The sequence below is a fragment of the Chelonoidis abingdonii genome, chromosome 11 (assembly GCF_003597395.2).
Source record: "Chelonoidis abingdonii isolate Lonesome George chromosome 11, CheloAbing_2.0, whole genome shotgun sequence".
Lineage (NCBI taxonomy): Eukaryota > Metazoa > Chordata > Testudines > Testudinidae > Chelonoidis > Chelonoidis abingdonii.
Genome location: NC_133779.1, coordinates 47834812 through 48088697, shown reverse-complemented (window position 1 = coordinate 48088697; position 253886 = coordinate 47834812). Strand labels below are relative to the sequence as shown.

At 47.9% G+C, this 253886-nt stretch overlaps 1 protein-coding gene across 10 annotated transcripts; it reads left to right on the top strand.

Moving 5' to 3' along the window:
- Nucleotides 1-49272: 49272 nt before the first annotated feature.
- On the top strand, nucleotides 49273-226922 carry MEF2D (myocyte enhancer factor 2D). 10 transcript variants are annotated; one of them, XM_032792116.2, is made up of 14 exons: nucleotides 49273-49638; nucleotides 82136-82247; nucleotides 102233-102302; nucleotides 146540-146819; nucleotides 164298-164501; nucleotides 183983-184120; nucleotides 190450-190660; nucleotides 192364-192420; nucleotides 198938-199128; nucleotides 201531-201551; nucleotides 206321-206450; nucleotides 211142-211325; nucleotides 215384-215702; nucleotides 219520-226922. In XM_032792116.2, the coding sequence occupies exons 4-14, from the start codon at nucleotides 146766-146768 to the stop codon at nucleotides 219541-219543; spliced, it is 1533 nt and encodes a 510-aa protein (XP_032648007.1). In that variant the 5' UTR covers nucleotides 49273-49638; nucleotides 82136-82247; nucleotides 102233-102302; nucleotides 146540-146765; the 3' UTR covers nucleotides 219544-226922. The 10 variants fall into 10 exon arrangements, with proteins under 10 accessions (XP_032648007.1, XP_032648012.1, XP_032648011.1 ...); XM_032792121.2 differs by lacking the exons at nucleotides 82136-82247; nucleotides 183983-184120 and adding an exon at nucleotides 184242-184376; XM_032792120.2 differs by lacking the exon at nucleotides 82136-82247 and having other exon boundaries at nucleotides 206324-206450.
- The last annotated feature ends 26964 nt before the right edge of the window (nucleotides 226923-253886 follow it).

Here is a 253886-nt window from a genome sequence, read left to right as displayed (position 1 = left end):
GGAAACACTATTACTCCGAGCTGCCGCACACTTCCTACGAACAAGGCGATTGTTTATTTTATTTTATTTTGTGTGTTTTTAACTAGGCTGAGACTTTTTTACACATTGAGTTGCTGAGCTCCGGCTTATCCCTCCTCAGCCACGTGAGCGCGAGGTTGGACATTTTTTCACGCTCCCCCCGCTGCGGGTGAAACCAGCGAGAGACGTGTGAGACCTCTTGCTCCGCACTGACGCGTGCAAACGATCCACACACCATGCGTGGGTCCTCTCCCAGGCGGGGTCTCTGCTGAACGACAGCGGATCAGGCTCAGGCCTAGTTGAATAGCTGGTATTGGACTATTCTTAGCACAAGGCATGGGGGGGGGGGTGTGTGTGTGTGTGAGGAGTTAGCAGTCTCTGTGACTTTTTAATGGATATTTAACCCTTTTTTTACGCTAGTATTTTTAGATGTTTGAGTTCTGAGTTTAGTTCTCTCAGGTCACTTTGTCAGTGGTTGTTTAAGGACACTGAGGGTTTGTAAGCTGCAGACTCGATCTTTCGCTGCTTCTTCTTTTTTTTTTTTTTTTAAAGATACATTGATTGTAATTATTTTTTCCCTACCCCAGAAAAAAAAAATAGCTACCTCTGTTTTTCTCAGAATTAGCTTGCCCATAGATGAAGAAAAATCCCATAAACGCACCAGTGCTGGCCACCCTACATTAATGAACGCTGTGTGTGCGCTGCCTGAGACCCATGGGCAGCCCTACGATAATAAACCAGTGTGCAATAGAGAGCAGCTGAACCCTAACTAAGGCCACTAACTTCATTTTAAAGTCTCCAAGCGGTTCCAGTGGGGAAAAATGGATCAACATAGCTCAGCTCACCAATTGCAATCTGTCGTAAAGTGCAGGGCAAGGGGGTATGGTCATGTCACAATTAGGGGAGACCTCAAGGGTGTGATTTGTTTGTTTAAATCTTCATGTTCTCTGGGTGGTGTGTAGCCCTGGCAAACGGAAGGAATTTGGGGGGTGAATCACTGTCCATCTTGGAAGGCTAGGAAAGAGGGTAAACGCGAGTGATTAACATCTGATAGAGGTGACTCTGGAATGAATAATCCCGAGAGGATAGGAAGGGAAGTGCAAACCAGGCCCTCGGTCTTGCAAGACACTCTCATGCATGTGTTTAAGCACAAGTGCTGCTATTGATTTGAACGGGAGGCAGGAGAGGGGTGCCTGCTCACCCCAGTCATGGCCCAGCACTCTGTGGTGCTAGGCACTGTCAAAACGCAAAGACAGCCTCTGCCCCCGAGAATTTTCAATCAAAAGTGCCACAAGAGTGAGTCAGTGCTTGAAGCTGAGCCTGCGCGTTTGTGGGAGCAGGGGCGAGGATGGCTGATGCCTGTACTAAAAAGCCCCCCTCTTTCTTGGCACCTTATTTACTCTGAATTTTTCTTTTAAGTAACTTTTAGAACCCCATTAAGACGCTAATGAAATCTGCCACCCTAGCACCAGTAACGCTGTGCCGCCTGTGCCAAGGCATGTATCGAGAATGCTTACAAGTGCCTGGTATAGTCAGGCACAACAAGCCAGTGAATGCTTGAAATTACTTGTGTTTCTAATATTGTGTCACGGGTGGGCGGGACACTTCACAGGGCTTGTCTTTATAGCAGAGTGAACTTGAGTTCTGGCCCTAGCTCAGATTCCATCCACACATGAGCACACCCCCTTAACTCAGGTCGGCTCGCTCATGAGCTGCAGCTTGATTTAGCCCGACACGTCGGCTGCCACAGTTGCTCTGTGCAGCATAAGCGTGAGCAGCCACACTGGAGCGAGGCTAGCTCAAGAGGCATGACCCGAGTCTGCAGTGAAGACATCACCATAGATAAGGCAGTGTAGTTCAGTGCCCTGGCAGCCAGGAGACTAGGGTTCTATCCACAGCTCTGCCATGGACCTGCTTGGATGTGCCTCAGTTTCCCTCTGTGTAAAACAAGGGTAGTATAATAATACCTACTTCATTATATAGATAACCATTTAACATCCACCCGTATAAAGCAATTTGAGATCTAGGGGTGAAAAGCCTTGTGTTAATGCCATGGGTTAAAACGGGCAGGTCTCTGCCCAACTGATGTTAGACTAGATACATAACTCTTAGGATGCTGGTGTTTTCCGTACTGCTTGCCAAGGCATACTGCTGGCCAGATCCTCATCTGATGCAAATTGGCAATGGAGTGTGGCTGACTTACACCAGTTGAGGCTCTGACCCTGCAGGTATAAGGGTGCAGCCTTCAAAAGGCAAGAGAAATTCCCTGAGTTTGACGTTAATGGTAACGAAGGACAATTGCTTTAGCAGCTGCAGAAAATTTAGCTAAAAATCCAGCTTCAGTGATGAACCCTTTTCTCCTTTGCTGATACAATGACACCTACTGGTCTAAGAGACTATCGCCTTTTAAAATGCATTTCGGCTTCAACCTTTTTGAATCTGGGACAGTGAGTTGGCATTAGCTTTACAAAGTAGTTTTATGCCAATTAGCTTTTTATGTTATTTTTCCATTTGCATCATGATTTTGCAGAAGCTGGGTAGTGAGGTATTATTAAATCGTATATCGTTTTTAAAAGGACTAGGAGTTATGGTAGATCAAACTGAGTATGAACCAACAATGTAATGGTGGAATTGCAAACTAGGCAAATATCATTCTGGGGTGTATTAACAAGAGTGTCGCATATAAGACACAGGAGGTAACTGTTCCACTCTACTCATCGTGAGTGAGGCCTCAGCTGGAGTCCTGTATCCTGATCTGGACACTACGCTTCAGGAAAGACGTGGCTACATTGGAGAGAATCCAGAAGAAGCAACACAAATGATCAAAGGTTTAGAAAACCTGACCTCTGAGGAAATGCTAAAAAACCTGGGCAGGTTTAGGCTTGAGAATAGAAGACCGAGGGGAAGGAATCAGTCTTCAAATATGATCAGAGTGATGTACGATCAGAGTGGCCAATTGATCTCCATGTGCACTGAAGGTGGGACAAGAAATAATGGGCTTAGTCTGCAGTAAAGGAGATTTAGGGTTAGCTAGCAGGAAAAAAGTCCCAGGTGTACTTCATCCATGATCATCTCACCTGGCTGTTTCATAACCTCAGCTGTTAGATTTATACTACACTCCATCTGAAGACAGAGCCAGCTCTGAACTTAGGACTCCTGGACGTCCTTTGTGTTGGGAGTTGTACGTACATGTGGTCAGAGACAATCCCTGTCCCGCAGAGCTTCGGCCAGGTCTGCACTAAGGTATAGCTATGCCAGTGCACTGTCGTGCCGAAGTGCTCCTAGTGTGGACGCAGCCTATATTAGCAAACCTGCACAGTTAGCAATATCGCTTATTCCACCCCACCGCTGAGTGAAACAAGCATGGTTTTGCCAGTGTAACTGGATCGGCACTCGGGCTTTCTGCCGGCTCAGTCGTGTGGATCAGAAATCACTCTGGGTTGCCATTGCTATGTCAGTAGAAGGCTGTAGTGTAGACATGGCCTCAGTCTAAATAGGCAAGATAGACAAAAGTTGAGAGAAAGGGATGGTTTATCTCGAGGATGCAGACAGGGAGCCGACATATGTTTACACAGCCCACAGCAGTGACTCAGTCCACAGACTTGGGTTCACACTAGTGCTCGAAAACTATGTAGGCAGCACTTCAAAGTTGGAGCCCAGGGGCTGAAGCCCCCTCTGCTCCCTGGGCTTCACAGCCTGAGCCCCAACCTGAGCAGCCTGCACAGCTGTTTTTAGAGTGCTATTCCCAAGCGGCTGACCCAGACATAGCCAGAGTGGCTGGGCTTGATTCTCTGTTGCCCGGATCCTCAGAGCCCTTTTGCGCCCAGCCAGAATGAATTTAAAATGCTACCCTGCTGTAGCAATGTACACCCTCTGCCAGGCAACAGAATCGAGCCTGCTTTCACTCCAGAAGCTGGGACTTAGAGACCCCGGTCTGAGTCCCAATCCAGCGCCTTAAACTGCTAGGCTCTCCAATTACAAGGGTGTGGTGGGGATTTATGCTCAGAAATTCTGCCAGTTCCGTAAGGCTGCAGCCTTGCAGGGCCCAAGTCGTGTTCCCTTGATGATGTCGGGGCTGCGCAAAGAAGTCTTTTAAAGCGGATGCAAACCAGTCACCCTCATGGTTGTGAGGCTAAGCGCACTGAAGATTGCAAGGTGCTTGGGTACTATGTTATTGGAAGGCAGATCAATACCAAAGACTCTTAAAGGGACCTTAATATAAATAAGGCTTGTGCTAGAAGGACTTCTGAATCTGGCCAAACGCAAGCTCTCCTACAGCAAAGCGCCATCAGGATTCTGCCTGCGTGGCTGAAACGACCTGCTCGCCCATCCAGCCCGGCTGTTGCGCTCCTTGTTATTTCTAGTTAGAGCTGATGCTGTTTGGAATCCGTTCTAAAACGTAGCGTCATTAGAGCTAAACCCGTCGCTGCTGCTGCTTTCTGTGCAATGATGGATGTTGGATTTAGACTTCTGACCAGCCCAATGGCCGGAAAAGGCCTAAAACATCCAACATTTCGGGGGCTGTTTCAGTTGGCTTTTAACCCAAACCAAAGGCCCTGGGATGCGCTTTTTGTCTAGTGATGTTGCAGCCAACCAATTGCCAGCTATTCTATTAGGACCCAATCCTGCAGGGTGCTGAGTGCGCTGGCCCTGATTCGGGAAATCTAAGCGTGTGCTTAACTGCTAAGCAGGTGACTACTCCCATTGAAGCACATGGGGCTATTGGCCATGCTTAATGAGGCTAAAGTGCTCTGAACTGTCAAGGAGCCAGCCCCCAAATAGGCCTGATCCTGCCAGGTTTGCACATGCTCCATTCCCTTGAGACCAGACCCTGCTCCTCTTTGCATTGGAGTAAACCAAGAATAACTCTGCAGAAGTCAGCAGCGTTTCACTGCTAGAGGGAAAAAATGGTGAGCAGAACTGGTTTGGCAGACGTCAGTAGGGATAGGGAGTGCTGGGGATCGCTCAGAACGGGGTCCTAAAGAGAAATCCTAGTAGCAATCGAGGACCTGACCCTCATTTACACTCGGGCCCCCTTCGCACCACTCTGGCAGTAAAGGGAGCTTCAAATGAGTCTAAATTACAGTTGAGGCCTGATATTTTAACTAACTTATACTGAATCTTAGTCTCCATTACCCGGCTGGTGCAGCACAAAGGGGCCCTGTGTGTGAATGAGGATCAGACCCTCACACTTATACATTTATTCATGTAACTCACCTTACAGTGTTGTTCTGCTGCTCTGGGTTATTCTCTCACAGAGGGGTTAAATGGGGAATTGTAAATCTGTCTGTCTTGGAGCTCTGTTCCTGCAGCGTCCCTGGGAGGAATTTTTGTCTGTTTTCTGTCTTTTTGTTTTTGTCATTCGATTGCTGTACGTAGTGTGTTAATCCTGCCTCTCTAGGCTTATGCCCGGTGTATTCAAATCTCCATGGCTTCTCTGTGCCCGTGCCTCACTCGGTTTATTCTAAATAAACGTCTACATGTGGACTATACGCGATTTTCGCTTTACGCGGTGACTGCGGAATGTAACCCCAGCGTAAGATGAGGCAGACCTGTATATGCTACAAAGAGCTTCAGGAGACGCATTCAAGAGCCACTTCCGACTCCTGGGCCTCAGTCTGAGCGTCACTGATCTAGCCAGACAGCGCCTGGCGCAGCAGGACTATGATCTTAAACGGAGGCATCTAGATACTACTTGAAGAAACAATAAGGGTCGAATTCTGCCTCTGGTCTATGCATGTAAATCTGAGTAGGTTGAACAGTGAAACATGCACGTTTCCAGGGCCACTCAAGGTGCAAGGAGACAGGGTGAATGCTTTTCAATTTGCTGTTACCAAAAATGACCCAAGCTTGATCTCAAAGTGGCACAAACAAACACTTTTATATTGTGACAAAGTCAGGCTGGAAGGCTGCAGGAGGGTCCTAGAAGGCCGATATGTTAGCACACAAATCTTAAAGGCCCTTTTTCCTGCAAGCTGAGAAGAGGTTACCTCAGATCAGTTAGGGCCACCTGAATCCAATTCAGGGCTGCCTGAGGCCTTTAAAAAACCCCTCCTCTGGGGAGAGCAAAGGGGAAGGGAGAGCCAGGGAAGTGGCAGCTGGGAAAGAAAAGGTTTCCAGGCTGAGAGGCTGTGCTCCTCCCCAGAGGGGAACAGCTAAACCCAAGTGCCTGCTAGGGGAAAGACAGACATCCCAGGACGAGCAACACCTTGCCCCAGCAGGGAGGCAGGAAAAGGTACCCCCTTTCGTTTTTGTGTTTACAAAACTTTCCTTTTTGTATGGTGGAGGATTACCCCTTAGGCCAACCCTGAAAACAGCCAAAGGAGCACAGAAGGGGAAGGTAAACACTGCCCACAGGGGGGCTGATTTACCCCCAGGCCTACCATTGCAAGAATGGCTAAGTCTGGTGAGACGAAGGAGGTGCCTTGCCATGATATTTATACAGAAGCATATTCATGTCTAGAGGGATCTCAAAGCACTAGGTGTAGAGGTCAAAAATCATTTGACCCTCTTGTGAAATGCAGCCACTGCTGGGGTAAAGCACATCTGTTGTTCCACAGCAACGTACAATTCTTCACTTGGAGCAGCTCTGTCCATTTCAAACCACAAGATGAAATCTGTTAAAGCAAGAGAAATGTAATTACCCTTATGGGATTCTGGCCAACGTAAAGGCATTGCCCTCCCTCTGCTTTTATGAAGAGTGAAATAGGATAAGTGGCTTCTAATTCTCACATTGCCCCCGGCCATCACAGCTCATTGTGAGGAGCACCATCTCTTGCAAAGCATGCCTTAGCCTGAGCTTACACAATAAGATACTGTATAAAATTTATGGCTGAGAGGTTAAAAAGCAGCCTGACCTACAGGCAGGAAGGCTGGTACTGGGGTGAAAGCACAGGGTTTGGCCTGGCAAGATGTGGCTTCAATCCCTGACTCTGTTACAGCCTCATTGTGCTGGGCAACTCACTTAACCTCTGTGCTCTATTCCTCATCTGTAACATGGGGATAATATCACCCCCCCCCCATGTTTAGATTGAACATTCTTTGGGGGCAGGAACTCTCTTCCCCCTTGGTGTACGTACAGCACTGAGCACAGTGAGACCCCAGCTCAGTTAGGGTTGCTTCTCTATTAAGCCAGGAATTTCCAAAAGGGAGGAGTGATATCTTTCTCCCCCTCTGCTCCCCCAGGTGCCTAATCTCTTTAAGGGGGCCCTGATTTCTCAGCACCTGCCCTCTGACAATTCAGCCCCATGGAGGCCGCTCCAAAATAGCTGTTGGAGAACCTCAGCCAAAGTTAATGATCAGGCAGTGGGGGCTGCTGGCTAGCTAGATGACTGACTGTAGCTAGGTCGTGTTCACGTGGGCAAGGCTTTGCTTTTTGGGCTGTTGTGTAGTTTGAAGTGTGGACAAATGGGAAAGGCCTGGAGGTCACATCCTTATTTAATTTTTGTATCCATTGAAATTCCATGGAGCTGAGAAACAGGCTCCTGTAGCAAACTGCCCCCCTCCCACCCTGATATCTCGCCTGCACCTCCCAAAGATTAATATGCATTGCAGATGACTCGGTTTATAATAAGCTAGATAATAGCAACATTAGCCCGGAATGGGCTTCATTTAAGTCGCACTGAGTCAGATGCTTAGGTATCTATTCAGCTCTTGTGCAGGGAATTTAGGCCACTTTCAGACACACTTAATTCTTACATAAATACTATGATTACATCTCATAAAGACTATGATTATATCTTTAAAAGAATAAATTTGTAGCAAGCTGCAGAAATGCTTCACGCTCTAAAATAGGAGTGAGCAGTAGTTAACCTGTTGGGTGCTGTGCTGACAGGAGAAAGATCATGTGCATGAATAGTCAAGGTGGGGGGTTATGTGGTTTTTCTTCCATTGGCGTCTCAGAAATAATAGATCCTTCTCTGAAGCACACGGTTATCTCTTTAGTTGGGACTTTGTGTGTTTCCACTTGCTCTCGGCAATCTAAATCTTTCTGCTATCAAGACTTTCCTAAGTAACCAGTGATTTTTTGGGGTGTGTCAAATGGGTAGAGGCCCAGTGGGAGATCCCTTTAATAATAATAATACTGCTGAAAAGAGGTAGACATTAAATCTCAAAGCTCTTTACAAAGGAGGTCAGTAGCATTTATCCCCATTCACACCTGGGGAAACTGAGGCACGGGGAAGGAAGTGAGTTGGCCAAGTTCACCCAGCAAGGGAAGGGCGGAGCCTGGAATTGAACTGCAGTCTCCTAAGTCCCAGTGTTCTATCGCTAGGCCAGTCTGTCTCCTCATCCTCTGAAAATTAAGCCTCCTTGAAGGTGTCTTAATTGAATATCTAAAAAATCACTTGCCTGCTTTGAAAACTGTGGTTTAGATTTTGGTGGGCACTTTACTCCTGAGACATTTCTATCACACTTATCCCAAGGGTGTCTGTGCACCAGAAACCTCACCCCCATCCTGTGTTTGCTCACCCTGCCCAGGAAGTAGTATTCTCTTCATTATACAGCTGGGGAAACTGAGGCATAGAGCACGCAGGGCTGGTGCTCTGCTGCCAGGCACACGGTGGCAGTCATCTGCAGCAGTGCAAAGTGAATGGGGAAACATGCTACCATTTGGCTCCCTTCTCACTAGTGTAATGATCTGCACATGTGGAGGGCAATGGTGTATTGGGACTGGTGTGAGAGTCTGTGGCCAAGCCAGGAATCAAAGCCTGATCTCTTGCGTCCTAGAGCAGTGTCTTAAAGCACAGGGCTCCCCCCCTCAGGCCGTGTATGTGTTTCAACATTGGTGTCAAAGCACAAGTCCATGGAGCAGATCCTCAGCTGATGTAAACTGGCCCCGCTCCATAGCCCACGTCGACTCACACGACATTGGACTCCAACCTTAAATCTAGGAAGCTGCTGGCAATGTTTTGGGCCTGGACCTGGATGCCAGGTAACCGGTTTTGTTTCCTCCCTGCCTACTTAAAAAAGGGGGTGGGGTGCCAGGCTGAAAATGGCAGCAAGCTGCTGCGCCTGCACAACCTCCGGCAGCAGGTCCACTAGATGTCGTTGTAACCTGGGGAACGGCATGCCATTGGGGGAGTCTATTCTGTTGGTCTGGCGATGCTGTTCGTCGGAGTTTGACAATATTTCGAGTTTATATAATAATTCAGCTGTAGTGCTTGGCGATGGGCACGTCACGCTGCCCCCATTTTAAGGAGGGGGAAACAGAGGCACAGCGGCGGGGCTGTGATTTGGCCGATTGTTACAATCTAACTAATAAGCTCTTTGCGGGAGGGGGCTGCCTTTTTTCTCTGGCTAGAGTGCTTAGCATCAGGGGTCCTGGTCTATGGGGCTCTTAGGTGCTACCTCAATGCAAATACTAATAATTATTATGTGTATATAATAATACTAGCAGCGAGAGGCTGCAGCCAGGATTGGGATCGTGTTGTGCCAGGCGCTGTACATGTGTACTCAGAGACAAGCCCCTGTCCCAAAGAACTTCAAATCTAAATAAATAAGGCATTAAAGAGGGATGGTGATGCATCAGGCCAGGAAATAGAACCCAGAGTCCCAAGGGCCCTGCCCTGTCCTACCCACCTGCAGCTCATAAGCCTCCTTGTGCTATTCCTCACCACCCCCATCTACCCCCAGGTGCTTCTCCTAGGGGCTGGAGGAGGGATCATCTTTTGGACTGTTGAGACATTCAGGGTGGGGGGCGGTCAGGTGCTGGGGATAGAGAGGCAGGGCAGTTGGATGGTCACCTAGGACTTTAATATGCACCTGCCCCTGGGCCACCTGCTGTAAATTCCCACCAGACAGAGCACAGTTGTCTGCTTTCCTAGCTCGGCATACAGCATGTCACCTCACCTGGGATGCGGCTGCCAAGTGAGACAAATCACCAGTTGCCATGCAACCCCTAGCAACAGTGTTCCTGCTTCCCAGCCCCGCTCTGTCTCCCTCATTATTTATTATCATAATTGCCTCCGCGAGCATAAACTATTTTAAATGATGTGACAGATTGGTGCATTCTTGGGCAGTGGGGGTGGGGGTGGGGGTTGTTGTTTTTAAAAGTGATGGAATGCTACCAGACACGTGAGAGCGAGGTGGTCAGGAGATGGGGCGCATTTGAAATATTTCACAGGTAACCTGGTCAGATTTTCAGGTTTCAGAGTTAGCCCTCCCCCCCCACCAAACGGACCATTCTGATCATTGAGTCTTAACCTGTCAGCAATCTGGGATGAGACTGTCTTTTTGTTCTAGCCTGTGCCATGACGGAGGCCCCTAGGTGCTCACATAACACACACAACAGCAATAGCTATGTACTCTCTAGATGTCAAAACACTTTACAAAAGAGGAGAGCATCCTTGTTTTACAGATAGGGGAAACTAAGGCACAGAGCAGCAAAGTGAGTTCCTCAAGGTCACAGAGCAGGTCAGTGGCAGAGCCAGGAATAGAACACTGCAGAGCTCCTGCAGCCTGACCCAGGGCGCTCGCTCGTGTGCTCTCTCACACACACACACTATAGCCCCATTGCACTGGGGTGACATTACTCAGTTTGCACTGGTGAAACAAGTCGCCATGGTTGAAATCCCAGAGAAGACAAGGCCTTGTAACTTGGGTCAGGGCCTTATTCTGAATGAGGCAGATACCTGTAAGGACACCGTCTATGTGGAGTGGTTTAGTCAGCAGGTACTGCATCTCTGAGTCTCTTGGGCATGTCGCGGTGAGGGCACACAGCAGTGTGTGGCTGTTAAATAGCCCTTTTGCATAAGAGGAGGAACAAGCCCCATTGTTCTCAGCCACAATTACCTCTTCTGAGCAGCCTTGATTATTTCACATCTGGAAATCCAGATCCCCCAACACCGACGGGGAAACAAAAATCAGGCCCTGTTAGAATTAAAAGTTCAGTACGGGGGGGTGGCTGCACTCCACCCCAGAGCTGGCTGCCTTTCTGATGGCACTGTCACTTTGCAAAAGATGCTGAGATCCTGCTGGGAGCAGGGGTGCTGGAACAGTTTGTATAGTGGGGTTGCTGAAAGCCGCCGAACCAAAATGCGAACCCTGGATATGATGGAATCCACTTCAAGCCGGTGAGTGTGGCAGCCCCCCTAGTTTCAGCACCTATGGCTGGGAGGCAGAGGGGACTATACATGAAAGAATAATATTCTCGTTCTCTTCTGCGTGGAGCAGCTTCCTTGCGGGAGTGGGAAAAAGGACCAATCGAATGGGGGAAGCAAATAAAACGGGAATGTTTGCCGACTGTCTGCTGTGTGTTGTCACTGTTTGTTGTGTTTCTGTGGTTGCCATGGCAATGCCAGGGAAGACATGCTAGGCTGCAGCATCCTGGGTACCAATGCGCTGTTAATAAAAACGTCGCGGGGGGTGGGGGGGCTTTGTTGGAAGGGGTCACCTCCCTCCCTCCCTCCCTCTCTCTCTCTCACTGGTCTTTGGTCATTTCAACAGCCTGGAAAAGAAAATCAGAGTCATCAGGAGACCTTAGTTTGTTAGGGGCACGTGTTTAAATGCAGACATGTCCTTGGGTCCCATTGAAGACAAAGGAAGAGTTTGTTTACATGGGGAAATTGACTGGAATAGCTATTCCAGAATGAAAGTGTCCACACAGCAAGTTAATCCAGAGTGGCTTAGCTCTTTACATTCATGCCCTGCCTTATTCCCAATTAACTTCCCCATGTTAAGAACCGTCGGAGTTCCTGACTCAGTATCTTGGACAGGACTGATGCTGTTTGTTAGCATCGTGGCCTAGTGGCTAGAGCAGAAGACTCTAAGGCCTGCTCTGCATACAGGTTTGACACCATTATAACTGATCGGTTGTTCTCCTGTGTCCTCTGAAGTAATGGACAAGGAATATTGGGCTGAACCTGCTGCAAAGCAGATTAAGGGTGTGCATTTTTTTCCCCAGTAGTTTTGCTGGTACAACGCCCCTAGTGCGGCCCTGCAGCAGCTCCAAAGGTGCCGTAGTGCCTGGAGGGATGGGCCCATGTGACGCAGGGAGTCTGTGGTGACTAGGGGCTTGAAGCTGGGTCTCCGGTGTCCCACTGCCCTGCATTAAGCATAGGGAAAATCTCAAGTGCCATCCCCCGCCTGCTCAGTCAGTGGCCGTAAAATGATCTGCAGAAGAACCATTCCAGCCAAGCCAGGTGGGGGCTGAGAACAGGATCACGCCCACCTCCAGGGGGAGATGAATGGATGGGTGGGGGCTCTTCCCACAACTCCTCAACACTCCCACAGCCCCGAAGCAACCTACCTCAGCAGGCAGAGCGGCGCTTTCAAGCCCCCAGACAGTGAGGAACGCCCAGAGGCGTCCCCCGGGGCTTAACTTTGTTCATGGAAAGCAGGTGAAGGATTTCCCTCTGGGGCCGCACAGAGCTGGATTGAAACACCCACACATTCAATGGCTGCCTATTAACCCTTGACATGCTGGAGGAGGACAGCTCAGCGCCGAGAAGATCCACTGAGCTGGGACAGCTCCTGCGTGGGTCATGGCTCTGCTGGTGCAGCAGGCAGCTAGCATGTTCCACCTTCTTTGGGGTCATCTGCTTTTGATGGGACAACCAGACTGAGCCCCACTCATCTCCAGGGCCGAGAGGGCTGCCATTCAGGGCACATGCCAGGAGAGCAAAGCGTGGTTGTTAACATCCTCGAGGCTAGGGGTGCTCAAACTATTTTGCTGGGCTTCCCCCTCTTTGAAAATATTTCAGGCTGTGATGACCCCCACCCCTGCCCGAATAGCCTTGCAACCCCCTTTTGGGTCAGGACCCCCAGTTGGAGAAACTCTAGACCTTTGCTTCATTGTCCTTGGTGAGGGTCATCTTCTGAGCAGCCCAATTGACTCAAGGTTTAATGATGCTTCAAGTGTGTTTCTGTTCTAGGCAGGTTCTTATGCCATCCTCATCACGGCCTTTGAGCCCCTTCCAGTCACGCATTCAGCCATGCGGCCTGCATCCCTTGTGTGTGGTTCCTTCTGTCTCAAGCCCAGGGGAGAAGGGAGTATGTGCTAGGGTGGATGGGTTGTTTTAGTAGGGTCTCCTTTTTAAATGGTCGCACTGCTTTGTTTCTATCAGAGAAGGCTGCTTGGAGGTATGGTGAGGAGATGTGGGATGATCCTTAGCTCCCATGGGAGTTCGTTCCAGGGTCTGGGACCAGCCCCTATGTGCCTGAGTCCAGGCCCCCTGATTCCTATATGCTGGTACTCAAATCCACGGTTTGTCCCTGCAACAGCATCCCAGGCGTCCAGCCCTCTGTGTCTGCTTGAGGCTGCCAACGAGGGAGACCAGTGGAGGTGGTTTGCGACACGGACGCCTGTCCATGAGTGACTGGCCTGAGGCCCAGCAAACTCACTTCACGTCGGTCACCAGTGGGTGATGGCCACTTTCTTTCACTACCAACCGGAGCAGGATTCAAATTAGTGACCTTGGACCGAAGGGTTTCGTCTTCCATTACTATAGACAACATCCCCTCCCAGGGCTCAGAGACCCCACAAATTCCGATCACTCACGGTCTTCTTGATCTGACCATCAGCCACCACTGCCTCCCAGCTACGAACAGAATCCTCTGCTCTAGTCACTAGACCCAATTTGCCTCCCACAGTGGGGAAAAGAACCCAAGCTTCCTGACCCCCATTCCCATCCCCACACCACTCCTCGTCCTAACTTCTAGGCAACACGCCCCTCCTATCGAGCCTGCCGTGCAAAGGGGCAAGGGCCTTTCTTTCGGTTTAAATTTCCTCCTGCAGCCCGAGGTGCACAGAAAGCTCCAACTCCGCGTTAATTAAGGGGATTGGTTGAATTAAATAATGAACAATCCTTTCTCCAAGTGGCACATATTTGAGTTGAAGCCAGGAGGTGCGGCCTTAACAGCAGGGCTCACCCTTTTTGCAAGGTCTGCCTGCTGCCCTGGATTCAAAGCCAACTCATTCTCTTTCTGGCCTCGGGGGTTGCCGCTGGCTCATGGACAAACCCATGGGCTTCCCAGCCCAAGGAATGACTGGGGCATCGCTGTGTGCATGTGTCACTGAAGGTATTTAGTGCCTGCAGGCATTGCGCTTAGGTGGTCTGTGGATCTCAAAGCCTATGTCAGTATCATGACTTTCCTTTCTCAGCTGGGGAAACTGAGGCACGGAGAGGGGAGGGGAGCCTAACCAGGGTGCCTGTTTCCTGCTTTAACCATTAGACAAAACTCCCTCCAAGTGCCAGAAATAGAACCCAGGAGTTCTGGCTTGTAATCCTCTGCTTTAACCACTAGGCAACATTCGCTATGTATTTAGCTTAGGTACTTATCTGGCCTTGATCACGGTATGATCTTATTGCCTCTGTGCAGATGGGGAACAGAGAGAGAGTTGGCCAAGGTCACGCAGGGTGCATCGTTCCCCCCCCCACACACACACACTTTCATTCAGATTTTTGTCCCTGGCCTCCCATGTGGGCCTTATGTTGCTCCAGCAGCTGAGCAGGTCTAAGCCGCTCTGGCGCCACCTCCTGCCAAAGCTGCTTTTGTGCTCAGGTTTGCCAGACCCCTCTGTCCCTGATGCACCACCTCTGCCATTCAGCTGCCTCCCCATGGCCCTCTGCCTCTGTGTCCTTGATTTGTCTTTGATGGAGTGCAGAGCCCCCAGAGATGCAGCCTTCCGCTGCCTGCTCCCAGCCTCTGCCCTGGCTCCCAGCCCCTCCCTTCCCCCCTTTCCTTCCACAGCCACATGGGGAGGATGGTACCAAATCAGCCCTGTTGTTCTTTCCTCTAATCAGTTCATTACAGACCCTGGGCAGGTGAGAGGGGCAGATTCTGAGATCAGAGTAAATCCAGAGTCACTCTGTTGACACTGACAGAGCTAGGGCCTGATCCTGATCTCAGTCTCACCGCTGTAAATCCTGAGTTCTTCCTTTGACATTAATGCAGTTAGGGCCAGAGGCTTATGCTAGTTATACCAGCGTAAATCCAGAGTCCCCCCTGTTGACTTTAATGAGGTGACTCTGGATTTACATCAATGTAGCTGAGAACAGAGTCTGCCCTATGTTCTCAGCTTTTGCGGGCAAGATTCTGCTCTTCTACGTGCTAGTGTGACCCCATTGACCTCCCTGGAGTTACTCCTCCTTTTCACAAAGGTAAACCTGATTGGAATCCGGACCAGTGTGTCTGACTCACCTAGGTATTAAATTATTAATTAGTTAATATCTCACAGCACTTTGCAGTCATTAACAACTTAGCACTTTCACCTTCAGATATCAAATAGCTGAGCAGGGCAACCCTCTACTGTTCCAGAGGGCATTTTCTCCCCATTTCATGCATGGGGAAACTGAGGCACAGAGTGGGTAATGACTTGCTTGAGGACAAACAGAATAGAACTCAGGAAACTGACCCGAGCAAGCACTACACTAACCTCTAGACAACGCTTGTCTCCCAGAACTAGGAAAGGAATCGAGGAATCCTGATTTCCAGGACCTCGCTCTAAACACTAGTCCACACAAAGGTGGCATCGGATCACAGTCGATGCAATTGTTGGATGATGTGGGGGGATCCCACATTAGCCCATTTTCCAGAAGGGCCAGAGGCTTTGACTGTTGTGAATCTCAGTTCTTTTTTCTTTTCTTTGCTTCTTCTATCTCATTCTCAAACAGTCAGGGACTGTCTCCTCCCAGCCACACTCCCTGCATCCCTCCCAGATAAACAAGTACAGCAGAGAATCAGAACTGGTCGAGCCCAGGGTCCCAATTAAAAGTTGAAAGGAGAGATTTTTCTGCCGGGGTGCAGCATCTCAATGCCGTCGGCACGGGAACGACCACTGGGAGGGGTTGAAATCTCGTGGGAAATACACGGGAGCCTTTAGTTTTTGTATTACAATAGCACCTTGCAACCGAAACTGAGATCGGGTCCCTTTGTGCAAGGTGATGTACTGATACCTAAACAGCCCCACCCTATGCTGAAGAGCCTACAATGGACATACAGAAGCTAGACAAAAGGAAGACCAGCCTCCTCCATTTACAGATGGAAGTTTGGGCACAGAAGGACAGATACCCCAGGGCTCAGTCCCCACAGAACTCGGCATTCATTTAGGGGCAGGTTTTCAGGTGCTCATGCCCCAGCAGCTCCCACTGTGACCCTTAGAGCCAGTTACTCCACCGAACACCTTCAGCTGTTTGGAAGATCTGGCACTTCAACAGGAGCTGGACTCTTGTGAAAATCTGGCCCATTTCTGGTTGGGGAGTCCTGGGGAAAAACACCTCCATGCAACTTGCCCATTTCTACACAGGGAACCCATGACAGAGCCAGGGAATAGAACCAAGATCTCCAGGGCCTTCAAGCCTGTCCTCTTGTCTCAGCTGAGCCTTCCTGTAACGAGCGAGGGACCTGCATATTCTGCCAACATTCAGCGCCGGCCAATTCTCAGGCCAGGAGCCGTGTCTTGCTGCTGGTTGGAACAAAGGCCGCGGCCAGGAATCCAGAATGCGCCATGCTGCAAAAGACTGACTTGAACGAGTTCCTGGGCTAACAACTCTTCCCAGAAGGGAGAGACAAGTTCTTCCCCGACACGCTGCGAACGAACTCTGAGCCCGCGCAGTGCGAAGGACCACGGGACGTGGCCCCAGAAGTCCTAGTGCCACAGTGCCGGTCTGGGAGCAGCACCTCGAGGCAGCTTGAGAGATGTTATAGCCACACTCTGTCCATGTGGTGCTGTCCTCCTTTAGTGCCCCCTTGGCTATGGAAGGAGACTGAAAGAGCGTGGCTTGTTTAGCCTAAGCAAAAGAAGGCTGAGGGGGGATATGATTGCTCTTTATAAATACATCAGAGGGATAAATATCAGGGAGGGAGAAGAATTATTTAAGCTTAGTACCAATGTGGACACAAGAACAAATGGGTATAAACTGGACACTAGGAAGTTTAGACTTGAAATTAGATGAAGGTTTCTAACCATTAGAGGAGTGAAGTTCTGGAACAGCTTTCCAAGGGGAGTAGTGGGGGCAAAAGACATATCTGGCTTCAAGACTAAGCTTGATAAGTTTATGGAGGGGATGGTATGATGGGATAGCCTCATTTTGGCAAACAATTGATCTTTGATTATCAGCAGGTAAGTATGCCCAGTGGTCTATGATGGGATGATAGATGGGGTGGCATCTGACTGCAGAGAATTCTTTCCTGGGTGCTGGCTGGTGACTCTTGCCCACATTCTCAGGGTTTAAACAATTGCCATATTTGGGGTGGGGAAGGAATTTTCCTCCAGGGCACATTGGCAGAGGCCCTGGAAGTTTTTCGCCTTCCTCTGCCGCATGGGGCATGGGTCACTTGCTGGAGGATTCTCTGCACCTTGAGGTCTTTAAACCATGATTTGAGGACTTCAATAGCTCAGACATAGGTTAGGGGTTTGTTACAGGAATGGGTGGGTGAGATTCTGTGGCCTGCGTTGTGCAGGAGATCAGGCTAGATGATCATAATGGTCCCTTCTGACCTTAAGTCTATGAATCTATGAGCTGGGTCTTTTACTTCAAGCTGAGGAGGTTCACGCATTACGCTCTTAAGATTCTAGGTTCTATTCTTGTTGCGGACAACTCACCCAGGAAGGTGGCAGAGACATACCCTGGCTATACCTCCCAGCAGTAGGGTGAGCAAGAGGCCTGAACTATGGCTGGATTAGCCACGGGGATCAAGCAGAGGAGCAATTAGTTAAAGCAGCGCATTTGCGAGGGATTAGAGCTGGGGGAAGCTAAGGCATTGCAGGAGTGAAGGAATGTATCCAAAAGAGAAAGCGGGATTAGTCAAGGTGCTGGAGCTCCAGAGACAGAGAGAGAGTAGGTACAAGGCCCAGCGATTAGATAAGTGAATCAGGACTTCGGAATGATTAGGGAGAGAAATCAGGTTTTACACCAATTAGGTAAAGTCCCCCAGCGATTAGATACAGTGGGTGTCTGGAAACAAAGCTTCCCAGAGGCCCTCAGTGGACATGGGGCCGAGAATTGATTAGAAGAGGCATGGGAGGCTGGGAGAAATTTGATAAGAAAACAAAACAGTGGATCAATTAGCTGGAGAAAGAGGCGGAGGCTGGGAGATAATGAGAAAAGGGGAATGGAGCTGCAGAAGGACTGGCTGGTAAAGCAAATGAAAGAGGGTGCCTTGATCCAACAAAGAATGCAGTGAGGACTTGAGGGGAAGAAGGATCTAACAGATTGGTTCTCAGTGTGCGTGGGGGTGGGGTGTTCTCCAAAATGAGGGGGCTGCAAACACACTTGTGTTTTTTATAGCTAGATGAGGGCTTCCCCAAAACTTTTATTTTTTCCCTGTGAGGGCCCTAATAGAGTACAGGTTGAGAGCCAATGGTGTCGGGGTTGAGACACTGGAATGGGACTCAGGAAACCTGTGTTCAGCTTCTGGCTCTGCCACAGACTCGTTGTGTGACCTTGGTCATGTCACTTAGGTCCAGATTTTTTTTTAAAAGTATGTAGGTGCCTTTGAAATTTGAACTGAAAATTGAAATGAGTGGGAGTCAGGGGCTTTTGAAAGTCCCATTAGGTGCTTATCTGCATCTTTAGGTGCATAAGTACCTTTAAAAATCTGGCCCTTTATCTTTCTGGGCCTCAGCTCCCTATCTGCAAAAGGGGAGATAACAGTATTCTTCTTGGCTATTAGTTGTAAGCTCTCCAGTGCAGGGACTGCCAGAAAGAGTTCATGTGCCCCTTGTATTTGAAGCAGCTAGGAAGGTAGATCCAAGCAAGAAAAGGCTTGGAATAACTGGGAGTACATTGGGCCTGATTCAGATCTCATTTACACGGGTATAACGGTTGATTTGGAGTAATTCTGGATTGATACCTATGTAAGTGGGCCATGGGGTCAAATTCTGCTCTGATTTATACCAGCATTAACCCAGAGTAACTTTACTGGGCAAGGCCAACAAATTTCACCCTCTGGCTTCATTGGAGTCACTCCAGATTCACACCAATGTAACTGAGAACAGAATCTGGCCCATTACGTCTTAATTATTCATGAGCTAGATTCTGCTTTTGTTTACACCAGCATAAATCTGAAGTAATTCCATTCACTTAAAATGGAGTCACTCCAGATTTACATCCACATAACTGAGATCAGAACTGACCCCGATGAGGGAACCAGGCTGGCAGAAAAGCAATTAGGTAATGCAATGGAGCCTTGGAATAATTAGACCAAGGAATGCAGCTTTAGTGAGTCCAGTTCAGTGAGGAAATGGAGCCTTAGAGACAGAGATGAGAGAGACAATCTGGCTGTGATGCAATTATCTAGAGAAAGTCTGATTGGAGGAAGAGGAGAGAGCTGTGTAGGCAATTAGGTGAGGAAGATCAACTCAGGGCAGGAACTGGTGAAGGAAACGGGGCCTGGATGACATGAGGATAGTAGATCACTTGGCAGGTAGCTATCCAGTGATCAGGAATTAGACTAGGAACTTCAGCCATTGAGGAGGGAATGAAATTTAAGGGGGATTTAGAGTGGGGAACAGAATTTGAGGAGGCCCTAGATGGGTGGGGATTGGAGAGGGCATTAGGGAACAGAGCACAGAGCAAGGGTGCTATCTGCCAGGGATTAAATGTGTGAATGTGAGTCTCTGATCTGGTGAGGAAGGGGAACCAGGAATCCCAGCCATACATAGAAAGAGAAGAAGAAATGGTAGCTTGGAAAGATAGCAGCTGGGAGGTGTGAATGGCCTAGTGGTTAACATACAGACTAGGGAGTCAGGCTGCCTGGGTTCTACTCCTGAGTCTAGGAGAGGGTTATCTAGTGGTGTCAAGGTATTTTTCCCACTTTGAAATTTAGCGTCCAAAAAATGGGGACCTGCATGTACCCTTCTAAGCTTAATTTCTAGCTTAGATCTGATAGCGCTGCCACCAGCCAAAATATAGTGTTTGGCACACTTTCTGTTCCCCCAAAACCTTCCCTGGGGAATCCAAGACCCAAACCCCTTGGGTCTTAAAACCAGGAAAATAAATCATTCCCCCTCTTTCCCCTCCCAGATTTCCCTCCCTGGGTTACCCTGAAGAGCCTACACTGATCAAACTCCCTTGGATCTTAAAACAGAGAGAATTAACCTCCCGCCCCCCTTTCCCCACCAATCCCTGGTGATTCAGACCCAATCCCCTTGGGTCTTAAACAAGGAAAAAAATCATCGGTTCTTCAAAAAGAAAGTTTTAATTAAAGAAAGAAAAAGTAAAAAATATCTTGAAAAAAGTAAAATTATCTCTGTAATAATGGAAAATGTTTACAGAGGTTCAGGCTCAGATAGACTAGAGGGACTCCCTCCCCCGTTCGAAATAAAGTTTACAGCAAACAGAGGTCAACCATCTTCGCAAATACAACATTTGCAAGTTAGAAAAAACATAAGACTAATCGCCTTTTCTAGATAGAACTTATATTTTGAAACATGACACTGATTTAAGAAAGATGAGAAACCTGGGGTGCACGTCTGGTCCCTCTTAGCCCCAAGAGCGAACAACGAACAAAACAAACAGCACAAACAAGACTTCCCTTCACCAAGATTTGAAAGTATCTTGTCCCCCCATTGGTCCTCTGGTCAGGTGTCAGCCAGGTTCAGTGAGCTTCTTAACCCTTTACAGGTAAAAGAGACATTAACCCTTAACCATCTGTTTATGACAAGTGGTTAGATCTGCAGCAAAGCATGGGTTAGAGCAGGGAACCAAAACTCCCCCAAAAAAGGCTCTATTTCAGACTCACCATGTTGCATGTAGTTTCCCTAATCTGTAAAATGGGATTTATACTCTGTACCTGGAGAAGCTAAGGGCAAGCAGGTATTTTGCACCTTCATGATATTTGTTTTAGGTCAAGAAAATAACAAAACCAAAGAAAGAACAGAAATAAAGTCTCAGATAGAGAGAGGGAGAAAGAAGGAGAGAGCGAGAGCACAGTGTGTGTATCTATTCTATAACAATCTGCACCGAAATAAACACAGAATGGTTCCCGGGCCCTGCAGCCATCAGAGTCCTTAGAGATTTAAAAGGTAGAGACCACAGAAACAGAGCTGTGGCAATGATGTATGAAGCTATCGATACCACCTGACCCTTCAAGGGCAGTGTGAGACTTACTCACTTGGGACCAGATTTTCAAATGCTCAGCACCCACAATTGTGATGGCTAAATGGGAGCTGAGCTTTTTCAAAATTCTGGTCTTTTTGAGGTACTTACCTGGTCCCTGTTATCATAGTATGTGAGCACCTCATGTTCTGTAATGTATTATCCTCCTAACACACCTGTAAGGTAGAGCAGTGCTCTTATCCCCATTGCACAGATGGGGAAACTGAGACACACTGACTTGCTTAAGGTCACACAGGAAGTTTGTAACAGAACAAGGACTTGAATCCAGATCTTTAAGTCCTAGACTAATGACCTAACCACTGGACAAGCCTTCCCCTGAACAACCAATACAGCTGGTGATGTTCAGTAGATATAGCAGTGGCCTAGGAGTCCAGAGACAGTGGTTCTACTCTTGATTCTGCCACAGACTTCCTCTTTAACCTTGGGCAAGTCATTTAGTTTCAAATCCTCAAAAACTGCCTAACTAACTCTCCTTGGAATGCTATTGAACTCCCACTGATTTCAATGGGAGTCTGGTGCCTAAATACCTCCGAGGATCTGGGTTGTAATCTCTCTGTGCTTCAGTTACCCAATATTGCCAGCCTCATATATTCAAAAAGCATGAGTCAGGCCCTTCCAAAATCACGAGATTTTAACACAGCACCCATTTGGGGGCTCATTTTATGGGTCTTCTGGATTCTGAGCCTTTAAGTTTACACTCAGTTCACATTTTCAAGCTTTTCTCTGCAACACTGAGGGTTAGAAACTTGCTCTTTATTTTAAAAAAAGTTGTGATTCTCATGTAATCACATGACTGCAGCAGCTGGGGCTTTAAGGAACACACCAAGTATTGCCTACTTGTTAAATTTTCAGACAAGCATCTTTATGCTTTCTCCCACGCTTGGGAGACACCCCCAGGAACCATCCACAAAACTGCCTCATTCCCCTTCCAGTCACTCCTTAAAACTCGCCTTTGCCAGTTAAACTGCTTATGTGCGGATGTCTCAGCCAGTCATGGTGACCAATACTGACTCATTGTTTCCCTGCACGCCCTTCCGTCTGTCTGTCCGTCTCTGTCTGTTGTCTCTTGTCCTATACTTCTGTAACCCTTCTGCCAGGTGTTAGCAGCAGCAAGTCAGGCTGGAGTCAATTGTCTAGGGATGCCTTCTGTCTGAGAACTGAAATAACATCAGCTCAAACCCTCTTGGACAGCGGGACAGCGATGGCTACGTCTACTTTGTGATAATAAAGTCCCACAGCACCGAGTCTCAGAGCCTAGGTCAGTTGATTCAGGCTCGGGCTGTAGGACTAAAAACAGCATGGGAGGCATTTGGGCTAGAGCCTGGGCTCTCGTGGGGACTCAGATCCTGGACTCCAGCGCGAGCCCCGGAACAGCCACGCTGCAATTGTATAGCCCCACGTCAGCCGCGGCCGTGCCATGGGCCTTTTACTGTGTGTAGCCCTGCTGTAAATTACCTCCATGTGTCCCTGGGATGGGCAATACTTCCTCACCAGCAGGCACTTGGTCCAGCGGGTTGAAACCAAGCTTGGGGCTGGGACGTGAAGGAGGCAGGCACAGAATAAACATGGGAAAACTGTCAATTAATAAATCAATAATATCCATCAGGTATGACCCTCACCCCCATTGCCCACCTGGGTGATTTTGCAACAGCCTTAGTCTTAGCCTTTGTCCTCCACCCACCGTAGTGAGTGACTATGGAGCCAACATACTCTAGTTAACTGCTGCTGCATGCTCACCCTTTGTTGTCCAGGATTGGCGGAGTCCAAAATTCAGGAAGGTCTGTCTCTAGCCTTCTAAGGGAAGCGTTGCTGCTGGAGCTCCACCACTGGTCCCAGGTGAAAGCGAACACGGTTTGATACCAGAAGGGAGGACCCAGCATCCCTCACCTTTAAAGCCAACACTGTGCTATCTGTGGCTCTGCCCTGACTTTTCAAAGAGAGACCAGTAGCATATAAGACCCTTAACAAATTCCTTACCACCAAAGAAGCATCCTAAATAGAAACACCTTTTTTATGCTTGTTCTAGGCTCTTCTCCCATCCATGCCAGACCCTAGAAAATGAGGGTGACTCCTTCACTTCAGGCATATTTGATGCATTTCTCTTGTCTTTTCATTTTCCAACAGGGAGAACTATGTTCTATGACCCCCAAACTTAAAATATAACTGTATTTTGACCGAAACGTCCCCAGAGTGACATAAAACTGGCATGCAAATGAGGCCTGGCCCCTTCTCTGGTGTCCTCTGGCTCACCAACAGATGGCAGCAGAGAGGTCCTTCCCTATGGCGCCCTGTCCAACTGGCATTCTCAGGCAGCTCTGGGCCACTCTTCTCCCTGTTCACCTACAGCTGTCAGTAGCAACCTTTGTAATCTCTAGGGCTTCTGTCCACAGAGTTTATACTTAGATTTTTTCATGCTTTGGAGGCAGGGCCATCTTTTCATTCTGTGGTTGTACAGCACCTAGCACCTTGGTGTCCTGGCCTGTCACTGTGGCTTCTCCGATAATACAAACAATAAATCCTATTAAATTCATGACAGCTGGCAATACTGTTTACTCATCTGTAACGTAGGGTCATGTCCATTTAAACTGTAAGCTCCTCAGAGCAGGGGACTGTCTCACTATGGGTTTATACAGCACCCTGCTCTTGCATACTCCAGGTGCTACCATGAAACAAGCAATAACAGTGAACTGTAAACAGAGCCAAGTCCAAGCTCACATAGCAGGACAATGGCAGAGATGTGGCTAGCAGTTGCTGCAACGTTGGGGGTTAGATCGTTATTCAATCAGCTTTGGCTGCCCATTCGAGTTTGCACGCTGAGCTGGGATGGGGCTCTTTGCACGTTGGCTCCATTCACACAAGAGGAGAGGAAAGCGAAGCCAGCAGAGAGGAAAGGACAGAAGCACAGCATCCTCCTCGCACGTGATGCTGACTTGGGTGCTGCCGGAGGGGATCTTGTGGTTTTGCTGTCAGGTCAAATATCAGGCCTTGGAAATGACCCCTGGGGAAGATAAGCGGTGGCTTACCAAGTATGGTAAGGACTTGAGCTCTGCACTGCTCCTTCTCCGGCTGAGGAGGAGAGATTGCAGGACATCGGAATGTCACTTAGTTCAATGCTCCAGTGTTGTAAATGGTCCCTTCTCAGACGCTTGCCTCACCGTGCATGGTGCGGGGCCCCTTCCAATTCCCAGCCACACCAGCAGGAGCTCAGGAGTTCAGCGCTCACAGGATCAGCCCCTTTGAGAGGGAATTTCATACAGGGGAGCATTTTCAAACAGTGATCAGGCCTAAAAATAACAAACCTGTTTCCCTTTTGCAGGCTTCAGCATTTGTCTTACTATGTGGTTGGACTGGAGATAGGGTTAGTCATATAATCTAAGGGTTGGTCCAGGAGTAGGATACAGAGTTAGTCATATGGTCCAGTGGTTGGAGCAAGATGTTGAGATTAGGTCTTTACATAGGGACCATTTTTTTTTTTATTTTATTTTTGTTCTGTCTCCGGCGCCTACCACCATGGAGTCTACAGGGTTAGTCCTCGGCTGATATAATTCAATCTATACCAATTTATACCAGCTGGGGATCTGGCCCCTGGATTTTATTCCTCTGCTGGTTGACCTCGGACAAATCATTTAACCTCTTTGTGCCTTGGTTTCCCCAGCTGGGAAAATGGAGGCAATCAAATCTGAAGCTGTGAAACTGGAATGCCTTTTTTTCAGTCTACTTCCACTGTACATCTTTCTGGGAACTGCCTATCTGCTGAAGTAGCAGCTCTCTTGTTCTCAGAACTGCTGCAGGCTCTTAAAGAAGAGATGTACACACTGTGCTCTCTCTTGTTCTCCATGGAGACTTCACTTTTGCTCTTTCTTGTGGTTCTCCTTAAATCTAAAATAGGCTTCTTTCAGACTAAAAACATAAGATACAGGAAAGATAACAGCCCCTGGCTTTTAACTGCCTAAGATCCCTGGGTGAAAGGTGCTATGTAAGAACAATTGGCAATGTCCTTATATGTTGGGGAGGGAGAGTTGCCTAATGGTAGTGCACTAGGCAGCTGGAGACATGGGTTCTATTCCTGGCTCTGCTGCTAACCTGCTGTGTGACCTCATGCAAACCACTTCCTCCCTCTGTTTCCCCAACTATAAAATGCAGGTAAGGATACTGACATGCTTTGAGATCTGCTGATGAAAGCAATAGCTCTGTTGCTATCCCTGCAGCTAAAGATCTGGTCCAACAATTGCAATTCCCACTCTGGAGCATTGACCTTCCAATGATTCTCCTCCTACTTACACCACCAGGAGCTTTCATAGTGCAACGCCTGATTTGCAAGTGGAGGACGCAGCCCTGGGATCTCCCATGAGCCACCTGTGGCACTCTCTACTTTAAGGATGTTGGCTTGGAACGAGTATACTACGCTGATATAATGACACCCTTCACAGAGGACATAAGCTCCACTGGGGCAACACAGTTTCATTGCTCATTATTTTCATTGCAGGAGCACCTACGGGCCTCAGAGCAAATTAGGGCCTCAGTGTGCCAGGCACTGCACATGGTAAGACAGAGGCCCTGCTTCCAAAGAGCTTGTAATGTAAGCAGAAAGGTGAGAGGGGAAGTGACTTGCCCACGGTCAGCCAATAGGTCAGTGGCGGAGGTGAGAGATTAGACACTAGCTCTCCTGCCTCTCAGCAGTCCAGGTGGGGAGCCATGTAGACAAGGCCTCTTCTTCCCCTGACAGGCCCTATAGCAAAGCTACTTGCTCACGTCCCTGTCTCTCGCTCAGGGAGCCGCGCTGCAGCAAGAAAGAAGCTGTGCTGACAGCATACAGGGCAGCCTTCAAGACAATCAGCTTGAGCTGTCACCAAACGCCCTGCAGTGTAATAGGCACAGCCTTCACTTCCTGCCAGTCAGCTGTTTGCACCACACAGGGCTGCGGGGGAGCTGACTTCACCCCGTTCCCGCATGAACAGGCCGACCCCAGAGGCGCTGAGCTGGAAGAGGCGCCTGGAATTCTCTAAGGCACCCACACGAGTGCTGTAGTTTTTGGCTTATGCAAACACTTAGCATTTTTTTAATTTAAATTTCCTAGTGGGCTCACTGAGACTTGGGCTTCTCTTCAGAGCCAGGGGACATTTCTGATGGAAAAGCCTGTCTGCTAAGAACTGAGACCCACCCTTCTGATGTCATACAGACCCCCAAAGAGCTCTTGTGTCCAAAAAGGCAGGGTAGCCCAGTGGGTAGGAAGCTAGCTGGCTGTTCTGGAGAACAAGGTTTAATTCCACCCTCTGACATGGACTTCCTAGGTGGCCTTTCAGGTACCTAAATATCTGTGAATCCCACCTTACATGGTTTGCCTAACTCTCACTGATTTCAGTTTCAAAGTGAAGCACTTTGGAGCACATGTGGACCTACCTGTGCCTCAGTTTCCCATCCACAGCATGAACTAGTAGTCTTGTGCACCATAGAACCCTCCGGGATGGTGAGGTGCTCCGTTACTGTGGGGACGGGGGTCACAAATCTACCAGTGATCCAATGACTATCTGCCTGGGCTGAATTTGAGCTTGGTAGCCTAGAAATTCTTCATCTCTCAGGCCCCTCTGGGCCACCCCAGCTCTTTAGACAAGGAGCCTGCACCTTTTCTGGGACAACCCCAAGGATCTCACATACTTCATCCCATCAGCACCTTCAGAACAAGGGAAGAAAACCAGGAAAGGCTCTGAAACGATGGGGCCAGTGGGGAATAGCACAGAGCTGTTTGGGAAACCGTCTCTGGGCTCAATTCTGATCTCTAGCCAGCTTTACGCCAGTGTAACTCCACTGCCTTGAGGGGAGCTACTTCTGAGGTGCACCCTCATGAGAGGAGACTGAGGTCAAGTCCACATTTAAACCTGTCGTGCTTTAGTGTAGACACTCCCTCCAGCCATGGCAGGGGTGTGCCTGTCACTGTTGTTAATCCACTTCCCTAAGAGGCGGTAGCTAGGCTGACAGAAGAATTCTTGCAGGGGTCTACACCAGGGGCTACGTCAGCCTAACTACACCGCTCAAGGGTCATACCCCTGAACAACATAACGAGGCCCATGTAAGTTTTCAGTGTAGACCAGCTCTCATGCATTGACCTCTGTAGAGTCAGGAGCGCCCGAGAACTAAGGCCCCGCCCCCCCATGCTGTGTCACCCCCGTGGCCCTGCCCATTCCCGCTGAGGCCCCACCCCACACAGCCTTTTCTCCTTAAGACTCCGCCCCTGTTCACTCCTCTTCCCCCATTAGTCGCCCTTAGGGCTGGTAGGATCATAGAATCATAGAATATCGGGTTGGAAGGGACCTCAGGAGGTATCTAGTCCAACCCCCTGCTCAGAGCAGGACCAACCCCAACAAAATCATCCCAGCCAGGGCTTTGTCAAACCGGGCCATAAAAACCTCTAAGGATGGAGATTCCACCACCTCACTAGGTAACCCCTTCCAGTGCTTCACCACCCTCCTAGTGAAACAGTGTTTCCTAATAGCCAACCTAGACCTCCCCCACTGCAACTTGAGACCATTGCTCCTTGTTCTGTCAAAAGTGCGGGTGGGGGGAGCATGGCTCCACTGTGTAGAGTTACTTCTAACCTACACCAGTGAGTGGGGAGACTTGGGCATTGCATTCTGTGGAGTTCCTCCTGATTTACACCAGTGTAAATCAGAGCAGATGCCGCACCTATACATCTAGCTTGAGTCTTCTCCCTGCTGTCAATTGCTGTCGTGCCATTAAAGTTGATGGGCCAGATCCCTGACTGATGGACAATATGGGCTTCAGCGTTGTGATTTTTTTTTTAAATTGCTTTTTACATTTCAATGAAAATTGATAGGAGGAAAATAGAAACTTTTGGGCATTTCCCCGCCTGCCTGCAGGGCTGGGAGCGTTCTGACCATGGAGCACGGATTGCATGTATGGTTATGAAACCCAGCACAAAACTCAGGCTCCAAAGAGAGGGGGGAGTGTGTGTGTGTGGTATGTGTGTCCAACTGCCTCGCTTTGAGTTCACACGAGGAGGCGAGATGCACCCCTGCCAGCCCCACCTGTTCAAAAGTGGTGACATGCAAGTCCCCCCGAAATCACAAGAGATAAATAATTCTTGGATACTTACTGATTTACCCTTCTGGTTTTTGAAGCTTTATAGGTCAGGTTTTTCAGTTAGAAGCTTGGGCCCAGCTCCTCAAAGGTTTGAGAATCTGGGTCTCGGTATTTATTTGTAAATGAAAGTTGAGCGTCAAGCGTCATCACTGGAGTCCAGGAGTGGCAGCTTTAAGTGGTGCACAGAGCAAAAGGCAAGAGCTAACACCACCAGAGGTTGGGGAGTGTAAGGCAGCTAACAATGCACCATCCTCTCTCTGCTTGCAAGTTCAAATCCACTGTGTGCCAGCTGGGTGGGTCTCTGTTATACAGACCCGATTCATCGTTGCCATAGAGACCGGAACAATCCTGCTCTATTTTAGGTACTTACAGGGTTCATATAACGAGAGAACCTCACAATCTTTAACATAGTTACAGTCATCTCCCCCCTCTGGGGTAGGGCAGTGAATTATCCCTCTTTCACAGATGGGGAAACTGAGGCACAGAGACACCTGGAGTACTTTAAGTAAAGTCATGCAGGGAATCTTCGGCAGAGCAGAGACTCGAATGTGGTTCTGCTAAGCCCAAGGGAGGCAGGATGCAGAAGGGAAAGGGTGTAGCTGGGCAGCCCCGTACCACTGCAAAGGCCTTTGGAGTGCCCTGACCTGTGCCGAGGGCTGAACTGGCCTCCCAGTAAAGGCACATGCTGCCCGAGCTGGTCCCTGCTTGTGCCAGTGCAGGCATGAAGCTGCCTCCTAGTGGGCAGGTGGCCATACTGCAAAATCCTCCATCTACCTTGCTGGCAAGCTCAGTGGAGAGGACTAAATGGACCATGGAGACCCAGCTCCCCATCTCCCCCGCAGCAGAGGTACCCCCAGGGAGCGAGGATGGAGCTCACTGCTGTGGATAAACAGGGGGGATGGGAAGAGAGAGGGGTCAGAGGTTCCAGGAGGCTTCTTGATCCAGTGCTACCTTCCCAGGAGCCAGAGAACTCCCCCCACCCTGAAACTTGCCCTGTCCCACCCCACTTTTCTATCACAGCCTCATTCTTCATCTCCGGGAGATCCAGGAGAAGGGGCTAGACCTGTTCCCCAGAGCTCAGGCCGGGCTGTAACCCCACCCGCGGCCAGGGGGGACTGGAATATCAGGACTGCAGAAGCCTCTCCCTCCCTCTCTCCTCCTCCAGGTCAGGGAGCTCCGTCAAGGGATGCTCTGCTTCTGTTACGCGCTAATGTCAACGGCCCCCCCACCCTGACCTCAGCCACCGCCTGGCCTTCCCACTCCCATCTCGTGACTGGATCTTTGCTGTCTGCCCCACCTCCCTCCGCACATATGCTCTGCCACCCCCCGGGAGGTGGGCATTTCATCCAGCCCTAGTGGCCCTCCCAGGATCCATCACTGCCCCATGGCTCCTCACGCAGCCTGTAGGGCCTTTTGTCAGAGGATTTGCAACTGTTCCCCTCCAATAAGGATCTCACAACGGCTCATCTGATCACCTCCCCTTCCACCAGAGTGCTGGCATCATAGTGGTGTGGGGCAGGGGCAGCCCTGGGGCTCAGGACAGCTGGGTTCTATTCACAGCTCTGCCCCTGATGGCAGGCAAGCCGCTTGCCCTTTCTTCTTCTTGTCTATTTAGATTGTAAGCTCTCCAAGGCAGGGCATACTATGTGTGTGTACAGCACCTGGCGCCGTGGGGGCCTCTGGCTGCTACGGTAATACAGGGGTGGGAGCGGGTTAGAGCGGAGAGCTGCAGAACTGAATGGAAGCCTTCCAGCAAACTGGGCCAAAGGGTCCTTTCGGTTGCCAGAGGGCTGGGGCCCAGTTAGCCACAGGCCATCCTGCCCGCTGGGTGATGATGTTCCCAGCAGGTCCTTTCCCACCTCTAACTCCTGTGAGGCTACAGATCTGTTAAGTTTGTCTTGTTTCCTTCTGCTCCCCCCACTCCCCCTTCCAATGAGTCACCAGGACAGAGAAAAATAAACATGTCTAAAGAGAGCGATGCCTGTGACTGTGTCTTAAAGGCAGCGACTGCAAACCAGTGGGCTTGACAGCATTGCTGTCTGGATCCAGCCTTACGTTCCACGGGCTCAGGAAACAGCTGTTCTCTCTAAGACAGAGCTGGGAACAGGGAATCAGGGCTCCTGGGTTCTGTTCCCAGCCCCGGGAAGGGAGTGTGGGAGGGGTCAAGGGAGTGGGAATCAGGAGTTCTTGTTCTCTGCTCAGGCAGGGTAGGACGTAGTGGTTAGAGCAGATGACTGGGAGACAGGATTCGAGTCCCAACTCTGCAGCTGTGTGACCTTGGGAATCCCTAGTTTCCCCTTCTCTATCTAGGGCGCAATGAGCCCCACCTCCCAGGCTCAAATAATTCGTGTTTGGGAAGCTCTCTGCAATCCTCACACTGAAGTTGCTACAGGAATGCCAGATATCATCACTAGTTCTGCCTTTGGAGACAGACTTACTCTGCAGCCCTGCTCTGAGAGGAGATTTCTCTAGCTCGTTTTTTTATTGACTATGAAGAACCTCATACTCCCAGATCCTTCTCTGTATGAAAGGTTGAAACTTTCGGCTGCATTGAGCCAGAAGTTGGTTGGTTTGTTTTTTTTTAAAGAAAAATTATTCTACTGCCACCTACTGGACAGAATCAGAACAATTCAGGTATGTGTCAAAGGCCCTATATAGCTGTTGGAGATTCTCCCATCGCTCAAGTGGCCCAGGCTTTAGAAGCAGGAGGCCCCAAGTTCTGAGCAGGCATGAAGTCTTGAATGGCGGCATCTTCACTGCAAGGAGATTTTATCTGCAGATTGTGGATGGATCAACTCATTAGCTGACCTCAGGGGCAGAGTGCTGGGATCTGTGCTGGCAAATCCTTTCCTAAGGTTTCACACTCTGGGTGGGAGGCAGCCAGCAATTTGCAGGCCCTAGCCAGATGCCATTTACCTCGTGGGTGGCTTGGGCTGTGGGTGGGATCCAACTCCTTCCCCCCACCTCTCTCTCTCTCTCTCTGCAATCGTTAATGTGACCCCTTATTACACTCTGCAGGCTCTGCATTGCTGCCGTTGCCGAGGCAACGTGTCGTCTCCACGGCAACCGTGACAACCTTATGTTCATTAATTTAAAAAGGTTCACAGTGTAACAAATGAAATAGTTATAAGCTTGTCAGGGTGTTAAGGAGCAAGGGCTGGGAGCTCACAGCCCCCCCCTCACGTCTCACTAGTTCTAGAATATTAGAGCCCCATCTGTCCCCCCTACTCACCACCCTAGACTCATCCTTGCCCAGAAGTCACTGAGCAGCCCATTTTAGAGGCTTGCCTGTTGTTTTACATAGATAAGGAAGAGGGGAGGTGTGCCCTAGAGACCTGGATCCAGATGCTGATCCATCTCCGGATATAGAGCCCACTGGGAAAAGGTGGCTTTCCATCACCATTGCACTTCTCAAAATCTGGGTCTGGCTGGGATGAAGAGGGCCCTGTTTGTCCCCCAGCGTAAATTAGAGCAGTCCCAGGGCTGCTCTGACATTTGGTGCTTGCAACAGCTCCCTAAGGAGCTGTCCAGCAGTGCAACTTAGCTGTTGCGTGTAGCAGTCTGGCCCTGTTCCCTTTCATGTCTGATTCTTGCTCCTTCAGTGGGTGAGTGATGTTGGATTTTTACCCTCCTCTCCCCTGTCCTGGGGGGGGAGTTCCCAATTAGGGCGACCCCTTTGAGGACCCCAGCAGAAACCAGGGGCTGAAATGCAGCCTAGTCAGCATCTTGACTTGAATGTTTGACTGCACTTGTGTGTTGTCAGTTTCACTCTTTCCTTCACACAGTCAGTTTCCAGGGCTGTTCGTGTGGGTCTCGAACAGCCATGGGGCAGAGAGACACAGAGAATGAAAGAGGACATTTGCGATTGTAAATCCACAAAAAAATTGGCTCTGGGCAGGTGTAGTTCCTGAGACTATACTCAGGGCCAGATCCCCCGCTGATGTAAATCAGTGTTACTCCATTGAAGTCAATAAAGTGATGCTGATTTACATCAGCTGAATAGGTTGCATGTAATTCATTTGGTTTTTTTTTTAACCTGACTAGACTGTTTGACAGCGTCCCTTTAATCCAAAACAAAGGCCACGCTGGGCTCCAAATGTTGGTTCTCTGTATGTGTAGAAACATGAAAGGAACTGGTTATAAAAACCTCCTGCTATTGAGAAGCCACTCAATGAGCTGAAAATAAGGTCACTTTTCAGCAAGAAAAGCAGGAGGGACCAACTGGAGTTAAAAACTCCTCAGCAGTCAGTCAGGTGATCAGCTGGTATAAATCAGGTTAGCTGTGGAGCTGCGCTGATTGACAGCAACTCAGAACCTGGTTCTGTATTTTCAAGCATAAGTAGAATACAGTTGTAATATTTAATATTTCTAGAGGGTACCATAGGTGTGGATGGAACCTTACAGAGCACTTTGCAAAGGAAGTCAGGGTTGTGCCTCCCTATTGTACAGATGGGGAAACTGAGGCACAGAGAGGGAGGGAAGACACACAGCGGGTCAGTGGCAGAACCAGGAGTAGAATGCTGGTTTCCGAACTGCCATGCCAGAATTTTAGCCACTAGGCTGTACCATCTTGTACAATGAATCTGACTGAAAGAAAAGTTACTCACTGACTTCAGAGTCTGCAGGATCGGGCCCCAATTTGGAGGCAGTGTGTGGCAAGGGAGTATGGCCTAATGGAGCCCTGATCTTGGTTAGGGCCTCTGAGTGCTGCTGTACTGCAGATAATAATCCCTAGCTCTTATGTAGCCCTTTTCATCAGTAGATCTCATAGCACTATACAGATGGGGAAACTGAGGCACAAAGAGGGGCTGTGATTTGCCCAAGGTCACACAGCTGGGCACAGAACCCAGGTCTGTGTCCTAGCCCAGTGCTCAATCAGTGCTGCCTCCCCTACAGCGTGTGAAGTGTCTGTGGTGGAGGTTGGCCTCTTCCCACAAAGAAGTGGTGCAGTGGGAAAAGAATTGCATGGGTGTGCCTGTCATCAACTCCTGAGCTTAAATAGATCCTTCAAAATCTTTCTCAATAATTAAACAAGCCAGAACTAAAAATAGCAGAGAGTTCTACAATCTGTGGCAGGATAATTTAAGGGGAAAGCAGGGCTCTAGGGAACAAAATGTCCTACCCCCAGTCTCTCTTGATGATTCAAACAACGGGCATTGGACGGGCATATCAATTTTGCCACATATTAGATGAAAGACTCCTGCTGATGGATGGTCTGGATGTCTTTCAAAATGACTGGGCAAAATGGGCAGTGAAAAATTTAACTCTGAGGAGGTGAAGCTGTTTATTCTTTCTTTGTATTGCAATAGCCCCTAGAAATCCCCAAATGTTCTGCCTTGTGCAGACCCATACACAGTCTCTGCCCCAAAGAGCTTGCAAGCTGATGTGTCCCTAGCACGAACATGGAGAAGTTAGATAAAAACATAAAATACTCTTTCTGGAAAGCTGTGAGGCAACACAGCTTTCTTGCGTAGAATCCGAAACAATAATACATAAGACACCCCCCCACTGAAAAACAGAAAGAAACAAAACAGGCTGCTCCCTAATATAGAATGGCACCACCTTGCTCTAGCATGGCTCTTTGCAGACTGCGTCAGATGGATCCCATGCTTCCAGACAGAGCCCTCTAGCCTGCAAGCAGGCCCAGGAAATTAGAAATTAAAGTGACAGCATGTTGTTTTAACACACTTTTCAATGCAAAGAGACAAGAGGCATGAGAGGAAACAGAGGTGGGAAGTGATGTGATCTGACTCAGGTTGATGGCACAGCCTGGAACTGCACCCTCAGGTCCGAATCACAGGTCACAGCCAACCCGCAAACAATGGCGTCTCTTCAATGTGCTCCTACGTCGATACAGTCCTGCTGTTGCACCGATAAGAATATCACCTCTAAGGTGAATTCTCCTCTGTGTAGCTTCCATAGGGAGGAAGGCTGGTTTGTGGGCCAGGCCATGTCTACATGAGTGACTACAGCAGTGCCACTGTAGTGTAAATGCTTCCTACACCGATGGGGGAAGGAGTTTTCCCATTGCAGTTAACTAGGGTGCTCCTGGCACAGTGTTTTCCACAGCCCTGAGTGACGTAGCTGGGTTGATCTCTTTTTTCAGTGTTGACCAGGCCTCGAGCACAGGGCTAGGACTCCAGAGACCTGAGGTCAGTCCCTCGGTTTGCTACAGGCACGGTGACGTGGGGCTGAGTCCCGTCATCTCTCAGCTTGTCATCTGTCTGGCGATTCTGATGTCTTCGTTTAGACTGTAAATTCTTCAGGGCAGGGACTGTCGCTCGCACTGTACGTGGCTGCTTAGTAGGCTAGGACCTTGCTCTCCGCTGAGGTTTTTGTGTGGTCCTATAAGAATAATCGACTGATTACGGAGCGCTGCAGCAGGGTGAGTGAAAGGTGTATCGAGCCCTATGGTCCACATCACTGAGATCTGAGCACCAACGGGTTTAATCTCACAACTCTGCTCTGGTAGTGTAAATGGGTGTAAATGATTCTGATTTTCATGGGGCCTGGGTGTGACTCTGTTGGAGTCAAGGAGAGTTACTCCTGATTTTCCACTGATGTAACCAAGGGTTTGTCTACACTATAGAGGCACAGCTAGAGCATAGGCACAGCTAGAGCATAGACACAGTGGCATAGACGCTTCCTGCATCAACAGAAGGGTGTATTTCTGTCGCTGTAGTTAATTCACCTCTCCAGGAAATGGTAGCAAGGTCAGCAGAAGAATTGTTCCCCTGGCCTAGCTGAATCTACAGTCAGGGGGTTAGGTCATCAGAACTATGGCTCTCAGGATGCAAAATTTTTCACAGCCGTGAGCGATGATTTAGGTTTAGACCAGGCCTAAGAATCAGGTTGTACTAATCAGATGCGGTAGCATTTCACCTCTACTCAGTACTGGTCTAGACGACCACACAATGTGCGGGCAACAGACTTGCCCAAAGTCATCCAGCAGGAGAAGGTCAGTGCCAGGAATAGAACCCGGAACTCATGAGTCCCACACTGGTGCTCCATGGCAGTCTAGGAGCCGGATCCCGCAATCTGAGCAACGCAGAGCTCCACTGAAAAGAGAGAGAGAGTGTGTGTGTATGACAGACAGAGTGTGTGTGTGTGTGAGTGAGAGAGAGAGAGATCTTGGCTGGCCAAGTGGTCCATGTGCATGTATCCGAATGCAGAATCCGAGGCCTGACTGCCAGTGACTCACGCAGGGTGGGGAAACGGGATACCACTCATTAATTTAGTGATTATGACAGTAATGCCTAAGGACCAACCAAGAATGGAGCCCTGGCCTTAAATTCCACTTAATGTCAGGCAATTACAATTTCCCAGGTTCAACGTGCATACGGCCTCTCCTCCTCACGCTAGGCTCTGTACACGGTCTCTGCCTTAGAGAGCTTACAATCGAAATAGATCAGACCAGGGTAGGAGGAAAGGGGTGGAATGCACCAGCAGAGGAACAATGGGGGGGAACATGCAATCTTTGGGGGCGGGGAGGGGTTTAGTTAGGAGGGGATCAGCTAAACGGAAAGAAAAGTGGAGGGACGGGGGACACAGGAGGGGAAGGAAGATGAAAGAGGCAAAGCAGGGGAGAAGAGGCATTATGATAACAATCATTGTGATTGCTGTTCCCTGCATTGCAATAATCAGCTGGCAAGGGGTTCCCCTCCCTGGCCCTTTCTCCAGCACGTCCCCTTGCAACACGAGGAATGCAGCTCAGCCGCATATTACATACTCGAGAAAAATTTGTTCTCTGGAGCCCAGTGGCTCCTGGCCAGGGTTTGGCATTAAAGCGAAGGCTGCTGGGAGGGAAAGTTGGATTACATGGGGAGGGGATGGCGGCAGGTCGCTGCACAATAGCAAATGAGCAGCAGCAGGCTGCAATGGCAGATGCCTTCACGGGGCTTTGTTTTAAAGGGGACCAGTCTGGAGAAGTATCGCTAGCGATTGCTTCTCTACTGCCCTGCACCTTTATACCACCGTCAAGTGGGTGTAAAATGCTCCCAGGCCAGGTCCTTGGCTGAAGGCGGTGGGACCATGTGGATTTATGCCAGCTGGTGCCCAATCATGGTTTGATTGTTACACCTGTGCAAAGTGAGTCTGCAATTTGTAGGACAAGCCAGAGTCCGGTCCTATCATTAAAGCCTGATCTACACAGAGATGTTGCTCTTAAATTAACCTAGCAACATTACCATGGAGTGCCAGCTGGTATTCTTTGCATGATGAGAACGGGGGAAGTCTTGTAGCTTTCCACTGAGGTGTTCTAGCCACGTAACCTGGGACCTGAGTCTGATCTATGGTGGAATGCCATTAACTTATTTGGAGTTCCTTCTGATTTAGGTCAGCCGGTGTATCTTTAAGGAGTCCACTGAAATCTAACCGCAGCCGTGCAGGAGCTTGCTGAATTAGTGCCTCACTGAGCTCAGAATCGGGCCCAAGATAAAGCCACACAGCTCACCAAAAAAGGGAAAGCCGGGGTGTCATTTTGTGCTTTAAAAAGAGAGTGAGAGATCTGGCTAATTTGAAATCTCAGACGCTTTGCATTTTTGTTCTGTGAGATAGATGCTTTCACAGCCGCGTTAGCTGATAAGCGGCACTGCTGGGCTCAGTCCTCCAGGGTGCTGCAACACACCTCCCTTGCCAATAAAGTGAGAACACTGGGAATTGGGAAAGGATCTCTCCATTCAGCCTTGTGCATGCTGGGAATTTGCCCCAGTTGCAGCTGGAAACTCGCAGGGTAGCCAGGGAAAGCTGCGGTTAGCTCTGACTGACTTTATCCCAGGCAGGGGTAAACTCCTTAGCAGTTTTGATGATGTTCAGCAGGTTTACCGGTGTAATTGTACCAGTGATTGTAATGTTCTGTCCAGGTCCTTGGAAGTGATGAGTCCACTCTGGCAGCATAAAGGGGCAAGAACAGTGTAAAGGAGCCTCAGTGTGAAGCATCTGTCGAAAATTTTTCTACAAAACTTTTTCCCACTGAAAAAAAGCCACTTTGTCCAAACTGTTTCTCAGGTCCAGGATGGGCTTTTCTGCTCATGAGGGAAATCCCCTGGAAGAGGGAAGGGTGTAGTGATTAGGGGAGTCACTTGGGATGTGGGACACCAGCGTTAAACCCCTGCTGCAAATCAGATACAGCCGGGACTTAAACGTGGGTCTGCTACCTCCCAGGGGAGTGTCCCAACATAGAGCCAGTGAATCCCTTCGGTTGGATGGTGCTCCTATTTTTTCATGAACATTTTTGGAAATGAAAAACATTCTGTTTTGTACTGCTGTGGAATGAAAAAAAGTTCCAAAACCTCAAAAGCTTTTGCAAAATGGAAACATTGTTTTCCAGCCAGCTCTACAAAGAGGATTTGAAATCCAACTTTGCCAGGTAGGGCCACTGGGCCCTCAGCTGAGGACAGTTGGCTTCACGGCCTTCAAAGGTGCTGTGCTCATTGACATCAGCTGAGAACCCAGCCTTTTATGTCCATAGCTAGAGCTCTGCAAATCTGCAGATATTCACATCTGGGGATATCTGTGGGCCTGCGGATTGGATGCGAATACCAATTTTGTATCCACGCAGGACTATATTTATAAGGGAAAATGGGCCAAATGAATGGATCTGAATGCTAGGGTATTTGAAATCCAGCTCCACATTCTGCAGCTTGATCAGCTTTACTAAAAAGGAAGGTTGCCCTTCTCCCCCCACCCTCCCTGATCTGAAAATAAATTCAACCAACCGGACTGAATAATAAATAATAATGTAGCAAATTAGATCCCATTCCCTGCAATTCCCCACTACCCTGCACCTGGCACAGTTGTTATAGCCTTTTCCACTTATGCCATAGAAAGGAAGGTTGGCCTAGTGGTCGGGGTGCTAGCATTGAACCTGGGTCTGTGGGTTTAATGTCTTACTCTACGGCAGACTCCTTGTGTGATCTCTGGCTGGTCTCCCTCTGACTCACTGCCCCAGCTAGAAAATGGGGACGGGGCGGTGCTGGGCTCATCGGGGGAGTTGTGAAGATGAATACATTACAGGCTATGTGTGTGAAGGATGCGCAGATACTAGGGCACTGGAGATATAAGTACCTAAGAGATACTTGACGAAGAGCTCTCGAAAGCTTCTCTCTCTCCCCAATGGAAGCTGGTCTAGTCAAAGAACTTACCTCACCCACCTTGTACTGAGTGAATGGTTGCATGGTTCCCACCTGTCACTTTACTGAGAACTGCGCAATAAAACTGTTGCAGTGGGGGAGGTCTAGGATGGCTATTAGGAAACACTATTTCACTAGGAGGGTGGTGAAGCACTGGAAGGGGTTACCTAGGGAGGTGGTGGAATCTCCTTCCTTAGAGGTTTTTAAGGCCCAGCTTGACAAAGTCCTGGCTGGGATGATTTAGTTGGTGATGATCCTGCTTTGAGCAGGGGGTTGGACTAGATACCTCCTGAGGTCCCTTCCAGCCCTAATATTATATAAAATCAGGGCTAGAACTTGAGTCCTCCAGCCTCTAAAAGCCCTTCTTAGGCCAAAGGAGAATCTCTCTTAGCTGTATAATGTCTATGACACACAGCTCTGGTGTTCCAACACCATCCAGCAGAAGGCAGTGACACTCATACCAGCCACCAGTTTGTTACAGTATTATTACGTAGAGAGGTCAAACGATTCTATTTCAAGGCAGAGGATTAGGCACAGGGATGAAAGTGCTCATGCAAATACTGCAGAAATATATTGCAAATAATAGAGGGGAAGGAAGCAACAATACATCTCACTGCTGCACTGTTGGCTTACGCAGGAAGTGGAGAGTTTATAAGGGAATGGGAGGGATTCCTTTAGCTCCCCCCAACCCTGCTGCATGTGAGTCATTGGGAAACTTCACCCAGTTTATTTTTAGAGTTATAACAAAATGCCCAGGAGAAAAAACGGCAAATGGATCTAAAGGAACACACCTGTGACTTTGCAAAATTCATGTACCTCCCGTCTGAGACCATACACAACTCATTCTACCCAAGGTCCTACATATCACATTCTGCCCAACACCCCAGACAACTCCTTCCATCCCATCCCCAAGATCCTGCAGAACTCAACACACCCCATGCCCAGCTCAGACCACACCGTGGCTGAGACCCCACACATCATTCCACTCCGCACTGCAGCCCCTTCCCCTCGTGTGCAAACTAAATCCATGTCATTTCAGCGAGTTAGGAAGTTCAGCCAAACGTCACGCAGGGTTTTGGGTTCATTGGAACCCAGACCTGAAAGCAAACCTCAATTGAAACCATCAGGCTTAGTTGGCTCATCACGCCTGGTATGTCAATAACAGAGGAACACAGGAGGTTGACCTGGCCACAGCATGTCTTGGGGCTGCAGCCTGAAAGGTTGGAGAAATGCTGTGGAGTGGAGCATGGTTCAAGGCCATGACGAACGGTTTGCATATGTGGCTCTAATGCAAGCCACTCTGCTTGGCCCATTACGATTCCCTGACAGGGAACGGGTTTCGGTTCAGATCTGGTGGAAGAGCAGCAGCTGTAAGGATGGAACATGCTAAGATATTGGCCTGGGGGCAAATTCCCAGTCACTGCACCCTCCTTTCCTGCACCCGCAAACTCGAGACCTGCGGTTTCCGTAGGGGATCTCTCAGCTCAGCCCAGCGCCTGCTGCAATCCAGAGCTGCAGGCCCCGAGGGTGCCCCCAACCCCTGATGCAGTCCAGGGTTGCAGCCACCCAGGAGGCTCGAGCCCCTCATGCAATCCAAGCCCCTGAGGCTCCCTGATCCCCCTGACTGCTCTGGCTGAGTTTGCACCCGCAACGCCCCCCTCTTGCAAGCGGGAGCCCGAAGAGGCGCCTGCCTCTTTAAATCTCTCTCTCCCACGTGCTGTCTGGTCGTGCTGGAGACGGTGACGCACGCGGGACGTCAATGGAGGTTGTGGGAGAATTTAGATGGGGGGGGGCAGGGGGAAGGGAGCCCCTTTGCACTAAGGCTCTGCCCAGCCTGCAGCAGGGGGTGGCGGAGCAGCACTGCCCAGAGTCTCGTGCATGCTCGAGCCGCGGGGGGGAGGCAGCCGCAGCCCCTCCCAGGGTGCATTCACCCCCCCCCGCCATTGCCCAGCCCCTGAGCAAACTCCATTTTCTCCCTAAGTGACAGCTTCACCGCCCAGGCCGTGCAGTAAACACGGTGTCCCTCCGCCACCAGCTGGGGAGGGCAAATAATCCGCCGCCCGCGTGCGCCGGGGTCAGCCCCGGCTGGGGGTGCGGACACGTGACGGCACGCGAGGGCTGGGGGGCGGCAGCTGGGCTCTTTGCAGCCGCTGGGAGCAGCCAAGCAGCTGACTTGGGGGCACAGAGCCAGGGCTGCCCCAGCCCCACTGATCAAGCTGCCCCTGGCATCCCACCTGCACCCAGCCTGGCTCCTTGTGGCAAACGCTGCTGCGTGCCCAGATCACAGGGTTGCTGCTCCCTGCAAGGGCCCTGCTCCTGGCATGGCCCCAGATCGGCCCCTCGTTTGACTATGGCTCTGTTGTCATCACTTTGCAAGGGCGACCCACTGGCTGGGGTGTACGTGTCCCCAGCGGTGCCCGAGCGGGGCCGCAAGTGGGGCCCCCCATGGCTGCCCCTTGTATATCCTGCATGCATGCAGCCTGGGAGCACTGATTCCCCATTTCTCTTCTCTCCAGGGGCCTGGCCCAGGGCATACACAGTGCTGGCTCCTAGACAGAACTCTTGGCCAGTCACCAGACCTAGGGAGAGGCCCCTGGGGAGAGGGAGATGGAGGAGGGAGTGGGCTTTTTAAAATGTTGCTATGGAAATACTGGGAGAGGGGGAGGGAGAGGGAAGGGACGGAAAAAACGATAACAAAAATGATGAAATATTTTCATGCTGGGTTTTGAAAGTCAAAAAAAAAAGTTTTGGTCTTTTTTTTCATCCACAAAGTCAGTAATTTTTGAAAACCAGGAAGTTTTTATTTTTGCAAAAACATTTGTGTGTTTGAAAAGCATGAGTTTTCTTGGGGAAAAAAATGTCAACTAGCTCTAGTGATCTGGGAGCATTTCGCACACCAGTTCCACTGGGGCAGGTAACCCTGCAAGGCAGAGCCCTGCGAGGGACGAGTGCAGAGCCCTGCAACTGGACCAGGATCCCACGGATCCCACAGGATCTGCTGCCATAATAGCAGGAGTGCGAGTAAGAATAGTCCTGACTCTTGAACAAAGTGCAGGGCTACAGAGGATGGAGGCTGCAGTCTCAGGCTCCCTCCTGAATTCCCTGTAAAGCCTCGGGGGTGGGGTCAGCCATCAACCATGGTCCAGCGGTGCTGGAAAGAACAGCCTACAGTGTTGTGGTATTAAAGTCGATCTTGAGGGAAATTGCTTAATGGGGATATGCCTTTTGCACCAGGGAGCAACTGGGAGGACTTACATTTTGATGAGCGATAGACTTTGCCCTTATGCTACACAGTTCTTCTGTTTCACGTGGCTTCGCAACAACCGTCCTAGTGGCACCACACCCCTGCGTGGTAGGGAAGTATTAACATGCCCACTTTGGAGATGGGGAAAACTGATACCAAGAGTGTGAAATGAACATGAGCCCAAAGTCAGCACAATGAGTGTGGGAAAGGCAGTGTGGGCTAGTGGACAGGGGAGGGGGCTAGGCGACCTGGATTCTGTTCCTGGTTCTCCCATTAACCTGCTGTATAACCTTGAGTGAGTTGTTGCTCTGCCTCTGTTTCCCTTCCTGACCTTTGTCCTGTCTATTTAGATTGTAAGCTCCTTGGGGCAGAGGCTGTCTCTGACTCTGTTTATATAACACCTGGAGCCCTGGTCCCTGATCTCGGCTGGGGCTTTGAGCTGCTGCTATAATACTGTCATAACAATGACAGAATTAGGAAGAGAACCGAGGAGTCCTGGCCCTGTTGTCCATCCACTAGACCATGCTGCTTCTTGCCAAAGGTGTGAAACTGTTCACATTTGCCATTGACTCACCTATTTGTGCCTCAGTTTCCCCATCTATAAAAGGAGACTAATGGCACTCACCTACCTTGGGAGGAAGTTGTGTTAAAAATACTCTTAATGATCCTCAGAAGAAAGGGGCCACGGAAGGACCAAATATAATTATACTCAGCTTTTTCCAGCTGTGCATGACCTGCTGCAGGGGAGACCCTAGCGCGTTGGACCACAGCTCAGGAGACCCAAGTGCTGTTCATGGCTCTGCCATGGGGCAACTTTGGGCAAGTCACGTCGCTGCTCTGTGCCTCAGTTTCCCTATGTGTATCATGGGGATAATGATGCTGACTTCCCTTTGTTCTATGGATGAACAGTGCGATATAAGAGCCAGGGATTGGTTTTTAACCCCATTATAGACCCGATAAAATCACTCCACAATAGAGGCTGTTCCCACAGCAGCCTAATTGCATTGGAACCAAATCCGAAAGGACTTCTCCCGGCTTGGAGGTGCGCTGGGGGGGTGTTGTGTGTGGCAGGTGGAACAGCACCAGTGGAAACAAGCAGAAGTGGCTGACTGGCCAGAGGCAAGAAGCACTGGAAAATGCCCATGTAATAACAACCCTCCCGGGGCTCATCATCAGGATCTGAACGCAGGACTTTTGGCCCTGCTGCTACTTGGGCCACAGAAGGCATGCCACGGTGCACTGAGACTCTTCCTTGTCCTGTAGCAGCTACTCTGCGTACATTGGTTAATGGAATCCCTTCTTTAGCAAAAGCTAAAAGCTCCAGGGCTGCCAGGGGTGGGGTGGGGTGGGGTGGGGTGGGGGAGAGGAAGTGGGGCAATTTGCCTCAGGCCCTGGCCCCCATAGGGGCCTCCACAAGAATATAGTATTGCCACTTTTTTTTATGGAAGGGGCCCCTGAAATTGCTTTGCCCCAGACCCCCTCAGTCCTCTCGGCAGCCCTGAAAAGCCCTGTGAATTTGAACCCCACTGATGGCCCCAAGGAGTGCTGGTTCCTCCGGCAGCAGTAGTAAGTCGTTATCCTCTAGTTGACTAACCAATAGAGGGGGATGTAGTACGTGTCAGTGTGCTACCCATAGTATACGTGAAGGGCCAGATCCCCGGCTGAGGTAAATCTAGATAGCTCCGTTGAAGTCAATGCTGACTTACACCGGCGGATGATCTTCATCCCAACTGTGGGGAAATTATTCTCCTATTTGCACAATGTGTGAAAGTAGCAAATGTTTTTTCACCCTTCGTCTGAGCTGCCCAAGCGTAGATGGTGCGTATTTATATTTGAGCACCCAGGAGTCCTCCTCCTACCCCCTCCCCCGGCCCCGGCATGGGGCAAGGAAAAGTAATTTCCATTGTCAATAGACTGCATACCAGCCGTACGAAAAGATCAACCCATCGCCATGGTGTGGGAAGAGAGTTACTCAGCATTTGGTTCCCAAGAGAAAAATTGCAGCTGAAACTGACTTTCCAAAATACTTTTGAAGCTCACAGAAATGTTCTAATCTTTCAAGGGCTGCCAGGAGCCTCGGAAATATCCTGGGCTTCGTTCTTCCCTTGTTGCGCCAGTGCCGATCAGGAGGAATTCTCCTATACTAAACTGGTGTAGGAGAGAGAGGGGGGCCCACTGGAGATGATTTTTTTTTTTGGTTACATGATTGCAGCTGATTGGAAAACAAACACCCAAGATTCTCTGCAAACAACCCTCAGTCGGATGACTAATTCCGTCTCCGCATAAACTGATATGGTGCTAAAAATAGGACCAGTAACAAAAAATAATAATAATAAACCCAACTACAAACAGCCCCACAGCCAAACAAACCGAAAAGTCCACCAGAAAGATGCATCTTGAGATGATGTGGGAAGAATCTGACATGAAATCTGCGAGGGCCAGCTGGGCATATCTTCTTCATCGTTTCACTGGCATCGTTCCCCATAATCCTCCCTGTTCTTGGCCTGGGTACCACAATCGTTAAGTCTCCTGAGCTCTAAGTGGTCCCTTCCTGTGTCTATGAAACTGTAACCACAGCAGGCAAAGGAAATATGGCAGGGTTGTTAATTAAACGATCCTTATCACTGAATTCAGGTCCAAAATTTAGGTCTCCTAAAAATAATAAGGTATAAATATATTAAGAAAATCTAATATTGATAGAGGCCTTTGCAGGAAACGGATTCCTTATAGGTCAGTCAAACGCTTTTAGGCTCCGATCCTGCCCTCGGCTCCATCCGTGTCACAACTTTCCATTGGAACTGGAAGCTCTTTGAGGCAAAGGCCGGGTGTTTGTTCTGTGTGTGGATGGTCTCCTGATCCCAGAGTGAAGCCTCCTGCCGTGATGGCAGGACAATTATTAGTACTAGTCCTGTTTATTGTGGTCATGCCGGGGGGCCGGCGAAGAATTGTGCTAGGCACTGATGGCCGTATTTGGGGTCTACAAGGCATTTTCCTCCGGGTCAGATTGGCAGAGACCCTGGGGGTTTTTCACCATCATTTATTTATTATTTGTATGTCAGTAGCGCCATGGAGCTCTTGTTATGGACCAAGACCTTGCCGTGCCAGGTGCTGTACCAACGCAGAACAGAGAGACAGCCCTTGCCCCAAAGAGATTGCAGTCTAAGGATCGGACAAGAGACAACAGACAGATACAGACTGACAGGGGTGTACAAGGAAACAATGAGACAGTATTGGTCAGCATGACAGGCGGTTGTCTCCCTGCCCCCTGCTGGAACATACAACGTCCTATATTAGCTCCACTTCAGTATAAATGCAATGTTTATGTACAGGGCCGGCGCTTCCATTTAGGCGGCCTAGGCAATTGCCTAGGGTGCCAGGATTATTGGTGGGCAGCATTTTGCCAGAGGGGGCGGCAGGCGGCTCTGGTTGACCTGCTGCAGTCGTGCCTGTGGAGGGTCTGCTGGTCAGTGGCTCCGGTGGAGCTGCCGCATTGGTGCCTGTGGACGGTCGGCTGCTCACGCGGCTCCGGTGGACCTCCCGCAGGCACCACTGCAGCAGCTCCACTGGAGCCGCGGACCCAGAGGACCCTCCGCAGGCACGACTGCGGCAGCTCCACCGGAGCCGCGGGACCAGCGCGCGGGGCGGTGAAATTGCCTTGCGCCTAGGGCGCTAAAACCCCTAGCGCCGCACCTGTTTATGTACCTCTCCCTGTCATAAAGTCTCCTGATGCTGTGTGTGTACACACACACACACACACACACACACACACATTGTGTAATTCGCCACCTACTTTCCATGCACTGGGAGCCTCCTCCTACACCAGACATACTGTAAAACTTCCCTATTCCTCCTCAGCCTGAGTCACTCGCTTTGTGGATCCTCCCACCTGCGCTGGAACTTATTGTCTGGAAGAAGCTGATTGCTTGTGTCAAAAAGGCTTAACTGGAGTCTCCACACGCTTGAGCCCCTAACTCGGAATTCTTTTGGGTCTGTGCCTGTACCGCACCTAGCACCGTGGTGGGAGGTCCTGACCCACAGCTGGAGCTACAAGGCGCGACCGCCATACAAATAATAAATAATGATCATCATTCTTTCTGCTGCCAGAAATACAGTCCTCGCCCCGTCGTCCTTCCCATTCCACGCTTCCTCTGATTATTCTATGGGCCTGATGCTCATTTGCTCCGTTTCTGTGGCTGGGGCAGGGATGAAGGTGGCTTTAAGTCCACCTTTGTGCTTCTCAGATTCTGAGGCCATATAGGGCTCTGCACAGGTCCTGATGTAAGTGGGAGCGGCTCGATGCTGCTGTAATTTACACACTGCTTCCCATGCTCCCACAATGCAGTGTGCTCTGGCTACACCACCTTTATTTCAGGACTGGAAGCTGGGTCCTTATACCAGCTCCATCCTGGCTAGAGAGGATCCCTGTGCAGGAGGGGATTCTCAGGGGGCCATATCCACCCACTTTAAGGCCCTCTATGCTGCCTGAGTGGCCTAAGTGGGCCTTATTGTCTCTGGGAACCAGGTCTTTCAGATCCTCCATCAAGAAGGAGGTAGGTGTCTGCTGTGTCTGCTGACCACATCACAGAGGAAGTGGGATGCTATATAACAGTTGTGGTAAGTGTGTGGTGCTTCTAGCAGTCCAGAGGATTATCTCATTTCCCAGAGAAGTCATTCCCAACCTGTCACTCACACACCACTCTCCAGGAACTTACTATTTAAGGTCTCAGTCAAGATCAGAATGTGTGTGGGCCTGGCAGCTTCTCCCTTGGCTTTAATGGCTGCTGCATTGGTTACACTCTGGGCAACTCTCTGCTTTCAGAGCAATTGTCTCAGGCTCTCTGCAAACTCAGGCAAGACATCGCTATGCTGGTTACATTCAGGTCACATATCCAAGCTTTTCATCGCAACCACAAGGGCTATAAACATAAATTCTTTATTTAAATGAAAGCTGAGATTCTGAGATGCTCTCCTGGGATGCCATGAATGGGCGCTCCAGGCATGGGTCTATATAGTCTGTGCCTTAAACTGCCCTTACGCCAGGGGGTGGAACACTGCAGCTAGAATCATTCCAGGAGACCTTCCCGCCCCCTTTTTTTTAAAGGAGTGTGATCCCAGCATAATTAATCCAGATTGAAACTACATATAGGAAGAATTTTAGAAGGTGGAATGTAATTAACCGGGGGTGGAGCTGGGCCAGGAAATTGTGGAACACAAGAAAAATATTCGTTTTGGAAGTTGGATATATGGATTTGATTGACTTAGTAAAGTAAGATTGTCATTTAAAAAGAAAGAATTAACTTCATTTTATTCTTATTGTGGCCAAATAGGCCAGTGAAGATAGAATAGAATGGGACAGAATTCCTATTTATGCCTATACAAGAGAGGCAGTCTGGTCCACTATATGGAGTCCTGGGTGACCTGGGAGGGAAATAATTTCACCTCTTTGCATAGTGTGAGCTCTTTGGGACAGGCACTGTCTCTTGCTAATTGTTTATACTGCAGCCAGTACAGGAGAGCCCTTACGTTGGTTGGGGCCTTGGGGTGCAACCAATATTAAAAGTGAGCAAGCTGATTTGTAGAGTCAGTAGAACTATCCCTTAGCCCCGCTTCCCAGAGCCCATCCCACGTTTCCTATGGTGCGTTTGAGATTATTGGCCCAGCACTTTGAACAAACTATTTGCAGACAATGGGCGCGTTTTGCAAACTACTTGGTTCAATTGGTGTGGTGTGATTGCCCCCCACCCCCTGAACCACATGGTATTGGTTCTGCTCCTTGATTGGGTGAGTGGAACTTTTAATTTCATTTATTTAGGGGCCACCCTCTCCCTGCTGTCTGAGCACCTGACAGACACTAATGGGCATGACATTCAGGCCACTTTCCCTTGTCCTGTCAGTAGAAAAGGACCTTAAAGTGGATGTAGGTATAATTAGCACAGACTTTAATGGCCTTTTTACGCAGGCAGAGAGGAGTAAAGGGGCCTTAGTGTAAATGAGGAACAGGCAGGCCCTAGTTGTTTGCACGCTTGTCATTAGATTGATGTAGATACACCAGTGCAAAATTTCTTAGTCTAGACAAGCCCCCAAACTGGTGAGGGGCGGGGAGAGAGAGGGGAAATGATCCAGTGGAATCAACCATTCGGGTTAGGTTATAAGCTTCATACTGGAATCAAGTGACTTGTCCGAAGTCACCTGGGGAGGCTATGATGGGGCTGGAAACTAAATCCAGAACTCCTGGGTCCCATTCTGAGGCCTTAGCCACAAGACCTGCCTTGAAACGTTAGACGAGCAAAGAGTGGCACACATTTTCCAGTGTGAATTTGAAGACTAGTAATGACTCATGCAGAGGGATGGAGGTAGAGGCCAGGAACTCCAGAATTCGAATCATGCCTCTGCCATTGAGTTGACCTAGTTGCTTCACTGCTCCGTGCCTCAGTTTCCCCTCTAACATGCTGATAATCTGCCACCTCCCCATACAGAAGAGTTGTCGGGTGTCAGTGAATATTTGTACAGTGCTTGGAAATTGTAAAACACGAAGTATTATTATGTAAGGTGAAAGTACATTTTTGGCTTTAAATATTTTGGGCCAGAGCCTCAGCTGGTTTAAACTGATGTAGCTCCATTTAAATCAATGGGACACATTCCTAGTGTGTATACATCACCTTAGTTCTGTTGAAGTCAATGGGTTAGATCTCTAGCTGGTGTAAAGTGGCATTCATTGCAGTTCAGGGCCCAGTTCCTTATTCTCACCCCCATGCCCTCGTGGAGTGAGGAATAAAAACCCAGGAGTCCTGACGTCCACCCTTCACCTCTAATCACTAGATCAAACCTGCCTCCCAGAAACAAGAATAGAAGCCAGGAGTCCTGACTCCCAGCACCCTCTTCTGTAACTACTAGGCAACACTGCTCTTTATCTGAGATACTTCCCACAGTATTGCTCGCCGCATGTCTAAAATCACCCCACTGCCTTCTGAATTTCGCCATCGGTGCAGGGGCACTGCTGGAACAAGGCGAGCAAAGAGGGAGGGGCTGCTGCATCGCCTGGCTTGAAATGGTTTCCATCAGATACAGGGTTCAATGGCTCTCAGTACCCCCACTCTACACATTGTTCTAGCCCCGCTACATCGGTTAGGGCATGGCTGGAAGGCGCTCAGATCCTACGGTGAGGCTTGTGGCATGAGAACCGAGGCAGATCAGAACTGGGGTTGCAATTGTCCATGCCTGGAGGATTGTGCTTGAGAACACTGCCCTGTGTGTGTGTGTGTGTGTGTGTGTGTGTGTCAAAAATAGAGGTGCAAAGGGTCTGAAGGACTCTCCTGACATAGGGTAACCAGACAGCAAATATGAAAAATCGGGATGGGGGCGGGGGGGATAATAGGAACCTATATAAGAAAAAGACCCCAAAGCTGGGGCTGTCCCTATAAAATCAGGACATATGGTCACCCTATCCTGACAGCTAGTGATGAGCTGGGGAGGGGGAGGGGGATGGAGACCAGAAAGCGCCCAAGCGGAAGCCAGGCCCCTTGAAACCCTGCAAAGATCAGGCTCCCAAATAACCCCGCTGCTGCTAGTCCAGGCGGAAGGATTTGCAGCAAGCCACGCTGCAGCCTAGCTTGGGGGGAGGTGGCTTGGGTGCAGGGGTGGGGGTGGAGAGGAGGGTGCTGGGTGGCTAATCCCTCCCTCCCTGGGCCTTGCGTAGGGCTTGGCCATTGGTGGGTGGGGACCCATCTCTCCGTCCCGGCATGCTAGGCTGCGCTGCCTGGTGGTTACGTTGTGTCTTTTCCCCAGTGGGTTGGAAGTAGTTACCTTTGTAGCCAAAAAGGAGGAAGGAAGGAATCGACACACACACACACACAGACGCAACCCAAGGGAGGAAGTTCATTGAGACACTGAGATTGCTCCTGGTTGCCCGGGCTCGCCTCTGAAGTGTGGCTGCGGTGCTGCTGCTGCTGTTGTTGTCTTGTTGTTGTTGTTGCTGCTGCTGCTTTGGAGCCGCCACTTCTCCAACAACACCCCATCCCCGGGGGGCTCCGGGCTCCTGGCAGCGACTTTTTTGGGGGGAAGGCAGCGCGGGAGCGGACGCTGGAGGGTAAGTCGAGTCCTGGGGTGTGTGTGTGTGTGGGTAGCCTGGGGGTGGCGGTGGACTGACAGCTCTTGGGAGTCCGGGTGGGGATGGTCTCGGATGGAAACCATTTGGCAACAGCCGGGTTAAGGTGACCGGAGAGCAAGTGTGAAATACAGAGACGGGGGAATAGGCGCCTTTATAGGACAAAGCCCTGATTATGAGGACTGTTCCTATAAAAGCAGGACAGCTGGTCGGCCTCGCCTGGGTACCACGGTGATGGGCGGCTGGGGGACTGTTGTACAGAGATGGAGCCATAGATCGGGGTCGATTCTGGCTGCGGAGCGGGCGTGTGGCGAGCGCATCCTGCAGCAGCCTCTGACATTTCAAAACAAACCCTCGCCAAAATGGTGCAGAGGTGAAGGGAGGAATACGGGCGGCGGCGAGGTGTTGCCTTCCTTGTGTCTGCCTGACAGCAGCGACTGTTTGCAAAGGGGGTCGGAGGGGATCAGAACTGGGGGACCGGTGAGGGGCCAGGGCTCTGACAGCTCCGCAGGGCAGCCGAGGAGAGGGGGTGGGGGTCGATCCCCTGTCCCTCCCCCGGCCTTGGTGTTAGATGTAGCTTGGGGTGGGTGACAGGAAAGAGAGAGAGGTTCTGGTGTCATTTGACAGCAACCACCGGAAAAAAAATGGTGCACAGGAGAAGAAATGCTGCCAGGGTTGGAGGTGCCTGGGGGAGGGTGGCTGGGAGACAGCAGCTGGGAAGGGGGGCGGTGGGGAGAGTCCCAGATCTGTGGTGTTCGCCTGTTGTTCGGGGAAAGTGTGTGTGTGGAGCTGACAGCTGAGGTTGTTGCCGAGGGTTAGGGGTGGTGGTGGTGGTGGGGAAACGGGGACTTTGGATCCTGCCATTTAGCAGCAGCCACCAGAATGGTGCAGAGGGGAAGGAGGATCTGTCCCAGGAGGGTGAGCGGGGGGACACTGGGGGATCAGCGGGAGTCTGATGGGGGATAGGGGGTGCTTGGTAGCTGGGGGGGATAGAGGTGTCTGGTGGGGGACAGGGGTATCTGGTGGAGCATAGGGGGTATCTGGTAGCTATGGGGGGCAGAGATGTCTGGTGTGGGGCAATGGGGTGTCTGGTAGCTGGGAGGGCAGAGATGTCTGGTGGGGCACAGGGGGTGCCTGGTGAAGCATAGGGGGGTATCTGGTAGCTGAGGGTGGGGGGCAGGGGGTTCCTGGTGTTTGGTAGCTGGGGGGGGGCAGAGGTGTTTGATAGGGGGCAGGGGGTTCCTGGAGTTTGGAAGCTGGGGGGGGCAGTGGTGTCTGGTGGGGAAAGGGGGTATCTGATGGAGCATAGGGGGGAATCTGGTAACTGAGGGTGGGGGCAGAGGTTTTTGGTGGGGGGCAGGGGGTGCCTGGTAGTTGGGGGCAGTAGCAGCAGTGTGGTGTAAGTACAGAGAGGGGGTCCCCGAGCTTCTAAATGCCAAATTGTGCATCTCTGCCACAGGGAAGGACAGCGCCCTGGGCAGCTGCTCCTTCCTGGGGTGATGGGCGACAGCTAAAGCCACCAAAAAGGGACAGGGGATTGGAGCAACACCCCCACCCTATGCTTGAGGTGTTGGCGGGGTGGGAACCACAGACCCCCCAGGTTGGGGGAGCTGGGAGCAGTGCCTCTCTGTGTTTGGGAGGCTGGCTGGCTTCGTATATGGAGCACCGGGGTGGGGATGGATGGTTGGAGGGAGACAAATTTGATTGGCAACAGCAGCTTTTAGGAAGGGCGATGGTAAATAGAGGGCTAGGACTTGGACTGCTGCCTGTTCTGGGGACTGACAGCTGTGGTTGTTTGTTCCTCTCTGGTTGAAATGCTGCTGAAGGCCAGTCTGTATCTGTGTGTGTGCTGAGGGGTTGAACGTGGGGGAGGACGACGAGGCATTTCTCCCATTTGACAAAAGCTGGAATAAGGTGCCACGGTGAGGAGCTGAGACTCTCCTCAGGGAGGGGGGCGTTATGTGGGTGTGGGTGCACGCCTTAGGGGTGGCAGCAGTCACCACAGGACGGGTGTGTGCGTGCGAGTTTCTGGGACCTGGCAGCTGTAGGGGATGGTGAGGTTTGTCTTGGGGGATGCCAGTGTCGCTGAGGGTGACAGAAGACAGAGGCACGTCCCACGACCTGAATGGGGCGGCAGGCCAACAGAAATATTGCAGGGGAGAATGAGGGGCTGGCGGACGGGTTTAAGAAAGACTGTGTGTCAGAGGCCTGCTGAGGTGCTGTCGGATCTGGGTGTTGTTTGGCATATGTGTTGCATCTGAGATGCTTGTTTGCCATCAGTAGATCTCTGCTTGCCCTTTTGCTTGCATGTTGTCTGTCTCTTACGCAGACACAGACATGCACACGGCTCTCTCCTGTGCTCTGGGTATCTATTCTCACCCGATGCCAAATCCCCAAGTAGCTGTCTCCACATGTGAAGGAAAAGGGAGGCTGATGGCTGGGAAGGGTCAGCCATAAGTTGGTCCATTTCCTTCTCCTGCGTACTCCCCACCTCCCCCCAACATCCTCTACTCCAGCTCTCCTGGCTGTGCGGAGCTGACATTTCACAGAGGGCGCTTTCTCCACTCTCCCTGACGGTTTGGTTTTGGGAAGGCAATGGGAGCTGAGGGCTGGGTCTTTTGACTGTAGGAGGAACAGTATCTGGAGTGCACCTACCGAGGGCTGCTCCGGTTGGAAAGTGATCGTTGAGCGCCATGCCGCCTATTTGAATGTCTGATTCTCATTAGCACTAAGGACCCTTTACCCATCTCTGGCCGCACAAAGGGGCCTGAGGCCCGGCTGAAATACAGATTTTGTAGTAGAATAATTAGGTCAGTTAGGGGTGCAATTCCCCCCCCCCCATGATATAGTTGGATCTGAAGAAATGGGGTTTTTTACCCATGAAAGCTTATGCCCAATAAATCTGTTAGTCTTTTAAGGTGCCCCCGGACTCTTTGTTGTTTTTGTGGATACAGACTAACATGGCTACCCCTCTGATAGTTACACCAGGACAACCACTAGTGTGGGTACAGTTATAAAGGTACCTTTATACTGGGATACTTACTCCCCTTTATCCTGGTATCACTGCATTCACACTGAGGGGGCTATATATCACTTTAACTATACTGCTATAATTAAAGTGGTACAGTTTGTGCCTTGAACTATTTTTCTCTCTGTCTGCACAAATGTGTTATAGATGGACAGGGCCTGGTTCTCCGTTGCTCCTTAGGCTCAGGAGGGAGAGACGCATTCTCCCCCCATAGACTGTGAACCAGCTCCTAGAACGGCTCAAGTCAGCAAGGTGGTAAGAACCCTGCAAAAGACCCCCTGAAATCCTAGTGTCAAACCCGGGTCACTGCAACGTGGCTGCGGCTAGACAGGTCTGGAGGGTGCGTGGCTTTGCCGTGGGGGTGCTCCAGCAAGTGCAGGTTCAGTGCATCCCCTCAGGCCTTGATTCAGCAAAGCAGTCAAATCCATACTTCACTGTTAGTGCGCGATATTGAAGTCAAGGCCACTCCTCTGCTTCAAGTTAAGCACATGTTTTAAATGTTAAGCGGAACGGAAGCCTCACAAAGTGAACGTAACAAAAGGTACCATTCTGCTCTGGTAGCAATTACCACCCACCTAGCACTGGTGTAAATAACAACTCAAGGTGAAAAGCAGGGGAGTTTGCACCACCCTGGATTCCCTGTATGACCTTGGGCAAAGCCTCATCTAGACGTTAATGTCTTAGTAATATAACACTATTTTGAGGGGGGGGGCAGGAGGGGAAGAGTGTGATTTTATTTTTTACCAAAATAAATATACCGATAAAAGCCCTCGTGTGACTGAGTTATACCGAACTAGCTTATTTTGCTTCCTAAACTGCAGTGTGTTGTACTGATATAAGCACTTTGATGCCGCTATAATTCCATCCACAGTGGAGGTTTTTTTGCCACTTTTATTATGCTGGTATAAAATCAGACAAATGGAGAGCCGGACGGGACCTCACGAGGTCATCTAGTCCCACCCCCCTGTGCTGACCCAGGACCAAGTGAACCGAGACCATCCCTGACAGATGTTTGTCCCGCGTGTTCTGAAAAACCTCCAGTGACGGGGATTCCACAACCTCCTTTGGACGTCTTAACTCCCCTTAGAGTGAGAAAGTTTTTCCTAATATCCTAAATCTCCCTGCAAACTGGGCTGGTTTTCCTCCTTGTTGTACCCTTGGTGGACATGAGGGAACAGTTGATCAGTGTCCTCTTTCTGTTAACGTTTTGCTGTTCTCATGTTCCTTCTCAGTCTTCCCTTCTCTACACTAAACATGTCCATTTCTTTCAAGCTTTCCTCATAGGTCATGTATAGAATATCAGGGCTGGAAGGGACCTTAGGAGGTCATCTAGTTCAACCCCCTGCTCAAAGCAGGATCAATCCCCAGACAGATTTTTGCCCCAGATCCCTAAATGACCCCCTTAAGGATTGAACTCACAAGAGCTATCCCTCCCCTAAATGTATAATTAAAGCAGTACTACTTGTAAGTGTTCACAGGTCCTTACTGTCCCCGTGCCTCATTTCCCTAATCTGTAAAATGGGTTTAATAATAGCTCTCTGTCTCATCCTTTGATGTCTGTCTATTTAGAGTGTAAGGCTTTTGGACCAGGGACTGGCTCTTAGTTTTACTACTGAACATTTGTATTGTGGTAGCACCTAGAGGCCGATCAGACCTAGATCCCATTGTACTAGGTTGCGGTGTCAGCCTATAGCAAATGACAAGTCCCTGCCCCCAGAGAATTGAGACTTAAAGACATAACCGGTGGCTGTGATAGGCAAGGTGACAATGAGTGGGAGAGGGCATGGTAACAGAAATAGTAAAACACGCGCAAGGCTTACCCAGTTGGGAACAGTAACTGGAATGGCCTTGGAATGCATGACTCTGTTAATGTGTGTGTGTGTATGTGTGTGCGTGTGCGTACGTGTGTGTGTGTAGAACCTAGCACAGTAGCAATACCTAGCCCCCATCTAGCACTTCTCCTTAGCCGATCTCACAGCCCAAAAGAGGTCAGTTACCATTATCCGCAAGGAAGCTGTGATCTCAGTTAGAGTGTCTGGACCTCACCACAGCACTCCCAAAAATAATAATCAGGGGAGAGACAACGGGTCGCTGTTAAATATGTGCATCTAAAGGAAATGCTGCTTTTTTTGTTTTAATATGTTGAAACAGTTTCAGATTTTCTTTTCCCAAGTTGTTTGTCTCTGTTAAATTACTTTTGTGTGCATGAAAATCAGTATTTGGAGGTTGGTGTCTCTAAATTCGTGTTAGTTGTCAGTAGGGTGCTATCCTGGGATGCAGGATACCCAAGTGTGTTCTCCTGGCTTTGCTATTGACCAGGAACATCTCTGTGCGTCTGTTTCCACTCCCACTCTTGGTCTGTTTTCATTGCAAGCTCTTTGGAATAATAATACTCCCACCTAGCTCTTGGGCAGTGCTTTGCAAAGGTCAGTTTCATTAGCCTCATTTACAGGTGGGGAAAGTGAAGCAGAGAATGAGGACAGGGCTTGGCCAATGTTAGATGGCAGCAGAGGCAGGAATGAAATTCAGGTCTCTGGAGTCCTAGTCTGATGCCCTATCCACTAGACCACACTGTCTTTTGCTCGGGCTTAACCAGTGTGCAGAACTTGCTCTGATCTAACTAACCGTGTTTCTAAATTAATGTGCTTACATTGGTGTGACTCCCTGGCCATAAATTGGTTTAAAAAGTCCACAGAAGGCGATTGCAATGACTTAGCTAAAAGCTAATCTCCACACAAATTTCCACTGAAATAACAAATAGTGTGAATTAAAACCAGGGCTGATTGTCCGTGTCTACACTACAGGCACTACAGTGGCTTTACCCCTCGCCCCAACCCCAACTTCCCAGCAGCATAAAAGGGCCTTTGACTGGGTATGTTGTAATTTACACTCGTTTTCAGGCTGATGCAAAGGGGCCAGAGTGTAAATGACAATCGGGCCCAGCTGACTTTAGCTGAGTGCTTGGCTAGGCGCGGGTGCAGCTTTAATCAATGTAGCTGAACGGAAACGATTTCGGTGCCCTGCCGCTTGCACTGGTGCAATTCATTTTAGCCACTGTTAACTCCAGAATAAGAATCCCCACACTGGGTAGCTTGGAAAAAAGCAGTGTTCTTAACTCGAGTTAGGGCTTGTCTACCTGGGGAAAGTTAATCCAAAGTAACTAGGGGTATATCTACACTACAGTGGCTATGGCAACACAGCTGCTTCCATTGCATTGACCTTGCTGCATCTACAGCTGAGGTTATGTTGACCTAGCTATGGCGCACACAGGACGCAAGTTTTTTCATAGTTTTAATTGTACAGGAGACCCCCCCCCACGTGTGACTTTGAAGCGGATTAGTTAAACTGCATTAAATCCTTGTGTGAACTCTGTTCTTCCCAATGAAAGTGGCCTTCATTTGGTTGCAAAAGTGAATTAAAATAAATCAAATTAAGGTCATTTAATTCTGAATGAGGTTGCTCACACAGGGGTTGAGTATGATTGGAATAATCCACTTCAAATTCACACCTCTACTTAATTCAGATCCATTTCCCTGGACGGCTCCCTGTAGACAAACCTTTAATTGATTTAAAAATTGATTGAATTAAATCAGTGCCATTTCCGTGTGTAGAGAAAGTCCTGTTTACTTGTACAGCCCCTAGCACAATGGGGTGCTGAACTTGGTTGGAGCGACTGCCATTTAAATAAGGAATAATAATATTTAGGCTGTCAGAGTTAAGATGGCACAGATCAGCCTACGGCTTCCTAAGAAGTGGCATTTGATACTTTTCTCTCTCTGGCATTTCTCTCTTCTTCTTTAAAAACTACATAACCTGTCAATAAAGAGCTGTATTTTGTTAAACATCTGGTTTGAGCAGAGCTTCGGCGATGTTGGGAGACCTCTAGGCTGACCTTTTTTTAGTATATATATATTTTTTTATTACAGAAGCAGTTTGCTGCGTGTGGTGCTTTTCCCTTTAAGGTGAATCTAGTCCTTTCCCGACTGTCGTCTGCCAGCAGCTCTGCCTTCGCAGATCTGTCGTTTTCAATCTTTCACTCCGGCGTCACGTGCTCCATCCTTTTTCTTTGCACTTGTTTGCTTGCAGCTTTTTTTATTTCCTCCTGTTTAAAACAACAGTCGTTCTTGTTGATCATAAAAAGCTATACATCTTTCTGCAAAAAGTATGCAGGAATGTATTCAAACCACTTTACTCTCTGGACTGGGCAACTGACTAGTGTTTTCTAAAGCCTGGAGCACAAGGGCTAGGTGAAGAGTGTGTGTGTGAGGGGAGAGGGATGTGCGGGGGAGAATGGTCCAACCTCATAGAACTGCTGTATACTAAAAATGTTTACTGGGAAAGCTTGCCAAATTCCCACAATTCCCAGAGAGACATGTGGGTATCCCATGAAATTGTTAGTTCTTTGGGGGCAAAAATGGTCGTTGTGTTCTCTTTTTGTACAGCACCTGGCACGATGGGGCATGACTGATGCTCTTGGGCACCCCCACGATATAATAATTGTACACAGCAGTGGCCCACTCTGTTCAGCAGCAATTTTCCACAAGGCAGTGCGCCTTACGGTGGGGGGAGACTGAGATGCCCTCCCACAATGCACTACGCTTGGTGCTGATGTACCAGGAGCAGCGTGGACATAAAGCACCAGGTGGTAGACTGGGAATGTGCTTTTCCAAAATAGTTTTGTCCGTGGCACTATGCTGGCCTGAGTTTGCAGAGAGCCTGAAACAATAGCTCTAAAGTGTTAGTTGTCCCATTCATTTAAGTGGATGCTAACTTAGATGCTCAGGATGCATTAAATGTCGACACTGGTAAGGATTTTTCTGTTTGAGTAAATGTGTTAGAAAGGAGAAGGACGATCAAATTATAATATATCTCAAAGTGCTTTACAAAGGAGGCCAGTATCATCAGTCCCCCAAGGGGAAACTGAGGCACAGGGATTCAGTGACTCACCCAGGATCATCCAGTAGACCAGTGGCAGGGCCCGGAATAGAACTCAGCTTTCTTGAGTCCCTATCTGCTAGGCCAGACTGCCAGTTATGAAGGATTTCCCAAGGGGTGTGTGTGAGGCACTAGCTGGTGAAGTGAGGAAGACATGCAAATGTGTCCGCCACGCTTTGAGGCACGGCTCTGAGCTGGGTTCAGCTCCACCACCCGAGGGGTCATCCCACTAACTGTGAAACATTCCCAGCTCTTAACCAGCTCCGCTGCTGAAACAGCCAGGGACACGCCGAGCGTCAGAGACGCGTGTTTAACTTACTGCTCTGTGACAAGGAGGTCATAGATTATTCCTGCAACGCGCAATTAAGTGCTGGTCTTTCTAGAGGCCGAGTGTGTACGTCTCGCCAGTGGAGCTGGAACTCTGCCACGCTTTGGCTAGTATTGCTCTGTGTAAATGTCTCAGCCCCTACCTGATACATGTGCTGTGTTTGTATAGAGAGGAACTGAAGCCACAGACCTTATAATCAATGCCAAAAAAACCTGCCGCCCTCTTTCCCTGCTTCTGAGTAAAGATCCAAACAACAGATACTCTTATGACTAGGATTTTATTCTTTGTATCAAATTGAAACTTACTAACATGCTATGAAGGACGGTGAAACTAAAATGGAGGGCCTGAATTCTTTCCTGGTGGTAGCATTTTGGCTTCTTAAATAGTGTGTGCTTGAGAGCTGCATTCACCCAACGCCCCTTTCCACCATCAGAGCGATGTCAAGAGATCTTATCGTAAATGAGAATCTGGTCCCAGGCAATTAAAATAAGAACCCTGTCTTGCAAACAGATTACATATATGTGTAATTTTACTCGTGCGAGTAATCTCATTGAAGTCAATGAGACGACTTGCTGGAGTAAAATTGCTCATGTGCGTCAGCGTTTGTGGGAACAAGGTCTAAAGGGCTTTTTTTTTTTTTTTGAGGCATGGTGATATTTAGGCATGATTTTAAAAACTGTGATCTGACATTTGCACTCCAGCCCCATTGCAGCATAAAGGGGATTTTAAGTGAGGTGACCAAGGACATGTCTACACAACAGTGGCTATAACAGCATGGCTACAGTGCATTAACTACAGTGGCATAGCCCCATAACATAGACGCACACTACAGTGATGGAAGAGGCTTTTCTGCCATTGCAGGAAACATTCTTCTGTCGACCTAGCTGCATCTAAACATAGCTACGGCGCTCAGAGTAGGGTGACCAGATGTCCCGATTTTTATAGGGACAGTCCTGATATTTGGGTGTTTTTCTTATATAGGCTCCTATAACCCCCACTCCTGTCTTGATTTTTCACACTTGCTATCTGGTCACCCTAGCTCAGAGGTTTTGATTTTTCATGCCCCTAAGTGTTGTGGCCATGTCAAACTAAATTCTAGGTGTAGACCAGACCTGTAATTTACATCCAGAGCAGAGGAAAGGGGCCTTACTATAAATGAGAATCAGGCCCTTTAAGGGAAGAAGGAGGAGACGTTTCCTAGCGGGTGGTGGTGGTTTTTCGAATGGTGCCTTGTTTGAAGCTGTTCATAGCTTTGAAAAGTTGTCACTCCACCAGAGATGTGTTGGTGGGCAGAGTGCAGGTGAAAGAGCTAAAGATGCATGAAATTGATCATGTGGTTCTCCATGAGGCACAAATTAGTGATTTACGCAGTAGTTGTCTCATGGACATCATCCCTCCATATGGGGCAAATACCGTATAGACCAGTGATTTGTTTGTAAAGTGCACTGAGGTAAAAGGCATCATGTTATTTTAAATGTATATACCTTAGGGCGAATGCCAGCTGGGGTAGGGATAGCAGATGTGAGTTTGCCCCATTTATTCTCACTAGAAATCTTACAATCTCCTTTCTTTGTTCAGTGGATGGCACCCATCAACAATATCTCATTCCAGGTGTGCTAACTGGAGCCTAGATGGGTGTGTCTACATTTGAGCTGGGAGGTGTTATTCCCAGCTGGCGTGGGCCTACCTGTGCTAGCTTGAGCTAGCACGCTAAAAATAGCCGTGTGGCGGGGTGGCATTTGAACCCCCTGGGTATGTACTCAGGTGCCTCGTCTGAGCCGCCACCCATGCTGTCCTGGCCACCCGGCTATTCTTAGCACGCTAGCTCTGCTTGAGCTACTGAGGGCAACTCTGCGTGAGCTGGGAATCACACCTCTCAGCTCAAATGTAAATGCATCCGGTAGCTTGGTCTTGCTGTTCTTTTTAAGTAGGTCAGATCCTGGGCGGATGTAAACCGGGGCCACTCCATTGACGTCTAGGGAGCTACACCGATTTACACCCGCAGAAGGGATCTGGCTTGTACAGGATCAGCTGAAGCCATTGTCAGTGCAAAAGCAGCATCTCAAGATGGTTAATAAACTGACAAAGCCAATTACCTGCGGCTAAAGTGCTTTCTCTGGGGCTTAAAGGAGCCGTCTGCAAAGCTTGCATGCTACTGCTTCTGTCTTACTGCCCCACGGGGTTCTAAGATGCACTTTTACTTTATATTGAGTAAATTGATTAAATAGTTTGGGACTGGCTAATAAATGACGGTATAACCGTGTTATAGATGTTGTCATTATTGACGATCCGGATTGTGCCAGCATCATGGACCACAGTGTCTGGGTGCTATTGCAAGACACATAAATAATAAGGAACAGAATCCAGTTCTCTAAGCTTCTTGTCTTGTGCTTTTAAACTCTGGACCATGTTCCTTTTAGTCCGTGCTAGGCAATCCGCAGGCAATTGCAAAGAAGGGGTGTGTCCCAGGGTGTGGCGTTTGTCATGAAACCAATCTCAGCGCACCGATTGGTCAAGACGACAGAGCCCTGTAATTTACTTGTCATGGAGCTGCTGAGCAGGTAGCTTGTCCAATACAGGTCTTGATAACTCCACTGAATACATAGGTCAGTTCGTTGGCCTGCCAAGTTATTACCCTGATGTCTAGAAAGAAAACTGCCCTGCCATGAAATGTTTGTGGGCTGATTCTTTCCTCTGGCTTCACTGGGGGTTAATCCTGATTTCACACTGGTGTTTGGGAGAAGGGAGCCAGGCTTGGGAGGGGGTTAAGTTTGGAGATTCCCTCCCCATGCCCCAGTTTTCCTGACAGTCGTGATCTCTCTAATTATAATTGAATGGGACCTCACTCTGCAGGCATCCCTCTGGCATGCAACTTTCCTTGAAATCAGGGGACAGTTGGCAGGACTGGGTCCCCGTCTTTCAGCGTTGGGGACAGTTGTTCTCAACTTCTGCTGAATCTGAAAGTCATTGTCGTTATCTGTATTACAGCCGTTCCTCAAAACCCCATTGTATTAGGCTATACAGAGCATGAAAGAGTCCTTGCTTCAGAGAGCTTACAGTTTGATTAGTCAAGGCCAACAAGGATTATTATCTCCATTTTACAGGTGGGAAACTGAGGCACAGAGTAGCTCAGCAATTTGCCCAGGAGAGCCTGTGGCAGAGCCACAAATTGAATGCAACCTCCTGGAGCTCTAGGCCAGTGTCTTGACCACAGGACCAGCCCACTGTTGTGCTGTGTCTCTTGTTGTGATAGATGTCACCAGGTGGCACTGTCAGACACAGTTTTCCAAATTCTCCTTGTGCGAGCAAGTTTGTAGTCTTGGAAAGAAAGCTTGGGTTGCTGTTGGTTTAGTTACAAGGCTCTCTGTAGAGAAAGCTGTTGCAAGCAGATGGAAGGTTTAATTTCTGCTAGAGCAGGAGTCAGCAACCTTTCAGAAGTGGTGTGCAAAGTCTTCATTTATTCACTCTAATTTAAGGTTTTGCGTGCCATTAATACATTTTAACATTTTCAAAAGGTCTCTTTCTATAAGTCTATAATATATAACTAAACTATTGTTGTATGTAAAGTAAATAAGGTTTTAAAAAGGTTTAAGAAGCTTCATTTAAAATTAAATTAAAACGCAGAGTCCCCCGGACTGGTGGCCAGGACAGTGTGAGTGCCACTGAAATTCAGCTTGCATGCCGCTTTCGGCACACGTGCCACAGATTGCCTACCCCTGTGCTAGAGTCAGCTCTTGGGACGGCGTTGTGGCATTAGTGTTGAGATGAGATCTCTGGAAGATATGTGTAAATAAAGCAAGCGACACTTAGAACATACCCAGACTTTACGCCACTAACTTCTGTTCCCCTGGGAGGCTGATGTGCAAAGGCCACAGATACCTGCTACTGTCCATCAGAGAGATGACGGTCATGTTAGAACACGACACTGGTGTTAGAAAAAGGAACATCAATATTACTCTTGTTCTAGCATGGCTTATGAGCTGTTGAAAACTAGATGCTTGAGAACTAGGAAATGCACTGAAGAGAGCATAAGCCCCAGGTTTAAGTGGCACATACGTACTGCATAGGGATTGTGAATTTCACCCTTTAAAGCCGTGGTGGCGTGTGGAAAAGGAAAATTTTTGTGTAATGCTTACACTGATTCTGGCATTTGCCAGCCGCACAGCTAAGAAATATGCTGGCCGAAGACCTGAGCCTCTCATGCATGAAATCATCATGTCGTTATTAATGGAACTTATATATCCATATCCATATCCATCTATATCTATATATACTGCAGTTCACAGACCTTGATGAATAACTTTCTGGAAACCCAGTGCCTTAAGTCATGTGTTTGCACTGAGAACCAAGTCTCTCCTACAATTCTCATGCTGCCCAGGGTCCTGGCAAAGGGGTGAAGTGCCAGGAAGTTCGTTGCTTGGGCCCCCGGGTGTGGTTATGTCAGGGTGCACCAAGCACACCCTTGAGACTTGCCTCTTGCTCTTACAAAAACTCTGTTATGGAAGCAGATTGTTTGGATGACTGGATAGTGGACTGGGTCAGATGGGGTCAAACAGGTCCCCAAATGCTAGTGGATTGCACTGGAAAGGGGGTTTTGTTTGGTTGTTTTTTGCTTTTTGGGTAACATTTATGCCAGGGGTCCCTGACAAGCAGCGGCATCCGGCGGCATTTTGGCGGCGACACCGCTGGATGACGCGGCTTGTCAGTGGTATTTCAGCGGCAACACCTATTGATGTTGCCAATTGTCAGCAGCATTTCGGCAGATGCTCATCTGCTACCACGGTCCTCCGTGGCTTGTCGAAAAACGTTGGGGACCACTGGTTTATGCTGACGCTATTTGGTTCTGATTTATAAAATGAAACTGCATCCCATGCATGGGCTGAACCACAGGCAAACTCAGTGCAATGCAACTTTATTTGCAGGTGTAAATGGAGAGGACAGATGGTCCAGTGGTTAAGGCACTGGAATGGCAGCTAGGGGAACCTGTCTTTGGTTCGCATCTTAGCTGTGGGCTGGATTTTCAAGAGTGGAGCGCCCAGAAGTGGGGCGTTTTCCCCCCCTAAATAGCCCAGCTCCTTTTTAGGCACATAAATAAAGGCTAGATTTTGAAAGGTTTCCAGCACCTCCCACCGCAAAACTTCTGGCCATGTTTTCAAGAGCTCCATACCCAACGTGCTTTTGAGAATCTAGCCCTGGCTGTCTGGCCAGGAGTCAAACCCAGATCTACTGAGCCCCATTCTGGTCCTTTAACCACAAGCTCAACCTTCTTTGACACTCATATAGCCATCCTTCCTACCGGCTTGCAAGATGCCATGTAGAAAGCTGACAGTCGTAGCTCTTTTCTACTCATTTGCTCAAAGTATCCAAGCCCAATCCCAAAGATGCTGCCCAGAGGTCTAGCTGGGGGCTGCTATCTCTTCACCCTGCAGAAATCTGTCGCCTTGATCTGCGGGGGGGGGGGGGGGAGAATGGGAGACGTGTATCTATAAGATTCTCGCTTTTTAAAACAGAAGCGGACCAGATGGTCTAAGCAGGATCCTTGTTGCTTGAGCAACCATGTCTCTCTTCCTAGGCAGCTGGTGGCTTGTATGGTTCTTGCTCCCTGAACCAACCGACTGGAAGGAGGCTGCTGCTGTTCTTTCACGTGGGGGTGGTGCTCGGTGAAAAGGCGCCACGTGGCATTTAGCAGCATGGAAGCACATTCCCCAATTCTATAGACTTACGGTGCACATGCAAGTTCCTGTTTTAACTAGACACTGGTGCTTGTCCTGCCTGCCACAAGCAGAAGGAGGCGCCTATTATTATTTATTATTTGTATACCATAGTCCTTATTGTGCCAGGTGCTGTACAAATACAGAACAAAAAGACAGTCCTGGCCCCAAGGGTCTTACAGGCTAAGCTGTTGCCGTCATTTGCACCAGTGTGAATTGAGTGTGAAAAACTGAGCTGGTAGCATGATAGACTCATTTTGCACTGGTGTAAATGACTGCATCAGGTGCTGGGCAATCAGGGCCCTAATGCAGACAAGGTTGACACCAGCGCTGCAGGAATTGCACCGGTGAACGTTACCAGGTCGGAAGCCAGGCACTGGTGCAAAACGTATCTACACGAGGGGCTTGCCTGGAGGCAGCCGATTCCACTGTAGGCAAGGCCTAAGAGGAACTGCCTTCTTCAGGGTCGTTGTTATTTTGGGTGGCTCAGACTTAAAAGGAACATTATTCTTTTTAAAACATAAGCCAAGCCTCCTACATGTTACGGTACAGCAGCTCTGATCTGGCACGTCCGACGGGTGGGAGAAAGCAGCGCAGAATCAGATTGTTCTCTCTCCTCCATCCTTCCGTGAATCCTGTTGTGGGTCTCCCCTCACCCCACCCCAACTTCTGACTCTAAGAAACCATCTCTGAGTCACTTGGCAGAGGTGGGGTGGCCTGGAAAGTGTGAGGTTGGCGTGGGACGGTCACAAAATCTAGGCTTGGTAAGCAGGCGTTGGAGGAGCGTCGGGCGGTGACCCTTTTCTGCATAGCGAAGGAGAAGGATGTGCGTGAAAGCATCGGAGGTTCCCAAAGGACTTCATGAACGGGCTCCCAATCGACTGTACAAACACAAGCAGCTTGCAGTGGTTTTGAGGATTTCAAATGTCTCCTTCCCCCCTTCCCCTGGAAGCCATCTACCCCCCTAGAACTACTACGTCTGAGCCCTTCCACTGTCCCACGGCAAACTCTTCCAGGGTGGGTAGGGGGCTGGTGTAGCCTTTGTGTTGCCAACTCCAAATGTTCAAAAATGATGAGTCAGGCTCCCCAAAATCATGCTTAAAAATGAGATAAAAATACATTTTGGCTTCTTTTTATTTAGCTTCTGAGTTTTGAGCCTTTGGGCTTCATAAATTTTAAAGCCAGACAGGAACATTAGACTCATCTGGTTGGGAGGCATTGAGGTTAGGTTTGTAACTATGAGGGCTATTACTTGCTTTTGTTTTTTCAGGTGAAAGCTGAGATTCTCAGATTCCAGGGCTCCAGGAGGTGGGGCTTGAGGAAAAAAATAACAATTATCCTGAGACTTGCAGTAAAATCGTGAGAGTTGGGAATGCTGTGTTTTGCATCCGTTTGAAAAGAGCTGGAGAGCTGATTGTTTGTAATAACTGAGGTGTTAGAAGGGGTATCAGTTTGAAGAGGATTTTATTTGGATGAGTAGTGACAGCAGGTAGTACAAGAACACAGGAACAGTTGATGAAATAGAAAGAAGGCAAATTCTAAACTGATAAAGGAAATTTGTGTTAAGGCAGCATATAATCAGACTGTGGAACTCATTGCTACGTGATGTCATGGAGATCAAGGGTATTTAGATGACTAACTCCCACTGAAGTCAATGGGAGCTAGATGCCTAAATGCTCAACAGATTTTAAGAAAACTTAAGGTACCCTGGTATGGGGGGAGGTACTCAGAACTCCTGGCATGGGGGAAGATTGGGAGGAGTTACAGGGAGTCTCACAGGGAGATGTGGAATGCAAGGAGCCCAGATCACTTAGAAGTTCTGTAAAACCTCATGCTTCAGGGCACAAAGCAACCTCTAACTGATCAGGGTCAGGAAGATACTTCCCTTAGGGACAGGTTATCCAATCGCTGCAGGGATTCTTGCACCTTCCGCGGAAGTAGTTGGTACTGGCCACTGTTTTGAGAGGACTAAATGGATCGCTAGTCTGATGTGTCAGTTCCTATAGTCCTCAATGTATTGCTGCGGTACTTGAAAGATAGGGAAGGTTACTTTGCATATGATCTACATCTGACACAATCCAGCAGAGCAGATGTGGGGTCTTTTTGTTATGCAAATGCCGGTTGGCCCAGCTTCTCTAAGACGAGTAAGTTTTCAGGCAAACGTGGCAGCTCAGGATGCTTCTAAAAGCAACCTTACCATCTACACAACCGTTCCATTAGGCTCCGGGGACAGATTTTTCAGAGCTCAGCTCCCATCAAGGCCAGGAGTTGGGTGCTGGGCTCTGTTGAAAACCCAGTCCCAGTTCTGGGTGCTGAGCACTTAAAAATCTGGTCCCAGATCCCCAGCTGGTGTAAATGGGGCTAGATCCAAAGCCGATGTAATTGGATGTAGCTGGGGCCAGATCTCCAGCAGGTGTAAATAGGCATCACTCCACTGAAGCCCAGGGAGCTGTACTGATTTATACCGTCTGAGGCTGTCATCCCAGGTGCTGCGGACCAGAGCAGATGCCACTTCTCTCACCTTCTCTGCCAGGCTTCAGCTGTTGTGACTATCTGGGTGCGTGGGAGAGGGTGGCAATGGGCTGAGGGCGTGTGGTGTCCCATGGGCTTTCTGACTTTCCTTGGGGCTTTGGTGGAGGACTAGCTGAGGTCAAATCCAAGCAGGTGAGCTCAAGCTAGTGCAGATCAGTGCTGTCATTTGAGCCACAGCTGTGTGCCAAAAAGTTATAAGAATAGACAAAAATTATGGCCCATCTCTTTTTTTCTAGGCACCATATCTCTGGAACCTCTGCACCAAGTGACCCCAAATTTGCACTACCGACCCTACCCTGAGCCCGGTTGAGGTGTAGCCATTTTCAAGACAATCTGAGCATGCAGGTGGATTTCAGAGCACTTTGAAACATTGGGAGTTCTGCTCAACCTTAACTAGGGTGCAGCAATATTTTTGAAAAACCAACCGGCTTTAAATCAAATTATTAGTGGCCAGATAGGGGTTTGCATCTGATTAACTCAGTCAGTTTAACAAAATCACCAGTCTAGTTAGACCGGTAAAACTTTGTATGTCATCCTAGTCACTAATGTAGTTGCTTTGCCATTTAATCTTGCTCACAGCAGATGCAAATAAGAACAGAGACTGACAAAGCTGCCTGGAGAATTTTGAGGCACAACACCCATTTTTTGCAGCATGTGTCTAAATCCTCTGGATTTGAAAGACTCAGGTACAGTGTGAAGAATGCCCGCAACTGCTGGAGCCTTATCTATACTAGGGCTCCTGTCGTACAGCTGCAAAAAGATACCCTTGTGTCAGCTGGGTCTCTTTGCATGGGAGCTAATCCGCTTGCCTAGGCTTGAGATTGGGAGGGAGCTGGGGACAGCTGAAGTCAATGGAATTCCACCCAGGAGGAGCTTGGTTCAGAGATTTCATTGGTTTCTGCTTTTCCTCTAATACTTCTTACTCCGTTTTGCTAATTATCAAAGATCCTTGATAACTGCTTATATCGCATTGGGTGCATCCCTACAGCCCAGCAAGAGCTGGGCCCCATTCCAGTTGTTCAGAGACAGTTGTAAGAGACAGTCCCTGCCCCAAAGAGGTTGTAATTTAAACAGACGAAGAACGGATTATAATCAGATAGGGAGCTAAAGCCCTGGGAGATTAATTGACTCATGCAGGGAGTCCATCGGGGTGTGACAGCTGCCTGGATTTGCCTACGCGTGCTAGCTCCAATCTAGCGACCTCTCGTCTAGTTCGCGTGGCTGAAAAGGGGACACAGCGGCAGGAGCTAGCACTGCAAGGGCCCCAGGTGAGCTGTGTCTTCACTGCTATTTTGAGCCCCACTAGCGAGCGTGGGTTTCTCAGCCCAGGCTATAATCCCATCTCCGGAGATATTGCAGACATGCGCCGTGACAGGAGCAGAAATTGAACCCGCGTCCCCTGAACCTCTGCGCAGTGCCTGAACTACAAAACTGCCCTTCATCTCTAGTGGTCGTCTGGTTTGAGCCCATGTGTTTTTCCTTCGTCACAGTTTTGGTTCCTCTGCTAACAAATGATAGCCTCACAGTCATTTCCATGGCAACACTCTGGGATGCTTAAAAAAAAAAAAAAAAAGAACCCCAATCACGCCTCCCCCCCGCACTGGGTTATGACTTCACTGAAGGATCAGGCTGAAGGGGAATCTGGGCCACAGTGGGAGGAAGTTTGTCCTCCGGTGTCTCTTCAGTAATTCCTAAAGCTATCCAGACAGCGCTGAATGCTGCTGGCAAAGGAGAAAACAACTGAGGTGAGAAGGATATTTAGCACATAGATTGTCCTTTTCAAATATTAGCTCGTTTGATCTTTCCCAGTGCACTACGAGGCAGGGATTATAATGGGCTGGATGTCTGCTCATGCATGTGTATGTAAGATTGCCCTGTGCTGGATAGATTCAGAATGGATCAACTGTGTGTCATTGGCCCTATACTGCTATCAGCACGTGGGGATTCTCCTTTAGCTCAACCATCAGCTTGCAGCAGGAAGAGAGAGCTCTTAACATGAACTTTTTGCAGCAGGAAGAGGGAGGCTAGGATGATGTGACTATTCTCCACAAGACGCGGAGTAAAGGGGCCAGAACACAGCTAAGAATCAATGCCCAGGTCTCTTGGCTCCCAGCCCAGTGCCCAAATCGCTGGATCGTTCTGAGCCACCGCCCTATGTTAAAAAGAGGGCCATATAGGGTATTACGGCAAACAGGGAAACCACCCTTGCGATGAGAGGGGCTGACTCTCCTAGATGGTATATGAATGAGATCTTGTTAATTTCTCTAGGCGTAAGCCTCAGGAAAGAATATACTTAGTAAGTTAAGTATTCCCACCAGAGATCTTGGATCTTAAACAAAAGTCTTTATATTGCGAGGCGCTCAGTGTTGGCAGGAGCGACAGAAACACTTCTTTTTTTTTGCCTCCGCAGTTTGTACATTGCAAGTTTTCTCTCATCCCCCAAAATAAACACTTATTTTTTTTCCACACCCCCGGAGCCGCTGTTGCTCATGGCAGGTTGCCCAGACTCCGTAGGAACTCAGAAAAGCTGCAGCATCCAGGGCCTAACTTTGCTCTGGGTTTTCAGTCCTAAGGGGATAAAATGGGAGGGCATTTTGTTTCTTTTTCCTGAAGTTTTCGAGACTTTCCCACCAGTCGAGACAAGCCCATTGCTGGACCAGGGCAGCAAATTTCCTCTGTAAGTTTCCAGCCTCAATTTCCCTAATCTTTGGCCTCTTTAAAATTCAGGTGCTTCTTGTACGTTGATTGTTTTAAATGCCTGATGTGTTTTTTGGGTAACAACGGACAATGTTTGATGAGACCTCCCCTTTTATCTATATTTCATTAAAAGCCAGAATACTATTTCTGGGCCTCATCTTCCCTCTGTGTAAGATCCCTATGCTAATTTCCCCCCTACTGTTACTCACACCTTCATGTCAACTGTTTGAAATGGGCCACCTGATTGCCATTACAAAGTGATTTTTCCTCCTGTTGATAATATCCCACTTTAATTGAATTGTCTCGTTAGAATTGGTAAGGCAACTTCCATCTTTTCATGTACTATGTATGTATATCTCCCTACTGTATTTTCCACTCCATGCATCTGATGAAGTGGGTTTTAGCCCATGAAAGCTTATGCCCAGATAAATTTGTTAGTCTCTAAGGTGCCAAAAGGACTCCTCGTTGTTAAGGCTAGAATGGTTATTAGAGCATCTCTTCCAGGGGGGTCTCAAACTTCACTGCACTGTGACCCCGTCTGACAGTAAAGTTACGACATGACCCCTGGAGAGAGCGGGGTCAGAGCCTGAGCCCTGCCGCCCTGGGTGGGGGGAAAAGAGGCTGCAGGCCAAGCCCTGCCACCCAGGTGGAGGGAGAAGGGACTGTACCCTGAGCCCCATTGCCCCAGGTGGGGGTGAAGCTCAGGCTTCAGCTACAGCCCTGGGTCCCAGCAAATCTAATGCTAGCCTTGGCGACCCTATGAAAATGGGGTCTCGACCCGCAGTTTGAGAACCACTGATCTAGTCTGACCTCCTGTATAAGAGAGGCCACAGAGTTCTCCCCAATTTCCTCTGTACTGAGCCCAATCACTTGTGTTTGACTGAAACTTCTCCTCCAGAAAGACATCCAGAGACGGACAATCCACTGCTTCCCTTGGTAGTTTGTAAAAGTCACCTCTGGATGTAACTCGGGGCCAGAAGTAGCATGGATCCCACTGGAAAAGAGTGTCACTTCCGGTCATACAATAAGACTGTTTGGGTGCCTCTGCTCTGTATTTCCAGACCCTGAACATGGTTGGATTTCTTTGCTGTTTTGCCTTAACTCTGAATTCCCTGGCTTTGCAAGGCTTATTCTGGGGATAATTGCAGCATTCTTGGGATTGATTTGTATTCTTCAATTACGGAGACGTGTTCTCGGCTTTGCAGTGTTGCTTTTTTTTTTGTCTTCGAACATCATTTAAGGGGCTGAATCTCATTTACACTGAAGGCCCTCTTTATAGTGTAAAAGGACACTCGCTTTGGAGCCGCTTTCCTGAGCGGTATAAAGGGGTCTTAGCGTAAATGATAACGAACTCCTTCATCTGCAGTTGTCAGCTCTGTCTGCACTGAGCGCCAAGCCAATTTTAGCCAGAACTGGGAACAAGAGTTTTAAGAAAATGACCAGTTATGACGTATGATAGCATTGTACAAAAACGCTTTTTAAAATATATAACCTTAGGAAACCCATAAGACACTGGGTTGGTGTTAACTTCTTAAGTATGTTGTCGTTTATTATTTGTATTGATAATACTTTCAAAGTGCGTTAAGCCAAACAGGAGTACCACACCCTTATTCTGGAACAAGAGGGTCTACGCGTGGATTTATTCAGAGGTAGTAGTTCCTGAATAGCTCAATGTGCAGCGTAGGTAACAGAAGATGGAAGGCCCCGTCACACCACACCTTAAGTTGGGTGTCACTGTAATTTACTGTCATTTTAAGTCTCCTCTCTGTGTGAAAGGGCTGTAGTATAAATATGAATTTTTTTATCCCCATTTTACAGATGGGGGACCTGAGGCACCAAGAAAGAAAGGTCCTGATGCTCTCTGTTGGCTTGAATCTTGCACACTCTGCTTTGTGCTCATGTAATACTCTGGTCTTCTCATCAAGAATTGGCATTTCACGCTTACTGCGCCCTGGCGTAGGGCAGGGTGAATTGGGTGAGGAGGGCCAGACTTTCAAGGGGTTCAGAGCCCACGGGTGGGGCTGGGTTCTCAAAAGAGTTCGGTGCCTGTTTTGGCCCTAAATAAGGGTCAGACCCAGAAAAAGGTGCGGTGCCCAGCGTTCCGAGCGCTCTTGAAAACCTGGCTCCAAAAGTACGTCTACACTGCCTTGTAAACCTGGGTCTGTGGGACCCGGGCTTGTGGACTCAGTGTTTCCAAGCCCACATTTGAGCATCCATGTTGCCTTGTAAACCTGGGTTTACAGTTGTTGGGCCCGGGTCTCACAGCCCTGCTAACACATCCATACTGCGCTACAGAGACCTTTTGATTTTGGTCTGTGGCTTGAGTCAGAGCCTGGGCTTAGTCTGCAGTGTAAACACACCGTTAAGTGACTTGCCCAAGGTCACATAGGGATCCTGTAGCAGAGGATGGAATTGAACTTTGATCTTCTGAGGCCCCGCCCAGTACATTAACAACAAACGCTATCCTCAGGACGATGTCATACTTCTCAAAGTCAGGGCAAGTGACGAACAGACGTAAATTACAAAGTGCTCGGCGTCGAGGTGACTCTTCGATTTTTGGATTGAAAATTAGCAAATGAGTCGGCTAGCCAGATCTCTGCGGGGAGAGAATCCCAGGAAAGTGGGGGGCAAAGGCTCTCTGTTGTGGAAGCACTTAGGGGAAGAGCTGGCTCATTCCAGGTCCTGACGCAAACTTGGAGAATGTGCAAGAGCTGGGACCCAAAGAAAAGATGGCGAGAGAGGCATAAAGCACCACCAAGGCGAGGAGGACAGGAATAAACTAGGTTAGTCAGAATCAAGGGCATGGGGCTGGAAGGGACTGCCTGGGTCTCTGCTGTCGCAAGGCTGCCCTGTCATATATTCCCATTCATAAACTGATCAAGCTCCGTCTTTCAGCTAGTTAGGTTATTTGCCTCCGTCTGCTGTAGAAGACTCTGCTGGTTAGAAACCTGCTCACTTCTTTCCCTGCTGTGTGACGGATAAAGAAAGCCTGATTTTTTTCCCCTCTTCTCCTTGATCTTTATTATTCTGTATTTGTATGACAGTGGCACTAGAGGCCTTGGATGACGTCAGGTCCCCACTGTAAGAGACTGCCCGTGCCCTTAAGATCTGACGCCTTAAATAGATAAAGGGTGGGTCTGTCCCCCCCTTTTTACAGATGGGGAACTAAGAATCAGTGAGATTAAGTGGTTTTTCCCAGGGTCACACAGCGGGTCTGGGAACTGGACAAGTTCTCATTGGCCCAAAGCTGAAAGAACCAGGGGTTCAAGTGGTACATTTCGGAAATATTGGGACCTAACCCTGGACCAGAAATAGAGGCTTATGCTGAATCACTGACCACCTGGGCTTGGTTCTTTAGCTTCAGCAGTGCAGGCTCCTGGGTTTTAGATGTAACAGCTCCCTGTCCAGCACTGTGGATCTCTGAAGCTCAGGGTAGGTTTCCCAAATCAGGGTGACTCCTGTTAATTCACGGTGGCCTTTGTCCCCTTCTAGTGCTTGGTTACTTTATATCACTGATACGGACATTGTGGAGGGCAAGACGCGAGAGCCAGCTGGGGGATCCATGATCAGTGCGGGCGGAGAGAGTTCTGTTGATTTGGAAAGGCTGAGAGGGGCCACTGGCCTGACTCGCTTTGCAGGATCAGTGCTTTGCTTAGTATATTACTGCATCCCAGTGGTGAGGTCGTTCCCAGTGCAGAGGGCACGGGGCACTTCTTCTGCCTTCCCGCCCCAAATAAATACATAAATAAAACCCTCACATGATCGGCATTTAGGCCGAGCAGAACTGCAGCCCTTGGGCTCAGGGTCCTTATCTCCCTAGGGACACATGGGGCCCCCCCATAGGGGCGGGGTGGGGCGGGGCAGTGTCTCTGCTTCCCCGTTGTGGCTAGTGCAGCATTGTGAACTGCAGATCAGTGGGAATACGGTTTCTGTTGCAGGGATTTTAATAGGGATTCTGAGTCCGAGCCAGGGCTCCCTCTGGGACTCAGTCCTCCTGCTCTCCGTAAGAGATGAGATTTAGGTCCTGGAGTCCTGGAAACTCTGGTTCAAATGTCTGATGATTAATGGGATTGAATCTTAAGTTCCTAGTGATTTCATTTTGCATCTGGTTTTCTCAAGGGTTGGTTTTGTTGTTGGTTGTTTTTTGGGACGCTCCATTCTGAGATCTGATAAGATAAGGGAAAGATGCCTGTGAAAAAAAAATTCTTATCAGATAATTTATTTATACTTCCATGTGCGTCACTAGTAAACATCTGGATCTGCTCCAAATATCTTCATTTGATTTGTTTTAAAGTCTCTGACATGGATGTTTTCACATTCCCTCCTATTCCCCTCCCCCACTCCGGAACAATTTGTATGGGAGTGTGCTGAGAGCCATTGATCAAAATTGTAAACCCTGGATATGATGGAAACCACTTCAAGACAGTGGATGCTGTCGCATCCTTGTTCCAGTACCCTTACCCCAGCCTTCCTTGGGGTTGTATCTGTTATTTACAACTTTGCCAAAATTAGGGGTAGGTTTTTTTTTTTAAGGGGCCTAAGGAAATCGGGCACCACCCACTCAACTCCTTTTTGTGAGTCTAGTGATGTTTGATGTCTTTCTTAAAGCTCCAGCTCCTGGACTCCCATGAGAAGTTCAGCTTGGGGTTTTGAAAATAAATAAATACTTTAAAAAGGTTTCTAGCAGTTGTGGTGGCAGAGAAAAGCGTGGAAAAGATCTAACACCAGCAGGCTAATAAAGAACACTCCCCAAATATTATTTTATTTCAAAATCTCCTGATTTTTTTTAAGCCAATCTCATGGCACTGCTGGGCCTGGCGCTTCAGAGCCCCGGCACCGCTGGACCTGGCGGTTCACAGCTCTGGCACCCTTGTGCTTGGCAGTTCAGAGCCCCAGCACTGCTGGGCTTGCTGCATCAGTTATGAAGGAAAAAAAAATTGCTTGAGCCCCGGCACCTCTGGCAATGTAATTTTCTCAGGTAGACAAACCCTTATGTGAACGAGAGTATGAGCCTTCCATTCTGGTTTGGTAGCACTTTGCGCTAGGGCTGGCCCTAGCTATTTTGCTGCCCTTGGCAGAAAATGTCCTCCCCCCCAAAAACAAAACAAAAGATTGAGCAATGTGATGCCCCCTCCAGATGCTGATGTGGTTCCCCCAGAAGCTGACGCCCAGGGCGCCTGATCACCTGCCCCTAAGGCCGGCCCCACTTTGCTCTAGCCTAGCTCTTTGCGGACTGACTGCATGAGACCCAGCACCCGCACTTCTCTACAAAGCCCCCTAGCCTGCTAACAGGGCTAGGAAAATCCCCAGAGAATTTCAAGTAACAGCTTGCAATTTTAACACCATTTTCGATACCCCACAGTTAGAGAGGTGGGTTCTGCTGTATGGCAGATCGTTTTCCTCTGCCATGGGGAGAATGTGTAATCTCAAGCAGGTGTCTGCCTAAGTGAGTCATGCACACGCAGAGGAAGATGTAAAGTACCCCGGCTTACCAGTCACCTATTGTCTGATTTTCAGAGTGCCAAACACTGGCCACTCCCTTTGATTTCAATTGCTACTAAACTGGAAAGAATAGTTAAGAGGTGAAGGGCAGGGTGGCTAGGGCACCTGCGTGGGAGTCAGGCACCTGGGTTCTCTTCGTGACTCTGCTGCGTGACCTTGGGCTAGTCATTTCGCCTGTTTCCCCTCCAGTCCGTGTCTCTTTAGCCTGGAAGCTCTTTGGGACAAACTTGATGAGGCTGATTCTTAGATACGCTAAGGCTGTGTGTCCTAGGAGGAAAGGTGCATTGTTAACCTGTGTTAATATAATCCGTGTTAAAAACAAGGCAGTTGTCATTTTAAACTGTGTTAGTCCAGGTATACCCTAGTAGCGGAGTGGTGGCTTGATTGGCTAATGTGTTAACACTGCCTGTCTTCACTAGGATTTTAACACAGATTCGCTTAACATGGGTTGGAAACGCACTTTTTTTTTCCCCTTAAGAAGACAAGGACTAAATCCTCTTTACTCCACTAACAGGGCTTTTAAAAGGTGTCAGTTACATTCACACTGATGCCAGGTCCCCTTTTTTTTTCACCCTGCCGGAGCAGTGCAAATGAGAATTCCATGCCTCGCAACAGCTCAGTGATTTTCCATTTTGCTATGATGAAATCTACCGAGGATGGTGGAGCTGGTCAGCAGTCGCTTAGTCAATCCCAGACTCAATCCAGTCGACCACTTGGCGGGCCAGTTTACAGTTCACTGGGGAAGCGATGAGAATGGCATGTTCTTGGGCAGCACAGAGTCTGGCATGCTAATGCAAGGTCCCGAGGGAAGAGATGTGGGAAGGTTCTAAAAACTCATGGGGGAGGGGGCTGATTCTATACCACTCTGGCAACGTAAAGGGGTCTTAACTGCCAGGGAAGTGTAACAGGCCATTAATGTATCTGACAATCAGGCCCAGGATAATTATGGGATGCAGTCTCCAAAGAGAACCTGGCAGGCTAAATAAATTGCCATATTCATGTTACTGATGCATTATTAAAAATACACTACTTAGCGCTTTTCATCCGAGGCTTTACGAAGGTGCTTTCGGTGTCTTCATCCCTGTTTCACAGTTGGGGAAACTGAGGTATGGAGAGCGAAAGTGACTTGCCCAAGGTCACCCAGTAGACCAGTGGCAGAGCCAAAAAAATCGAATCTAGAGACCTCATTCTCACTATTGCCAATCCCAGCCATTGAAAAACCATGACTCTCGCCCCCAAAAGTCATGTGATTGGGATTAAAAATCATGGGATTTAAATAGTAAGAAATGTAGGGTTTTTTTCATTTGCCTTCTGGCTACCAAGCCTTTAGGGTCATGTTTTTAAGCTTTGCTCCATGATCTTGAGAGCTAGAAACTTTTTTTTGTCAAGGAAAGCTGAAATTCCCATATTATCTCATGACTCCAGAAGCTGGGAGCTTCAAGAAAGATGCTACATCTGGCAAGACTCCCAGTAAAATCATGAGAGCTGGCAGTGCTGTCTCTTCCTTCACCCTGCAGCAGGTCTGAGCATTTATGCCAGGGGAGAACTGGTGTAAAACAGTGTTCTGAATTCTCATGCATGCAGAGGCTGTTTGACATTGTTCTGACAGTATAAAGGAATCTTAAAGGGAGCCCTGCTTCTAATTTACCCCGTTTCATGCTGCTAGAGCAGTGTAAATTGGCCTTGGTGTAAATGAGAATCCGGCCCTTCGCGTGGTGCTTAGGAATGTTTGGAATTCCTTTTCTCCTGCAGTTTTTTGCACCAAGCGGCATGAAACCCTTTAAACCTTGCCATTCCTTTGCATAGCTGCCTGCTCCTGAGCTGCTCAGCTCTCCAGCTTGGAGTGGGCAGTGCCTTTCAAATGCATCTCTTGTCTTTTCCTATTCCTATAATTAACATTGGCTCCCTGCCACCCTATACTGTACAATCCTGGAAAGAGGTCACGGCCCCTTTTGAAATTCCTGGGAACATAGCTACTTTCACAGCTGGGTAAGCTGTGGAATTTTCGATGCGATACGAAAAGGGGGAAAATGCAGCTCGCTCCCTAAAATAACTTAAGGGGGGAGCATATTCGGCATCTGGATGTTCCCCCACCTTACATTGCTTGAAGGAACAAAATGATCCTCTTAAGTAACACAGCACAGCTGGGCCTACAAAGAGGCTGAAATTCCCAACCGCCTTCAGCTTGTTGCAAGGTATCTGTATGAGCCCAGAATGCCAAAGGAGGGAGTGGGTGTGTGCAATGCTAAAGTTGTGTAAATTTCAGTATAAATCTCACACTAATGTGAATTGTGTGTTGCATGGGATTTTTTTTTTCTGTTTTGTTTTTCCTTCCCTCCCCTGTTCAGTTTTAGGGCTTGTCTAGAGGTAGGGAAATTTGCAGCTGTGTAACTATAGCTACATAGTTCCCGGCTGCAGACTGCTAGGTCCTGATTCTTTTTTACAGTAAGGCTGCTTTGCACTTCCAAGCATAAAGGGCCTTAAAGTGAATGTAAATTTCATTGGTTCAGTAACATTTGACCCCTGCTTGGTACTGGTGTAAAAACAGGGCAGAGGTGAGTCAGGGCCAGTGGCTCTGCTCAGCAGGAGACAAGTTATTCATGCATGTAAGGATCAGAGTCTCATTTAAGCTAAGGCCCCTGTACACCTCTCTCAAAGCAGCTCAGGGGAAGCAGTAGGGCCTAGTGGCTAGAACACTGGCCTCAGACTCAGGAGACTTGGGTTCCCTTTCCAGTGCCGCTGCTGGGCAAAACACTTCCCTGCTCTGTGCCTCAGTTACCCCATCTGTAAAATAGGGACCTTGACACTGATCTCCTTTGTAAAGCGCTTTCAGATCTGCTGATGAAAAGCTCTGTATAAGCGTAAGTTGTTTTATTATTATATTCAAGTGAATTGTAGGACTGGAGGGGGGACCTCAGGATGTAATTTATGTCCAGAGTTGAGTCCAATGGCTTTAGTGTAGTTGATGCTCAAGCAATAAAAATGATGAAAATCTGTAGCGTGATGTGGTTAAGGTCCAATTTAGAGTTTTAAATAAAACGTATTGTTCTGAGTCTCATTTATGTTAAATTAAGGCCCTTCTACCCAGTTTTGCCAGGGTGTAGTTTACACACATTTTAAGACCTCTTTACACTGCCAGGGTCGTGCAAAGGGGCCTTAGTCCATATCCACAGGCGAAAGCTGTGCTGATTTAAATTAATGTGATTTTAAAATTGATTTAGCTGAATTGGTGCAAACCCCTATGTGAGCACGTTCGTTTTGGTTTTGCTGAAGTCAGTTAGGAATTGAATTAAGCTAAACCAAAAGAAGCCACGCTTTTACTGAGCATCCATACAGGAATTTGAACCAGTTTAATTAGAATGGTTTAAAATCACACCTGAAGTTAAATTGGTGCAGCTTTCTCACGTAAACAAGGCCTGAGGGTGAGAATTAGGCTCTAATCTCCAGCTGCTCTGATGGGGCACAGGGGCAAATTCTGGTCTTTTGATGAAACACAAACTTTGGACTGATCTAAGCTTTACGAGCATGATTGTATCAGTAAGGGGTGACTTTTTTTTTACTGAAATAGTTATGCAGGAGTTCTCCAAGCCCTACGCTATGATGCTGGTATAAAATGCTTTATATTGCTGTAGATAGTTTTGCTTTGCCAAACTGGAATAAGCTCTCCTGTTGTTAGCACTTTTATTTCAGTATAACTGGGTCTGCACTAGGGAGGTTTGCCACTCTAGAGCAGTGACACTTTTAAGTGTAAACCAGGCCTGCTATGGCAAAACTTCTAAGCCCTTTTCATCCCATGGGGGATCTTGATAGTCCATCAATCCGACGATGACAAATCTGTGCAGATCATCTATTGTTGGTCTCATGGTGCGCCCTCTGATGACTGTACAAGCCAATTCTAGAGGTGCATATTTTGCTGCAGATGGTGCATGGGAAGTTTGCGGTCAGTGGATTGTGCGCTGCTGATGCTCTGTGATGTTATTCGCATGCCTCTTGTAGATGCCAGCAGCGGTCTTCCTCAAAGGCGATGCAGGTATTTCTAACTGTTGCACGCCACTGTTTTCTGTCGCTGGCGGCGTCCTCAAGGTCCCTACGTTTGATGCTGCTGTACTGCAGATTGGCTTTGATGGTGTCCTTGTAACGTTTCCGTGGGCGACCTATATGCCAGCTGCCCTGGGAGAGCTCACCACACAGAAGCTGGCAGCAGATTCTGTTGGCATCCATGCGGCTGACATGACCAGTCCAATGTAGCTGTGACTTCATGATCATCATTTCGATGCTTGCCATCTGGGCTGTCTCGAGGACCTCGAGATTGGGCACTTTGTCTTGCCAGCGGATCTTCATGATGTTGCGGAGGCAGCGCATGTGGAATATTTTGAGCTGCTTGATATGACACCTATATAGTGTCCATGTTTCACACCCGTACACAAGAGATGAGAGAACAACAGCTCTGTACACAAGCAGTTTTGTTGGGGGATGGAGTTAGGAAATTAGACTACCCCTTGCTGATCACCTCCTCTGACTCTGCCCAATTCGATATTCAAAGTGAAAGAGTATTTTTAAAACGTAAAACTCCCTGCCCACCACAGGGAAGAAGATCCCTGACTAAAAAGTTTCTGAAAATTCTGATTTTTTTTAAAAAAAAAAAAGTACAGTAATTCTGAGAAAAATGTGTGATATGTATAATGCAGGGGAAGATGACAGGAATAAACAATATTGCCTTGATTCTCCATTCCTGACCATTTAGGAGTTGGGCCTCCCAAAAATCATGATTTTTTTTAAATACTACATTTTACATTCTTTTTATTTGTCTTCTGGTTTCTGAGCCTTTGGGGTTCATCTTTTAAATCTCTTCTCTACAACTATGAGGGCTGGATGCTTACTTTTTTTAATGAAGGCTGAGGTTATCACCTAATCACATGAGTCCAGGAGCTGGAACTTTAAGAAAAAACACTAAGGGTGAAATTGTGGTCTCACTGATGTCAGTGGCAGTTTTGCCAATGACTTTTCATGGAGCCAAGGTTTTACCCCATATTTAGAGGCTCACAATAAAATTGTACAAGTCAGCAATTCTGTAGCAACATTGATAACATCATAAGAGGTGACAATCTTATGATATTTGGTGATTGCTTTTTGACACCTAAGGGAGGGGTGTCAAACACAAGGCAGAATGCTGGATTCTATAAATAAGGCCCGTGGGCCAGGGTACCTGGCTAACCTTAATATCCAAAGTTAGAATAGTTCATGCTAACAAAAAGTTTGGAAGAAATATTAAACCTCATTCTTCAGCTCTTAAGCCTATCTCTGAGGGCTTGTCTACACAGGAAAATTAATCCAGAATGCTTTAAAGTGGATTAACCATTCCTGATTAACTCCCTGTGTGGATGCTCCTATTCCAGAATAAGAGTGAATTGTTCTGAATCCCTTTTGGAAATGAATTAAATTATTTAGAATAAGGTACTCTTACTCCGGAATAAAAGCATCTGCACAAGGCGTTAATCAGGAATAGTAATTCTGTCTTATATATGCACCCTGCCCACATCTGAATTCAAGTTATTTCCCCATGCAGACAAACCCGCAACCATAAAATCATATTTCCTCTCCAGAGAAAGTCATCTGTTTAGAGGTGTTGAGCCAAGATTTATTAGATTAGTCCATTATCCTGTCAGGTCAATTTTTAGGCCCAGCCACTTTTGCAAAGCCCTTTGATGGCATAGATATCGCAGTGTTCCTTGGCCATTCTGAGACTTCTGACAATGACTCTCCTCTTGGACCTGAACAATCCCTATTAGGGCGTGTCTGGATTAGGTATTACTGATTGGTGCTCATCTTCCGGAAGAAGTCGATGTAACCTCGCTGAATGCCTTGGTGGTACACTGATGTACACCAGCTGAAGATCTGGCCCTGTCATTCGCAAGCCCCAGGCAGGATTTTTGGTTTCCTGGAGGCTGTTATGTCCACTCCAGGCTGGAAGATCGGGCATTCTCCCCTCCCCTGTTTGCTTGTGCTTGCTGGATCCTGCGGCAGTCACGAATCAAACTAATTCCAATCAGAGACAGTTCTGAGGGAGGAGGCCTTTCACGTGATCTTTGGGAGGAGTTTCCCAGCAGGGCTATAGCGTGGGATGGACCCACCTACCACTGTGATCTAAAAATACCCCTGGGCTTCGAGACCCTGTGACCTCTAGGCTTAGCTCCCATGGAAGCATGCAAAGCACCTTCTATTCTTAACAGGCAGAGTCCTGTGGTCCTGACTCAGTTAAAACTCCGTTGGAGTTGAGGGCAGCATTGTTTGTACAACCGCTTAGTGTGATGTGGCCCAACATTCTGTCTTACAGTAGCATCTGGATGCCCCAATCACAATTCATAGGTTGCCAGGCTGGATGAGGGGGAATATCTCAGTGGTTGACCTGCTAAACCCAGGGCTGTGAGTTCAATCCTTGAGGGGGCCATTTAGGGATCTAGGGCAAAAATCTGTCCAGGGATTGGTCCTGCTTTGAGCAGGGGGTTGGACTAGATACCTCCTGAGGTCCCTTCGAACCCTGATATTCTATGATTCTGTGGGTCCACTCTGATCATCTAGTGTCTGACCTCCTGCATAGGGTTGATTTCACTGCACACACATGAACTAGGGTGACCAGACAGCAAGTGTGAAAAATCAGGATGGGGTGGGGAGTAATAGGTGCCTATATAAGACAAAGCCCCAAATATCGGGACTCTCCCTATAAAATCAGGACATCTGGTCACCCTAACACAGGGGTCAGCAACCTTTCAGAAGTGCTGTGCCGAGTCTTCATTTATTTACTCTGATTTAAGGTTTTGCATGCCGGTAATACATTTTAACATTTTTAAAAGGTCTGTTTCTATAAGCTATAATATATAACTAAACTGTTGTTGTATGTAAAGTAGATAAGGTTTTTAAAAGGTTTAAGAAGCTTCATTTAAAATTAAATTAAAATGCAGAGCCCCCCGGACCCGGTGGCCAGGACCCGGGCAGTGTGGGTGCCACTGAAAGTCAGCTTGCTTGCCGCCTTCGGCGTGTGTGCCATCGGTTGCCTTCCCCTGCCCTAACACACACAGATTTCCATGGATGACCGCTGAAATTTACGAACAGGCAAAGTAAGAAGAATGCAGCTTGAGGACTGATCAGGTTGTGATTTAAGGATATTTACGTTGTATCTTTTGACAGGGGATGTTGGCCGTCTCTGTGTGAACGGTTATAAAGCTAAATTCTTTGACTCCCAATATCGACTGTCACTAAACAGTTATTATGTGAAACTCCCCTCACTCCCATCTCCCCTTAACTTCCTGCAAGTGTGAAAATTTGAACTGATAAAAATTGAAAAAAAAAAAAAAACTTAAAAATGAACATGGAGGGTACTCATAGAAATTATAAAAATGTCAACACCGAATTCTGCCAAGCCTAACTCTAGTGCATACAGTCCCTGCTCCTAAGTGCTCACAGACACAAGATGGACAAAGGAAAGATTATATTTTCCCCATTTTACAGACTACGAACTGAGCTTTGCTTCTTCATTGCCCTGCACTATGTGTCATCTTTAAACCAGCACAGGGACACCTGCCTAAATAATCACACTTGATTAAGGGCCATTGTGCTCAGAAGGGGCAAGTCACACAGGGAGTCTGTGGCAGAACCAAGAATTTCAAGCTAGATCTCCTGAGTCCCAGTCTGATGCCGTAAGCACAAGACCAGTTTTTTTCTTGGCAGAAGCTCCTTTTTATTTTCCAGGATAAGACACCTTTAAGGGGGGCTGAAAACTCCAGGCTGTGAAGGCGGTTGGCATTTTTTGTACCTTTCTGCGGGGCTCGGTAGTGAAATCCAGCTCTCTCCTGATCCAGAGGTGGGATGATCCTAAAGCTGAATGGAAAGCAGTGAGGGGGATTCAGAGCTAATTTACAGCTCCCGTGTGCCCTGTACATAGCAACTGCATCAACCATAAAACATCTCAAGGCCTGGGCTTTGATATTTCTTTGTCTTTATTTGCAGTAACTAATAATCAGCTGGGTGCTGAGCATGGTAAGAGATTAATGACTTGCTTGTGTGGTCCATTGGCTTTGCCCCAGTCAGTTATTAACCCCCCTAGGAAAAGCCCTGTGCCTCAGCTCATTAGGGCTTAATTACAGCCAGGAGGTGACTTATGACCTGCCTCTGTTTGTCAGAGTGAGGAGAGTTATAGGCTGGAAGGTTTGGACCTGGGTGGACGTGTTTGTTTTGTTTCCATGGCAAGAGGACAGGCCAAGCAGTCACTCAAAGCCCCAAGCTGCTCACGGAGGCGTGGGCCTCGTGTGGTATAAAATGTCCCGTGGAAGTTACAGGGCAGGCGGCTGCTGACTCATGCCAAAGGGGAGGGTGGTGGTGTGAGAGAGTGAGCCTTGATCTTCCCCTTCTCTCTGCCCATCTCTGGAAGGGCCTTGGCTCGTGATCAGACTCACAGCCCCGGCCTCGCTCGTCCCCCACCCTCATCCGGGTTGGGAACCTGCAGCTGGCCACGCCTCACCTGCCGGCTGTGGAATTTGGACCCGACTCTCCGATACAGCGCTGAGCCCATTCCCCACCCAGGGCCCGAGAGCGAAGCTTGTCCCAGCCCTCCCCTACTTCCCTAAGCATCTATTTGCCTGGCCGGGGTGGGGGCATGTGAGGAGGGGGCGGAGGGTATCTCTTACCGAGCTCTCATCCGGTTACTGGCCCTTGTGAGAGCTGGCTGCCTCCCAGGTTGATTTAAAATCCCAGCTTCTGAGAGGCTGCAAGGTGATAATGGCCTGCCTGAAATCAGCCTGGCTGGCAGCGCCTTCACCGGATGCTAAGGGCTAAATCTGTTCCTGGGGTAGCGGAGTTATAAGATGGTGCCCAAAGAGTTTTCTCATGTATTCAGCAGGTTTCCTCATTGCAAATGCCCCGGAAAGAGGGAGGGCTGGCTTGAATTTACTAAATCTGGACTCTTGCCTGTTAAACCCTATTCTATGATGCTTCTGCCCTGCCTTTCCTCTCGTGGACCATCACCAAGGTTTAAAAGGCAGCGTGATCCAGTGGTTAGCACACTCAACTGGCATGTCCAAGACCTCAGTTCTGTTCCTGACTCTGTTGGACAACCTTGCGCAAATTGCTGCCCCCCCCGTGCCTCAGTTTCCCCTCTCACTCTGTGCCTGTCGTGGCTATTTAGTTTGTAGACTATTTGGGGCAGAGAGCATCTCTCATGATGTGTTTGTGCAGTGCTTATACATCGTCACAACAGCTTCTGGGTTTGTAACTGGTTTTGCATTCGAGTGGGCTCCGAAGAGAGTTTGCGTCCACACACAACTCTCAGGAACCATGGCAGCAACCTAGCCTGGTGCATGGACGTCTTCCAGAAGCTGGCTCCGCACACAGGTTCACTGTAGTGTAGGCAGCACCTGCCTCATTGTGTTTATGAAACCAGTTTGGCCACGGTTCCTTTCCAGCTGTCAGTGCCATGAGGGACATCCCAGAATGCATTGCTGCATGTTGTGCTGGTGCCTTTCTGTGTGCATGTCTCCGTGGAGGCGTTTATATCCGTGGAGGCATTATGGGATAGCTGCCTGGATTTTCCCAGAATGCACTGGTCTGGCAACAGCCATACAAACATGGTCAGCAAAAAAAAGCTTGCACAATGCAGCCAGGACTAGGGTGACCAGATGTCCCGATTTTATAGGGACAGTTCCGATTTTTAGGTCTTTTTCTTATAGAGGTTCCTATTACGCCCCCACCCCTGTCCCGATTTTTCACATTTGCTGTCTGATCACCCTAACCAGGACTGTTGTAACAGAGTGGGATGAGTGTCGTAGATTGGTTACAAAAATGCAGTTGTGCTTGTAGGGTAAAGAGGGCCCTTAAAATTCAATTCACTATAAACGTAATGCTGCTCCAAACATGCTCAAGCGCTCAGCAGCTGTAGCTTGTGGTAAAACAAGTAGCATTTAGCTTTAGCTTTGCAGAATCTTCAAAAATGGTCCCACCACCACCAAAAAAATCTCCTGCATTACTGGCATTGATTTGATCGCTCCGTTGTATATTTGTAATTCTTGTGAAATCGCTCCAATCAACGGGCAAAGGGGCTCCAGTTACAAATGGAAGGAACAATCAATAAAGCAAACAGAGAGTCCAATTCTCAGGCTTGGTTTATGCTTAAAATTACATCAGCATAGCTATGAAAAAAAACAAAACCCACACCCCATGAGTGACATAGCTAAGCTGACAAAACCCCCGGTGTAGACGCAGCTGCGTCAAGGGAAGAGGGCTTCTTTTGACATACACTGACAGAAAAACTAGGCTGTGTCTACACTGCGGGACTCTGCTGCGATAGCCTTGCAGACATAGTTATTGGTGGGGTGGGCTTTGTAGTGCAGACATACCTGTAGACGCTTTGTGTCTTGTGCAGTCATTTATGCTGGCATAAAAAGTGGATGCAAAATGGTACCGAACAATAGCACTTTACACTCACTGGGCTGGACCCTCAGCTGATGTAAATCAGCTTTACTCCACTGATGTTAATTGAACTGACAATCTGGCCCGCTTTGTGTTGGATGCAGGGCTGTGGGAATCAGTCCCGTGCAGTATTTGTTGGGCGTGAACGGCAAAGGATGGGGAGAACTATTTCATATGGCCCCACTAGGGATAGAACTAGGAGTGACAGGTTGAAGTCAAGAAAGAGAACATGGAGGCTAACTACCAGGGGATGGGGGTAGGATTTCTGAGGTTGAGATAAACTCTGGAATAGGCTTCCAAAGAAAGTGAGGGAGACCTCTAAGGGCTAGTCTATACTAGAGAGTCAGGTCGACCTAGTTGCATTGCTCAGGGCAGTGAAAAAATCGCAACCCCCCTGAGAGACGTAGTTAAGCTGACCTAAGCCCCAGTGTGGACAGCCCTAGGTTGCCGGAAGAATTTTTTTTTAGCTCCCGCCTCTTGGAGAGGTGGATTTAATGCAGTGCCAGAAGAACCCCTTCCATTGCTGTCGTAAGTGATTACAGCAGCATTGCTATAGCATTTCTGGTGTAGACATACCCTGAAGCTTGGGTGGATCAAAAGCCAAGAAAAATACTTATAGGGAATGATGGTGCAGGGAGTTTGGCCAGATGGAGCTTCTCCATCGCTAACGTGTCTGATGATGCCATGGAGTTCTCCCCCAGCTGATGAAGCAAAACTATCCTTAAATGATTTTTTTTCATTTTTTTTTTAAATGCAGTGGGTCCCCCAAGCAGGGAGGGAGGATGGTCCTTTGGTTAAGGTAGTGGCTGCAGGCTCAGTTCAGCTCTGCCGTAGACTCATTGCATGATCCTGGAAAGGTTGCACAAGACTGGCTTTTCTAAAGGGCTCAGCTCCCAGCCAAGTACCTCTGTGAATTAACCAGACAGTGACTGAGCTTTTGAAAACCTGGCATTAACCTCTCTGTGCCTCAATTCCCCAGCTGCAAAGTGAGGCTGATGATTTTCCTGCCTCCTCCTCTTCCTTGTTAAGGTCTTTAAGGGCAAAGCAATGGGTCAGTGGGGAATAGAACTGGAATTTCAGTCCAGGCCCCTATCCAGCAAGCCAGACTACCTCTGGCTGTTTTAAGGGCAGGGAATGTGTCTTGCTGTGTGTCTGTGCTGCGCATAGCAAAATGGGGCCCCGATCTCAGTTAGTTCATGCCTCTGTGTATTATCGTAATACATATTAATAAATGGAGTCCCCAAACAATCACTCGTTAACTGGCTGTTACTGTGGCAGCCTGCCTGCAAGAGCTCAGAGACTTAAGTTAATATGATTTGCACTGCCTAGCTTTTGTGCAGTCTGATATTTACCAAGGACTGAAACACCTAGATTACCACATTAGCACATCTTTGATTGCATGTATAAGCAGCATACCTTTCGGCCTTGTGCTTAGGCAGATCTTCTTGTCCTCTGCACAGCTTTTCCGTTCTGTTACATCCACAAGCTCCTCATTAAGGATTGAAACCAAGTTTTCAGCACTTAGGAGGATGGGAGCGCTAAGTGTGCAGGTTGGTTCTCCTAATGCAGGGTTTGTGTTGGTGTGGGATTTATGGGCCTGTGGGGGCATGTCTACGGTAGGCCAAAGATGTTTAAAAAACACTTAACTAACATGTTTTAAAACCCTTGTGTAGATAGGACAAGATGTGTGGTAACACGTGTTAGCTGGTTGAGATGAAGTCTAGGAGAGAACCTAGTGTTCACTGTCGCCAGTGAAAATGTTTTACGATACAATTTGCCTTGTCTGCACGAAGTTTTTAAATCACGTTAGCGAAAATGTGTTAGCTAATATGCCTTAACCCCACCTCCCACCTTTTATCCTAGTGTGGACAAGCTCTGCGTGTCTGTGTAAGTTGTTCAGTGTGTGTCACGTGTGTAAAAGGCTACCATATCAGAGTGGCACTGTTTTAAACTCCCTTTGCACTGGTCTAAATGACAGCATAAAAGCCTTTGTTCTCTTGCGCACATGGGGACACTCAGGAAAATTAATCTAAATTAACTCATGGTGTGAATTTAATTTGGATTAGTTAAACCACATTAAACACCTGTGCGGATACTCTCATTTGGTTTTAAAATGGCCTTCATTTGGTTTCGCTTAATTAATTTTGTAAGTGAATTAAGATAAAAGATAAATTAAGCTAACCTAAATTAAGGCCACTTTAATTCTCAATGAGAGTATCCACACAGACATTTAATGTGGTTTAACTAATCCCCTGGAAAAATTAGTTCAGATTAACTTTCCTGTGTCCCCATGTAGACGAACCCAAGGGCTCATGCACAGAGTAAAGAGGGCTTAACGTTGTCGTAAATTTAAGGCCTCATTGGACTGCTTGGGCAGCGTAATAGGCTTTAGTGCAACTGAGAATCAGGCCCAAAGTGCAGGGCATCCAAGAATCAGACCCATACACACCAGCAGAGGAGGACGGTTAGCACTGGCTCATGTTCACTGTTTAGTGTGATACTCGGCTCGAGCTAACTCTAGTATTATATAACACTGCAGCGTACCTGGCCTTTAAATCATTAATGCCTCATGCGCTTTGCAGCCGTCCAGGGCTGCTGGTAAGTAGGTCAAAAATTAGCTAAGAGAACCGAGCGGTGACTCCTTTGATTGGACCGTGAATGTGGTTGTTGATTAGGTGTTGTGACCTTTTTGCCTCAATGTTGACCCACGCTGGAAGTGCGTGGTGCTTGGAGCGGCAGAGTGGGCAGTCTCACCGAGGCTGGTAGCTGACGTTTCTGTGCCTGGTTGATTTCAAGTTTACGAGTGCATCTCTTCGCGATGTCCTGGGTTTCAGAGGTTTAAGTTTAGCCGCATTCTGGGAAGGGCACAAGGCAGCATTGGGCAGTCTTAACTCTGCACTAACGAAGTTTGGGGGCAGTTAATTGACTTAGCTTTCACAGGCTCCTCTCTTAAAAAATCTCCTGCAGTTGATGCACAGTTTTAATCAATTATAAAATGGGTCCCATAAATCTTTAAGAAAAAACACTAGGCACATAGTCTAGTGGATAAAGCACTGGACGAGAACTGAGGACACCTGCATTCTCTTTGGGTATGTCTATACTGCATCGTATACCCAGGTCTGTGGGACCTGGGCTTGGGACTTGGTGTTTCCAAGCCACTTCTTGAGTGTCCATCGTGCATTGTAGACCAGGGATTACAGTTGGTGGACCCAGATTTCATAGCTCTGCTAAGGTGTCCATGCTGCACTACGCCGAGCTTCTGACTCGGGCCTCTGGCTTGAGCTGCGTCTACACTGCAAAATGACAGGGCTTGGCCCAGAGTTGCAGCAGGACTTGGGCTCTCGCTCTCCTCCCCAGCAGGGAGTTAGGCTAGAGTTGCCAACTTTCTAATCACAGAAACCCAAACACACTTGCCCTGCCCCTTCACCAAGGCCCTTTCTCAGAGGCCCCTCCCCCAGCCACTCCACCCCCCTTTCTCTGTTGCTTGCTCTCCCCCGCTCTCGCTCACTTGCTCATTTTCACTGGGCTGGGGCTGAGGGGTTTGGAGTGCGGGAGACGGGGGGAAGCTCCGACTGGGAGTTCAGGCTCTGGGGTGGGGCTGGGGGTGAGGGTTTTGGGGTGCAGGAGGGGGCTTTGGTCTGAGGATGAGGGGTTCAAAGTGTAGGGGAGGTTCAAGGCTGGGGCAGGGGGTTGGTGTGTGTGTATATGTGAGAGATGTGGGCTCTGGGAGGGAGTAGGGTGTGGGAGGGGGCTCTGGGCTGGGGGAGGGGGTTGGGGCATGGGATGGGGTTTGGGATGCGGGCTCCGGGCAGCGCTCACCTCCGGCAGCTCCCAGGAAGCAGCGATATGTTCCTCCATCTCCCGGCCAATGGGAGCAGTAGAGCCGGTGCTTGGGGCGGGGACAGCAGGCAGAGCCCCCGTGGCTGCCCCTATGCCTAGGAGCCAGAGGAACTTGTCGCTGCTTCCCATGAGCCAGGTGGAGCTGGGTAGGAAGCCTGCGAGTCCCACTGCACCACTGACCCGATTTTTAACGGCCCAGGCAGTGGTGCTGACCAGAGCCACCATGGTCCCTGTTCGACCAGGTGTCCCAGTTGAAAACCAGATACCTGAGAACTGACACCTGACAACTCTATGTTAGGGCCCTGGTCCTGGGTGCTTGCTGACCCTTGTCAGACTGATTTGTGTGTGGACGGAAGAGGGGCTTGGACTCAAAACCTGCGTCAGAGCCCAGGCTTAGTGTGCAGTGTAGACAGATCCTTTTTGGCTCTGACACCAACCAGCATTCTGAGACCTGCATTCTTTCCCGAAGGTGGCAAAATCCAGGCTCTGGTAAACTGAGGCAGACGGTGAGTTCCAACCCCAGGTAAGCATAGGGGGGCTATTAGCTTGAGAGCCATAGAGAGTTGCAACTACAAGGAGAAGGGATCCAAAACAGTTAGAGAGATATAAGTCAAAACAAACAGAGGGAGAAAAGAGCATCTGGACTCCTGGGTTCTTTTCCTGTCTCAGTGAGGGAGCAGGATCAGCTGGTTGTAACGGGGGGCTGGGAATGAGGACTCCAGAGTTCTATACAGCAGGAGTTCTCAACATTTTCTTTCGGACACATCTCCAACATGCCATAAAAACTCCACGGTCCAGCTGTTTTTCTGCATATAAAAGCCAGGGCCAGCATTAGGGGTGGCAAGCAGGGCAGTTCCCTGCGGCCCCACGCCACGGGGGTAGGCGGGTGGAGCACTGCGAATCTAAGTTGCTCAGGCATCAGCTTCAGCCCTGGGTAGTGGTGCTAGGACCCCCGGCTGCAGTGCTGGGCCCAGTGAGTCTAACGCCGGCCGTGCTTGGCGGACCCCCTGAAACCTGCTCACGGCCCCCTAGTTGTGAAGCACTGCTGTACAGCGCTCTGGAAGGGAGTGTAGTCAAGTGTTTGGAGCAGGGAGGACTAGACATCAGAACGTCTGGTTTCTGTTCCCAGCTTTGGGAGGGAGCGTGGCCAAGTGGGTAGAACTAGAGCGACTTCTGGATTCTCTTCCTGGCTCTCATGCTGATTTACTGTGGGCAGGTACTGTTACTCCTCAGTAAAATAGGGGTAATCGCGTCTGGCAGTGGAGCTGTAAGGGTTAATCCCCGTTTATAACGTGCCCGGAGGTCTGCCAGAGTGCTGGGTAATTTAGAGGCACTGTGGCTGGCTGGCAGAGAGGTTGGCACTGCTAAATTGGCTGGGCCAGTAGGTGTCACTCTGGGTCAAACTTCCGTTCTGTAGGGCAAATATGAAAAACACAGGGCCGAATTCTCTGTCACCCTGTGCCTTGCGTTGCCAGGGTCTCCCATGCAAAGTGGGCGTGTTGTGTGCACTTTGCCCGGCTCTAGATGACTGCCTGAGGCACAGGGCAAGAGACTGTCAGGCCCTCTGTGTCCTTGGTTCACCTCTAAAATCAATTCAACACCAGTGTCTCCCTCCACCTCTCTTGCCCTGTATGTTCTCGTTGCCAAGTTCGGCTGCTGAATCCTCTGGCCAGGAATCGGGGAGCAGGGTGGAGATGGTACGCTGGATCCAGAGGTGTTATAGGGTAGAAGCTAGGGGTTGGGAGAGTGGCTGTACGTGATAGAGGCAGTGCAGCTCAGTCAGTGGGCTTGGGACTAAGACTCATGGGTTCTGTTTCCAGTTCTGCTGTTTGCACTCTGCAGCAAGTGGCGTCGTCACTCTGTACCCCTCAGCAAGAGGGGTGAAACGATGCTTGCAGGGCGCTGCGAGATCCTTGGATAGCAAACCCTGTAAAGCGCTGAGGGCATTTCTGCTCTCTGACGCATCATGTATCCTCAGATGGTGTGAACTGGTTTGGCTCCATTGATGGGATCTTGCATGGGTTGGTGAGCATTCCTGCTGTGTCCAGATGTGTGGGGAGAATGGGACATTCCTGCTGTGTCCACATGTGGGAGGAGCGGTGGATTCATACTGATTCCACTAGGATGGGGAGTGCGGGGGGGGAGGGCGACACACTGCAGCCAGATACCCGCCAGCCTGGGTCAATGCAGCATTTTTTGTAGGCACTCCAAATATTTTGCTCGTTAACGTTTTCCATTGCACAGCAACGGGCTGTTGAGGTGCCTGTCTCAGCGCGATTACTTGTTTACATTGGGCTCCATGCTAAATCTCCATCCTCCTTACACCTCCCGCTCCTCCTCATCTCCCCCATCCCCCCTGCCCACGCACTCCCTCCAGCATCCATCCAGCTGTCAGTTTCACTTCTGTATCTGCCCTGGCAAGAAGGAAGTTGGCCAGTGAGAGCGAAACTCGGCGGCTCTAACGGTCACACATCACCCCACATTCTCTCCTTTGCATCCCACGGGCCTTGCATGGCCTATGGTCCCTCTCCCAACACCTGCTTGCTGCGTCGTCCATCAAGCTGCTCCGTCTCTGTCCCACCAGCCCTCCTTGTCACTCAACAGTTGTCCCTCTGGCTCAGTGTGTCTTGACCTAGCCCAAACCGTGACGCCACGCTACAACATGAAAATGTTTCAGGGACTCACCCAACCAGCTATAAAGAAAGGAGGAGGGATGATGCTCTCCCAACACCTGTTCATATCCACCAGGTGGAGAAACTGTGGTCTATCTATCTTGAGGACTTTTATGTTTCCCATTTTACAGATGGGGAAACTGAGACACAGAGAGACTAAATAACTTGCCTAATGCCACTCAGGGAGTCTGTGGGAGAGCAGGGACCTGAACCCCAGTTTCTGGTGGCCTGCAATTTGACTCCAACCGCTGGTTCGTCCTTCCTTTCCTAATCTTGTCTTTCTCTCTCTTCTGCTTGCTTATTCTCTTTCTAACTGTGACTTCGCAGCAAAAAAAGGTGTGTTTTTACACCCAGATAGTTCTCTCAAGATCACCTTACCCCTATATCCCCCAGCTGTGTTTGGGGGTATAGAATTGACTTGGGCTACTTAAATCAAGCTAAAAGCCACCTCTGCCTTGTCTCCACTAGGATTTTATGCTGGGATAGCTATCTCCTTGTGAAAAACACACCTGTCTGGGCTTAGCCTCCCTCTCTAATCCACTGTCTTCCTCATTACTGTTTGTGTTCAGGTAGCAGCAGCCAGCCTCAGGGGGCCTGTACCCACACACAGTGTCACACTGGGAGTGGTGCCTGCCCTCCAAAGCATGTATCACCTGCACAAATGAAACGGACAAAGGGTGAGGCGTGAAACAAAGTATTTAGGCAACAGGCCAGCATCAGAGCTAAGACTAGTCCCATTGAGCTCAACACTCGATCCACTGGATCCTCATTAGCTTCCTCGTTTTCTGTCTCTGTGGGACAGATCCTCAGCTCAGCATCCTGATTTATGCCGGCAGGGGATCTGGCCCAGTACATTTATCTAGTTAGTCTCCAGTGTCCATTTGTGTCTCTCCCTCCTTTCCTAGCGTGCTCTCTCTTTCCTTGGCTTCTACAACTCCTGCCAGCGTGGAATCTAGGGTCCGGTTTGCAGAGCACCCACAATTCCAACCGCAACCTCTGGGGCTTCTCAGCACTGCTCCCTTTCCGTGACGGCTCCCCCTGAGCGCGCCACCCACCCCCGTTCTCTCAGCCGCAGTAACTTTCCTAGGGGAGCACGCGGGCTGGGAAATCCACGGCCTTGTCCATATCCGTTCTGCTGGGGAAGCTTCGTCCGTCCTCCGCCCACCCCCGCCTTCTGATCTCTTCACATGCTTTCCTTCCTTCCTTGTCTTCTGAAGGCAGTGCAGAGAGGCAAAAGCCCCATTTGGCCCAGTGAAGAGCTGGGGAAACTCCCCCTGGCCAGTGCGAGCTGTTTGCAGCTTGGAGCCTTTGAACCACGGGCCAAGTGTTTATTGGCCTGAGATGGAGAAGAGCCGACGCTTACTGGTTTGGGTCATGCTCTGGGTGTGCAAAGGGGTCTAAAGCAAGCGTATAGGTGGTTTCTCCTCCCATTAAGGCCTCTTTACGCAGGCAGAGTGGTGTAACGGAGCCTTCATGGCATGAGAATGAGATCCTGCCTTGCTGTGTGTTAAGTCTGGCCCGTTGGAAGCCAGGAAGTCAGGTAACCAGGGGCCCTCAGAAATCAGAGATGGCTCAGGAGCCGCACGCGCCCCGAATGATGGGGAAGTTTGGGTCGGAGACCAAATGTTGTGGTCAAGGCTCGTTGCTAGAGGAAACTGAAAAAAAGGGAAGGGGAGGTTGTGGTAATGCCACCCTTCCCCCTCCACAATCTGGGCCTGGTTCTCAGGCGCACTCCGATCCCTTTAGGATGCTCTGACAGAGTCAAGTGGGTGGAAGCACCCCCCGCACCTTAGAATCTCCCCAGGGCAGGGGGCCTTCCCGGCTGTGTGGAGCTGGCATAAGGGATCTGCTCCCAGCCTCTGGTGGAGGGGCTGGATTGGGGGCATCGCTGAAGTGCAAAACGCTATGGCTACTTGCTGCTTCCCAGAGCCCACAGGGGACTGTGGGGAGCAGAGCGTAAGTTAGAGCAGCCCCAAGGTTGCTGTAGCTGACACCAGGGGCCAGAGCACAGAGGTGGCTTAAATCCACCTTTTCCCACCCCACTCCACCCCTATCCTGAGTGCAGGAACAGAGGACCTGAAAATCAGGCCCTGTGTCTTAACAGATGACCCCTACGCTAAGCATGAAAGTCACCCTGCTGCGAGTCCCATAGCATCTGGGGAAACTGTGTTTAAGAAACTCTCCATGAGGGCGTTGGCCTTTCGCAGCCATTAGCCACATCCCCTTGCCTTATCCAAGCAGGGCTGTCCGGCTGCACGGGGAACGAATGCAGTGGAGTGTCTGGTTCCCATGTCCCAGGCCGTTCACATCAGTGCCTTCATTGGCTCACGACTGATTGAACGATGGGGCTGGGACTTCAGCCTTTGGGTGGAGGTTAGCAGGAGTTTCTCAGAGACCCTTCCTCTGTCGGCTGGAGCAGGTCTTGAGGGTTGTCATTAACAGCTGGCTACGTGCCTTTATACCAGTCATACTCTGTCCCCACTGGGCTGGTCCTGCTATTACTGTATTGGTGAAAAAATCAGTCCCCTGTCCAACACAGTTATACCAGGAACAATGCTGTGTGCAGGCTGGTTCTAGTCCTGGCTCTGCGGGAGGGTATGGCCTAGTGGTGAGAGGGGAGCGACTGGTGACTCAAGCTCCTGGGTTCTCTTCCTGGCTCTGTCACTGCCTCGCTGTGCCCTTTCAGTCAGTCTGTTTGATCATCTTTGTGTCTGTTTCCTTCTCTGCCAAAATAAAGGTAGTCAGACCTGACTCCGTGGGCTGAAAGAGAAGCACTTTTGGTTTTCGAAAAGGAACAGTTTTCCCTTTATTCAGGCTGTTTTTCAAAAGTTTTGATCCAACGTTTTCTTCTTCCCCTCCACACCTTCCCCAATTTTCCATTTTGCCACTGAAAAAGAAGGGGGAGGAGAAGAAGAAACAAATTATCCCTCCCACCCCAAAAGCCAACCCTGAAAATATTTTTTTTCAGGTTCTGCCAAAAGGATTGTTTTTTGGGGGGCAAATATTTCCATTGTCAAAAAAAAGGCCATTTTAACAATGACATGGGAGCCAAATACGGCTGGATTAGGGTTGCTTGCTGTGAGCTCCTAAATTATGTCTCTTTGAACCACTGGAGTCCCAGCCTGGGATGCAGATTGGGCAAAATGCTCACTCACTCCCCCGCCTCTCCCCACCCCACTACTGTGCCACAGTGCACTGCATGATCTTTTGAAATCTCCCAGAATGCACTGCTTCTGGGAGCTGGGCCAGGTACGGCATGATAAATACCCAGAGGGCACTGCAATGGAAACTCTCACATAGAGCCAGGCAAACTTGCAGAGGTTCTTAACGCAAACCAGCGAGGTTCATTGCTGAGCTGTCTGTGCTTAAAACAGTCCCTGCCGATGGGTCAATAACTATAGCATACTTGCAGCTCTCGGGGGAAAGGTGCTTCCGAGGGACTGAACAGGACATGGCAATTACGGAGTAATCCATCCCCTGTCATCCAGTCCCAGCTTCTGGCATCGAGATGAATAAGGAAGGTGCTTGGAGCCTCTTAACCCCCAAGCCAGGGAATTTTGTCATTGATTTCATTGGGCTTTGGAGTAAGCTCTCAGAAATCCAAACCCCTGCTCTCTCAAGAACCACCTGTCAGGTTAAACTATCCTGTGACTAATCCAGGGTAACTGAAGGCTTCTGAGGTGTCATCATGTTGTATGTCACAGCCAGTGGGAATGTCGCAGCAGTAGTGGGAATAGAACCCATCGTCTCTTGATCGAAGAGTTTAAGAAGAATCGGCATTAGCTGATAGGAATGTAGGGCATAGGACACACAGGCAAGCAGTTCCAATTGAACGCACTAACTAGAGGATGATAAATGTGCATGTACACACTCTCTGAACCACTCTCTCAATCATTACAATACATTTTAAGACACGTATTTTAACAGGGAGGTGTGTTTAACCATTGGAACAAACTACCACAGGAAATGGTGCATTCTCCATCTCTTGGTGTCCTCCAATCAAGACTGGCTGTTTTTCTGGAAGAGATGCTGGATTCAAACCCAAGTTATTGGGCTCAGTACAGGGTACCTGGGTGAAACGTAGTGGCCTGGGCTATACAGATTAGGTGATCTTATGGTTCCTTTTGGCCTTAAACTCTCTGACTGAATTCAGCACATGACCGGCTTTGCCGTAAATAAAACCAGTCTGCTTCTCCCGATTCCAACCCGCTCCCAGGGAACATTGAGTGGTTCCTTGATTATTTCCCAAAGGCGCTAAACATCAGCTTGCCAGCTCTGGGTTCTGAGCAAGGAAAAATCATCACCACTTGATAGTTTGGTACCTTTCGGTGACCTTTAATGTGAAATGTCTTTGGGCGGGGAAGGGAGGGTCTCTGTCCAGTTCCTGCTAGGAGGAGTCTTCATGTCACCGCTCAGCAGACTAGCCAAAGTTCCAATGGGATTCAGGATAGACGTGTCTTTCTAAGGAGCTTCTTGCCTCATCGGATGCCGCTCCATAGGGTGGGATGGCGTATGAGCCGTGCGCGAGGACCCTAGAGATCTGGAGTCAATTTCTACCTGTGTTATAGACTCCATGTGTGACCATAGGCAAATCCCTGAAAACCTTAGTTCCTCCTGTGTAAAATAAATATACCAGTTAGATCTAGAGGCTAAGGTCAGATTGGCAGTGGCCTTGTTTCTTTCCACCTTGTTCTGCAGCCTGAGGCGTGGGTCACTTGCTAGGGTCATCAGGGTTTATCTCACTTAATCAAGTCTCTGCCATTCCAGGGCCTGGGGCGTTGATGCAGCTTGGTCCCTCCTGTTCTCTGCCTGTGGCACATCACAGTCTCCTGTAGGCTGTGATGCTTTGGTCTAATTTCTGTTGTTGGGTTTAGCATGTGGGTGCTGGGTGATGGTTAGTGGCCTGTGATACACAGGAGCTCAGACTAGATGGTCTGGTGGCCGCTTCTGGCCTTAAACTCTGTGGGTCTGTCTACACTGCAGTGTAAGCCCAGGGTTAGGAGAACTCGAGTTAATAGAACCTGGGTTTGTTAACCTGGGGCTGGAGTGTCTACACTTGTTTGTAACCCTAGGTTAGGAATTGTTCAATCCTGGGTCCCAACCTGGGGCGGCAGCGTCTACACTGCATTGAGCAGGCCCGAGTCCCACCATCCATATCCCAGACTTCTGAGTGCCCTCCCAAAAGGTGGCCGCTCCACCTTTGTTCGTGGTACAGTGTGGAAAACTTGACCGGCCAGAGGACTAAGAAAGTTGGCCCGTGGGTCTTAGGATTATGGGGTACTTTTGGCGGATCCCCAGAGCACGAGTCCAGTGTGACTGCCATCTACACTGCAAAGCAACAGGGCTTGAACCCTCGGTCCCAGCTTGATTCAGTCTTGGATCCTCCACCCCTGTGGGGTCCTGAGACCCTAGATTCGAGCCCTGGGTTAGTGCGATTTCTGTGTAGACAGAAGGGGGCAGGGTAGGCTTGAGCCCAAGTTCCAACTCTGGGTTTACACTGCAGTGTAGACATACCCTCAGGCCCTATGACAGATCAGGGTGCAGGTAGGTGCTGCACGGACATGTAGAGCGAGACAGTCCCTGCCCTCAACAAGCTTACAATTAACTACACAAAACAGATAAAGAGGAAGCAAAGAAGGGTAGCAACTTCCCCAAAGTCAAACGGCCGATCAGCAACTGCAGACCTACGTGTTACAGGCCAGCGCCCTGATCATCTGCATTGTTTTTGTGCCTGCCATCTTGGGGTTTCATTATGCAGGGAGCTTTACATACCCACAGGCAAGACAGTCCCCTCTCCGAAGAGCTGGGGCCTGGATCCTGAAACATATGTAAGCGCCCAACTTTCAGTGAAATCAATTGACTTTAGGAACTTCCAGACCTTTGAGGATTTGCCCTGGTGGTGGTGGTGGAAATCAAGAAGGTGGGGGGTGAGAAGAAAGGACTAATGCTAGCTAGCTGTGTGTCACCATTCCTAGTCACTCCGTCGCAGTCAAACACAACGAGCCACGTGGCCAGCGGTTCCCAGAGGGCTGCGATTATTTACAATCATAGTAACGAGAGACAGAAAACTCTTCCCATCTGTAAAAGGTTGTTGTAAAGGCGATGGCGCTTAATTGTTCTCTGTGCCCACTGAGGGCAGGACAGGAACAAATCGGCTTAGCTTGCAGGAAGGGAAACTTAGGTTGGATATTAGGAAAAACGTTCTACTTTAAGAGTGGTTAAGCATTGGGCCAGGGAACCAAGAGAGGTTGTTGAATCCCATCACTGGATTGGGCTAGTCCTGCCAGGGACTCTCTAGCTGTATTTGATCCTGCATTGGCATGGGGGTGAACTAGGTGACCTTTTACGCTTTGTTCCAGCCCGACAGCTCTGTGATTTAATAGAACCATTTGTTCCATTAAAATGTCTCTAAATAAACAGAAACAGGTTTTTTTTTGCTATCTATTTTGTGGTCTTTGTAAACAATAGCTGACATTTCTATAGCACTTGCCAGGCTCTGGAGAGGAAGTGGCCTTGTAGTTAAGGCATGGCCTGGGATGCTGGAGCACTGGGTTAAGTCCCTGGTCTGCTACAGGCTTCCTGTGTGATCTTGGGCAAGTCATTTAGTCTGTCTCTGTGCATCAGCCACCCTTCTATACAATGGAGATAACCTCACGGGGGTGTTACGATGTTAAAGAGCATGAGGTGCTCAGACAGTGAGGTAATGGAGGCCAGATATCTATGATCGACAGAGGCCAAAGGGCACTTGATTGATATATAAGTGTGATCTATAATTAAAAATTAGATCAACCTAGCTATGTCCTGACTCAGAGCTGTGAAAAATTATGTGCCCCGAGCACCATAGTTAAATCAACCTAATGCCCAGTGTAGACGTGGCAAGGTGGCTCCGTTGGGAGCTGTGGATTTACTGCTATGATGGAAAAACCCCTTCTGAAAGGAGATGCTTTAGCGCTTGTAGTGTGGACATAGCTTTAGTCCAGGTTATTGAGCCACATTTTCCCTGCCCCTTGAACAGTCTTTTCCACCTGTGCAAAATGGGTCTAAAATGCTGCCAGATCAGAAAGGCAGCCTTTCCCACACACTTTGCGCTCATTTGACCCGCGCAAGGTGCAGGGCAGCAGGGGATCAAACACTATGTATAATATAGTGGCCACTTCACTTGCCACTGAAATGCTTCCACCTTTGAGCAGGAATGCAGCAGCTGTTTTAGCAACATGGGACAACACTGCCCAGCAACTGCGGGAGGGAAGTGAAAGATACTGCGTACACTCAATGCAGGGCTGCCAACACTTGTGATTTCTATCACAGCCTTCATGATAATTCGATGTTTTAAAGCCCCAGCTCCTGGACTCAAGAAATAAAATCTCAGCTTTCATTTTCTTCAAAAAAAAGTAAGTTTCTAGCCCTTGGGCTTGCGATAAAAAGCTTGAAATTGTGGCTGCTGAAAGCTCCAAAAGGAGAAGGCAAATAAAAAGAATGCAAATCTATTGTTTAAACAATACCCTCATGATTTTTAAAGCCAATCTTAGGATATTTTGGGGCCCTGTCTTGTGATTTTTGAATACCTGGTGATTGCAACACTGCTAGCTGCTGGAAGGAATTTAAGCTTGGGGTATACACAGTTTTTGTACTGATATCACTATGTCTGTTAGGGGCATAATATTTTACTGATATAGCGAAACCTGTAGAATTGCCAGTGTGGATGCAGTTATGCCTGTATAAAGGTTCCTTTATACTGGTATAACTTATTCCCCTTTCCGCAAAGGAATACGCGGCACCAGTAGAAGCACTTTGATACTAGTATAACTGTGTCCAGACTAGGGGGGTTTGCATCGCTGTAACTATGTTGGTTATGTCAGTACCCAAAGTGGAATTTGGCCAGGACGTTAGGGTTAACACCCTGACTCCTACGTGTGATACCTCGGTAGGCCAGGAGTTGCTGTGGGTCGTATGTATGGTCTGAAAGACAGAACCCAACTCCACTGAGATAAGGGGGCTGCTGGCCTGGAATGACCCTGATTAGCGGGCGATCTGAAAGGATTGCTGTGCAGGGATGTGTTTGCTGCAGGCAAGAGCTTGCGGAGTTGCATGTTCATCTGCTTTTTAGAACCCTGTGGATGTGCTCAGAGGCCGGCACTGAGAACAGGGGCAGGGAAGGAGGGTGGAGGCGTGGGGAGAGGACGCGGTTAGGGCTCAGCGTTGTAGAGCAAACCCTGCACAGTGACCTAAACCACATATTCACACATCCTCCACCCACATGGCAGCCCCCATCCCGTCACACTGCAGGGTGTTGGGAAATTGCTCTCTGCACAGTTCGCGAGGCACTCAGACCAATCTTGAATGCCCCTTTACATTCAAGAGGACTCGTTTTCAGAGCAGCTGTGGCTTCCGCAGAGATCACTGGGAGTGGCACGTGCCAGTACAGAAGCACCAGGAGGCCCCAGCTGAGATCAGGGCCCATTGTGCTAGGTGCTGCACAAACCCATAGTGAAAGACGGCCCCGTCCCAAAGAGCTTCCAGTCTAAACAGGCAAAAGGGAGAGCAAGTGGATTGCCCAGAGTCATACAGGGAGCTTATGGGAGAGCCAGGAATTAAGTCGCTCTCACCTGAGTTCCAGCCCAGTGCCTTAACCATAAGACCCAGACTTCCTCCCTTTGAACCCCCCCTTGCGACAGAGTAATTGATTGGATCTGGAGCTTGAATTTCTTTGGACTGCTCCTCTCTATTAAGGGAAGCGAAGGGCCAGAATCGGAGCTGACTTGAACTTAACACAAAATGTAGCCCATAAAGTGCTGGGAAGCTGTTTGAGGTTAATTATGCATCATATTTCTGTTGCTACCCCAGCCGAGGAACAGGGTTGGAATCTCCTTCCACCCCTTCTCTGTCGATTTTTTTGAACTAAGGAGATTTACTCATTTGCTTCAGAAGCCGGAAAACTTTGTAGTTCATATGTCTGAAGAGATCTGGCCCTCATGTTTCAAGGTTTGATGCATTCTGACAGCTCGAAAGCAGTCTGTGCTTCAGCTGTTTTGAGGAATTACGTACAGCGTCTTCCTGTGCCAGGCCGTTTGGTGAGAAGATATTTGTTAGAGCGAAGGCCTCGAGTTCAAGATAGGGGCCATGAACTGAACCCTCCGCTGGCTTCCACCAGACCTGAGCTGCGTTGGCGGTAGGAGGACTTGGATGAAGTTCTGTGCTGTGCGGTTCTCTGGCCCATCTGTGCTCGGGCTGAATTTTGTAACGTCAGGAAATGAGCTGGTGAGGGGCAGGCGGCTCAGCGAGAGGAAGGCTGGCTTTGTGGTTAAAGCGGAGGCCTCGGACTCAGAAAAAGTGGGCTCCGTTCCCAGCTCTGCCACAGACTCCCTGCGTGACCTTGGAACAATCACTACACTGAAAACGTCGGTCGGCCTTGCTACCTTGCTCGGGGGTGTAAAAAATTCACCCCCGTCCCCGAGAGATGTAGTTAAGCCAACCTGAACCCCAGTGAAAACAAACGCTTGGCCAATGGAAGAATTCTTCTGCCAACCTAGCTCCTGCCTCTCCCTGGGGTGGATTCACTACGGCGATGGGAAAAACACTTTCGTTCACTATAGCAACTGTCTACGCTACAGCGACCCACTGTGGGGCCTCTATTATGTCTACACTACAGCCCCTACAGTGACACAGCTGTAGCGCCGTAGTGAAGCCGCTTCCTACATCTGTGGAAGGGGCTTTTCCGTTTGCTGTACTTAATCTACTTCTCCAAGATGCGGGAGGAAGAATCATACCTGGGCTTCTGTCTGTTTCGAGTCACAAGTGAAATGAGTGTGGTGACGTTGTTGAGTCCCCAGTGGGATGCACGGCCTCCAAAACCAGGGCCTGATTTCCAGAGCTGCTGAGCAGGTGCAGCCCGAGTTGGAGTCCATGGGAGGAGCTGCTGGTGCTCAGCGTCTTTGCAGATCAGCCCAGGGTGGCCTCTGGTGGGCTTCCACCTCTGGAGTACTTGGGGTGAGGCAGAGCCCAGAGTGACGTGCAGTGGCTGTGCTCTGTGTTTGGTAGGGTTGGTTGACAATGTTCCATCTCAACTGTGTTTTGACGGGACACTGGGTTTTTGATTCAATTAAGTGTTTCAGCAAAAGTGTCAGTTTTCCATGACAAATGTTAATTGAAGCCCAAACCCTAAAATCTTTCAGTTTGGCTATGCTGGGGCAGTTCCTTGTGGTATTAGTTGTTCAACTGTCTCATGTTGCCATTCTGCAGTATGGGCTGATCTCCCCTAGCTATGTGGCATTTCCCATCGTGCACCATGACTTCCAAGAGAACTCCAGATTTACACTGGTCTGGCTGAGAGCAAAATGTGCAAACTGCACAGACCTGAAGCATTAGCTTCAGCGGGTTATGCAATCTTTGACTGCTCAGGCTTTGTAACACCTGAATTCAACCTGGGGCACTGTGGGCTATTCAGCTGTGTCTTTCAGTCCACCAGCTACTCCTGAACAGCTGGCAGGATGGACAGCTGGTATTCCATTTCTTAAAGCTTTAAGATCATAGTTTTACAGGGTTTCTTTCTTTCTTTCTTTCTTTCACCCACCCACTCACCCGAAAGTTCTTGTGTTTCTCAGCTCCAAGGAGTAGAGAGTCCTTAGTACCTTGCAGGATCAGGGTCTTAGCTGCCTTTCTGTCAGGATTCTTGTAATTATTTGTCAGCCAGGTCAGAACAAATCTCTGGAGTATGAATCTTGAGATCCCAGCCCTTCAGGGACAAGGGATGCCCTGACAGGAGAGGAACCCTCATTCCTGGTATCACCTTATACCCAGATCAGGACAGACTATGCACTTTACCTGCATTCGTCACTTTATCCCCTTGGAACTGATGGGCATTTTCCTTTTTCAGTTTGATTGACAGGCAATGGCTACAAATTGCTGTCTGGAGTGAGCTGAAGATGCAACCATCTGACTAACAGGTAGGAGGGAAAATCCCTATTTAACACCCACTATTGTTTTTTGTTCATTGTTTTTTTTTTACAAAGAGAAGACTTTTGGGAACAGATCCACAATGGTTGGAAGGGGTCAATTGGGGCAGCTCCATTGGGATTAGTGGGCCAGATCCCTATCTGGTGCAGATTAGTGCAGCTCCCGAAAGAAGGAGCGTGTTGCCAGTTTACACCAGCTGAGGATCTGACCCCTAATTATTAACTAGGGTTTTGTTTCAAGGCAGAAAGCAATGGGGGAAAAATAGCTGGTTTCCTGCCTGTCCAGTTTGGTGTTCTGTAAATGGGCATTGCGCCATTGATGTCAATGGGCCAGATCTCTAGCGGGTGCAAACCCAGAGTGACTCCATTGAAATTCACTTGAAAATCTGCTCCAATATCTCCCAGGGCATCTTCCTTCTTAACGGGACAAGATCATGGTTCTCTGGCTTGTAGTTCATAAGCCTCCATTTCCCTGCAGAGCCCTGGCCAGTTGGTCCACGGGGCAAAAGATTCTGGGACCCCAGCATTGGCGGGAATTGGAGGGTGGGACACAGGGTAGAAGATGAAGTGATTTCAGGACAGAATCTCTCTCCTGTCTGTGCTGCGTGGAAAACCTGGAGAATGGCTTGGTTTAGGGAGTATGGATCCTCTGTGCTCCACCCTTCCAATTATGGCAGTGTCTTCCGTCTGGGCTGCTGTTTGCTGAGATCGAGCGAGAAGGCAGAAATTTCCCCTCCCTATTTGGAAGGAGAGGCTGAGCTGAGATCACATTTCCTGTGGTCAAACTGGAGGGAGTAGTAACAGTTTGACGTGCAGCCATTTCACAGCCCGAGGCTGCCCACCCCCTAGGCGGCTTCGCCAGCCTCCGCTGGTGAGCCCTGCACGGGGATTGTGGCCAAATCTGCATTTGTTACCAGTTGCAGGCAATAGGTGGTACAGTAACTGCCTGATCTGCCTTGAACGCAGGCTGAGGATTCAGGTCATAGAGAGGACTTGCATGCTGGGGCGGAATGAGTGAGGACTCTGTAGCTGGAACGAATCAGACTGGGTCTAGGGAGCAACTAAGGGACTGTCCTAGGGTCAAATGAGAGAACGGGTGCCACCCGTACAGCTTTTGGGGAAATGCACCTATCGTTTTAAGTGGCTAATGGGATCCAGAGCCTCTAAGGCATTGGTTTGAATCCAGCCCAGGTGTGTAGTGAGTGAATCCATTGCTATCTGAGGGGTGCTGCGTGGTCTTTGTGTGAAACTAGTTAGCTAGGGCTCAGCCCAGGCCCCAGCTGGCAGCAGTCCTGCTTGCCACCTGCTGGCACTAATTAGCCCTTGCGCAGTCAGTTACATTAGTACAATGTGGGAGTGAAGCCCTACCGGGCCAGAACTGTACAGCCACTTTGCACTGGTGCAGATGACTGCACAAGGTACGGGGCATGAGGGGAGCAGGCTCTGAATTCCCCTCATGCCTGAAAGGGAGGTTCCCACCGGAGTCAGAAGTGTGGCACATTGGCAGGAGGCCGTCTGCATGGGAGTTGCGCCTGGCCAATGGGCATGCTATACCTGTTTTGTGTGTGTGTGTGTGTGTGTGTGTGTGTGTGTGTGTGTGTGTGTGTGAACAGAGGCCTTCTGTCATCACTGCATTCACAAGCAATTTAAAGGGGCCTTAAAGTGACCTTAAATTATAGTTCCTTCCACTTTAAGGCCCCTTTGCATCACTCTGGCAGCATAAAGGGGCCTTAGTGTAAATGAAAATCTAGCCATGAATCTACATGACAGGTCAGATTCCCAGTTACTCTAGTCTAGCTGTGCAAAGGGCCCTTTAACATACATGCAACTGTAATTTCTTCCTATTTTAATAACAATGTTAATCTGTAGCTCTTATACTGAACCGCTTTTCGTCTGTAGCTCTCAAAATGCTTTACAAAAGAGGTCAGCATCATTATCCTTGTTTCACATGGGGAAACCAAGGCACAGAGCGCTGAAGTGTCATGTCCAAGGTCACCCAGCAGACCTGTGACAGAGTCAGGGACAGAGCCCAGGTGCTCTATATACTAGGTTACAATGCTTTTAAGGCCCCTGTGTGCTGCCAGAGAGGTGTAAAGCGACCTCAGGGCTTCTTTATATACCCGTTACACACGGTCAGCCTGAGAGGACATTTCAAGTGGGATGCATCCTGGGTCCAGTACTATTCAATATTTGCATTAACGAGCAGAGGACAGAGTGGAGAGTACACTGACACAATTTACGGATGGCAGCAAGCCGGGAAGTTGCAAGCACTTTGGAGTAGGGGCTGAGAACTCAAAATGATTGTGATAAACTGGAGAATTGATCTGTATTCAGTTGGGTGGTACATGTGGGAGGGGGAAATCAGATGCATGATACACACTGGGGAGTAACTGGCTTGGTGGTGGTACTGCTGGAAAAGAACTGGGAGTTATCATGGATCAGAAACTGAATGTGAGTCAACAGTGTGAAAAAAGGCATTCGGGGATGTATTCACAGGAGCGTCGTATGGAAAATGCTGGCTGTTAACTGTTCCTCTCTACTCGGCACTGGTGAGGTCTCAGCTGGAGTAGGGGAACAGGTTACCGAGGGAGAGGCTGTAGAATTCTCATCACTGGAGGTTTTTAAGAGCAGGTTAAACAAGCGTCAGGGATGGTCTAGTTATATTTAATCCTGCCTTGGTGCAAGGGGATGGTCTAGATCAGTGTTTCTCAACAACTGGTCCGTGGACTGGCACCAGTCTCTGAGATCTCCCTGGCACAGTTTAGGATGGCAGTAAGCCAGACCCTGGTATCAAAAAGACTAAGAAACACTGATCTAGATAACATGTTGAGATCCCTTCCAGCCCTACGTTTCTATGGTTCTGTGGAAAGTTGTACCATTTTAACTGTCCTGGTATAGATAAAGGGATATAACCCACTCCTGTGGGAGCAGTTCTACTGGTACAAAAGCCCTTGTGCTGGTGTTGCTATCCTCATAAAGGAAGGAGAATAAGCGATACTGGCATAAGACACCTTTATACTGACACAGCTGCAGCCATAGTAGGGGTTGTACCGTATTTTGGTAGAAAATCACAGCCCTAACTGAGATAGATATCCTAGTATAAAACCTGTGTGTAGAGCACACCTGAGTGTAATTCGGAATCAGGCCAGTGTCACTGACACTGGTGCAAAGTGTCTGCACTAGTGCAAAGTGCCACTGTCGTGTAGACATACCCCTTTGTGGTTTGGTTGTGTTTTACATCCACTGTGCACTGGTTTAAGTGGATACACAACTTGAAGAACAACATAGAATCAGATCTTTACATCTTCTAACAACAAGGCTCTCGGATGTGTGTGGGTATTGGGAAGGGTTAGGGTGACCAGATGTCCTGATTTTATAGGGACAGTCCCAATTTTGGGGTCTTTTTCTTATATAGGCTTCTGTTACCCTCCCACCCCGTCCCGGTTTTTCACACTTGCTGTCTGGTCACCCTAGGAAGAATACTCATTTGGAAGTTCTGTAGCTAGCCAGAGAGTCCCACAAAAAGCAGTGAGTGGATGACTCCAAGCCTGTATTCCTCCAGCCGCATCCCGCATGGGATAAGTCCTGTCAACAAGGTTGTAAATTTCCCATGTCAGAAGACATTGCAATAAACAAAGACGGAGACGAGTGCAGATTTGGCCATAATGGCTGGGCTTGTTAATGCAAGAACTCAGGCGTGGGCAGAAAACCTGGTCTTCTGCTGTGCCAGCTTGCAGGGGTCCGGGAGCAGTGCTGATTAGATAACTACAGGGCCAGATCCTGAGCTGGTATAAATCAGCTGCAGCTCCTCTGAAGACAGTAGAGCTAGACGGAATGACATCAGCTGGGTGTCATGTGCCTCTTAGGACCAAGATCTGAATCCTCATTTCCACTAAGGCCTTTTATGCCACCATGGTAAAATAAAAGGGTCTTAAAGTAGTTTTAAGTGTAACTGATTGACACTCACTTCAATGCTCCTTTGTAAATAAGAATCATGCCCCAGATGTCTGTGTAAAGATGTGGCCATGAAGCTATTGGACGGAAGAGAGGAATCTCAGAGCATCTATTTCTCTATCAAATAATTCTTGGCCTTTGTGTGAAGATCTCTCACCTGAGGCTTTCAAAGTGCTCTGCAAACGTTCATTAGAACCCATAGAGATAATTAAGTATCATCATCCTTTTATAAATGGAGAAACTGAGGCACAAATATCGTGATGGGAATTTCCCATGACCACACTGAGATTAAGTGGCAGACCTGTGTACAGAACTCAGGTTTTTTTCTGCTCCAACCACTGGACTCCACTCCTCTCCAATGCCAGGAGCCCCGACTCCGTGTCCTCTGCTCTAACCACTAGACAACATTCCCTTCCTGTGAAAGCAGATTGTATACTTGGTCTCATCCATCATGAATCTGAAATACTGTGTAAGTGTGAAAAGATTCTTATCCTGCCCCTATCTCCTTCCCTTCCCCGGAAATGAGGACTGCTGATGGCATTAACGGGGGGATGGGGAGGACGGGACATCGGAACTATTTAAAAGAGGGTATTTTTTTTCTAGAACTCGTATTCCTGTTTATTGCTGTTACAGTAAATGTTTGCATCTCCATTGTCTGTAATGAGGTTGTGGGTAGAGACAAGGCCGGGTAACCGTTTTATGAGGGTTCTATGGTTTCATGTAATGTATATTCTGTATCTGATATTAAAATCAATACAAGGAGAGATTTTAAAAATAATCTGACACCAGCTCTCGAAGTGGGCGGTGAGGTGGGGGGGAGGTGTTATTTTCTCTGCTGAGCAAGCAGGTTTTGCTGGATGTTGAGAAGAGGATTGAGACGGCTCTTTAGTATCAGATCGGGGGCAGATAATATACTTGAGATCATAGTGGCTGTATATGGAAAGACTGAGTGAGGTCATTGTCTGTTCCCTTGCAAGGTCAAGATGAAGGTCCTAATTCTAATCTAAATGACACCAGTATAATTCACGGAGATATGCCAGTGTAAAATCAGTATAAGATCCCATAGTATCTCACGAGATGGAAGATCTGCTGGATCGTAATATGTTAATTGTTATTATTGTGTGTTACGGAAGTGCATAAAGGCCTCAGCCGAGATCAGGACTAAATGCTGCACAGACACATAAAGAGAGACTGTTCCTACCCTCGAGAGCTTATGATCTAAGATCACGTCTACACTAAGGGTGCTACCACTTCAGTGCTGCCACTCTGCTGCCATAGTGTAGATGCTTCCTACCTCAACAGGAAGAGTTTTTCTGTTGCCGTAGGTAATCCGCCTCCCTGAGTGATGGGGAATCCTTCCATCAACCTAGTCCCTTCTACCCCAGGAGTAGGTCGGGCTTAACTATGGCGCTCGGGGTGTGGATTTTTCACACCCATGAGCAACGTAGGTGTGTCAACCTCATTTTCAGTGTAGATCAGACCGGGATGTAGAAAATAGAATCCGGCCCTAATGCCCAGGCCTGGTCTACCCCTAAAACTTAGGTTGACCTAACTGCATTGTTCAGGGCTGTGAAAAATTTTGCACCCTGTGTGACATAGTTAGGTTGACCTCACCCCAGGGGGTGTTGACGGAAGAATTCTTCCGATGACCTGGCTATTATTGTTTCTCGACGAGGTGGATTAACGGCATAGACGAACAAACCCCTTCTGTTGATGCAGGAAGCGTCCACACTACAGTGGCAGCTCCAAAGCAGTGTCACTGTTGTGTAGACACACCCCTTGATTCACAAAAGTGTGTAGGTGCCTAACTCCTGTTGGGTTCACACAGGGACTTTGTAACAGAGCCAGGAACTGAACCCATCTTCCCCATCCTATTCCTTACCTGCCTGATCAAACTTTCACTTTTTGTAGTGGAACCTGATCTGCACATTCCTTGTCTACACTAGAAAGTTTTGTAAGTTTAACCATACTGGTGAAACTAAACCGATGAACCCCTCCTAGAGTGGACGCAGCTGCGTTGGTATAAAAGAGCTTATTCGGGTATAGCTTATGCTGGTTCAGGAACAGCTGAATGTATAGGTATGAGATCCAGTTAGACTGGTGTAACTGCATCTTATACTGGCTAAAGTTATATTGATATAAAATCATTCACCTAACCAACCTAGCTATATCAGTATCACGCTTCCAGCGTCGACCAGGCCTGGTCTCCAAAGTGGTGCTGTTTGGAGGACACTGGGGTTGTTGCCGGGTGCCCAGACATAGGTTTTAATCATAGGGCTGAAGGCCCCAGGACTGGTGGCTGATATGCTCTATATTTTTAGTCAGGCTAGTGCTTTTAGCAGTTGCTCTGAGGCTGCAGAATTGCTCACTCAGTGGGTTGATGCATCAGGTTTGAAGTTGGAGGAGGACTTCTGAAAAGTGCTGCTTTGAAACTCATCCCCTTCCGTTCCCCAAGCCGGCCTCGCGGTAGGAGCTGAGTGATTATATAAGTGCGTTATTGACCCTGCCTCAGAAGTATATGACAACTAATACTGGGGTGATTTAAAACCCACATGGCCCCGTCCTCACGTCCTGGAACACACAGCGCTGTTGTCCGTGATCAATAGGCACTTTGGGTTCCTGTGTCCAATGCAATTTGAGGTACACCAAGAAAACCTCTCCTGCCTTTTGTGCCCAACCACTTCTGGTGCAGAAAGGCTCTCCGGGACAGTGACCTTCCTTGAATTGATGCTTGTGCCTCCCAGCGCCCGCAGCACCATCCCACTGCAATTGTACTTGGTAAATCACGTGCCTGGTAGTACCATGTGCTCCATCTGCAGGGCCTAAGCTTTTGGCCCGTGCCAGTCCGGGAACAAGGCTCACTAAATGAACCTCCCTTTTATACTGTACGCCATGAGCCTGATTTTCAAAAGCGCTGAGTCAATGGGAGCAGTGGTTGCTCATTACCCCTAAAAATCTGGCTCGATGAGGATATAGATCATACTCAAACCATATCCCACATCCAAACTCAGTGATAGTTAGGGTCCGGAGCTGACTCCATCTCTAGTTTGAATGAATTCATGGTTTGGTTTAACTTATGCAGTAGCTGGAATGTTGGGTCCCAGGGTTGAAAAGGTGACCTCCAGGACGTAGCATTGAAAATAAGGACCTGGTGTTTAAGGTTCTGTCCTAGGACTAAGGCACCCTGGATTCAATTCTCTGCTCTGCAACAGACTCCCTGTGTGACATTGGGCAGGTTATTTACATGCTCTGTGCCTCAGTTTCCCATAAACATTTTGGAGCAGGGGCTGTCTCTTATATGTATGTCCAGCACCCAGCACAAGGAGGAGCGGGTAGCCGGTGAGACCACTGGATGCTACTGCAAAGCAAATAGTTATACAGCATTGCCAGCTCCCAGGTGTTCAAAAACCATGGGTCAAACCCAAAACATGAGAATGACTCAAAAAATCATGAAATTAAAAAAAAAATAGATCAATCTTGGGTTCTTTTCATTGGACATGTGGTTACTGCCCTTTCAATGGGAAATGGATTTTTGTCAAAAATGAAAATGTTCAGAGAAGAAAATCTCAATCTTTAATTACATTTTCCCAGTCTTTCCAGGAATAAAGCCTTACCCCAAAAGCCCCTGGTGACATGGGCAATGCTTTGCTCTTTGGTGTAAGGGGCGATGCTGTCCTGCTGTTCAGAAAGATTCCTAATTGGTAAATCCTAGAAATCCCCATTTCATAGATGGGGAAACTGATTCACATTAGACAGGCAAAGTGAGTTACCAGAGATTACGTGGCAAATCAGTGGTACACCTAGGGACAGAACCCAGCAATCCGGATTTGCCAGCCTCACCTGCTTCAACCAGTAGACCAGGGCAGGCAACCTATGGCACGTGAGCTGATTTTCTGTGGCACTCACGCTGCCGGGTCCTGGCCACTGGTCCGGGGGGCTCTGCATTTTAATTTAGTTTTAAATGAAGCTTCTTAAACCTTTTAAAAACCTTATTTACTTCACATACAACAACAGTTTAGTTATATATTACAGCTTATAGAAAGAGACCTTCTAAAAATGTTAACATGTATGACCGGCACATGAAACCTTAAATCAGAGTGAATAAATGAAGACTCGGCACAGCACTTCTGAAAGGTTTCCGACCCCTGCAGTACGCCATACTGCTTTCCCAGAGCTGGGGCTAGAATCCAGGACTCCTGACTCCCAGCCCTCCCACCCCCCGAACCAGGGCCGGCTCCGGGCACCAGCGCAGGAAGCACGTGCTGGGGCGGCACATGCTAAGGGGCGACATGCCGTCTGTTCTTGGGGCGGCACAGTCTGGGCATGTGTTCCTGCTTTAACCATACCTGTATCCGAGGGTGGATGCAATTTTATCAGTACAAAAGTGCGTATATTGGTATAACTGTTCCTGGACGGGAAGAGGAATAAGCGATACTGGGATAAGGCACCTTTATACTGCTACAACTGCGTCCACGCTAGGGCGTTGAATCACTGTAATGACACTGGTGTAGTTAAAGCTGTACAACTTTTGGGTGTGTGCACATCCTCAGTGAGTCTCCCTGAGTTTGTGTATTTGTTCCAGACTAGTCTGAAAAGTCCCAAGTGTGCAGGCATCCTCTGGCTCTGACCAAGCCCCCTGCGTCTGGATCTCTCACCACCATTTACCCGAGTGCCCAATGCTCCCACTGAGTAGTCTTTTCCAGGGCCCCGGCACAAACGTCCACCCACCATGCAGCGGAGTGGAAGAATCCGGCCCTGGGGGTTTATTTACCAGTTCCCTTTCCATCACGAGAGAGTGGGGCGATAGAGACAGGATGGTTATGGTGCATGGAAGTTCAGGGGCCATGCATGTGTGGGTGTGGACGTCGGAAGGATTTTTGGTCCAGGTAATGCTAGACTGCCTTGCTTCTGATCAGCTAGAAAGGCCCCCCTACACACTGTGGTCACTGCTCCTTTGGCTGCAAAGGAAGCGAACCAAGCGACTGCTTTCTACAGCTGTTTCCAGGCAGGCTGCTTTGGCTTCTCCCATCCCCCCCGCCCCGCGCTTTACCACCTCCCTCTAGTTTTACATCTGTCTCTGCCCTTTAGACAGGCCCAGTTCTTTCTGTCACTCTAGGACAGTGTTTGGGGAAAGGGAGAGGGGTTGGCTCATTCCCTCTATGGTGCTGTCAGTGACAGATTGGGGACAGTTGTTGAGGCGCTGGCGAGGGGTGGGGGGGAGGAACACGGGACACAAGACGGCTTTCCTGCAGGGTTGGGACTGGCTCCCTTGTCCTCAGAGCTTCCTTTCAGACGCCCAGGGCTGAGCATACGTGGAAAAGGACGCAGCCATCCTGTCTCCTGTAAGTACCTCTCACTCTTTCCACTGGGGAGTTTAAAATTAGCAGCTTCTTTTTTTAAAAGAAAACCAAGCGTTGCTTTAGCTTGACCAGCCCAGCTGGGTTAGGGTTTTTGTTTTTTTTTTGGTGTTTGGTTTTAAGCTTGCATGACGCTCCAGTGGCCCATGGGGTTTAGGAGACAACTCAGCAGTCAACACCCCCCCACCAGATCAGCTTTCAGAGAGACTGCCCTGTGCTGAGAGACCATGCTGTGTTCAGTCGTCTTATCTATTGTCACCCTCTGGGTTTGTTGCATTGTTGCTTTAGCTGGAGGGTTTGTTATTAATATTAGTAGTAACCATGAAACAGACCTTCGGTGTGTGTGTTTCTTCTTGAGTCGCTTCCTGAGCAAAGTCAGGAGCTTGTTTTGATGTGTATTACGGTAGCACCCTGATGCCCCACCTGGGATCGGGGCCCCGTTGTGCAAGGTGCTGCACAGGCACATAGCAAGAGACTGTCCTTGAAGAGCTTGCGGTCTAAATAGACCAGACTGACAAAAAGGTGGAATGGGGAAACCGAGGTGCCGAGCGAGGAAGGGTCTTGCCCAAGTGGGCCAGTGGCAGAGCCAGGAAAAGAACTCAGTCTTGCGAGTCTTGGTCCAATGTACTAGCCGCTTGGCCATGCTGCCTAACAAACAAAAGCCCAGCCATGCGGATAAGAATGTTGAGGGCATGGGAATGTTGTCCCTACCCCTAACTAAAAACAGGCATCCTGACATCCACAGAAGTTTGCATCGTGGGGGGGGAGGGAACCCCTTTTCTTCCAGAAAGAGGAACGCCGCTGCTTTAAGAAGTCAAATAACTCCCATCTCTTAGGGACCAAGGATGTTTAGAAAGACCAGCTTCAGTGGACACCCTCACAGCACTTTGGTGTTGGCTCTGCTAGGAGGCTCACCCTGGGGAATGGCTCTTGCCAAGCTAGATCCGATAGCCCCTGCAGGAGTCTGTTCTGGCGTAAGCAGGGAATGGGAGACCTAGCTGGTGTGATTCTTAAACTGTAAGCTTCTGGGGGCAGGGAATGTCTTTTTGAAATGTATTTGTACAGCACCTAGCGCCATGGGGTTCTGATCCATGGTTCCTATGCTCTATGGTAATACAGCTGATTAATAATAATAAATTCCTGGTTGCCATGAAACCCATAGAGTTATGGCAGTGTGGGAGGCAAGTTATACTGAAGGCTATTAGGGGCAGGAACTGTCTTTTCTTTGTTGGTGCATACAGCACTTGGCACCATGGGACCGTGATCCTTTATGGGCGAAAGGGGGGCCTTTAGGTGCTCCTGCAGTACAGATAATAAATTAGGGCAGTGCGGAGAATCAACCGGCTCAGGAAGCCCCAGAATAGGGGAGACATAAGCTGCTCCCCCTACTCTCCATGGGACAGCGTAGGGATGAATATCTGCATCTAATCTCAGCGTGGCAGCTCTCAAACATACTAAGACGGTCAATTTCAGGGCTGTGACAGCAGCCCGGAACATGCTGCGAAAGAAAACAGGAAGCAGGGTTGGGAGCAACCCACTTTATTTACTAGGTTTTACCCAGGCTGTTTATAGTGGTTCCTCTGAGGTCTTTTTTTTTTTTTTTTCCTTTAACACCCTTCTGCAAAAGCAATTGCACAGGGCTGTTTTGTTTCCATCAGGTTTGTTATATTGCAGAGTGGAAATTTACACCTTGGGTGGGACGGTGAATGTGTCCGGAGCTGGATTCCTTCCAGAATTACCCAGATTTCCCTGAACTCAGCACCCACCACTGAGGGGGTAAGAGTTTCCGAAGAGATCAGCACCCAGGTAGGCCCCTAAGTAAGGTGGAGATTTCAGAAGCACTCAGTGGCCAACGTGCCGATATGGAGCTATTTCTGTGGGTGATAAGATGGGAGCTGAGGTCTTCTGAAAAATCTGGCCTTGGATTTTTGTTGTTAATGACCCCTAGCTCTTTTTGTCAGTGGACCTCAACACGTTTTACAAAGGAGATTGGCATCATAATCACCCCCATTTTGTAGATGGGGAAACTGAGGCATAGAGAGGGGAAGTAACTGGCCCAAGGTCAGAACCAAGCGTCACACTCAGGTCTCCTCAATGAGTCCCAGTCAACCGTTCTAGCCACTTGACCAGCAATACTCAGATTGAGGTGCAGCAGCCAAGAGTGTCTCTTTAATGTGCCTCTTGCAGCAATTTGCAGCACGTGATATTAAAACACTGGGCGATTTAATTATTAAAGAGTCTAAGTTATTAACCAATCAGGATACTTTTACTGTGTTATTAACCAATTGTAACTGATAAAATACTAATAATACTTGGTCAGTCGTTGTTGCTGTGAGAATTTTTATATATATACACAATTAATTCACACTATTGTGGCTCTTCCGGGTAACGTTGATTGCTAATTTAGCTCCTGAACCACTTGGAGAACAACGGTGCGCCGTCGTGCAAGGTGCTGTACAAACGCCGAATAGTAGACAGTCCCTGTCTTGCAGAGCTGACAGTCAAATAGAGACTGCAAACACAGGGTCGGGGGAAGGGGTAGAATGCACATATTTTGCGTGATCACGTATGCTGAGTTCTGTGAAAACTTCTGGCCTAATTATACTGGATCAGATAGGATTGTTGGCTACCTGAGGGTCTCCCAGCAGGCTGTTTTGGAAATCCCAGCTGAAAGCTGAAGGCTGGTGGTCTCTGCTGCCTAGACCTATTCGTGAAGCAGGAGCATAACATGTAGCAGAAGAAAAAATCATCAGGCAAGGACCCAGAATCAGGGTGATAATCTTCTAATGATGGGCCTGGTTTTCTAGTACCTTGTGCCATAATTTTGTATCTGTGCAAAGTTGGGGAGATTTCCCCAAATTTGTTGCTTTAAAGAAGAGCAGAGGTCCTCTCTTCTTCTGTTTTTTTCCACTTCTCTCGTTACCATGGTATCTGAGCACCTGCCAAGCTGGGTATCAAGCGATAGGACTGGCATTGTTCATGTGGATCTCTTTCCTTTTTTTTCCTTTTCCTCTCTGCAGGGGAAAAATTGTGTGTGGATTTTTTGGGGCGTTTTCTCTGGAGGAGGGTTCGTTTTGGGGGGTAGGAGGAATGGGTAATTTAAAATTTCAAAACCAAAAAAATAACTGGATAGGTTGAAAAATTGGAGATTCCAAACCAGTTTGCTGGTCCACTCCCAATTTTTATATCCCTTTAACTGTATCTGCTTAGAAGCTACAGACATGCCCAGTGTGGAGGCAGTTATACTAATATAAAAGTGCATATACCATGAACTGTGTGTCAGCTGGCTCCTGAGCATGATGTCCTGTATGCTTGGATCAGTGAAGACCAGGTCAGCGCACCTCGTGTGTGAACAGAACATGGTAAATCCTGGCTCTCTCTTCACTGACCTCTCTTTTAAGCCTCACGCTCTACGGGAAGCAATACGGCCCCGCGGGTGGGACACTGGGCTGGCAATTGGGAGCCCAGGGTGCTAGTCCTCTTCTGTTTGCTCTGTGATCTTGTGCATGTCACTTCTTCTCTCTGATTCTCACTAGGTGGGTAATTGATGCTTGCTTCTCTTCCTAAAGCTCTTGAGGGTTATGGTTGATTAGATCTAAGTTTTGTTATGTCTTAATAATCTCACTGTTACTGTTACTGTGGAGGCTATGGTGGAAAGGCAACGTAAAGAAAACCAATGCGTATTCCACAGAATTTCAAACATTTCTATCTCCAGTGGACAGGACGTTGCACTGGGAATCAGGACTCCTGATTTCTATACTGGCTCTGTGAGTGACATTGGAAGAATTCTTCACCTGTCTTGTCCTTTTAGACTGTTAGCTCTTTGGGGTAGAGGCTATCAAGCGTGGTGATCTTGGCTGGAGTCTCTAGTCACTGCTGAGATATAAATAATAATAATGAAGATGTAAAAAGCTCCATGAAAAACTAAAGAACAAAAGCTCCTAAGAAGGAAAACAAGGTCTTGTTCAAATTCTTTTCCCATCCCCTCCAATCCAAAAAACAATTAGACTGTGGAACTCATTGCCTCAAGAAGTAACTGAGGACAAGAGTGTAACAAGATTAAAAAGGGATTGGACATTGATATGGATATCAAGAATATCCAGAGTTGTCATAATTACATTCTGGAGGAGATTCTAAACTTCAGTATTCAGGCTTAAAACAAAGGGAGACCAGGACAACCCAGATCTATTGCTGGTGGGTTCTCACACCTTCCTCTGCAGTACCTGTAGCACCCAGGATACTGGGCAAGTTGGACCTCAGGCCTGATCCAGCCTAGGGAGCTCTCTGTTTTTATCTTTAAAATGACTGTGTCCATACAAACGAGCTAATACATTTTTACTTAGAGTGACAGAGCAAGGAATAGAACCCTTCCTGTCATCGACCTTGGACACATGAATTTCCATCCTGTGTCTCAGTTTGTTCAGTTTTGAGAAACTTACAATGACCTTTCACGTCCCTGTTTGCTGTCTTTTATGCAAACAAATAGAGCTGAGCACATTTCTTTGTCTCAAAGTTTTTTTCGACATGAAAAGTCTCCCCCTCCCCCAAATGAAAATGTTCACAGCAAGTTTTCATTTCTATCCAAATATGTCTGGGTTTTGAAAACTATAGTCTATGAAAAATATTTTTAAATGAAAATTGTTTCTTTAAAAGATTTTTTTTTGCAGTACATACGTTTTCTGAACAGCTCCAGTGATCAAGCACATCAGACATAAATTTAATCCTTTATCTGTCACCCGTAAATGACCACAAACAACTTCTGAGCACCTTACTGTCTTTAAGGTATTTATCCTCATAACATCTCCCTGAGGTAGGGCCATAATATTATCTCTGTTCAACAGACAGAGACACAGAAAATTTCCCAAGATCGTGCAAGAGTAGAGAGCTGAAGGCAGGTTTTCTGAGCTGTAGGCTAACACCTTAACCACTAGACAGTTCTTGCTTCCCTCTGTCCCTGCTTGAAAGGCTTTGCTATCTGCATTCCTGAGGCAGCTTGGGCAAGCTCAGCTCTTGATTTTCTCTTTCAGGCCAGTTTGTAAGCATATGCAGCCATAAGCCATGGCCATCCCATATGGCCAGCAAGTGATGCTTCCATATGGAGCCGCTCTCAGTCTTTTCTCAGTTCATCAGCCCGTGAACTAGCATGAACTCCACCATCCTAGAGTGCTGGTTTCTTCACCCCAGGGATGTGCAGTGATGTTTTTGGTTTGGAAGCCATGTAAGGGGGTCTCATTTGAATTTACGATACATAAAGTAATGCTGTTTCAAGTAAAGCCATTTAGTCTTGTGGAACTCTGTTTATCGGCGAGATGGCTGAAGGCCAGATTTCCTTGCTGAGTCAGTCCTGGGTTCCGTTCCCTGCTCTGGAAGATAATTGGGTCTGGTGGTTAGAGTAGGGGACTGGGAGTCAGGACTCCTAGGGAACCAGCTCTGGGAATGAATGTAGCCTGCTGTGAGTCTGTTTCTGGCTTTGATAGGAAGTGTGTCTATGCAGGGGTTCTATTACCAACTGCATGATTTTGGCCTAGTCTCAGGTGCCTCTGTTTTCCCATCTGTGCAATGGGTATATTTACCCTCCAAGGTACATTGACTGTCTGTCTGGTTGCCAGTAAGATTTCCTTTGGCGTTGGTTCAGCAGTGACTCAGAAGGAATAGCGCCACTTAATGAATCACTGTTTCCTCTAACTACAGAGGCCTCCCTGCCGAATGTTCCTCTGGTAGGCCTGCTTTGCTGGTGGGAGCTGGCAGGATGACTGACTGAGTTCAGGCCATGAGAATAGCTTCATCCATCCATGACTCCCCTTAAATGCTGTGATAGGAGATGTTAATATTCATAACACAGCTATTGCCTTTGCTGGCTTTTGGGATTTGAAGCGTATCATTTCCACTGGGGTGGCTGAAGAACTTGGATTTTGGCAAGAAGTATCATGAACTGGCATGTGTATGAGAGAGAGCGCTTGAGCATGAGAGAGCTGCCCTCTACTGGATGGAATCAAAACAGCCCAGCTATGTATCATATACCCTATACTGCTGAGCTTTAGTGGTGATTCTCCTTTTGCTTAGGCGGCAGAGACCTGCTGTTTTGGAGCAATAAGATTAAGAGTCTAACCCCACTGTCACCATCAAGAACACACTACATGTTCATGTTTTGCAGGACAGAGGCAGCTAGCGGGCCACTGATTTGCATCAATAGTTTGCCAGCCTGCTTCTGCAAGGAAAAATTCCTTTCTTCTAAGAGGACTGGACAAGAATGGGATTAAAAATCTTCCTTATAAAAGCAGATCTGGTCTGGGGTAGCCTTCTTCGCAAACAAGAAACATTATGCAGTGAGTCTGGATGAAATGTTCTTCAGTACCTTGACATGGGACAAGCTTATTTATTTTAATTTTCACTTCCAGTTTGTCCCAGCTCAACCCATGTAATTTACAGGCAGCAGGGCCAGTTATGCAGAGCAGGGGGGACAGGTTCTGTGTGTGTGTGTCTGTAGAATATGTTTCCTATGAATGAGTGGCAACAGCTGATAACCAGCTGTCTCTTTGCATTTCAGTTCCTTAAAGAGCCAGGGCCTGATTCTCATTTGCACCAAGCCTCCTTTGTATCAATCTGGCTTTGATGTGGATGTCAGTGCGCCCCTTTACATTGCCAGGCTGGGTGTAAAGAGGCCTTAGAGATGAGGATCATTTCTCAGGTTCCCTCGTCAGCCTTTTCCTCATAGACATACGTGAGTGGGGGCTGTTAATGAGTTAGGGGACGGAGCTGTATCTCTTACTGGCAGGTGGGAAGGGCCATTGTCCAGGCTGGCCCGGGGATGTGCCTGTGAATCGCTCGCGTTCCTTTGAATGCGGTAATAGGCACGACCGAATGTACCTTGTCATCATGCAGTCACATGCCCTGGTGGAGACATGAGTCATGCGGCTGAAGGCAAAAGGGACCCATCCCCTGGGCTCAGTTTTCTCTGCCCCTTGTGTGGTCAAAAGCACCGGTGCAGAAGGCGTGCAAAACACTACTTGATTTGGATTTGGTGGTATTAAGCCTGCTTTGCCCTGGTGCCAATGGCTACACAAGATGCCGGGCAATGGAAAATCAGGCCTATTATCACAGAGCAGCGTGGCAGGAACCCCGATATCCACGCACCCCCAGAAGGGAAAGTTCAGAATCTAGGTATAAATGTCATGGCTGAACCCCCACCAGATAAATAAATAAATAAATAAATAATCTGGATCCCTTGAAAATCGAGAGGTTCAAAGCCAGGTTTTGAACTACGTGACTACTACTCTAACTTGTCACTATGTTACATCTCCTTTCGCCTTCTCTTGGTTGACAATAACAGCAGTTGGTATCAGAATGCTAGACCTGAGAGGTGGTGTGGTCTAGCAGCTAGGAGACTGACTTGTGTGTCAGGGTCACTTCTCATTGCTGCTTCTGGGTGAGGTTAGGTGGCTAATTGTGCCTCTGGTGCATTGTCTGCTTAGACTATAAGAAGCTTGTCTGGGCAAGGGCTGCCTCTCTCTGTGTCTGTGTAGCTGTCGCGCCTAGCACATTGAGGACCACTACTATTTGTTACTCAGATTATTGTAGCACCTGTGAGCCCCCATTATGGATCAGGACCCAGTTGTGCTCGGTGCTGTGCAAACACACCACACACACAGACAGTTGCTATCCTTTGATCTTGGTTGATCACCCTCGGTTCCACTGCAGTACAAAAAATAATGAATAAATGCATCAGAAACCTGATCCCCTTTATTTACAACAGCTCTGCCTGCTGGAAATCTTCTCTCTCGTGCCTAAAGGAACTCTGTGTTTTAACTTCCAGCACGACTGGTTCTACAAAATCTCACAGTACGTAAAGCAAGGCTTTGAACTGGCCGGGTTTGAGCTGATTAGAGGATCAGTGGGGGAACAGAGGGAACTATGTACGCTTCTGTATTTCATTTGTGTACATGATCTGGATTGATTTGATCAGTGCTTCACATACGAATGCAATTAACATTTGGGTAAGGCAAGTAAAACCCACAGCCCCGTAATGTTTATGAGGGCAGGGGACTGGACTCGATGACCTCTCGAGGTCCCTTCCAGTCCTAGAGTCTATGAATCTATGAATTATTGTTATATTATTGGCAAAGATTTTCAAAAGTTACTAAGGATTTTGGATGCCCAACTTGAAACATATTAAAGATGCTTGGTTTTTCGAGGAGATCCAGAATGACAGCCCTTTCTACCTCTAAACTCCTACCAAGCTCCTCCCCTCAGAAAATCAAACCAAAGCCCCAATCCCAAGCAGAATTTTGAGTCTGAAAATGGAGAAGTGCCAGAGACTCCATGAAATCTAGTAGAGACTTTGGTATTGCTGTTGGTGGTTCATGGTCAGATACTGAGGTGGTGAATCACAGTATAAAATACAATGATAGAGACACCGCGTAGCTATTAGTTGTACATCAGTAGCACCTTGGCCAGGGAAAAAATACCCAAAGTGGTAATCAAAAACGGATCACTGGAAAATGAAAATAATAACTGGAAAATTGTAACAGGAAATTGAAAATGATAACTGAAAGAACCCTGGCAATTAGAAAATGAGAAAAAAGTGGATAACTGGGAAAATAAAAACGAAAACAGTTAAAAAAAAAATCCCCCCCCGTTTTTGAGAAGAAACATTTGGAAAATGGAAAACAATGAGAAAATCAAAATGATTTTGTAAAATTGTTATATTTGAAAAAATGGCCACATTTAACTGAAAAAATTTTTTTCAAACCAAAAATTTCAGCCAGCTCCAATCACTGCGAATGTGCCATTGGCTTGAGCCATAATCCTCAGTTGCTGCCTTGTGACCTATAGCATTATTAATATTATTCATTATTGTGGTAGTACCATTCATGGAGCAGGACTCCATTGCGCTAGGCCCTGTACAAACATAAAACATCTATTCTGTTCTGTTCTATTCTATATAGATTCTTCTTCTGCCTTCATCACTGTAATAGCTGAGTGCCTGGCAGTAAAGCAGGAAGCGATATAGCTAACATCTGGTGGACATGGGTGCTGTCCATCCAGAGATCTCTCTGAGAAGGAAGAGCTGAGGGTAATGGACCTGATTCTCCTCTCATTTATGTTGGTGTAAATCAGGAGTGTCTCTGTTGAATGGGGCCTGATTCTTGTTGCTCTGCAGCCTGTGCGGTCAATTACAACAATGCAACGTGGGATGTAGAATGGTACCAAATCAGAACGGTAGCATTTCCCACCCACTTTGCACTGGTCTGAATGACTGAACAAGGTGCTGGGCAACAGAGAATCAGGTCCAGTGGAGTTTCCCTTGGGTAAAACCCACGCATCGGAGAGGACAACCAGCTGCTATGATTCTTGGGGGAAAACCCAACGCTCACTATGGATAGCCCCTAACTTTTCTTCAGAACATATTCTCCTCTTTGCAGCCTATAATGCTTCTTAACTTGGTGTTTTCCCTTGGTTCCAAACTCTGTTGCACAAGATTTGACTTGGGGGCGAGAATCTCATTCTTCTCAGGCCCTTCCATACTGTCCTTGGGGTCATTTCCTTCGTCCCCTTTCTAAACTGCTGTCCCACTCGCTGCCTTTCTCATGCAGTCGGTTCACTGAAGTCCTTCCACTGATTCCCATGGCCCAGGGGTTAGGATTTGAGAGACCTTGATTCAAATCCCTGTTCTACCCCAGACTTCTTGTGTGACCCTGTGTAAGTCACTTAGTCTCTCTTCACCTTCTGTTCTATAGAGGTTCTTATGGCCTAGTCCCACCTGCTGCACAGAAGGTTGTGAAGAATAAACATATGAAAGATTGCCAGGTTCTCAGATACTGTGGTGATGGGGGCAGAGAAGTAGCTTAGGTAGGTGGATAGGATCGTGAAGTACATGTCGTGCTCAGGTTCTGTCACCTGGATCTGAGCCATGGACCTACCCTGCCTATTGTCTTTAGGCTTCCATGGCTTTTTGTCTGTTTTTCTGTCAAGTGTTGTTTCCAGCTAGGGCGGGGGGACAGACGAGCATCGATCTGTGCAGTCCAGTGCCAGTGATGTTCTTGGGATCAGGGAGCAGGAGGCACTAAAACAGCAGTGCAGCTCGTGCAACTTTTCCTCGCCCAGACATGAAAGCAAACTGCACTTCGTCCAGTCTCCTGGCTGCTGGGGTGTGTTTCCTGGGTCTCCGAGCTTCGGTCACGTTCCTGGACGAAGTGTTATAAGCTCACCGCGCAGCTCGAGCTGCCTTCCTTTGCCTTGATGTCTCTTCCTTAAGATCCAGGCCGAGTGAAGCAAATGATACAAACAGATGCTTGGTGGTTCCCCAACCCCAGTGTGAAATATTCAGGCTTATGACGCACCTTCTCTGCCATACAAAAGGGAGAATGTGCTATATCTCTATAAGACACCTTGATACTGAACTGCATCCAGGGGCTGTGAAACTTTGACTGTATTGGCACAGATAAAGTGGCACAACTTTTGTGCGTAGACAAGGCTTGAGTCTGTAGACAGCTAACTAGGTGATAAGAGTGGTCAGGGTGGTTAGGCAGCTTAGCTCACTGGTCAGGGCAGGTGTGCAGGGCTACATCTGAGATCGCTATCGAGATCCTTCCGTGGTATGTCAAATTTTAGCTTTGATGAGGTCTCAGTTTCAGATGCCATAGATAGTAAATGGTCAGTGCCAGCCAATCTGACTTAAAAGGTGCTAGGGGATGGAGCGGCGTTGCCTAGTGGTTAGAGATGGAGGGAAGGAAGACACGGCCAGGACTGGGTTACTGTTGTCTCCACAATCGCATCTCTGCAAGACTTTAGGCAGCTTGCTCTGTGCAAACCATTTCCCTACTTAAACTCCTGTTTGACTGCAGCTTATCCTGCTGATCCATCTGGAGCCACTTACGTGGTGGTATATGATTATTATTATTATGTATTTTCCAGTAGTGGCTAGAGGCCCCAATGGAGACCAGGGTCCCGCTGTGCTAGGAGCTGTACAAACACAAAGTATAAGGCGATCCCTGTCCCTAAGAAGTTACAGTCTAATTAGACAGGCCAGAGAAAGGCTGGGAGAGGAAAGAGAAGCACAGAGCGGAAATGATTGGCCCAAGGCCCCTTGGCAGGTCAGTATAACTGCGTCTACACCAGGGCTTTTGCCAGGATAGAAATGTGGCCAAAACAAATCACACCCCTAACTAGAGCTGTGTGAATAAGGGACTTTTGGATTCACTTGCAAATGCAGGGGAGGAAAAGAATTGTGTCGAGTCAAACTACAAATGAATTTTTTCAAACTTTTCAGTGAACAGACAAGCTGAAAAATGTTTTGTTTTGAACAAAGCATTTCATTCAGATGAAATCAACATGCCTGGGTTTGATTTTGACTCACTTAAAGCATTTGTAATTTTTTAAAGGAAATTAAAGGAACTGTAGAAACAAAAAGTCACTTCAGGCTGAAAAATCAAAACATTTTGATTTTTTTCTAGGGTTTTTTTTTATATTTTGGACTGAAACAATTTGGCCAAATTGACACAAACTCACAGAACATTCAGGCATCACCAAATCTGCATTTTTTCACCTCCTCTCCTCTTCCCCCCACTCCCAAGTTGTGTGTGAAAAATTTCACCTGGCTTTACCTGTAACATTGCTACACCTGTGAAAGTTTCTAGTGGAAATCTGGCCTGTGAGGAAGTCCTGCTTTTGCTCTTGAGATCACTGGGGAAATTCCACTGATAGTCTCCTGCTTTACCCCAGCGTGGATGAGACCAGAATCCAGCCTATAATCGTGTGTGTGTGTTAATGAGCCAACCTCTCATCTGTCACATTAAACCTCCTCATTACCAGGTATCTAAATTTTGCTCTGACAATAGTGACAGGGGAAACGGCAGCGATCCTGCCATGGCATTGGGCTCTGGGGAGTTGGCAGGTGGTTATTTCATGCCCTGCAGGGAGCCGAGAGGGGTGGGCGAGGGAGTGATTTTAATGGGCTCTTGCTTCCCTTCATTTAGAAAAGTGTAGTTAGTGCAGAGGAAAATTACCCAAGTTCCCGGCTCAGGAGCTGACGATTGATAAAGACCGCTAGGGAAATGAAACAGCAACTCCGAATGAGACTTCTGCTCCCCCCTTCCCCTCCTCCTGCTGGAGAAGAAACTACAATTCAGGCTGCAAATAACTCAGGCAACTTAGTTCAGCTTGCTCTTGGCTTGTCAGCCTGGTGATTGGAGCACGGTGCTGGGAGTCAGGATGCCTGGGTTCTCTGCTGCCTCTGGGAGGGAATGTGGTTAGAGTAAGATGCTTGGAGACAGGACTTCAGGGTTTTAGTCCTATGCTCCGTTCTGGATGCCCCAAGACCTTGGGCAAACCGCTGGCCTCAGTTTACCGCCTTGTGTGATGGGAACGATAATCACTGCACACGAGGGCGCTGAGGCACAAAGTACTTTGGGACATGCCATGTGCTGTCCCCGGTGAATAGCCATCAGCAGCCACTGAACGCTGGAGAGTTCAGGATCCAGATGTGGAAACTTGTTCCAGCCCCGTAACGGGCGGAACCAGAACTCCAGATCTGAATGTGAGGCTTAGGCTCCAAACTCTGGGCCTCAAGTCCATTTCACGGTTCTTCAGATCTTGCCACATTTCACAGTGTCGGCTTGGCTCAGTCACTGGGTGAGAAAACCAGCAGGATGTGGTGCCGGCAGGGCTCTTCTGTCAAGGGCACCATGTCTAGCTGGGGGGATCACGTAGGGTGCCAGAGTGTCGTGGCCACTCTGCCCTTCCTCTGCCAGGCTGCTGGTCTGAAAAGGTTGGGAGTCACTGTGCTACTATTGAGACCAAGCCAGAATTTCACTTACCCGGCTCTGGCATTTGATGGGATGCTAGAAGGGCAACTTAACCAAAGGACTATATACCCCATATGCTGCCCCACTGGTTTCTAGGCTTGATCCAAAGCCAATGGGAGTCTTTTTACTGTCTTCAACGGGATTTGGATCTGGCTGCAGACACTTAGGAGGAGCGTTGGCAAGACGACGTCTGAGCCCCACGCTTCTATTTCCCTCCCTCCGGATCCTCAACTGGTGTAAATGGGCCAAGGATTTGGCCCATGCAACTGAAGCTGGGAAAATGCTGTGGCTAGCTGACCCGATTGCATTTCTCTGTGAGCAGGAGAGGATCAGCTGTCTTTCCTTGGGAAACCACTCAGGATAATGAGTTACAGATCCTCTCTTGCCCAGAGTTTCTAAACTCTCTCTTGGAGTCTTTTCTCGGCCTTTGCTCAGGGTCGAAAAACTCAGAGCCGACCAGCTCTTGGTGGGCTCTGAACAGGAGTCGCGGACGTGCCTGCAATATCGCTCTCAGAGATCACTGGTTAGAATCGCCGGCTGCCAGCTGTCCTTTCCAGAAAGCAGCTGCAGCATTTACAATCCCGAGCCTGATTCTCAGTTACACTAAAGCCCCTTTAGGCCATGCTGGCAGTGCTCTGAGTGGGTGCAGATGGCCCCCACTGATTTCTTCCCTCCTCTCTCAAGGCAAAGGATCTCCCTGGTTAGTGTGGTGATGGCATATCGGTCTACTCCCAGCCCTTGGTGCATGGGTGTGGATGGTGTGCACCATGCTGTGGTTATTTTAAGGCCTGGTCTATGCTTAAAAATTTGATCGACCCTGCCACGTTGCTCAGGGCTGGGGAAAATTTCAAACTGCAGTCAGGTCAACCTGACCCCTGGTGTAGGCGTGGCTAGGTCGACAGAAGGATTCTTTCGTTTCCCTAGCTACTGCCGCTCAGAGAATTGGATTAACTTTGTCAGCTGAAAATCCCCTTCCGTTGATGGAGGAAGTGTCTGCATTATGGCGCATAGCTGTGCTGCTGGAGTGTATGTTACAGCCATCCTGAGTTAGTACTAAAGCAGGTTAAAGCAGAGAAGGGGGAATCAGAGAACCTGGATTCTGTCCCCAGTTCTGGGGCTGTGTGAGATTTAGGGGGCTAAAGTAGGGGGCTGGGAGTCAGGACTCCTGTGTTCTATTACCACCTCTGGCCAAGTCACATGTCATCTCCATGCCTCAGTTTCCCCATCTGTACAATGGGGATTATGTTTCCTTACTTCAGGGGGTGTTGTGTTACATTAATAATAATCCTTTGCTCTCATCTAGTGCTTTTCATCCATAGATCTCAACACACTTTACAAAGGAGGTCAGTGTCACTGCCTTCATGTTACAGATGGGGAAACTGAGGCACAGAGAGGGGAAGTGATTTTCCCAAGGTCACCCAGCAGACCAGTGGCTGAGCTGGGAATAGAACTCAGGTCTCTGGAGTCCTAGACCAGTGTGCTATCCACTAGGTCCCACTACCATTAATGTTTATGAGGTGCTCACTTCCTGTAGCAATGAATGCTATGGAAATGCTTACAGATAAAGAACCGCTGTCCTACAGAAATGCAAAGGGAGGGAGTTGATCGTTCTAACTGCTGTGTGCTGTGGTAAAAGGCAGTGAGCATGATTTCCTAGTGCTCTACAACTCTGGCAGTCATTTGCACCAGTGCAAAGTGTGGATACATTTCACACTCTCTTTACACGGGTGCAAATGACTGCACAGTGTGTAGGGCGGCAGAGACGCGGGCCTGGTATATTCATCATTCCTTCCCCTTCCCTTCGGCACCCCTCCCACAACGCACACACTGGTTTTCAAATGTTGTGCTTTTCTCCACAGAGTCTGTAGATCTTGGCATGGGCTGTGGTTTTGTTATAGCTCAGCAGAGCTGACTGTGCAGCTGGCATCTGCTTTTCTCCAGAGAATGCCTGAATCTGGGTCAGGAATATATGTATCTTTTAAAATTCCTCAGGGACCTTATTGAATCCAACCTCAATTTTTATCCTCGGAGCCTCCCAAGGATTGTACCTGATGCCTCAGGGATGGATTCTGTTACACAGGTGTACGGGCCTGATCCAATCAATCCACTTGCACTCAGCTTTGGAAGGGGCCAGGAGCTCCTGGGGCCTGATTCTAATCTAATACATCTGTGCAAAGCAGAAGTCATTCCCCTGAAATCCATGGAACACCACCATTGCGAGAGTGGAATCAGGCCCACTGACGCCTGTCCAGTTTACTCTGGATTTACATCCGTTGGACGGTGGAATTTGGCTCCGTGAGGCTGAGCCGAGAGGAGCAGGACTCTGGGGCTTGGTCCCTGCAGCTGCATTTCCGAGGGTGAAGTTTGTTTCAAGGCTGCACTTTTGTTCGCTCTCCTTCCCCTCCCTGAGTCTGTAGGCTCGACACCGGAACCTAGATAGCATCATCCTGAAACCAGAATAGAAGCTTTGGAGGAGACTTTAACATGTTTGTGCGGTTTTGATCTTGGTTTGCAGATAAAGAGGTGCTAAACAATTCTGTGTTTGGTGACTTGTTACACTCCACGTCTCTGAGCACCAGGGCCGACGGGGAAAACACGCACACAAATACTAACGCATGATGTCATGTCTCTCGGCCTTCTGCAATAGGGGGCTTTAGTGCAGGTTTGTGCAGCTCTTGCAACGAGCTGTCGGTGGGTTTGCACCAGATGATTGCTGGGTTTCATTTTCAGAGGGTGAGAGCTCAGAACTGCAGCTGGAGTCAAAGTGAGTGGCAGGTGCTCAGCACCTTTAAAAACCAGGCCTTTACTGAGCAGCATTCAGTCCCACGCCTTACAGACCAGGGTTCCCTCTTCCCTGGGGAAAGGGAAATAAGCACAGAGTATAATCCATCGCTGAATGTGGTATCTTGCTAATGAACCACAATTGAGTGCTTGCAGATGAATTAATAAACTTCAGTTTCATTAAAAAAAAAAAAAGCTGTACCTATGGTACAACTTTAATTATTTCCATATATTGAAATTGTAATAAAATATGTGCAAACTAGCCAGAACTTCACAAGGTACTTGAAAAATTCAAAACCTGCCAACTTAATGAAATACTCCTTACCTAAATATTCTGCAATTCCAGCAAGAGCATTTGGTGACTTCATAAGTTATGTGTTCCACTTTATGTATTTTTTGGAAGCCAATTTTTTTTTGATGTGGTAGAAAAATATCTATCTTTTGCTTTCTTTCCCAGTACCTTTATAAATGTCTCTGTGCTGCTTTTATAGTGTCTCTGTGCCCCTTTTTTAGTGTCTCTATGCTCCTCTGATGCTATGAGCATGTGTGGCCAGATCCGGGGTGCAGTTCCAGACCAGTAAGGGGGTATGTCATCTTTCGCCCCTAAACCAATCCAGGGCTGTGTTTGATTTGGACTCCAGTTAAAGGAACAAACAGCTGGACACTGACTCTTTAAAGGAGCAACGAAGGTTCACGTTCCTTGGATTGTTCCAGGACACCGGACGTTTCAGAACACATGTTTTTGAGGAAATTTGGGGCTGCGGGAGAATGTGGAGTCCCCTGACTCGTTGTGAACCAAGCCTGGTGGAAGAGCTGTGGTACTGCAGGCAGGCACCTCCATCCGAGATGTTGGACCGGGCTGCCCAAGAAATGGACAGAAAGTGCGTGCTTGTGGCTGATTGTGGGTCTCCCAGGCAGAGAACTACAGTCGCAAAGCCTTAAGGCACTTATGGGTTATAGAGTAAGAGGTGACACACAACTCTTCACCGGTCAGGATGACACTCCAGCCTGTAACGGCATCAGCCTCTACTGCTTGTGCTGAAGGATTAATGTCTGCAAACTGCTACATGTGGCAGAGTCAGGGGCCAGCCTCTGAAGGGGGACAAACACCCATCCCCTCTGTGCATAGGCTGTACTGGCATTCTGCCCCCCTCCAGAGCTGCCCAGAGAGGGGAACAAGTGGGGCAATTTGCCCCAGGCCGCCACGAGACTATAGTATTCTATAGTATTGCAACTTTTTTTTATGGAAGAGGCCCCCAAAATTGCTTTGCCCCAGGCACTCTGAATCCTCTGGGTGGCCCTGCCACCTTGTGCCTGGGGGATCTCCTGTAAAGATCCACACAGCTACTCAGTGGTCTCTTTTAAATCTCTCCTGTACTGTGATGCCTGTGTGCCAAGAACACAGCTTATTCTGCTGGCCAGAGTTGTTGTCTTGTTTCCTTGTGCTCCTCTGTCAGTCTGTATCACCCTTCTCTCTTTTTTCAACCAAAATGGCTTTTTTTCAAAGAATATTTCCATTTTGGTAAACATTTCCTGTTCGTTCCCCCCACAAACAACTAGAAACTGGAAAAAAAAAAAAGAATACAAATATTTAGCAACCCCCCACAAATACTTTTATATATTTTAGAAGTTTTCAGATTTTCATCAACAAAGTGAAAAATCTTCATTGGCAATTTTGGCGGGGGAGGAATGATTCTCCCCATAAATTTTGCATGAAAAATGATTGCCATATTTGTGATCTGATTTTCCTGTGAGATATTTAGACCAGTAATGTCCAGCCTGTGAGATGGTTAAATGATGGCTTATTAGAACAGCTAAAGCTAGAACATGTGCAAAAAGAATCACCCAGGATTTGGTTCAATAAGTTAACTGTCGTTGAGTAACCACAATGTGATTTAGTTCAATATCCTTTGGAGGGGGAAGAAAGGTACCAAAAATTGACACTCTGACAGTAAATTTTAGAAAGGAGGATTTTTCTTTTTTTTTTTTTTTTTTTAAAGGAAGCTGGTCAACAAGAATCTTAAGCCAGTGAGGAAATTACAATCCTTAGACTCAGTGTGGCGGATAAGTAAGGAACAATAACTGAGTCACAGAAGGCATGCATAGCCCTCTATGAAGAGGAAACAGGAAGGCAAGAACTGTGGTTAAGTAGCCAAGTTCAAGAGGTTATTATAGCTAAATTTGTATTTTTCAGAAAATAGAAATCTAGCTTGTATCTGCGGTAGTGATGGCTGGTCTTTTGGTTCAGCACTGCCATGGAACCCAGGAGATCTGGGTTTGATCTTGGTTCTACCACAGATTTCCTTGGGCAAGTGACTTACATCTTTTGACATTGCATTTTGGCCCAGTTTAAGGCCCTTTACGCTGGCTGGGCAGTCTGGTCTACTCCCAAAAGTTGTACGCTTTGAATTATGCCGGGAGCGCTGAAGTGGTATAATCCTCCTGGATGCAACTGTAGGAGTATAAAAGTGTTTATAGCAGGATAGTTGATTCTCACATGGGAAAGGGAACAAGTTATGTTAGTGTAAAGCACTGCGTCCACCCTGTATTGGCATAATTGTATTGGTATAATTGTATCAGTAAAAAATCACACCCCTAACCAGCAGTTACACTGGTACAAAATCAGTGTGTAGACCAGGCCGTAGTGTAACTGAGAATTCAGGCCTGTGTCTCTCTGTGCCTCAGTTCCCCATGTGTAAAGTAGGGATAATAGCTTTTTATCTATCTTGTCTATTTAGACAGTAAGCTTTTCAGGGCAGGGATTGTCTTGCTATAGTATGTACAGCACCCAGCACATCAAGGCTCTGAGCCCAGTTGGGGCTTCCAGGTGCTACAGACAATTATTAATAAGAATAGCCATAGTGAAGCTAGCAGGAAACAGCATAAACAATGCCAAGCAAAGTATAAGATGGAAATCGGGGGGCTACAGGGGAATATGAAAAGCAAATAGTCAAAGAGATTAAAGAACAAATCTTTCCACTTGGGAAGATCATCTCAGTCTTACTGGCCTGAGGCAGTGGACGTACTCTAGTTCTTCACTAGCGCACACGGGATCAGGAGCTTGTCCTCTGAAGTTCATGAGAAGCAGGAAGCTTGCCCAACAATTGGGGAGGGAGTGGGCCAGCTGGGAGTAAAATGAGACGTTAAGGAGGATAAAGGTAGTGCAGTGAAACAACGTGATTTCATGCTGTCAGTGTTCACCATAGCGAATGTTGGGGAGATACCTTGCCTAGATTGACTCCTTTCAGGTGCCTTTTGTATAGTGAGATGCCACATAAAAACTGTATGAACCAGGTGAACCCTAGGACTTTCTAGTTAGATGTGTCCTCAGTGGACACAAGTCATTCAGGAGATGATGAGGTAAATATCCTACAGATTCTGTGCTCTAAGGGCTACCATCCAAACCCCACTGAATTCCATGGGAAAGATCCTGCACTGACTTGAATGAGGTTTAGATCAAACCCCGAATCCATAGCAGGATACAAGTGCTTCTCGTTGATTTCAATGGGAACTTGCCCAGATGTATAAATATAATGAAAATCTACTTGTAAGGATTTTTTCTTGGCATGGCTTTAGAGCTCAGGCTGCCAGTTCTAAGCCCACTTTATTTCTCTGCAAGAAGGAACTGAGCAACTCAAATCTAGGAACAGAAGAATATAGGAATTGTTAGCCTGGATTTGGGCTCCAGGTGTCTCAGTATCCTGTCTCTGACAATGGCCAGCACCAGCTGGTTCAGAGGCCAGGGCAGGACACCCTGCAGTGAAGGGATAACTTGCTGTAACAGGGATATGCCTCCACTGCCATTAAAAACCCACAGCTGGCTTAGGCTGCAGGGCTGTTTCACTGCAGTGTATCAGTCCCACCGTCCAAGCCCCATGAGTCTGAGACATCTGCGGGTGTCTGATTGCAGTGTGGACTTATCTAGGGTGGCCTGCCCCTTAAAGGCCAGGAGGCCTAGGGCTAGCCAGACTTGGACAATCAGATGCCTCCAGCCTAAGGGGTAGAACTAATTGGTGACAGGTGACAGCCTCTTAAGCACCGGGGCCTCACAAAGGGGCAGAGAAGGCGGTTTGAGGAGGAACGGCAGGAAATCAATCCATCCACAGAAGCCCCATTTAGGTTGGGTGTGCAGGATTCTAGGGAAGTAGGCAGTAGGTCAGTGATCCATCCCAGAGCTGGGAAGACTGAAAGGTACCGTAGGGGACCTGAAACTGTGCAAGGGGAATGCAGAGAATCAGCCTGGGAGTCGAGGCTCTGTTCCAGAGAGACTGAAAGGTAACCCTAAAAGGACTGGGACCTGAGCCCAGAGGGACGAGTGCAGAGAAGCCCAAAGGGGGACAGAAGAACCTTTTGTTTGTCTGAAGACTTTTGTTTGGCCTCTTCCTGGAAAGGGATCAAACGCCGAGTGACTTGGCTGGATGCAGGGGCGGCTCTAGGTATTTTGCCGCCCCAAGCACTGCAGGCAGGCCATGCTCAGCCAGCAGGGGGCACTCTAGGGCAGCCACTCCCTGTGACACCTGCCCCAATGAAGGCATTTTCCAAATCCTGATTAGAGGTTGGCTTTTGTCCGGAAGCAGGAGCATTTCTGTCTTCCAAAAGTCTTGTTTTCTTTTTGAGTACTAAGTATTGTACCTCTGGCTCTTCTTGCTCTTCGTGTTGCTGTTTAAGCCAAAAAGTTTCCCTTTATCAGCTTTAAACATCCTGCTTTCGTCGACCATCCCCTGTCCCTTGCATTATGGGACATGGCCCCCAATCTGCCTTCATTCAGTATCTCATCAGCTTTATCAGGTTCCCTCTCATTTATCTCCTCTATGAGCAATGCCAGGTCTTTCAGTCTCTCTTCATATAAGAGATTCTTCCAGGCCTCTCATCATTCTTGTCTCTCATCTCTGAGCCCCTCCTAATCTCTCACTCTGCCCCGCTCCCCATCCCCTGCTGCCTAGGCATGGTACGAATGACAAAAGAGGGGCTCCGGGTGGGTTACAATGTAGCGCAGCTCTGTTGCGCGGGTTGCAGATGGGAAAGGAGGTTTGAGAGCGGAAGGTCGGGAGACTGTCAGTGACACAAATACACTGATAAGACAAAAATCTCTATTTTGAATACTTTGCATGCCTGGAGCTACCTTCCATCTACCGCTCTCAATGTGCTTTGCAAACATTCCCTTTTTAAGACTCTCCATGCCCTTGTGGATAAATGTTCTGCAGATGAGAGATGTGGTGGCAGAACCAAGTGTTCTGATTCCCACTCCCCTTGCTCTTAGCCACTAGAATCACATGTTCTTCCAAAGCTGGGAGTGGAACTGAAACCTTTGTCTTAGCTACTGGACCATATTCCTTCCCAGACCTAGGAATAGAACCCACGCATGTGTTCCATCCTCAGATCTAACCACTAGATCCCATTGCTACACATTTTAAAACCGGTTACTTATCTTCCATTTTCTATGCTTCTGCTATAGGAGGTCAGGAGGGCCTCACCCTCTGCAACTGGTGCAAAGAGGGCAGATTTAGCCACTGGTGCTTGTTGTGACAGGGGGACAGAGGATCTGAAATTTAAGGCTTTCTAAACACACTCAGGATAAGACTTTTAAGGGAGTCGACTCATTTTGACTGCTTCAGTTTTCAGGAGCTCAGCTTGAGAGACCTGAAAGGGGCGTGACTTCCAGAAAGGGCTGAGAATCCACTCCCTGAAAATCAGGCCCCTTAAAGCATCTTTAATTGGGCACTTGGAAATAACAAGTGATTTGAAAATCAGGGCCAGGTTTTCCAGGAATCTTTTTAAAATGCACTTGTGATTTTTTTTTGGTCTGCACAAATTCTTTCACTGATTTGAGAGATTAAATAGTTTCCTTTTTTTAAAAAAAGTTTACAATTCAGTCATAGTAAAATGTTTTTTTACAATAAGAAATGTCATTGTATTACTAATAATATTGAGCTGATTAAACCTGAAAGGGTTTTTAAAATCCAAAGTGACATTTCACTCTCTGTGGACTGTTTGCTTTGTTACATTTGAATGACCTTGAACAATGAAAAAGGACTGGGCAATTTCTAGTCAATTTCACTTTGAGCCTTGGAGCTCACTGTCCTAGTGTGGGGTTCTGATCATCCCCTCTGGAGACTGTATTTTTGCATTAGAGGAGGTTCCCTGGAGACAAGAGCGATTAGGAGCTTGGAGAAGCTCCCATGAAGAGAGACTGCAAAGATAGGAATCATTCCAGTGTCGTCAGCTCTAAACTTCCAAAAAAACCAAGTCAGTCCCCTCCCGCCATCAGTTCATGAGTTTGGCTTAAAAATAATGAGCTTTTAAACATAAATAATGAGCTTTTAAACATAAATAAAACTTAGATTTTTATTTGCCTTCTGGTCTGGAAAGTGTTGAGATGTACAGAATAATGAATGGTCTAGAGAAAGTGGATGTGGAATTTCTATTCACTGTCTTGTGGCATAAGAGCAAGGGGACTTTCAGTGAAATTGAAAGGTGGAGAATTCAAAAATGATGGAAGGAAATACTTTTCCCCATACAATCCACTGTCCAGCAGGAAAAGATTTGGATGAGAGACAAACCCTGTCATTGAATTGCCCGCTCCCTAAACCTGGGGGGGATTGGATCAAGTGGACCCAGATTCTTAAGCACCTCTGCTTATGCAAAAATATTTCCCAGCGGAGATGATTTTCCTCTCTCCTTTGCCAATTGCAAACTCTGCTCCTTCACCCCTCTCTCCAATTTAAAGCAATTTAGCTAGAGTCGGGTATGAATTACTCAGTGCAGAGTTAACCAGCACCTGCTTGTATTTAATTGGCATGTCTGTTAATTGCTGTGATAGACATACTTGTATAATAGCGAGGAGGTGGGAGAAGCGATTCTGGAGTTCTCTGCTTCCTGCATTCTCTAACAGGATCCATAGCCCAGGCTCTTTGCTGTGTGCCTTGCAGAAGGGACCCACCAAAGATGTATTACCTTCCTGGCTTGATTGCAATGTATTGGGCACCCTTTAAAGGCCCCAGGTCCCTGAAGCCAGTGGGCTGGCTACTTAGGTCTCTTCTGAACTGTACAAATATTTGGTGTCCAGTAGCGCCTAGACGTCTCGACTGAAGTCAGCCCCCCATTGCATGAGGTGCGGTGGGACCGCACAGTGAGAGAGGTTAAAATCGAAACAGCCAAGGAAAGAACAGCTATTCCCACTTTGCATGTGGAGCACTGAGATGCAGACAGATTGAATGGTTTACCCACCGTCACATGGAGAGTTCAAAGAATTGGACCCAAATCTCCTGAATCCCAGCCTGATGCCTTAACTGCAAGCCCATTCTGCCTCTTGGGAGACAAATTTCAAGTGCAGGCTGGGAAGTCAAGGCCTGAACCAAAACCTGGAGAGGAATCCTGGACGTCTGGATCAGATCTAACCTTTGCCTTACTCTGCCAGATTCCCAGAGGGCCGTATCAGTAACATATACCTCCTCTATAGGACATGGCAGCTAGAGATCTCAACGCGAGGCCCCTCCACCCATTGACAAACCCAGTTGTAGTCCGTGGGGGGTGTGGTGTAATAGGACTGGAATGGAACTCAGGAGGGCCAGATCTTGCTTCCAGCTCTGCCACTGACTTGCTGTGTGGCCATGGGTGAGTCACTGCCCCTCTGTATCTCTCAGACTTCTATAGCCACCATGACTGTAGTATATGAGCACCCCACAACTGCCATCTGAGGTAGGACAATTCCATTTTACGAGCTAGGTAGGTCACACTGTTGAGTGCTCTAATGCTATTGTCATAATAATTGTCTGGGTTGGGGCTCTGGCACAGCAAGGCTGTGCCTAGTGGTTGGCGAGCGGTTGCGACGTATCTTTGGAGACGGTCTGGATAAAGCAGTAGGACTCGTACAGAGCCTCTGGCATCTCCGACACAAGCGAGCGCTCACCAGTCAATCTGCCGGGGCAATTCTTAGCGCCTTTTCTTGCCTCCACTTGCACCAACCGGCATAAAAACCCGACGAGTGAGGGAAGAAAAGTCGAAGAGCTGTTGCATGGTAATAGTTGCCATGGAGACTCCCTCATCTGTAGCCACATGTTAAGAGTGTCTGGCTTGCTTTGTGCCCTGCTTTCAGAAATGCGAGATAAAGGTGATAGAAAAACAGTGCCAGCGATGGAACTGGGATAAATTCAGGCCGGTTGGAACCAATGGAGTTAAACTAAGGAAGGACTGGTCCTAGATTCGAAGGCCAGAAGGGCCCATTGTGATCACCTGGTCTGACCAACAGAATAACACCACGCCACAGACCTTCCCCAAAATAATTCCTACTGACTGTATGAGGTAATGTCTTATGCGGGGCTTTAAAGATCCGGGCCCAGTTCCTGCTCCCACCATAGATTTCCTTCTATGACTGAGGCTAGTTACATAATCTGTTAAAGATCGCGCAGATCTGGGATGCTGCCGGGATGAAGGCTAGATCCTTGGATTGTAAGCACCTTAGGACCGGGACCATCTTTTAGTACAGCGCCTAGCGCCATGAGGCCCTGGTCTGTGGCTGTGGCTCCCAGGTGCTACCCTCATATAAATTAAATCAATTAATGAATAACACAGCTATGAGCTTGTGTAGCGTGAAATGGCAAAAGTTATGTATCAGGACAAAGCTGATCTCTCTCAACTTAATAATAATATTAATTATTATTAATAAAACATTATTTGTATTGGGGTAGCACCGACAGGCTGCAATCAAGGGTCAGGGACCCATTATCTTACGCACTTTACATCCACGTGGGAGGAGGCGATCTCTGCCCTGGAGAATTTACAATTGAAGGACAGCACAAATCAAATATTGGGACCATCCAGTGGTTTGTTAAGTCATAAATCTTCCCTCTCTTATGGCCATTTTTCATTTGCACCTTGCAGAGAAAGGTCAGCGTTGTTATCCCTATTGTCCATATGGGTAAACTGAGGCACAGATCGGGAAGTGACCTGCCCAAGGTCACCCTGTGGGCCAGTGGTGGGAACAGAACGCAGGTCTCCTAACTCGCACTCTCATGCCTCATCCATTCGACCTCACTGCCTCCCTGCTCTCTCAGCAATTCTTTTATTTCTGTTGCCTTCATTGCCCTGTGTCTTGGGTAATCATTTGCGCCGGTGGAAGGCAGTGTCTGCACACCACTTGGCACTAGTGTTGGTGACTGCACGAGGTGCAGGGTGCAAGGACCTCTCACTAGATTTCCTTTGCATGCAAGTACTGGCTGTAAGTACCCTGCTGCGGTGAGTCTAAGCAGCCCCCGGTCTGGCTACTTGAAAGAACAAGTGGGTTTTAAAGTGTGTGTAAAGCAACCAATCTGTAGCATCACTAATGCAGGTGACTTGTCCCTTTTCTTGGCCAGCTGATCACCCTCACACTGCTCTGCACGGACCGGACTGTGAGCTATTGTCTGGCATTAAACAAGCACCGCAAGCAATCTGTCTCTCCCTCCCTTTGAAATAGCCAGGCAGATGGGTGGATTTTTGAGCATCTTTAAGAATGTGTCTGTCAAGGGCTGGATTATTCTTTGCTGACGTCTTCACCTCTGCTTGGATGCTGAACTCAAAATAAAGCTGGTTGCCTGCAAGTGGCTTCCTTTCTTTTCTATTTGGGGTCATTTTCCTGTATTAGAGCAGCATCTAGAAGCCTCCTTGTGCTAGGCGGATCCCATGCAAGATCACTTCACCTAATTGATTCCCTTCCTTTGCAGGGGCCTGGGCCGTTGGTGCACCTCGCCCTCTCCTATTCTCTGCCTGGGACACACGTCCATTTAGTCTCCTGAGGACTGAAATGCTTTAGCTGAGCTCAGGGTAGAGGAACGTGGGTGAAATGTAATGGCCTGTGGTACACAGTAGGTCAGCGTAGATCAGTTGTTCTCAGCCAGGGTCCTGGGCCTCCTGGGGGGCTGCGAGCAGGTTTCAGGGGGTCCACCAAGCAGGCCGGCATTAGACTCGCTTGGGCCCAGGGCAGAAAGCCAAAGTACCACCATGCGGGACTGCAGCCCAGAGCCCCATCACCTGTGGCTGAAGCTGAAGCCTGAGCAACTTAGCTTCATGTTGCCCCTATGCTGTGGGGCCCTGGGCAGTTGCCCTCCTTGATATCCCGTAACACCAGCCCTGGCTTTTATATGCAGAAAACCATTGTTTTGGAACTGCTGGGCTGTGGAATTTTTATAGCATGTTGGTGTGGGGGGGAGGATGACTCAGAAAGAAAAAGCTTGAGAGCCCCTGGACTCGATGATCTAATGGTCCCGTCTGGCCTTAAACTATGGGAAATGGGTGGGTGTTGCACAGACGCCTAGTGAGAGACAGTCCCTGCCCCAAAGAGCTTACAGTCAGTACAGCCAACTGGTAGGTGGGGAAACTGAGGCAGAGAGTGAGACTGTGACTTAGCCAAGGTTACATGACAGAGCTGGGAATGGAACCCATCTCTTCTAACTCTCATGGCAGTGCCTTAGCCACTAGATCCCATTGCCATTCTTGCTGCAGTAATACCTGAGTGGCTGCAGTCATATGAGGTTAGTTCCTCCTTTCCTGGTTTTTCATTGATGTGGGTTGATCTGGAGGGGGTGGGTCTTTCCACAGGTCTCCAGGGTTTTCTTTGCCTACCCATTCATCCCTTGTTCGTACTTTGATCAAGGGCTCCTGCCCTAGGATCTGTGTCCCAGGTGACAACGTCCACTCGACTCTTAGGTACTGTTTCCATTTCAATCACAGAACAAGTGCTAGCTAACGGGGGCTGTCGTGTGCTCAGCATCTCTGAAGATGAGATGGTAAGTGACTTGCTCCCAGGATGATATACTCAGCCAGCAGCACAATCAGTAACTGCACGGGAGTCCTGACATAGGCGTTGTGCTCACTGCTAGACAATACTGCCTCAGGAAGGCAGGAACGGAGCCCAGCGTCAGTTCTACAACCCAGAAATCAGGAGTCCTTGCTGCTGCTCTGACCACACGCACTCCCAGACCTGGGAAGAAAACACATTTCAGGTCCATTCTCCTCCCCACCCCCAGTTCTAACCGCTAGACAATGCTCCCATTCAGAGCTGCAAATGGAAGCCAATGTTCTGGCATGCCCCTTCCACCTGCTCTAATCTCTAGTCTACACTCCCTCCCAGAAGTGGGAATGGACCCCAAGGGTATGTCTACACAGCAATAAAAAAAACCCCATGGCACTAAGTCTCAGAGCCTGGATTAGCAGGCTCAGGCTATGGGGCTGAAAATGGCAGGGGTAGACACCGAGGCTGGAGTCCAGGCTCTGAGATCTCAGATTCTGGGCTCTAGCCCAAGCCTGAATGTCTACGCTGCAGTGTTATAGTCCTGCAAGCCCGAGTCAGGTCAGCCACAGCAGTATAGACAGGGTTGCTGGAACAATGCGTGTAGTGGGAGTGCTGAGAGCCATTGAACCAAACTGCAAACCCTGAATAGGATGGAAACCACTTCAAGCCAGGGGGCAGGGCAACACCTCCAGCACCCCTAGTTCCACACCGATGCGTGTAGATGTACGCCAAGAGTCTATGGCAGCTAGTCTCCCATGCTTCCTTCCTGGAGGAAGCTCCAGGTCCCAGTCCTCTGCTCAGTCCACTAGGCTACACTCCCTTCCTCAAGGTGGGAACAGAACCCAGGCATCCTGACTGACGTTGGCTCCAGACACTGTGGCTTCAGGGCTGCTCCCATATAAACTATGGGTTTAGAAGAGTTGGCTCCAAGTTCCGCAGCTAGACAGATCTCCATTTCTCTCCCCTGCCTTATGACAAACACGACTTACGAGAAGGCAGGATGAAACCAGCAGAAGCTTAGCGTCTTGGAGCTGGGGGGTCTTGATTGGACAGTCAGATTTGGGAGCCTCATTTTCCTGCCTCAGGGGGTCTCGGTGTTGCTCATTATTGAAAAAGGGAAGAAAAGGCCAGGACCATGAGCAGAAACTGCCTTGCAAGTCATCCCCTTTGTTTGAGGATTAACCCAGCCCTGTCCATTGACAGCCGAATCTCACAGTGGATCTTAATAACGCCTCGCTTTTCTGAATTCTTTTCTTCTCCCTCTCAGCGGTCTGAATTTGTCTTGGGCTATTTTTTGTTTGTTTTGTTGGTTTGTTTGGGGTGGAAAGGATACATTTTGTAAAGTCACAGATTCTTTTTTTTCCCCTTTGTGACAGACACAGAAGCAGTGCAAAACATTATTTTTCCTACAGTGTTGTCTAGTGGTTAGAGAAAAGGACCTGCACTCAGGATGCCGGCGGGGGGAGGGGAAGATAATCCAGGTCAGGAAGGCATGTTGTCTAATGATTAAAAGAAGGAGCTAGTTGCCAGGATTCCTAGGTTTTCTTCCAACTTTGGGAGGTAGTGTTTTCTAATGATTAGAGCAGGAGACTGGGATCCAGGACTCTTGGGTTCCATCCCCAGCTCTGGAAAAGAATATGGCCTAGTGGTTCAAGAAGGGGACTTGTATTATACCTGAAGGGGAGTGCTGTCTACCCCTGCCACTGCTACTTTGTGGGACTCGGGGCAAGTCACTTATGACTTGATTTTCAGAAGTGTTAAGCGTCCACTGCTTCTGCTGTAACTCTGATAACTTCAGTATCCAAATCTTTTTTTTTAAATTCTGCTAGAACTCTTGGCCTCAATAATACCTTGTTGCTAATCGTGGAATAGTACATTTGTGGGGAGCTCCTATTGACTCTGGTGGTGCAGAATTAGACCCTGGGGCCTAAAACTTCAAATATGACAATTTTGGGTGCCATTTATGTACCCATCATCAGATGAGTGGGGCTTACTTTTCAGAGGTGTTAGGGATCCTTGACTCTGGTTGACTTTGGGAGTTTTGAAAAGAAAGGGTTTTGAAAGGGTTTTGCCCAGTTTTGAAAAGAGCTAGGCAATGTTGCCAACTTGCACATTTTTAATGCAACATATAATTAACATGTGGAACTCACTGCTGCTGGATATTATTTAGACATACAGTAGCCATATGCAAAATAGGATTAGACATTTAACCTTTTCATGTTCTCTGTATGTATATATATTTCTTACTATATGTTCCATTCTATGCATCCGATGAAGTGGGCTGTAGCCCACAAAAGCTTATGCTCAAATAAATTTGTTAGTCTCTAAGGTGCTACAAGTACTTCTGGTTCTTTTTATTAAAGACATACACACTTATATATGATAGGATTAAACATTTGTAAGGGATGTAAATACTCATGCTTCAGGGCATGAACAGAAAGCGCATGAGTTAGGAAGAAATTTATCTTGTGAGCAGATTATTACATATTTGTACATTAGCGGGTTATTTGTATCGTCCTCTGAAGCAGCTGGTGCTGGCCATTGTCAGAGGCAGGATGCTGGGTTACCTGGACCAAAGCTCTGATTCTGCACAGCAGCACGTTATGTTATTTCATACACCTTGAGCAGAACGTAGCGCCCTTTCAGCCTGAATGCTTTGTATTTCAGATGAAGGAAAGCAGAAAACGAAGAACCAACATAAAGTATCCATGAGAGAGTAATCACTGCAGATCGCTCCCCTCCCCATTAATTACTCGTTCAGATCCTCAGCTGCTGTAAATCAGCCTAATTTCTACGCTGATACACGCTAGCTGAGGTCCATTATGTATATTTCCAGCGCCAGGATCCTTCCTGTTGTGATATAAACAGCTAATAATATGCCGGCTTGAGTTGACTGAAAAATTTCCTTTGAAACCCTTTTTTAAAATAGCAAATATGCTTTGAGTAGAAATGTTTCATGTTTTGACCAAAAGAGAAAAAAAAATAATCGAACTCTTTGTTTAAACTCAATGGGGAAAAATCAAACAAACAACTCCACTTTTTTCACTTTCCTCCGGGAGGCTGATTCATGGGACAGATCTCCTAGCAGACTAGCTGAAAGTTTTATCTTTTAGACTAGTGGTTTTCAAGCTTTTTTTCTTCATTTGCAGGCCCCTCAAAAATTTTGAATGGCGGTGCAGATCCCTTTGGAAATCTCTGACATAGCCTGCGGGACCCCTAGAGGTCTGCGGACCACAGGTGGAAAAGCACCTCTCTAGCCCATTCTTCTTAGCTGGCTAGACCACTGTCCTGATCTGATGTAGCAGGAAGTGGGTTACTTGGCTAGAGACCCTCATGGTCTGATCTGGTACTGCAGAAGGTGGGCTGCTGATGGACCAGTGATTTATCTTGATGTGGCAGAAAGCGGGATACTGAGCTAGTGGTCAGAAGAACGGCCACACTGGGTCAGAGCAATGGTCCATCTAGCCCAGTATCCCGTCTTCCAAGAGTGGCCAATGCCAAGTGCCCCAGAGGGAATGAACAGAACAGGTGATCAAGTGATCCATTCCCTGTCGCCTATTCCCAGCCTCTGGCAAACAGAGGTAAGGACACAATCCCTGCCCGTCCTGGCTAATAGCCATTGATGGACCTGTCCTCCATGAACTTAACTAGTTCTTCTTTGAATGGTCCCATATGGCATGTCCTATCTTATCATTATATAGAGCGGGCCCCCATCTCACATGATCATATCAGTCCCACTTCCCTTTTGCTGCCGCTCTTCCATTGCCAGACAGCTGCAGTTGCACTGCTGTTTATTAACGGCAACAGGAAAGGTGCATATGTTTCAGTGAAAGAAAGAAAACCGGGGTTCAGCTGTTAAATGTCACTTCAATACCATTTGTCCTTGTAAAGAACCTTGGTACTGGGGAGGTAAAAAGAACTTTTTGTTGTTTGTATGTCTGTGGCCTCCTGTGAATACGTGTGTCTTAACATCCAAGTGTTCTTCTTTCATGGAAAATAAATTGTGGGTTTCAAAGAAGAAATCTTCCCGCTCATATGCTTTGATACCTGAGTCAATAGGACTGACAAAGAAGACAATTCCTGCTGCTATGCCATTTTTTATGACATTATTAGCAAATGTGATTTACAGATGTACATATAAACCCTTTTACCCAGAATTAAAGTAACTGAGGCAGAGGAAATAAATTGGCAAACTTCATGGCAAGCTTATAAGGCTGGGATTGCTTAGTTTTTGGGGGTGTAGACTAGTTATTAGGACAGGGGGACTGGCAGTCCTGGGTATTCTTCTGGATCTGGGAGAGAGTATGGTCTAGTGTCAGAGCAGGGGCCTAGGAATCAACATTCCTAGGTTCTCTTCGTAGTTTTGGTACATTAGAGAAGTGAGTCAGTTGCTTGGCCTCACTGATATCTTGTGGCAATGAGTTCCACAGGTTAATGATGCTTTGTGTTGAGAAAAAAAATAGTATTTCCTTTTGTCACTGTGTGTGGTAGGGCTGAAATTGTATTGGTGAAATCCTTGGAAATTTTAGCATGAAAGAGCTGGGACTGTGTTTATCTCTGGACAGCACCTAGCACACGAGCCCCGATTCTGATCCAGGCCCTCAAGTCACTGCTGTAATACAATGTAATATTATTGTTGCTATTTTTCTTGCTCCCTGTAAAAAGAAGCAGAGGGAAAAGCAGAGGCACAAATTTCATCCCCATTTTCCCTACCAAAACGTGACATTTCAAGGAAAAATTATAATCCTGAAAGTTGAAATTTGAAAAATGTTGTCCTGCTGTTGTTACTGTCCACAGGAAGGAACTGTGCGGGGCTGAAAAACCCATCCAGGGAGCTGACACTTGGGCTGAAAAAGAAGCTGCCAAGAGCTTTTAAGGTTGATGTGGTGAGCAAGAACAGCTCAGCCTAGTAGAAAAACGAAGAGCTGCCAACTTGGAAATCCTATTGCATGCAGCTTAGCCCCACTCCCTGCTGAGACACGCTGTCTTGCTGGGGCTGGTTGTAATGCTAGACAGCTTGGTGCTTTGCCTTGCTGGGTCGCTTCAGCCTCTTCCAAACAACCTCTGAAAAGATTTCTGCCATTCAGGTCTCTTTCCAGGGTCATTTAGCAGGCGAGATTCAGGGCTAGCACTGAGCGTGGAGAGGAGAGGCAGGGTGGGCTGCGGGATGAGCAGCAGCCACAGACCTTGGCTTACTCCCCTGCTCTTCCACAAACTTCCTCTGTCACCTTGGTCAAGTCACTGGGCTGCCGCAGTTCCCCATTATAAAATGGAGAGGAAAGCACGGCCCTGCCTCGCGGGAGTGTTGTGAGGATAAACACACGAAAGATTGTGAGCTCGGGGAATCAAAATGCCTCTGATTGCCTTATGCTCTGACTTTCCCGCGGGAGCATTCTGCCCGTGTGCTGCCGAAGGCAGGATCAGAGCCTGAATAAACCAATGAAGCACAATTATCCCCTTTATACAGATCAAGGAACTGAGGGCCAGACTGACTTGCGGGGTGTGCCTATGTTGCAGTCAGGGGGTGTGATTGCCGCTCATGGAGATATACCTGGGCAAACTTTAGCTAGCTCGGGGAGCAGAGCTGTGGCAGGTGGCAACTCGGGGGATCTCACTACTGGAGTAATTACTGAGGGATCCAGGCAGGTTTGTATAGGGCAGGTATGTCCATCAAGCTGCAGTCACATCCTGTGACTTTAGTATAGAGACATACTCAGGAGTCTGTGTCAGAGCTGGGAATACAGCCCAAATTACCTACAGCCTAGTGCTCCCCACCCCCAAAATCCTTCCTCTCCATGTCACAGCTGATACCTGTCTCTTCACTGCATGCGGTGCTGCACACTGGATCCCAGGTTTCCTAGAGTAGGGGGAATAGCTAGCTGTTGTTATGGTTTTGTAATTAGGAATGAGTTGAGTTTTGTACTTAAAGCCGGGATTCCCTTGCTTGGTGATGTGTGAAAAATGACAACACATCTGCCCCTCGCACTTCCCCCCCCAGATTTCTGCGCTTGCTTTTTCTGAGGACAGAATCTTAAACAGAAGGATTTAAATAAACACAGACATCAAACCAGATTGATTAGAGCACTCCAAATCCAATGAGTGTTAATAACAGAAAAACTCCAGGGCTGGCTTGGCTTCTTTTTTAAATTTTCTCTCTGATGCCCCTTAAGAAACAGCTTTCAGCGTCAGCTTGGATTGGGCTGTTCAGGTACAGATATTTTTTAAAAATGCAACATTGAAGATTCATGCAGAAAGCGGCGAAGAATTTAAATGACCCAGGCTAATGACCAGCCACTTGACTTCTCATGACTCTAAAACCAAAAACAACCCCCTCCTCCCCCACTACTTTTTCAGAGTGTCACAAACTAACAGAAATTCACTGGTTTATTATGGCTGTCTTCTCCCACCCACACGTGTACAAAAATGCTTGCTGTTTGCCCAGGATGGTTCTCTGCTGTCTCAACAGGACTGTGGAACTTATGGCTAAGATATGACCCTGGATTCACTTCTCTGCTCTGTCCCAGCCTTGCTGTGCAACCTGCAGCCGGGGTTTGAGTTGCCGAGCACCGCACCCGTGATTCAGGTTTTTTTCGAAAGTGCTTCAGTTCCCAGTTAGGCACTTAACAAGGGACAGATTTTCAAAAGGGCTTAGCACCTACTATCCAGTTCTACGCTGCTCCATTTGGTGCCTGACTGAGACCTGAGGGCTTCTGGAAAGCTGGCCGTGAATCACTCTGCACCTCTGTAAAATGGGGATAAATATATGCTGGTTTCAGTGAAATTTCCATTCTCTGTAAGGCTCCTTGGTGCTGCTCATCAGCGCACGTGCAACAGACCCAGTCATTTAACAGCGTCGTCATCCGCCAGGCGGTGAGCCAGTAGTGCGCCCTCAACAGTGATATGTGACAGCGTCTGAAATGAGCAGTATCACGGGTCATTCAAAAACCTCCATATCAAGAGATTGGCCGCACAGTTGCCCTGTCCTGCGGCTGCTGGAGAGGTATAAAGGGGCCTTAGGGTAAATAAAAATCAGCCCCAGGAGTTCTCCCTCTCTCGCACTGTTGTCTGCCGTGTACTGACTGGACACAAAAAATCCAGTTAGCATGGGCAGAGGTGGGGGAGATGCAGGATCTTTAACCCTCACCAGCCCCTGCTCAGCCAGGAGTGCCTACTACCTGCATCTTTTGGGCAGGAAGGCAGCAGGCTCCCAGTCGGGCTGCAGCTCCCATCCCAGCCCCAGAGCAGAGGGAGCCCAGCTGGGGTGGAGAGTGGGAAGTGGAAAGAATAGAGCAAGCGGGAGAGCAGTGAGTGATGGGTGGAGAGGGGATAGGAGGGAGCTGGGGGGCGGGACCTCAAGGGAAGGAGTGGAGAAGGTGGCTGGGGCCGTGGCGGAAGAGGCGAGGCAGGAGGGTCCAGTTTTCAGAAAGCAGAAAGTTGGCAATCCTGTATGTGTTTGTACAATGCCTGGCTCAGTGAGGCCCCCCATCTCAGTCCCGACCCCTTTGCCTTTCACGCAATAAATAATTAAACATAAGGAACCACTACAGGTGAATTTTTGCCGAATCTTCATTTGTCTGCAGGCTGCCCAGATTTTTAGACAATGATAGAAGAAATACCTTGGCTGGACAAACAGATTGGGTTTAAATTAGGCAGTGTGGAACCTGCTCTAGACACGGGTTGTGTCTTGGTATAACTGTTGGTTCAGGGGGTGATTTTTTAAATTGATATTGTAATATTAGTGTAAATGCTAGTACGGCCTCACTTACACAAGTGTGAATATATGCACCAATATAGTCTAGTCCCCTTCCTGTATGGAAATGACCTTATCAGCGTAGGCACCTTTACACCAGAATAGCTGCGTCTACACACAGTATAGTATAGTAGAGTTCAAGCTGTGTTTAGGCAAGGCCTAGGCTGACCTTTCACCTCCTGAGCGGTGTAGTTAAACTGAGTCCCCTTCGCTCCCCCCGACTCTCCCAAGTGCAATAAGCGTGGTAGAAAAATTCTTCCGTGGACCTAGCAATTGCCTCTCGGAGAGGTGGGCTCACTCCAGCAATGGAAATCCGCCTTCCGTTGATGCGGGAAGCGTCTGCACTGTGGTGCTACAGCGCTAGTCACGTCTCTCGTGTAGACATGAACTCAGATACAGTGGTGACGGGCATGGTATAAACAGAGAGTGAGAATGATTAGCTGCTTTCTGTTACCAGAGTTGATGTAGATAATCTTAATGCAGTTTTGTTTGTCCTGGATAGGAATTTTGCTCAGAGTCCTTTTATTTTTTTGGTGAATTTATTTTGATTGCAAGCTCCTCGGGGCTGGGATGGTGTCTCACTGTGCGTCTGTGCAGCACCTGGCACTGTGGCATCTGGATACCTCCTGGGGCCTTTAGGTACTACCACGCTTTGGCTCAGAGACTGTCTTTTTGTGCTGTTTGTGCCACCCCTTTCACAATGTGGTCCTGGACTGTGACTGAACCCCTAGGGGCTTCGGTAATATGAACAATAACCATTAGGAAGGCTTTGCTTGAAAATATTGTTTTAATTCCTTTTTTCCTCTCTTCCCTAGGTTTCCGAGCAGCCCCTGGAGGCCCAAAGCGCCTGGAATTAACCAGACGGCAGCATAACATGAACTGAGAAAGAAGCAACCCGGATTTTTGTTTGTTTTTTGGTTTTGTTTTTAAAAACTTTTACATAACAAAAAATTCTTTCATGAAAACGTTTTAAAACAAAGTTATTTTTCCCCTCCCCCGAACAAGAAAGTCATCCCCATACGGTGAGGATTTCCGGAGAAGATGGGGAGGAAAAAGATCCAGATCCAGCGGATCACGGATGAGCGAAATCGACAGGTCGGTAATTCCTGATTTGGTCCCTTTTGTAGGGCTGATTCTGCCTCTTCTCCCAACCCTAATTGACGCTCAAAGACCAAACTCCCATTTATTTGTGCCTCAGTTTCCCTATCTGTGACATGAGGATAATGGCCTACATTTTCCACAGTGATGAGTGATTTTGGCTGCCCAAGCTGAGACACCTTAAGAAGGCTGATTTTTCAGACAGTGCAGAGCATCTGCTTCCTGAAAATCTTCCTTTATAGTGTCTCAAGTCAGGGCAACCAGAATCACTAGTCGCTTTGGCAAATGTGGGCCAGTGGCACGTGTGCACCTTTATAAAGTGGTTTGAGATCAGCAGATGAAAAGAGCTCTAAGGGGGTAAGCCAGCAGGTTTGCGCCTGGGGAGTTTTAGAGGAACATTCCCCAGCTCGGTGCAAAGCGGTGGTGTTACTAAATAGCGGCGCATTAATGCCCTTGGGGGTTGTGACCTGGCCCAGTTGGGTTTAGCCTGGAGGTTCCTCCATCATGATGGAGGGGCTGCTGGGCCAAATTTCAGTGAGTGGTGTTGTGACCCGGCATGCAGTGTTTTAACCCCACTCAGGTTGGGAGAGCTGCCCCTTGGAGGGACTTTGCTGTGATCCTGAACGCCGGGTTGCAACGCTACTCAGTTTGGAGGGCAGAGTGAACTGCGGGGGTTGGAGGGGAGAACTGTCCCTTTTTGCTCCCACCCTCCGGGTAGCCCCATCAGCACTTTTCAGGGTAAGGCCCATAGTGTGCATATGGAGTATCAGTCTATCCCCTCGCAGCTGCAAGATTTTGGGCATGAGTGTGACACACGTTTGGCTCTGCCTGGGTTTTATGGTGACCCTGGGCTTGGCTTGCTATGTGCCAGGTGATACCTCGACCAGCACACGGGGGATTGAGCTGCAGACCTCTCGACCTAAAAGCATCAGCTATGCTGCAGCCTGATCTGAAGAGCCAAGGATCTGTAATTTGGAGCTGTAACACTGTATATCCCCTGTGGATTGAGCACAGATTGGGGGTGAGGGTGTCGGGTTCTATAATGATCTGCCCGTAATCCATCAGTGTCGCTGCAACACCGAAAGACTGCACTGTCTCCGCTCAAACCGATGGGCGGGGGATTGTCAGTTTCCCTGACTGTGGATGGCATGGTCGAGATTACATGGGGGAAGGAAAACAATCTCACAGGGGATGAGTCTGCACTAGCAGGAGGATGGATCAGATAATGGGGATCAGATAATCAGCCAGGCCTCCCTCTCTCTCTCTCTCTTTCTCTCAAATAAGAGGAGCAACTCTTATTTATAATGAGCAAACCGTGCCCCGATCTGCAACATGCCATGTTGATTGCTGTACTTGCCAGCGACCCTGCAGTTCTGTAGCTCGCATTGGAGATTCTTCGAGTAGGCTGCTATGGGGAAGTTGTGCGTTACTGCTGCAGCAGAATTTTCCTAGCCTTCAGGGAACACCCTCCAAGTTGTGAGGTCTTAAAATTAACCCATTGTGACGGATACCCTATTGAGTAGTTCTTTCCTTAAGGATTCCGGTGGGTTTGTTGTCTTGATGGCAATCCGTGGGATGATATTTTCTTTAAAAGAAATGCCTCTGAAGCACATAAAAAAAATAAATAAAAGCCCTGGTCTATTTCCAGTTCTGGGAGGAAGTTTAGCTTAGTGGCTAGAACGGGGCAGAGTTGAGATCTAGACTGCTGGGGCCAGATTTTCCAAAGACAGCTCCCCAACCCTGGACATGCAACTAGAGCGACTGAGCACTGTTGAAAATCTGGCTCTGTTTTCAGGGCCTGAATGGCAGCAGTTAATCGTGTCACGTCACACACGACTGGAAGGCGTGTCGAGGCTCTGGTGAACCCCATGGGATAGGACCTCACTAGCTCAGAACAGAGATAGGCTCTTTGGAAAATAGGACCCCCGTAGTGCTGAGAACTTCAAGGAGCCTGGCTTCCAGTGACTTCCCAAGGTCGCCCAGGGCAGCTGTAGCAGAACCAGGAACTGAATCCCAGGACCGCCCAGAGGATTCAGGCAGGAGCGGTTTTTGGCGCCCTAGGCGGGGGTCCTTCCGCGCTACAGGTTGTTGGCGGCAATTCTGCAGCGGGGGCGGTGGGGTCCTTCCGCGCTCCTGGTTTTCTGGGCACTTCAGTGGCGGGTCCCAGAGCGAGTGAAGGACCAGCCGTCGAAGACCCGGAGCGCGGAAGGACTCCCCACTGCCGAATTGCCGCCCCCACAAATCCTGGTGCCCTAGGTGACCGTCTAGGTCACCTAAATGGAAGCGCCGGCCCTGGATTCAGGGGGCCTGGGGTCTTCCTGCTGCTGAATTGCCACCGAAGACCCGGCACTTCAGCGGCGGGTCCTGAAAAGGAAGAACCCCCCCGCCACGGGTCTTTGGGGCACTTCGGCAGAGGATCCCGGAGCAGAAGGGCCCCCCCACTGCCGAATTGCCGCTGAAGACCCGGCACTTCGGCGGCAGGTCCTGAGACGGAAGAACCCCCCCCCCGCCACGGGTCTTCAGGGCACTTTGGCAGAGGATCCCGGAGCAGAAGGACCCCGCACTGCTGAATTGCCGCCAAAGACCCAGAGCGGAGGAAGCTCTGGGGGCTCAGGCCCTGCGAGAGTTTTCCGGGGCCCCCGGAGCAAGTGAAGGACCCCAAAAAACTCTCGTGGGGGCCCCTGCGGGACCCAGGGCCTGGGGCAAATTGCCCCACTTGCCCCACCGCTCTGGGCAGCCCTGCTGAGTCCCTATGTCTCCTGCAATGAGTAAGTTGCTTCTTCTGAGGGCCACTTTGCCTTCCTTTCAAAGCCAGCCTCCAGTCTTGCAATGTGGACCTCACCACCTGGGTGCTCTTAGCCCGGGACAAGGTCTGATGGCTCCAGCTTGGACTGAAAAATGTCAAGAGTTCGCCGATTGGAGATACACACGAGGCGTAAAGGTGAAAGCAGTGTGTCATGCACATTCACCTCCAATTGCCATCACCTGTGGATGGAGCTGCAGCCCGAAATTGGTCTCTCTTCTCATCTCTGGGCCTACAATCAATGACTGTAGCTTCTCCGTCAAAATCGGTGGGAGATTCCTCATCATTCCTCACCCACTAGCAGGGCTTTTGCTGCTAAAAGAAAAACCATTAGCACTGCAGCAATTTCCATCCAGGAGCTTTATTGTTCCATGGTGAAACAATAGAAAATTGCGGGTTTTCTTCATTAAAGTTTCACTTGGGTGGGCAAAGGGGGAGGGAGGGAATATTTTTGAAAGTATCCCACTTGCTCAGGGCAGTGTTTATTTCCATAACAAGCAGGAAATGGTGCATTAGTGATTATTAAAGGAGCTGGAGCTTTTTTTTATTGGGGCAGCACAGCTATCTGGCATGCCAGCGCATTGCTGAATGCCGTACATGGGCGGGAGGTTATAACATATATAAAGCCGGTTATTGGAGCCCTGTTCAAAGTTAAAATGAATGGAAAATATTTAGTAATCCTGGAGTCCGAAAGCCTGCGCTAGCCCTGTTTTATAACCCTTTAGAAGAGGAAAGAGTGAATTTGCTGCCAAAGCCCGGGGTCCAAGTGAGCTGTAGGTTAGGGGCCGGGGGGTTTAACTGGTGGAGGAGGGGTTGAGCTGCAATATGCTGTGTGAATTTAGCCAGTCTTTGGTGGTAAGATGGTTGAGAGGAAGGTCTTGAGATTAAAGCGCTGGAGTAGGATGTGGAAGATTTGGGTTCGGTTCCCAGCTTTGTGCACTGACTCACCTTGGGCAAGACAGTTAATCCCTCTGTGCCTCAATTTCTCAAGCAGTAAAGTTATTGTAGTCGACTGTAATAGCTAATTTCCCCATCTCATTTAGTAACAAAGGAACACCAGGGTGACATGGCCTCCTGCACAGCGCAGTGGCCTGGGGTTTATGAGACTTGGGTTCTATTCTCAGCTGTCCTCCTGGGTGAACTTGGGCAAATCGTTGCCCCTTGCTGTGCCTCAGTTTCCCCAGCTGTAAAATGGGAGTAGTCCATCTATTGTCTGTTATCTTATACACAGATTGCAGGCTCTTCGGGGCGGAGAGTACAGTGCCTAACACCACAGAATCTCAAGCCGGGACTCCCTCTTTGCTACCATCGAATAAATAAATAACAATGAGGAGAGGCTGTAAAAATGAATGAGGAGGGGGATGTTAGCTGTCGGACTCAGTTTCTCTTGCCTGCCTGCCTGTCACCTTCGTGAAGTGATTTTCTCGGCTGAGCTTGTGAAGGTTGGGTGGGGAATAATAGAAGGCAGCTGTGACAGTCTGGTTCCCACAGGAGCTTCTACTCAGGGTTGCCAATGGCTGAAATTTTATTGCAAGTCTCACAATACCTGGTGCTTTCTTCAAAGCTCCAGCTCCTGGAGTCAAGTGATTAGGCGAGAATATTAGCTTTCATTTTTTTTTTTAAAGTACGTTTCTAACTCTCATGACTGCAGAGAACAGCTTGGGAACGTGACCCGAGTGTGATCCAAAAGGCTCAGAAACCAAGAAGCCTAGAGAAAGCACCCAGCCTTTTTTTTCTTTAAATCTCATGGTTTTTAAGCCAGTCTCCTGATTTTGGGGGCCTGCCTCGAGAGTTCTAAATGGTTGGGTTTGGCAGTGCTGGCAACTGCACTGCTCACGCTGCCACAGCTCTGGAGTGGGGTAGGGGCCGGGCCTGTTCACTTCAACCACCAGGTCTTCATTTAGCGGCGAAGCTCACCCCCGCGCAGCCTCGGTTAAGCTTTGTGCTAGCCCTCTGTGCAGGGGGGAAATAAACCCCTGGCCATCTGGGGCTTGGATTTTTACATCTGCATTGAAGATGGGAGGTGTGATTCGCGTAGACATACTGGCTTGAGCTAGTGCCTAAAAATATCTCTGCGACGGGTACGTACTTGAATGGCTACCCCAAGCTACTACTCGTGCTGTGATGGACACACTGCTATTTTTAGGTGCCAGCTCAAGCAGAGGGAAGAAACACTTCTCCCAGGTCAAAGGTAGATGGATGCTTGGATAAGGAAGGAACTGTCTGTTTTGTGCTTGTACAGCACCAAGCACCATAGGGGCTTGGTCCCTGCTCCCAGGTGTTATGGTAATATAAGAGCAACTGAGATCATGGCCCCAGTGCGCTAGGTGCTGAGAGAACATACATACAGTGTGAGAGAACCCTGCCTCAAAGAGATCCCAGTCTAAACAGACAAAGAGGGGGAAATGAGACCCAGAGAGAAAGTGACTTACCCAAGAGGTCGGTGCGGGTTTCCAGAGTCTCCGCTCTGGGCCCGGTCCGCCAGGTTATGCCTCACTCCCAGTAGTACCTCTCTCCTCCGCCTTTCTTCCTGCTTTGCCACAGCACCACCGGCAGGAGGGATGCAGGCAGCTTGGGAGCCAGCATGAGGGTGACAAAAAAAAAGAGAAGAGAATCTGGCAGTGGGATTTATAGCTATTATAAAGGGCTAATGGAAAAAGAAAAAGAGAGAGAGTGCAGCATGTACATGTTACCTACAATAAAAACACAAAGCGGTCTGATACAAAGAGAGACAATTGAGGGCTTGAGAACATCTGGCTGGAACGGTTGCCTGGAGGCGAGTCAAGAGGCTCCTTTATCTTTCCTGCAGCTCCTTTTTTTTGGTATCTTGTTCTCCCTCCACCCTCCCATTGTAATCACAAACGTTTCTAATGGGGATGCTTCTTATCTGACACGGCTGGGATTCCATCAAGAACCCACACACACACGCTTTGAACCGTGTTCTTTGCATGATCAAGGAATGTATCGGTTGGCTTTTAAAACAAACCCAGCAAAACCCTCTCAGAGCCAGGAAGTTAACGAAGCAGCAGGGCTGTTTAACTGGTCATCGGTGCTGGCTTTGGAATGACGAGAGGAAAGAAGCCGCATTTGGAGGAAAGAAGCAAAGTGCTAGAAGCAAGCGAGCCCGATCCTGGCTCAGCTCTGTTGCGGTCACTGGCTCTATGCTGATGTAAATCAGCACAGGATATGGCCCATGGTCTATTTAGGTATTTCTATAGTCACCCAGGTAGTGTGGCCCAGTGGATTGGGTGCCAATCTGACACTCTGAAGACTCATGGACTTTGAGGCCACATAGGGTCAGTATGATCCTGTAGCCTGACCTCCTGCATAGTCCAGGCCTTAGAAACTCAGCCAGGGATTCCTGAATCAAGCCCTTTATCTTCCGGCAGTGCTACAGTGTAGCTTTAGAAAGAAATCTCGTTCCAATTTCAAGGCTTTGTGTGATGGAGAATCTGCTACCGCCCTAGCTGAGACCTAGGCAGCTGAACCCGTGATCAGATGCAAGCAAACAGCCCTCTGATCCAAAGTCAGACACCTTATCCATTAGGCATGTTCCTGGGACTTGCAGCCTGGTGTTGGCCCTGCTATGGTCTTCCTGTGTGACCGTGGTCACATTACTTAATGTCTGCAGGCCTCAGTTCCTCATCAGAAAAACAGAGATAATAATGCTACCTTTTCCTGCCCTTGTCTATTTCGACTGTAAGATTTTCAGAGGAGGGGCTTTCTCTCTCTATGTGTATGTACAGCACCTAGCACAGGGAGGGCAAACTTTTTGGCCTGAGGGCCGGTTAGGGGAGGGGTCGTGGCCTGGCCTCCACCTCCTATCACCCACCCCCACCCCTCTGGGACCCCTGCCCCATTCACCCCCGGCTCCCTGTTTCCTGACTGCCCCCAGACCTCCGCTACCCCATCCAACCCCTCCTCTCATTCCTGACGCCCCCCCAGATCTCCTGCCCCATCCACCGTCTCCCTTGTATCCTCTGACCGCCCCTGGAACCCCTGTCCCCTGACTGCCCCTGCTGCCCCATCCAACCCCCCCTACCCCCCAGAACACCTGCCCCCATTCAACCACCTGTTTCCCACCCGACCACCATCCACACCTCCACCCCCTGACCACCACCTCGAACTCCCCATCCCTCTATCCAACCACCCCACTCCCTGCCCCCTTACCACGCTGCCTGGAGCTTTGGTGGCTGGTGGCACTACAGCTGTGGTGCTGCCACCGCCCAGCACAGAGCACCGGGTCAGGCCGGCCAGAGCATCACACCAATGGCAGAGCGAGCGAGCTGAGGCTGCAGGGGAGGGGGGGCAGCAGGGGAGGGGCCGGGGGTTGCCTCCCGGGCCAGGAGCTTGGGGGCCAGGCAGGATGGTCCCGTGGGCCGAATGTGGCCCACAGGCCGTAGTTTGCCCACCCCTGGCCTAGCACAATGGGGTCCTGATCTCACTTGTGGTCTCTAGGTGCTAACAAAGGTCCCACTTTCCTTCCATCATTTCTCTCTCCTCTGTTGTTTCAGTTCAAGTGGTGGGCAACCTGCGACCCGCCATGCAAATGGGAGCTGCGGGTGCCCATGCAACCGTAAACAAACTGTCTGGCGGCCCGCCAGCAGATTACCCTGACAGGCCGCAGATTGCCCACCACTGATCTATTCTATACTGTCCATAGGGGTGCGGTTTGGACATAGCGTGACTAAGGAACTGTCCAAACTAGTTGCACAGTGCTGACTCCAAATGTTAGATTCTCCCTGGGATGGGGTGGGGAAAACGGGCTTCAGTTCAAAGCTCAGGTCCGCCCTGCATCCTTAGCCCATGTGTTGTGGCAGCTCAGCTGGTAAAATTTCCATCTCTGTCTCCACAGAAGCTTTCCTGAGGTTCAGAGAGGGGAGAATCTCTCCTCTCTCATGCTGCAAACCAGTAGTTAAGGAATCTGATGCTGCTGAATTATGCATGTGCTTTCATATCATGGCTCTGCCTCTGGAAATGTAGGTCTTCCAGTTAAAGCTGCTTTGCATGTGGGATGTCTCCACACATGCATCTGTCTGTGTGTGTGCGTGTCATGTGTGCTCTTTGTTATGCACATGCTTGCTTGCATACCAGCGCTACTAGCTCACAGCAGAACCTGACCTCACTGAGAACTTGCAGTTAGCTAGGTTATTGGATTGTTGTTGTTGTTTAACATTTATATGGCAGTAGCACCTCAAATCCAGGTCCCATAGCGCTAGGAGCTGTACAAACACATTACAGATGCCCCAAAGAGCTTACAGTCTCAAAGCGTTCCCAGGCACTGACCCTTTTCTCAAAGATGACTGATCCATCAGTATTACAGTAGCACGTAAAGGACTTAAGCTAGACCGGATTCCATTTTGCTAGGGTGCTGCACACACGGGTGGTAAGACATGGACCCTGCTCTGTAGAGCTTACAGTCTGAGTAGAAAAGACAGACCAAGGAAATCTTTTACAGATGGGGACCTGAGGCCTGCAGCAATCAAGTGACTCATCACAGGTCACAGAAGAGAGTCTGTGGCAGAGCCATAAATTAAACCCGGATCCGCTGAATCCAGCTCGGGAGCCTTGGCCACAGGACCTGTGTGGATGGTCTCTGGGGAGTAACCAATGATTCTGCTACCTGTGCAAACTTAATTCATAAATAATCATTTGCCTCTGCCGTGTAAGGAACTCCAAGACACTGGGGCCCTGATCCAAAGCCCAGCACATCTGTGGCCAAGTCAAAACTGAATACAGGTCTCCTGAGAGCTAGTCTGCTGCCTTGGCTACAAGAGCAATCTTCCTCTCTTGTGCTGTGTCTGTCTCGTAGGGAACTTGCCCGACCGGATCTGCACCTTTGCAACCTCAGGGCTAGCATGTTGCACTGAGCTCTCCTGAGAGTCTATGGGCATGTTGCTGGTCCTGCCTGCTGAGCTAGGAGATCCCCTGAAATGAATGGAGTTACCATTGATCAGTGAGACCAGAATCAAAGCCCTAGTGTAGAAGCCAGACACAAGAGAGGAGAAACAGTAATAATCACTAATGACATTAGAAGATAGGATAAGATTTGCCATAACACATCAGCCCACTAGTCCATCAAAGGGGGTCTGGCAAAGACCAGTGCCTGATGCGTCAGGTGAGGGAAAAAAATCCTCTGATAGCGCAGTACTGTGTGTGGAAATAATTCCTTCCTGACCTCTCTGGCGATCAGCTTATGCCCTGAAGCATGAGATTTAATTACCATCTTAGTCTTATAAGGTTAATTCTTCTAGATGAGGGTCAGGCCCATGTAAATCGCAGCCTGTCTGCTTATCTATAGTTGAAAGGTTTTTGGTTTCTTTCCTTTTCACTGTAAGGTTGGTAGACTTGAATGGCAGGATAATGATAACTGATGGTTTTATATGTCAGGTGCTTTGCTAGTGGCTAGAACTACGCACTGGAAGTTGGGACTTCAGGGTTCTATTCCAGGGTGTGGAAGGAGGGGTGGGTCTAGTAGATAAAGAAGCGGGGATTGGTCAGCAGGACTCCCCAGTTTTCAGTTCGTACTTCTGGAGAGGGAGTATAACCTAGTCATTAAATTGAGGATCCCGGACTCCTGGGTCCTATTTCTGACACTGCCAGAGGTGGGTTTGTTAATCTTGGGTAATTGGCCTGACATTGTCTGCAGAACAGGGAATTTAACTCAAGTCTCCCAAACCTAACCACTGGCCCATCCTTCCTCTCACAGAGGGCTGAGAGCCGCCAGGTCGTGCTTTCTTTGCTCTCCCCCTTTTCCAGCTTCAGACCTCCAGGCATGGCCAAGAGCCGCCTCTGCCCCATCTGACCCAGATATCCCTATTATTGGTCACTCTGAATAGTGTTGGCAGTGCTGAGTTGGTCCAAAGAGACAAACTCAGCCGCGACCCCATCACCGTGTACTGAAACGTCACAGCATCGTGTCTATGGGCTGTTGATTGACACATGACACTGCATCAAATCATCATAGCTCCTGACTCTTCCTTGGGGTGTGCGTCTTATGTGGTCATTGACACCTGGTTGAAATGTGTGAAATGCTACCACCATGAGCGGAGCTGAGTGAAAGATCTGGACTTGGTAGCGTTATGTACCTACTTAGTCCAGCTGTAGTTTGTCCGCATGCCATGGCAGGTCCTCAGCCATTGCGACATGGTATTGGCCAAATTCATGTGTGGTGTGACTCCGTCAGAGACGAAACAATTAGACAGGGGATGAATCTGGCACGATGTTTTGTGGATGCCCAAAATGGAAACCTCTAAATAAAGCTCTTCATTTTTTGTGTGTGAACTTTTTTTGGGGTCAAATCATGACCTTTTTATTCAAAACCAAAACTTTTCATCACCGGTATCATTTTTTCCCTCACTTTCACAAAACTTTCCATGATACGTTTTCCTGGCGTTTTTACAAAAATCATTTTCAAAATGGTTGGAAAAGTGTTGTTAACTGAAAGCCTGAAAAACATGGCAGTTTTGGTAAAAGAACAATTTGAGTAAAAAAATAAGTATTATGGGAAAAGTTCATGAAAAAACTGAGTTCATCTTGAAGCCTATGAAATGGAAACAAGTTTGAAATTTTTCGCCAAATCATTTTCCCGTTTTTTCCAACCACCTCTATCACTGACTTTTTCTGTCCCATAAAGGCTCAATGTCTACTGTTATTTGAAGGCTGGAGAAATGGGATCAGATAAACTAAGAAGTAATGAAGTTTTATTTGGAATACAAATAACCTCTAAAATAGTCCCCCAGAGCTGGTCGCATTATTCATTGCAAGTGTAACCCATGATAACAAGATTTGGCTTTTTGTCCCCCTCTAGTGATTAGTCCATGTATAAGAACATAAGAACGGCCCTACTGGGTCAGACCAGAGGTCCATCTAGCCCAGTGTCCTGTCTTCTGACAGCGGCCAGTGCCAGGTGCCCCAGAGGGAGAGAACAGAACAGGGAGTCATCAAGTGATCCATCCTCTGTCGCCCATTCCCAGCTTCTGGCAAAGAGAACCCTGCGGCCCACGTACCTTCCTGCGGCTCCCATTGTCCAGGAATGGTGAACCGCAGCCACTGGGAGCTGCAGGCGGCCGTGCCTGCGGACGGTCAATGTAAACAAAGTCTCGCGGCTCATCAGTGGATTACCCTGATGGTCTGCATGCAGCCTGAGGGCCGTAGGTTCCCCACCACTACACTAGAAACTTGCGCCTTTAGATCCATGTTTCAGGGTTCAGTCCCTGAAGGCAGCCCAAGAGGCAGTGTTGTAACGCAGATAAGTTTTCGGATTAATTTCACCCAATCACCTGTAGCAGAATCACTCACGGACAGATCCAGTTTCTGTGAACCTATTTCTTGTGTATAGGTGTCTACCAAACAACTTACTAATGGCGCAGGCATGTCTGCCCGAGCTGGACATTTCACCTCCAGCTCCGGGGATAGAGATATCTTTGGACCCCTTTATGCTTCTCTGGTAGCGTGAAGGGGTTGGAAATTGGGCACCAAGTGAAATGTACCTGGGCTTTAAGGCCTCTTTGTGCTGCCCGAGCCCTGCCAAGGGGACTCAGTGTGGATGAGGGGTTTGCTCTGCGGATTTGAGAACAAAACACCGTTGGGGCAGCTTTGGGGATTCGTGGCCGTTTTCACGGCTAGCCTGGCTGCCACGTGACTGCTCGGGGGGGTGGGGGGGAATGATTCTGGAAATAAGAGCGGAGCCGACTCTCTGCCTGGAGTCGTGAGAAGACATACCAGCTGCTGAGGGAGTGAAGCGCCCAGCTCTTCAAGAAACCTTTTCTTTGCAGAGGGGAGGAGCCGATTTCAATCGCTCGCTCTCAGTTCATGTGTGTAGTTCTATCTATCTAATCTAGCCCCATACACACCCCTCTATCTAGCTAGCTATCCCCCTGCATACCCCATTATCTAATCCAGTGGTTTTCAACCTGTGGTCCACAGATCCCTGGGGGTCCATGGACTATGTTCAAGATTTCCAAAGGGGTTTGCACCTCCATTCAAAAATGTTTAGGGGTCTGCACATGAAAAAAGGTTGACTATCATTGATCCTATCTATCTATCTATCTATCTATCTATCTATCTATCTATCTATCCAGTGCCCACCTGTCTGGTTTCTGAGCCCTGGACTCAGTTGTTCAGATGCTAAGCTGTTTTGCCACTAGACAGAAGGAAATGCCTTTCAATGGGAGAGTTAATAATATATCAATGACTGGAAAACAGCAGTAAGTCCAAGGACAATATAATGGGGTACAGGGGTGGCAGGCAATTATAAAATATTTTATGTATGTAGATCTCCTTCTTGGAGACAAATATGGAAATCCTGAAAAGAAAATCAAGATGGATGTTATATGGGTCTCTGTCCCACCCCCCGTCCCCCCCAGTCTGTCAGCGGGCAGCAGAAAGAGACGTGGAGTTTGGCGATGACACTCGCGCTGATCCTGAAGTAATTTGATTTGCCGTCGAGCAGGCTGGAGCTCTCGGAGACCCTGGCAACGTGACCGGGAGGGCTCAGAGGCAGAGTGAGTTAGCCCAGAAGATAAAGTCTCCGAGGGGTTCAGCAGCCTCACATGGCGGAGAACAGCTGCGTGGTATGCCATCCTTGCACTTTAAAATGGCTGAGACGATTAGAGCCGAATCTCGTTACTACTTAATCACCTCAGAGAGAGGAGGGAGGGGCGGCCCCCCAACCGAAGTCCCACATGGGAAGCTGTGATATGCAATGTAAACACCGGGGCCCGATTCTCGTGGACACCGAGGCCCTGTCTACACTTGGAACGCTGCCCCCGCAGTGCATCAGAGTAGACGCCAGCTCCGCTGAGAGGAGGGGTCTCTCTGTGGCCGTCGATAATCCACCTGCCCGAGAGGCAGTAGAATTCTTCCATTGCCCCAGCACTGTCTACACAGGGACTTAGGTCAGAGAGACAGTCCCTCTCTCCAAGGACCCCCTCACAGCTTAGGGCACAGCCAATCATTTATATGACTAACCTAATGGATGTACATGGTCCAAGAGCTTTATTCTTGAACTCTGACAATTTTGTCGAGATTTATTTGCTGTTCTAAATTTTGGGCCGGCTCATTTCAGCAATGCGGTTCTTGTTCCGTCAGCTGTTTGCAAGCATTCAAAGTCTGCGTGGTGCTGCTTAGTTTTTGATTTGCTGAACTGGTTGCTTGGTTCTTCTTTGCCCTCCCGAATTGGATGAGGGTGGTTCTTAGGGCGTGAGCCTCATTTACACTTAAGGCCCCTTTACACCAATGTCTGGCAGTCCGAAAGGATTTCCACCCATTTTGAAACCTCTTTATACTGCCACAGCCATGTAAAGAGACCTTAGGATAAATGAGAGTGGGCCTATTTCAGTCTGAATGGTAAAGGCCCAGCCTTGCAAATCCTTGCTCTCTCTTGAGTATTCCTTACTCCTGTGGGTGAGTTACTGGACTACTAGTGGGAGAAAGGGTTTAACAGGGATCGGGGCCCAGTTTGTTAAAATGATCGTCAGGCATGCTACAGGGGGCCTGGGGCAAAGCAATTTTGGGGGCCCCTTCCATAAAAAAAAGTTGCAATACTATAGAATACTGTATTCTCGTGGGGGCCCCTGCTGGGTCTGGGGCAAATTGCCCCACTTGCCCCCTCCCCACCCCCAGGTGGCCCTGCTTGTAACAGGGGAAGCCTGCCAACTGTAGTCCCAAAGGTGGCACGCAGCTGAGCAGGGTATTGGCTGATTCCCCTATACAGAGCAGCAGGAAGCTGCAAAGGGTGGGGCTAACTCAGACCCGCGTAGGCTCCGGCCAGCGCTGGCTTTATGACCCGCAGGGCTCGACTGGAATACTCAGTGGCACTTCGGCGGCAGGGGAGTGGGTCCGCTCCGGGTTTTCCGTGGCGCCAAAGAACCCCCCGCCGCCGAAATGCCGCAGAAGACTCCTGGAGCGGGGTCCCCTTAGGCGTGGGGCCTGATTCCGGAGAATGGGGTGAATCGCCTTTAAGCCGGCCCTAGCTGCAGCAGTGAAATCTGGGATTTGGGAGTGAACTTACATGGATGTGGGTCTGATCTCTTGTGAGCCTAGCTGGGAGGCCTGGCAGGGAGAGAGATTGATGTCAGGATGTTGTGGGCCTGCCTGGAAGCAGTTTGCTCTCTGACAGATCTGGTTCTTGGTTGTCCAGCAGCCATTTGCACCAGTGCAAAGTGGGTGCAAAATAGACACACACAGCATGGCGGTGTTTTACACCCCAGCTTTGCACTGGGGCAAATGGCTGCACGACCTGCAGCGCGATGAAGAATCGAGCCTTTTAATCTTCCCTTTCACAGGCTCTTCAATCCAATAAGAAGCCAATCCTCTGAGCGCTCTTCAGTTTCCATTTGCCGTGGCCTCTGCTGAAGTGCACAGAGCGATAAGACGCAGCCTGCCCTGGATCAGGTGGCCTTATCAGCAGATAAGGGCAGGCAATGCTCCCATTTGTCAGGAGCAAAAGGAACAGAGGATCCGTCCAGCCAAGGGCGTCTCTTCAGTCGACATTGCTAATGACAGCTAATTTAGAGGTGGGGCAGGTGGGGAGGATGGAGGAAGTGGTCGCAAGTGCAGTGACCCTCCAGATCTGACAGATGATGTGGAAAAACTCTCGGACAAGGTCATTAGGACAGTGGGGATGCAGTGGTATATCTGATGTGTTGGGACACCAGAGGAGACAACCCTGGTGTGTTTAAAGTATCCAAATGCTCAGTACGTCTCTGAGAAAAGAGCAGTGCCTGTAGGAAGAAAGGGACAGGGGTGCATACTGCCCCTCCCGTGCTCCGAGGAAAGAAGGGTCAAGCTACTATTGTGCATACTGCCCCTCCTGTGCTCCGAGGAAAGAAGGGGGAAGCTACTATTATTTATTGATTTGTAATATCCTAGTACTTACCTCTGCAACTGAGATTGGAGGACTGTGACGTTAGGGAAAGGTGTGTGTACACTGGGAGTTATTCTGGAGTAGCTATTCCTGATTAACTTTGCCTGCTTAACTCCCTGAGTGGAGACTCAAGTCAGGAATCAGAGTTCCTTATTCCAAATTAGTTTAATCCACTTCCCAAGTGTCGTAGTTTAATCCATTTTGGAAGCAGATTAAGCTATTTTGGAATAAGGGACCTCTTCTTATTCCAAAAGAAGAGCATTCACACAGGATGTTAATCAGGAATAACTATTCCACTTTAAACTCGCACCCTACCTTAATCTGAATTAATTTCTCAGTGTAGACAGGAAGAGACAGTCCTTACCCTAGAGCTTCCATCCTGAGTTGGCGAGGCAGGCGAATGGCCCAGTGGGTAAGGCAGTAGAGGTGGAAGACCTGGGTTCCATACCGGCTCTGCCATTAACAGGCTGGGTGACTGGGAGGGCAAATCATAGGAACTGTCAGACTGGATCGGACCTGAGGTCCACCTTCTCGAGGATCCTGGCTCTGATAGCGACCAGCTTCAGCCCTGCTAACGCATCCACACTGTTCTATGCCAGCCTTCTGACTTAGGCTTGAGCTGCATCCACACTGCAAAATGATAGGGATTGGACCCGAGTCCCAGTAGGACTTGGGCTCTGACCCACACCTCAGGCACGGTCCTAAGACGCAGGTCCTAAGTGCTTGCTGACCTGAGTCAGACTGCTCTGTGCGTGTGGATGGAAGTGGAGTTTCGGCTCAAACCTGAGTCAGATCCCAGGCTTTGTGTGTAGTGTAGACCCACCCTATTAGTTAGACTCTGTCTAAAGCATAAGGTTTCCCTGCTGTGTGCTTCACTTGCCCCCTTCTTCCTTTTTTCCCTCTGGACCGATAAGATCTTTGGGAACTCTGGGTATGTATGTACAGCACAATGGGGAGATTTGGGACTCGTGTTCCTAAACTCCTTAGGCATAATAGAACGAGTGTGTTAGTTTAATACAAACAAAGGATGAAGACAAGGAGCCTTATCCTCCTCTTACTAATGGGGAATTAAGGCACAGCAAGATGAAGTCGCTATTCCAGGGAGTCTGTAACAGAGGCAGGAATGGAACCCACGTACCTGATACCCAAACTGACACCCTAGCCCCATGGCCGGCCTGTCTCTCTATCTCTCCACCCATTGAGGTCAATGCTGTGACCCCTTCTCTTTGCTGCAGCATGGGAGGCTACAGAGTAGTGCACTGGGGCACTCCTGACAGCCTTGCACCTTAGCATGTGAATTAGTGGCTATGGTGGATTTAATAAGGGCTGGAGCAGTGAGTGGTTAATGAAGCAAAGGGGAACAAAGCATTGGCTGTGGCCTTGGAGTAGCTGGGATGCCGTGTGAGAGAACCCTCTATCTGTGTGCCAGAAGCACACAAGACCGGCAATGACCACTGCTGATTTGGAGTCAAGGGAAGGCAGAGTACAGTGGCAGGGAGTTATGTGCAGTGGGCTCTAGATGGTACCTCTGTGTCACGCACTAGTGAGAGGTGTCAGTTTGGTGCCAAAGGAAGAGGGCTTGATGCACTGTGGACTCACACCTGTCGTGCAAAGTGAGTTTGCAATGCTGCCGGATCAGAATGGGCAGCATTTCCCGCTCGCGTTTGCTCTGATATCTAGTGACAACACGAGGTTCGAGGCACTGGAGAATCAGGCCCAGAATTTGCGACGCCTTTGAGACAGGATCACAGAACCTACGGGCCTGATTCTGTTCGCCCGGTGCCTTGTGCAGTGGTTTACACCCATGCGAATTGGGTGTAAAACTCCACCATTTGGATTTGGGAGCATTTCCCACTCCCTTTGCATGAGAGTAAATAATTACACAAAAGAGGCCATGATACCCACCATAAGACCCTATCATGCTGGTGTGATGAGGCATCCCCTGGTGAGCTTTACCCACTTGCACTGATGTAAATGAGTGGGCAAGGCGCAGGGCAGCGGAGAATCGGGTCTGCAGTTCTTGTTGCCATTGGAGCCTCTGGGCCTGATTCTCAATGATGTCGAGTCCCATTTACTTACTCTGGCCTTAGGTCCCTTTATGCTGCCAGAGTGGGGTAAGCAGAACTGAGAATCAGCCCCCCTTGGATTTAGTTCTGCAGCTTCCAGTGAAGTGTGCGCTTTGAGCTACTGCAGCCCGTGCCAAAGAGATCTCTCCTGCTCAAAAATCAGTCTTAAAAGCCAGACAGATGGTGGCTCTGCTGGGGATTTTGCTAAAATGTATTTTCCCTTGATTCTGCAATATGTAACTTCTAACAGCGATCATCATCCTTGCACTTTGGTAGCATCCGCTTCGGGAGGATCCTGAAGCGCTCGGCAGATATGAATTGATTAGGCCCTGCAAGGGCCCAGAGGAGGAGGGGGAGGCTCAGTATTGTCCAGTTGGGGAAACCGAGGCATAAAGAGGCCGAGTCTTCTGCTCCCACCACTCTGGCTGCATAGCCCTTTAAATCTCCCATAATACCTCGCTCAGGAGCCGCCCATAGTGTGTGTTTTTCCCTGTGTTCCCCTTTCTATCCATGCTAGCAGCGTGGCTGGCCCAGTCAGGAGATCCATAACCCACATAAACCACATGGATCCAAAGTCCTCCCCTCAGATCCAGATTGGATGCCTTTCTGGACAAGATGTGTTAGTCAAACGCAAATCACTGGGCTCAGTCCAGGGGAAACTGGATGGAGCTCGGCGGCCTTTGTGAGGCAGCAGGTCAGGCTGCAGGATCTATGAATCTCCTGCCTTCTCCCTGCAGGTGACCTTCACCAAGCGGAAGTTCGGTTTGATGAAGAAAGCCTATGAGCTGAGCGTCCTGTGCGACTGTGAGATCGCCCTGATCATCTTCAACCACTCAAACAAGCTGTTCCAGTACGCCAGCACGGACATGGACAAGGTGCTGCTCAAGTATACCGAGTACAACGAGCCGCACGAGAGCCGGACCAACGCAGACATCATCGAGGTGAGACCTTGCTTTCCCTTCTCCCCACCCTCAACGAGGCTAGAGTCAGAGGCCCTGTTTGTAACTCCAGGGTTGCCAACTCTGGAGTCGCCACAGGTTCGCCAGAATGGCGAGGCTCGCCGTGTTTGGTATCTCCCTTAAAAGTCCCAGCTCCTGGAGGCATGTGATAGTGGGGGAATCTTAGCTTTTCCTTAAAAAAAAGAAGGAAGTGTCTAGCTGTGGAGATTGCAGAGAAAAGCTGGGAAATGTGGCTGCTAAAGATTCAGAAATGAGGAGGCGAGTGAAAGGACCCCAACTTTATTTATTTCTTTAACATCTCCTGATTTTAAAGCCAATCTCATGATTTCTTAGGCCCGACTCATGATTTTGGAATGCTCAGGGCTGGCAGTTCTGTAACTCCAGTGTTACCACTCTTGTGGTTGTACTGTAGTCTTGCACTGTGTGGTGTTGCTCTTAAAGCACCAGCTGCTGGAGTCATGGGATGACATGAAAATGTAAGCTTTCTTTAAAAAAAAAAAAAAAAGTAAGTTTCTAGCCCTGCCTGTGGGGAAAAGCTGGAAAATGTGGCGTGAGTGAACTGTAAAGGCTCAAAACCAGATTTCAAATAAAAAGAAGCCCAAATTTATTATCTTTTACAAATCTCTTGATTTTTGAAGCCAGACTCATGATTTCTTGGGCCTGACTCATGGGTCGTGAATGATAAGGAGGGGCAGTATGACACTCTAGCTAATTATGTACCAATTAACTGAAGTTAACCAACCCCATTGGAAAATAGTAATGTAGACACTCTGCAAATATTTGTATTTACTACTCCCCTCCCCTGAGCATAAGGGGTGGCCACGGCTGGGGATGGGACATTGGAGGGGGAGAAATTCTCTCTCTTGGGTGCTTGGCTGGCTGGTTCTTGCTCCCATGCTCAGGGTCTAACTGATCGTCATCTGGGGGATCAGGAGGGAATTTTCCCCCAGGTCAGATTGCCAGGACTGTTGGGTTTTTTTCACCTCCTCTGCAGTGTGTGGGTGCAGGATTATCTGGGTCTGTCTCAATCAGAGGCCTCGGGCAGCTCAGTCCCTCCTGTTCTCTGCCTGTGGCTCGTTCGAGTCTAGTCTCCTGTGGGCTGTGATATTTTGGTTGTTGGGTTTGGTGTGTGGGTGGTGGGCGGTGTTTCGTGGCCTGTGCTGCACAGCCATTCAGACTCGATGATCTGGTTCTTGGTTCTGGATGGAAGGAGGCCGGGGAGCAGGGTATCTTGACCTTGAGATAAAGCTCTAAATTGCAAATAGGATCAAGAGAATGATAGAAACGAGGATCCCTACCCGCACACAATCCCTGCTCCTCTGTGTAATCTCCATGATATCAATGGGGGTATTTACATGAGGAGGAAAGCTTTGCTGGGGCCCATTTCATGAAATGAGCATGGATTTGCCACACTCAGGGAGTCTTTCATAGAATTCGGTGTTGTACATTGAGTGATAGGTGCCTGGGGGAGATGGCTGGATTGGTGTAGGGGATCAGTAGCAGAACCTTTCACCTCTAGGCCAGCAGCTAACATCCAATCCAGGACAAACACTCGGACACGTCTGGTTGCTGCTTGGTGGGTCTCAGTCCAGTTTCCAGTGGGCAAGTGGCCCCTCAGCCACATCAGTCATTGCATAAATTAGTTGCCTTCTGGGTGTTCTCAACACAGGGGCCAAGGAGTATACGGGCAACAGAGACTGAGCTCCCGTCTCTGCCCTCATGAGGATCCAGCTGAATTAGGAATGAGGCACAGTAGTTGGGCTAGAATTTTGGAAGAATCCAGGGGGTCAGCATCCATCCTTGAGATTGGATTTTCCAAAGAGTTCGACACCCATTTGAAGGACCTGAAAAAGTGGCAGGATTTGCACAAGGGGTTAGCACTTCGGATAACTGTTGGGTGGTGGGCGCTTCTGGAAGTTTACCCATCGGCGTCACCATGGAAGCTGCTGTGTGCAGAAATCTTTTGCAAATCTGACTTTTTCTTCCGATGCCTAGATGGACGCTGAGCAGAGTTGGTTGCTTGTTTGTTTTGATTCAGTGAAATCTTTTCAGTGAAAAAAATGCAATCAATTCTGCTGTCGCATTTTTTCAATGAAAAACTCATCGAAAAATGGGAGTTTTAATCAAAAACAAAATTTTCTACCCAAAAATGATAGTTATTGACAAAAATATTTGGATTTTTGTCAAAAAATAAACAGATTTTTTTTAAAGGCTGCATTTCTTGTGCATTCTTTTTTAGTGAAAATATTTGGGTTTTCATTGAAAACGGGGGAAAGAATGGTCACAACTCTAACATTTCAGGGCAGAAAATTTTCAACAAAAAGAGGTTTTTTGTTATTTTTTGTCAAAAATTTTCACTGGGGTTGGGGAGAGGGGAGCGGGAGAGAGTCGTTTCCCAGCCAGCTCTAAAGCTGGATTCTTTTAAAAACCTGAACCCGGTTGTGGGTGTTGAAAAAAAACAGGCGTGAGTGAGTGTGTGTTTGAGCACTAGCCTGTGTCCACATTAGAGTGACTGTGTTGGCAGCTGAGTTGTGCTCACTGGAGTTTTAATAGACGCCGTTTCTGAGTTATTTTTCACTGCTGAGTTAGCTCAAGTGATCTACACTCAAGTGACTCCTCTTGTGTAAGCCGAGCTCGGGTGAGAACTGCCACCTGGTTCAATAACCCTCAAGTTGCTGTGTCCACACTGGCACTGGTGCTAGGACTTCTGGGGACACATCCTGGGGTCCTTAGCGCCGCAGGAAGCTGAGCTGCTCTATAATTTTTTTCCCAATGAATTGTGGGAGAACCTTTCCTGATGCACAGGGGGAATTGTGGGAAAGCATTGGAGGACTGGCTGCACTTGAGTGCTGCTACCTAGTGTCCACACTACAGGGTGATGGTCTTAACAGCTGATAAGTTGCACTCACTCAGGTTTTGGCCTATACATCCCTCTCAGGCCAGACAGCTCGAGTGAATAGCATCACTGCACGTGAGTGATAGGGTTTTGTGTGTGGACGGGGTTAGGGGCAACCTTGGGGTTATAACTTGAGTTAACTTCACAGTGAAGATGACCGGGTTTGTGCAGAACTTGCATTGCCGCAGGCAACACTGAGAACCGTTTTGCGTTGGAGCATCTCCACCTCTCAGCTGTCAATCCAGCTCCCTTCCCACCAGCAGCGAATTTGCAAGCACGAAAGGATCAGCGAGACGTGCGCCATGTTCCCGAGAGCCGAGAGAGCTCTGATTAGAGCCGCGCGTTTGTCACTTTCCATGAAGAAGCTGCATGTGGGCAACTCCCTCTACGTCCGAGCAAATTTAGACAAATGAATGGGTTGGCTGGGTAATTATTGCCATTACAGGCGGACGTAAATTAACACACACAGAGCGCACAGAGCCTCTAGTCATTCAGTTTATCTGCTGGAGATGGCATAGATGCAAAGGATCAGCGCAACCACTGCACAGGCAGAACGATGGTGCTTGGACCTCACGCAGCAGCAAGGTTTAACCTCTTCAAAGCGCTGCTAGAGAAATAATCTCCCCACTGCTGTTCTGGCCATGTCACGTCTGCTTTTAAATCCTTGTGGTGCGATCTGGCAGACTCCCTCATCTCTGAGGCTTTGATTTCATGGGGGCGGTGGGGCTAACTGGAACCTTCTCAAATCTTGCTTCTTTTCTTTTCTTTTCTTTTCTTTTCTTTTCTTTCAAATACATGCTTGATTGTTTTTTTGTTTTTTTTTGGAGAGCAGGCTTTGAACTAAGAAGCCTTCCACCTCTTTGTTCAGCTGATAAAATCCTGGAGCCTGATTCTCAGTTAGGCTATGTCTACATTAGGAGCACTTTACCGGTATTGTAGTACCAGTCTACTTGAGCGGCAAAGCGCTCCTAGAGTGGACGCAGCTGTACTGGCAAAGCCGTGCTCTGTACCCGCATAGTAAAGCCACTCCCCTACAAGCGAAGCAAGCTAAACAGTGTTGTCATTATAACTTCATCTTGTGCCAGCACAACTCTGTCGGTCAGAGATCCCACCCTCCTCCCCCCCGACTGATGCAGCTATGCCAACAGAAGTCTGTAATGTAGACGTGGTCTCTCTCACAGTTTTTGTACTGGTATAACTATGGCAGTTGGGGATGTGATCTTTTACCGTTATACAGTACAATCCTTAGTGTGGGTGCGGTTATATGGGTATAGTATTGTCCCAGTATAGCTTAGGGTACGTCTACACTACCCGTCGGATCGGTGTGAATGGGTGTAAATGAGAACCTTGTCCCTTGGGTAGCTGTATCTACACCACTGCAAAGTCAGTGAAAAATTATGCCCTCCTGATCTGATGGGGTTTCACCCCCACTTCACGCTGATATAGATGACCCTACAAGATGCCGAGTGAGGCCACAGCGGCTCTGATACTGCTCTCATTGGCACTGGGGTAAATCCTCTGTGACTCAAGTCGGTGGAATTACCCTGGTGCCAGTGAGTTCAGAATCAACTCCCTTGCCTGGGCAGAATAACTGCCCCCACCCCAGAGATGCAGCCATTTGCTCCCACATGAGTGGAGCTGTGTGAATTTCCTTCTTTGCAGTCTATAAAAACATCCTTACCAGCCTTCTCCATGGTGCTAGTTCTGCGTAGCTCGCACCATTCAACAGATTTGTCTTGGCCTAAAAATATCATAAACATTTTGGGCAGCGTTCTCCTCTCCTTATGGTCCAAGATCCAAACACTTGAAATCGAGCAAGTTTCGTAGTCAGGCCTTGGCACTCGGGGGAATGCTTTGTTTGCATCAAATAAATAGATGGATCCGCATCCAAAATTGAAATAAGAAAAAATGCATCAGGAGAGGAAAAATACGAGTTGATGTGCAAGAAAACTGAATGTTCTGGGCTCTGCAATCTGCCAGTGAGGCCACTTAGCACTGGATTCTCCCCTGCCCAGCCACCCAGCAGAGGAAGACCCCGTATGGATGGGCTTTTAAATCTTCTTTATAATCCTTCCTACCCCAGACTGCTTCCCTGGCACAACTTAGAGCAGCCTTGAGGCTGCTCTAAGTTTTTCCCATCTTCCCCCAGCCCGAAAAGGCTGTTCAGGCAGCCAAGGATAGCCAGCACACAGAGGTACTTCAGATGTGCTCCCTTTCCCTTAGCCACAATCCAAGCGCTGAGTGACAGGAAGTTGCTTCTTTAGGAGCTGGAGCCAACTCCCACTGAAGCCAGCGATCTACGCTTATTTGCTCCAGCTGAGGATCTGGCTCAGGGGAGCAGGTTCCATTGACCCTTCCTAGGCCATAACAGCCAGAAATCGCACCAGGGTCCTTGTTGTGGTTTGGAAGCTGCTTTGGGCTGCCTGGTGTAATTCACTGTCTGCTGCCCTCCACCCTGAACAGCATCTTAACGAGGTTCATCGTATGACGGCAGCTTCCAGCATGCACGAAACACGGAGTCTCCTTTGGAGCCCCGAGGACAGAGAGTTTTTAATTTGCTGCCTAAGCTGATTGTTTTTTTGCTTTGCTGGCGAGACAAGCCCTGATATAAATCTCTGTTAAGGTGTTTCCTCTCGAGAAGGGATTAGACAGCTCATCCTCACATAGAAGCAGCAAGTGCCTTGTTTCTTTAATTTCAGGCACTGGCTCGCAGCACCCCTAGGGACCTTTCGCTTGCAGATGTTGCGAGCCAAAGGCTAAACTGCTGTAACCTGATTGCAAGGGAGTTCCACCAGTTTGCACCAGCTGAGGGATCGGGACCCCTGATTTGAGGATGTGTCGTTGGGCTCTCTACACTGCTTCCTTCCCTCCCCTGCAAATTCAAGCCAATGGGGATTCCTCACCTCCCGTTCAGAAGAGACAACATAGCTCAGTGGTTAGTGTGTTGGACAGGGAGACCTGAGTTCTATTCACAGCCATGCCACTGGCCTGCTGGGTGACTTTGGGCAAGTCACTTTGCCCTCTCTGTACCCCCTCCCCTCCTTTGTCTTGTGCATTTAGCTTGTCTGATCTTCGAGGCAGGGACTTTCTCTGGCTGCATGCAGTGCCCAGCACAATGGGGCCCTGATTTCAGTTGGTGCCTCTAAGAGATATTTATGCCGCTTCTGGATACAATATCTCGTAGTATCATTGACACTGCTGCCACCCTATCAGAGAGGTCTCCTTTGCATTAAATGTGACCTTGTCCTCAGATGCAAAGCTCCATCCCGAATGGAATTGCTTTCCTGCCTCTTTCTTTTGGCCCATGTATCTTTAGCCTCGGATGGAGCATCGGCTCTGATCTGCATTAATGAATCCTTGGTAAGCACTTTTAGCGAGCAGTCTCAGGGGTAGAGAATCTGGTCTGCAGACAGATTGGGATGCACAGGGTGGGAGCCAGGAGGAGGTGATGGCATTGGTCTCTGAGGAGGGAGGACAGCTGTTTGTTCTGTGCAAGGAGACAAGCTGCTGGCTGGGGAAGCATGGAGGGTTGGTGTTAGCTGGAGAGGTGTCAATTTAGCCTTGTATCTGCTGCAGGAAGGGTGCTGTGAATCAGCCAAGTGTGAATGTGTGTGTGTGAATGTACACGAGTGTGTGAATGTGAGCGTGTGTGTGTGTGTGTGTGAATGTAAATATGAGTGTTTCAGTTTTAATGCGAGTGTGTATACACCGATATGTGTGTGTGAACGAACATGTGTGTAGTGGGTATATCCATGTGTGAGCATGGCCATGTGAGTGCAGGTGATCACGTGTTGTGTGTGTAAGAATGTGAGCTTGAGCGTAGGTGTGTGATTTCATGTGTGCGCATACTTGTGGGGCAGAGAGACCAAAAAGCTGCTCTAACTTACCTGGGGGGCCAGGCAGGGCCCTAAAGGATGAGGGGCACAAAGATGGTTTAAAACTGGCCTCTTTTTATCCCAGACATGAGTGCAGGAACACAGGCCCAGATGCTGAAATTAGTGGGAGTTAGGTGCCTAAATACCTTTGAGGGTCTGGGGTAGAGTAACTGCAAATTCGACCCCCACTTTTCCCCGCCATTTGGTATGTTGTAGACACAAGACGTTGCCTTGACTTGTCGTATGGTTTGCAGTGACAAGCCCCGTCCTCTTTTTTCCTGCATGTAAATGCCAGCAGCCAGATGGCTCTGGAACTAGATTGCCAGTATCTTGGTTGCACAAGCCGGAAAGGATGGCGAGCGGCTCTGTGCTCTCCAGGGGTAATTCACAGAGAGCGAAGCACCTTTTCTTTTCTTTGATGATGGAAGGGAGCAAGAAGTAATGTCCGGGTCTCCTTGCTGAGCGCAGGGCAAACAGAAGGCTTATAAAGAATAAACGTCCCTTGCTAGACCCTGGGGGTTGCCAGCTTTGCAGTCCTAACCCTTGAGCTATCTTCACAAAAGCACTTAAAGAAACAGGCTGTTGTCTATCAGAGCTGCACCCTCTGTAAAGTGGGGATAATGATGCTGACCTCCCATGTGAAATGCTTGGCGATCTATTGATGAAAATTGCTAGATGAGAGCTTGGGATTATTATCATTTGTAGAGAGCCTGAAATAGATGCTGTCCCGTTCAATGGGCGCTGACTCAGATGGTAACGATCATGCATGGAGTGTCAGCAACGAGAACTGTTTCACAGATCATCAAATCATGGAAGAAAGGAGAAGTGTCCTATTATGGAGTTGTCCACCACCATTTCTCAAAATGAGAGAGGGGGGTGGCAGGTGTAAAAAGGAAGCTGTGCAGGCTGCTATCAGCACATGTTAGGATTTTGATGGGGCCGATCAGTTCATTTTCCTGACTGAGACAAGGAGAGGAGGCTGGTGCTTAGTTTTCAAAGGTTTCCAAACACTGATAAGGCGCTGCCAGCTAATGATGTTGTCATGAGTCTTGCACGTGGTTCCCTTGAAGCCCCAGCTCCTGGAATCCTGTGATGATTGAGAATCTCAATTTTCATATTTTTAAAAACAAGTCCTAGCTGTGGAGAAATGCTTGAGAACAAGGCACTCGAAGGCACAGAAATCTGACGGAAAATAAACACAAAGAAACAAACATAGAACGTTGAAGCCAGTCTCATGATTTTAAAGCCAATCTCAAGAGTTTGGGGAACCTGTATCATGATATTTGAATCCTTGAAGTAAGTAATACTGCACGAGAGCAGGAGAGAGTGAGGCATGAATCACACAGTCTGGAGAGGGCTAGATCTGGCCCAGTTTAACCCCAGCAGCCATTTAGGGCCAGTCTCCTGGATGAAATGCCCTGCAGAGAAATGTTGCAAGCGTTATTGAAATGGCAGCGTCTGTCAGCTGCATGGCCCCCATGGCTCCTTCTGGCCTTGGCAAAGTTCTGGCTGTTCCAAGCTTTTAAGTCTGAGGAAAATTTCTCCTAGTGCAAAGGGGGGTTTCCTTAATTGGGTGAGGGACAGATGAGTCTCCGAGACAGGCACGCTGGCAACCACATGATGGTTAAAGTTGAGATCACGCCGGCTTTGCTCCTTGCTGTCGCTTCTCATTTCCTCACAGCCTGGCTGATGTGCTGGTTTCTGGTAAGCGACTTGGACGGGAGCAGGGCTGACAGGGGACTGGACGCTCAGAGTCCATTTAAAGACACGCAGCGTTCTTCTCTTCCCTTCCCTTCTCGCATTCAGCAGTCCTATCTGGGGCCTGGTTTTTCTCCCTTCAGGGCACGCTTGTGCTGTCATTTTCACACATCCACATTGCTGCCAATGGCGGCTCTTTACGCCGGTTTTAAATGACAACGCACGTTGCAGGAGATGGCAAATCTGGCATACAAGGGTGAAGATGGCAAGTTCTGATCAAGATCAAAACTTTTCCAGCATCTGGGGTTGTTTCGATTACAGCCTTTAAAGGAAGTTGACCCCATGCTGAGTGAGCATCCTTTGCACTCAGATTCCCTGAATTTCCCGCTGGCTCTTGAATTAGAGTGCTGTCGCTTTAAAAGCAAAGCAGGCTGGGAATCTCTTCCTGGGTATAAAATAAGAGAGCTGCCATCTGCCAAAGGGAAGGGCATCTGTGGCAGGTCACACTGAAGGGACAAACTGAAGGACATAGCAGTGACAGCTCATCAGCCAGGATGGGCAGGGATGGTGTCCCTAGCCTCTGTTTGCCAGAAGCTGGGAATGGGTGACAGGGGATGAATCACTTGATGATTCCCTGTTCTGTTCATTCCCTCTGGGGTACCTGGCACTGGCCACTGTCGGAAGACAGGATACTGGGCTAGATGGACCTTTGATCTGACCCAGTCTGGCTGCCGTTCTTATGTTCGTATCGACAGAACTAAGACTGGTTGAAAACTGGGAATTCTTTTCCACTAACATTTTTGAATGGACGGAATGTTTTTTTCTTCTGTTTGAAAACGTTCCAATTTTTCGAGGGAACTAAAAAGTGAAAATATTTGTCTTAAATCCGTTTGTGACCCACTTTTGCTCTTCTGACTGCTCTGGCGGTTGATCAAATGGGACCTGGGTTTGGCCTTTTGTCCTTTGAATGCAGTTCGGAGCTCTGAGATCCAGAGGCCGAAGCCTCACTCGGAACATATGGCCCACCATTAGTGCTGTGTCTGCTCCAGCTGGTGGCACTTTCCATCCATCAGAGCAGTGTCATCCGAGCCTGGAAAGAACCAGCCTTGCTCTTGAACAAACAGTGGTCTCCTCCCTCCTCCTCCTCCTCCGAACAAGCTGCCGGAGGCCAGAAAGGGCCGTGATGGAGATTAGCAAGTGCTGAAGAATCTGCAGCCTACGTGACACATGGCGTTGTTGTCTGCCACAGAAGTGCACTGTGCTTCCCCACTGCAGATGGATTCCCTGCCCCAGAATGCTCAGTCTAAGATGAGAGTCAGCAGAGGAGGGCTGGGAGAGCAGTGTATGATCATTTAATCAGTTAGGAGGCTAATGTGTGTGTAATCAGCCAGTAGAGCGAAATGGGAGGTGGTGTGGTACAATGCATACAACACTGGACTGAGCTGGGAGTCAGCAGACTTGGGGTCTAGTCCCAGCTCTGCCTCGGACCTGCTGTGTGACCTTGGGCAAATGCCTTACTCTCTGTGCCTCAGTTTCCCCTCCCATCCTGTAAGCACTGCAGGGCTCTCATCCTGTGTTAACACAGAGCTCAGGACAACGGGGGTCCGAATCTTGGTTGTGGGTGCTACTGGAATAAAAAAAAAATAACATCAAGAGCTGCTTTAAAAATGGCCAAGGAGAGGTTTGGGGGTTTGGGTTTGGTGTTTCCAGAAGTAGAGCTGAATTTCCCCCAACTCCATATTCTGTGTTGACATTTTGATGAAAAATATGTCCTTGAAATGTCACAATTTAAAACATTTGGACCAGCCCTGCTAAGGAGCCGTGATTAGCGGCGGCTGGCTGCTGGTAAACGCAGTGCTGGCCAGCAATGGGGTGTGAGAACTAGTTTCGTGGGGAACCTCGGGCTAGATCCTCAGCTGGTGTAAACTGGTGCAGCTCCCTTGACTGCATGTACTTTACAATTAATGGAGTATGGTACTTTCTGTAAAATCACCTGTTCTCAGTACCAGCCAACACCCCTTCCCCAGAGACAGCCCACTTGTGAGGGTGGAATGTTCCCCAGTTGGCCAAAGGTATTTGCTGTTTTTACACCGAATCCAGGCGTGCTAAGCTCTGTACCTGCCACGTGTGGCGTGTCCATCAAATTCAGCAGGCAGCTATTCGAACAGGAAGGGCCTGTTTTTCCTCCTCTGGCAGAACCTTGTGAAAAACCAAGATCTGCTGAAGAGCTAAAGACACTTTTAATGAAAAATGGCATTTAGTTGAAACCCCCAATTTGCCTCTGAATCTCTGTTTTGATGGACATTTTCAGCCAGCCCTGGTTGGTAGGTAATACCTGGCCCAGCCCAAGATAGACCCCACTTTTAATGATCTTACAGGAGCCCTAGATCTGTCGTTTCAACCCTAAATTTGCAGCGCCATATCGTGTTAGGTATGCCAGTCACACAGGCCCTGATCCGAAGCGCTTTGAAGTCAGTGTGGGAGGATATCCATTGACTTCAGTGGGCTTTGGTTGGGACCCTATGTCCCTTTTGCTGGAGAGGCTTGTAAGCACTCCCACAGAACGTCTTTGAGGACAGACTTAAAGGAGATTTTGTCTGAACATTGTTCTCCCTTTGCACTCCCATCTGCAGCTTTGTTCTATATCCAGACGGCAAAATATATGCTGGTTGGGGCAGAGCTGGGGTAGTTGAAAGGATTCAACCCAAGTATTCATTATGGGAAATGCCAATCAGGGTTGCATTCAGCTCTTTGAAAGTTACCTAGAGCCTTCTTTGATCTTCCATTTCACCCACTCACATGGGAGGCAATTAATTTAACCTCATCGCCAAAGGAAGCCACCTGCCAGCCCTTCCCCCAAGCGTTTTCTTGCTAGAGATTTCAGTGCAATGGGACAGGGAGATATAAGTTGGGAGAGAACTATAGTCGCTGCTGATTGTGAAAACCCCGCTCGGCTCAGCCACCGGCCTGGACGAGTCAATTCATGTCTCTGTTCCTCAGTTTCCCCATCTGTAAAACAGGGATAATGCTACTGCTCTCCTTTGTAAAGCACTCTGAGACCTACTGATGACCAGCCCTAGATAAGAGGTAGGGGATTATTGTTATTTGAAATGCTTTGTGAAAAATTTTGCTTTGGAGCAGGTTTCCCCCCCTCTTTTCTACTCCCAACTCCCATTTTTGTTGTTTGCTTCCCATTTCACCACCAAAAAGGGAGAGGAGTGAGGAGAAAGGTTAGAACGAAAACCAGAGAAAACAACTAAATTCGTCATTGCTGGGAAAATGGAAAATTTTGGGAAAAATTCCGATTCCCAAACAAGGATGAGTTTTTTCCACCAAAAACCAAACCAAGCCAAAAACAATTTAGATTTTTTTTTTACCAGTTCTAAAGAAAAATACAGTGGAAGTCATTTACTTTGTTAAAACTCGATCGCTTGGTTCTTTTACAAGGTGTGTGCGGGGGGTAGGGGGGAGAGGGGGAAACCGGAGGTCTTGGCCAATCCTTGGGTGTGGTTTTGAACCCATCCAAGCCATCTCTCTCCGTCAGGCCACCCACACAGCTGTGCTGGGTGTAGCTAGGGTTCTGCCGGTACCAGGCTCTTTCCAAAGAGCTGCCGCATTCCATCTGCATTGGGAAGTCACCTCCGTTTGTGATTGGGGTCGCCAAGCGAACCAGTGTGCCTAGTGCAGCTGCTGAGAAGAGCGATTGTTGTTGGAGCTGGGTTTATTTTTAGCCTTTCCTGTGCTGGTGGCCTTACCAGCTGGCTTGCTTCTCTCTCCAGGCAGAAAACCACTGGGCTCCTTCATCGTGACCTTTAAACCTGCCCTTTCGCACCACTTCCCAGTGGGAGTCTCTGACATACACACCCTGGCAGACCCTCCACCCCGGCCCAGACAAAGGCCTTCAGATAAACCCCCGAGAAACCAAGAGTTTAGCCCTTGCCCTGGCTCAGACCTGAATGCCGATATCTGGGGCCTGATCCTCAGTGGGTGTAAACCGGCCCTCAGCACTGTGGTGACTTGCAGTGCCCGAGGCTCTGACCCAGAATCCCTGATTGTTCCCGTGTGTCCTCACTTGCTGGGTTCTCCGTAAACCAAAGCACAGCGAGTGAGGGGCATAAACGCTGAGCTTCATTGATCCTGTCTGGTCTGCATGGGTATCTGCCCTGGCTATACACCCAAAGTCCGGGCTTAGCCTGTACTGAGCTGGAAGTGAAACCTGGGATGGATTCTGCTGGGGAGGGCATTCTTTGATGGCTTCCAATCCCGCAACAACCTCCCAAGTGGGAAGACCGCTGTACCTTTGAGGGCCCAAGTAGAGTCTGTATGGTTGCATGGAACGGCCCTCCCAGATTTTATTGCAGGACTGGGGCTTAAGAACATAAGAATGGCTGTATGGATGGCTCTGTACACACACATCGTGAGGGGTTGTCTGCACGCAGATTTGCATCAGTTTACTAGTTTGTCTACATGCAGAAATTAACCAGCATAGCTATTGCAGAATAGCCCTTTTGCAATAGGTATTCCGGAACACACTCTTCTTCTGGAATAAGGGTGTCCGTATGTGGAGTTATTCTGGAACAGTTTATGCACTTTAAATTCACACTCATTCTTAATCTGAAATAATTTTCAAGTGTAGACAAGCTCTTAAACTGATTTAGTTAAACTGGTGTAAACCCTTTGTGGAGGCTTTTATTTTGCTTCAAGAGTAGTTTGTTTCATCTGATCTTTTTTGACTTAATTTTAACTCTAAACTAAACCCAAATAAACCCGGTGTAATCTGGAAGAAGAGCAGCCTTTTATACCAATTTAACACCATGCCTCAAGCTAAACCAGTGGAAATCCGTATGTAAACAAGCCCTTAGAGACAGTCCCTGCCCCAAAGATCTTACATTGTAAATAGACAAGACAGACACAAGGTGGGACAGGAAAGAGAAAAGGAGAGTGATGTTGCAGAGCAAGGCTTAGAACTCAGGTCTAGACATAGACTCCCTGTTGCATGTACCTTGTATATTTACCTGTTCCAGGTGTATCAGCCCATGTATATACAGGTGTGCTGCAGTATAGATGCAGTAGATGCACTGAATTGTTAGAGGCCAGATTGCATCTGAAGCTGCTAAATTGGGTAAGCAGATGCCTTGAAGGGGCTTTCTTTGTTGAGCAGCATTTCCAGCCATCTCTGTGTCAGAGAATCAGGAGTGTTGTGTTGGAGACCTGATTGCTTCATTTTGCAACCAGTAAAACGGTATGAAGTTGTTCAGCTTTCATTGGTGTGAGTAACTCAAACAGGCACAGCTCTTCCCTCTGAATCAGTCCTGAGCCCTGGTCCTGCGCTGTTCTAGGGGGTGCTGTGCTGCAGGGAACGGCGTGGGAGGCTCAGTAGACGGTGCTGTCCTCTCTGAGTCAGTGCTGACGCAAATGCGCCAGTGCGGGGCTGGGGAGGGCTGGTGCTTCAGGAAGCAGGGTGAGCGGCTCAGTAAGAGGCACTGTTCTCGTGGGAGCGGCGTCCGGCACGAGCACATGCGATTGGAGATATTGTCTTGTAGATACGGTGTAAAAACAAGGTCCTCACCAAACCTGGTTTTCTAACAACATAAGACGGGCCATGCTGGGTCAGACCAATGGTCCATCTAGCCCGGTGTCGCGTCTTACAACAGAGTTAAGTTGAGATTCTGAATGGAGTAACACCGATGTTAACAGCTGTGAAATTAGGATCCCAGTCACTGGTTGAGTCCTATCCCAGCAGTACTGGGCCATTTGGATTTGGGAGCTTTGGGTTTTGGTATGCTCAGCAATGCCGAGTAGGGCTGCCAACCATCCAGGATTGTCCTGGGGTCTCCAGGAATTAAAGATAATGTCATGTGATGAAACCTCCAGGAATTCATCCAACCAAATGTTGACAACCCTAAGGCCGAGGCATTGGGATCTGAAGCTTATGCCAGGCCCAGTTTCACGAGCAATAACTGATGCAGCAGGCTGTTAGAGTTGTAGGAAAGAGATCTTCATTGAACGTGCAGAGAGGCCCAGCCTGGATATCAGGTTGCACTCCAGAGCCACTAGACGTCACATCAAACTAGCTCCCTCCTGAAACCTGACTCGCTTTCTTGAGTTCGCTCCCACGCCTCAGACTTCAGGCCCTGTCTCTGTTTTTAATATTGTTGTTGAGCCCAAACTGAGGAGCCTTCTCCTGTCTTGCAAAGGTGTAGCTCGGGCAACACAAGATCATACGAGCGCTGCAAAATGTGTTACATTTTGCAAATGACAGCGTGTGTTAGTGTGTGCGTGTGTTGTATGTGTTTACATTGTGGGAAAGAGGGAAGAAAGTATTTTACAGCCCTTTAATTTTCAAAATAATAATAATGTAATAATTAAATATTATAAAACTGATGGCAACCAGGCAATAGGCAGCCCTCCATTCATGTGCCATCTGTAACAAGCTAGATACTATGGTAATGAGCACTGTATAAAAGCAGAATGGAACAGGCAACAACACACAGCGACAAGCCCTGGTGCACAATTCCTGCACTTGTGTAATAATTAACTAGTTGATGCACTCCAGGCTCATGGATCACCCTACAGTAACAAACCAGCATGCCCCCTATGATTTGAAATAAGTTAGCAAGGAAACTGAGTTCACTTTCATTCAGCCAAGGGATTATTAGAGATGATTGAAATTTTTATGCACAGAAGAAGGTGTGCGTGTGCGTGTGTGTGTGCGTGCGTTTGTGCGTGTGTGTGTGCGTGCGTGCAGTTTTTGGCAATGTATCTTGCCGTGAGAAATGTATTACTCAAAATTTCTGGGTTTGTTTTTTTTGCCAAATTTTCCATCACATTTTATAATTGAAATTGTTAGCAGAATGCTTTGCTTCCTTGAAAACCCAAACAGTTTTGAAAATGATTTCAATTAAAACATTGGGAACAAATGTTGCTTTTAAAAAAAATAAAATTGGTGAAAAAGCAGAAGGGAAATGGGTGCATTTCAAATGCTATAAAACAGAAGCAGCTTCAAAATGTGTCAGAAAATTGGTTTTCCCATTATTTTGACCAGCTATAAACAATAAAAGGAAATGTTACATCCTATTATTAAATAATGGTAAGCCCTAGCTCTTATATAACACCTTTTCATCAGTAGATCTCAAAGCACTTTAGCAATTTCTTGCAGTAGCACTTCTGAGCTCCAGAAATGGACCAGAACCCCAAAGTGTTAGGTCCTGTACAGACACAGAACAAAAAGCCAGTCCCTGCCCCAAGGACTTTAGAATCTTAAGTGAGAGATACATCCACCGTCGCTGCATCAATTCCATTATAAACCCATATTTCCCAGTGCTCACCGTGTAGGTAAGGCACCTTTTTGAGATAAAATTTGGCTTAGAAGCAGATATGTTTATCTGTGTTTGGGAAGACGAGAGGAGAATTGTCAAGGCATTTTTTTTCTCTTTCAAGTTTGGCATGAAAAGAGATCAAGACTTCCAGGAAATTATATGTTGCTTTGACTTTTAAAAAAAAACCAAAAAACTGGCAAGTGCTAGTTCCATAATAATGCCTAATTGCTTCTGGTATTTTGAAAATAAAATGATTACATGTGCGTGTGTAATGCAATCTGCAAATTGGCTACTGAACACGAGACAGGAACTTTTTGTCCAAACTCTCCGAATGATTCTTGCTGTACGCCATGCACAGCCTACACATGAAATGCCTGTTTCCAATTAATGGGACTTCCTTAAGAGTACAAAGATGGTCTTGCAGTTAAGGAGCTGCAGTCAAACTCCAGATTCAGTTCCTGGCTCTGCTACAGACTCCTTGGCCTGCATTCTCTCCCCTGCTAAGGGTTTGTCCACACTAGATAGTTTTAGGTCATGTTTACACTAGGAGTGTTTTACCGGCACAGTGCACCAGCAAAGTGGTCCTAGTATGGAAGCAGCTTATATCTGCAAAGTTAAATTCTATTGGCATAGCTTGTTAACTCCCCCCTCCCCAAAATGAACAAGCTCAACTAGTAAAAGCACATCTTTACCAGTATAACCGAGGTTATCTCTACACCACAAAGTCATACCTCTGGCACTGCAGCTGTAGCGTTGTAGTGTGGATGCTTCCTACATCAGTGGAAGGGGTTTTCCTGTCAATGCAGTCACTCCATCTCTCCGAGAGGCAGTAGCTAGGTCGAGGGAAGAATTTTTTCATGTCTACACAGGAAGTTAGGTCAATCTAACTATACTGCACAGGGATCATGCCTCTTCACAGCCCTGACAGCCATCACTGTGCTGGCAGAAGTCTATAGTGTAAATGAAACCGAAACCGGTGTAGTTAAAGTGATACAATCCTCCTAGTGTGGCTGCCATTATATTGGCACAAAGGTGTTTATACTGGTATAGCTATATGCCTACTCTATAGAGATTATACCGGCCAAGCTACGTCACAATAGGTATGGCTTTGTCCACACCAGTGGTTCTCAAACTAGGGCCGCCGCTTGTTCAGGGAAAGCCCCTGGCGGGCCAGGCTGGTTTGCTTACCTGCTGCTTCCGCAGGTTCGGCCGATCGCGGCTCCCACTGGCCGCGGTTCACCACTCCAGGCCAATGAGGGCTGCAGGAAGGGTGCCCAGCACGTCCCTTGGCCCACGCTGCTTCCTGCAGCCCTCATTGGCCTGGAGCAGCAAACTGTGGCCAGTGGGAGCCACGATCAGCTGAACGTGCAGACGTGGCTGGTAAACAAACCGGCCCGGCCTGCCAGGGGCTTTCCCTGAAGAAATGATGGTCCTGGTTTGAGAACCACTGGTCTACACGATAGGGACTCTAATGGCATAGCCACAGCTCCATAGTGTAGACACAGCCTGCACCCATGGAAGGGGTTGATAGAACCTCTCTTCCTTTGACGTAGCTGCATCTACACTGGGAACTAGATTGGCACAGGTACGGTGGTTGGGTGCCCTGAGCAGTGTAGCTATGTTGATCTAAATTTGAAATGTAGACCAGATCTAAGTCACCTTTACTGCAGTAGAACTGTTCACACTAGGGCCTTTACTTGTATCTATCTGAGTCAAATAAATCACCCTCTTCACTGAAATTGTTTTATCGGTAACACTTTTAAGTGTAACTCAGGCCTGCAGCTGCTCTTGCCTGGTCATACATCCCATTTTCAGGGCCCTTTACACAAGCAGAGTAGTGTAAAAAGACCTTTAGTATAAATGACAATCAGCTCAAGGTGCCCGAGCCGCAAAATTCAGCTCCAGATTTCAAACACTGCAAAGATCCGAGCTTGGTCAGGTTAGCTCATATCTGCATTTCCTTTGGGTGCAACGTTCTTCTTGGAGATCGGCTCTAACTGGGTCATTTGGGTCCAGATTTTGAATGCCCCAAAGGCCAGGTTGGCACAGAATCAGGTCTTTCCTTGTTTTGTGAGGTGCCCAGGGACATTTGATAAATAACAGGTAGGACAATAACAAAGCCAGGTAAACAGAACTAGAGAGCTGCTAAGCAAACTGGGACAGATTCTGATCTCACCTCAGTGTGAATCCAGAGTGACTCCACTTCTCTGCAGTTGTGTTGCTTCGTATTTACACCACTGTAAGTGAAGTCAGAATCCGACCCCCTGATTTCAATCGAGTTGTAACTCAGCTTATGCCAAATGTGTGCTTGTTTATTTTTTAAGTTAAAGAAGGTCATTGCCATACAAAGTATACATCATTTCTTGGTGCAGGCACAACCTACCTCTTTAATACAGTTCTGCTGTGTTGGTCTTGGCATGTTCCATTGTACATTGCCTCAAACCCTTACATCTGTTTAAAACCATCTTGCAGAATTCCACCTACCCATTTTGCTTGGGGCAAGTAATATTTTTGTCTTTTAATAGGAGAGGAAATATTTTAATAGGAGAGTAAATATCATTAGGATTTTCCCCTTCTCACCCCTTCCCTCCCCAAAAAATCATTATAATAGTGGGAGAATAGGTTTTGTGTCTGAGCTGGCACAGGGCCAAATACAGTCCTGACGTAAATAGATCCTTTGAAGTCAATGGAGTTCCACCAACTTGCACCGCCATAGGGTCATGTTCTCTTCCAAAATAGAGGCACAATCCTAATCAGATCCTATGGGTTAGATCCTTATTACAAATGAGAGTAAGGCCCGTAATTTAATCTTTCTGAATCCTGCTAATCTCAGTGGTCTCTTGTGGTTGTGAGTTCCATGGGTTCCATGGGTTAACGTGTTTCTATTAGTTTATAAAACTCTATTCAGTTCAGTTCCAAAGACTCGTTGTCTATTAACTACTACAAGCCTGATTCTCACTTACACCACTCCAGCAGCGTAAAGGGCTCTTAAAATGGGAATAAATTACATCTACACCCACTTTAAAGAAGAACCCAGGCCTCTGGGATTTGCTCATGATCATATAACGAGTCTGTGGAGAAGCTGAGCTTTGAGCCGAAAAGGATGAACCAGAAGAGCTACAATTATTCTAATAGGCACAGTGTTGTTACCGCAGCTCCATCCCACTGAAGCAATGTGGAGGAGTCGTGGTGTAGATGAGGATCCGGCCTTGTAGGCTTTTTCTTGAACTGGGAAGCAGAGCTGGTTGCATTTTTGGTGATATTTTAAAAATTGAAATTGAAATTTTAACAATTACCCCACCCAGTTTTTTTAACGTTTTGAAGATTGTTTTTCCAACGTTTTTGAAATTATTCATTTTCTTCAAATATTTTAAATTAGGGAACAATTTTTGGCCCCTTTACATTTTGTGGATGTTTTTACTCATTTGGTTTTTGAAATATTGATATGTTCCCCAAATTTTGAGTAAATTTCCCCCATATTTCAGCTACATTGCCCTCCCCCTCCCCCTGGCCCCATTTCCGAACCAGCTCTCCTGGGAAGCTAGCGACAACGTTTTAAATAAGCTCCCGCCATTTCCATCCATCACACGCCTGCATCCAACACCCCGCCAGCTCTCCCTTCTCCAACGTACCCCTCCTGCTCCAGATCTCAACCTGTCCTGGTTGTGTTTTCAGACATTAAGAAAGAAAGGTTTTAATGGTTGCGACAGCCCGGAACCCGACGGGGACGACTCCATTGACCAGAGCCCCCTGATGGAGGATAAATACCGCAAAGCCAGCGAGGATCTGGATATCCTCTTCAAACGATACGGTGTAAGTACTGCGCCCCTCTGGGCAGAAATCCTTCATTATGTTTTTCTTTTTTTCTTTTGTTCGATTTCTTCCCAATCCTACCCATGTCCCCGCCACCTCCCCCGTCCTCTCAACGTAACAGGCGCTGAACAAGAAACACAGGGGATGCGAGAGCCCGGAAGGGGACGAGGTGTTTGCACTGACCCCGCAGACGGAGGAGAAATATAAAAAGATTGATGAGGAATTTGATAAAATGATGCAGAGTTACAGGCTCGCAGTGAGTAGCTGGTGGCCTGCACATCCTGCCCTGGACCCCCTAGCAACATAGAATGCAGAGTGGTGGGGGTGACGACTTTGCATGGCTTTGCTTACGGAGCCTTGCGCTGCCTTGTTCGTTTGCTCCCATAGGGCGTAGCAAGCCCAGGACTAGGGAACGTCTGGGAGGCAGCATGGTCTAATGGTTAGAAACAGGCCTCGGTGACGCCAAGGCCCCTTTCGGTTGCTCTGCCAGCATAAAGAGGTATTAAAGTAGGTGGAAATGCCTCCCTCCAGCTGGTATGGAGGTGGCAGAACGTCCCTGTACCCTTCCTAATCTCCTCTTCTGGCCTAGAACACAACACATTATGGTTGTTCCCTTCTATACAAGGCTTGAGTCTCAGTTGCACCATTCTGGCCTTAAAATGGGTATAAATTACCCACCTTAAGGCCCCTTTACACTGTCAGAGTGGTGTGAAGAATTAGGCCTGGTCTGGACTTAAACATTTTAGGGGTATAACTTTTTTTGCTTGGGGGAGGGGGATCACCGTTTACTGAAATCATTATACCAGTCCAGCCCCTAGTGCGGCCGCAGTTAGAAAAGTGCCTTTCGCAAGCATCGCTTATTCCCTTGCCTGTGCAAGAGTAAGACACAAGCACTATAGCTGCAGCTGCACTAGCGGGGATTGCGCTGCTTACTGATCAATGCAGCAGAGAAGCCCTTCGCGTAAATGAGACTCCAGCCCGAGGGCCCAAATCCTCAGCTATATTTAGGTGCCTGATTCCCATCGGTTTTGAAGGGAGTTAGGCGCCTAAATACATTGGGCTTCGCTATCTAACTTTGAGCTCCCACACTGGAAATGTTAAGACCAAGGACCTTAAAAATCGGTCCCACTGCTATTAATACTGAGTCAAATCCTGAGGTTCTTTTTACTCCAGCAAACTCCTCTGAACTTCAGTGGGAGTTTTGCTTCAGTTCAGAACCTCGGTATTAATCTGTGTCACGGTGGGGAAAGGGAGGGTCAGGTTATGACAGTTGCACCCCCGCATTGGGATCAGATCCAGTTTGGGGCCACTCTGCTTTCAATCCAGACGAATCTATAAGGCTCCTGGCGCAGTTAGTGGATGTGGCAGAAATCCAGGGTGGTTTTAGCCTGAGACGACGGCCCTGGGGTGGCATCAGGACAGTGATGAAAGGGATTTGTGTTGAGGGAGGGAAGAGGGGCATTGCAAATTAGTTGTCAGTTCAAGGGAGCAAAGACTTTTGAGGCAGGCAAGCCATCTTCAGGGAGATTAGCCTTCCAACTCAGGCAGCTGTAAATAACTAACGTTGCAGGAGTAGAAAGGGAGGCAGCTTTCCAAGCGCTGGATGCAGGATTAAAAAAATACCCCAGCTCCTTCCTGCTGCTCCTTACAAGGCCACGGGAGCTAATTTTTTCTTTTCTTGAGACTTCACTCTTGCAAAAGCCAGAGGTGTTTTTTTTTTTTTGGGCTGACTCTGCCAGTAAGAGATTGTGGGTCGGATGCTCATTTTCCCCATGCCACCCCTCTGTCAGCATAAAGGGCCCTTTACGTGAGTGTAACTGTCTCATTCGCTTTACACTGCCAAAGTGGGGTAAAACGGGTTTTAGGGCTTATCTACTTAAGGAATTGTTCCTAAATAACTCCCATGTGTTGACACACTTGTGTTCTGGAATAAGAGTGCTTTCTTTCTGTTTAGCTTAACTCCCTCAGAAAGTGGGTTAAACTAACCACAGGATACAGCCCTCTTATTCTGGATTAGAGCGTCTACACACGGAGTTATTCAGTTACAGCGGTGGCACTTGAAAGTCACACCCTCCGTGAATCTGCATTCACTTTCCATTGTAGACACGCCCTTAGGGTAAATGAGAATCGAGCCCCCTGGAATAGGATTTTAAGGAAAGTGTAGCTCCTTGGGCTTGATTCTGCCTCATGCAGTTCATCTGGAGCTTTGACACTGTCTTCAATGGTACAGGAATCGCAGGGTAAAATTCTATATCCTGTGCTACGCAGGAGGTCAGAGTAAAACCATCACAATTGTCACTTCTCTGCCCTCAAATTTGTGGATCTGATTCTCAGTTGCCCTGTGCCTTGTCCTATCATTCACACTAGTGCAAAATGGGTGTAAAACGCTGCCAGATGAATGTGTAGCATTCAGCACTCGCTTTGCCCTGGGGCCGATAGTTACACCAGGGCAGGCGAATGGGAAAACAGAGCGCTATCAACCTATAATTTTTTATTATTTGCATTATAGTAGCGACTACAGGCTGCAGCCTGGGACCAGTGCCCCTTATGCTAGGCACTGTGAACATTTATAAAAGAAGAAAAGTCCCTGCCTCCAAAATCTTGCAGTGCGCAGCATCCCAGAAGCAGGTTGATAGCCTATGCCTAGCCAAAGCATAGCATCTGCCTCCTTGACTACACCTCTCTTGCAACAAGATTGAATAGTGGATTGTTGGAACAGATGCTTTTTTTTTTAACCAGCTTTTTGTGTGATAATGAGAACTAACACAACTCATCTGCCGGGGAAGCTAATGATGCCCTGGTCCAGAGAAACTGGCCGTAACAGAGTTCTGCATTCTGAGTGCATTTGAAACTGGCTTTCAAGAAAAAGAAAAGTCATTGGCGTTTGGCTGATTAATAAACCTCCCCCCTCCCCCACCGGATTTTGGATTGTTGTGTTCATTTCAAACCTTTGCCTGCCATAACACTACAGCTCCCAGTGCTCTGCAATCAGCTGCTGGCCTCTGGGAGAATGGGAGCTGCTGGTTGAGGGATCATTGGCGTGTGCACAACTCTCTTCCCCGCCTAGGCAGGAGCATAGGGAAGATTGGTCGGTTAGTGGTTCAAAGGTGCAATGTGATAGTTAAGAGCTATGGGCTGAATCCTGTCCTCCAATCCATTCATGTAACTCTCACTTAACGTCGGCGGGTTTCACATGTGCATCTGGGATAGAACTATGCCCTAAGTTAGTTTCTTTCTTTCTTTCTTTCTTTCTTATGCAATATTGCATTGCAGATTGAAGGGCCTGAGTCTCACTGACAGTGGGGCGTGTCTACACTAGCAATGCCACTGTAGCTGCGTTGATGTAGTGTAGACACTTCCTACGGAACAGTGGAAGGGTCTCTTCTGTTGCTGTACTATATCCATCTCTCTGAGGCCTGGCATACGCTACAGGGTTAGGTCGATGTATGCTGCCCTGCATCAACCTAGCTGTGCAAGTGTCTTCATGTAAATTTCGCTCCTGCCCACGTAAACACCTTTCTATGCTGACTTAGTAACACCAGCTCCCTGAACGGCATCAAGTCACAGTCAATATAATTAGGACGATGCAGTGTCAGTGCAGACACTTCATTGCTTTTGTGGACTATTACTGGCTTTCAGCAGCCACCCCACAATGCCGCACCCCGACAATACAGTCGACACAAGCGCATCTGGTGAGGACGCGCGCCGCTGACGCAAGGAGCCAAGCGTGCGCATGCATAAGCGATTTAATAACTGTGGGGGCCGTATGCCGACAAAAGTTAGGTTGGCGTAGTTTTGTAGTGGAGATGTTGTCTAAGAGGCAGTAGTGAGGCTGACTGAAGAGTTCTTTAATCAACTTAGGCCATGTCTCAAGTAGCACTTATATCGACAAAACTTTTATCTCTCAGGGATGTGAAAAAAACACCCCTCCTGAGTGACATAAGTTTTGCCAGTGTGAGCTCTCTTGTGTACAGGAGATGCTTTCCCGCAGACGTGGCTGCTGCCGCTCGTTGAGTTGGTTTCTTCATGTCCACGAGAGAGCTGTCTCCTGTTGGCATAACGTGGCTACACAAGCTTGTAAATGTAGACCTGCCCCTAGCCATGTCTACACTGTGGCTTAGGTTGGCTTAATTACGGCTGTAAATTTTTCACAGCCTGGAGCAATGTCGTCAAGCCAACCTAACTTTGTAGCATAGACCAGCCTTGAGTCTCCTCTATTCCACATTGGCTGTCTGTGTGGGGGGGCCTTAAAGTAGCCTTAAAGCTACCCCAGAGCCATTTGAAGGGGCCTTAGTTTCAAGGAGAATCTGGCTCATAAAGTCCCTTGCCCTGCAAAGCTTACAGTCTTAAAGCTCAAGTCAAGTGACTTATCGCAGCAGAAGCCATGAGCAGGGAGTGGTCCTTAGCACCTGCTTGCTCCCTGAAATGGCTGGATGCCCTGGAGAACTGTGAAGGAGGTGGGGGATGATTGGTAGGGAGGCGGCTTTCCCATCCAGGAGCCCCTGGGAGGACAGAGGCACGGCTCTGCCATCCTCTCTCATGCTCATTCTTCCTCTCCTGTAATAATACAAAGCTGCATTTGCCCAGCAGCGCTTTTGTAATGACATCTCGCCGACACTAAAAGACCGGGAAGCTTCCTGGCTTTGCAAGGCCAATGAAATTAAAAGAGGGTTTTAGCAAAGCCCTGGGAAAGCCTCTGAACAGGTGCCTGCTCTTGCTAATGAAGAGCAAATCAGGGACATAAGAAAGAGTGATCGGATAATCTGGGCAAAGTCTGGCTTTGACAGGAACCAAGTGAGGTGGATCTGTCCCTCGAGCCAGGGGCCAAGGATAATGAATTAGAGACGTGTCCATGCTTGAGGGTCAGAGTCCCAGATCTTTCCATTGACTGGCATCCCAGCAGCTCCGTGAATTGATAGGAGCCATCTACAGCCTGCTTCTCTGGAGCAAAGCTGTACCTTGGAAATGCTCCGATCTGTCACTCTTTGTATTACAATAGCCACCTAGAGGCTCCGGTTGAGGTCAGCTGTGTGGAGCAGGGACCGTCTTTTTGTTCTGTGTTTGTACAGCACCTAGCACCATGGGATCCGGGTCCGGGACTCCTAGGCACTAGCTCCATACAGAGCATGAATAATAATCGGGGCCCTTTGTGCTGCATGCAGGACCCCATTGTACATACACCTAGTAAAAGATGGTCACTGCCTTGTAGAGTTTACGACCTGATTAGACAAAGGAAGTATTATCCTCATTGAAGGGGTGGGGAATTGAGACACAGAGGGATTAAGTGACTTGCCTATGGTCTTTCATAGGGTCTGTGTCAGAGGTGGGAATGCCCCAGAGTCCGAGGTTGGTTAGTACTGTAACCCCAAGACCATGCTCCCCCGAGAATGAGCACAGGCGCTATCAAACTTCATACTAATATGGAGGGAAGAGCAAGCTCTTTAGGGCTGGGTCTGTGTGTCCGTACAGAGCCTTGCACAATCCCGACTGGAGCCTCTGGGTGCTACAGGAATACAGATAGTAGCTGTGAGTAGGGCCCTGGGATCTTACACTTTTGTACAGAATCTACAAGATCTTTTCACTGAAATAGACTCAGCTGGATCCGCAGGGTAGCTCCACTGATTTCAAAAGAGTCCTGGCCACTCACACCAGTGGAGGACCTGGTCTGTTAAAACTCCACAGGGCTCCGTTTATCTCCCTCGGAGGTTGAAGGGCAGCTGCTGGCCCTTGTCTCCTGTGGGTTCAGAGCTTCTCGTGCTAAGACCACTGCACTGTTCCCCTCTCTGGCATTCCAAGGGAGCCACTTTGAGACATTTCCAACTCTCTGTGTGCTGTTTTAAAACCAGTGTGCTGAGCTCTGGAGGTAAATAAATGCAGGTGTTTAGTCAACACCACTCTTCCCCCCAAGCAGCAGATTGCAATGCTTTTTAGGTTCGATGTGCCCAGATGAACATCCGTTTGCCCTTCTTTCTCCATCTTCCTAGAGGGGATCCATGCCCCTTTGTGCCTGGGGCCAGATTCCCCACTGCCCTGCACCATTTTCACCCATGTAAAGTGGCTGCAGAACACTAACAAATGAGAATGGTGCTAGCTTTCACCCACTTTGCACTAATATAAATGACTGCACAAATTGCAGGGCAATAATGAACTGGGTGCATATTTGGACCAGACCCCTAGCTGGTGTAAATCAGTGTTGCTGCATTCCAGGCCGAGTATCTGGCCCGTTGTTGGGCCGTGAACCAAACAGAAACCTGCTCCTTAGCGGAGCGAAGTGCCTTTGGGTGACTCCCTCGGCGCCAGTCCCCGCTTTCATCTGCCTCTCTGTTCAGTCTGCAGTGCCCGCTCCGAACTTCGCCATGCCAGTGACGGTGCCGGTGACCAATCAAAACACGTTACAGTTCAGCAATCCCGGGGGCTCCTTGGTGACCCAGTCGCTGGTGACCTCTTCGTTGACAGATCCAAGACTTCTCTCGCCACAGCAGCCGGCCCTGCAGAGAAACACCGTGTCGCCGGGTTTGCCGCAGAGGCCAGCCAGCGCGGGTGAGTGTTTGGCCTAGTGCAAGAATAATCAAGAGAGGGCCCCAGTGTCTTCATTTCTCCCACCCCTCGCTCCTTCTATCTGTTGTCTGTGCAGCACCTAGCACAGTAGGATCTGGTCCATGACTCAGGCTCTAAGTGCTACTGCCCTACAAGCAATAAATAATAATACTTGAAATGGTCCTGGATGCTCAGCAAAGATCCCATGTGATGCAAATGGCAGATGCAATTCTTGTGTCATCCCTAGAGCTGGGCAAAGAACAAAGTTTTCAGCTGGCTGACAATTCCGAAAAATGGGGGAGGAAAAAGAATCAATTCGGGTTGAACCATTTGTTTCGAGAGGAGAGCATTCCTTCCCCATCCGTTCAGAGGTCCCTCTGAGGCAGCTGCTGTCACAGAAAATCCAGTGTCGTAGGTGCGGCGTGCTTGCATGGTGGGAAGTGCGTTTTCCGACGCGCGTCAGAGGAGAACAGTGAGCCGCACTGTCGTTTCTAAATCAAAAGCGGTGCTCATGGAGCGGAGCATGTGGTTGCCTTGTGTGAGGTCAAGGCTATCGCCCGCGGCTCCAAGGCATCTCTGAAACGGGGATGCAGACTCCTGGGTACTGTGTGTGTCTCTGTCTGGGAACATCAGGAATCTGAGGTCAGATGCTCGAAGGCTGCTTCGCACCACTCTGTGTAGAAGGATGTTAAAGTGCGTGGAACTGTAATGTGGATCCCCTGGAAAGCCCCTTTACATTGCCAGCGCTGTGTAAAGGGGCCTTAATGTAAATGAAAATCTGGCCCTAATTATCTACCACTGGGAATTACTGGTTCAAAAAATCCTAGTGCAGATACTCATCTGAGGATATGAGCTCCTGAGTTCTATTCGTAGCTCTGAGAGGGGATTGCGGTATAGTGGTTAGAGCAGGGGACTGGGAATCAGGACTCCTGGGTTCTCTTTCCCTCTCCGTGAAGGAAGTGTTGTCTAGTGATTAGGGCAGGGGACTGAGAATTAGAATGCCGGGGTTCTAGCTCCTGATTTTGGGCGTGGGCTAGTGGTTAGACCAGTGGCATGGAAATCTGGACTCCTGGGTTCCTTTCCCAGCTGTCTAGGTGGGTATAGTGAGGAGGAGGGATTGTGGATTGCTGCAAGAAATAAGAGTCTTGAGATGTGGTTGAACAATTCAAAACAGCAAATGAATTCACAAAACTCAAAGTCTGTTTGCAAAGGGGTAAAGGGCTTGTCTCCCTGGGAATAGCAAACATTCCCTGGGAAGAGCTCTCTGAGCCCTGCATGAAAAGCATTTGTCTTCACATGACACTGCCACGCCAGGCTTCTCACGCCTCTGCGGCTGCCTCGGGAATGGTTTCCATTTGGTGCAAATGTTACGGGATAGATCCTCTTTCCAATCCCGGAGCCGGGGCGGGTTCCCTTCTGCAGAGCATGTCCCCTCAGGAAGGCTCGGAACAGCAGAGCCATGCTGTTTTCCAAGCCTAGGATTTTGGACTGAGCGTCTGTGCTGTGTGCCGCATCCCCAAAGGGAATGTATCTGTGTAGATATTGTTTCCATGCCTGGAAGTGCTGTACATTTTACCCTGGATTTTCTCGATGGAAATGTAACACTGTTGATTTCCCCCCCGTTCCCCACGTGCAGATAGTCAACCGCTGCTCAATGTGCCGAGTTCTAAACTAACTTTATCACCGTGTCTCTTGTTGCATTCCAGGGGCGATGCTCGGGGGAGACTTGAACAACACCAACGGAGCTTGCCCAAGCCCAGTCGGTGAGTGAGAATGCGGCCCTCCCCCTTTTTGGATGTGGCTGGCCCAGAGCGCTGGACTGGGACTCAGAAAACCTGTGTTCCATTGCCAGTGCTGCAGCTGGCCTGGGGGGTGACTGCAGGCATGGCACTGCCCCGCTCTGTGCCTCAGTTTCCCCACCTATAAAATGGGGATACTATACTGCTCTCCTTTGTAAAGTGCCATGAGCTCTGTTGATGAAAAGAGCTAGGTGTTATTACTGGCAGTAAAGATCCCTCAGACAGCTAAAATCAGGCCTGATGTGCAGTTTCAAACACTACCAAGTCTCTTAGATTTGGATTTTCAGGTCAGTAAATTTGGTGTGGCAGGAGGGGCCTGTAGTTAAACTGCTAGACTGGGCCGCGGGAGGTCTGGGTTTGGTTCCTGCCTCTGCCATAGGGGATCATTTTCTCTCGCCTGCCTCTGCCCCTTTTTGTAGTTGTGTCTCAGGGGAGATATAAACCCAGTAGAATTAAAATCTGAGTCAAACTTTGCTTAGTCTGGTGGAGGAGAATGGTAGCCATGTGGCCAAAGCAATTGGCCAAGACTTAGGAGCGCTATGTTCGATTCCTAGCTGTGTCACAGACTCTGTCTATGACCTTGGACAAGACATTTAGGGCCTGCTTTTCACTTATGCTAAGGCCCGTGTATACCACTCCGGTGTCATATAGGCACCGTAAATGTTGGTGCGACATCCACTGCCAGAGTGGGATAAAGGGGCTTAGTGTCAATGAGGACTGGGTCCTCTGTGTCAGTTCCTCATCTGTAAAATGGGACTAATAATACTTTGCTGGTCCCACATCTTGTCTATCTCAATGGTAAGCTCTCCAGGGCAGGGGCAGTCTCATATTAGGTGCATGTCCAGCCCCTAGCGCAGCGCAGCCCTGATCGCAGTTGGGTTTCCGGGTGCTCCCGTGCTGTTACTTCTAATAATAATGAGCAAAATTTGCCAAAAAGAGCCCTAAATCCAAACAATGTGGCTGGGTTTAATGAGAGTGGGTCACGCGCATCTTTGGCCCGGCATAGAGAGGGTTTAAGCAAGGGTGAGTTCAGCCCTGGATGCTTTGATGTAAAGGAGATCAGCATTATGCTCCCAAGCGGGATTCAGGAGGCTGGCTCATGACTGAAAACCCTGGGCTCTGGATCCTCCAGCCACATGGCCCCTTTAGAACAGGGCCGAACTCAAATCCCACATCCACGGTGCTGATTCTGTGCTGCCCGTCCCAGGCTGCCTATGGGCTGCCAGGTAGTCCAGAATCCCCATCACACCATGCGCTAGGGGCCAGGTCCCAGCATGCCCGTATGAAGGGCTGGCTGTTGGAGCGGGGCAACATGATGCAGCTTATGGCAGACAGCCCCTCCCTTGCCCCGCTGCGGTGCCTTTAGGCCTCTGGTATATTGCCAGAGTGGGGAGCCTGTCCCCGGGTCTCTAGAGCATTCGAAATCTGGCTCTGAATTTTGCTGCTCGAGCTCATCAGGGCTGCTGGGAAAGAGGCGCTAAGGACTGGCCCGTACCTCCAGGCAGAGACACACTCTGTCACTTTCTATCACCCCCCAACAACTCGCCCACCTCCCCCGCCCCGGCCCCCATGTCAGCTGTTGTGAGCGGCTGTTCCAGCGTCTAGCTTGGCAGGTCTTATGAATGTCAGAATTGACGTCACTGAAGCATTCCTCTCATTCCTCCAGCCACTCCAGGAAATGGAAGCGGGGTTGCAGGGAGCCCTGTGATTCTCTCAGCGCCTGTTGTTTTCAACCCAGGCCTCGTTCCCAAGATCCCGTCTAGCCCCTGTCCCCACCAAGCCCCAGACAAACTTCAGATGGCAGCATTTTGGGGCAGAGAAGTGGGGAAGAGGGGGCTCTACGGAGCTTCCAAAATCTTGGGGCCAGTCGTTGACTTCGGGTTCCACATGAGACAGTCACTCCCCTCCTCCGTCCCCCTCATTAACATCTCTCTTCCGTTCTCGCTCCCCTCAGCAAGAGAGCTGAGCCTGGCAGGCACCCAGTCAGCACTGTGTGATCACCTGCGACCCCAGGCGCAATCCTCCCTCTGACAGCAGGGCATCACATTGGGGATTCCCAGACAGTGTGGAGCTGATGTATCGGCTCCATACCCTGGGCCCAGTTCCAGGTGGAGAGAGGGGATTAGGGGGCGTGGCCAGAGCACGTTGCACTGCAGCTGTTCTCCGATCCCCAGGAGTCGCAGGGGGTAGATCGGGACCATGCCTAGAGCGCTCCGTGCCGTGGCTATTCTGTGCTCACCAGGATCCACAGGGAGCAGAGCGTAGCAGTCATGAGGCTGCTCTAACTTACCTGGGGAGCTGGGCTGGCTGCAAACAATCTCAGGATACAGGTGCAGACACATCTTAAGGTGTCCCCACTCCTAAATACAGGAACAGAGTAACTGAGAATCAGGCCCCATGTTTTCAGCCCTCCCTTGCTTACGCTGAGTCCCACTCTGCGGAACAATGCAGGGCTATAGGATAAGGGTCTTCAGGAGAGCAGGCCCTCTGAGACCAGCGCTGCTGCCACTTAGCTCCCTCCCCTCATATCCCCCCCTTTTCCCTTAGAGAGGGGATCAGAAACGCGGGACGGTCTCAGGGTCGAGGTGCCAGACGTTTGTGGCCAATGGAATGTGTGATCCGGAGGTGATGGATGGAAATCCAACCAGGGATTTTGAGGGGAACTGAGCCTGAGCAGAAGGCTCTGAAATCCTGCTTTTCTGCTGACTTGTTTTCCTCTGCCCCCCTGTGGTCAGCAGAGGGGACAGAGTGGGACAGCTGACATGTGGCACGTTGGGTTCTCAAAGCAGCATGCTTCCTGTGTGGCTTGAACACACCACATAAGGATTCTGGGCCAGATGCTGGCAGATGGCCAGCAAGCAGTAACAGGCACCTAGCCAGCCGTGCTGCTGACCATGGGGTGGGATGCAGAGGAGTCCAGATGGGTGAGGTTTTTCTTCAGCTGAATTTCAACCTGCAACCCACATCTTCCTCCTGTCCCTGCACTGCCCCTCCCAAGCCCTGAAAGACCCAGCTCTGTGGATACAGGGGACTGCATAATTATTGCTATTCTGCACTGGCTCAGAATTTCATGGTGATATCAGGGTTAGAACTCAGATCTCTCTGCTCCTAAAGTGCAAGCCCATGCTGCTTGAATTCAAGAAGAATCCCTGATAGCAGTATAGGGCTTATGACACATGGTGAGAAGTTCTGATTCCATCCCACAGAGGGAAGTCTTGCGCATACACATCAGCCAGCCCATTTCAGTATACACCCCCAGATCTGTCCAGACGGTAAGGCAAAATGGTTGCCATGGGAGCCATTTGTGCGTCTTATGTTAAGGAATCCTTATGGCTGGAAAACATAAGTGTTTTGAACATTATTTGGCCTTGCCCCACTCTGCTTGCACATAAAACCCTAGAGCAAGCGGCTATGAAAAGAAATCTGCTGAAAGCGCTGAAGGTCGAAGAGGAAATTTTATGCACCTCCGTCATCAATTAATATAAAAGCCGATGGCCTTGCAAACAAGATAGGGTCTATGCAGAACACAGTGCACCCATGGACCAGGCTAATGTACTGATTTACCAACATGCTCAGGAGCTGCATTTGACGCAGAGCTCACACACCCCCTTCTGAGGCCCTTTACAGGGCATAAGCCGGCCTCTAACTGTTTGGGGTTGGGAGGAAAGCTTCCTCAAGGGCAAGCTATCCCATCGCTACCAGGGTTCTTGCAGCTTCCTTGGAAGCAGCGGGTACTGGCTACAGCAGTTGGTGCTGGTTAGAGGCAGCATACCAGGCCAGATAGACCACGGGTCTGGCAATCCCTATGTTCCTTCAATACAAAGCAGCCCAAAACCAAGCAGATTTGACTCCCCGCAGAAGATCCCACCTGCAAGGAAAGAGGAACAGCCAGAGTTCCTTTATGTTCCAGTGATCTTCCGCTACAGGCCAAATTCTGGAGGCCGTTGGCAGCCAATGCAAATTAGAGCAGCCTTGAGGCTTCTCTAACTTACACGGGGGGTTCCAAGTTAGCACAGAGCAGTCCTAGAATCGGATGAGAACAAAGATGGCTTTAAGACACCTTTGCCATCTCCCTCCTGCTCAGCTGGGTCAAACGCTCCTTAGCTGTAGCTGAGGATCAGGCCCAGTAAACTGACAACACATCGCCAGTGTCTCTTTGTTCGCCCGCACGTCCTCACTGGGCCTGATTCCCCTCTCCTGCGGCGCCTGATCCAAAGTCCAGCTGTCATCAGTGGAAGCATTTCCATGCTCCCAGACATGTACGGTCGTGTGGTTGCTCCTTTGACTTCAGTGCCGTTCCAGATTTGTAGCTATGCAGAACACTGCACTTGTGCACCAGGCCAATGTAAACACCCACACCCACCTCCCTCCAGCGTCAGGGCATTACCATTTGGGGGCAGAGATCTGGCAGAGTAATTAATGGGTTTAAATTATGCACAATTCACTTTAAAACCCCTGCACCAGAGCAATCGCGAGGCAGGTTAGACCTCCGGAACGACTGATGGTAGCCAGGTTGTCCGGGTGTTCGCCCCAGCTGGGCGCATGTCACGTCTGAAACACCACTGCCAATAAGCCGTCCCCTGAAATGCAGATGTAGCGCAATTGTGAATCTGATTAATAATGCAATCAGCGACCTATTTTTCCCAGTTTAATGTGTGATGAATATGAGTGCTAAATCTTGGTGATTGCTAAATGTCTTTCTAACTTAGGGGCCTATTCAAAAAATAATAATAATAATCTCATCAGAACAATAATCTCATCCAATTGATTCTTTTCCTGACGTTCATCAAATCTTTTTTTAATTTTTTTTTCTTTTTTTGCTTCGCACGTAAAATTCTAAATTGGGGTAGGGGGAAGAGGAGGGCGGACCTCTGCGCTTCACGGGGGTGTTGGGATAAGGGGCCCTGATTCTCAGTTACACTTTAAAGTCAGCGTGACTGACATATAGGCCTCTTTGAGATCCTTTACGCTGCCAAAATGGTTCAAAGCAGCCCCAGAGTAAATGAGAATCAGGCCCTTAATATTTGTTCCTTGTATTGCAGTAGTGCCTGGAGGCCCCAGTAAGTGAGAGGAAGGGTGGCCTGGTGGTTATGGCTCTAGACTGAGGCTCCAGAAAGGTGGGGTCACGTCCCAGACATTTTTGCAACATTAGACAAATCCTGGTGCCTCAGTTCCCCATCTCTAAAAAGGGATAACAAAAAAGATAACAACCCTCCTCTGCCTTATGGCAGGGTTGTAAGTCAGGAGAGCTGGCTTTAGATCTCAGCACTGCCACAGATTTAAAACTAAATCCATTTCACCGGTTCCTTCTTAGCACAGTTATCAGCATGTCCGTCTCAGGTGCGGCAGGCTCTGAGGGCGAGCCTCAGCCCGGGCAGCATTGTTACAAAAGGAACAAATATTTTGTAATGGGCTCTTCCGTCTAGCAGAGAAAGGTCCAATACGATGCAAAAGTTGGGAGCTGAAGCCAAACAAATTCAGACTGGAAATAAAGTGCACAATTTTGGGTAATTAACCTTTGGAATAGCTTGACCCAGGCTCACGGGGGATTCTCCATCCCTGGCAATTTGAAATCAGGATTGGATCTTTTTCGAAAAGATGGAATTATTTTATGGACGTTCTCTGGACAGTGTTACACAGCAGGGCAGACTAGATCAGAGGTCCCCAAACTGTGGGGCATTCACCCCTGGGGGGGGCATGGAAGAACATTTTGGGGGGAGTGGCAGGGTCTGGGCCAGCCCCCATGAGGGAGCGGGGAGGAAGCACCTTTCAGCCCCACTCTTGCCCCACTTCCAGCCTTGGCCCCTGGCCACGAGTCCATTCCCAGCCCCGGCCCCAGACCCGCCCCTAGCTGCGGCCCCATCTTTGGCCCCCTTACCCCTGTCGGAGCCCTGCTCCCCCCCGCCCAGCCATGGCCCTATTCCCGGCTCCTTGGGGAGGCACGGACAGGGCTGGGGATGCGACTGTGAAAAGTTTGGGGACCCTGGACTAGATGATCTCAATGATGCCTTCTTGCCTTGGAATCTCTGACAACAAAAATTCATGATAGCTTGTAAGGTGCTCAGAGACTGTCGTGGTGGGACCAGCTGAGAACTAAGCTGGGTGCTGGGCATTGTGGTCAGGCAGCCCCTGCCTCAAAGAGACCTGTCCGACAAAGGGTGAGAGCGAGGATGGATCACAGGGCCTGATTCTCTTTTACACGAAGGCCCCTTCGTGTCACTCCAGCAGTGCAAGGGGCCTCAGAATGGGCAGAAATGACTTTAAGCCCTCGTTGCCCTGTGCAAAGGGGACTTGATCTAAGTCAGAACAAGGCCCCAACTTTCTGGCGCTGCAGCCTTTGAATGCTCATTCCGCAGGGGTGTCGATGACCGCGAGACGGACCCGGCTGTGGAGAATGGGTGCAGGGCGATGGAGAACCGAGCCCTGCGTCTCTTCTTCTGACTGTTTCCGAAATGTCTTTGCTTCCCACCCCCCCTTGCAGGAAACGGGTATGTCAGTGCCAGAGCCTCGCCAGGTCTTCTCCCGGTCTCAAACGGCAGCACCATGGGCAAGATCATCCCAGCAAAGTCGCCACCACCGCCCTCCCACAGCACGCAGCTCGCCACCAACAGCCGCAAGCCGGACTTACGTGTGATCACCTCTCAGGGCGCAAAGGGTTTGATGCACCATTTGGTGAGTGCTGCTGAATTCTCGGGGAGGGAATTCTCTCAGTGTCTGAGCTGCTGCAGCTCCCACCGGCCACCAGATTCCCCAGTCAGAGCCCATCCTGCTGCAGCAAGTCGGGGTGTGGCCATTGGCTTGTTACTCTAGACTGCTGCGGTATTTCCCAGCAACGGTGCATAATGCTGCAGCTGATGACAGCGCTGCCGCTGGATTATTACTATAAAGTACTCTTAATATTCTCCAGTAATGGCCCATAATGTTGCAGTTTACAATGGTGTTGCTATAGACTATTGCAATATTCCCCAGGAGTAGCCAGGCTGTCCTATGACAAGCTAACAAGATTTTACTTGGTCCTGCCTCGGTGCAGGGGGCTGGACTGGATGACCTCTCGAGGGCCCTTCCAGCCCGCCATTGCTAGGATTTTACGATTCTCAGATTGTAAAGGCGTATGACTGGCTCTGTCTTAGAGGCCTGACTCTCGTTTATACTAGGGCTGCTTTGCACCACTCTGGTAACATAAAGACATTTTAAAGCAAGCATAAACATAGTGAGTCAGATTTTCAGTTTTGCCCAGGCCCCTTTAAACCCCTCATGAAATGACCAAAAAGTGTAATTTATACTCATTTTCAGGCCCCTTTGTACTGCCAGAGTGGTGTAAAGTGGCCTCCATGTAAATGAGAATCAAGCCCTGGGGTGAAAGGGGCATTTCATTCTGGGCTTGTCTTCACTGCAAAGTAAAATCGAGTTACAGCCCGAGCAGTGCCTCTCCCTTGAGTCCTGTCCACATGCCCAAACCCTTAACTCAAGTGTGGTGCTATTAACTCACGCTGGCTGCCCGTGACAGGGTATTGACTACTGCTTGAGTGAGCACATCAGCTGCTGACGCATCACTGTGGTTCTGTCCACACTGCAGATGAAAGGTGTGTGTTTCATGTGAATTAGCTAACTTGGATTAAAACAGCAGTGAAGACATGATAACTCACTTTTTAACTTGGGTGAGAGCTCAAGTACAACCCCAGGCTTCCCCTGGGCTTTAATTCAAACTGCTAACCCAAGTTAAGAACACAGCTATTTTGCAAGGTAGACCTGCCCTCTGGGTACGAATAACTAACTGGAGTGGTGTTAACTTGAGTGTAGAGAACTCGAGTTAACTCTGCAGTGAAGACATAGGTATTGAGTTAGCTAACTTGGTTTTATACCTCTTTCACACCTTTCTTCCCATCTGACAGTCTCAGTCAGAGTACTCAGAATGTGTCTACACTCCAGCTGCTATAGCAGCAAAGCCACAGCGTTGCAGCTCTGTTCCTGGAGTGTGACATTTTTCACAGCCCTGAGCGACGTAGCTAGGTCAACCTACGTTTTTTGGTGTGGACCAGGCTTCGCATGCGGAAAGTTACTTACTCACATATGCGTATGCAGGACTGGAGCTGAAGAGAATCAGTCTAAACTGTCTATGCAAAAAACAAAACTAAGCAAAAGATTCTGATGCAGAAAAAGCCATGAGAAGGTTTTGAAAAACAAAACAATATTGGCCAGTTCAAATCCAAAATAATAGACAGGGATCACACCAAGTTTCTGAGACCTTGTCTACACACAAAAGTTGTCCCACGTTAACTATACCAGTCTAGTTAAAGGGATGCAACCTCCCCTAGTGTGGACACTGTTATACTGGTATAAAGTTGCTTACAGACGCCCCCTGACTTATGCAATCGCTCTGTTCCAGACAGCCTTGTGTAACTCGAATTTTACGTAAGTCGGAAACTTATACCGGTACGTTAAGCAAAAATTTCTGCAACTCGAAAATCCTATTTCTGGCTTATGGAACTTTTTCTGTAAGTGCGAATTTGCGTAAAGTCGGGTCTTGCGTAACCCAGGGAGCGTTTGTATACTCTCCTGTAAAGGAGCCGAATGGGTATAACTGTATCGGTTTTAGCCCACGAAAGCTTATGCTCAAATAAATGTGTTAGTCTCTAAGGTGCCACAAAGACTCCTCGTTCTGTTTGGTGATACAGACTAACACGGCTGCCCCTCTGAACCCTAACCTGTACAGTTACACTAGTGCACGAACTGTGTGCAGAGCGAGCTTTAGCTATTTTGAAGGAGTTTCTCAGGAAGATAAATGCATTAGCCTCGTTATTTCCGCTCATGAGAACACAGCGCTAAAGACTGCAGGCTTGAATTCCCAGTTATGCTAACGCCCCTTTACACCATTATGACAGTATAAAGCAGTCCTAAAGGAGATGTTGATGTCATTTATGGCCACCTTAGGGCCCCTTTCTCCTGCCAGAGTTGGGTAAAGGGGCCTCAGTGTAAATGAGAGTCAGGCCTTTGGAGTTGGACTTGGAAACAGTTGGCGAAAGGCGTAAATGTAACGGTGCCTCTTGGTTTTATCTCTGTTCTTCTGCATTCAGACGGAGGACCACTTGGAGCTGGTGAGTGGCCTTGCGCTGTGTGTGTTTCCGTAGAGTCGTGTCCTGACATGAGTCTTTCTGTTTCCTTTAACACCTCCTTAAACACCAGGCCTGGAGGGATGGGGGCAGGGGTTAAAGAAGGCATTGATCATCATGGGCCATTGACTCCAAGGCCCCTTTTACGCTGCTCTGGTGGTGTAAAGGAACCTTCAAGTCAGTGCAACTGTCATTTCCACTCCTATTATTTTATGGAGCAGCCGAGAATTGGGCCCTAGGAATCTATACATTAGGGAAAATCATTTTCTGCATGGCAAAGAAAAGCTATAGGCCCAGGTCCCCAGCTGGTTAAAATTAGCACAGTTCCAAAGGGCCAACTCTCCAGCTGGTGTTAATGTTGGTGTCACTCCATTCTAGTCAATGGGCCAGATCCCTAATTGGTGTAGACTGGTGTCACTCCACTGGAGTCAATGGGCCAGATCCCCAGCTAGGGTAAATCAGCATCATCCTATTGGCGTCACGGAGCCGTATCCCCAGCTGGTGTAAATCGGGATAGCTCCAGTAAGTTCAATAGAGCTACGCTGATTTACACCACTCAGGGATCTGGCCTAACACCGTTACAAGGGAAGCAGGAAATAAATCAAGTTCTTCAAATATTAAGAACTCTTTAAAAAAAAAAAACAAAAAAACCCCTCAAAAGCAGAAAGTGAAATCTGAATTCTCCGTCCCACACGTTCATTCACAAGAACAAATTTCTGCGGCTTCTCATTATTTTTATAGCTTTTCCTGCCAGCAAAGTGAGTGCTGTCACCTTGTTTGTGGCATTAATACCATTTTGTCCTGATGCTATTCTGGTGCAGCGCGGATGGGTAACAGGGTCGTGGCAGTCAGGAAAGGTTGTAATAGCCATAAATTATGGTGCTACAGAGCAATGAATAGCAGAGCACTAATGGGAAGGTCTTCGGAGGCAAATTGCAGGTGCCTTTCCCACCCTGCTAACAGGCAGTGTGGCCTAGTAGGTAAAAAGCACTGGATGGGGACTCAGCAGATGTAGGTTCTACCATTTACTGCAACTGCTCCCTTGGCTCTGTTATCACAAAGGTCAGCTCAAACCTTCTCCTCTTACTTGGCTCCCTCCATATTGCTCAGCCCACCTCCCAGGTCCTCTTTCTATAAACAACCTCTCCCACCTCCTTTATACACAGACATAGCGATGAGTCACCTGCCTCTCAGTGAGTCAGCAGAACCCACTTAACCCTTCGCCAGCAGGATCAACCCCAGCTAACAGAGTGGGCGTGTTTCTGGCAGCTTCTAAACCATAGACCATGAAGAGCACCACAAGAGGGTTCACAGACTATTTAAAGGGATATTACCCTATTCCTATACACGACACTGAGACTTTTAATTGAACTGTAGAGCTATCCCCATCCATCACGACGTCAGTGACAAGAGATTTCACCTGGGAGCATGTATGCATGATGTTGTAATGATCTCGAATGGAAGTGTGGTACTCTGAACAGTTAACAATCTCGCATGGCTGTCAAAATAACCAGGGGGATGGAGAGCATTAAAATGCTGACAAAATTTGCCTGCATGGAGAGGCACTAAAACTTTGTTAATTATAACAACCTGGCATGGCGTGAAATCACAGCGAGTCCTAAATTGCTGACTTGATTGCAGTGTTGGGGCCTGATTCTTATATACACTAAGGCCCCTTTATACTCCTCGGAGAGTAAGTGTCAATTACACTTCCACCTATTTTAAGGCCCCTTTACCCTGCGAAAGTGGTGGGACAGGCCCCTGTGTGCTTTACAGTTTTATCATCTTGCTATCGCTGTAACACTCCCATCAACCCTGCGGAACAGAAGAAGCTGCCCCCTCCATTTGCTCTTCAGAGAAGTTGTTTTTCACATTGTTTGGGGAAAAGCTGTTTGTTTGGCTTCATCCTGAACCTTCCTGGGATCTTCAGAGTCAGGGAATAGGACCAGTGCTTGGTCCTTACAGGCTCAAATTCACTCCTGTGCAGAGGATCTGCAGAAAATTTAAAAGGCTTGTCTACAATGGAGGAATTGACCAGAATAGCTATTATGGAATAAGCTGTTCTACAAAAACTGTTCCAGAAGAACTCTTGTGTGGACACTTCTATTCTGGAATAGCTATAATGCTTATTAGGGTTTGTCTACATGCGAAATTTATTCCAGATTAAGGTAGGGTGTTAATTTAAAGGAGAGTACCTATTCTTGAGTAACTCCATGTGTGGGCTACCTTCCAAGGTGGATTAAGCTAATTCGGAATAAGGCACTCTAATTTTAGAATCAGAGCTTTTATACATGGCGTTATTCCAGAATAGTTACTCCTGAATAGCTATTCCAGAATAACTCCAGGTATAGACCAGCCCTTAAATTTCCATCCTACCTTTTTCTGAAATAACTTCTCCTTACAGACAGGCCTTTACAAGTTCCACTTAAATCCTAGTCTGGGAACTATGGGCCCGATTCTCCCTTGCCCTTTACCTTGGGCAAAGTGAATGCAAAATACCACCAATTTCGCACTGGTGTGAATCACAAGGGGCCTGATTCCCATTCACTCTACCCCTTTACACCGCTCCGGTTATGCAAAGAGACCTTAAAGTGAGAGTGACTGTAGCAAACCCTTTCTAGTATAGGCAAGGCCTTAGAGTAAGTGTGAATCAGGCCCAGTGTGTAATGGGGGAACCGAGCCCTTGAAATGAGACTGAAGTGGTGCATGGTCCTTGGACTGGTGGAGCCCAGCTCTGATTTCCCTTGTCTAGGAACTCAAGTAAAGTCTGTACATTGGCTCCTCAGGAGCCAGAAAATGGCTTTCGGAAGGCCAGGATCAGAGCAGCACACTGCACCCAATCCCAGAAGCTGGTCATCGGCTTGGCTTGTTACTGTGGGCTGGCTGGACCCCAAACTAAATCCTAGCCACCGCTAAGGCATTTGTTTTACACACTCTTAACCCGTGGGCAGTGGTCACAGCCCGGGTGATTGTTGGCTGCGGGATGCGTGCCTCGGAAACCTGTTTCCCAAGATTTAGTCATTATCGCCCGTATAATCGTCTGCCCTTGGTTCTTTGGAGCTGATCTGTCCACCGACCTGCTGCTTTGCAAAGAGCTGGCTTCTGAAACGGGCACCCCAGGGTGCTGCCAACCTAAGGAGACACTTGACTGACCATTTGGTGCCTTCAAATGCTAAGGCGCGGTGGAGTAGGGAGGCTCGGGAGTTGCGTCAGCCTTGAGCGTGAATCCTGTCTGAATCTGTCTATGTCTAGCGGCCCTATAGCACCCGTCTCACCGTCTCTGAATGCTTCCCGGGTAAATCAGATCAGCACAGACGAGGTCTCCTGGTGGCATCTTCATGTGCCATTTTCAGAGGTGGTTCCCTTGCTTCCTGTCCTTCACGACCCGCAAGGCAGCTGTCGCCCTCCACTCCCATTTACTGGGTGCAGACAGCAACTCGCTGTCTCGCCCAGGGCCCGAAATGACCCTGTGGGCATCGCGCCATGCCAAGCACACTCTAAGCTGGATTCTGTTTCGGGTTTCCTTGGGTGACATGTGCCCGGGTGCCTCGGATTAGAGTCAAGCCTCTTGAGTCTGATTTAAATCAGATTAACATAGGCAGCCTGGATTATCTGGTTTGCAAACAGGGCCTCAGATCCACCCAAATAACCGGGGGCAGGGAGGGGTTAGGTGCTGCTATCCCAGGGCAGCATGTTTCAATAGTGTGTCAGTGGACCTCAGGGGGCCACTCTTTAAAATGGGGGCTTGTTAATGACCGAAGCCCACAGATCTCACTTGGGGCCCTATCCAGCACTGCCAAGAGATACTGAGTACCCTCGATTCCCAGGGAAGTCAGGCACGTTTGATACAGGGATGGAGGAAGTTAAGATAGCTTTAAGTCACCTTTGTACTTCTCGGGCCTGATCCTCATTTACACCAAACTGTTCTGGTAACATAAAGGGTCCTTAAACTGGGTATAAATTACCTTGGACAAGTCAAAGTCTGTGCCTCAGTTTCCCCCCAATGATAGCACTGCCCTACCTCACGGGGACGGGGGTTGTGAAGACAAATGCATTAAAGACTATAGCATGCTCACGTACGGGGGCGGGGGGTGAGGGGAGCCAGATAATTACCTAAGATAAATTGTCTTTCCAGCCCCTGGTGTGTAAATTAGAGCAACCTCAGGGCATTCGTCTTAAGAGTAAAATTCACCTCTGTGCAGAGTGCCAGCACAAGAACTATGCAAGCCAGAAAAATAGGATTTAAGTGGGACATAAGTGGCACATAGGACCTCTCTGCAGGGTGAATGTCCCTGAAAGCCCTGCTATAGCCTCCCCTGCTGTTTTGTTTAAAAAAGAAGCATCTCTTTGAACCAATTCACTTTGGCTGGTTTGCTTAGGGGACGTTACATTGAACTATATTCTCCTTTAAATGAAGGCCTCTTTTCCCTGCTGTGGCAGGGAAATAGCGCCTTAGTGCCATGGAGAATCAGGCCCAGGGTATTTTAAACATCAAAAGGAAAATAATAAAATAAAACCTAGCGGAAATGATCCAGCTACTGAAGGGCATACGGGTCCTGAGAGCCTGGAACTGATAGATTTGAAAGTGGTCTGGTGTTTTAGTCTTCTGCGTACCGGAATTCCTCCATCCAGCCTACTGCTCTGTCTACAACAGTGCCCAGCTGTCGGCGGTTGCAGACGAGATTTTGGAAACCTAACCCACTGGTGGGTTAAACGCATCCAGCTTATAATTCCTTCTCGGTTTGCTTCCCCAGCAGAATGCACAGAGGTTAGGAGTCTCCCAAGCAACTCATTCTTTAACCACGCCTGTCGTGTCGGTGGCCACTCCAAGTTTGTTGACCCAGGGCCTGCCTTTCTCTGCCATGCCCACAGCATACAACACAGGTAAGTGCGATGGACGTGAAATTATGGTGTTGATTGGAACCGCCGCCGGCATGTTGCCAACTTTCGCCATACAATGCATAACATCCTGTGGAACTCATTGCCACAAGATATCGCTGAGGATAAAAGCTTAGCAGTTTTTTTTGTTTTTAAAGAGTGGTCATTTATATGGATAATGAGAACATCCACTGTTACATCAGTAAGGATTTTAAGGTCGTGATTCTCATTTATGCTAAGGCCTCATTACGCTATTGTGGCAACGTAAAGATGCCTTGAAGTGGGTGCTAATTACAGTTACTTCCACTTCATGGCCCTTTTATGCTTCCAATGCAGTGTAAAGAAATCTTACTGCAAATGAGCGTCCGGACCAAATCCCAGCATCCTTCTGGGCATAAGCCAGTTACTAACTGGTTGGGGTTAGGAAGAAAGAGAGATGAAGGCTATGGAACACCTGTCCCCAGAAAAGGCACTATGTCTTTGGAACCTGTCCCACACCTGTGCAGAGTGGAAGGTTTATCGGTTTCTTGTATAACCCAGTTTGGCACCTGCTCAGAGAATATCTTGTAAAAATGCTGCATGAAGCTGTTTGTCTAAAAGCCCGGAGTAGGCGGCTGGGGAACACCCTCTTATAATTAATAGGTGTTGCCCAGCAGATGTCTGCTCACAGGCAAGTAGAAGTCTCCTCTCCCTGCATGGATTTCAACCTTGATCAGAGCGTTCAGTGCAAGGCTAGATTATGAATGGAGCATAGGTTTGTGCTCATCCCTCTGCATAGGGGTGACAGGGGAAAAATGTTCAAACGTGGCTGCCGGAATATTTGGCTAAAAGGCCTGATTTCAGAGCTGCTATTGTGATGATCATTGCTCCTATTACTTTAGGGTCCTGCTGTCCCAGATGATACCAGGGCCCAGGGCCGCCCAGAGGGGGGTGGGGGGGGGCAAGTGGGGCAATTTGCCCCGGGCCCCACAGGGGCCCCCACAAGAGTTTTTTGGGGGCCCCGGAGCGGGGTCCTTCACTTGCTCCGGGGCCCCAGAAAACTCTCGCGGGGTCTGGGCCCCCGGAGCTTCTTCCGCTCTGGGTCTTCAGCGGCAATTCGGCGGCAGGGGTCTTTCCACCCCAGGACCTGCTGCCGAAGTGCCGGGTCTTCGGTGGCAATTCGGCAGCAGGGGCCCCCCCGCCACCGAAGACCCCAGGCCCCCTGAATCCTCTGGGCGGCCCTGCCACTGCCTCTTTGTGCTGCGGACTGCATGCACACACACACATGATGAGGGACAGTCTCTTCCCCAAAAAAGCTTCCAGTTCAAGAGGTCTCATCTTTCCTCCTCTCTTTGACGATGCAGAATTTTTCTCTGCTATGCAACTGCTAGCGGATGAGCCAGTCGGCTGTTCTTAAATAATAACCATTTCCAAAGTGAATTAAACTAAACCCAGTTTAAACCCACCTGAATTCTCAATGAGAGCATCCATACAGGGGTTTAATTCGGTTTAACTAATCCACTTTCAATTCACACTTTTCAGTAATTGAGATTAATTTTCCTGAGTGTGCCCTGTGCACAATCCCCAGTTAGGCTTATCTGGAATTTGAACTGCCATGGGCTTTAGATGGGCTTGGAGTGAGTGTTCTCCATCCAGGAGAAGTGTATAACCTGCTCAGCGGTGTGTATTATATGTCCCCCTCTATGTCTGTTCTGCAGAGCCTACCAGATTAGCTCAAACTATAGCAATGTACATTTCCACGTGTAGGAAAATCTGCAGTTCAGTCCCCAAGCGTTAGCCAAAGCCGGTGGCTGTCATGCCCAGTGGTTGTAAAGTGCTACCAAGCCTTAATGGTTCACAGCTGGTGTAAATGCCTGAGCCAGGCACAGAGCCACAGAGAATCAAGGGCTGGGACTTTCTGGTGGGTGTGCCGCAAATCGGCATAAGTAACTTTGGCAGCCTTTCAGCTCCCCTTCAGCCATCTCTTTGTGACGTGCTGCTGCAGGCAGGTTTGTCCCTGCAGGGGTGGGGAAGACTGAAACCACAAACGCCCAACATGAGAGGTGGGGTGCGGTGGGTGATGAGTGGCGCACAGGAATTCTGGCTCTATTGTGTGTGCATCAATGTTGAGACAATACAGCAGAACCGCCTTTGATCAAAGGTCAGTTCTTTTAGCAGAAAACAATTCTCTGGCAACGCATAGTTACTCCCAGCCTGACCAGCTGTCCTGATTTTATAGCAAGTTTCATGATATTTGGTCTTTTTCTGAAAGCTCCTGCTCCTGGAGTCATGTGATTATATAAAATGTCATCTCGTTTTTTAAGTACATTTCTAGCCCTCATGATTGCTGAGAAGAGCTGGAAAACATGACTTCTAAATGCTCAAAAAACAGATTTTTAAGCCAGTCTTGTGGTTTTTCAGGGATACGATTCATGCTGTTTAAACAGCTGGGACTGGCAAAACTGTTACTGTCTCTTTGGTATTGAGGTGCATAACAGATGTCTCCAGCCCCTGAGAAGTTACAAGAATTGTATATACAAAAAATAACCCTCCCGCCCAACTGCATTTTTCAGGGCACCAAAACGATTTGTGAATCAAATTTGCAAACTAGTTTCAGCCGAACCTCATCCCCGCCCCCCCCCAAATCCCTGAACACAAATCTCCGAAGTGTCAAAATGTTTTGTTTAGAAAGTATCAAAACAAATTATTTTGACATTTAATTTCAAATTGACTTTTTTGAAACAAAATGTCAATTTGAATTAATGTTCAAAACGTTTTGTTTGACTTGAGTGAAATCACTTTAGTTTTTCATTTTGTCCAGAAAACTGAAAAAAAATCCATTTTGGTTCAAAACAAATAGTGAGGGTTTTTTTTGTTTTGTTTTAATTTTTTTGGTTTGGCCACCAAATTAAAAAAAAAACACAACAAAAATAAAAAAACAACCCACTCCACCCAAAACTAACCACAACCAATCTTTTGCTCAGCCCTAGTAGTTAGTATATTTGAATGCCATCCACTGGCATATGAGAATAGGGTGTGTAATATTGTTCATAAGTTTATATGTTTGATAAAGTTGCTGGCTCATTGCAAGATTAGTTCGTCATTGAGCAACTATTAAGACAAGCTATTGACAGCCCAAGGCCTTGTCTACATGAGAAAGTTGTCCCAAACTAACTAAAGTCGGTTTCAAAAGTGGTTTAATGAAACCTATGCGAATACTCTTATTTCAGTGTAAGAAAGGGGATTAATTTGGTTGAATTGATCCTTAATCGATTTAAGGTAAACTGAAATGAGCCGAGCTGAAACTGAAATAAGAGCATCCACACAGGCATCTAGAGCAGGAGCAACTTCCTGGGGTAGACAAATTCTGATTCCAGTCACTTACCCTCTCAGTGTGTGGCAAAGGCATGACAGGTGCCCCTTTAAGAGTTCCCCTGAAGGAGTCCAAACAGTCTTAGTGCTGGTAGTCCTTGTAGGAACCTCACAGCCCTCTCTGCTGGGAGGCAGTGGGAAGCAGGTTAGCGCCTCCAGTATTCCCCTGCCGTCAGCCTTCTCTGACCCTTAGCTCTAGCTTAGAGCCAGCGGGCTGCCCCCTCTGCCTTCTCCTCCTCCTGCCTTTGGCATATACAGCACCTTGCACACTGGGGCCTCTAGCTGCTACCATGATATAAATAAGGAGATGACAAGATCTTTGAAAGGCTGAGTCTGGAGGGAGAAGAAAGGAGAGGAGGGGGCTGCCATGCACTGGAAGGTGGAGTGGAGCAGATTTGGAAGCAAAGATAGCTTGTATCTGATTACGCAGTATGATCACATGGAGTTCGTTAAAGTGATGGCCTTGCTGATGTCTCAGCTAACTCAATTAAACAGCAGCAAGATCAATGTCTGCAGCCGCTTTTATCATGCCAGGTATCTCAAGAAGCTTTCATAACAAAATAAGATGCTGATCAAACACAAAAAGTTGATTATTCCATTAAGAAGCAGGTGCGTCTTTGGTTCAGATGTAAACTAATTCTAATCAACGGAACGTACGAGTCCCACTTCCACTTCCTCTGTACTACTTAGCCCTGCTGTGGGGTAGAAGTGCTGCTTGGTGCACTGCATAGGGTGAAATTAACTAGGTAAGCGTATGCATGTGTGCACCACTGCTCCATACTTCTGAGTGTGAGTATACACTAGTGCCCTATTCTGTGTGGAATCAGTGTGCATGTTTGTGTTTATATCCTATTATTCTGGACTGGATATAGAGTGTGTGTGTGTGTGTGTGTTCTATATACCACTACCCTCTACTGGATGGAATCAGTGTGTGTGTGTTTCTACACCACTTCCATTACTGGATGTAATCCCTTTATGTGTGTGCATGAACTACTGCAGTCTCTTGGATGGAATCAAAGCTGCTCATCCGTGTGTCACGATCCCTATACTGCACACAGTGAATGGTGATTCTCCTTTAGCTCAAGCAGAACGAGTCTGTGATTTTTAGAGGAGGAGGATGTGCGTTCTATCCCCGAGTTTTCTGGGCTGTTCCAAGCAGCCGTTGTGCACATCACGATGACACCTGCGAGGTTCCTGAGTTGCCTACAGATTTGTTACAATGTGGAGAAGGATTTGCTCTCCACCCTCATTTGTAGCAGGCACCAAGCTCAGGATTTGGTGTGGAGACAGATTTGCTACGGTAGCAATGAAGGGTTTGCTTCTGAACAGCATGTCTTCTGTTCCAGATTATCAGCTGACCAGTGCCGAGTTATCCTCACTCCCGGCGTTCAGCTCACCCAGTGGGTTGTCGCTTGGCAACATCTCTGCCTGGCAACAGCAACATCAGCAACAACAACAGCAACAGCAGCAGCAGCAACAGCAGCAGCAGCAGCAACAACATCTTGTTCCTGTATCACTAAGCAACTTAATGTAAGGGAAATGGAGGAGTTGGGCACTCAGCAGCGACTCATAGTTGCATGGTTCCATAGGGTTTAAGGCCAGAAGGGATCATTAGACCGTCTAATCTGTCCCCCAGATACTCCTCTGTTGAGTCCTGTAACTTGGCTTAGACGAAAGCATTTCAGTCCTCAGTGAGTTTGTTTCCTTGAACACACACTGCAGCTGTGTATTTCGACAGCAGTTATTCCTGATTTGGGGAGGCAGTTTTGCCTATTGGCTGGAGCACAGGGGACGTGGAGCCAGCACTCCTGGGTTCCATGCCTGGCTCTGCCACAGATTCCCAAGTCACTGCCCTGCTCTGTGCCTCAGTTTCCTCAGTTGTAAAATAAGGAAAATGATACTGATCTACCTCACAGGGCCCTAATTTAGGTGTTTTGAGATTCTGGTCCAGACATTGTTCTAGAAGGACAAATTCTTATTTCTTTCACGTTTGAGATGGTTGACATTTTGGTGAAAAATCAAAACCTCCCATATTTATATTCTGAAATCCTGCTGGGGTGCCTCATGTTCCCATTCTGCATAGCTAGGGCTTGTCAACATACTACATTTCCCATGATGCACCCTGGTCTTTGTACTGGTGAGGGGAGGCAGTTGCATCATGGGAGTCCCTGGCATGGTGCATCATGGGACATGTAGTCAACAGCAGGCATGTGAGGAAACTGCACTGCAGCTCCTATGAGGCCGCACAGAAACTGTGTGAATTGAAACATTTCAGTGTTTTGGCTGAAATAACTAGTTCGTTTTTTGGATGAAAATAGAAGTTTTCTGTGGAAAGCAGACATTTTGTGCAAAAAAATTCATTTAGTAGAAAACCTGATTTTCCATCGAAAAACTACCCTAGCTCTGAGTGTCATTGCTAGAGGAAAGCAAAATATTTAAAGCAAAATGTGAAATTCCTGACAATTTCAGAACCTGTAGGCCCTGCTGCCTGAAGCTGCTGTTGAGTAATAATACGGTGCGGTTACACATTCTGCTCTAGGGTACGCACACCACCATCATCAAGATGGGCCGGTGCTATGCCCACAGGTTTTGTGAGTAGCGAGACTGATCTACACGCTGGGTGGCCCATACGATATCCCTGTAACGAATCAAGCCAAAACAGTCATGAACTTCGAGGAATTTTGTATCTGAACTCTGTTATTAACACCAGTGGCTTCATTTGCTATGGGGACACAGGAGGCAGTTGGCTCCCGCCGAGATCTACCCCCTTTGTGGGGTCTCAGAGCCCAGGCTCCAACCTGAGCCCAAACGCCTACATTGCAATTTTACAGCCCCGGAGCCTAAGCCCCATGAGCCTGAGTCAGCTGACTTGGATCAATCTTGCCCATGCCGCGGATCTTTTATTGTGTAGACATACCCTTATTGAGAGACAGTTCCTGCTCCAAATATCTTGCAGTCTAAATAGACAAAGGGAGAATTATTGTCCTTATTCTCAAATGGGAAATCAAATCCCAGAAAGAATAAGGGTTTGTCTACGTGCGGACACTGACCCAAACAGCTTTTGTTCAATATCTCCCCTTGTGAACACTTTATTCTGGACTAAATAGGGTGCTTCTCAAGCAGAGGAATTATTCTGCAATAGAATGTCCGCACGGAGCAACTTCAGTCAGTTTCCCTACGCAGACAAGCCCGAAGGTTATCTGAGAGTGAGATCCACAGACTCATGCTGGTGCGCTAAGAAAAGCTGTGCTTCAAGGAGGGGGTGGGCTTGAGACCCCAAGTGACAACCTCAAAGCAACATCTTGCTCCCAGGGTAGGACAGACATAGTCTTGGTGGCTTGCCACAGGTCACACAACATGCAGGTGGTGGAGGCAGGAATTGGACCCAGGTTGTCAGAATCCTAGCCAAAGGCAGGTTGCCAGGTTTGATCAACCAAGCATTGATCAAATGCTGCACATTCAGGCTGAGCTGTCAGTGGAATAAGCAGGAGCTTTGTCTATGCAGGGGTGCGTGACCTTTCTCCGTCCTTGGCCTGATTTGAGCAGGACAGAGTGTTCTGTTGGGTTATCTGCTGGGAAGGTGCATTCACTCCAGACAGTTTGTTTATTCACATTATATGGAATCTAGATGGGCCTGATCCTCGGTCCCCAGTCCAGGCGGTTCCTGCTTTTTTCCCCTCAAAACACTTTTCATTTATACCAACCCCCATAGCTGCCCATGGGTGGGGACAGCTCCTCGGCAGGCACAAATTGGGAGCAATGGAGCCACCCCTGTTGATGTCAGCTGAAGATTTGGCCCAGTTGTTGTAAGAATATCGCATTGTTTGGACAGGCACTGTGCTGAAGTCTCTAGTGTAGCATGGAGGAGGGAAGGGGATCAGAGTGTATTCAGACAATGGCACAGAGGAGAATGTTGCTGTGTGTGTGTGTGTGTGTGTGTGTGTGTGTGTGTGTGTGTGTGTGTGTGTGTGTGTGTGTGTGTGTGTGGTGTGGGTGTGTGTGTGTGTGTGTGTGGTGTGCCGCGCGCCCCACTGCCACCTACTGGCTGGAATCAGAAGGGTGTGTTGTAGGCCCTAGACTCAGAAGTGTAATTTATATTATGATGATTGTTTACTTGTATTACCATAGTAGCTAGGTGCCCTGTTCATGAACCAGCAGGACTCCAGTGTGCCAGGGATTGTACAAACATAGAACTGTGCTTAGAGGACTTAGCCAAGATCCCCACCACTGCATTGTGCTAGGGGCTGCAACAGACATTTAGGGGGCTTGTCAACACACAGGGGCGCCGCTGTAGCGTGTCACTGAAGACGCTACCTACAACAGTGGGAGGGGTTCTCTTGTTGGCATGGCTATGCACCTCCCTGAGAGGCGATAGCTAGGTTGACGGGAGAATTCTAGTGCTGTTGTACCAGGGGATAGGTGCTGTCTGTACCGGGGGTCGCTCAGGGGGTTGGCTTTTTCACACACCTGAGCAACGTGGTTTACCAACCTAATTTCCTCGTGTAGACCAGGCCATGGTAAGAGCCCATCTTTGCTCCAAAGAGCCGAGAGCCTAGTAGAACTGGCTAGAAAAGGCTTATCCAGGTGAAAAAATGTAATGAATATTTTGTAATTTTCAGCTAAAGTTTTCTATAGTGTTATTGTAGCTGTGTTGGTCCCAGGATATGAAAGAGATGAGGTGGGAGGGGTAATATCTTTTATTGGACCCACCTCCCTTGATGAAAGAGACAAGCTTCGAGCTACACGGCTAAGAGTCTAGTTTGACAAGACAAACCACGGCTGGGATGGGAAAGAGATCCACAGAGAGAGGAAGTGACAGGCTCAGGGTCACGCAGGCTGGCAGCATGGCCCAGAAGAGAGTGCACCTCTCCTGGTTCCCAATCTAGTGCATTCTCCATGCCTATATTCCCTTTCCAAGCCCACTAGCAGCAGCAAGCTGTGCTGCTGGCAATAGCTGCTTAGCAAGGGTTAGCTTCTTTCTGGCCTCAGAGCAATCAAACCATCCATTGCAGCTGGCCAGTTACAGAAGCACCCTAGGACTTTTAATTCCAGACAACCCCGATGTCTCCCAAATGCCACAAACGTCCTTTATCCTTAGAAGAAGCGCGTTTGATGCTGTGCTATCATTGCTAACGCAGCAGGTTTCACTGCTGGACATCAGGGGCCAGGTTCTCCTTGGCGTGAGGGAGCAGCATAGAGGGGCCTTAATGGGTCTGGAGGATGCCAGCTAGAGGGGTCTGGTGCTAAGGCGTTAGGTTGGGTTTTAAGAGACTTGGATTCTCATCCTGAGTCTGGCCTAGATCTGGGTGATTTGGGTGCAAGTTACTTCCTTTCTCTCCATCTCAGCTTCAGCTGTGTAGACTGATAATATTAAACTGCACTGAGATGGATGGATGATAAGATCTCCACATTTCTATGATAGAAAAGGCCTTTACAAATGTTAATGATCAATATTTCTCTCTTCCCCTTTCTCCATCTGTTTTTTTCACCTTCTCTGTATCTATCTCTTATTCCTTCACTATCCCCTTCTTTTCTCCTGTCTCTCCTTTCCCTCTCTCCACTCCCCATCCCTTCACTGCCGCCTGCAGACAAGGGGGTCACTTATCTCACACCACCACGTTGACTGTCAACACCAACCCCAACATCAGCATCAAGTCGGAGCCCGTCTCACCGAACCGGGAACGAAACACTGCCACGCCGCTCAGCTCCTTCCCACACCAGAGCCGGCATGAGCCGACGGGGCGTTCTCCCGTCGACAGCCTCAGCAGCAACGCCAGCTCCTATGAAGGCAACGAGCGGGATGACCCCGCCAGAGCTGATTTTGGCTCGTCCCTCGGCCTCCTGAGACCCACGACCGAGGCCGAGGGAGAGAGCCCATCCGTAAAACGCGTGCGGCTGGACGCCTGGGTAACATAACCAGTCCCAACCCTCTTCGAGCTGCTTTCTGCTCACGTCCAGGTGGGGACGGGCAGATGTGTGTGTTGGGGGTGGGGTGGGGGTGGGATTGTTACCAGTGGCAGGGTTGGGAGGGGGAAAAGGGAGGGCCAGGGTGGAGCTAAATGGGTTTGGGGTGGGGGCGGGGACTTATTATAAACTGCCTGAGAAATAGCTTTAGGATTTTGTAGGCATTCATTCTAGCGCAGCAGGCAATGTTTGCAATACGTAAGGCACTCCATGGCTGAGAAGAGCTTAGAATCAAGAATAGGGGGGTGTAAGGGGGAACGTGTCACCAAAAAAAAAAAAAATCAATCACTTATCCCAGCAAGCGTCGGGCGTGCGTGCTAGGTTGTTGTCGATAAAATTCACCCACTGGCGATCGGGAGTCGGGGAGGGCATGAGACGTGTGCCCAGTTTGTAAGGTCAGACCTAATTCTGAAAGAAGAGTGCCTTGGATGAGAGAGGTTCTACAGGAACTGTACCTGGGACTTCTGACTGGATGCAGAGAATTTCTTATGCACACACAGACATATGCACATTTTAGCTCCAATTCCACAAGGCTCTGCGCACTCTAAACGCCCACTGATGTGCAGCCATATTCAAATACAGCTGAGATTTTTTGCCACTCTCTCGCTCCCAATCAGAGGGTGACCGGGACCGCCGTGCAGAACGGCCGGCGTGAGGTATATGCGCCGCTTCAGTTCCACTCAACAAAATAGCACTTCGGTGAGTGATGCCTCCCTTTCCTGGCCCCTCAGTGCAATAGGGCTGGATGTCACTCAGCACGAAGTGGTAACCTACCAGTGCTGCTGGGTCACATGCCATATCTCTCCTCTGTATCTAACTCACTCTCACAGCCCAGCACGCTTGGAAAGATCTGAATGCTAATCAATATCCCAGTTCGGCGGCTTGGCTTCATCTAATCAGTTTCAACTCCAGTTATGTTGCTAAATTAAAAATGAATAATAATAATCGTCTGTGCAGAGAGAGCTTTCCCAGTGCAATCTATAGGGCCAGATTCGCAGCCAGGATAAGTCACCTCAGCTGCATTGTATAATTGGTGAGCCGTCTAGCAAATGGTAGTACAGTCCATGCCACTTGAAGGCCACTTTGCACTGCCAGAACCATATCAAGGGACATGAGTGTAAATGAGAACCAGGCTCCTGATTTTTAGGGTTTTATCTGACAGTTCAGATGAAATTGATTTAAAGAAAAAATCCACTGATAGATCATCAGATTAGTGCCACCCATCTTTGCAAATGGCAGCTTTTCAAACACCCCACTGAGGTCTAGAATGGTGCATAGTGGAACTATTCCATATACCTGAATAAAAAAAGAAAGACATTTAAAAGCAGAGGAGAAGGGAAGATCTTTTTATTTTTTTTTTTAATAAAACAGTTTTGCCAACCACAGATAGGGAAAAATGATTAAAGAAATGTCTAAATCTCACATCAATTAAAATTCATACTAATTAGATATTGGTGAAGTTTAAATTAGAGCTGATAAAAAAAACAAAAAATTATTCATGGACATTTCTAAAGTTTTTTTCATTGACATTCTCATTTTTCTTTGAAATTTGAAGAATTCTGAAAAAGCCCTTGAACAGCAAGTGAGGAATGTTTGCAAAAATCTCATCAACTCTTTTTCTTCCTCAAAATGCAAAACTTGTATCAGTAATTTGAAATTAGAAAGTTCTGGTCAATTCTACATTTGGTTGAAGAATTAGGGGAAAATGTACAAAAATTACATTGGAAATTGTTTTCCTTCTCCTCCCCTTCATCCAAATCCAGAACTTTTTTGTCATCATTTTGAAACTCAAAAGTTCTGGGCCGTACTATTGTTTGGTCGCAAAATGGGTAAAAAAAAAAAAAAGGCAAGTCTTTTACTGATCTTCCTCCCATTTATTTTGTAAAGATTGAAACTTGATTAAAATTTTCTTTGTGATTTGAAAAATTCCAGCTTAGCAGTTTACATTAGGGATTCAACGGAGGGAAGTCAGTTCAGTATAAGCTAGTGAGGGCATTGCCCTGTGATACTTTCTTCCCGTGCAGGCCATTCAAGCTGATTTCTCCTGTCACAATGGCTCAGGCAGTTAGCTACATCACAGATAGAACAGAACATGCATCTTCATCCCCTCCTGACAATTTTACCACCAATGTACTGTACTGACCCAACCCTAATATACTGTAATCGGCTCAGCTAAAGCTTTCTACTATCCAGTGAACAGAAACACACACATTTCTCCTGCTTAACCTTTACGGATGACAACGTTGTCATTCTCAGACTTTATCTGAGTCATAGTATGAACAGAGGCTGATAAAACCCCGATCGGGTTTATGAATTAGCAGGACAAAAAAATACATTCTATAATGTTGATGTCCATGGGATGCTTTGCCACTGATTTCAGTGGTAGCAAGATATATGCCTAAGGGTTGAGCTGAGAGAGAGCTTATGTGCTTAATTCGTATTTGTGTAGGGTAAAATTCACCCCAGGCAGAGGCCCATGTACCACTTCAGTCCTGTTTGGGGGGTTTCTGGTGATGTATGGGACTTGCGTATCTGCATGGGTTGAATTCCAGCCATCCTGCCAGATCCCTGGTTGCATTGAAGTAAATGGTACAAAGTTCCCATTCAGTTCAGCAGGCCGGGAGCCGTGTGATTACGCTAAGCAGTTACCTGATGGGGCCTTTGTCCCCTTTGGTTACCGGCCCTAGGGGTAGCGTGTGGAATTAGAAAATCTGTTCGAAGTCAGGCGACGGCACGTTTCTCCACTGTGGGTCTCAGGTCACTCAGACTTATACCTTCGCCACATAGGTGTCACTCAAGGGTTGGCACGGCTGTAAGGCGTCATCGTGGTTCACAGCTGTGTTTAAATGGCAGCAGCTGGGCAATCCAGCCAGAAATGCCAAGCTGCCTCCCCTCTCCCTCTGTACTCTCTACTCCTTTAATTTGCCATCTCTGATCTTTTTTATTTTGTCTCCCAATCTCCAGCAGGCAGGAACACATTTTTCACTCTTAAAGCCCCCCTCCCCCCAAAAAACTCCCTCTCCCAAATTAAATAAACCAAAGGGCAACATCCTTGCTGGTCTACGTTGACACGTAAACACCAGATTGACACCAGCTGAGGAACTGGCAACGTGCATGGTCATCCAGGGTATGGGGAGCATGGGAGACTGAGTGAGTGGCGAGAGAGGGGGCTCATTAGTCATTTCCAGCAGGCCTTCTTCTCCCAGTGATTAGTGGCTTAGTTTACACGTGTGTGCTGCACCTCCAGTTCATTGCCCAGCTCGCAAACGCTGGTGAGGCTGTGGACGGGCAGCTTCCTCTCTCATCATTAGGTAAGATCTTCAAAAGCTTTGTTCGCCATACTGGGTATCCCCATTCCTGTCCCCCGCCACCCCCACTGCCCCGGGGTCAGCAAAATTGAAATGAGAAGGGAAGCCAGTGCAGTCAGCTCAGGAATCTTGTACCGAAGGGCTTTTGGGAACTCCCGCAGATAACGTCTGAGTCCTCTGCAGACAAGTGTTCAAACCCTCCTTTCGCCTGCATTTGCGAATGGATGAACATTAATACGAGGGCTCAGTTTATTCCCTTACCTGCTCTCCCACTCCATCTTTTACGTTTATCCTCTGCTTGGGATCATGGTCCCCCACCAGACTTGCCAGGGCACCTCAGTTCTGCCGCGGGGGAACTTTGTTTTCACTGAGTTAATTACCTGTGCCAGTGGAGTTCTGCTACCATTTGTGGCTGCTCTCTGAGATAGTTGAGAAAGCAAATTCTCTTTGAGCATCTACAAGCTCAGTGGCTTTGAGATCTGCCAAACAGGCCCAGAAATACTTCAAAGTGGAGGAGGAAAAAGTCATGGTAGGACTTGCAGGTGTGGTCGGCTTCTTGTAGCCTATCATTTATTCCAGAAGTTTCTAGACTTTTAGAATACTTCCAACTCAGTGCGAGATGAAAGGCTGAGAAGCAGAAACCTGTTGAGATGACAGCAGCTAAAGAATAAGAGTAACAAAGCACTAAAATGCGAGATGGTTTCAAAACAGAACATTTTTGTTTGTTTTTTGATATTTTCTGCAACATTTTGGAACTTTTTCATCTTTTTGTTGTTCAATTTTTGAATATTCTCAATTAGAAAAATGGACATTTTCAGTTTTGAAATGAATGTTTTTGGTTTAGGAAATTTTCAGTTTTGGAAAAGCCCTTCCATGGGCTATGCTGACCAACCAAAATTAGCAGTAAGGGAAGAAAGGCAAAAAGCCCTCCAAAACCCCCAAAAGAACAGTTACATGAAAATGCAATGCAATAAATGCAGGTTTTCTAAGGGGGGAAAATGTAAAAAAAATCTAATTTTGAGAGGTGACTTTTTTTTTAATTTTTTTTTGTTTAAATCATTTTTCATTTAATTTTTTTTTTTTGGCCTAGTTCTCCCAGATCTAAAGCCTCTCTAAATATATGTGTGCCATTAAAACACAGCTCTCCTTGGCAGATTTCAGTTCGTTCCCCGAGCGGTCATGAGTTCTCATCACAAAAATCACCATTGCCACTGGCGCAAACTAGACCCCTTTGCTTGCAGCCTCAGTAGAAAGGCCCCGAACTGAACGTGCCCCTTGGGGAGTCGTTCCAGAGCAATGAATAGCAGTAGCAGCGCTGCTGACTGCATGGTTCTATGGAACAAGGAAGGACTTCATTGTCCACATCCATCAGCCTTTCTCTAGTGAAGAGCAGGGTTGAACTGATGCTGCTTTCCCTATATAATCAGATGCTAACTTAGCGCTTTGTTTGACAGTTCAGATGAATTTGCTAGCAGGTTCTTCCATAGATAACTTCTACCATGACTTTTTTCCCTTAAATGAAATTCCTCTATGTGCAAAGGCACAATCAAAGCCTGAGGAACATTAGACCCACTAGTCTCCAAGCCATGGGGCTTAAATAGGAATTAAGTGGTGTACACATCTCATGTTGGCCCCTTTGCGTATGGATGAGTTTCATCCTGGGGGCTAGATCTGCAGCAGGTGTAAATCAGTGTTATTTCCATTGATCTACACTGAGGATCTGGCCCTTGGCAAATTCTGGACTTATGGACTACTGCCACCTTGCAAAATTATCATGCGAATGGAGCAGCTTGGGAGCAAAATCCTACTCGCCATAATGATGGACACATCAACAAATTATTCTGTTTGCTTGTCAAAGAGACCTCGAAAGTTGAGCAATTTGCAACTTTGACAACACTTCGTTTGAGAAAAAGTTTTGATTATTATTCCTTTTTGTTTCATTAAAACAAAAAAGTTTCCAAATGTCAACAGATTTTTTTTCCGCAGTAAAAATGTTGACTACTTTCCCTATGGGCTCGCAATCCAGAGTGGAATTTTGCAAGGCTACGTGGGGCTGTGTTGCAAACTGGGCATTGTGTGGGAGGTCTCTGTGGTAGGTTTTGTGTTGCCTCCATATGTCAATCTAAGCTGAAGTCCCCAATCTGAAACGTATCTGACCATCAAAATCAGAGCATGCCCACCTTATTACATTAGCGATGTACGGGTACCAGCCTGCCAGCCAGCCAGCCGAAGGCTTTGCACGGCCATGCTTTGAAATTAAGCAGAATACAAAGCTCTTTTCATCAATTTTATTTTTCCATCACTATCCTGCAAATAAACACTTTCTCTCCTGTTGGGAGACTTACGGTGGAATGTCATTTGCAGCTCTCAGTGCATTCTGTAGTCAAGAGGATCCGAAATGATTAACTCCACGGACAGGTATAAAAGACCATCTGGTACTCAGCGATCTGACCAGCTCAAACATCAATGTAGAACAAACCTGAGGAAAAACATTTTTGCTCATTAACTTCATACTCTAACTCCCAACTTGGTGTGTCTATCTTGGAGTTGAGAGCTTGGAAAATAAAAATGCAACCTGGGTGCATATATATATTTTGAGAGAGAGAGAGATGGAGGCAGACCACCAACTGACTGACTAAATCAGTTACAAAATGGCACTAAACTGTGGCACCAAGCAGCTAACATTTCAAATAAATAAAAAGCCAAGGTTCAGAGGTGATCTTCAGGAATCTGGTAGTGGGACTTTAAAATGTGCATTGGCTCAACCCATTTGGAAATATGGCTTGTGGGAAAGTTGGGACTGCACCATGGGAATTGACAGAGGGGGACGTGGGGTTTAACAACCACATTAGCTTCACCGTTTGGGTGAAATGATTTTTGGGTTTGTTTGGGGTTTTTTTTCGTCTGGGTTATTCTCTATTTCCCCACAGACTGTAGAATCCAGTAAAAGCCTCCTGATTTTCAAAAGATAACCAGAAGAACGACAATCTAAGAAATCAACACCTTCCTTTGTGCTTCTATAAATATGTTTCCGATCTTTTAATTTTATTTCTCGTGCTCCACTGTACTGTTGACAGTTACATTGTGTATAATTTTTTTTTAATTTGGAATTTTGCGTTGTATAGGGTTTAGTTTTAAATATATATATATATATATTTTCCATTTTTTAAAAAGGGGTGTTGCAAAAAAAAAATTGCACGATTTAAATGACAAACAGTTCAAATGCTGCAGTTTTTAGAGATATGGAAGCAAAACGGAGCTTATTTATTCTCAAAAGCTATAAAAGGTGTAAAATGCATGAAAAAAAAATATTTACAAAAAACAAAAACAAAAAAAAAGATGAAAAAAATGTAACCTGAACAAAGTGTAGCGTTAAAAAAAAAAATTTAAACGATGACAACAATGAAAAACAGCTAATATATTGTGTTTGGCTAGTTTGCTTTTGTTTTTAATTGTTCCTTTTTTTTTTTTTGGAGAATGAAATACAATTGTGTATATTTTCATATAAGAAGTATGCACTGATATGTTTAAAAAAAATGATATATTACTTTCTAAAGATGTGGTTACTTACCAAAGTCTGTTTCCGATCTTTTCCTTCTTGAAACCTATGTGGATCCTTCAACATACGTACGCTGGGGTTAAATACAAGGGGCCTATTTGAAGATACACTAAGATCTCTTTACGTTGCTGTGGGAGAGCTACAGTGGCATGATCTTAATGCTGCTTTACACTGCCAGAGCAGCGGAAAGAGTCCTTTGTGTAACAGGTTTACTTCTCAAGCGACTCAGATGTGGGGTTTCCTTTGATGTGTAGTACCTCCCGTACGAACACCAAAAATGTAGGTCTTAGCCTAGGTTATGAACAGATTTTAATCATAGGTTAAATGTTCCATCAAAGACTGTTTTAACCCATCAGGAGAACAAAATTGTCCTTCAAGGTTGGGGCGTGAGACAAATCAAGATGTGCACTGAGGATTTCCTGGGTAAATTAAGAATCAAACACAGCACTGGACTCCTGTGTAAAGTCATATTTTGTCGAGTCGATTCCAGTGCATGAAATTGGATCAGGTGTTTCGTCCGTATACATCGGAGATGGTGCTCCTGGAAGTTGTAGCATTTTGGTGCCCTGGTTGCTGTTCATTTCAATCCCTGAGTGTGCTTATGTTTGGCCACGACAGAGGCCAGTTGACTACATTGGGACAGGTTGTGGTCATGTGTATGGTTTTTGCAGTCCTAAGGCTTATGGAAATTTTAGGCCACTTCAAAAATAACGTGACATTTCCTGTCATCTCTTAAGGAAAGAGGTTGGGTTGATTCGCCTTTTTCTGAATAAGGAACTGGGGTGCAGCAAAATTTCAGAGATCGGTGTATTTTCAAAATTTGGGTTTGCAGCAAAATATTGTCAAAGGTGCAATCGGTCTATGGGACATGGTATCTTCCAAATGAGAAGGGCAGAGAGAATCACTCTCCGAAGCTGGAGTTCAGACTAGAGATTGGAGATAAATTTTACGGAGCCTGATTCTCCAGCAGAGTAAAGAGTCACAGCTGCACCTACTTTAAGGCCCTTTTACACTGCCAGAGTTGTGTAAAGGGGCCTGAGTGAAGGAGAATTCAAACTTGTAAACAAGTGAATAGAATTAATTGGACAGCCAAATTCCTAACAGAGTTATCCAGTGGCAATCAGGTACCATTGTATATGGCGACGGGTATAAATTGGGTTGAATGAAGTACTGAATGGGGATAAGCCAACAGGAAAATCTTGGACCCTACCACCCCTTCACTTTGCCGGAGGGATCGGAGGTTGGCATTGAATGCAAATTTCATATTTGGCTCCTATCTCTAAAGTAGGTGAAAGCCAAACATGAGGGGCCTGGTTCTCCGCTGGCGCGCTTCTCGGGTAATCACTAGCGCCGCTGCAAAGTGAGTGTAAAACACTGCTGTTTCATCTGGTAGAGAATCACACTCATATTGCACTGATGTCAATGTGCAAACAAGGGGCCGGGCAGCTGCGAATCGGGGAGAGCAAAATCCAGAGCAGTGTTGCAGTCTGAGCCCACCTCTGGACTTAGGCAGCGAATCACATGGGGCCAAATCCTCTGCTGGTGTAAACTGGAGCCAGTGGAGCCATGCTGAGGCTGTCAGCATTGGGGGGGAGGGGGCTGTGCTGGACTAGGGAGGTGGCTATGCTAAATGAGTTCTCTCCAAACTCAGCACTACTACGACAACTTGTTCCTTCAAGCTTAGCCCAAATTTCCTCCATAGGACATATTTTGTCAGCAACAAATCATACGGTTTTCTGAAATTTTGCACACCAAGGGTCTTATGCTAATCTCCCACCCCACCCTCAGTTATACAACTATAAAGCAATGTTACTACCCAGAAGCTCACGTGGGGATATAATTGAGGGCAGAATTTGGTGTAAACTAGAGCCGGTTGGGAAAAAAACAACCCAAGAGCGACTGTGTTTCGCAGGAGGAAGCAAAGAAAATGATCTGAACTTCCGCACTGCTGAAAAATCTCAGCCATCTGAATCAACAAACTGATTTTTTTTTTATTTAAAAAAAGTTCCGTTTTTTGGGTCAGAAAATTCTGGTGAAATTTTGAAAAATAAACGTTGACTGGCTTAACAAAAACCAAAACCCAACCTCACAAATTTCAGCAGCAATTTGAAACATTTTGACCAGCTCTAGGATAAACATTGTAAAACTTTGAATAATCACGTGGACAGGTAATCTAGAGAGAAATATTTATTTCTTTTAGTGGCTCTCTTAAGAGAGATTGCAGGAAAAGAATATATATATAAATATATATATATGGCTACACGGGAGTTCTTAAACTCTTTTTTTTTCTTGGTAAATGCCAATTCCCTACATTGCTTAACTATCCCTACTAGCAGCAAGGTTTCTAGTGAACATTTACACGGTTTTGTAACCTGATAGTGTCAAAGAATTGTTTTCAGTTTGCTAAAAGGTTTCAGGTTTGTTTCTTCCCATGCCTATTGTTCCGTGCCATTCTCCATTTCATCATGATGTCGTCCTCTCTTCCCAGTTCATACTCCCAAATGTTGGGTAGGATTTTGAGAGATCCCGGCCTCTGAAAGCATCTGAAATATATTCTTCGTTGGCCTACAATTCTGTTTGCCCAATAAAATCATGGGGGGGAGCAATGGAGGGAGCTGCCCGATTCCCCCCTGGTCTGTCCGGTTGTCAACCTTTGCTCCATGTTTGGGTTGATGTACGACTGTTCGACCGCATGGCTTGGTGGCAGTGGGGGTGAGGAGAGGCTGGCAGAGGGATGGCGGAAAGCCAGATCCTGTGCTGGTAAAGACAGGCCTGTGGGATCCAGGTGCGCCTGGCACTTGAGTGGTGGCCTGGTGGCTGCCTCCTGCCCTGCACCAAGGACTGCCTCAGTTGTGAAGGGGAAACGGCTCCCTGGCAAAATGGCTACCCTGCACTCGAGTTTAGGTTCCCCAGTGGGGTTTAAGGAGGCCTCATGCCTCACGGGAATAAACTTAAATACTCCACCCCGCCCCCTCGGCCTCCTCTATACAAGGCTGGCGCAAGATGAGCCAGTGTAGCAACTCGGGACCTTTAGCACCAAAAGCCTAGGCCTCTATCTCTTGAGCAAATGGAGCATCTCCCTTAGCTGGTAGGAATAGCAAACTCTTATCCTCTGTGCGGACCAACCACTAGAGGGGGGCATGGCCGCCTCATCCCGTGCGTTGCAGCAGCTTTGCTGAAAAGGTCAAAGGGCCCGTTTGTGGGGAGACAGGGTGTAGATCAGCGCTAGCTGCGGCAGGGCCACTGGTCTCCAACCTCTGCCAGACTAGAACACTCGATAGCAGGACCCAGCATGGCGCGAGCTCTGCTCTGCTCTGCTGGGGGAAGCTAAGGCTGAATGGTACTTCTCCATTGTATGGCAGGAGAGTAAATCAACGGCTTACTCCCATGAGGAAAACAAGCCGGGTTGGGCCCAGAGCCATTCAGAGGGTGCTGAGGTGCAGGGGGTGGGGGGTGGGAGAACTCATCTCTACTGTTATAAAAGGCTAGACTCTTAAGTCCAAACTGAAGCTTTGAATCAAGATGGTTTCTCCCTGTGCTAGGACACAGCCCTTGGGGGGCAAAGAGCGAAGGCAGTTTGGGAATGTCCCCCCTGCAGCCATAATAAGATCCTGACTAGCTGTGTGAGGAGAGAGGAGTGCTTGATCCTGCACCCCCCACACCCCAAAGCTGCCCCTTGGGAAAGCAGGATGGGGTCAGATCTGTCCAGCTTGTCTTGGTAAGTGGGAGTCGGGCAAGGAACAACCCTGTCCTGGCAAGCAGATATCCGAGAGCCTAGAAAATCACATTGCCCTCCTCTCCCTTACATCTTAGCATAAGCCACATCCTCAGCTGGTGTAAATCATTGACACTTCATTGATGAAGCCAGCTTACACCTGTTGAGGGCAACGCCCTGTATTTTCTTCCTTTCTCACCTGTTTCCATCTTTCTTCCCCCCGCACTTCACTCTCCCTCCTTCTCTCTGTTAAAAAACCCCCCACCCCATTAATTGAGTGTTACGTTCTCGCTACCTCCGTCATCCCTCCTTCTGTCTGAAAACCAGAAGCCATGAACAGTTTGTAGACGAGGACCTTTCCTCTGGCTTTTCTTTCTTCTGGAGCTCCAGTCTCCTGTCTTTCTTCCCTTCTCTCTGACCTTTAACTTGTAGTATTTTACCTGGCTACTGTAATTGTAAATAGCAAGTTTCAATATGTTAGCAATGGTAACAGTACAGGAAACTGTTTTTTTGTTGTATTGATATGAAATGAGATTATATTTTTGTCAGAGTATATTGTAATAATACTGACTTTGAACATGGCTGCAATTGTACAGATTATTCTTGTTTCACCCTCTCTTGACCTGTCCTCCTTCCTTTCCTTTATCCACAGACCTACTCCCCCTTCCCTGCCCCTCCCCTATTTGTTCTATATTGTAGAATTTAAACCCATCCAGGCGACATGCCAGGGTGGATAGAGGGCCAGGAGTTGGTGATGGACTGAGCAAAGAGAGAGCTTGCAACAGAGCCCAGGATGATACTTCGTAGAGAAGTCCTGAAAGTCCCAGGGACTGATTCACCCACTCCTTTGCACGTTACACCAGTGCGAAGTCAGGATGTAAAGTAATTAGCTTTGCACGGGTATCAGTGACAAGGCCAGTTGTGTGTTAAAGCTCTCCGGGCTGGGTTGTCTGAGGAATGAACCCGAGACCTTGGGATCTGAAAGCAGGAGTATCTAACTCCTGTTTGAGCTAGTCTGTGTGCAGTAAAACTCATAAACTGCTTTAGCTGCTACAGGGGACAGCATCACGCTGCACCAGCACAGGTTAAAGATAGTGAGGAATCAGGACTGTATTTCCCAGTGGCTTTAGCAGGTAGGAACTAGGTCCTCAGATAGAGTAAATGTATTCAGAGCTCTGTTGAAGAGAACAGGGCTGTGCTGATTTATGCCAGCTGAGCGTCTGGCCTGCTTCTTAATTCTGTGGTTTCTAATGTAATTGTCTCCCTGCTAGTATGGAAATGGCCCACCTACCAGAGTGACCATCTCAGACACTGATTTAAGGCTAGATTGGAGGCATTCCAATCCAGGTGTTCCCATTACTTAGGTTCAGTGTGGCATCCTTTTCTCTGCTAGAGGCTGCTGGTCCACATAGAGGTGGATGGCCCTGCCACCACCTTAACTAAGGGAGTCTTTTAGCTCAAGCAGAAGAGGCTCCTGCATTTAAAGCCAGAGATGCCAGGCTTGATCTCCACTGCAAGCAATGAACCACCAGGAAGCAGTATTGGCAAAGGGAGTAAAGATCACATCCCTGACAGAATTTCCCCTCCTGCTCAGAGAGGCCAGCATGAGCCACTAGAATCCCATTGAAGCCTTCAAAGTGGGTCGGAAGTGATGCACATGCCTCGCACTGGCCCCTCTGCAAGTGGGTGAGTTTTACTCCCTCCTCTGTATTCCCCATAAGGGACAGAGAAGCCCTCGTGTTGCGGCAGAAACAGGAATGCTCCGACCTCATTGCCTTGAGTCGGTGTGGATCAGAACTTTCCCGAAGTATTAGGTGAGTCCAGTTCTACCCTGTCTCTGTTTAATAAATCTTGCTTTGCTAGCAGAAAGGAAAGTGTGTGTGACTGTCCTGGGCAGAGACAATCTTCCCTGCAGATCTGGGCTGGTTCTTCTGTATCCCCTCTACACACTATAGGAACTGGGCCAGATTCCCAGCTGGCTTCATTGGAGTCAGTGGGCCAGATCTTCGGCTGCTGTAACTCAGGATAGCTTCTGTGAAGTCAATGGAGCTACGCTGATTTACGCTGGCTGCTCCACTGGGCCTCATTTACCCTAAGGCCCCTTGACACCGTTCTGGCTGGGTAAAAGTGCGTCAGTGTAAATTTATCTTTATTGCCCCATTCGAATATTGCTGTCTGATCCTTTCATTTCAGTCTCTCCAGCAGAGAAAACAAATCTGAGAGCAAGCCCACAACAACTGAGTGGGATCAAAGGTAGGGAAAGTGATCTGCCAGCCCCTTGTCTATAGGCTTTGTTCTCATTTACACTAACACCTGCTCTACCCACCGATTTTGTCCCAGTATAACGATATCAGTTGGTGGGGGGGAGGTGAATAGTTTACCGATATAGTTATTCCAGTATAACCCCTGATGTGTATGCAGTTAAACCAGTATAAAGGTGCCTTGTACTGGGTCGTGTATTCCCCTTTCCATATGGGAATAGCTATACCACTATAAACCCCTTCATGCCAGTATAACTGCATCCACACTTGGGAGGGATTTCTCTCTTTACCTCTATTGGTATAAAGTAGAACAGCTTTTGTGTGCCTTAAACCTCTTTCACACAACTGTGGCAGCAGAAAGGAGGTCATAGCGGGTATAAATTTGGGTTCCTTTACCCAGCCAGAATTATGTAAAATTGTAAATGAGACTGTAGACCATATTCTCCTTAGGAAGGACAAACCAGAGAGCACACTTTCTGGCCATGCTTGGGGCAATTTCTCTGTTTCAGCTCAGCCCAGGACCTCTTCCCCCCCTCAGCCAGCTGTTTCAGAATAGCTTGCGGTTACTGGCATGATGTTAAAAATTCTCAGGATTGTGGCCGCTCTGCGGTGGGTGACCACGCACGCCTATCTCAGATCTCCTCTAGGTGATGTTAACATCAGGTCCTCTTTCCCTCCAGCTACCCACCCTCCTCGCTCCCTGTAAATCAGATAGATCGGGATAGATGTAGTGTTCTCTGGGCTATGTGCAAAAACCTTTGTAAAATAGAATAAACCCTTTAAATTATGCACTAAAGAAACAAAACAAACCCCCAACATATATATATTGTGGTTAGTCGAATTGCCTACACAGTTCAGCCCGCCTATATTGTCACAGGCAGCTTTCATTTTCCCGCCCGTGATGGTGCAAATGTACAAAAAATTGTGCACTTCCCTTTATTAGTTGTATTTATTGTTTAGAAAGGCAATTTTAAAAAGCTATACTCTGTATCTATAAGTATAGATATATATATATTTTTAACCTCTTCTTTCCCACACCCCGTCCCCCCCAATGCTCCCTCCTCTTTTTTGTGTGTGAATTAAGGGATTCTGTTCTCTTGGGTGGCAACAGATCAGTTTAAAAAAAAAATCCATGACCTTTGTGGAGGAGAGATATGGGGGGAAGGGTAATTTTTCTGGGGGGTTGCCCCTCTTTGATACATCTGGCTCATTGGAAGACCATTGATCTAGTGAAAGCGAGAAAGCAGTAGAGAAGTGGATACATGCGAGTAGCTTGTAAATTTCCATCCAGGATCTTTGGCTAGGTCCATCTTTCTCTAGGCATTTGCATCCCTGGGGTCTGGCCTTCTGTATTAATCTCCCAACCCCTGTGAGCTCTTTCTTGGTACATCCTTGCTTTCTTATTCCCAGTCGTGTCCCTTCCCACCCCCACCCATCCCACCCCCGTTGACAATCAGTGGCTCCTTCCCAGGGACGGCAGCACGTCAGTGAGATGTCTGTTTTGTTTTTTCAATATTCCTTTCTTTGTGTTGTATGGTGATGCGTTATTGTATATTACAGGATAAGCAAAAGAGATAAAAAAAAATTACCTTGAAAAATTCTGATGAGTTTTGTTTGAAAACTCTTTCACTATATTTGTTGTAAAGAGGTTTACTATTAAAAAGAAAAACAAATACACGTTTCTGATAACTTTCCTCGCCTCTGGTTATTTCCCCCCCTCATCCCTTCTCTCGGAGTGTGATTGTGTGAATGCTAGCGCTGAGGGGTGAATTTTCTCATTTGGAAATTCGAAATTCACTGGGAGGAGGGAGGGAAGCATTTCAGTGACGTGTTTGCCAATTCGTTACCATTTTTTTCTGGTCAGCTCTAGAGCAGATCACTTTTATTTTTTCTTAAATCTTGATGGAATTTCAAAATTGGGGAGGGGGGGAACCAACAAAATCTGAGGGGGAAAATAATCAAATTGCGGGGTGTGATTTTTCCCCTGCTTCAACCAGCGTCACCATGGGATCACCATTTTCTAGCTCAGTAAAACAGCTGGGAGGGAATGATATAAAATAATATATGGGGCTATACCTATGTCATAGAGCTGGAAGGGACCTTGAAACGTCATTGAGTCCAGTCCCCTGGTTTCACAGCAGGACCAAGTACTGTCCCTGACAGATTTTTTTTTTTTTTTGCCCCAGATCCTCCCTAAATGGCCCCCTCAAGGATTGATCTTAACCCTGGGTTTAGCAGGCCAATGCTCAAACCACTGAGTGATTCCTCCCTCTCTGGAAGGATGGTTCAGGGGCAGGAGTGGCCAACCTGTGGCTCTGGAACCACCTGCGGCTCTTCAGAAGTTAATACCCGGCTCCTTGTATAGGCATCGACTCCGGGGCTGGAGCTACAGGCGCCAACTTTCCAGTGTGCCAGGGGGTGCTCACTGCTCAACCCCTGGCTCTGCCCCAGGTCCTGCCCCCACTCCACCCCTTCCCGCCCCCTCCCCTGAGCCTGCCGTGCCCTCTCTTTCCCCCCCCCCACCACAAAACAGCTGATCGGGAGATGTGGGGAGGGAGAGGGAGGCGCTGATTGGCGGGACTGCCGGTGGGTAGAAGGTGCTGGGAGCGGGGAGCTGATGGGGGCTGCTGATGTATTACTGTGGCTCTTTGGCAATGTACATTGGTAAATTCTGGCTCCTCCTCAGGCTCAGGTTGGCCACTCCTGGTCCAGCAGTTAAGGTGCTAAAATACCTCACACGTCTTTAGGATCTGGGCTTTTTAATCGTCAGGTCCCCCTCTGTAAATTGGGGATACCAGCAATTCACACTTGTGTTCTGAGGATAAATGCATTAAAGGTGGTGAGGTGCTCAGCTGATGGGCCATATAAGGCCCTGGCATATGTAGCGGGCACTAATCTAGGCCATATGGACTAATGCGGGATGCGGGGGTTGGATCAGATTCTAGAGCTGATTGGAAAGGGTTGTTTGTTTGTTTTGTTTTGTTTTTAATTTTGCACTAAATTCGAAAGATTTTTTGGGTCGTGTGGTTTTGGAAAGAGGCTGCATTTTTATGCTTTAAAAGAATTTGTACACAGAATTATTTGTATTTTTCATTTTTGAAAACTGGAAAGGCAACTTTTTGATTTCAAAATGGGGAAATGTTCACGCTTTGTGGGGACAGATCCCGTTCTGCGACTAAGCTAAGGTCTCAGTATTGGTAATACCACCATAGAAGGGGAAGTGAAAACCATCAATGCAACCAACCAATCAACGAAACACAAGGCCTGATTCTCATTTATGTGAAGGCTCTTTTCACCTGGTGTAGCAGTGCAAAGGGCCTTAAAATGAGTATCAGAGGGGTAGCCGTGTTAGTCTGAATCTGTAAAAGCAGCAGAGAATCCTGTGGTACCTTATAGACTAACAGACGTTTTGGATCATGAGCTTTCGTGGGTGAATACCCACTTCGTCAACTGCTGCTCTTAAAATGAGTGTAATTTACACTCACTGATGGTACCTGTATATGGCCACTAATTTGCTCCAAAGGACGCTGACGAGCTCTGTTCAGCACCTTGCAGGATTGGGCCTGTGACTGGCTCTCACCCTACGTGAGAAGGCAGCTGCATTCTGCACTAGTTTCTGAGTGTTCGTGAAGCAGTCGGTTGTACTTGCACCAGCCTGCCCAGACCCCCTCTGCTGTGGGTTCGTGCCCCAGAGTGCACTGCCAGGAAATAACTGGGAGCTGCATTCTGTTCAGGGCCATTTATCTGTTTGCAACGGTCTCGTGGACTTTTGGTTGCATTTAAATACTAAAGAAACAAACTGCCTAACTGGGCAGTGCAGTTGTACAGGTGTGTGTTTGTACACCGCGCCCCTAGTGGGGGGACATGGAGGGGGGGCATGCTGGGTCATCTGCTCCCCACCAGATTTGCTGTTTGGCTTGTACTGAGCATGCTCACATGGACTGAGCATTCCCAGTAACAGTGCTGAAGCTGGCTACCCTCACTTTGCCCCTCCCCCCGCCCCCCCCCCCGCTTTGAGTAGGCACAGGTGATTTCTGTCTGGTGGCTGGGCCGAGCAATTGTACGTGTGTGTGTGTGTGTGTGTGTGTGTGTACACACCTCATCCTCTAGTGGCCGGATTGAGCAATTGTACAGGACTGTGTGTGTACATGCCTGGTGCACAGAAGAGCAATGAAAGACTTATCACTGCTGAGTACTGAAGGCAAGTCTCCTCTAATTCATGCAGCAGAACAGGGCCGGCTCTAGCCATTTTGCTGCCCCAAGCACGGTGGCACGCCACGGGGGGCGCTCTGCCCCTTGCCAGTCCCGCGGCTCCGGTGGACCTCCCGCGGGCGTGCTGGCGGATGCTCCACCAGAGCCGCGGTACCAGCAGACCCTCCGCATGAACACCTGCGGGAGGTCCACCAGAGCTGCCTGCCGCCCTCCTGGCAACCGAAAGAGTGCTCCCCACAGCCTGCCACCCCAAGCATGCGCTTGGCACGCTGGTGCCTGGAGCCAGCCCTGAGCAGAAGAATTGCTGCAGCCAAAGATATTGAGGTTCTCACCCCACTGCTGAGTGGGGTGTTTGCACATCAGTGCGGCATGGCATTTTGTCCTGCAGGGCCAGGTTCCCGCTGATAAACCAAATGCACTACCTGTCACGCTTTACAAAAGCAGTCAGTATCGTCATCTGCATTTTACAAACAGGGAAGTGACTTGTGCAAGATCATCCAGCAGCAGAACCAGGCGGAGAATTCAGGTCTCTGAGTCCCAGCTCTGTGCTTGATCCTCCAAGCCACCCACTTGCCTCCTTAGCAAGCCTCTTTGGTGCAGGGCACGGACATTGTGTCTCTGGGACACCAGGAGCCAAACAACAGAGCACTAATACAAAGCACAAACGGTCCATCCTCTTTTGTTCCATGCCTGGTGCTGCTTCCTAAATGGAAGCTTTACAGGCCTAGGGATGGTTAACATTTTTCCATCTGAACTGTTTTCAGCTGAGAAACACAATATTTTGATTCTGAAATGCCATCAGAGTGGTAGGGTTTTTTGGGGGCTGGGGGTGCAAGGATGGGAGGGTCTTATGCCTCAATTCTCTCTACTGGAGCTGGGTGAATATCGGAAAAATTGGGGAAAAGCTTGTGTCATGTTCAGCAAACCTTTCATTTGACCCAGCAGAGATCTGAGCTGTTTGGTTCAGGAGTCACGTGGGTGCTAGATGGTTGGAGGTAGCTATTGATTCTACCACACTCTGTGCTTGCTTTCTTTCTTTTGAAAACAGAGGATTTCCTTTTCCTGTCTGCTCTTGATTGCACTAAATTCACTTTCTGTAAAAGCAAAACAAACCAGGCCAAAAAACTCCATTGATACTGCAGCAACAGCTAGTTTGATTCACGCACTTCCACCAACAACTTGGAGTAATTCTTCCTTTCAGCCACAAGGTGGCACCAGGTAGCAACACAATGGGTGAAAGCTAAACAGAAAGGACAAGTGCTGAACGGTCTGTAGTTGAGGCATCAGGCTGGGATGCAGGACACCTGGTCCAGTTCCCAGCTCTGTCAGCAGACTCCCTGCATGACCTTGGGCAAGTCACTTAAGCCAACATTTTCAAAGGTGCCTCAGGGACGTAAGAGCTTAAATTCCTTTAACTTTCAATGAGACGTAGGCTGTTTTGAAGACTGAACTCTCTGTGGGCCTCAGTTCCCCCTCTGTAAAATGGGAAGAATAATCCTTCCTTGGCCTGTCTTTCCTATTTAGACTATAAATTCTCTGGGGAAGGCACTGCCTCTTGCTATGTGTATGTACAACACCTTGCACAGCGGGCCTGTGATCGCTAGGCACGACCGTAATAGAAATATTTACAACATTAAAGAGGATTACACTGAGACCTGCATCCTGCGTATGACACCGATTTCCCTTTGACAGCCACGATCCTGCATCTGTAAGGTTCTGTCCTCACGTCTGGATAGCAGCAGAGCGTCCCGGCAGCCGTCCCTTTCTCCAGCAAACATGCCAGATGATGCTTCTTTAACCGGTTGGTAACTTTGGGCAGGACTTGGCTGCTGAGTTAGCTTGAGCTGCAGGAAGCTGAACTGCTCTAGGACATCTTTCCCAGTGAATTTTAGGGGAACTTTTCTGTCCTTTCTGAGTGCACAGGGAGAATTGTGGGAAGGCAATGGAGGACTAGCTGCACTCCAGAGTGCTGGGACTTTGCTTTAGGGGCAACATTCACTTGCAATCAATGGCCTTTAGGCACCTGATGCTTTTGAAACTCCCATGAGGCATTGGTCTGCATCTTTAAAAATCTGATACTATGCAGCTCATAGTGATTTATAGAAATTGTTTCTATAGAGAATCCTGGTTGAAAAAGCACTTGCAGGTTCTGCACCTGAAAAGCCCAAGTCCATTCACAAGGAGATTCCACCTTGTGCCCATTTTGCAGATCTTAGGCACTCCATGGTCCAGGCACTAGTGTAATTGTATAGGGAACATTTGAGCCAGCACGAATCAGTGGGTAGTGGCTAGAAGTCAGGCAACCTGGATTCGGTTTCCAGATCTGCCAATGGGCCGTTGTTTAAATGTTCCCTCTCTATGTCCCTGTTTCTCCATCTGTGAAATGGGGCTAATGGAACTGTGATTTTTGTTTTTAACAAAGCACTCTGAGATCAGTGAGCTAGGTGATTGTATCCACCAAGGGGTGGGGTGCATTCTCCATCACTTGAAATCTTTAACTTGGGAGACAACAGCCTTCTAAAAGATATTCTCCAGTTCAGTTATAGGCCGTCTGGCTCAATGGAGGAATGAGGGAGGATGTCTGGTGTGTGTTATGTATGAGATCAGAAAGGAAGATCATAGTGGCCCCTTCTAGCCTTAATATTTATAAAGTTTCCTAATGTCTTTCTTTCAAATCACTTCGTGCCTCAGTTCCCCCTCTCTCTGGGTGCACCTTTACCTGCTTCATACTCTCAAATGAAGCATTTTTATTTGTCAGAATAGAAAGAGTTGACGTTAATTTGTATTTTTGTATTATTTTTATTTTTATAACTAAATATTTATCTGTTTTTTCCCCAAAGAAAAATGTCTTTCTGACAAAAGAGAAATGTTCTTCCTCCTCCCCAGAATCAAAGCCAATTTGTGTCAAAAGTACTCAGATTTCCATCAAAAAAATGAAACCTAATGGTTTAGGCTTTTTGACAAAAAGGCAGAAAATTTGGGGGCAAAAAAGAGAAAAAGATTTTCTTTGTGTCAAAAATTTCCCCCAGGGACTTGAAAATAAATCCCCTCTCTCCTCTCACTCAGAGAACTGGGTAATGGGCAAACAGCTGCAGATTTGCAGGGACCAGTAATTTATCACTTTCAGGCCCTCTGAAAATGGGACCCATTCTATATTGGGATGTTGGTGTCTTCTCTCTGCTTTGATTAGGTGAATATCTGCTTGGGAAGCTGCCTGAGCCATGGAGAAGTCAGATAATGCCAGACCAACACGTAAATTATATGCCAGATCATCATTTGTAGCATCACCTCCCAGCTTGGCTTTCTCCTGCACAATACATTTGAGATCTTGCCAATCTCTCCAAGGCATCTTTCCTTTCAAATGGAGATTCAAAAGCTTTCAACATGACATGGGCCAGGCTGATATCTCAGGAGCATTTGAACAGCCTGACTCTAAGCATTAAAAAATGTACTCTTGAGAAGTTTCCTGCATTGACACAGAGATGGATTAGGTGGAACCTACCAGTAATAACACAGCTCTTGATTCTGTAGCTCTGCTAGGAGAGGCCAGTCCTTTAGAATGATAGAGCCTGGATTCAGTCTCTGCTCAGAACCCAGCCAGAGGATTGTGAGGCTAAAGCAGTGAGGTAAATTCAGGCCCTGAAAGTCACTTTTACAGGGGCAGCATGGTCCAGTGGCTCCATTTGGGAATTAGGAGCCTTGGGTGCCATTCCTGCATCTGATTTACTGTGTGACCTTAGCCAGATCATATTCCCTTTCATACTCTTTGTCCCGCTTGAGTATGTATTTAGATCAAGGCCAGCTTTAGGGTGATTCTCCCAATTCCCCGGAATCGGGCCCCAAACCTAAGTGAGCCCCACGCCTAAGAGGGCCCTGTGACTTAGGCTCCTTTTTAATTTTTTTCACATACCCGGCGGCGGTCCAGGTCTTCAGCGGCATTTTGCCAGCGGGGCGTCCAGAGTGAGTGAAGGACCCCTCGCTGCCGAAGTGCCGCCGAAGAGCCGGACCACTGCCAGGTATTCGAATCAGGCCCCACAGTCCCTAAAGCCAGCCCTAATTTATATCATAAGCTCTTTGGGGCATGACCATTGTAATAGATGTTTGGGAGGCGGCTAATACAATCACGGGACACCATCAATACCAGCCTGAGTAATCGAGACCGCCGACTGGGGAAATAACCCACTTCCTTCCCTGACGAACCAAGGGACACACCTCATCCATGTACTTATTCGCTATACTGATACTGACTTGGACTCTTAATACATTCCATGGGTGGCATAGTCCACTTATCCACTGATGCTTTAAAAATGCCCGCACTCCAATCTGCGTCTGTGCTGGTTATGTGATATGATTGTATCTCGCGTGATCCTTGTAACCGATACCTGTAATCCCTCATAACTCAAGCCTGACCCCAGATGTACAGTACCTTCCCTCTTAACTTGTGTATATTTAATTTTAAACATGAGCTTTAATAAATATTAAATGCCTGAACTTTGCCTTGCAACCTCATGACTCAAATGTTGCTGAGACGATCCTCGGAGTTTGAGAAGAAGAACCCCCAAAACAGCTTCCCCCAGACCTGTTTGGTTCAGTTCCCTCCTTTGGCTTTCTCAGATGAATTCTCTGTCCTCAGGCAGAGTCTCGGAGAATGCTGATGAACCACCTGGATCATCGCATCCCAGATGTAAGAGCATCAGGCTCTGTAGCTGGAGGCCAAGGGCTTGCCTGTGTGGTGAGTGGATCCTCCTCCTTTTGGGACATTTAAAATTAGGCTGGACAAAAGAGGCACTGTCAGGAACACTCCCACTTTGGCTGGAGGGAGAAGGACTAGCTGGTAGACTAGAGATAGAAAAGACCTGTGTGATTCTGCAACTCGAGCCCCAAACATCTGTGCCTTTCAACTGATCCACTCTGTCCACCAGGGGGCAGTATTGAGCAGCAGAAGTCAGTGTCAAAGGAAGACTCTTTGGAAAAGCAAAGGCCTTGTTTTCAATCCCAAAGAATAAGGTGGATGTTTCTATACAACAGATCTAGTGTTTATTTGTATTACTGAAGCCCCTAGCCCAGCACCCCATTGTGCTAGATGATTTCCAAACAGAACAACAAAGACTGTCCCTTCTCTCGCTCTCTGTCACCATCGCCGCCTCCTTTTCCAGGTTCCAGCACTGCTCTTGTTTAAAAGTGGCCAATCAGTTTTGCAGACCGACATGGGCTTAGGTTTAAGCAGCTGAGGAAGCCTGTTGGCATTAACGGGACTATTGGTGTGTTTAAAGTTAAACACCTGTGTAAATGTTTAAGGGCTCAGGGCCTTGCCTCAGCTCAAAGAGAATTTGTCCAATGTGGTGAGTGGCTAAGATTTTGGTCCTGATCCATTTTCTTTGTTGGGGGAGCTCGTCACCTACTAACACTTAAATAAATAAATTCCAGGATTGGGTGTGGGGAGGCTCTTAAAAATGCTGAGAAATGGAAATTTAATTCTGGATCTTTATTGTTTTGTAACTTGAAAATAGACAAAGAAACATTTAAACACAGCTCTGCAAGGTAGGCATGACTTTTAAGATTTTAATGTATTCTGGTTTGTTTTTTCTGTTGTTTTCCCTGTTCAAACAAAATCCTACAGAGAAACAGCAGGGAAGAAATAGACTGTATTTATGCAAGCAGGTGTTATTGTCTAGTGATGCAGCTTGTAGTTTGAAACAGAACAAGAAGGCTGAGCTGGATCTAAGGAAAAATTGCAAGAAGCCCAAAGAGGCTAATTTTCATTTACACTAAGGCCTCTTTGCACCGTTCTGGAACCATAAAGGGGCCTTACACAATCACAGTAGTATAAAAGGGCTGTAGAATCCGGCCCAAAGAGCCTGTGACTTAAAAGAGTTAAAATCAACTGACCCTGTTTCTCATTCAGGTTTATTTTATTTTTTCTGGCTAAATTGGTCACATTTTGCAGTAGGAAATTAAATGAATTTGGAAAATAGAGCAGAAATCGAACCCATGCTTAAAAATCAAAGATGGGAGGGAAAGATGGAAAAGATCTGGAAGAAATAACCAGCTGGGTAGGTTAAAATATCTCTCTGAAGAAAGGAAAAGTGTATTTTTGATGTTCTTTTTAAAGGAAGGAAGATTATAATAGAATAAAAACTGAACACGGAGATATAATTTTTTTCACTCTACTTTAAGATTTTTGTCTTTTTTTTTCTTTGCGTGGAATATATATGAAAGCAGTAAGTTAATCTCAGCATTAACTATAGCGATGCTACTTCTCAACTATGATAGTTACGTAAATAAAAGCAAAGCATTTTTATTCATAACTGCAAAGACTTTGCTACATTTCTAATATAATCTCAATCAGGTAATTTTTTCACACCTGCTTTGGAATAAACAATGTGTTTTCTAGTGAATTATATTTTTTAAATTTAAAACTTGCATTTTTTAATCTTATGCCGTTGATTAGATTGGAGGGAAGTTAATGAAAGGAATTTAAAATGAATGACTCCAACTGGCTTCTCCTTAGAAATATAACAGGCATGGTCATTTCCTTTGCTGAAACAACAAAATTCCTGATTAATAATATACAGCACAATAAGGTAATATAAGCAAGAATTATAGGTTTGGTGAATGCACTTGCAAATATTGAATCTTCTAGACCTCAAATGTTAGTTTAGGACTTATTTTGCTAATACATTTCAAATAAACAAATGACACCTATTAAATAGAAATTATTTCTGCAAAGATGCAGGCGAGTTTCGGTCTCTGACAATCATTCCACCCCTTTTCAACCTCTGATCCTGAGAAACATTTCATTTTTTTTCATTACAACTTAGTTTAACTGAAATATTTTAATGCCTTTTATTTTTTCCCCCAACAATCTGACCTGCTTTTTTTCCTCTGTCATATTTTATTTATTATCTTTTTGGTGTTAAATTCCAGAGAAATGTGGTTAACACTGTGTTAGGATCTAAGGGGGAAAATCGTTAGCATTTGTGTATTTTGAAAGTGTGTGTGAGGGGAGGAGGGGGCTTGTGTTGCATCTTTGTTCTTATGGTTGTACCTCAGCAAGAGGGGATGTCATTTTCCATTGTGTTTTCCTGTTGGGTGTGGTGTGTGTGAGATTTGTTCATAGAGAACTACACAGAGTCTCTAGATTTCTTGTTATTTAACATGTAAGTGGTTATAACAGAAATATGGAGGCAGGAGAGTATTATAGGTTTATGGTATGAAGTTATCCTAGGAGCGTGTGTGCAAAGATAGGGAAATACCTTAGTAATAACTTCATTGTGTGACTTCAGTGTGTGCTGAATACATGAGCCATAAGTGTGTGTGTGTATCTTTGCCTTTATAAGTGTGTGTGTGTGTGTGTGTGATGATAGATTGTGGAAAATATTGCTGATCAATGTAACAAATACATCTGTAAAATCTGCCTTTTTGTTTAATTTTGCTCTCTCCAAAGGGACCTTGTGAAATGTCAACCTTAGACTCCCTTGTATACAGTTAAAATTAGAACAAAGGTTTTTCTTTCTTTTTCTTTAATGGACTTTTTTCATGTTTTGTCCCTCAAAAATATTTGTAGAATGTTGCAGAATCTGACAGATTTTCAATCAAACAGCTGGGATCTAGCTCTGGTACCCCCCTTTACCAACTCACCACCCGCCCCAGTTCAGAAGGATTATTGTGTATTGTTTCATGTTAGGGTGACCAGCTGTCCTGTTTTTAAAGGGACAGTCCTGTTTTGGGGGACTTTTTTTTTATATAGGCTCCTATTACCCCCCAGCCCCTCCCTGGCCTGTTTTTTCCCCCAGTTGCTATCTGGTCCCCCTATTTCATGTGTATTCCCCTTCCTGGATGGCTTGCCTGACCCCAGGATTGCCTCTGTTGTTGTGTAGGCAGCAGAGAGTGAACACTGGTTCTCTGGCTTGTCTGTAGACACAAAAACATCACCCGGGATTGCTCGGGTTTACTCTTTTGTGGATGGGTCACTTTAGCCCCTTACAAGCCCCTTCCTGTCTCTCTCACCTCCCCCCTTTTCTACTGGGCTTGTTTGATCTTTACGGTGGACCCGGATGAAAAGCACAGACCCCAGCGAGAGCAACAGGCTGGAAGACTAGACTGAACCCCCCAGCCAGCCTCATCCATTCCAGAGCCCAGGACTGAGGACAAATGTCCCCCCAGCCCTGGGCTACCTGCTTCCACTTCTGGCCTCTCCCAACACCGCCAGGTCCTGCAGTGATGCTGTGTGGCTGCATCGGGCGGGATTTCAACCAGACCCCTCTCCCCACCTGCTTTGTGATCACTCTGCACCAAGAGCCCCTTCCTTCCCTGCCCCAGAGCTGCTGGATGGCTAGAAAGGTGAGTTGGGCGTTTGATTGATCCGGAATATTATCATTGTCGTCATTCCCCCCCCCCCCAAAAAAACCTTGAAAATGTCCCCACAGATTTGGGGGGGGGCTATTCCCCCCCACCCCAAACCAGTCTATTTTATTGTTGCAGGGCAAACAAAGGAGCCAGAGTTTAATGGAAATATTCAAACCCCCCCTCCCCCACCAGTGGTCTTGCAGCAGAGGAAGCAGAGTGGATGGGAAGAGAACTAGTTTGGCTAGGAGCCCCAGCCCCCTCCTTTGCAAAATTACTTGGGGAGAGGAATCAGATCACTCTGTGCCTCAGTTTCCCCTCTCTGAGGGGTGGACAGGGAGAGAGTCTCAGCCTGCGGTGTTGCAGACCTTTCCCATTCTCTTCTCTTGCTGTATTTGATTTCCTCGTTCAAACCTCCCTCTCTATCTCACCTGGAGCTCGCAGCACTAAATACCGGCTGGGGGCTTCCTTCCTGGGTTACACAATCCGAGTTTAGTTTTGAAACAGGTACAAACAACATGTCCCGCACACGGGCGGCAGGTGGGGGCGGAGACGCTAAAAGCTCCCCTCCAGCTTGTTGCAACAGACGCATTTGCTGTGTCGGCTCCGCTCCAAGGGAGCGAGCGCTTGAACCTGGTACAGCAGCAGCGAAGGGGGACAGAGCTAAAAAACCAGGTCTCCCCATCACCTGCAGCCCGGGAAAGGCGAGAGAAGAGATCAGCCCAGTTATGCAGGGGGGCTTCCAGGAGGTCGATTGGCCTTGAAAGGAAGCGGAACTTCACCAGCGGTTTTGTAGTGGGCATGATTCTGTGTGTGCCAATCTCCCCTGGAGAAATGATCAAATCTAGCCCTGTTTTCAGCCTGAGATTTTCTCCAGGGTACAAACAACGGACACACAGGCACAAACAACCTCAGACAGAAACGCCACCGAAAAACACACAACAAACCCAATATTACAAACCTACTCAAACCCCAGACTGTAAAACAACACAGAAAACACCAGCAACAACAAAGAAACCTCCCCAACACCACACAGAACAGAAACAAACCTCACAAATCTCCTAAACCGATCAAATCAGTCCTGGGGCTCCAACACCAGACCTGCAAGGAAACACACACACAACCCTACCCAAAAGAGAAGAACCAGCCAGCCAGCCCTTTTAGAAGACCCATGACCCTGCTGCCCTCAATGAGGAAATCAAATTATTGTACAAACAAAATACGCATTCTCTGCCCCACCTGTGATGTTTGCAACCCAAATATTGCAGCCTGTACAAACTGCTCGTGAAAGTGACTAGAAACGAAAGTGAAATTGGCACAATTGGTTTTCATTGCTCAATCCAGAGAAATAGAAAGAAACTCAAAAGCAAATAGGATTTTTTTGAAAAGAGTAAATCTTTCAGTTTTGCTATTTGTGTTCTGATCCTGAGTAAAGCAGGGAAGAACCCTTAAACTGGGATGTTAAAAATAGACATGTCCCTTTAAACAGTCGTCCCTCTAAAGATACCTCGCTTAAAATCTGGGGATACATCACCGCTTCTCCTTATCACTTGGGGGCTCTGGGAATCTGCTCTGGGTAAGTGTCACTAGCACTTTTAATAGGGCTTTCAATGATTGTCCAAATCTCTGCCTAAATCCTCTCCGGAGCGGTTTATCTTGTGATGTAGTGTGGCCAGAGAAGATTCAAATCTTGAATTGAAATGGCGCTGATAACATAACACGGTAGTGTCAATATTTATTTCGTTTCATTATGGAAAAGTAAATATTTAATTTATTTTTAACATGTTTACGTGAGCCCACGGGTAGAAAGCAAATTGAGCTGATATTCCCTTCCCTTCGCAGGCCAAACTGTTGGGTATTTCTTCTTTTGGCTTTTATGGGTAATTTAAATGAATACGTGTTTCTTTCCCATTCTCTCTCTTTTTGAAATAAATATTTTAGGGAGAAAAATCCAGTGTGTAATGTTTACATGGCACTGGGCCACCAGGTGGTGCTAGAATAGAAGATTCAACCTGGTCCTTTCTCATTCTTATTACATTTGTCTAACTATCCATCCATCCCTCTGTACCCTCCAGCTCAATCCATCCATCTCCTATCTGTCTACTATATCTACCCGTCCCTCTAGCTACCCATCCCTCTATCCCTGTAATCTCCTCCTCTGACAACTGGCATGGCAACGTTTCTGTGATGCTGCATTTTTAGCACCCAGAAATACAGGCCTGTAGCTCCTTCTCACAGTCAAAAGGGTTGACACCTGCCCGGATCTACCTGCCCAACCTCCTTTGGCTTTAATAGATTTTGCAAACTGCCCACAGCTCATTGCTGCGCAGAATAAGGCCTCAGGGGTTGCCTATTGGCAAGAGAGAGAAAAGCCAGGGAAGGGTCTGAAGTGGGATGACTCAGGAAAGTATGATTTAGCAGGTGAGAGGTTTTAGATCATAAACAGGGCCTGATCAGCTTGGTGTGTGGATTCCGGGCCTTTGTGGGTGCTGAGGTTCTCTCTCAGCATTGAAATGAGATGTTGCCTAGCTTCTCTCCTTCAGAAAAGTTTCCCCAGTGCTCCCAGGTCATCCTAATAGTCTTGCTAGTTACCACTGCTTCCTGGGATTTTCCCTGACCTGCAGCATGGAGGCCGGTTCTGATGTCATTATACCGCTCAGTGTCCTAAACTAGCCTCGATTGGTGCATGAAGCTAGGTGAATTTGTCGCCTGGCTGCAAAGTGTTTGAGCTCCTGTTACTTATTTGGATTCCTCGGGATTAAAATAAATAGGGCCACAATCTTCCGCTGGGGTAAATTGATCCAGGTTGGCTGACTTCAGGGGAGTTAGGTCAATAAATTCTTGCATCAGTGTGGCTGGAGTGGAGTCTGTCCCTCCGTGTATTACAGCACATTTCCACTTGTGGGACCAAATTCTGATGTGGGTGACTCTGGGGTAGGCCCAAACAGTGAAATCCTTAGCTTCTGTAGATTGACAGAACTCCAGAGAGTAACTCTCTTCAGAAGCCAAGAGACGCTGAACATGTGAACAACTGGAAGACTTTTTAAAATGGAGCAATAATGTTATTTGTATTGCAGGGCCGCATTGTGCTAGACACCTAGTGAGAGACAGTCTGTGCCCTAAAGACATAAAGCAAAGGGTGGGGGAGGAAATGAGAGGAAATGACTTGCCCAAGGTCAGGCAACAGATCAGTGGCAGAGCAGACTGGGAATAAACTCTAGTTACTCCTGGGGGAATTCTGCACCACTGTACATGTGCAGAATTAGTGTCCTCTGCAGATTTCTTTGTTTCCCTGCAGAAAAATGACTTTCTGATGGGGAAGCAAAGGGAAGCCACAAAAGTAGTCATGCAGTCATGACCATCCCCAGCAGTCCGTTTCAGGTGCCCAGGACCGTGGGCAAAGAGGTAACTCACAGTGGGGCAGAGGGAAGGACTGAGGAAGACCTTGCTGGTGGCTCCTACTCTGCACCAGGCTCAGCTGCTAGTCCTGGCTGGACTGGAGAGGGTGGGACTTCCTCTTCCTCTGCACAGCATCTGGGGGCAGGTCAGACACCCCCCCAGATTTCTCTCCAGGGCTGCGGGAAGCTCTGCAAAATGCCTGGTCCCCCCCTTCCTGCACCCATCACTTTTCAGGTGCGGGGGGAGGAATCACTTCAGAGGACCTGCTTCTCCATCTGCCCAGCCCCCATGCATCCAGACCCCCTCATATCCAGACCCTCCTACTGAGCCTCAATCACCCCTCGCACCCAGAACCCCTCCTGCTGAGCCCCACATAGCTGCACCTGGATACCCACACCACTGAGCCTCACTCCCCAGCATCTGGATCCCACCACTGAACCTCCCACACCCAGACCCCCATGCTGAGCTCTATCCCCCCCAGGCCTCCCCACCTCCACTGAGCTCCAATCATCTTCACCTGGGTCCCCCTGAAGAGTCTCATTACCCTTGCACCCAGAACCCTCCAACAAACCCCTGTGCATCCAGATCCCCCCACCCTGGATCCCCCACTGAGCCACCCACACCCAGATTGCCCCACACAAAACCCTCTCAACCCACACCTGGATCCCCCCACACTAAGCCCCTCCACACATGAATCCTGGTGAGCTGAGCCTGCCTGCCCACACCTGGTGCCCCTGATACGGAGGAGCAGGGCCCTGGGGTGTTGCTGGGGCAGGCCTGGTTCCTGTGCTATGCCAGGGTTGGGTGCAGCCTCACCACTGAGCCCGTATCCCGGGGAGGAAGTTGCAGAATGATCTCCCACCTCTGTGCAGCCAATGGCCTGTGCTCCCCAATGCCATGGTCTTTATTTGACAAATAAAATTTGCAGAATTTTAAAATGTGTGCAGATTTTTTTATTTTTTCGTGCAGGATGCCCTCTGGAGTATGTAGTGTACTGCCCTGTAAGCTACAGGGAACTGGGAAGCTGGCTGTGCTAGCAGATGCTGTGTGGTCTGCAGGTCTTGTCCCTTCTCTGTGCCTCAGTTTCCTCCTCTATTCATTCAGGATCTTGCTTTTCTAAATCTCTTTGTAGGTGTAAAGTATTATGCTGCTGTTATTAGCACAACCCTGTCTCTGGCATTTCCCGGCTTCACCTTTGCTTGGGGAAGGTTTCTTGCTATGGAATAGAAGCTAACACAAAGTATTAAAAATCACAGGTCATCTTCATTTGCTGAGCGTAAATGCAGGAGTGGCATGGGTTGTACGAAGCCTGTGTGATGTCCATGTTGCAGAGAGAGAGGCTTCTAGTCCCTGTCATACACTATTATATTTACAGTTGCACACATGCAGAGATGCATATTCACCCACCCCTGCACCCGCACCCAGATGTACACGCACACGCACGTCCATATATGTATACACATAGATCCAGAAAGGCACCAACATCTGTATATATAACCTCTCAGCTGGAAGTGTGTTAACATGCCTAGAGAAGTGTACACATGAGTAATTCTCAGCCTACGGCCTGTGGGCCACTTGTGGCCCAATCAGCACACAGTTGTGGCCCATGTGACACCCTCAGGGCCATACAGGTAGTATGTATATTGTGTGGATGTGGTCCCCATAACACAGAGAGAGCTGCATATGTGGACAACAATGGTAAATAGATTGAGACCCACTAGTACACAAATACACACACATCCTGATATACACACAGCCAGAGATGTGTATACACACACGCACACACTTCCTGATACACACACATCTAGAGATGCACACCATTCAGAAACATGCCTATCCAGGCCGGCGCACGTGCGCGCGCACACACACACACTTAGAGACACTTGTATCCCTCCAGAGACACACCCCTGTTGAGACACACACACACATTTCCAGACAAAGGCATATCCAAACTCTCACAAACAGACCCAAATATACATCTCCACACACAAGTGTTCGTGTCTATCTGCTTAATGAGTATTTATTTTACAGAAGACTATGCTCCAACTTTGAAGTAGATTTAAACAACAAAAAGTGTTATGCCCCATATAAATCTTTAATCAGAACATATTTCCTGCCCCCCCACCCCGCAATTGCATGCCGGTACAATCGGAACACAAATCAAAAGGAAGCCTAGTAAATTATTCATTTGGAATCTATTTCTGTTTTTGCTACGGCGGCGATTCAGCTACTTAGTTCTAGGGTGCGGGGCTGTCTCGGCGCCATTAATATTCATTTGAATATGTTGAGTTATATCCCCTCCCTCAAGAGCTTGCAGGGCTGCCTGCAGCCTCCTGGTTAAGCATCTTTGGGGCTTTCAGGTGTTTCTCCATTGATAGTTATAAATATTTCAGAGGGGTGAGGAACGGGTTGCTAAAAGAGGACCAGATCTTCAGCTGGTTAAAGTGGTACAGTTCCATTGAAGTAAATGGACATTCTCTTTATCTACCCTAAGCCCCTTTACACCACTGAGGATATGACCCTATTGACTGTGAGCTATTCCTTACAAGCTATTTTCATACCTCTCCATCTTGAGACCTCCCTTTGCCCACCTACACAAGCTATTTATAAAACACCCCTTGAAATATACAACAGACACAAACCCTGTGTCTTGCCTATGAAATATCCCATTATGTCATTGCTAACATGACATAGAGGCATTGGGAAGATCTAAACATTTAGGCTGGATTGCCACTGCTGTTCAGAGCAAAGCACTGGGTATATTTTATTGTTTCTGGTTTTATGACTGTCGGAGGAATACTGGGGTCCCTGGAGATAAAAGTCCCACAGGGTGAATTAGTCTCAGGATAAAGGGGAATTCAACAGTCAGTGTCAAACTCAACAGATCAAATTGTGAAATAAATTTCCAACAGTAAAAATATACAGGTCCGGCCCTTTCTTTTAACAGCCTTCCACCCATCCTTTCGTCCCTTGAAATCTAAAGTAGTGAAGGATTTCATTGAAAATAATGGATCATTTTCCCATTTATGCATGATTCAAGGATTAATAACCTAATCCCATCAAAGGACATCTGCTTATATTGTTCCTTGTCAGTGAAAGTAAATAGACCCTTTTAGTCTTTAGACCTAAACTCCTCTGAGGTTATTGTGCTAGGGGAACCTCCTACAAAACTGTGGCTTTCTATTTCACTCCTGCTGTGACTAACCCTGGAGGGAGAAAAACAAACTTTGCTGGTCCCTGGACATAAAGGTTATTCGCTAGAATGGAGAAGGGTTTTACGGGAGGCTGGGTAAGTTGAGAGACCAATCCTCCCCTAAGGTTAGAACATAAGAGGAGGTTGTGTCCTGGGAAGACCTTTGAGTGTATTGTCCTTCATCTATATAAGATTTTCCTTTTCAGAAGATTGATACGGTCCCTTCGTGCCCCTGTGACTAAAGGCTTGTCCTCTGTCCCCATCAAAAACTGCCTTATTTACGATAGGTTTCGTGTGTGTGTGTTTGGGAGTGGGGGAGAAGTAGATTTCTTTAAAGCAGGGCCTGATCCAAAGCCGTTTTTGGTCAACAGAATCTCATTGACTCTACCGGGCTTTGGCGACAATCTAGGACATGCATCCGACCACATGGATATTGACCCACAAAAGCTCAGGCTCCAATACGTCTGTTAGTCTATAAGGTGCTACAGGACTCTTTGCTGCTTTTATAGATCCAGACTAACACTGCTACCCCTCTGATACTATCTAGGAATTGCTGCTTTTGAAATATCTTAACGTAGTGAGCCAGATCCTTGGCGAGTGTGAATTGGTGTGATGACACGACACAGGATCTGCCCCATTGTTGTGAACAGCTGCAAGCATTCTGTAGTAGGGACTGTGTCCCATTGTGTGCGTGGACAGTACCTACCACAATGAAGTTCCTGTATCTGGGGGGCACCAGAGTTGCTGCTGCAACAGACATAAATAATAATGATCATGTGAGGTCCAGAGGCTTGGAAAATGTGTGCTCTTCTTAGAGCGGAGTGATAATAACAACTTAGCTCATATGTACAAAGGAGGTCTGCCTCGCTATTGCTATTTTACAGGTGGGGAAACTGAGGCACTGGGCAGATCAGTGACTTACCCAGTGGCATATGATGATGCTAATAGCTTGTCCTGCTCTGTAGACTTCCGTGAGGGGATATTAAAGCACTTAGCAAATATAAATGAATTCATTTTTCCCTGTGAGCTGTGTTTGGATCATTTCCATTTTAGAAATGGAGACTCTCTCTCTCTATGTAGCTATATGCCCCCTGGCACTGGGCACCTCACAGTCTTTAAAGGACTGGCTCTCATAACACCCTGGTAAGGCAGGGCAATGCTGCTATTCCCATTGTACAGATGGGGAAACTGAGGCACTGAACCTGAGTGTCTCACCCAAAGTCACACAGGAAGTGTGTGGCACAGTAAGGGCCTGAATGTGGGTTTCCCAAGTCCTAGGCTACTGCCTGAACCATTAGAGCTTCTTTCCTCTCAGCCAGAGAGAGACCGAGACTTGCTCAAGATAAGGCAGCAAATCTGTGGCAGAGTCCAGAAACAACTCCTCCCTCCCCCTCTGCTCAGGTGTGATTAAATAAGCCTTGTGCTGTGGTCATTACAGGCAATTGGAAGTATGTATGTGTCCTTTACTGTACATATTTTATGCATTCTAAGATTCAATTTTACCCTGGAAGTGGAATAAGCAATATTTTTTTAAAGGTGTTGTCATCTACCGAATTTTGGGGTAATGAAGGGATAACGCCCTTGTTGCTTTGGAAAGGTTCCTTGCAAGCTACAGACAAAAATCAGTGAGGTTACAGTCTCACATGAAGAGAGTTTCAAATAGACCACCACTGAGAACAATCACGTACTGCTAGCACATGGAGGCCCGGTCTGAAATCTAACCTCTATTGTTCTATATAGACCACCTCAGCCCTTAATGACCCCCGGGAAAGCTTGCATCCAAGTTTTAGCCCATCTATAGTCAGCTAAATTCACCCCACTGAGCCTGAGCGTCCCTCAGTTCCTGCAGGCCAATACCCAATGCAGCATATACTGTGCCTAAAGGTGTATAAATAAAGAACCCATTGAAAGCAACGGCTCCTGCTACTGAAGTTGTTGGGAGATTAAAAGGAGCTAGAGTGAACTAAATGGTCACAATTGTCCCTATATCCTATAGCTTAAAGAGGAGAATATTTAAAAAGGCAGGTTATCCTGTAAATACACAGGGATGGATTTTTTTTTAACCAGCATATTACTATCAAGCAAGGTGCATGCAGGCCCCTTTTGATAATACAGGCTGTTCTCCAGCTGAGCAGTTAACATCTGACCAAAGCCTGTTGGATTCCATGGGAAAGTTTCCATTGACTTTGGGGGCCTTGGGATCATGCCCTTAGCTTCTGAATCCAGTTTGGGGCACTAGGGGAAAGCACCTGAGTGACTTTCAGTGGAATTTCGCCTGATGTAAGGCCCAGATCCTCTGATGTATTTAAGCGCCTGGCTGAATGGGAGCTAAGTGTCTAAGCTTTTGAGTATTGGGACCTAAATCACGTCTGGAAACAGGAATCTAGGCACCTAAGTCATGTAGGTGGATTTGAAACTTCTACCTCTTAGAGCTGTGGGTGGGATGAGCCCCATCATGGTTACAAATCGGTATGAAATCGAGAGGTTGGGGAAGAAAATAAAGCCACATTTGACCTTAACCCATTTCATATAACCCAGTAAACCCCTCCTTGGTTCCTAAAGAATTCTGTCTACATAGAACCAAAGGCAGCAGCCCATGGGCTCAGTTTAGCAAGGTACTTGAATATGTGTCTAGCTTTAAGCACACCTGCACTCCCATGGGATTACTTACATGCTCAAAGGTAAGAGTGTGTGTAAAGCCCTTACTGAATTAGGGCTCATGTTGTTAAGGGCTGGCCTGTAACATTTCAGTTAATAACATTCATTGATACAACTTAAGCTCTCACAAGAATTCTCGAGGTGTGGGGTTTTCCTTGCTGCCAGAATATAAAGTGAGAGTTTAGTTTCAAAGAAATGAACAAAATCTTGCTTCTTGACTGTAAGACCAATTTTAACACCTAAAATGCCCAGATAATAAACAGTAGGATTAGAGCGACTCTAAATTTTAATTTAAATTCAGGGAGATGCACTTGTTTTTTTTTAAATTATTTCTATTTCACTTTCTATAGTGAACCATATTGCATAATATAGGGAGTAAATTTCATATAGCTAAATTTATTTTCAATTCACTTTGGGCTCAATCCTGCAAAGTGCATTTGGTGTGTAATGCACTTAGAGTTAATCACAAGCACAAATAATTACAATTTTGGGGCCACACAAATTTGTAATGAGGTATTGACATGTATGAATATCATACACAGGATTATATATAAGTATATAATAACGTAATGTGTACATAAAATAACATGTAGACACATATGTGCATATCTTGGACAAATGTGTTATCATTTACATATGTTACCTACGTGTGTGTGTGTAGGTAGCTTATATGTGTAAATGACATAAACAAACGTTCATGTATAAAAACTTGCTGCTAAAACACTTGTTAAAAAAGTCTGTGGCCCTGATCTTGCAAACATATACGTGTGTATAATTCAATATGTGTGTGGGCTTGTGTATAGTGTGTATTGGTGTGTGTGTGTGAACACACACATATGTACTCAGACATATGACACCCAATCAGATACACTTATGTGTCTTGCTGATAATAAACTTGCGACAAATTCCCATATGTGTAGAAACTGACATAGGTAATACGTGTAAAATGTGTGCATGTATTTCTTAACTTTTTCTCTTGTTGTTGTTTGTTTCTGTTATTCATACAGATAGTGGGCTCGATCCTGTGGTTATTAAATCAATCTCCCAGGAACTGCCTTAACAGATTATTGCCTTTAGGTAATTGTCAGCATTTCCCTTTAAAAAATTAATATTTGTGTCTTTAAAAAATCCAATTTCTTGGGAAGGATGTTTCTGAAAAGATCATTATGTAACTGGCCTTGCAGAGGGTGAGGGATGAGGAAATAGGTTTACAAATATCATCCTTTGGTTGGAACAGAACAGTTTTGACTATAAAATGAGTGTCCTCTTTGGGAAAAGCCACAACTTGTGTTATGAACACGGGTTTCTCCCCTAACCTGGGCGGCGCTGGAGCTGAGATATGGTTCCTAGAATGGGTGGAAAGTTCTCAGGTGAACTGATCAAGAAGGTCCTAAGAGAATCTATGTTGAGATCAACTTTAAACAAATATCTTCTTTTTTTCTTTTTTTTTTTCTACTAGTGGGTCTAAAAATCCCGTCTCCGAAAGATGAAAGTTTTTGACTTTCAGCTGAGTGTAGCCTTTTGAAAAGCAGGGGAAGAAATATGATTTGCAAGAGCAGGAGCTGGCTGGCAGAAGTCTTGATTCCACTGTGCGACTTTCGGTTCCTGAACCAAGCTGAGAGTCTGCGACAGCCGCTCGTTTGCCTGGCCCCTTAACTCTACGGAGGGTCTTTAGTCTAAGATCCTGCCTAGAAATTCAAACTTAACGAATATTTAGAGCAACACATCAAACCTAGAGCCCCGCAGATCTTTGAACCAGAGCGGGGTGGCTCGTATTCCAATTTTAAATCCCTGTGGGGAGAGTTGAAAGTTTGTTTATTTGGGGGTTAGATATCCTGGATCGCTCAGACTTTGCCTAGATGACTCTAGCCATGACAGTCTCTCTTCTTCAACACTTCCCTGTGGCTGATGTCAAAAGAATTTGCTTCCAGACGGTCTGAATGCTGGCTCTGGAGAAGAGCTCTGGGGAGCTCGAGGCTTGTCTCCTGCACCTCATCTCTCTCCAAACTTTGGGGTTACACATAATCAACAGGCGCCCAGGGATGTAGTTAGCACAGTCCTTCCACTGCCAGTGGATTTCAAGGCTTTCTGCTTCTCTTGTACGAGAGACTCGATGCTTTTGTTTCATGGAGGGATAAGGTAGAAACTGGCAGATGGGAGGGGTAGGAAGGACACTGCACTGAAGTGACTTCCTTCTGCATTTGTGAGCTTTAGCTGAGAGCTTCCTTTGAAAGAAGCTCGCTTGTTGCAAGCGGAGCGATGTATTTTATTCAGGGTGCCTCTGTCACTCTTGGTTTTCTTTTGGGATAGCTTGCGTGTCTTTGTATAGGAATCTTCCTTTTTTAAAAAACTACCGATTAAAATGTTCCCGCTCTATTTTATGATACGCCTGGAAGAAAGACAGAAAAGTTGTTCCCAGCAGAGAGTGATTTAGGTTGCCCGTTAAAAGGTGGGGTTTTAAACAAAAATAAAAATAATCGCAAGATGCAATCTGCATTTTGAACCAAAAAAATATTTTCGGGTGCCACTCTGATAGATTTCTTAGTCCACGGCATCTTAGATAAATAAAATGTGTGTGTGACTGTATTGTGTACTGGTGTATCAAAATAAAATCAATTTTAAAAAATCCTACAAATATTGTAACAACTTTATTAAAAAAAACAAACAAAACCTTTCTCTGAAATTACTTCTTCCCCAGCCAGGTAAAAGAATGTGCAGCAGTATTTGAATACTGGAACTGATTGCTAAAGCGCTAAGAAATGCTAGTGTAGAAATTATAGATGGGTATATGAAATATATAGACATATAGCCTGTATACATATGATATACTATATAAACAGATCACTCATCTATTATAGACGCTATATTTTGCAATATATAATGTGATATTTCATATATTTAATATGCATAAATATTGAATAGGTACTATATAATGTAATATATACACAATAATGTAAAGCAGCTCTGTATTAATCATTATTTGGCATTATATAGCTAATCTTATATATAATACTATCAGATAACACGAAGAAGCTAATATTCTGTAATAAATTGCTTATGTATTTCATAGATACAGAATGCGAATATAATATATATGTATATAGCAGGCATATTATTTCTATGTATAATATTTAAAAGCTATTGAAGCTCTTTATAATATTAAATAGTTTTAGCTATTTTATATAATATATTCTTATGCTGTTTACATTCAGATATCAAAGGAGAAACTGCTTTTTTTCCTATAAACTTTAACGATTGAGGAGTTTTTTTTTTTAAAAAATAAACAAATACAGCGTTTTCGCAGCTTAATCTTCGTTTCTCCCAAAACAACTAACAACTTTCTCTTCTTCTCTTTAGTCAGAGAAAAGGGGAGTTTTTGCTATAGGTCCCGAGAAGTAGGATCGGGCCCCGAGGGGAACCATCTTGTTCCCAAGCAGGTGACACACGTCGATTGTGTGGGCGCACCAGCTGCAGGA

Bases quoted from the DNA above. Each gene is read 5' to 3' on its own strand.
- MEF2D (XM_032792119.2), top strand. From the start codon at position 146,766: ATGGGGAGGAAAAAGATCCAGATCCAGCGGATCACGGATGAGCGAAAT. The intron at 192,421-198,937 runs GTGAGTGAGAAT...CCCCCCTTGCAG, and splicing joins AGCTTGCCCAAGCCCAGTCG to GAAACGGGTATGTCAGTGCC. The intron at 206,451-211,141 runs GTAAGTGCGATG...CTTCTGTTCCAG, and splicing joins GCCCACAGCATACAACACAG to ATTATCAGCTGACCAGTGCC.